We start from the raw sequence: 288,358 nt of genomic DNA, 5'->3' as shown, positions 1-288,358 counted from the left end.
TGCTGGTATGTTTAAAAGCAAATGTAGGCTGTGGCATTTTGAAGTCTTTGTTGGAAAGAATCGCCCAGTGTTTACGTATTGACTGTCTAATTTTAGAGGCCAATGGGTTGAAAGTCATGACTACAGGTAGGCAGTCCTTTCTTTCTTTTCTGTTGACTTCTAGCAGAGCACTACGTGGTGTATTTAGAGCTCTCTTTTTAGCAGTTTTGATAGTTCTTGCAGGATATTGTCTTTGTAGAAGTTTCTCTCCCAGTACCTGCGACTGTTCCACAAAACTCTCTGTGGAAGAGCAGTTTCTCCTGTAACGGAGAAATTGACCCACCGGGAGATTGTCCCTGAGAGCCCGTGGGTGGTAAGACTGGTAAGATAATAATGAATTCTTATCCGTGGGTTTTTGGTGAACGCTCGTGGTCAAAGTTTTGTCTTTCACTGTAATATCCAGATCTAAATACACAGCAGAATCCCTACTGTAGGACCAAGTGAATCTTAGGCTTTGATCTTGGCAATTAAGCCAATTTAAAAACTCCAGCAGGGTAGTCTCCTCTCCAGTCCAAATACAGAGCACATCATCTATATATCTCCTCCAGAGACGCACATGGTCTCTGAAGGGATTGCTGGTAGGGTAGATGATGTGCTCTTCAAACTGGCCTACATATATGCAAGCCAGACTCGGTGCCATTTTAGCCCCCATGGAGGTCCCCGTGACTTGTAGGTACATCTTATCTTTATAGCAAAAGAAATTGCGGGTGAGTGCTATTTCAATACATTGAAGCACAAATGTTTGCGGAGCATCGTAAAACCACTCCTGGTCCCTCAGGGCCCTCGCTGCTGCCACCAGCGTGGCGTCCTGAGGGATGCAAGAGTAGAGGGATTCGATGTCGATGGTAACCAATATTTCACGGGTGGGATCAAAGGTAATTTCCCCAATCACATTCAAAATGTCCATGGTGTCTTTTACAAATGACCTTTGAGTGATTACGGATTCTCGTAAGAAGTAGTCTGCAAATTGAGACAAAGGCTCGAGGATGGATTGGATCCCGGACACAATGGGCCTGCCAGGCGGTGGCCGGGCAGGCTTATGGATTTTCGGCAGAATATACAATGCAGGCATCCTGGGATTCATGTTCACCAGGAATTCTGCCTCTTTGCTCGAAATCCATTTTTTCTCCTTAGCATCTGCCACCAGTTGTTTAATTTGTTTCTGGAGATCTTGAGTGGGATCATGTACTAGCGGTTGGTAGTTTGCCCTGACATTCAATAGTCGTAAAACTTCTGCCTCATAGTCCTGGGTATTCAGTATCACCACTGCTCCCCCCTTGTCAGCACTTTTTATTGTTCTATTTGTGTTGTTTTGTAGGGACTTGATTGCTTCCCAATCAATTCTAGACATGTTCTTATATCCAGTGTTCTGATTCAGAGATTCAAATTTTTCAATGTCCTCTAGGACAGTGTTTCCCAAACTGTGGTCCGCGGACCCCCAGGGGTCCCTGGCACATTCCCAGGGGGTCCGCAGGCAGCAGTTAAAAGCAATGCAAAGTATAATGTTTAATTAGCAGCTTTCAAAGAACAATAAAAGTGTCAAGAAGATAACGTCAGTGAATAATGTCCCTGCTGGAGAGAGATGAGAGTTTTGTGCAGTGGCAGCTTTGACTTATCTAATTGAGCACGTGCAACGCTGCAGAAGATGGGTGTGCCCGGTCCTGAGAAAGCACTAGGGACAGGATTAATTTCTCAGTGCCGCCTAGAGCTTATGTGGTAAGCAATATGAAGTTTATTTCAACCAGAAATGTTATTTTTAACGGCTTTGTCTTGAAAATGTGCTTCTGATCAGTTGTTTTATTTTTGGATCAACGTCTACACCTTTTTAGCTCTGCTCCTTGTGCCAAGGGGAGAGGATATGGGGTAAGTGCCAGAGATGCCAACATAGGAGCTGGGAAAAAGGTTTGAGCCTCTGTTTCGGCTGAACATCCTGTGATTCTGGGCAAATCACTTAACCTCCCAGTGCCTACCAAAAATGAATGTGTCATTGTGTAACATAAGTGGCGCTCATTTAAAGCGCTCTGATACCTTTGGGTCGAGTTTGCCTTTAAAAAACTACAAAAAGTAAACATGCATTGGGTACAAATCTGGCCTCGCTTTAGGCCCTTCCATGTGACTCTGAAGGTGCTCAGAAAATTATATCAGGGCTCACTCCCCCCGGCACAGGTAGCTCAAAGCTGCAATCCTCACGGGCGCTATTTTGGAGTGGGGGCAAGCTGAAATAGACAGATCTATAGAATGCACCTGTCTGATCCAGAGGAAGCAGACATGACTAATCTGATGGTGCTCCCCAGCTAGGACTTCGGTTTGAAACATTTGGAGTTAATGTCAGTTACATAAAGTTTATATTTGATGGTCCTTCATTTGTGTTTAACTAGTGTTTCTGAGCATTTGGTACATATTTAGGTCAACTTCACCCCCTCCTCTCACTGCCCCCTCCAAGCCACGTAGTGTTTCTTAGCCCTGGGGCTCCACTTGGTACCCACGTGTCTTGGGTCAAATTATATCTGTTTTGTACACAAATCCCGGACCACAGCAGAGCACAAGAACAGGATGTGCCCAGGGAGGCAAATCCTGTGACTTTTCCCAGACTTGTCGCAATACTGTTCTGTACTTTTGCTATAACTTTAAAAGCAAAAAAACCTTGACACAGGAGGGGGCTGCATTTTTCAATTCTCGCCTGTGGCGGCAAAACACCTAGAAACGTCCCTGGCACAGAGGTTTAATATGCCTACTTCAAAAAACGTGTACCGTGCATTTTTAAAAATCAGTATTTTTTATGCATAGGTCAGTGTGTTACTGCTTTTGTCAGAGAGATTCTTGTGTTACTGTGCCGTTCATAAGTGACAATCGTAATGTAGCAGAGTGGCCTTTAAACTGTCATCAAACAGCTGCTTGCAAGGTACAAGTTAGTGACTTATGTTTTTTCCCAGTCTAAAAAGGCTTATTTGGGTGGAAATACATTATTATTGTTAAAGTTAATGCTAACCACTGTGGTATGTTCTGAATCCTGGGTTTGTGCTTCTCCAGACCAAGCACTCTGTAAAAATACCTACCAGTATAGATGGCCTGTAAACCCTACACCTTGTAGTCCCCTTTGCCTTATGCAACATTTTCTATACACTGATTTACATGAATGATTCACTGTCTCTATATGTGTGTGATCTAAAGTGCTCTGACATCCTACAATGGTATGAGAGATGCTATACGACAAATGAAATACATGTGACAGAGGGGCTATGGAGAGATGAGAGGCACTGTTGGAGGGTGACAGTGAGGGAATCATTGAAGAACCCCCAGAAAGATTGCTGTATTCTGGTGCATTGTCAGGTCTTTATTTACTATTCGTTAAAAAAATAATACAATTCAATATATAATGATAAATGTGTTGTAGACTGCACCATTGGTCCGTAAATATTTTTTGGGGAAAGCCTCCCAAAGCCTCCTTTGAAGTGGTCAGGCTCACTCCCTGCACTTGGTGTGCACCATATGGGGACTGGTCTGAAATCATTTGCCAGGGCTGCTTTAGGTTTCTAGTCTGGCCCTGGCAGGAACAGGAGCCTCGTACTGCAAAATAAAACCAACCATCGAAAAGTTAGTCACGGAGATGCAGCATCAACCTTCCCATTAACTTTTTTCGATTCTTGCAAATTCTTCCAATATAAAGTACAGCAGAAGTGGCGGAGAGTGCCGTTAGCCTCCTTGGCTTAACAACACACTCCGCCACTTCAGAAACGCAGGGCTGCACCATATTTACAATAATGTGGTGCAGCCCTGCCTTTCCCCTGCGCTGGCGCTACACTTAACAAGGGAAGATTGTTTATGTACAGGAAGGTCCGTCCCCCTTCCTGCACATAAACACTCTTAAAATGTCATTTTGTCACTTCTATGTGTGCTGCTTAATGCAGTACACATGGAAGTTACAAAATGTCATTATTTTTTTCCAGATTGTTGATCTGCAGGAAGGGTCACCTTCCTGAACATAAACAAACCAAGGCTTTTTGCAAAAACTAGGAGAAATAAAGCATTTCTCCTTGGTTCGCCAAGCTAAGACCAGGTTTTCCCAGGTCTTAATTTTGGCGCTGCCTCCCATTTACACTGCCCTTATAAATGATTTGATTTGATTTGATTTTGCGTTTTATAGAGCGCGACGTGTGCCCTAGGGCGTCTTGGCGCTAAACCTTATCTAAAGAAAACTCAGTAACCAACTGATATCATACAAGATGAAGGATTCGTTTTTAAATAGCCAGGTCTTCAATTGGCCTCTGAACTTCATCAATGAGTTGCTATTTTTAATCTGTAGAGGGAGAGAGTTCCACACCTTAGCTGTACCTACTATGAAACTTCTTCCCCCCAGCGCAACTGCTTATACCTTGGTACTACTAATAGATGGGATTGCGCTGATCTTAAATTTCTAGCTGGTACATATTTCTTTAGGTGTGTTCTGAGGAAAAGGGGTCCTTTTCCCTGCAATGCCTTGAAAGCCAAGCACTGTGATTTGAAAATAATTCTCTTGTGCACCGGCAACCAGTGGAGCTCCTTTAGTCGATCCTTAACTGATTCAAATTTTGGGATGTCCAGGATCTGCCTAGCTGCCGCATTCTGCATTTGCTGGAGTCTCAGTAAGTGCTGTTCTGCAGCCCAGTATATAGCGCATTTCCATAATCTAGCCTTGACATGGCTAACGCTATTACCACTGTTTTTAGCGCATCCGTAGGTATGAATGGGCGGATCTTTCTTATGACTTTAAGAATTCCCCAAAAAGTCGATGTTAGTTTATTAATTTGACATTCAAAGGTCAATCTTTGATCAAACATGACCCCCAGATTTCTTACTTCTGACACTGGTCGTGGGCAGTCGCCCAATTCCTCTGGCCACCTGCTTGGGGACCAGAAAGAGGTTTGGTTACCCAGTAACAGGACTTCCGTCTTTTCGCTGTTCAATTTAAGACAGTTATTCTGCATCCAGCTGTTGATCTGTAACATACAGTTACTGAAGCGTTCCGCCGTCTCCTCTACATTGTTTGACACCGATATTACCACCTGCGTGTCATCGGCGTATGATATTGCCGAGAATCCACATTGTCTGATAACCTCTGCCAACGGGGCCACGTATATATTAAAAAGGGTAGGGCTCATGGATGAGCCCTGAGGGACTCCGCATGGCAAATTGAAAGCTTTGGAGGTATGTCCGTCCATTTCCACCCTAAACGTCCTATTTTCTAAGAATGACGTCAGGACCTTGATGGCGCTCCCCTGGAATCCTAAATCAACCAGTCTTTTAATCAGAATTTGGTGATTTACGGTGTTGAAGGCAGCCGATAGGTCTAATAAAATCAAGGTGCCCTTCTTACCCTCATCCAGCATTATTCTTAGCTCTTCAGCGGCCATAACCAGAGCAGTCTCAGTTCCGTGACCTTCCCTAAAACCATATTGGGAATGGTCTAGCAGTTCACCCTGAGCAATGAAAGACGTAATCTGTCCATTGATTAGTCTTTCCAGCACCTTGGCCCCAAAAGGGATCCTGGATATTGGCCTATAGCTCTTTGGAGCTGTTGGTTTCAATTTTGCTTTTTTCAATAGTGGTCTAATAGAGGAAGATTTCCATGCCTCAGGATAAGTGCCTTCCTGGATGATTTCTATGAAGACTTTCCTGAATTGCTCTCCAATGATCTCTGAATAAGGGTGAAGAATTTTTGGTGGGCAGGGATCTGACGGGGCCCCTGACTTTGTAGCTCTAATGGCTTGAATTACCTGCTCTTTCGATGGGGGGGGGGAAGCAAAAAGTTGGCAGGTTAGTTAGCTGGGTTACATCTGATGATAGAATTGTTTCTGTTGATTTGAATGGGTGTTCTCTAAAAGTTTTATAAACCTCTTCCACCTTATTGGCGAAGAATTCACCTATCGTGTTGCAGAATTCAGGATTTTCTAATCTTTGGGGAGTATCTGGGAGTTTGGCCAGTTTTTTCACTGTATTAAACGGTTCCTTACTCGAGTTTTTCGAGTCAGATATCTTTTGGGTAAAATAGTGACTTTTCCCCCTCATGATCAGCTTTTTATATTCTATTAAACTCCTGGCGTACTCTCCTTTCCCTGTCTCCGAATATTCAACTCTCCAAGTTCTTTCAAATTTCCTACACACTTTTTCTGGGCCCTTAGCTTATCCGACAACCAAGGTTCAGATGACTTCTTCCTTTTTGACCGCAGCCGTTTCTTGGGGACATTAATGTCCACCGCGGCTTTGATCCATATGTTTATATTATCAATCAAGTTGTTAGTGTCCCATCCTTGGACAGGTTTAGTTGTGTTCAGTTGCGCATGAAATCCTAAGATGTTTATTTTACTCCAGTCCTGATAAGTAGCCTCACTCTGCCTAGGTGATGTCTGATGTAATCAGAAAGAAGATGGATACTTCATTGTTCGTACCTGATCTTCTAATATTTTAAAAATAATTACTTTATGATCAGTCCAAGTCACTGGGATAATTTCCTGTACCTTTAGTGTATGCCCTGCTTTATGTGTACCTAGGTTGACCAACTGATTTAAGGAGAAACTAGACATTCCTTCTATAAAGGTGGCTGTATTTGGGTCTTCTGTCCTTTCCAGATGGTAGTTAAAATTCCCAAGGACTGTATAATCGATATTATTCACACTCTCCTCCAGGAAAGGACTATTATTAAATAGGGGGGAAGCGTCAAAATCAGTGGGTGTTGCAGGGGATACGGCCACCATAACACACACTGCCCACCCGTTTCCCGCTAATTATTGGGTGAAAGGGGGTCTTATTTACAAGGCACCGTTAAGCCATGTTAAGTGGCTTAACGCTGCCTTGTAAATAAGGCGCGGTCCCTATCCCCGCGGGAACGTCGCAAAAAGTGATGTTCCCATGATGATAGGGGCTTGTAAATATGCCCCTAAAATCATTAGTAATTCGAGTATTTGTTTTGTGTGCACACGTGTGTTAATTCGTTTTTGAATTACTGTTTTAATGTTTGAAATTTAAATCCTACAAATTGCTTGGGGGTCCCCGGCTTCCAGTGGTGACTCAATGGGGGTCCTCTGGAGTCAAAAGTTTGGGAACCAATGCTCTAGGACCTTCGCTTCAAAGACAGCGATTTCAGGTCCCACTACTGCACTAGAGGGAGTAAATCCGGATGGTTTTTTAAGATCTGTATTGAAACCACACTGCTTCTCCTGGGGATGAGAGGCAAAGAACTTTTTTCCCTCAAGTCTTGGGAATCATTACTCGTGCCTAAACCGGGTGGAGTGTTTGCAGAGTGTCCGTTTAATAACTTGCAGGGCCCCTTAGTTACATTGTTGCAACATGTATAGATATGCATCTTTGCAAATTGCCTAATGAGTACACTTTCCCTATCGTTTCTAGCAATTCGAAGGGGAGGAGTGAATAATCGACTTCTGGCGATTTTCTTGTCTTTTTTAAATAACAACCGTGTTCCATCCGGCTGGTAGGAGCACCCATGGCCAAATGAGGGTAATTATCAGGAGGTCAATTGTGTGGCATATTGAGTAGACACGGGCTAAATGCTTGGGTTAACTACATTGGTGCGGATTTTATGTTTTTACAGTTGTGAAGACGTGTGGGTCCATTTGCAGTGGCTTTAATATATATGACGCCCTGATGAAATTGCCTAAAAGCCAAAAGGCAATGAAACATGTCGGCAAGTAAAAGTATGAGTGGTTAAATAGGTGATAACCACATCTACTTTTTTCTTTTTATTCTTCCATACACAACACAAGAAACTGAATAAAACTGTACTGTCTGTGTTGTGGTATGAGTGTTTTAATGTTTTGATTGACACTGTAGTGGTCACTTCTTTGCTTTATGTTCACCGCACTTTTTTCACAAATCTTTTGTGTATTTGGACACTTTTTTCTGTTTCGAGCTTGATGGTACCGATGATGACAACAGGGCTGTCCTGGCGAGTACCAGTCAGGTCCCCGTTTGGTGGTGCGCCCGTGAGGTGCCATCTCGCTCTTGCACACTTTTTTTCGGTTTAGCACTATATATGTTGGACACAAGATTAAGTGTGGCATGATTGGTCTCACAACTGTATTTTACTTGTGAATGAGAATCAGGCAACTGTTTGAATATAGCACTACCCTTAGGTATATCGGCTACCCCATTTAATATTTAAGAAGGGGAGTAAGGTCTGCAAACAAAAAGCAACAAACGAAATATCCTAAATAAGGGTGGAATGTTTACATGTGCTTTTATAGTGTAGGTCTTGTTGTGTAGTAGTTGCATATTGAGTGGAGGGCGACCTATTGACTAGCTTTACCCTCTAAGCTCCTTCTTGTCTTTGACTGCATTGAACGGCGGGTCAGCCGTGAGAGCTGTATAGCCTTATGATTCTCTTTTTAAACTTGTGATCCGCACCTTTGTGGTTTTTCTTGTTTCTTCCTGTGAGGTGTGTGCCTCAGGAAGTGTTTTACTATTTCAAACTTTGACTCTCCTGATCAACCATATTATGGATAAAAATTGTTTTGCCTTTTCAGAGGATCAGATTGCCGCAATATTAGCGGCTCCTTCACTTTTGTCAGATACACCACTACTTGGGAAAACATCTGTGAGAGAAGAGTGGGAAAAACTAAGTAATTTAAAGAAAAAGCAGGTCCGAATAGCCCTACATGGGGCATTGATGTCAGAGTACTATACGTCTGGAGCCTCCCCCGCAAGCCTTTTGGTTAGAATAGAACCAAGGATATTCCTTGACGACAAAAAATTCAGACTAGACTGGAGTTACATCGCTAATAAGTGCACCAGAGACTGGTTGATCCTCATAATCAGTACAGCCCAAAGATTAAGTGAGGATTTGTTAAAGGAGATCCTAGATCTCCTAGAGAGTATCAAACGTGATAACACTCTTACGAATGCCAAAGACCATCTGAGCAAAATACAGGACGACATCTCAGAATATAAAACTTACATGATAAACCAAAAAATCAAGGGTTTACAAAGAAACTTGCAGAGATACACTCACGAGTGGGCATTTCCATATGTAACCGACACTTATTATCAGTCAGAACCAGAACAATCTAATCAAGCAGGACAGCGTAGAGGTGGGGGAGGCAGGCAACAACCTCATCTCCAACAACAGAAACGTACTCCGGCCAACTGGTCCTTTGACAATACGTCGAGTGAGGACGAGCAAGACAGACCTCAGGGAAACCGAGTAAGGTTTAACGAACAACCACAAAGTAACGCTGACTTGGGAATACTACTACGTTCTTTTTTAGAGCAGGGCCAGGGGACCAACAAGGGCACAGGGCAACCAGGAAGGGGAAGAGGACGAGGCAATCGACCACCCCAATGGCAGACCTACTCCCCAAGATTAACCCGCAGCAGAGGCAGACAACCCCAATTAATAATATTGTGGTCAATCTTTCTGACTACCAGCTTGCAGAAAGTGAAGAACGAGTCCTTAACAAAGGTTTGGGATTTGTCCCGACTCCCACGCATGACCCTTTTCAATGTAGGGTAGAGTTTTTTGAGACCATTCGGAAAATCAAACTCAAAAAGTTCTTTGCCTCTCATCCCCAGGAGAAGCAGTGTGGTTTCAATACAGATCTTAAAAAACCATCCGGATTTACTCCCTCTAGTGCAGTAGTGGGACCTGAAATCGCTGTCTTTGAAGCGAAGGTCCTAGAGGACATTGAAAAATTTGAATCTCTGAATCAGAACACTGGATATAAGAACATGTCTAGAATTGATTGGGAAGCAATCAAGTCCCTACAAAACAACACAAATATAACAATAAAAAGTGCTGACAAGGGGGGAGCAGTGGTGATACTGAATACCCAGGACTATGAGGCAGAAGTTTTACGACTATTGAATGTCAGGGCAAACTACAAACCGCTAGTACATGATCCCACTCAAGATCTCCAGAAACAAATTAAACAACTGGTGGCAGATGCTAAGGAGAAAAAATGGATTTCGAGCAAAGAGGCAGAATTCCTGGTGAACATGAATCCCAGGATGCCTGCATTTTATATTCTGCCGAAAATCCATAAGCCTGCCCGGCCACCGCCTGGCAGGCCCATTGTGTCCGGGATCCAATCCATCCTCGAGCCTTTGTCTCAATTTGCAGACTACTTCTTACGAGAATCCGTAATCACTCAAAGGTCATTTGTAAAAGACACCATGGACATTTTGAATGTGATTGGGGAAATTACCTTTGATCTCACCCGTGAAATATTGGTTACCATCGACATCGAATCCCTCTACTCTTGCATCCCTCAGGACGCCACGCTGGTGGCAGCAGCGAGGGCCCTGAGGGACCAGGAGTGGTTTTACGATGCTCCGCAAACATTTGTGCTTCAATGTATTGAAATAGCACTCACCCGCAATTTCTTTTGCTATAAAGATAAGATGTACCTACAAACCACGGGGACCTCCATGGGGGCTACAATGGCACCGAGTCTGGCTTGCATATATGTAGGCCAGTTTGAAGAGCACATCATCTACCCTACCAGCAATCCCTTCAGAGACCATGTGCGTCTCTGGAGGAGATATATAGATGATGTGCTCTGTATTTGGACTGGAGAGGAGACTACCCTGCTGGAGTTTTTAAATTGGCTTAATTGCCAAGATCAAAGCCTAAGATTCACTTGGTCCTACAGTAGGGATTCTGCTGTGTATTTAGATCTGGATATTACAGTGAAAGACAAAACTTTGACCACGAGCGTTCACCAAAAACCCACGGATAAGAATTCATTATTATCTTACCAGTCTTACCATCCACGGGCTCTCAGGGACAATCTCCCGGTGGGTCAATTTCTCCGTTACAGGAGAAACTGCTCTTCCACAGAGAGTTTTGTGGAACAGTCGCAGGTACTGGGAGAGAAACTTCTACAAAGACAATATCCTGCAAGAACTATCAAAACTGCTAAAATAGAGCTCTAAATACACCACGTAGTGCTCTGCTACAAGTCAACAGAAAAGAAAGAAAGGACTGCCTACCTGTAGTCATGACTTTCAACCCATTGGCCTCTAAAATTAGACAGTCAATATGTAAACACTGGGCGATTCTTTCCAACAAAGACTTCAAAATGCCACAGCCTACATTTGCTTTTAAACGTACCAGCAATTTAAAAGACAAATTGGTCCATACTCGGGTACAAACAGCAAGAGCAAACAGTAAACCACATCTCACAGGGCACCATCCCTGTGACACTTGCTCTGTGTGTCACCTTACCGAAAAAACAACTCAAGTCACCTTACAGTCAGGCAGAGAATGGGAGCTAAGACAATTCAGCAATTGTAACACCACAAATGTGGTGTACAAACTTAACTGTGAATGCGGCCTTCAGTATATAGGCCTCACGACGCGTAAAATAAAAACACGCATTCAAGAACACCTTAGCACTATAAAATCCGGAAAGCTGACAACGAAACTAGTGCAACACTGCCACACGAATAAACATGCATTTAAGTGGTTGGTGCTGGAGAAAGTGACAGGAGACACACATTCGGTGGAACGTCTGCTAGCCAGGAAAGAAGCAAAATGGATTTTTCAAGAGAAATCAGATAAGGTGGGGCTGAACGATTTATTGGAGTGGAATAAGATACATTGAAGCTTCCATCAGAAATGAGTCTGTTTTGGCATTCGTATGAGGGTACATCTATACTCTTAATATGGTATGTTATAATCCCGGTGGGTTTATGTATACAGGTTCATATGAGTATATATACAAACATTGGATCCTCATATGCTTGGGGAACTTCCTCCCTTTGGTGTATATATATATGGTGTATATACATATGGACTCTTACTCAGCTTTCAATGCGGGCAAAAACTGTATTCTATCCACTGGATATTAACGCTCAATTTTATATGATCCAAAATATGGTTTCTTCTGAGCCTTTTTTTAAAAAATCAATGAGAATAAATTGTTGGGACTACGAGTAGTAGACAACTATATATTTAATAGGTGATTCCTATATGCACATTTGTCCACTGAAAACTAATAACGATATTGTTCTTCCTACTGAAAACTAAAAACGATACTGGTCTTCCAACATAAACGTGCATAAAGTTTTGATTGTTTTTCCCTGAAAAAACGAGAGATCGAGATCACGAGCGAAATTCTCGCGTGATCTAGATCTCATCGAGCACTCTACATTGAGGGAAATAGGAATTTGCCCAATCCAAGATGGCGGACGCGTGTTTACGCGAGACCGCGCAAGGCATTACAAGTACTTCCCTCTGTCCAAACGGCAAGAATGCATGGGCTGAGATACGGCGGCCGCTTCTCCACCGTCCGGTAAGGCATAGGGCTGTTTAAGTGGCAGGGGACAGAAGGCGTTTTCCGCAGCTCGTGGTTGTTGTGAGAGACACACCGAGCATGTTTGAAAAAAATCGCCCTCAAGTCTTGGTAATCATTACTCGTGCCTAAACCGGGTGGAGTGTTTGCAGAGTGTCCGTTTAATAACTTGCAGGGCCCCTTAGTTACATTGTAGCAACATGTATAGATATGCATCTTTGCAAATTGCCTAATGAGTACACTTTCCCTATCGTTTCTAGCAATTCGAAGGGGAGGAGTGAATAATCGACTTCTGGCGATTTTCTTGTCTTTTTTAAATAACAACCGTGTTCCATCCGGCTGGTAGGAGCACCCATGGCCAAATGAGGGTAATTATCAGGAGGTCAATTGTGTGGCATATTGAGTAGACACGGGCTACATGCTTGGGTTAACTACATTGGTGCGGATTTTATGTTTTTACAGTTGTGAAGACGTGTGGGTCCATTTGCAGTGGCTTTAATATATATGACGCCCTGATGAAATTGCCTAAAAGCCAAAAGGCAATGAAACATGTCGGCAAGTAAAAGTATGAGTGGTTAAATAGGTGATAACCACATCTACTTTTTTCTTTTTATTCTTCCATACATAACACAAGAAACTGAATAAAACTGTACTGTCTGTGTTGTGGTTTGAGTGTTTTAATGTTTTGATTGACACTGTAGTGGTCACTTCTTTGCTTTATGTTCACCGCACTTTTTTCACAAATCTTTTGTGTATTTGGACACTTTTTTCTGTTTCGAGCTTGATGGTACCGATGATGACAACAGGGCTGTCCTGGCGAGTACCAGTCAGGTCCCCGTTTGGTGGTGCGCCCGTGAGGTGCCATCTCGCTCTTGCACACTTTTTTTCGGTTTAGCACTATATATGTTGGACACAAGATTAAGTGTGGCATGATTGGTCTCACAACTGTATTTTACTTGTGAATGAGAATCAGGCAACTGTTTGAATATAGCACTACCCTTAGGTATTTCGGCTACCCCATTTAATATTTAAGAAGGGGAGTAAGGTCTGCAAACAAAAAGCAACAAACGAAATATCCTAAATAAGGGTGGAATGTTTACATGTGCTTTTATAGTCTAGGTCTTGTTGTATAGTAGTTGCATATTGAGTGGAGGGCGACCTATTGACTAGCTTTACCCTCTAAGCTCCTTCTTGTCTTTGACTGATATTCCAATATATGCCAAAGACAGAAATTGAATTGGTCCAATCAACATTGTGCACAAATTGAGAAAGCAAGGAGACATGTTAATAAATCTGTTTCTGCTTTCCTCAGAGATTATAGCATGGGTTCTATTTACCACAACAACTTGCGTTACCACATGCAAGACATCTATAGGACAGATGGTGTTCATTTCACGGATGAGGGAAACAGAATCTTCCTCTACAACATCAGACTCTGCATCGGTACTTACTTATAAATGCAGAAAAAACTCAATTAACACAAGGGCTCTTTTCAGAGCCACCTTATATCAAAGCACTCAAACTTCTGATTTATCTCCATTTTCACAATCTTGTAAATAGGTGTGCGCGCCCGGGTGCGCGCACCCCACAACTTTAAAAAAAAAATATATATATATATATATTTTCGCGTTTAAGGGCCAAACTGCACACCCTGAGAGAACCTACTCAGCAAAACAATCTCTACCTTCTCCCCTTTCCATGTTCCAATGCTTTGAAATGACAATATATGTACTCACAGTGGCAAAATGGCGGTCAAAACACTTCCTGATTTCCTTCGAATCGAACGTTAACAGACGTCACGCAGCAAAAAAAAATTCCGCTCGCGCGCAGCCGCCTGAGTGCGCGCACCCGTGCGTACTTATAGATATATAATTGACTTTAAGTTTAATTTTCTCAGCAACTACTGAACAGATTTACACCATTCCAAAAAAAGCGTAATCTGCGAGCCGGACTCTACAGTTTTGCCAAATTTCTTATAAATCCATTCAGCCGTTCGACCTGTAGCCGTGTCTAAACGTCCTATGGAAAATAACATGGAGAAAACACGTTTTGGGACCCCCCTTTTATCTCAGCCCCCACTTCACCAATCCCCCCAAACTTTCAGGGAATGAGCGCAGCGGACCGAGCCATCTTCTTTGAGAAATTTGCAAAGATTCATCCACCAGGGCCAAAGTTAATCCAAATAGAATGTTGAGGATTTCCTATGGAAACTAGGTCCTAACTATAACTACCTACTGGCGACCGCCAGTAGGTAATTTTACCTACTGGCGGTAGTTATAGTTAGGACCTAGTTTCCATAGGAAATCCGCAACATTCTATTGAGAATAACTTTGGCGCCGGTGGACGAATCTTTGCGAATTTCTCAAATAAGATGGCCTGCTCCGCTCCGCTCCTTCCCTCAAAGTTTGGGGGGATTCGTCAAGTGGGGGCTGAGATAAAAGGGGGTTCCCAAAATGTGTTTTCCCCATGTTATTTTCCATAGGACGTTTAGACACGGCTACAGCTCGAACGGCTGAATGGATTTATAAGAAATTTGGTAGAAAGGTAGAGTCCGGCTCGCAGATTACGCTTTTCTTTGAATGGTGTAAATCTGTTCAGTAGTTGCTGGGAAAATTAACTTTGAAAAAATATATATTGGGCTACATTGGGCTATATATATGTTAGAGCGCAAATGTAGCCCAATGTAACCCAATGTAGCCCAAAGATGGCCACCAGAGACAAAAAAAACAAATGTAGCCCAAATATCAGCCAGATGTAGCCCAACTATAGCCCAATGACAGAATGTCCCAGAGTGTTCTAAAGAACAACTAGAGAGCTAACAGTCTTACTTATGACAAAAGTATGGCACACCTGAAGTCATCTTGATTGGAATAAAGTGTTAACACTTAAAACATTTAATTTGCAAAGGAACAAAATGAGGGGGTTCATTTTGCCATAGAAATTATGATTAGTGCTGAAGAAAGAAAAATTAGGGCACTTTTTGAGTGACTTCTCAAATCCTCTTATATTTCATTAAACAAATTCTGATATGCAGTCTCCCAAGATGGCCACCAGAGTCAAAAGAGCCCAAATGTAGCCCAAATATCAGCCAGATGTAGCCCAACTATAGCCCAATGACAGTAGTTAGGACCTAGTTTCCATAGCAAAGCCGCAACATTCTATTGAGAATAACTTTGGCGCCGGTGGACGAATCTTTGCGCTTTTCTCAAAGAAGATGGCCTGCTCCGCTCCGCTCCTTCCCTGAAAGTTTGGGGGGGATTCATCAAGTGGGGGCTGAGATAAAAGGGGGGTCCCAAAACGTGTTTTCCCCATGTTATTTTCCATAGGACGTTTAGACACGGCTACAGCTCGAACGGCTGAATGGATTTATAAGAAATTTGGTAGAAAGGTAGAGTCCGGCTCTCAGATTACGCTTTTCTTTGAATGGTGTAAATCTGTTCAGTAGTTGCTGAGAAAATTAACTTTGAAAAAATATATATTGGGCTACATTGGGCTATATATATGTTAGAGCCCAAATGTAGCCCAATGTAGCCCAATGTAGCCCAATGTAGCCCAAAGATGGCCACCAGAGACAAAAAAAAACTAATGTAGCCCAAATATCAGCCAGATGTAGCCCAACTATAGCCCAATGACAGAATGTCCCAGAGTGTTCTAAAGAACAACTAGAGCGCTAATAGTCTTACTTATGACAAAAGTATGGCACACCTGAAGTCATCTTGATTGGAATAAAGTGTTAACATTAAAAACATTTAATTTGCAAAGGAACAAAATGAGGGGGTTCATTTTGCCATAGAAATTATGATTAGTGCTGAAGAAAGAAAAATTAGGGAACATTTTGAGTGACTTCTCAAATCCTCTTATATTTCATGAAAAAAATTCTGATATGCAGTCTCCCAAGATGGCCACCAGAGTCAAAAGAGCCCAAATATAGCCCAAATATCAGCCAGATGTAGCCCAACTATAGCTCAATGACAGTAGTTAGGACCTAGTTTCCATAGGAAAGCCGCAACATTCTATTGAGAATAACTTTGGCGCCGGTGGACGAATCTTTGCGAATTTCTCAAAGAAGATGGCCTGCTCCGCTCCGCTCCTTTCCTGAAAGTTTGGGGGGATTCGTCACGTGGGGGCTGAGATAAAAGGGGGTCCCAAAACGTGTTTCCCCATGTTATTTTCCATAGGACGTTTAGACACGGCTACAGCTCGAACGGCTGAATGGATTTATAAGAAATTTGGTAGAAAGGTAGAGTCCGGCTCTCAGATTACGCTTTTCTTTGAATGGTGTAAATCTGTTCAGTAGTTGCTGAGAAAATTAACTTTGAAAAAATATATATTGGGCTACATTAGGCTATATATATGTTAGAGCCCAAATGTAGCCCAATGTAGCCCAATGTAGCCCAATGTAGCCCAAAGATGGCCACCAGAGACAAAAAAAAATTAATGTAGCCCAAATATCAGCCAGATGTAGCCCAACTATAGCCCAATGACAGAATGTCCCAGAGTGTTCTAAAGAACAACTAGAGCGCTAACAGTCTTACTTATGACAAAAGTATGGCACACCTGAAGTCATCTTGATTGGAATAAAGTGTTAACATTAAAAACATTTAATTTGCAAAGGAACAAAATGAGGGGGTTCATTTTGCCATAGAAATTATGATTAGTGCTGAAGAAAGAAAAATTAGGGCACATTTTGAGTGACTTCTCAAATCCTCTTATATTTCATGAAAAAAATTCTGATATGCAGTCTCCCAAGATGGCCACCAGAGTCAAAAGAGCCCAAATATAGCCCAAATATCAGCCAGATGTGGCCCGAATATAGCTCAATGACAGTAGTTAGGACCTAGTTTCCATAGGAAAGCCGCAACATTCTATTGAGAATAACTTTGGCGCCGGTGGACGAATCTTTGCGAATTTCTCAAAGAAGATGGCCTGCTCCGCTCCGCTCCTTTCCTGAAAGTTTGGGGGGATTCGTCACGTGGGGGCTGAGATAAAAGGGGGTCCCAAAACGTGTTTTCCCCATGTTATTTTCCATAGGACGTTTAGACACGGCTACAGCTCGAACGGCTGAATGGATTTATAAGAAATTTGGTAGAAAGGTAGAGTCCGGCTCGCAGATTACGCTTTTCTTTGAATGGTGTAAATCTGTTCAGTAGTTGCTGAGAAAATTAACTTTCAAAAAATATATATTGGGCTACATTGGGCTATATATATGTTAGAGCCCAAATGTAGCCCAACGTAGCCCAATGTAGCCCAATGTAGCCCAAAGTTGGCCACCAGAGACAAAAAAAAACAAATGTAGCCCAAATATCAGCCAGATGTAGCCCAACTATAGCCCAATGACAGAATGTCCCAGAGTGTTCTAAAGAACAACTAGAGCGCTAACAGTCTTACTTATGACAAAAGTATGGCACACCTGAAGTCATCTTGATTGGAATAACGTGTTAACACTTAAAACATTTAATTTGCAAAGGAAAAAAATGAGGGGGTTCATTTTGACATAGAAATTATGATTAGTGCTGAAGAAAGAAAAATTAGGGCACATTTTGAGTGACTTCTCAAATCCTCTTATATTTCATTAAAAAAATTCTGATATGCAGTCTCCCAAGATGGACACCAGAGACAAAAGAGCCCAAATGTAGCCCAAATATCAGCCAGATGTAGCCCAACTATAGCCCAATGACAGTAGTTAGGACCTAGTTTACATAGGAAATCTGCAACATTCTATTGAGAATAACTTTGGCGCCGGTGGACGAATCTTTGCGAATTTCTCAAAGAAGATGGCCTGCTCTGCGCCGCTCCTTCCCTGAAAGTTTGGGGGGGATTCGTCAAGTGGGGGCTGAGATAAAAAGGGGTCCCAAAACGTGTTTTCCCCATGTTATTTTCTATAGGACGTTTAGACACGGCTACAGCTCGAACGGCTGAATGGATTTATAAGAAATTTGGTAGAAAGGTAGAGTCCGGCTCACAGATTACGCTTTTCTTTGAATGGTGTAAATCTGTTAAGTAGTTGCTGAGAAAATTAACTTTGAAAAAATATATATTGGGCTACATTGGGCTATATATATGTTAGAGCCCAAATGTAGCCCAATGTAGCCCAATGTAGCCCAATGTAGCCCAAAGATGGCCACCAGAGACAAAAAAAAACTAATGTAGCCCAAATATCAGCCAGATGTAGCCCAACTATAGCCCAATGACAGAATGTCCCAGAGTGTTCTAAAGAACAACTAGAGCGCTAACAGTCTTACTTATGACAAAAGTATGGCACACCTGAAGTCATCTTGATTGGAATAAAGTGTTAACACTTAAAACATTTAATTTGCAAAGGAACAAAATGAGGGCGTTCATTTTGCCATAGGAATTATGATTAGTGCTGAAGAAAGAAAAATTAGGGCACCTTTTGAGTGACTTCTCAAATCCTCTAATATTTCATTAAAAAAATTCTGCAGTCTCCCAAGATGGCCACCAGAGACAAAAGAGCCCAAATGTAGCCCAAATATTAGCCAGATGTAGCCCAACTATAGCCCAATGACAGAATGTCCCAAAGTGTTCTAAAGAACAACTAGAACGCTAACAGTCTTACTTATGACAAAAGTATGGCATACCTGAAGTCATCTTGATTGGAATAAAGTGGTAACACTTAATACATTTAATTTGAAAAGGAACAAAATGAGGGGTTTCATTTTGCCATAGAAATGTTATATATATATATATATATATATATATATTCACTGAAAAAACCATAGGTTTTAAACACGTTATAGTTAGGAAGTAGCATTTAAAAAACGTATGAAATTCACTGAAAAAACCATAGGTTTTAAACCCGTTATAGTTAGGAAGTAGCATTCAAAAAACCTATGAAATTCACTGAAAAAACCAAAGGTTTTACACACGTTATAGTTAGGAAGTAGCATTTACAAAACCTATGAAATTCACTGAAAAACCATAGGTTTGACACATGTTATAGTTAACTGGACATTTTACTCATATAAAACCAATGAAATTCCCCCGTTATTGTTACTTCAGCTAACTATAACTCGCGCGCCCGCAATGCACTGCTGATGACGTCACATATTATATCACTCATGGCATGGTCAGTGACATCACTCATGACATCACTGATGATATCTTAAATAACATCACTGATGAAATCACTGATGACATCATCCTTGTAAAAGAGTGGTAGACCTTCTCTCAGCGTAATATAACCTTTGATACACACATTTAAAAATAGAAACTAAAATGTTCAAAGCATGAGTGATGTAATATGTGACGTCATCAGCAGTGCATTGCGGGCGCGCGAGTTATAGTTAGCTGAAGTAACTATAACGGGGGAATTTCATTGGTTTTATATGAGTAAAATGTCCAGTTAACTATAACATGTGTCAAACCTATGGTTTTTTCAGTGAATTTCATAGGTTTTGTAAATGCTACTTCCTAACTATAACGAGTGTAAAACCTTTGGTTTTTTCAGTGAATATATATATATATATATATATATATATATATATATATATATATATATATTCAATGAAAAAACCATAGGTTATAGACCATATATAGTTAGGAATTAGCATTTAAAAAACCTTATTTTACTCACACAAAACCATTGAAATTCCATATATAGTTAGTTGTACTAACTATATATCGCGCACCCGCAATCCACTGCTGATCATGTCACATATTACATCATTCATGACATGGTCAGTGACATCACTGATGACATCACTGATGACATCTCAAATGACATCACTGATGACATCACTGATGACATCTCAAATGACATCACTGATGACATCACTGATGACAACATCCAGTGACTGTATTTTTCTGTAAAGTTAAAATATGTCTTGAGTGGATGTATAAGTGTCTGGATGAAGGATTTAGTAGGTGCATGACTGACTGTATGAGTGAGTTATTAAATGTGTCTCACTGAGTGCATGGGTTAGTGACTAAACTGTCTTAATTTGTGCATCATTATGTCTGTTGTTCTGTAAACTGCTGCATGTGTTGATCAGTAGCTATATGAGTAACTATATGGGTTATTGATTGGTTGCCCAAGTATTTGTATGGGCGACTGAGTGTGTGTGTGGGTGGCTGGGAGGTGTATGACTCTGTGCATAGATGTGTGAGCAGTTGATTCACTAGATGTATGGGTTCAAAAGTGCATGTGGAAACAGCTGTATGGGCGGTTGACTGTGTGCATGAGTGTATTGGTGAGTGAATGGATATCTCAGTGTTACATGTCAAAGTAAGTACATATGTAAAACACAGTACATGTGAGAGTTGACATATATAAATAACTGTGCATAAGAGCCAGTGAATGTGTGAGTGGCTGTATGGATCATTGTGAACTTGTATCAGGGATTGTATAAGAGAGTAAATATGTTTTAGTATATGTTTGAATAAGTAAGGTGTGTATAACTGTATAGTTGAGAAAATGGAGGTATGATTGATTTTTGCATGACTGACTAGGTGTGTGAGTAACTCCATGGATGAGTGACAGTCTGTGAGTGTCTGTTTACACTGAGTGTATCTAAGGTTATATTAGAGTCTGAAGAGGTTAATTGTATTATCACATGAATGATGTCATCAGTGATGTGATTAGTAATGTCAAATGAGATGTCATCAGTGATGTCATTTGAGATGTTATCAGTGATGTCATTTGAGATGTCATCAGTGATGTCATCAGTGATGTCATTTGAGATGTCATCAGTGATGTCATCAGTGATGTCATTTGAGATGTCATCAGTGATGTCATCAGTGATGTCACTGACCATGTCATGAATGATGTAATATGTGACATGATCAGGAGTGGATTGCGGGTGCGCGATATATAGTTAGTACAACTAACTATATATGGAATTTCAATGGTTTTGTGTGAGTAAAATAAGGTTTTTTAAATGCTAATTCCTAACTATATATGGTCTATAAACTATGGTTTTTTCATTGAATTTTCAAGGTTTTGTAAATGCAAATTCCTAACTATATATGGTCTATAACCTATGGTTTTTTTAGTGAATTTCATTGGTTTTTTAAAAGCTAATATCTGTAGCTGTAAAATGTATTCTTCTTTAAATCCAAAAATATATTTTATATGTTTAATAATAATTTTTTTTTTAATATTTTTTTTTCTTCGCTCCCGGTTCGCGAACCGGGAAGCTTCCCGTTAGCTCACCTTGATGCCGCGACCCAGTCCGCGAACCGGTAAACGTTCCGTTTGCGGAACTGCCGCGTTAGAAATGAACATCGTGACACGTCGCGGAAGCGCGACATATCACGTTGTCGCGTAATGCGTCTTATGACGCGCCGCGTTAGCGCACCCGGAAGTGCTCCGGTACGCGAACTGAGACGCGAAGCGCAGCTCCCCGGAAGCGATCCGGGGCGCGTCGCGAAAGCGCGACGTATCGCGTTGCCGCGTAATGCGTCTTATGACGCGCCGCGTTAGCGCACCCGGAAGTGCTCCGGAGCGCGAACCGAGGCGCGAAGCGCAGCGACCCGGAAGTGATCCGGGGCGCGTTCCGCAGCGCGTAACATAAGCGTAACAGGTCATGTGACTTGTTAATAAAACTTTTCATTGGTTCATTTCACTTTTGGTTTCATAATGATGTAAGGCTAGGTCAGGTGACCTAAAAATAACACTTTTCATTGGTTTAGAACTATTGTTTTTCCCAAATGATGAAAACCCTCCTTCTTTCCTCACTCTGACTTTCATCTTTGTGAGAGGAAGACCTTATTTCATACTTGAGCATTGGCTTCAGTAGTTGCTTTAGCTGGTGCACCCCCACCACCACCTCCACCTCCTCATGGGAAGAGAGGACCACCTCCCCAGGTCATCACCAACACAGAGGAGGAAGAGGAAGAACTAGAGGAAGAGGAGAGAGAAGGACCACAGTTCTTGGAAGAGGTGCCCCGGGTTTCCCATAGGAAAGCGAGTTTCATTTGGCAGTTTTTTTCAATCCCTCCAGGGCAGAAGAAAGTAAATGCGAGGTATGTCACCTGCCTCATTTGCAAACAGAAATTATCAAGAGGGACTGATAAAAAGTATAGCTATGGGAACTATACCATGCATCGGCACATGAACAGGTGGCATCCATTGAATTACAGCCGGGCAGAGATACGTGACCAGCAGGAGAACCCAACAACAACTCCTGTGGCCAGGTCAACTTCTCAAATATCGTTGTCAGGAGCAGAGGCACGGGAAACCGTGCCAAACATTCAAGAGAACTTTGCACACTTCAAGTTCACCTGTTTGTATTGTGGAGCATTGATTTCCTGTGGAAACATGAGCATAACATTAATAAATGTAGCTTATGAAAATCATAATTGCCCTAAACGCCCCAAAAAATAATTTTTTTTTGCTCCTGTTGAGCCATTTTCAATGCCTGTTTTTTGTTGTTTCCCCCCCCAAAAAACCAAAAAATATATAAAATTGTTCAAAAAATACAAAAAAAACAAAAAATGTTCCAAAAAAAAAAAAAGATATAAAACAACAAAAACATTAAAAAAAAAGTTATTTTCAGAACTACCTCCCCTTTCAAAAAAAATTGCTAGAATGTTTAGCACTCTGGCAAGCTCTATTTCTTTTAGTTCGCTTCCCAGTTCGCTTCCCGGTTCGCGAACCGGGAGCGAACCAAAAAAAAAAGAAGAGTAAGTATAAGGAAAGTAAACAGAGAGTGATGTTAAAAGAAAGACAGCTATAGGGAGTAAACCAGAGATACTGTTTAATAGATCTATTTACCGAAGAAAAGATTTAAGAGGGTATAATTGTGAAAAACAAAATAGATAAGGAAGTGAAAGAAAAAAAAGAGAGTAGAACAATAACAAAGAAGAGTTTCTTGGACAATGTGAGTGAATGTTCAAACTCAGAGTAAAACATGTGGAATAACAGAGAGAAAAAACAGAAAACAAAAAAGAAAAAATAACAGAAAAAGATTAATTGAAACAGCAAAGAAATGTAAATAACATAGAGCCATATCATCAACATAGGCAATAAAAGTTTTGCAGCTTTTATCGGCAGAAATGTGTCGCTAAAGCCGCTTTTGCGGCGGAAAACTGCCGCTAAAACAACTTTTGCAACACTTTTCTGCCGATAAAAACAGCAATAATTTTATTGGCTGTGTTGATAATATGCCCCTTAGTGTGCTTCAACTACACAGAAGAAGCATAATGAACAAGTAGTGAAAGAGTGATCAGTCAAAGACACTAAGAGTAATAGAGACGGAGTGAGTGAACAAGAGTGAGGAACTATGAGAAGAGAGGGACTGAGAAAAGGAGTGGAAGGAGTAGAGTAAGTAGGTAATAGAGAAAGGAATGAGGGAAGTAGCAAAGGCAGGAAACTGAGGGTTAAAGAAATGAAGCTGTCAAACTACTAGTAGGTGAATGTGATAGAAATGTAACGAAAAGAGTACAAAACATTTACCTAATAATTGTCATTAACTTACTCACTTTTTGTTTTTATACTTTCAATCTGTGAAAGAGAGAACAAACATTTGAAAAATATTAAAACATGTATTTAAAAATTAGAAAAGACAAGGGAAAAGATTGAAGGACAAACAGTTTTTCAACAACTTTGACACTTACAGAAGCTTCTGCTTCTCCAGGCCCCGTACACAGTCCTAAAGATATACATGTTAAACTAACAGTATCTTGATGCAGATGAAGTGAGGCCTATCTTAAAAAATGGTGCATCTTTTGCACGGCTGTTGTTTCACAAAAGTGTCGCAAGACACTAACATTTTAAATGTTTGTTTCAGGATGCCAATAAGATGTGTCCTATCCAGAGGTTTGTTTGAGGTGAGGCCTACTCAGGGTTCCAAATGAAATTTCGAGTTGTTGAAGAATACAGAAGAGATAATACATGTGAAGGCCTACCAATGAAGTAAGTCATGTCCACTTCACTCTTGAACAAAGGCCAGACCTCTTCTGTGTCCGTGGACAGACCTAAACTTCATCTGCACAATGTCATTCGTAAACTTAGGAAACACAGGTGATGTAATTGAAAAATGTGGAGTTTCTTTTCCTCATTTCACAATCACATCACCTGTGTTGCCTTTGCTTAGGTATCTCATAGTGCAGATGTAGTGCAGCATATTAAACAGTACCCAGAAGTGCACCACTGCATGCAACAACTTTGACACTTACAAAAGCTTCAGCTTCTGCATGCCCCCTACACACTGCTAATTATATACATTTTAAACTGATGGTATCTTGCTGGAGATGAACTGAAACCTATCTTGCAACATGGTGCATCTTTTACACAAAAGTGACCCACAATGGAGCAAAAGAGGCGCACGGCCACCATAAATCTGACCCTAACATTTTAAATGATTGTTTCAAGATGCCAATAAGGTGTAACCTATGCACAGATTTGTTTCAGGTAAGTCCTACTCAGGGTTGGAATTTAGGTTTGTTGAAGAATACAGAGGAGATAATACATGTGGAGGCCTACCAACGAAGTGAGTCATGTCCACTGCACTCTTGAACAAATGTCAGACCTCCTCTGTCTCCAGGAACAGGCCTAAACCTCACCTACACAATGTGATGTGTAATGTTAGGAAACACAGGTAATATAATTGAAAAATGTGCAATTTATTTTGCTCATTCCACAATCATATCACCTGTGTTTCCTTTGCTTAGGTATCTCATTGTGGAAATGTAGTCTATCATATGAAAGACTACGTAGAATATGAGCACTGTATGCAACAACTTTGACACTTACAGAAGCCTCACCTTCTCCATGCCTCCTACACAGTTCTACATGTACATCATAAATGCAAACAGTACAGAATTAATGATACATGTTAAATGGTTTATTTTTGCTGTTCTCAGAATGTATCACATTTCACTAAAAACAGTGACTTGAAGGTATTCATCATATAACAGCGGGAAAAAAAACCACAATCAAAATGATTGTGTTTAAAACACCCATACAACATAACAAATCATAATTCAGAACTCCTTAAAGTTAACTTACTTTCCATGACGTCGAAGGATGTCCTATGAACAGCTTACACTCTGTTGTGCTGTTATTACTTTCAGACCGCCACTTTCTGAAAGAAAACCTCCATCGTTTTGAAAAACATGTTACATACAATAAATGACTTCTCGCTCTCTACCACACGTTTCCACAAGGCCAAATCGTGTCAGAGCCATTTATAACTCTTGGAATTCTTGTAAGCCAATCCCGTCATGTTGTATTTCCGCAACTTTCACAATTAAAATGTTGAAGATCATTTTCACAATCCTGGACTAGTAATATCTTCACCTTCTTGCTCAGTCATGTTCTACATTTCCTATGACACTGATACTGCTTACTATGAAGCAGACTTACACTACCTCTATGACTACTACAATTATTTAATTCTCTACATCACTTTTAATCACAAAGCAATGTAAAACAGTAGACAGCATTGCAGACTTACATTCCCTCTACTCTATGTTTTGATTGGCTGCTTCAATTAGCTTATAAAAAGAAACAGTTTTTCTGAACTCATTCAAAGTGCACTTATTTCTCCATGACGTCCAGTCTTATGGTTAGAAGTTATGTCTCTGAACTACACTTATCCTCAAGGCCAAATCGTGTAGGAGCCATTAGAACTTCTTGAAATTCCTCAGAGCACATCCCGAGATTCTTTCCCTAAAATTTTGGTTTTAAAAACACCAGGTAAGAGTTTTTAAGGTCATACGGCAATTTTTTTGTGAAAATTAAAACAGAATCATTGCAGAATGACCAGCCATTTCTAGACTTTAAATAAGCTGTGTAATGTCCTGATGTTATTGAAGGACCATCATGATATATAATTTCTGCAGTTACAAAAGTCCTTCCTGATATTGACAACTGTGAAGCCACAAAATTTGTAATTAAAGTTGTCAATTTTGTTCCATCAGGCCTACATCGTTGGAACATTAAAATGACATACTGGCCATATGTTCGTATAAATAATGTGGACATCATTTCAGATTTACATTGGCTACACTCCATGTTGTGATCAGCTGCTTTTACTAGCTTATTAAAGGAGACTGATTTACTGTCTGGCAAAGTTAAATATATAAATCTTTCTGAGTCTACACTAGTAGTACTTGATAGCCTACAGTTCTCGCAGTCATGCTGCCATTGATAAGAAAGCCCAAACAGCTGATCTACATCTACACCTTCAGCATGCAATACATCAAGCATATACATTAAAAACTCCTGACAATCTTGCTGAATATTTTGAGAGAATTGTGTTTGGCCTGAACATCTGTCTAACAGATTTCGAATTTCAGACACACTTTCTATGTTTGTTCTATCAGTGCTACATTTTTCTAAGACAGAATTTAACAAACTGCAAAATCTTTGATCAGAATTGACCACAATCTCTTCTTTTACATTTTCTAGAGAAAACAAAACATTAACCACTACATTAGCATAGCAGTTGACACCAGAACTGTTTTCAAATTGAAAACCAACAACATCTTCAACAGAATCCTTTTTGTTTCTGCTTATAATTTCAGGTTCATCGACTTTTCGTCTTTTTGCTACAACCTCCCCAGTATTGGTCACATTTCTTCGTTACCGGCCTACCACATGTTTCTCAAACAAAGGATATTGAGGCAAATGTGGCGCATACTCTCTTCTTAACCTATTGTATTCCTTAACACAATCTAGATCCGCACAAATGTTTGTGACATCACACTCAATCAAGTACAATCCCGATAAAGTTCTAACTCGTGACAATGCCACATATGCCATACCCTCCTTGAACACAGAACTGCCAATATTCACCAATGCACTGTCTATACTTAAACCTTGCGATTTATGGATTGTCACCGCATATGCCAAGCAAACAGGAAACTGCTTACGGCGAACATATAAGTCTTTTACAAGCAAAAATCTAGCAGAACAACGACCAATTAGCTGTACTTCCTCAATGCCATCAAATTTAATTTTTAAAAATTCAATTCCATCTCTATTTCTGTATTTTACAAAATCAACAACATTACCCATTGATCCATTTACCAGACCTCTTTCAACATGTAAATTCCTTCTTAAAATTATACGGCAGTTCAAGCACACATTCAGAGTCTTTTCAAAACCTGCAGTTTTAGATATACTCTTCTCTAATGAATCCAATTTTGTTTTCAAATTCTCAGACAAAATAATTGTTGATCCCATATGCTCTACTCTGTCAATAGCTTCCAGTTTCACAATCTCTTGCTTTTCTAAATGCAACATTTTGTTGTTGAATTTGGCACATTCTGCAAGAGTTGGCATCAAACATATTCCAGATTTGTTCTCAGTAATTTTCTGAAAAATATTCTCAGGCACAACATCTTGTTCTGGATATAAATTTGACAGTAATCGTGCATGTAAAGCTTCTTTCCCATGCTCGGTCACTTTTCCAATTCTAACATCTTGTAGAATAGTCTTGTAAACTTCATCCTTCGCCTGACGCATATTTTCATGCAGTTCAGCATAATTGAAGTTTAACCAAATATTGACATTGCCAATGCTCCCTAGGCACTTCCTGGTATCTTCATGCGTGAGCATTTTGAACACAGGTTGCCCTTTCACTGGTGTCAGCTGCAGAAGATCTCCGAAAACAATGATGTGTTTGCCACCAAATAACACATCATACTCTGTTTTGAGAACTTCTTGCATTCTCAAATGCACAAAAGCAAGCATGACATTGGAAACCATGCTTACTTCATCAATGATAAGAAGTTTCATTTTCCTCAAGACTCTTGAAACTTCACAACAAGCATCTCCAGATAGCTTGTGATATTGTAATTTGTTGTCATGCTCCACTGGCAGCATCAGTAAACGATGTAAAGTAATCCCTTTAATGTTATGTGCTGCCAGTCCAGTTGGAGCGGTGACAACACAAGACAGCGATGACTCTGTCCTTTCCTGCAAATAACATGAAATTGCTTTAATAAGGAAACTTTTTCCAGTTCCCGCTTCTCCACTCACGTACAGTCGGACAGGCTTCAACGACGTACATGAGCACTCTTTCTTGTCATGACTTAATCCATGATCAATTTGCATGGTAACTTCGTCATATATTTTCCTCTGCTCAACGTTGAGTTGTCTTTCCAACTCTTCTAAGTTAACCGCATCCTCCTGAGCATGTGCCATGGCTCTTTCCACTTCATTCATAGCAGTGGCAGCTTCATTTTCGATAACAGGTCCTCCTAGTGGATCCTGACTCAATGAAGCAGAACTCTGACTGTCCTGAGAACTGTCTCTGGCAATCTTGGCTGCAATCGTTGCTTCCTGCTCGATTTCCACATTCAACATTTCTACATATGTGGGAAAAGCAGGACATTCTATGGTCTCCTTGGCGGCATTGAAAGAGTCTTCGTAACAGAGGAAATCTCCAAGCAGTTCCTCTTCTGCACGCCAAGGCTTGAAAAGTTGCAAAAGTGCTAAATAGAAAAACTCCTTTTTTTCAGGAGATTCGCCACTCAATTTTCGATGGTTTATCAAGTGGCATTTTCTTTGCTTGACCAGACATCCCTCACTTCCTATTACAGCATACACTCCTTTCTCAGTATCTTCTTTGATGTTCCTCTTGAATATGTAATTTTGAAGAACCTCATACAGACAAACATTCTCGAGGTGACTGCTTCAATTTGGATAATATGTATCCAACATGTTTGTCTTCAAAATGTCGGTACTGTTTGGCTCCTTTTCCGCCAAATACTCAATTTACTGCACAGGTTTGAGAACTCGATTACGCGTTGCAGCAAGACCAAGACTCGCCCAAACGATACTCCTGGACTTGGCATAGAGACTTGCTGAAGACAACCGGTCAGAACATTCGTAAGCTCCGATTTCTCGATGCGACAACATCTTCAGACTGAAACTGTACAACTTCTTGCTGAGGCTCTTTTCATGGGAAATGTCCTCCCACATATCCTTCAATTCTGTCTTCTCTTTTTTGGTGATGTAAGATGTCACATACCGAGCCACAGCCATACAGTTATCAGCCACAAACTGTATATCCATGTTAGCATTCCACATGGACAAAATCACCGGGTTGTAGTCGTTGATGTACTTAGACTCTTCGTTCCTCTTCAAATTGTATGTGTTTTTAGGTGATTTCTTCATCACATTATGTCGCAGCGAAGATATCAAACTGTTCACTCTTCCTTTAGAAATCACCGGTCGTGGAAAGCCGAAACGACATTGGGTGTAGAACTTGTCTTTGTTTCGGAATTTACGACGACAGTACTTTCCACATCGATGGCTTTGGAAACGTAGAACTTTTTCTCTTAGGCTTTTCTTGTCCTTTGCGTTTGGAACAGCACACGTAGAATACTGTTGGATGAAACTCATCACTGAGTCTTCTGGATCCGTTCCAAATTTAGGTGCATCCTTGATCCACAGCAACATATGTATATGAGGAGCACCTCTTGCTTGGTACTCCTTTCTCCAGAAGAAATCCAACACCTCTCCAAGAGGTGGATTCTTCTTATTCATGATGAAAGACATCATAGCTTCAAATCTATGATTGAAGTACCTACATACATTGACTGGATCCAAAGAGCACAGTTCTCCGGGTGTCTTGAATTCGATGTTTTCTACGTTAGCATTTGCCTCTCGTAGAAATTCAAGTAAGTCTTCCCAGCCATACTCGGCACAGCTCAGAGTGAGGAACCATGTGGGAGTTCCTAAGTTCCTCAGCATACATTTTAAATCACCATGACGACGGTACCAGTACTCATTAGTACCACGCTGACACGCCATGAGATTAATCAGGTGAGAATCCAAAATACTGTCTTGGACATTGACTTTATCCATAAAGTCACTTGCCGAGATGTTTTGCATGTGTATACCACTTTTCAAGATGTGGTTCACTGCATATGACAGTCCAGACAGATCGCTTTCAAACAGGAGATGAAACAAATAAGGAATGCATTGTCAAAACCTAGCATCTCCTGCATACAATCGCAAAGTCCGGTATTCAGAAGCAGGAATTTGATGAGGTCGCTCATCATATCTTCCTCCCTGACCTGTTGGAAAAAGCTGTGGGAAACACCGAGCTTCCAAACTTTCCTCCCAAACACTAATGGGACTCCCTTTGGCTTGTTTCATTTGAAACAACTCAATAGCATTCCCCATGACTTCCTTGGAATGCAAAGGATGAACACTATAATGTTCATATATTTCTTCACTAGTAGAGGGTTCTACTTTCTCAATTTGACCAGCACACAAATCACTATCCTCTTCCTCACTTACTTCCTCTTCTGCAACATATACATTCTTATAGTATTTTTTTTTTTTTAAAATACAATGTTGCCTTTTTAACTTTCCTAACATCCACTAAATCTTGCCATATTTTCTTATTCTTTGTCGGAACCCCATTAACTAAGATAACCAGAGGTTCCTCTTCCACTTTTTCTACTCCAATTGTGTTAATGTTTTTCTTCAAATCTAGAGGCAAATAAACAACTCTTCCCTTTAATCCTCTCTGTAAATCTGATGGAGGCAATTTCCCTGTCTTTGGCTCCATTCTTACAATAGCCTGAAAGGGATGGATACTTTGAATCAAAATAGATTCATAAGTATTTAAATCCTTCAATTCAGAAGGAATCTCAACCAATTCCAGATTATTATGAACTGCTCTAGCAGGCATCTGGTTTTGATTTAATTTATTACAACAATAAGTACACACACGTTGATCCAATCCCAAATCAAAACAATTTTCTACCATCAAGTATGTTGCGAAATCCTTCCATTCACTATTATTTTCCCTTTCACTTTTTGCATATAAATCCACTAACTTAGTCTGATTCTTATAATAAGTGCGTCGACAACACACACAAGTGAAATTTGGCCTCTCACTTGATTTGACCTGAAACGTCGCAATTTCCCTCTGGAAATTATCTGTACTGGAAACCTGTACACTATCTTCCACATTACCCGCTTCTTCTTGGTCAATTTCAACATTCTCCTCTTTACTTCCAAAGTAACAAAACTCAATTTCTTCACATATATTCTTCACATCTATTTCAGAACCATGCAAAAGAGCAGCGCATAATTGTTTAAGCATAATTGCTGGACTCTTAGCATAATACAACATTCTAACTAATTTCCTCACTTTATTATGATGCACTGCTAGCATCCTGAAATGATGAAAAACACTCTGGCATACTCTCCTGGAAAGACAAGCCAGTGAATGACCATGCAAACCTGTCACTTCTCTCACTCTGCAAGGATCTAATTCTTGCAACAACTTCATTTTCTGCTTCAAACTTTTCTTATTGAATGACCGTACAAAATCACAAAGCAAATTGATGGAATCCTGTCGCACACTGCAAATACTACTACACTTCAAGGTGTACACAGGACCCTTAGGATGTCTTCCTAAAACCTCATTACCTAACACCTCTTCTGCCTCTGTTGTCACAAGTTTTTCTTTTTCAACTGGACAACCATCTTTCACTTCATAAGCTCGACCACTGGTGTCAACTGCATGCACCAAATCATTATCCTGGAAATAACTCTCCTCATTAAAAAATGCCTCACAGCTTGAACTATGCATCCATTCTCCAGAAAAAACTTCACAAAAATTACTACGATTAACTATTCTCTTCCATCTACTATTTCTTTTGAAATCATAAATTGCCTTGTTTAGCTTCCTAATTCTATTGATTATCAAAATAAATAACTTACGTTTAATTTCAAATGCCTGATCAATAACTTTCTCAACTTTTTTTTTTCTCTTATAAAAAACCACTTTCTGTTGACCTTTCTTAATATTTTTTAACAAATTGCCAATTATCCTGTTGCGGAACATTCGTTTACGAATGTCCCTTAACTGTTGTTTCCTTCTACTATCATGCACAGAGTTATCTCTTGCTCTAGCAGTAACATTTTTCATTGGCCTTTCCTTTCCGTTTGAATTGCTTCTCTTTTTCTGGACTTAAACATTTTCAGTAGTAATATTTTTTTTACTACAGATATTTCTTATGAATGTTTTTGTACTCTTACCCGGTGCTTTCTTGGTGACTTGACAAATCTTTTTGTTAGAGGACTGCTGCTTTTTTTCATTGACCTGCTGTCTTTGACGTTTTGCAGCCTTTCTCAGTCTTTCTTTGGTTGGCATGGTGAAATCTTGAAATGATCTGCAGTTGAATCTGTGGTAAAATATATTAAAAAATGTTATTAACCACTATTACCCAACAGTAAATCAATAACAGTAATCAAAAACTTAAAACACTACTTGACTTTTTTACATAGAAGATTTTTTAGTCCTTGGCAAATTTAGAATACAGAAATAGCAGAAAAGAAATGGAATTTATATTCATTTTACCTGTGCTATTTTATATGTGAATCTGATCTAATTTTATGAGAATATTTTAATATTTTATTGAAGACACTACACATAACCTGTTTTTGAAGGTGTCTTTATTTTTAAATTAAACGGTTTACATTTTTACTTTTTATTCATTATAAATTTTTAAAATAAATGTTTATAGTTCCATAGGCTCAAGCACGTCAGCTTCCCATCCTATGTCATATAATTCTGACAAATCTGCATCCTCATCACGTTCTTCTTCATCCTCAGGATTTAAATCATCCAAGGGATCAACATCCACTGATGTTTCAATTACGAGTTAAATGATGAGGTCGAAATCAACTGATTGCTGATTGTGCTCATGTTGATGTTGTCTTTATCTTTAAAGAAAGATAACAACAATGAGATGTTGCAGAGTAAGAGACAAATCTCAGAGATTATAATAGTAAAATTGTTTAACAAGAGTAACATTTTGCAGCTATTATTTAGCCATTTCCAGCGATGCTGAGCAGGTGAAGCCTATGTCTAATTTTTCACTGAACAGGACTCATCTCTTCTTAACCTTGGATAAGCCTCACCGACTCTGTGTCCCCTGCACATACTTAAATGTAAAGGGGCAGATTTATGTTAACTGGCACATCCCCAGGCATGCACCAGTTAACGTGCACCGCTGCTCTGCCACCCATGGTGTGCCGCATTTACAATCAGATAGGAAAAAGCTGCGTCAAAACCCTGCGCCTGCTTGAAGCAGGCATAGGTCTTGATGCAACATTGTGGAGATGGGGCACCCCTGAGCGTTGCTGGAGCTGCATCACACTTGCGATACAACTCCAGCAATGCGCCACCTAAACGGCACAGATGCGTCACGCATCTGTGCCATTTTTGCCCCATGCTGCGCCGCATTGTAAATGCAGCACACCATGGGTGGCGGAACAGCGGCACAGGATGAGTGGCACATCCCTGGTGATACGCCAGTCATCATAAATCTATCCCTAAGCTTCTTATCTTGTTAGAGATAAACCGCCATATGTATCATCAAACTATTTTGCATTTCCTAAATAGCGAATTTTAAGGAATAAATAGCGATTCTTTACCATTCCTAATTTGCGATGAGCAAATTGCTAATTGCAAATTACCCATTCATTTCCATGGGCCAGGAGGCCCATAGGAATGAAGGTGCAATTTGCGATTAGCAATTAGCTCATCACAAATTAGGACTTTTTCCAAAGGTGCAGGGGTGTCTCAAGAACACCCTGCTGCACCCCTGAAAAAGAAATTTGGGGGCATATGGCGCACATACATGCCCTAAGGGCATGTATGGGCATCATATGGCACCTTTTGTTTTTTGGAAAAAAAGCTTTTTGAAAAGAATTCGCAAATTACCACCAACTAGAAGTTGGTGGTAATTTGCAAATCCTTAATGGCATTTTTTGCATATTTTTTGTTTGATACATTGCATTTAAGGAATCGCAAAATTTGCAAATCCTTAAGTGCAATCGCAAAATAAGGAATAGCAAATTTTGCTAGTCCTTATTTTGCATCAAACTTGTTTGATACATACCATTTGTCTAATTAGCATTCGCAAAGGCCGAAATTCGCAGAATTTTGGCCTTTGCGAATGCTAATTAGCTTGATACATATGGCCCCAAGTGAGGCCTGTCTTGCAACATGGTGCATCTTTTGCATCACTGCTGCATCGGTTTCATGTGGCACGGTTTTTTTACACCATGACACATCTGTCTAAATGCATCAATTTGTAATTTTGTCGCCTCATAGCAAATCTTTTGCACCGCCGCTGCATCAGAAAAGTGACCAAAGTGGCGCAAAAGAGGCATACACCTATCATAAATCTGTCCCTAGCATTTTAAATGATTAATTCAGGATGACGATAAGGTGTGGCCTATCCAGAGGTTTGTTTAAGGTGAGGCCTACTCAGGATTGCAGATGAAAGTTACACTTGATGAAGAATACAGAGGAGATAATAAATGTAAAGGTCTACCAATGAAGTAAGTGATGTCCACTTCATTGCGCCAGTCATCATAAATGTATCCCTAAGCTTCTTATCTTGTTAGAGATGAACCGCCATATGTATCATCAAACTATTTTGCATTTCCTAAATAGCGAATTTTAAGGAATAAATAGTGATTCTTTACCATTCCTAATTTGCGATGAGCAAATTGCTAATTGCAAATTATCCATTCATTTCCATGGGCCAGGAGGCCCATAGGAATGAAGGTGCAATTTGCGATTAGCAATTAGCTCATCACAAATTAGGAATTTTTCCAAGGGTGCAGGGGTGTCTCAAGAACACCCTGCTGCACCCCTGAAAAAGAAATTTGGGGGCATATGGCGCACATACATGCCCTAAGGGCATGTATGGGCGTCATATGGCACCTTTTGTTTTTTGGAAAAAAAGCTTTTTGAAAAGAATTCGCAAATTACCACCAACTAGAAGTTGGTGGTAATTTGCAAATCCTTAATGGCATTTTTTGCATATTTTTTGTTTGATACATTGCATTTAAGGAATCGCAAAATTTGCAAATCCTTCAGTGCAATCGCAAAATAAGGAATAGCAAATTTTGCTATTCCTTATTTTGCATCAAACTTGTTTGATACATACCATTTGTCTAATTAGCATTCGCAAAGGCCGAAATTCGCAGAATTTCGGCCTTTGCGAATGCTAATTAGCTTGATACATATGGCCCCAAGTGAGGCCTGTCTTGCAACATGGTGCATCTTTTGCATCACTGCTGCATCGGTTTCATGTGGCACGGTTTTTTTACACCATGACACATCTGCCTAAATGCATCAATTTGTAATTTTGTCGCCTCATAGCAAATCTTTTGCACCGCCGCTGCATCAGAAAAGTGACGCACAGTGGCGCAAAAGAGGCATACACCTATCATAAATCTGTCCCTAGCATTTTAAATGATTAATTCAGGATGAAGATAAGGTGTGGCCTATCCAGAGGTTTGTTTAAGGTGAGGCCTAATCAGGATTGCAGATCAAATTTACGCTTGATGAAGAATACAGAGGAGATAATACATGTAAAGGCCTACCAATGAAGTAAGTTATTTCCACTTCATTGTGTCAGTCATCATAAATCTATCCCTATGCTTCTTATCTTGTTAGAGATGAACTGCCATATGTATCATCAAACTATTTTGCATTTCCTAAATAGCGAATTTTAAGGAATAAATAGCGATTCTTTACCATTCCTAATTTGCAATGAGCAACTTGCTAATTGCAAATTACTCATTCATTTCCATGGGCCAGGAGGCCCATAGGAATGAAGGTGCAATTTGCCATTAGCAATTAGCTCATCGCAAATTAGGAATTTTTCCAAGGGTGCAGGGGTGTCTCAAGAACACCCTGCTGCACCCCCTGAAAAAGAAATTTGGGGGCATATGGCGCACATACATATGGGCGTCATATGGCACCTTTTGTTTTTTGGAAAAAAAGCTTTTTGAAAAGAATTCGCAAATTACCAGCAACTAGAAGTTGGTGGTAATTTGCAAATCCTTAATGCCATTTTTTGCATATTTTTTGTTTGATACATTGCATTTAAGAAATCACAAAATTTGCAAATCCTTCATTGCAATCGCAAAATAAGGAATAGCAAATTTTGCTATTCCTTATTTTGCATCAAACTTGTTTGATACATACCATTTGTCTAATTAGCATTCGCAAAAGCCGAAATTCACAGAATTTCGGCCTTTGCAAATGCTAATTAGCTTGATACATATGGCCATAAGTGAGGCCTGTCTTGCAACATGGTGCATCTTTTGCATCACTGCTGCATCAGTTTCATGTGGCACGGTGTTTTTTACACCATGACACATCTGCCTAAATGCATCAATTTGTAATTTTGTCGCCTCATAGCAAATCTTTTGCACCGCCGCTGCATCACAAAAGTGACGCACAGTGGCGCAAAAGAGGCATACACCTATCATAAATCTGTCCCTAGCATTTTAAATGATTAATTCAGGATGACGATAAGGTGTGGCCTATCCAGAGGTTTGTTTAAGGTGAGGCCTACTCAGGATTGCAGATGAAAGTTACGCTTCATGAAGAATACAGAGGAGATAATACATGTAAAGGTCTACCAATGAAGTAAGTGATGTCCACTTCATTGCGCCAGTCATCATAAATGTATCCCTAAGCTTCTTATCTTGTTAGAGATGAACCGCCATATGTATCATCATACTATTTTGCATTTCCTAAATAGCAAATTTTAAGGAATAAATAGCGATTCTTTACCATTCCGAATTTGCGATGAGCAAATTGCTAATTGCAAATTACCCATTCATTTCCATGGGCCAGGAGGCCCATAGGAATGAAGGTGCAATTTGCGATTAGCAATTAGCTCATCGCAAATTAGGAATTTTTCCAAAGGTGCAGGGGTGTCTCAAGAACACCCTGCTGCACCCCTGAAAAAGAAATTTGGGGGCATATGGCGCACATAAATTTTAACAACATTCCTTTACCTCAAAAACGATTTTCAAGTCATAATTTGAAAACACTGCCCACGGGGAAATGACTTAAAAAGTCCTTAAGACACATGAAAGTGTTTTTTTAAAGCCTTTGCAACTTTTTTGGGTCACTTTTAACATGGCTATGTAACTCAAACAGTCAAAATCTAAATTTACCATGCACAGGTGGGACCATATTTACAAGGAATGTGCTCCACGGGGAAAGGTCTTTTAATGTAATATGGGAAAAATAACATCAGAGACACTGAAATGCCTTATAAAGAAGCATACACCATTATGTCCTTGTCAATTTAAAAACCATTCCTTTTCCCCAAAAACGATTTTCAAATCATAATTTGAAAACACTGCACATGGGGAAACGACTTAAAATGTCCTTAAGACACATGAAAGCATTTTTTGATTGCCTTTCCAGCATGGTTGGGTCACTTTTAACATGGCTATGTAACACAAACATTCAAAATCTAAATTTGCCATGCACAGGTGGGAGCATATTTACAAGGAGTTTGCTCCACAGGGAAAGGTCTTACATTAAAATGGGAAAAATAACATCAGAGACACTCAATTGCCTTATAAAGAAGCATACACCATTATGGCCTTGTCATAAATATTAAAACCATTCCTTTTCCCCAAAAACGATTTTCAAATCATAATTTGAAAACACTGCACATGGGGAAATGACTTAAAATGTCCTTAAGACACATAAAAGCGTTTTTTGATTGCCTTTGCAGCATGTTTGTGTCACTTTTAACATGGCTATGTAACGCAAACATTCAAAATCTAAATTTGCCATGCACAGGTGGGAGCATATTTACAAGCAATTTGCTCCACAGGGAAAGGTCTTACATTAAAATGGGAAAAATAACATCAGAGACACTCAATTGCCTTATAAAGAAGCATACACCATAATGTCCTTGTCATAAATATTATAACCATTCCTTTTCCTCAAAAACGATTTTCAAGTCATAATTTGAAAACACTCCACAGCTCCTATGCACAAAAAAACCCTGTCAGTACTAATACTTCACATTTTCTCCAATTACAATTTCTCAAAGAAACAAAATCTATTTGTAAAACACTTGGGACAAAGCAACATTTGAAAAACACAACTTTCTTCATAATTTTCTCCTTAAAGCACACTATTCTCTATCTAAATTAAAGAAATCTTTTCTCACCTTAGCAAATACTTTGAGTTTCAAAACAGTCTCAGAAACACACCAATTTGTCTTCAGCAGAGCAAAAGGTATGCACTCCAGAGTCTGCAGCTATCAAAAGCACAGAAATGCTGTAATTCTTCACACATATCTCTCATGTCACCCAATCAAAACTCTTCACTCACTTTTTTTCAAATCAAAACCCTTCCCCCCTCTGCCCTTTCTGCCTTTTTTGCATAGCAACCACCTCTTGGAAGACCTCTGGTGTTTGCAAGTTCACACAACAATGTTGCAATTGAACTCTGAACTCTCAGTGCACCTCATATCCAGTGCATTCTTTCATTTAATGATTTTTTCTTGACCACTCAAAATACATCTTTCAAAGAACTCATCCATGCACCCTAACTTTCTGTTTTCAGCAATCAAAATCCACCAATCACTGTTACTGCTTCATTAACACAGAAACTCCACAGTTTTTTTCATTTTAAACTCTTATTTTTTCAACTGCCATTTCATTGCCACACTTCATCTGACTGCAGGAGAACCTTCTCTCACCATGTTTTCTGTCTGGATTGTTGGACATAGTTACATCTATTGGGCTCAGAGGTATGCTGAGAACAGGAATTTACCTAACCTCAATTTACAAGATGTGGAAATTAAGTGGTTTGGCCACAGAGGATTAAAATGTCACCAATTGATACCATTGGTGAAAACCTTTATGCATTTGCCAAAACCTGACCTGTTAATTGTGCACTGTGGAGGTAATGATTTGGGCACTTTGACTAGGGTAGGTCTGGAAATGCTTTTAAAGGACACCTTTGAGCAATTGATGGCACTTTTTCCTCAGACTGCCTTGGTATATTCAAATATATGCCAAAGACAGAAATGGAGGTGGTCGAACCAATTTTGTCCACAAATTGAGAAGTCGAGGAAGCATGTAAACAAATCTGTTTCAGCTTACATGAGAGACCATGGAATGGGCTCCGTGTACAACAATAACTTGCGTTACTACATGCAAGATATCTACAGAGGAGATGGAGTTCACTTCTCAGATGAGGGCAACAGAATTTTCATTCTGAATTTAAGACTGTGCATTGGTACCTACTTATAAGTACCTAAATGTACCATAAACCCAAAAGCTCTTCTCAGAGCTACCCTACATCTGATCACTCACAATTATTATTTTACTCTAACTTTTTTCACTAATTTTCAACAAAGTACGCTCCCCGGGGCGCTACCCGGTACGCGAACCGGAAGCTAACCTCGCGAAATTTTTTAAAAAAATGTTTTTTTTCGCACATATAAGCCTCCTCAGCCACCCTCAGAAAACCTAGGGGGTCAAGATAAGTCTACCGTGCCCCCTTCTACCCATTCTGAACATTATTTGCCCTCCATCTTGTATCTTAAGTCGACCGAAACACAAAATGGTGGACTCCCGTAACGCTTAAGGTTCGCGTACCGGGGCGCTCGCCAGTTCGCGTACCGGGTCGCTCCCTGGGAAGCGCACCATCAAAAAAGGTGGGAAAGTAGTTTACAGAAAAGCGACTGAGACACTTTCACCAAATATAGATTAGCTCATAGTACATACCAATCCCTACCATTTTCACAAATTTGATTGAAATTCCATTTAACCATTTAGCCTGTACACCTCTCTAAATACCCTGAGGTAAATTACTTCACAAAACACATCTGAAGTGTTGGAATTGACAACCAATTAAAATGTTACTTTCATTTTCTACTTTTTTTACCTGACATTTGATTGGTTATGTACCTGAATATATATAAAGGAAGAGAGAGAAACACAGCCATTTTGACTACTACTTCCTGAACTACATTGCAAGATCATTTTCACTCACAACTTAAACTTGTTTTTAGAAGGTGAGATATTATTTTATAAATTTGAAAACATTTTCAGATAGTTATATACTATCCCTCTGTAAGAGTTAGACATTGAGAAAGGCTTCTTTATTATAATTATGGATTGATTTAGGTTTCTGTGGTATAATTATGAATTTACTTAGGCTTCTTCACAGGCACTTTTTAATAGTACTACTTCACGCCTGAAACCATACAGTGCCCATAGATTACTTCTCTGTTATAAACTCACAAGTACCTGTCTGAACTTAAACCCAACAGTGCCCTATCTCTACTGATATAATTATTTTGTATGCAAATTACAGCAATAAAATGGAAGGTGAGCAGAATATTTCCTTCGAAATTGTTCTGGAGAACAACACAGAAAAAGATATTGAGGATAATGATGACTCAGATTTCATGGATGAATCACGGGACCATGAATTAGTTCAATGTGTAGAATCTGTGGATCATTTACTTCATTATGATGATGGTCAAATGTGGGAAGTTATGTTCACTCAACAAGAGGACATATCTGACAGTCAAATGTTAGACATTCTATTAAATTTTGAAAAACAATCCGAAAAATAAAATTATATGTAATATTAAAAAATTATTTGAGTCTTTAATCATTTTTATATGTAATTCATAAACTAGTGAAATGTTAGAAATGTTATTAAATTTTGAAACACAATAACATTAATAAATAATTTTTTAAAAAATAAAAAAATTAAAAAATAATCAACAAAACCAACAATCAATTAACATACAGTATTTGAAAAGTCTATCATTCTTTTTTCCTTATAGTACGCTGCCCAGAACGCTTCCCGGTTCGCGAACCGGGCGCTACCCACGCAAAAAAACAAAAAAAATTGTTTTTCTTTTTTTGCCCCGCGGGGCCCTTTTAAAGCCTCCACATTAAACCTAGGGGGTCAGGGAAGATCTACTATGCCCCCTTATGGTCATTTCCCCCTTTGTTTTGGCCTCCTCTTGTCTCTCAATCCTACCGAGAGACAAGATGGCGGCCGCTCCGGACTGTTTAGAATGTTGACAGACACCGGAGAGCCAATCAGCTTCGCTACGCGAAGTTCCGTTACGCGTAAAGTCCGCGGACCGGAGCGCTGCCCGGTCCACTGTTACAGATATATATCTTTTTTTGAACGTTAATTTCTCAAAATCCACTGAAGCACATATATTGAGACCTAGCAAAGGCACATCGGGCTACCAGTCCCTACAATTTTGCCAAGTTTCGTGGAAATCCATTCAGCCGTTCGGGCTAAAAGTGAGGCCAACCGCCCTATGGAAAACTCAATGTTAAAAACACGTTTTGGGACCCCCCTTTTTTCTCGGCCCCCCCTTGACAAACCCCCCCCAAATTTCCAGGGGCTGCTCAGAAACAAAATGTTCCATTTCCAGAAAATTTCAGCCAATTCCGTCCACAAACGCCAAAGTTATTAGACATAGAATTTTCAAAAATCCCATAGGGAAAAAATCCTAACTATATATACCTACTGGCGACCGCCAGTAGGTAATATATATATATATATATATATATATATATATATATATATATATATATATATATATATATATATATATATATATATATATTACCTACTGGCGGTCGCCAGTAGGTAATATATATATATCCTATATATATCTATATAGATTGAAGCATATTTCCAAGACATACTCACCTAGTCTCGCCACTTTCACTGAGCGGGTCAAACACATTTTGCTCCCAGTCAAGGAAGTTGTCCCAGCAGTGCTTTACTTGCTGCTGAGCGTGGCTGACGCTGGTGTGGCAGAGCATGGAGACTCTGACTCTCCCCACTCAAAAAGACTAGAGCAGCTACCTGCGCATCAGAAGAAAACATGCTCGGCTTCACCCCCTTGCACCTCTCTCACCCACAGGGGGTGCGGGACACCACAGCTGCTCTGCCTACCTCCACCATAGCTGGGCTGGGTGTGATAGGTACAAATAAATTAGAACATAGACAAAACCTGGGAACACAGATGTAAAATAAACACATGGGGTGGAATAGTAATACAAAAGTGAAAATATAGTTCAAAAAGAGAGATAGGTGGAGCAGAATAGTGTAGGCTAGGTTGGATGGAGCCTAGCAAGCAGGAAACACCAGGGGATGGCTAGGCATCAGCAGGCTGGAATAAACAAAATGATGCATGGTTGTACACTGCAAAGTGCTATTTGTATTGCTTTTTAGCCCAAAAAGTGTAATTTGGCCTAATTCTCGTAATCTCACATAGTTTTTTAGAATTTCCAAGTAATGCCACTATGCAGAATTATGCAAGTTTCACCCATCACTAATATATACTGGTATCTCTAAAGCATGTCTGTATTCAGAAAAGACAATTACTTTGTTTATTTCTCCTGGGATTGAGTGTGTCTGTCTGTGTGCTAATAGAGTTCCTATATGTCTTCTCTTAGCTTAAGACTAGCTGACAGTTTCAGTCCTCTCTTTTGTAAGATTTAGTGTGCTGTACCTTGCTTCCTGGTCTGAATCCTTGTCTCAACAGATCCTATGCAATTTCCATATTCGATGATGTTAAACCAGAGTTTGGGATATCAATTTAAGTCTTAAAGAATTATTACGCATGCACAATTCAGCTTTTCCATGGTAAGCATATTTATGTACTGAATCAAGGTAATTTGTATGTTTTTGAATAGCGATACATAAACCTGTTAGCTCAGTAAAAAGAAAACATGAAAAGCTAACACCTTAGCTCATAACAGATCATTTCAGCTGTTATACTCTTTTGAATATCTAGTAACAAACAAATCAAGAATCTGTCCCACTTTGTTATTTCCCATTTCCCGTTACCGCTATCAAACATTGTTTAGTCACTCTCCTCGAGTAATAGTACTGATAAATAAGATGTAGTGTATGTTGTTTTGAATCCACAGCTTTTTCATTAGAAATTTTCTTATGATGTCAGTGGTTTTGTATTATTAAAACTTCATCTGAGTCCTGACAATGAGTGTACATGTACTACATTCTGATGTTTAAGGAATTCTAGGTTTCAACTGGAAAACACTTAGCTGTATTTTCGGTATATTCCTGGCAAGGCTTGTGTATATCATCTTTGTTGCAAAATCTACACAGAAACATACTTTTTGAATGAGAATGTAAGCAAGTCAAGTGCAAATACCCTAGATGAAGATCAAGAAGAAAACATGTCTTCACAAAGAGAAAATATTGTCCTTAGGTTCCCACAGATTTTCCTGTGCTCACCTAAAAACAAATTCATTTCAGCCTTTGTTGTATACTTCATATGAGTATGAAATTGGTCTTATTTATTTATTTATTTTGAAGGTTTGATATAGCGCTGGCTAGACCCAGAGGTATCAAAGCCCTTTACATGAGTATCAGATCATAGTTACAGGTTACATCGTTACAAAGGTTACAAAGTTATTAAAGCTTGGCGACATAGTTACTGGTAAGGTCGAGATAAACAATAAGCACACATATGTAAAGGGAAAAGCAGGCAAGGGGAGAGATTCAGGGGAGGGGGTAGAAGCAGGGGTAGACAAATAATGAAGATAGGAAAGAGGAGGGGAGGGTGAGAGACACAAACCGGTAGACAAGTCAAAGCAACGTCCAAAGTCCAGTAAAGCTGTGATCCCAGGGGAAGTGATATCACTTCCCTATCTCTGTTGTGAGCTGCTCCCTTTACGCAGTGGACTCTCTCAGAGGGGTCTCTGAGACTCCAAGGCCTACATACTGGATCCTTCCACAAAAAGAGGAGAGGGAGTGCTTTGGCAAGGGGTACTATACCATACCTCAGCTGTTAGTGGCTCCCTTGGCGCAGTGGACTCTCTCAGCGGGTTCGCTGAGACTCCAGAGTATAAATATTGGATCTTTCCCCAACAAGGGGAGAAGGAGAGATTAGTCAAAGGGCACAACGGGCATGGGGCTAGGCAGAGTAGCAGGCAAGGGGAGAGATTCAGGGGAGAGGGTATAGGACCTAGGGAAGTAGACAAAGAGAGAAAGAGTACTAAATGGGAACATATTTAATTAATGAGTTAATATATAGCGTTGGCTAGACCCGATTGAATCGGAGCGCTTTACAATAATGTTGCAATTTACATCAGTTAAAAGTCACAGAAGTATCAAGAAAAGCATTTAAAGAACATAGGGGACAAGGTGAATGAAGCAAGGAAGGGTAAGGGGATAGGGTAAAAGGGTAGGAGGAGGATAAGACGTTGTGAATGAGGGGAAAATCTGCCCAAGGTCCGGCTGGGTAGGAGACGGCAGGATGAGGACCATGTCATGTAACTCAGAGGAGTGCCTATCTGCTTCTTGAGCAAATGTTTCATGGATGATTACTCTGCTGCCCACTCAGTCCATCCACTGAGTCCATGTTGCGTTTAATATCCGCCATCTGTGTGGTAAGATCAGTCTTTAGTTGGTCTATGGAAGTCTGAATGTCTTGACACAAATCTTTACGTAGTTTGGTGTAAAATCTCTCAGTGAGGACATAACATCTTCTTTGATAAGAGCCATAGTGGATGGCTCAATGCCATGGTCTGAGGTCCGATGCTTATCCTCTTGTGTGAAGAAGCTTGTGACCTTAGTCGTCGCTTGAGTTGTCGGCTTCTTCTGAGGCATAAGGTTCAAACCCCAGCCCCTGGTTACTGATGTGGCGGAGAAGAGGTGAGTTAGCAGACCAAGATGGGACTTCGGAGCGGGAATGTGTGGTAGGCGCTACTGGATAGACTTCATTGAGCTTGTAATGGTGGTAAATAGAGAGCAGACGAAGAGGAGTTAGGTGTAGTGGAGGTCCGGCACTTGCCACGTAAGACAGGGAGGCCCAGGGATAAGACAGCCTCCAATATGTTTACTGCCCTGACGATATCTTTGAGCCTCAATTAAAAATGTCTTACATTGGGGGGGCAAGCCTGCCTCGAGAATAAATATGTGGAGCCCCTGATGGCCAGCCGTTGTCAGTGGACTCTACTGAAGAGTATCAGAGTCGGTGCGTGTAGGGTGACAGCTGCTCAATCTCTGAGTGGTCAGCGTGAGGAAATGGCGCCCGTGCTAGCGGTCGGACGCCATTTTAAGGTCAGGCACGGCGTGGTTCAAGGCTGTATAATGCCTGCTAACCAATTGCCCCCTCATACCAGGACAGCGGACCACGGATGAGCGTCCTCGCATCGGTCTGCTTTTCTCAGGGAGACCGCCAACTGCCTGCGTCGTTCCGCTGCAGCACTCACACGGGGATCGAGGTATAGTACGTCTCCTCCCCCTGTCTTCTAAGCTCCAACCCGCTCACCTGAGCTCTTGGAGCAGCGGGGGTCTGGATATCATGACGTGGGACCTGAAGGTCGTTCTTCCTAGCTCGTAGGAACGGCTGCCATGATGATCCGTGCCTAGGCCTCAGCACAAGCTCGTCCAGCAGTGTGCAGGAGCTGCTCCGATGATAATTTAGCGGGGCATTCTCCCCCAAAATTATTCGCACCCTTGCCAAAGCACTTTGAAGGCAAGTAGGGCTTGACAGCACAGCACAAGAAAATATAAAGCTCAGAGGTCCAAACTTAGCTGTAGTGAAGGATAACATCCATGTGTATCTCTATCCTCTGCCACCACTGCACCGGACCAATCTTCCGGACCGTGTCCACAAGACCGGTTTTAAATATTGCTTGCAAACTCACAGTGTATTCTAGCTGTGTAATATCCACACCCCATTACTCATTCAAAAATAATTTATAACAAATTGTAGTTTTGAGTGCATAAACATTTTTCCTACTTAAAAGTGGCTTTACAACCACACATATGTAAGGGGAACTTAGACATACCAATTCCTTGGTGACATTTGGCTTTATATTTAAATTAGTGCAATTGAGGTACTGGATTTTTAAAGCTCCTTGTCACTGACTACAGCAAGACCACTGCTTGAGGACCCAACATATTGTCATAAAACTACTGATTGCCAGAGGGCTAGAGAAATAAAGAATACTGGACAGATACAAAACATAAATCTGATCATTTAGCTCACTTAACTGGGTACCACTTCAAAAGTTGAGGGTACTAAACTTTCGATTGGCTCGCACTGCTGGCTTTGTTATGATTGCTGGCACCTGATGAATATTCTCTTTAGAGGAGCTCTCCAAATTGGATTTTCTTCATACGAGAGGATCAGCAGAGGAGCGAACAACCTTTCCTATATGAACCTGCAGTGGTTGTTGGCTACAATACATGTTGCTTTGGAGGAGTAACCGAGCAGTAAGACATATCAGTAGTGCTCTGTTTGTTGCATGCTTCGGCCTAGCAAACCACAGCACAACAAAGCACCTCATATTACAATTTGACACTGTTTCATGCTGTTTCTGGGCGCACTTTCATTTCCATGAGGATCTTTCTTTTGACAAAATTGATATCTTGCCTGTTTTCTTTTTCCGGCCCTCCTCTTGAAACACCAGGTGACTGAATCACAAAGGCAGTTAGGAGGACATGAAACAGTATTCTTGCTGCATCCATTTACTGACTCTTAAACATATTTGTGAATTTACCCTAAACCAACTAAAAAAGGAAATGACATGAGAAAATTCAGGGCATATTCATATTCAAGTAGTATAAATAAGAAATGACACTTTCAAGAAGAACATTATTGGCCCTATATGGCTGCACTGGTGTTGGTTGTTCAATATGTCAATGTCAATACAATATGTAGCAATCCTCCTCATATGATTCTACTGTTCAGAAAACACAAAACATACACTGAAAACAGCACATAAGTGAATACAAAAAAGGTCCTAGAAAAAGGCCTAGGTTTTGTTCCTACGGCACGCCCGATAAGTTAAAATTGCACTGCGAACTCACCGAGTTCGTCAGAAAACTAAAATTGAAGGCCTTCTTTGAAGGAAAGGATGATCCCAATGCGGCTCTCCGGAATGGGGACACAGGTCTCCGGACCAAGTCCACTTTCACATCACCACCCCACTCAGTACCCGCAGCTCTCATAGCCTTCGAACAAGCAGTCTTCCAGGACCTAGAGTCATGCCAAGAGCCTATCACATTTGGCAACTTTAGCACTGCTGAATACCTAGCCCTGGAAAGCCTGAAAAACAACACAGCGATCACATTGAAACCTGCAGATAGGGGTGGCGGGATAGTAGTTCAGAACACTACTGACTATGACAAAATCTGCCAGGAACTACTGAACGACCCAAGGAATTACACCCCTCTTAACCAAGACCCCTCCGCGGAACTTCAGGGTCACATTATCAACATGGTTAAGGAAGCAGAAGAGAATGGACATTTATCTAAAAACGAGGCAGATTTTCTGACAAAGAGCAAAGGCACCGTCCCATATTTTTACACGCTGCCAAAGACACACAAAAACAAGTCTCCGCCTCCTGGACACCCAATAGTGTCAGGCATTGGCTCTATACTTGAACCACTCTCGATCTTTTGTAACCATTTCCTAAAACCGATCATCCAAGACACCCCCACCTACTTGAAGGATACAAAAAGTCTCCTCCAGCTCTTACAAACCATGTCCTTTGAAGAGGACACACTGATTTTGGCTACTCTGGGCATAGAGAGCCTATACACCAGCATCCCTCAGGATGACACCATTAGGGTACTAGGCTCAGCTCTGGATTCAATAACCTGGGAATACAACACCCCAAAGAAGTTTATCCTGGACTGTGCGACCATGGCACTTAAGGAGAACTTCTTCGCGTACAAAGGTCAGCTCTACATCCAGTGCTCCGTGACAACTATGGGCAGCACTTTCGCCCCCAGTGTAGCGGGCCTGTATGTCTATGGTTTCGAGGCTAGACACATTCTGCCGACCACCAAACCTTTTGGCCCAAATATTTATTTTTGGAGGCGATATATCGACGACATCCTCCTAATTTGGAAAGGGAGCAGGGCCCTCCTCGACGAGTTCCTGGAATGGATCAACACGGCAGACAAAAACCTCAGGTTTACCAACACAGTCAGTTTGACCGAAGTGGTCTTCCTGGACGTGGTCATCACCAACACAGGTACATCCCTCATGACAAAAACCCATTACAAACCCACCGCGAAAAACAATCTGCTAGAATTCACCAGTTTTCACCCTCGCCCCCTGAAACAAAATTTACCCTATGGCCAATATCTGAGGATTAGACGAAACTGCAGCAACATTGAGGACTTTAAACAACAGTCTTCAGGTCTCACCAACAAACTGCAAGCAAGAGGATACCCGAGCAACATCCTTAGCAAGGGCTTCAAACAGGCACGTAATCAACCATGGGAAGCCCTCCTTGAGACCTCTGAGAGAACCCCTGAGGAGCCACCATTGACTTGCGTGACTACTTACAGCAGTCTTTCTAACCTGATGAAAAAATCCAGCAACAAAAACTGGAAAATTATCACAAGTAAAAAAAAGACATGGGAAAAAACGTTGTCTTTCAGAAAAGGACGCAGCCTGAAGGATGTCCTAGTACACACCCGACCGAAAGAGACCACGGACACCCCAATCAGGAGCATCACTGATGCATGGGCCTGCCCAAAATCACGGGACACTTCCCTTGCTCCAACTGCAGTGTTTGCCATTTGACGGCGCCACCAAAACCCTCTCACTAGAACAAGGGAAAACCTGGATACAGAAAACCCACACCAACTGCAACTCTGCCAATGTGATTTATCTAATCACATGTCCCTGCGAGCTACAATATATCGGGATGACAACAAGGAAAGTCAAACAGAGGATCTGTGAACACAGGAGCAACATAAGATGCAGAAAAGCTTCAACCAAAATGAGTGACCATTTTTTTCAGACTAACCATACCACAAACGATCTAAGGTGGACCATAATTGAGCAAATAAACGGAGGCACAAACATTACTGACAGACACTTTGAGAAAGAGCAGAGGTGGGTGTACTGTTTGGGTACCCACATCCACGGACTTAACGATGAAATCCCGTGGTCATCTATCCTCAAATGAACTACTCCAGTCCCCCTGTAGATCCCACTACATCCTTTTGAGCCAATCAGCATTGGACATGACCAGTAGCCTCTGGCCGGCCTATATGTGTTCTGCCACTTGGCTACTCTTGAGCATATGCAGTGGGAACATCTCCCCACATTCTGGCAGTATTAATCCCACCATCTCGTGTCACATGGTCAACTCTCAGACCTTGAATCTCGCCCTGGTCCCCACATGGGACCTCCCTTTAGGCATAGAATGTCATCATTCTTGCGGTACCCTCACTAGCTGAGACTGAGTCCAGTATACACTGGTCCTAGGAGAACCCCGGCGTTTTATGGTGGTCACCGGGTTTATAATGGTCTCTGCACATATTCACATACGCTATGATCACCATGGTCATGCGCTATGTGTTCAAAATTAATGTATCCATTCAATAAATGTTCCATCTGCACTGCACCATGTGCACAGGTTGTTTGGACATGCGTTATGTATTCTGGATAATGCATCCGTTCTAGCCGCCTTTGTTAAAAATGTACCGCCTGCACAGGCTGCTACCCCCCGCGTGTGGTGTTTCACACTAGCACGAAATTCAATAAAGTTTCAGGAATTTCATCGCGGTAACATTTTCTCTGCTCTAGTCTTCTCTGAGACGTCCTCCAATCCTTACTACAGCGCGGCCACCGATTGGCTCTGGCCACGCGCTCCCACGCAGGCCCCGCCCACCCAGGAAATGCGAGCGTCCTCGCTTTCTGTCCATATTATCCCGGAACTGGTCTCAGCCCTGCATCCACAAGACCCGGTTCCCGAGGGTAGTAGCAGGTACCAAGCGGGTGCTTGATGCTGAGGGCGTAAGTGCTTGAAACACCACGGAATCGCTACCAGCTAAGTAGTTTGCTTCCCTTTTCGCGCATTTCATGTAGTCTAACCCCTGTGTTCCCCTCCTCCCCTAGGGTGTGCCAATTGCGTCACCACCCCCCTCCCGAGGTCTATGGTGTGATAGAATCTCACCTGTCAAGTGAGAACCCTTTTTTAATAAGTTTTTATTTTTGGTTTTAACTTCGCCTGCAGTAAACAGAGTTCACTGGCCTTTGGACCATTGATCCTTCACTTGCTCCCACGCGCTATACCAAGCGCAGTTCCGGATGTGTAGCGCTAGTATTTCGTGATCACTTATAGCTCACTGGCTGCAGGCGCTCTCATACACACACGCGCCTCGATGGGCGCATCCTTGTGCCTATCGATCAGAGCCTAGTCCATCGATTAAGGCATTATAGGTCTGCTGTACATTACCGCAGACCTGCACATACCCACAGGCGGAGCCCCGAATTTACCGCTAGCCCCCCATGTGGGAATGTGTGGTTGGTATCACCTGAGCACAGAGTCACTGTTGACAATTGACACACCTCTGATTTAAGATATCTAATTGTTTGTATGTCTTTTTCATGTGTGTCTGTCTCCCTTTCCTCCACAGGTGCATTTTAATTTTTGGGTGGTCTCCAAAATTGAGAGTACCTATCATTTTGTTGCACTTTTTTTACATAACTTTTTACTTTCAAGTCCTTTGGTAGGGTGGGCCTTAGCGTGTCCATACACTATAGGTCCTGACGAATGCCAGGTAAATTAACAACAACACTGGCAAAAACATGTTGACCAGCACGTAAATCTATAGGAAACAAGCCATTCAATCTATTTGGCTCAGTTTTCCTACACATATTTTAATATGTCTTATTGATCAGGCAATGAAGGAATTATGATATCCCAAATAAATGTGTTCTTCAAACATCAGACCCATCCCAGCCAACGTGTTTCGTGCTGAAACAGACTTTATCAGGGTTTCATTAATCTTGCATTTTCATATTGGACAATGGTGGACAAGAAAATCAAAGTGGTTGAATAATATTTCAATCCGAAGTGAGTTCAGCAAAATTAAGCAGTAGAGCATGACACAGCACTGCCATAAGTCCTCCTTGTGATGGACGTTGACCTTTGTGCACTGCTACTAATAGGGAGTTGCATGTAAAAGTGCCTTAAAGAATATGCCTGTAGAACTACATCCTATTCGTATAAATGCTTTAGTGAATTTTCCATCAGGTGCATATCATCCATATATGAGTAGGACAAACCTCAATATGCTTTAGCCAGAGAAACCTACAGATGTCTCTGACTGAGCCAAAAACAGACAATGAATAAAGTCATTTTTAAAACTGTATCCTTTTGTCTCAGATGTAATAGTTTGGAATAATGCTGAATCTGTTTGTATAGGATTTGAGGCTTGAGGCATTGGGGCTCAGGTGCATGTGCAAATGGAATGCATTCTATGTGTCAAATCTCTCCAAATTGAAGGACACACCAGGAAGGATTTCCTTAGCTGTAAGGAGAGCTTGTGTATTGCAGCCCCTTTGGTGACAAGGAAAACAGACAGGTGTCTCTCACTCTTCTACATAGAGAGTTGGGCTCATCTAGATTTAGAGTGTTATGAGTCAAACAGCCCTGCTAGGAAATCTCTTATCTACAGGTGTTCCTGAAAGTAGTACACACACACAAAAGTTGCTGCTTAAAAAGATCGGTCATTTATTATGTAAAGTCTGCGAAAAAAAGTTGTACATTATTAAGATGAAAATTGTTTTATTCTCAGCAGTTAATATAAAACAAGATGAATATTAGAAAAGCCAACATCTCATATCCCACATCCCTTCTGTGTGTAATATTTAGTCTAACCAGTATCTAACATTTAAATCTATGTTGTCAGCCTCCCAATTATATTGTTATTAGAATGATCAGTACTTTCTCTCTCAACCTTATGACAATCCTAGCATTATCCCAATGTACCTCCAAAACACTTCTAGCCTTGCCGTTGGATATCGTCTCACTGGTATTCTCTCCAAGCAACTAGTATCTGTCTCTACCCATCTCAAATTATTAAATCTCTTTATACCTTTCTCATCAATGATTCTCTATCGATAGGGGAGGAACTTTCTGTGAGTTTCTTTTATCTATGGTACTGTATGAACAATGATTCCATTAGAAACATATTTGAAAGGCAAGCATCAAAACATGCTTCCTTCCATATTAGCTCTATGTCTGGCCACACAGCCTTGCAAAGTTGCTCACTAGATGAAACTTTCTATTTGGCAGAATGGAAGTTTCATCTTCATACATTTCTGTTATTTATGTTAGTATGACAAGTGTCAAATTGCTTATTATGTGGTAATCCTGCCCATTCTGCTAGCTATGATAACCGTTCAAAATATTAGTTTTCCAGGCCGTAAGCTTCTCATATACACACGCTAACACATTTGTGTGGTCATGTTTATCATACACTTAGGCCTGATTTGTATGTAACATGTTCATATCAGAAAAAGCCCAGCCACATACATCACTAAATTTCACATTTCAAATCTTAAGAGTTAGGGTAATGTTAAGAACCCAGTGGGTGATCAGTGAATTCCCTCAGGGTGGTGAAGAGCTTGGCTCCACCCACCCAGAAACACACCTCTTGCCTTAATTTTAGTTGACCACTGCAGTAATGAAAATGCTCCCATCAAGATAGTGGCAAGACTTGTATTAGAAGAGACTGCTAAGCAAACAAACTTTCAAAGTGAAATAAATTAGTAAAAACAAATAAAAACAATGGCCCTGACATGCAGGACTGCCGGGACCATGGCATACTAGGCAGGTGCACAGATTGGCCCCCACAGATTACATCATTGTATTTTTATATAAACCTTAATGCTTAGATTTGCAATTTGACTTTAAAAACAACAGAGTGACTTGGTGTTGTGGGGGCTACTCTAAATCCTGGACATATCTAGAAACCATATTTGTTTGTACCTAACGTCTTGTTAATAGCTTGGAAAAAGCTTCATCTGAAGCATTGGGGGTCCATTCTTTTATAGGTGGAAAGTTGATAGGCAGAGGATTCTCCACACACTTTAGCTTGGAGTTTTTGTTTTGATTAAACTACTGATACTGCAATGTAGTTATGGACCCAAGAGCAGCTTTTCTCAGAATACTTGGTATGTGTTTAATGCTGAAGTAGAACTCTCAAGTAGCCTCAAATTTTATATTTATTTGTCAATTAAACAACAGGTAACTTCTTCTAATAAGATCTGTAGCTAGTTCATTCAAATTTTAGCTAAGCTCAACCCACACCTAACTGAATTTAACCTGGCACCAATGGCAAGAGCAATCATTGGTCCTAGGTTTTTTCAATTTGCAGTGGTGCTTACCAGGCAGACTGGCGTTATCCACAAAAGATACTGGGGCAGATTTACAAGTCCCTTGCGTTGCCAGTATGTCCATTTTTGTGAAGCATTGGCAGAGCAATTCACTGCCCCATATTCACAAGGACAGGAAATACCACCCTGCATGGCTCGGTGGCTTTTCCTGTCCTTGGAAATATGGCCCCTTTACACGCAGCACTTTTCATGGAAGAGGCGTTCCATGGGTGTTGCTGTGGGCATACATGGAACAAGGCGCATTTCCAGATTCATGAGGAATCATGAATCTGGAAATGTGTCTGAACGCTACGCCTCCCCAGGGGAGAAATAGAGAGAAATGTATTAATTTTTCCTTGTTTTTGTTTCCTGTATTAATGCGTGCTGCATTCTGCAGCACACATTGAAAGAGAAAATCACCTCTAATGATTGTTTTTGTTGCCTTCCTGCACATAAACAATCATTGAAAGAATGCTGTTTTCCAACTTCTATGTGTGCTAATGCAGCACACAAATACGTTGAGAAGCCGCATTTCAGACTGTTTTTGTAGAGGAAGGGAATCCTTCCTGAACAAAAACCCTTTCCACACAATGCAGGCATCCTTTCACCATGGTGCAAGGGTGCCTGTGTCGGTGCATGGCAGCAGTTTGTGCGCAAGTGCAGGGGGAAGCACAGAGATGCAACATTTTGTTGTAAATATGTCACATGAATGTGCTTCCAAACTAACTCAGCGTGGCCCAGCAAAATGACTTGCTGCAACGGGCTGTGTTAGTTTATTGTAAATCTGCCCCATAGAATTTTGCTCAACAGGTGGTTTCTGGATGAAGATATACTGAGCACGGTTGCCGACCACGGGATTTTCATTTCCAGAATCTCACAATGATTCATAGAACTGTTGACTAATAATGTTTGAATAATCGGAGACATAAGTTGAAAGCATATGTGCCAGGTCACTTTTTAGATTCTAGCATAAAGACTGGCTTGACTCTTGCAAGATTTTTTGTTAAAGGAAAGAATAGGAAGATCTTAAGAACCTTGATAATTTATGTTGCTTGTGTCTAACTGTCCATCTTTGCGTATGTTGCATTTCAGAACATGTCGTTGGTGCCCGGACACCTCAGGCATTATGGCATCAAATAAGTGTTATTGACTTAAAATTCAGGAACTTGACTATTGATAATGCCTTTGAGTTCAAGGTTTGATATCATTATAGGTACGTGGAAGAGCAGTGACTGATGTCGGCCTGTGGTTCCATCACAGTTTCAGGTTGATGGACAACATATATTTATTTAACAAAACACAAATGCACACCAAATGTAAAGAGGCTGCCCTCCACAAACATCCCTTATTCACAAACTACAATTCATAACTGTCTCAGAGAAGAATGGTAAAACAGACAATATTTAAAGAAAAGATGCTGGTCATACTATACATAGTCGGCCATGTTTAGATTGTTGTTGCTTGAATCCTCAGCAGCGCTTGCCCCTGCCAGTACAGCCTCACTAATGCTTTTCTTTTCTTCTGCTGACATGGGTGGGATGGCTTTACCCAGCTGGCAATTGATTCTTTCAACTCTCGCCTCTATAGCCAAGTCAAACTCGTTTTTCTTTGAAATGACCAAGTTCTGGATTGCCCTTTGAGCGTCTTCGCAGCCGGTTTGTAACTTCAGGTGCTCCAACTTGAACCCCGGATCTGAGGGGTTCATGCTGAGGAATATTCCTAAGGCGTTCACCCGGTCCATGAGGAAGCGCTGAGACACTTCAGAGTAGGTGCTTGATATCATGTTGACCAGGTAGCCTATGTTGGTGGCTTTGGTTGCCTGCAGGAATAACATGTCCTTGACAACGGCTACTGCGGAATAGTTGGCAATGTTCTGCACTGATTGTGCAGATTTCACTAATTCATTGACATCTGTTGAGAGACAGGACTTGATGAGGCTGGAGATCATCTGGAAGAAGCGGATCATCTTCTCCCACTGCTCTTTGACTTTCATCATAGCTTTCAACCCTTGAACGAGCATCTTCATGGCCGTGTCGAAATCAATCTTGTCCAGGTTGTGACTCCTCATTTCAACCAGGATTTCTGTTAGCTTTTTGTTTTCTTTTTTTAGGTTCTCAAAGGTCTGCATGTACAAGGTCTGAGTATTATTTAAGTGGACCCTGGCCTGTTCCACTCTGGCCCAAGCCATCTGTGCAGACTGAGAGCCTATTCCACCACTGCTTGAAGCTGCAGACAGATTTGGGGGCCTTAACTGCATAGGAGGGGCATTAGTGACTTTTTTACAATATGAATCAGCTTTTAATGAGACAGAAAAAAGGCTTTTTATCTTTTGAGCAATGGATTTCAAGTTGTGCTGATCCAACATCTTAGATGTGGCAGCTCTCTGCAATTCCTCACAAATAGCAAAGCCACTTTCCAGAAAAGTATCTAATTGTGTTTTTGCAGTACAATTGCTTGCATCACTTATATCCTTTTGCAGGTCCAATAAACGATCTTTGTAATCGTTTGTTATGACTTTATGGTCCCTCTCATCATAAACATGTTTCATGTTAATGGTTTCCTCTTTACTATCTAAGACATTTCGAAAACAAACTGCAAGCGATGTTACCTGATTGGATCTGGAGCAGACATTTTTGGTGCAAAAGGTGGACATAACATGATCCGTGTCAGGAGTACCATTTGCAGGACGACCTGCCTCCGACTCATGTTTTATAACTTTGTTTCCAGGGGTAGATAGCCCGTTAAGAATACTATCCACCGCATTAGCAGCAACAGTTTCCCACGCAGAGGGCACCTTGTCCATTGCAACCTTGTAGGCGTCTATTGCATCAGTTAGTTGTTTCTCAGTGGCCTTCTTAAATTCCTCTGTCGTCTGCACAGATTTCCTTGAGGATGCTTCTTTTAAGCTGAGCTGCTCCAGGGCAGTCTCCACATCTGTCAGCTTATGCTTGTAGCCCTTCTTGGAGTTCACACAAGCTTCAAGCACCTCCTGGATTATGTGAAGTGTCTCACTGAAGCTTGCCTCCACAGACTGAGCCAAGGATGTGCATTCATTGGACACCCGGAGCAAACCGTTCAGCTTCCTTGGGAGGAGGGCATTAACAGATCCAATCGGCATGAACAGAATCTTGACTATTTCTACATTGGCGCGTGGTATGAAGCCAGAGAGGAGCCTGATCTGGTCCATGTTTTTATTTGCTGTGTTGAAGGCAAACCAGGCTGAATTGCAGACCTGCATTAGGGATGCAGCAAAGGAGTCTGGGTATTTCATGTACTTGAATCCATCCTTTGGTGGATTCAGGTTGATAGAGAAGTCCCCACTGGCTGATGAAATGGCTGCCAGCTCTCCCAGGATAGCGATGGAGATGGGGGCCGGCATCAAGAACTCCTCCCAGTTCGCGTACGGCGCCATCTTGTGTGCTGTATCCTGCCTCACGTCCTGGGCTTTGGAGACACTCCTGAATGCATCGTCGAGATTCGCAGCGGTGCTTTGGCAGTCCATGTCTCTCCTGCGCCCTAGAGAAAATACAGTTTCGTAAACATGCTGTGAAAGGTATAACATGAATTTTAAACATACTTTGTCTAGCCGTAGCATGACTGTGTGCGAGGGAGTAGTCAGAACATTAAAATATCTTCCATTTTGACCCAAATGTTTGATAGTACCTCACAAGCAAAGCAAATGAGCCCAGCCTGCCTAGAAGAGCTCATTTATTTCTTCAATCCAGCATCCAGCCCGTCGTCCTTTCACCCTTACAGCCACCATTTCACCTTCACATTCTGTCATTCATTCATCCTTTCATCCCAGCATTCAATCTTACATGAGTCCATCTTTCGGTCATCCACCCACCCACCCATCCCTCATCCATCCAATCATCCATCCATCCATCCTTCCCTTCATTCATCCACCCACTCATCATTTTACCCTTCTTATCCATCCACTTACAAACCCATCTTTCACAAACTCATACTTTCACCCACCAATCATCATCATTAATGTTTATTTCGGACACAGGCCAATTAAACATGTCATAAAAAAACATTTTAAAAACATAGATTACATCACATACTCAGAATACCTTTTTGTCAGTTCTTGCTTCAAGTAAAATATTACAATTTTTTTTTGTAATTTCAATTAAATAGCATGAATATAGTCAGCAGATATAAAGTGCAAGTGACTATCATGTTAAAGTTGTAGACCTGCTACTTTTCTACTGCGCCAAACAGCTTGTAAATATCTACCAAGGCTGAATGCAATACCGGTGCTACAGTGAGTCCTTAGAATACGATATCCTGCTCTGAAGTTTTTTAATACCCAGGTTAATACAGATAGATCTGATCTGTCACAAGCCGAACAAAAAAGTAGAATATGACATACTTCTTCAAGCTTGTAAGAACAGAAGGATCATTATTAATATGTCAGGCACACTTGGAGCCCAATTAGAAGTAAACACGTTTACCATCAGCCTATCCAACCTGGGCTTTAACAACAGAGTATGTGCCAGGAGAGGTACATACGCTTCCATATATGTTTCGAGCTTTGGGGAGGGTTTAAAAGACAAGAATACCGCCACCAACATACCCACCTTGGCTTTTTGGCGGTATGCATTGCAATGTAGATGAAGGAATGATGTTTGGTAGCATGCTCTCTAAATTATATGCATGCAAAGGCAGTGAATACTTGCCGGACTACTTGGTACCCTGGCAGTAGGTATTTTCAGACTCCCGGGGGAGGTGTGGGGGGGTAGAGGGAAGCTGGCCCTGTGGTCACACAGTCTCAAAGGGCCCCTACAGTCCATGTACATGCTCTGGTACTCTAAGCGAGTGAACTAGAGACGGTACATGAAATTATGTTATATATATATATATGTATCCTTTTTATAAATTCTATATTGATGTGTGTACTGCTAAGATTTTAATTAATCAAGCAATAAACGTACTTACTATAGAGACGGTACATGGACCTTGGGGACCCTTGAAGATGGTTGACTATAAGTCCAACCTTTCGCTCCCCCCTCTGGGGTCTGAAAATACCCACTGTCAGGGATCCAATTGGACCTGTAAGTAGTTACGGCCTTTGCACACCTATATTTTAGAGTGCATCCTACAATAAGAAACCTCTGAGTATAGTTACATTACCGAGGGAGCATTATCAAAGCAAGTCCAGCCTGCCAAATGCCCAGGATCATGTATGGCCATCAATGTAGGGAAGTAACATGTTGGAAATATAAGGCTCATAGGGCCATTGCATCCTTGTTGCCCCTTTTATAGTTTTTTAATCATTTGCCATCAACCCCGCTAATAAAGGGATACCTTGGGAGTGGATGAGAACTGTTTATTAACACATAACTTTCCCCAACATACTAATATACAAAGAGCTTCCTGGAGCAAGTTGAGCCCACCCTGACTTGTAGGGGTCAGGGTGAACCCGAGAAGAAACCTTTGCACTACTAGAGTGGGTGAGGGTTATATATAAAAAAGGATCATTCTTCCATTTTCTAATTTCTCAGTGGGGTGCACCCCATTCTCACATAAGGCAGAGGGATACTCCGATGTTTATTGTGTAACTATCTACATAGTCTGCCTCCAGACTCCCTGAGTGGCAGTGAGGAGCGGCCGTGTTACAGGACCTCACTGATATGGTGTATGGATTGAGGCTGAGGTCAATACCAGGTGAAAATAAAGAAATAAAGACAAAATGAAGATGAAAGAAGGTGTGCTAAGGACAAATGTGCCAGAATACAGGTCGCATAATTACTAACTCATAGATGAGCCATAGCATGCCAATGAGTCACCAACATGGAGCAGCTTACCCTAGCTGCTATGCACTAGCATAGGCTGAGATCACCTTCATTAGGCCAGGTACGTTAGAGCCATAAGCAGACATGCAACACATGTCACCTCCTGAATATTCTAATAAACACCAATAATATAGCTTAAGCAATGAAGGTCCAGTTTATAATACACAACACTTTCAAAGACAAGTACTAAAACTCTCATTAGCAAACCACATTTTAACATTTATCTTTTATTTTTCTCAGACTCTGTGTCCAGTTTGGTGCAATGATCTGCTGGACTGGTCACCCCTGATATTGCAAAACAAAGAAAGTAAATCTGCAGCTGTGACCCATCCAGGTAGGTCCCACAGTAACATCAGTTTGATTCAAACACTAAAGACAAGTGCATCAAAAGATGCCCACTCTTGCTCCTTCATCTCACTGCTCCCCGATCCTGACAGTGCACATCATTTGTTATGTTATGTTATGTTATGTTATGTGGGCATTAGTAAAGCGCACGCTCACCAACGGTCTCTTGGCGATATGAATTTACAGGAAGGGCAAAAAGCCAAAGTAGTCTAGCTATGAGCTAAAGTAAAAAGCTATGTTTTGAGCAGTTTCCTAAACCGTTCATAATCTTCTTCAAGTCTCAAAGTAATCTGCAATGAGTTCCACAGTTTCGGGCCCAGTATAGAGAACCGCGACCCTCCAGTGCATTTACATCTGAATCTTGGTACAACCAATTGATTCAAATACATAAATATAAGGGTGCCCTGGAGGGCATACTTGCTGACTCTCAATGAGATGTAACTGGGACCGGTGCCCTGAATGGCTCTAAAAAGGATACACCCTGTTTTAAACATAGTTTGTTGCTCCACCGGAAGCCAGGGAGTTCTTTCAGCAGTGGGCTAATGTGGCATTGTCTATCCTTTTGATAGATGATTCTAGCTGCTTGAGTCTGAATCATCTGAAGGTGGTGCTTCTGCTGTTGTGGGAGGCCAAGATAAAATGCATTTCCATAAACAATTTTGGAAAGAATCAGGGCGATAACGATTTGGATGCTAGCCTCTCTGCTGAAGAATCTTCTCATCTGGCGCAGCTTACGAAACTGAACAAAACAGGCGAGGTAACCGAGCCAATCTAGAAGCTCATGGTGAGATCCGAGTCAATTTGTATCCCCAAACTCTTAATCATCCTCTTGCGGAGATGTGCAGCGCCAAGCTCCAGGGTCCAATGCCTGGGAGTGCAGTGCATGAGTTTTTTTTTCAGTTCAATAATTTCAGTTTTTTCGGAATTCAATTTTAACTGATTGTTGTTCATCCAGTGTTTGATGAACAGCATGGAATTCCTGGCAAATTCCTCTGATTTAGGTGACTCTTCAATAGTAAAAATTAGTAGCATATCATCAGCCTTATCCTCATCTGCCGAAGACGGGAAATGAGTGGACGTATGTAAACATTAAAAAGAATTGAAGAAAGAGAGGTATCCTTGCGGGACTCCACAGCTCATATCTACAGTGTTGAATTTAAAAGATGAGAGCCACACCGATTGCTTGCAGCCCTCTAGAAAGGATTTCATCCAATCCAGGGCTGAGCCTCCCAGACCAGCTGTAGCTAAACCATCCAACAGTATGTTGTGGTTTACGGTATCAAGTGCTACAGACAGATCTAGGAGTATGAAGGCCTGAGTACAGTCCATGTCTGCCTTGCCTTTAAGGTCGTATATAACTGACAATATAACTGATTCTGTAGAGTATAATGGATGTAAACCTGCCTGGTGAGTTTCCACAAAATTAGAGGCCTCTGAAAGAGAGCTAAGACATCTGGCTACATGGGTCTCCAATAGATTATCAAGGAGAGGGAGGAGAGGTATAGGCCTGTAATTCTCTAGCTTATGAGGCTCCAAGCCTTGGTTTTTTTGCAATGGAATAACCACTGCTGCTTTAAAAACTGAGGACACAACACCTTGGGTAAGAGACAAATTCAAAAGCTGAAGGACAGTATCAGGAAACGCCAAATAAATGGCTTTTAGTAAATGAATAGGACATACCTCTTTTACCTTATTTACAATGTCAAAGAGGAGTTTCCTATTTATATATGTTGTCTACTGTGAGAAACACACAACAAATTCTCCACATTGCATTGTCTGTAAACTCTCATGTGTGACTACTGCAAGTCCTGTGTTTCCAGTGCCCTGTCCACCTTCCACAATCTCCACTGAAGTTTTCCCTCGTAGGTCACTGCTTATTGCTACGTGTCTTCAAAATCCATCACAAAAAGTGCCTACTTTGTAGTCTCTGGCCACTCGTAACTAGTTATAAAAAGTGGCTAATTTAAAAAATAAAAGAACAATATTAGACAGAGGTCCCAATTGACAATGATCAAGGTTAAAAGAGGGAAATGTTCTCCTATCAAGCAACTCGTTCTGCTGCAGAGTACTTGTCATTTCCATTGGTTCATAAAGGTGATTCATGGCTTTCTAGGTGAATCATAGAATTCTTCATGCACTTCAGTGAGTTACATTTATGTATGGAGAATACCCCACATATGAGATGCAAAGTTACTCTTCTATATATATTGTTTTCCCTTCTATACACAGGCATGAAACATATGGTGTTCAAAGCATATCTACATGTCTGAAAATTCACTCACTTCATGCATTTTACAGCAGAAAAGTGGGGTGTTTCTGGTCGACAATACCCATAGTTAGAGGGTGTTCACCTACTCCTACTGGGTTGCCCACACAGGAAAGCATACACTCGTACCCCATGTTGCTAAACGGGTAAATGCAGTGTTGTACTTGACTCGCTCTGCAGGGTCACCCTCAAACTGTCTAACTTCGCCCTCTATTTTCGTAGCCCATTCTTGTTGGCTTTTAGGTCTCTCAGCTCTCTTTACCGCTGTTTACCCATTCAAAAGTGCTGGTGCTCTCTCCTTTAAACGTGGTAGGATTGGCTTACACATAATTGACACATTTAATTTACCTATAAATCCCTACTAAAGTGGTACTATATGCATCCACTATCAGAGTCCCACTCACTTTAACCCCAGGTTCCACGGGAATGGAGTAAGTCCATCCTCTCACCTCCAGGCCAGCCCTGCACACTGGATGGTAATGAAAGTGAGCAATTAGCCTTGAGCTTAAAGGGAAAGGAAAAATATTGTAGAAGAGATAATTTCTGTCTTGGAAACATGGCTGCTTTTGAACAAGCACTTGAAATGCTTCATTTATGGAAGAACATCAAAACCGGAATCCAGGAAAAATATCCAATGACCATATGTTCAGAAACGGAGCGAAACAGACCCACGGTTGCTAATATGGACCCACAACCTGAAATACAAATACATAGCTCAAATTCAACCCCCTCAGTCCACAAAACTCTAACTCACGAGTGCTTGATTCCGGTCCATGGAAGACTTGGCTTGGCAGTTCGGTCTGGACTGTTCCCATGAGGCAGAGGGTCAAGACTGATTTGCATATGGCCATGTCTGAACTGGGGTGGCTTGGTGAGCTGTGACTGGGGGTGAATGTTTTGCCATTGTGCAACATTCCATCCATCATCTTGTGTGTTTTGCTGTTCACCCTATGTGGGAAGGGTATGCCCAGACGTGAGTCTCGTGCTCACTACGCCACTGGAGTCAAGCTATCCTGGCTGATTAAGGCTGATAGCCCAAAACCGGTCCTAGGATGCTTGATTCCGGTCCAGGGAAGACATGGCTTGCCAGTTCGGGCTGGTCAAGACTGTTTTGCATATGGCCATGTCTGAACTGGTGTGGCTTGGTGAGCAAAATAACGATGGATTAAACCCAGATCTGTAACGGGGGGTGAATGTTTTGCCATTGTGCAACATTTCGACCATCATCTTGTGTGTTTTGCTGTTCACCCTATGTGGGAAGGGAATGCCCAGATGAGGGTCCTGTGCTCACTACGCCACTGGAGTCAAGCTATCCTGGCTGATAGCCAGAAACCGGTCCTAGGATGCTTGATTCCGGTCCAGGGAAGGCATGGCTTGGCAGTTCGGGCTGGACTGTTCCCATGAGGCACAGGGTCAAGACTGATTTGCATATTGCCATGTCTGAACTGGGGTGGCTTGGTGAGCTTGGTGAGCAAAATAAAGATGGATTAAACCCAGATCTGTGACGGGGATGAATGTTTTGCCATTGTGCAACATTCCGTCCATCATCTTGTGTGTTTTGATATGCTAAATTGATAGCATTTTGCTGATTTTTATGCACCATTCAATCTTTGCACATTGCACTTTTCTTTGCCAGTGTTGGGGGTCTTTTGATCCTATCAGCACCAGATCCTGTGTTGAGAGGTGGTGCCACTGCCTAGAGACCATTTTTCTCGGCAGTCTAGTATTCATCCCAGGCTTGCTATTTAATGAGCTTGGGAATGCAGACGCACATTGGATGCTTCCATTGAGCTTGCTATCGACATGCCAAAGGTAAACCGTCTGCACCAGTCCACACCCAGACCAGGCAAGGGGCCAGAACCCTCGGTCAAACCTCTTCCCAAATGTTCTCCAGGGCCTAGCTACTAGATCTGAAAAAGGGCAAATCTGCACTATTTTATAGCTTCGACCCTGGTTGTGAATCTGTTGTCCCTCAATGTGAACTTTGCAACTCGACTTGCCATGTGAAACCCATTTCTTTAAAAGGTGACATGGAGACTTCCTGTTTCCCACAACCTCTGATCAAGAATGCTATGAGAATGAACTGCATATTGCTCTATACATGCTCCCTGATTAGACAGAGATTTTGATTTCAGAGTTATGTAGAAAACCATGCCCTCGATTTAGTATTCCTGACCTGGGCTTACGAGAGTTCATACCCAGATCTACCTGCCTGCTACTCCATTAAGTGATTAGACAGAACCGGCAAGTGGTGAAGTGGTGTGTGTCAAAATTACTGGATGTGAAGCACTGTTCTTTAGGTTTGCACTAATGAGTTTATATTCTTTTTAATGAGGGTTTATATACAGACCTCCCTGCTACAAAATGTACTATTTAGATAATTTGGGCGATACATTCGAATTCTCAATGCAATACGCAAATATCACTGTTTTAGGTGATTTTAATTTTCATTTAGAGGACATGACTAGTAAAGGAATTAGACACCTTAAACAGCTTCAGTCTATCCAAACAGGTTCTTTCTTGCACCCATAATGCAGGCTATGTTTTGGACGGCATTTTTACAAATAAACCAAATCCGAAGGCTGATGAAACTGTTTCTATCACATGATCAGGTCACAAGATAGTCAATTTCAACCTTGAGTTTACCCATTCTCCCAATCAGATAAACAATCATACGCAAAATAAAAGAGTCCATGCTTGGAATAAAATCTGCATTCCTGACTTGACATACACCCTCAATGGGTACTGCTTGCATTGCATAAAATAAAATAATCCCATGACAGGAAGATTCTCAGAGTGGTTAGGAGCTGTGGCAATTAAGCATGCCCCTGTGAAAACCATTAGGAACTTCAGATAAAAGCCCTTCACCCCTTGGTTTTTCCTGCAGCTAATAGAGCTAAAACAAAAATGCAGAAGGCAAGAAAAAGTGTGCAGAAATCAGCATAGAGTGGAAATTTAAAAAAAAAATGAAATTTTACCCTCAATGGCAAAATCACTGTATTTAAAGTACCGCTACGGTATTCTGCAATTAAAATCAAGAACCTCAAAGTGGGTGTGTAAGTCAGAGCCAACAAATAAAAGTAACTCTGACCACTGTGAACTTTGTGATATGGGCATTAAGGAAGATGAGGCCCATGTCATATTTTATATGCCCGGCGTACTTGCAAGCAAGGAGAAAGTGGATCAAACCCATCTGCCTCTTTTTAGGCTTTCGGAAAATTAAAGATGGGGAAAGAGTATTCAAAGGGGATACTTCTCAGACCATAGTATTCAGTTTGAGTAGGTTCCTACTTGCAGTAGCGATAGTGAGGAAGAAAAAAGGTCTCAAAATGTAATAATATTTTAGTTCTGTTCCAACTGACAGTATAATTAAATGAAATGCATTGGTATTATAGTGGTCCCCACCCAATCTAGCTCAAACTACCCCCTGCAACATGCTCCTTGATTCTTTCCTAACTATTTTAATATATTTATTGTACTAACTTATTTTGTAAATATGAATTTCCTGACGTCTCTGAATTTCAAATTCACTGTAAACTTGATCCCCTTGGCTAATTCTCTTTTTATACACTTAAATAGCCCAAGTAACTATGTTTGTCTTAGTTAGCTTCTGCTCGGATTATTAGCACTTGATGTATATCTTGTTGGTTTTAAATGTATTGTATTCTTTTATGGTAACCCTAACCGAAATAAAGATTTAATGAATGAAATAAAAAAACAAATGCAACTTTTACAAGAAAAAATGTTTTGCTTGTGGCCGAAAAGACTAAGGGCCCCATTTTGAGTCTGGTGGTCTTGGGCCGCCAGACTGGCCATGGTGCAGTGGTGGCGGTCCTGCATCTGAGGCGGCTTTTAGGACCGGCCATCGCTGCGCCGGCTGCACCAGGGAACCGCCATTCTATGACACTGGCACAACGCATAGGGGCTATACAATATGCATGGTTGTACCGCCACGGTCTGCCGAGCATATTATGAGTTTCCCCTCCGCAAGCCTTTCCATGGCAGGCTCACCGCCATGAAATGGCTGACATAGGGGAAACAAAGAGGGCTCGACAGAGCCCCTAACCCTGCCACCATTGGGAAGCATTCAGAGGGGCACAACATGTGCTCCCCTGTCTTCTTGCACTCCACGTTCCAGCATTGCATAGACTTCATAGGCCATGCCATGCTGTAACATTTTTGCTGTTCCCATTGCAGTGCCATTTTTCAGGGCACCACCGTGGGAATAGCAAAAGGACCGTCCACCTTCAATTCAACTTGTAATCAGGTGCGCCCTATATTCCTTTCGTGAAAAATATATGCCACAAAGAACTCCATCATAGTCAAAATAGATGAGATCCCGTCCAGCATAACCCCCAACCATATGTCAGCTCCCTGCCAGCTGTTTTGCAATAAACCTTTCTTCAAAAGTATAGTACAAGAAATCTTCAACAATTAAACAGCAAGGATAATTTGCTGGTTCCTTCTTCTGACAAGTCGGCTCCAGGTTTAAATAACTTAGTGAACCTTCCCCTGCTCGAAGAAGAGAGAGTGATCAAATTGTTTAGCCTAACAAAGTACGGGGTGCCCTCTGATCCCTGTCCTTCCATAATAATGCATAAGGTTGTAGGAGTAATCTCACCTCCGCTTACTCAGCTATTGCACACCATTCTTGGATTGGGCCTAGCCTTGCCGTTAGAGACAACAGGGGGAATCTCAAGGCCCACATGGTCCGTGCCAGCTCCCTGCCTCCTGCAGGAGCTGGTATTGCTTTGAGACCCAGGGAGCTGCTGAACATGCAGCTCCCTGGATTTCAGAGCAATTTTTCTGTTTCTCTGTTCACTTGCCGGCACATGCTCTGCTTGCAGCAAGTAAGAGAATGTTCTGCTCTCTGTTGCTGAAAGCGAAATGTTTGCTGTGGCTTGGAGGTGAGTAATGCTCAGTCCAATCCACAGCACACTGCAATGTCCCACGGTGTGGCACCCTGAGACATTCCAGGAGTCGGGCCTGGGGGCTGGTGTTCCCCAGGGCCATTGAGGGCTCCAGGAGGGGACCCATGCGGCCTCTCTCCTATGTTTACTTTAGCCCTGGGTGGTGGTGTTCCCCGGGCCAGAGGTCCACAATGGACCGCCTTGTTTATTGTGTTTGGGCCCCGGGGAAGAAGTGGCCCCCTGAGCTGCAGGGGAAGCATAGGGCATACACCACATTTGTTTTAAATAATACATGTCTCCAGGGAGGTGGCGGTCTCTGGGCCTACGGGGGAGGCCGTAGGGCCTCCCTCACAAATCTTTAAAAAAAACAGTTTGCCCCTGTGAGGTGGTGGCACCTAGGGCTGCTTTGGCCTCCCCCGTATTTTCCCTCAATAATGTCTGTGCCCTAGTGAAGTGGTGGTCTCTGGTGCTACGGGGTATGTAGGGCCCCCTTGTATTTTATTGCTTACTTACCTGGAGAGGTGGCGGTTCCCATGGCTTTGCATATGATATAGACGGGGACCGCATGCACCCCCCTCCTTCAAGCTCTCGGGATGTGGCCCACTCTGGCGTTTTAAAAATGGATGCAGCAGATTTGCTAACACACCTGCGAGTCCATGGAAAATATTTTTAAAATATTTTTTTAAATTTTTTAACTTGAGTGGGGTACCTGAGGGACCCCCCCATCATATCTAGGGGTCCTTCTGGGTATAGTGTTTTAGGTAAGCATGGGCGAATTTTGCGAATTCTCAATCCGCGAATTTGCGGATTTGCGAATTTGCAATCCGCAAAATTCGCAGAATCATGCAAATTTGCGGATTTTTTATTTTTGCGTGTTCGCAGGTGTTCGCGGGGCGCTTTGCGTGTTTGCGGGTGTTCGCGAGGCGCTTTGCGTTTTTGCGGGGTTTTGTTTTTTGCCTGGTTAATCACTGCCACCCTCTCGTTTTTTATGCCCATCTGCCCTCTGTACCACTCGTTTCTGTGCCCTTCTGCCCTCTGCCCCACTCATTTTTTGTCCCTTCTGCCCTCTGTCCCACTTTTGTGCCATTCTGTCCTCAGCCCCACTTAGAATGGCGCCGGCAAGCTGCCAGAGCCATTCTAAAATAGCTACAAATAGCTTCAACAGGAAGCACTAATAGATAAAGTAAAGCAGGTGCTCGAGTTGAAGGTCAAATTAAGTTACACAATCATTAATCACCCCAAGTTTGGGGTGATTAATGATTGTGTAACTGAATTTGAGCAGCACCTGCTTTACTTTATCTATTAGAGCTTCCTGTTGAAGCTGACTTTTGTAACTATTTTAGAATGGCTCTGGCAGCTTGCCGGCGCCATTCTAAAAGAGTTACAAAAGTCAGCTTGAACTTTTGACCCAATCCGTTCCGCTCGCAGATTTTTCGGGAAATTCGCGAATCTCGCGGATTCCGAATTTACCGAAAATCCGCAAAATCCGCGAGAGGAACGGATTTTCCGCCCATGCTTAGGGGTCCATTATGATGACGGGCGGACTTAGTCCGCCCGCCATCACATCGGGACTCGGGACCACCCGCCTTAAGGGCGGGGGTCCCGACCAGGGCATTAGGATGCGCCCGCCACACAGGCGGGGGCATCCTATATGGGTGCTATTGCGGCGGGCGGAGCAGAAATCTCCGCCCGCTGCCATGTTGGGGGTAGTGTTTTAGGGTTTAGGATAGTGCAGGGGTGTTTGTGTAGTGTAGGGTGTCGTGCTGGTGGTAGTGTTTCAGGGTTTAGGATAGTGCAGTGGTGTTTGTGTAGTGTAAGGGGTCATGCTGGGGGTAGTGTTTTAGGGTTTAGGGTACTGCAGTGGTGTTTGATGTTTGTGTAGTGTAGGGGGTCATGTTTTAGAGTTTAGGGTAGTGCAGTGGTGTTTTGGTAATGTATGGAGTTGTGCTGGGGATAGTGGTTTAGGGTTTAGGGTAGTGCAGTGGTGTTTGGGTAGTGTAGTGGGTCCTGCTGGGGGTAGTGTTTTCGGGTTTAGGGTAGTTCCTTGGTGTTATGGTAGTGTAGGGGGTCATGCTGGGGTTAGTGTTTTTGGTTTTAGGGTAGTGCAGTAGTGTTTGGGTATTGTTGGGGGTCGTGCTGGTGGTAGTGTTTTTGGGTAGTGCAGTGGTGTTTGGGTAGTATAGAGGGTCCTGCTGGGGTAGGGGTTTAGGGTTCAAGGTAGTGCAGTGGTGTTTGGGAAGTGTAGGGTGTCGTGCTGGGGTAGTGTTTTAGGGTTTAGTGTAGTGCAGTGGTGTTTGTGTAGGGTTCAGAGCATGTGCTGCATCACTAGGCGAGACCTAAAAAGCATTGTACCAAGATGGCTGCCAACACTTCCTGGATTGAAGTGTTGGCAGCCAATTAGAGCCAAGATTTTTCTTGTGTAGTTAGCTCCTGCCCAGATTTATGAAGATTTGTTTATTTTAATATCTCTAAAACTACTGAATGGATTTACACCATTTAAAAAAAAGACGCTTTCTGAACCAAGCACTACCTTTTTGCCAAATTTGGTGTAATACCGTTCAGCAGTTCGAGCTGTAGTCTTGTCTAATTTTTCTAATGGGAAATTGATTTTCCGACCTCTATTTTTTTAATTTTCTCAGTAACTACTGAATGGATTTACACCATTTAAAAAAAAGGTCTCTTTCTGAACCAAGGGCTACCTGTTAGCAAAATTTGGTGTAATTCCGTTCAGCAGCCCGAAATGCTGAATGGAATTACCCCAAATTTGGCAAAAAGGTAAAGCTTGGATCAGAAAGCGACCTTTTTTTTTAAAATGGTGAAACCTGTTTAGTAGTTGTTGAGAAATTAGAAGTGATTTGGTAGAAGTTAGTGTCCAGAAAACAGAGAAACAAAGATATAAACAAGAGAAGGGGGCAGGGTAGAAACACTCTGACCCCCTAGGCCTGTTGAGGGGGTCCCAAAAGGACCCCCAAGGCCAAAAAAGGGTTACAAAAAATTTCAGCGCAATTGGTGCGGGGGTTGTGGGTTCCTGCGTTTTATTTAATGAGGCCCCCGGGTGGGTAGGTGCCAGGGGCAATTGTTAAAAATGAATAGCGCTGCTCACTGGGGCTGTGGGGGCCCACTGTGGTCCCAAGAGCTCCAGGGGCTTTACTCATGTTGGGATGGGTGTTGCACAGTCCCCCTTCTGGAGCCCTGCATGTGCTTATAACTTTGGCGTTGTTTGATGAATGTTTATGAAATTATCCAAAATGTTTATCTTTTTTAATCAGCTCCTATATTGAAAGTTTGGGGGTAATTGGTGAAGGGGGGCTGAGAAAAAAAGGGATGTCAGGAAACATGTATTGTGAATGCATTTTGCATTGGAAATTTTAAACAAGGCTACAGGTAAAATTGCTGAACGGAATTACGCCAAATTTGGCCAGGAGGAAGGTCATGGTCCAGAAAGTAAGCTTTTGTTCAAATGAGGTAAATCTGTTCAGTCCTTTTTGAGAAATATCATATTGTACAGATATAGAATATTTGAGAATTGTGACATCGGATTGGTTGAGGTGTTATGAGCACAAGTTTGCGGCTTATTGGCTGCAAACTGTTGGCAGCCATTTTGTGATTCGTTCCTTTGGGTGGTATGTCTCTGTAGTTCTACCTCTACGAGGCAATACTAAAAATATACCTGAGAAGTGTGTGTGTGAGATTCCCATTTTACGGTCGTTCTCCCCACATCACTCAGACATGGCCATATGCAAATCAGCCTTGACCCTGTGCCTCATGGGAACAGTCCAGCCTGAACTGCCAAGCCAAGTCTTCCCTGGACCGGAATCAAGCATCCTAGGACGGGTTTCTGGCTATCAGTCATCATCAGCCAGGATAGCTTGACTCCAGTGGTGTGGATAGCACGGGACTCACGTCTCAGCATACCCGTCCCACTCGGGGCGAAAAATGCGAAAACAACAGATGATGGACAGAATGCAGAACAATGTCATACATTCACCCCAGTACAGAGATCTGGGCCTAAATCCATCGTTTTTTTGCACTCTACACCACTCCAGTTCAAACATGGCCATATGCAAATCAGCCTTGACCTTGTGCCTCATGGGAACAGTCCAGCCCGAACTGCCAAACCAAGTCTTCCCTGGACCGGAATCGAGCATCCTAGGACCGGTTTCTGGCTATCAGCCATCATCAGCCAGGATAGCTTGATTCCAGTGGCATGGAGAGCACAGGACTCACTTCTGAGCATACCTGTCTCACTCGGGTGACAAATGCAAAAACAACAGTTGATGGGCAGAATGCAGAACAATGTCATACATACACCCCAGTACAGAGATCTGGGCCTAAATCCATAGTTTTTTTTGCTACAAATGTTTTTTCAGTTTGAAGACAGCCTTATGCAAATCAGTCTTGACTCTGTGCCCCTTGGGAACAATTCAGCCCGAACTGCCAAGCCAGATCCTCCCTGGACTGTAAATAGGCATCCTAGGACCGGCTCCGGGCTTTCAGCCCTCATCAGCCAGGATAGCTTGATTCCAGTGGCATGGAGACCACGGGACTCATGTCTGAGCATATCTGTCCCACTCGGTGACAAATGCAAAAACAACAGTTGATGGACAGAATACAGAACAATGTCATACATTTACCCCAGTACAGAAATCTGGGCCTAAATCCATCGTTTTGTTGCTCACTATGCCGTTCCAGTTTGAACCCAGCCATATGCAAATCAGTCTTGACCCTGTGCCCTATGGGAACAGTCCAGCCTGAACTGCCAAGCCAGGTCCTCCCTGGACTGGAAACAAGCATCCTAGGAACGGTTTTTGGGCTTTCAGCCCTCATTTGCCCGGATAGCTTGATTCCAGTGGCATGGAGAGCACAGGACTGACGTCTGAGCATACCTGTCCAACTCGGGGTGACAAATGCAAAAACAACAGTTGATGTACAGAATGTAGAACAATGTCATACATACACCCCTGTACAGAGATCTGGGCCTATATCCAGTGTTTTTGCTCACCGTGTCATTCCAGTTTGAACCCAGCCATATGCAAATCAGGCTTGACCCTGTGCCCCATGGAAATAGTCCAGCTCAAACTGCCAAGCCAGGTCCTCCCTGGACTGGAAACAAGCCTCCTAGGACCGTTTTTGGGCTTTCAGCCCTCATCAGCCAGGATAGCTTGATTCCAGTGGCATGAAGAGCACAGGATTCACATCTGAGCATACCCGTCCCAATCAGGGTGAAAAATGCAAAAACAACAGTTGATGGACTTGCAGGTCAGGATGCTCCCTGCGCCGCACAGCACCACCAGTGTGCCCATGTCTCTCCCCCGGCTGCTGCCGCTGGTTCGACACTCCCTTGTGCCTCCAGTGCACTGTTGCTCCCATGTGACAACTGCCTGTATTTTTCTGTCTTTCGTTTTTTTTGCCGTCTGCCTTTTCCTGCATTTTATTGTGCACCGCCCTCTTTTTCCCCCCTCTGTCCCCAGCCCCGATCTTGGTCCGCGCCGCAGTGTCCGTGCAGCCCCGCACCCTCACCCGCCCATTGGCCGCCCCTCTCCCGCCTCCCAGCTGCTCCTCCCTCCCACTTCCCCCTTATACAGCGGCCACGCCACTGGCACGTCGAAAGCGACAGATCTCCTGGTCCCCGCGACCGCCATGATGCATGACTCTGCTACGACGCCGGCACCCTCCTCGCACTCAATGCCGGTCGAGACCACAACTGCTTCCAAGCTGCCCTGAAACGCACCCATGGCCCCTTCTCCTACCTCAAATGCAGCTTCACCTGCGACTGAGCCACCAAACCTCCAAGGACCAGACCCAACCACCTCCGCTGTATACTCCTGAACACCCGCTCCGCACGCAAACATGCTATCGAACTATGGGACTTGCTCAACACATCTGCCCCAGACCTTGCCTTTCTGACAGAGACCTGGTGGAATGACTTCTCAGTACCCGACATTGCTATACCCATCCCGGACGGCTCCAAGATCTCTCGCAGAGACCCCAGCAATGGTATTGGAGGAGGAATCACCATCATCCACAAATCCACCCTTAAGGTCTCTCCCCACTCAGACGACACCCTCAACACCGCCGAACACCTGCACTTCCAGATTCACACAGATCACAACACCACCCTCAGAAGTTCCTTGATCTACAGACCCCTCTGACCCCGACCAAAGTTCACCGACTTCATCGCCGACCTCGTCAGCACTCACACACTCGCCTCCATGGACTACATCCTCCTCGGGGACCTGAACTTCCACCTCGAGAACAACAACAATACCAGTTCCACCTCCCTGATCGACAATCCCACCAACCTCGGCCTCAGACAACTCGTCTCTGCACCCACCCATGCAGCCGGCCCCATGCTTGACCCCATCTTCTCTGCAAGCCCCCACATCTCCTTCGACCACACCACCGAACTCCACTCACCGACCACTGCTGCATCCACTTCACCTACAGGAAGCCCACCACACACCAGCGCACCCAACAGATGCCCCGCCGCTGCTGGAGCAAAGTCACCAAAGACCAGCTAACCACATCCCTCGCTCAGAATCAACCCACCAACCCCACCGACCCCAACACTGCCGCACGCAACCTCAGACAATGGATCGACAACTGCACCAACACCCTCCCCCCCCTGAAGAAACCCTCCAACAGCCACACCAGCAAGAAAGCCAACTGGTTCACAGAAGACCTCCAGGCCTCCAAACGAGCATGCCGGAAACTGGATAAGAAATGGCTCCGCGAACGAACACCGGGCAGCTACACGACCCACAAGACCACCACCCGCAGACACCACCAACTCATCAGATCAGCCAAAATATCCTCATTCAAAGACCGCCTAGACAACAATGCACACAACAGCAAAGAGCTCTTCAAAATCGTGAAGGAACTCTCCAACCCTAGCTCCAGCATTAACGACATCCCACCCTCACAAGACCTGTGCGACTCGCTGGCAACCTTCTTCTACCACAAGATCACCGACATCCACGACAGCTTCAATGCCACGACCACCCCGACAACAACTGTATCCATCCCCCCGTGACCACCACCCTCACCAACCACCTAATCTCCTGGACCAACATCAATGACGACGACACCCGCACGATCATGAACTCCATTCACTCAGGATCACCGTCATACCCATGCCCACATCACATCTTCAACAAATCGGACACAGCCATCGCACCCCAACTCTGGAAAGTGGTCAACATCTCCTTCGAGACAGCAACCTTCCCGGAAAGCTCTAAGCACGCCGAGATCAACACCCTGCTCAAGAAGCCCAAGGCGGAACCCAAGGACCTCAAGAACTTTCGCCCCATCTCCCTGCTCCCCTTTCCGGCGAAGGTCATAGAGAAAATCGTCAACAAACAACTGACCCATTACCTCGAGGAGAACAACATGCTGGACCTGTCTAAATCCGGGTTCCGAAGCAACCACAGCACCAATACCGCTCTCATCACTGTCACCGATGACATCAGGACCCTGCTCGACAACAGAGAAACAGCAGCCCTCATCCTCCTATACCTATCAGCCGCCTTCAACATGTTCTGCCACCACACACTACGAATACGTCTGCACGAAGCCGGAATTCAAGAGAAGGCCCTGGACTGGACCAGTTCCTTCCACTCCGGCAGATCACAGAGCGTCTGCCTCCACCCCTTCCTCTGCGAAGCCACCAAGATCATCTGCGGCGTACCCCGGGACTCTTCCCTCAGCCCGACCCTGTTCAACATCTACATGGCCCCTCTCGCCCACGTCACCCGTCTCCTATTCTGACAACACCCAGCTGATCCTCTCTCTCACCAAAGACCCTCAGACCACCAAGACCAACCTCCATGAAGGAATGAAGGCTGTAGCAGAATGGATGAGGAACAGCCGATTGAAGCTGAACTCGACAAGACGGAGGTCCTCATCCTTGGATCCACTCCCTCAGCCTGGGATGACACATGGTGGCCGACCACACTGGGAACCGCACCAACAACTACCGACCATCCACGCAACCTAGGAATCATCCTTGACTCCACGCTCTCCATGGCTAAGCAGGTCAATGCCATCTAATCCTCCTGCTTCAACACCCTCCTCATGCTCCCCAGGATCTACAAGTGGATCCCCGCCAAAACGAGAAGAACGGTCTCCCAGGCCCTCGTCAGTAACAGGTTGGACGACAGTAATGCACTCTACGCAGGAATCCCGGCCAAACTCCTGAAGTGGCTTCAACGCATCCAGAACGCCTCTGCACGTCTGAATCTCAACACCCCCCACTGCAGTCACATCACCCCCATCTGAGGCACCTTCACTGGCTTACCAAAAGCAAGAGGATCACCTTCAAACTCCTCACCCACGCACACAAGGCACTCCACAACACCGGACCAGCATACCTCAACAGCCGACTCACCTTCTACACCCCCACCAGCCAGCTCCGCTCCGCCGGCCTCGCCCTCGCCGCAGTCCCTCTCATCCAATGAGTGACCTCCGGTGGCATATCGTTCTCTTTCCTCGCCGCCAAGACCTGGAAAAACCTCCCCACCCACCTACGGCAGACCTAGGACCTGCTCACATTCAGAAGGCTTCTCAAAACCTGGCTCTTTGAGCAGTAGCAACACCCTCTCACCCCCAGTGCCTTTAGACCCTCAAGGGTATATAATGCACTTTACAAATACTGTGATTGATTGATTGAATGCAGAACAATGTCATACATTCACCCCAGTACAGAGATCTGGGCCTCAATCCATTGTTTTTCTGCTTGCCTTGCCATTCCAGTTTGAACCCAGCCATATGCATTGTGTGCATATTAACACTTGTTTTCTTTTCTTTATTGTATCAATTCCTGAATTTTCACATCGTGACCAGGCCAATATGGCCACCAGCTTTTTGGATTAAAGTAATATGTAGTCCATTTTTAATGTTGGCAACTGGAGGCATTTGTACATTTAAATAAGGATGCTAAAATGACGTCTTGTATCGTTATCAAGGTTCGGATGAGCCAAAACTCGTGGATCACATCCTTTGCAGATTAAATACTTACAAACTACAACCTGAGTGCTAATTCCTTCCTTGTAAGAGAGAGGAGATTAAATACATATATATATATATATAACATTCACTGGAAAAAACACAAGTTTCAGGGACATTATAGTTAGAAATTAGCATTTAAAAAGCCTCAGAAAATCAGTGACAAACCATAGGTTTCAGGGGTGTTATAGTTAGCTGGACATTTCAGTCGTATAAAACCGGAGAAATTCCTCCGCTATAGTTAGTTTTGCTAACTATAACTCACGGGCCCGCAATGCACTGCTGAAGATGTCACATATTACATCATTCATGACATGGTCAGTGACCTCACTGATGACATCCCTGATGGCATCTCAAATGACATCACTGATGACATCATCCACATGACAATCTGAAACACCTCATCACACACTAGTATAACCTTTCATCACTCACTGTAAAATACAGAGTACCATATTTGAAACCATTGACATACCAATACCAGTTACTACTTACATAACTACCCATTCAACAACAGTATTACTTATACATGCAGTCAATAATTAATAGAACACTATCAAATGCACTTATACACATATGTAGATATTGCCACATTAGCAGTCATTTTAGACGGTTATGCAGTCATCCTACTCACTCATAAAAAAAAGTATTCACACTTACATTTACTCAGTTACACAATTATACACACCTCATTTAGTCAAACACATAGTAACTCATAGTTAATATGTTACAAAATACCCATTACACTTATACACTCATTCATATAGTTATCTTCACAATCACTGACTCTTACATATACTTATTTATTTATACACCAACTCTCACATACAACGCCTTTTATTTGTTTACTTTGTTGAAGATGTACAACTAAAACATATAATGCTCACCAACACACAAATAAATACACTCAGTCACCCAAACAACTGTTTCTCTATGCACTCTTAAGCCTATACACTTAGGCAATCAACCATTCACACATATATGCATAGAGTTACACACACCCCATCAAACCACACCCAAACTCAGTGTCCCATACAAATACTCACCCAACTAATCAATAATAAGCATGGGTGAATTTTGCGAATTCGCGATCCGCGAATTTGCGGATTTGCGAATTCGCGATCCGCAAAATTCGCGAATTTGCAGATTTTTGTTTTTTTGCGTGTTTGCGGGGTTTTTTGCGTGTTCGCTGGGTTTTTTGCGTGTTCGCGGGGCTTTTTGCGTCTTCGCGAGCTGCTTGCATAGCGAAGTTACCCATGCAGTCGTTTATGGGAGAGGGAGAGAGAGATAGATAGATAGATAGATAGATAGATAGATAGATAGATAGATAGATAGATAGAAAGAGAGAGAAAGAGAGGGAAAGAGAGAGGGAGAGAGAGAACGAGAGAAAGAAAGAGAGGCCGGATCTCTGAAAGGCCAGATTCCTGAGTTGCCCCTACAGAACATACAGCTTTTTATTTTTAGCAAAATGCATATGAAAATTGTGCTGTAAAGGTCTCTTTTAGTTTAACCCCTCCTGACAACTCAAAATGGGTGTATTTGCCATCCTCTCCCTTCTTCCTGTTTTTTATATCTGTAAGTGCTTCCTGATGAGGTTTAATTCCTTGGACAGGTGCCTCGTTGCCTACTTGTAACTATTCTCTGACCCTGCTTCAAGGGTCAGAGCAGGGTCAGAGAATAGTTGCAAGTAGGCAACGAGGCGCCAGGAAGCAATTAGCAGCAGGTGTCCAAGTTGAAGTTAATTTGTTTGTAACCCTTTTGTAAAAGGTTACAAAGAAATTAGGTTCAACTTTTGCACCTGCTGCTGTAACCCTTGCTTGGCTGAAAATTCGTCCCCGCTGATTCGCGGATTTTACCGCGATTTCGCGAGATTCGCGGATCACGAAATCGCGGAAAATCCGCAAATTCGCCCGCGAAAGGATTTTATGCCCACCCTGTTATGCCTTGTATGGGGATGCCTCGGAAACACCACGGAGTTGAAGCTCTGTCCACAACTCCCCCACACCAGTTCACTCTACACAATGAGGTATATATACTGGTGATAAGAGATGATGCCAATGTAGGGAAAGCAGGGAAACAAAACAAGGAAAGGTTGGGGAGACACAGGCATCTTAAATCCAGGATGCGCAGAGAACTGGTCAGCACTCACTATGGCCTCAGGACCTTCTCCTATAAATAAAGAACAATGATTAATAGAGTGTCTAGTATCTCTGTGACTATGTATGTTATTGACAAGGATACTTAGTACCTGGAAACTATATGCAGGGCATCTACCTGTACGTGACTTCACTTCTGTTGTCTTCACAGAAAGTGGATAGAGTGATGCAGAGGAAAGAACACTCCTATAAGGTAGGGATATTAGGTTAACTCTCCTTGTGTAACATGAGCATATCTATATATAGTGAGCAATATATAAAGGAAGGTACCTAATGCTAAGCGTGCCGTGAGAAGAATGACTCCCTGTTGCTCCACAAGAAGTACCACACGTCTTCTACTGGTGATTCCCTAAAACATAAGCGAGACAATCAGTATCTCCTTAGACTGGTCATGTAGATATAGACCTTTAGGGAAATGGTCGTACCTGTTTTGTCTCTTCAAATAAGGCTTAGAAGAATTTCTGGAGCTTACATGTACAGTCTGTGTTGCTCCTACTAACAACATATAACTACCCCTGCTTCTAAGAACACATCAAACAAACTCCGTAATGAGGTTTAACAAATAACCAAAAAACAAACTCCAGCACCAAGCATGCACTGGATGTCAACTCACACGAGTTAACTTCTGAGTATAATAACACCCGTACTTATCTGGCTAGAAAGGTGCTTGAGAATCAAGAGAACGATGCGGAACCGTAGACCTCTCCCGACGATGCCCGGACGCCACCACTGTGACCCGGAAGCGATGCGCAATACCCGGAAGGAACGCAAAGCGTCGTACCGTAAGAGAGAAAGGACTTTATAGTATCATCACGCATGCGCTAGTCCTTGCGCATGCGCACTCCAGATTCTAGCGGCTCTCGCCAACCAAGCGTTTGCCAACCACGTCTTTCTCGGATCGGCAAGCATGACACACCCTTAATCAATAACTAATAAACACACTCATGTGGTTAGTGACCAACTGATGCAGCATGTTATACAACAACAGAGACAGTGATGCACTCATTCACATAGTTTAGTTACTAATCCATGTATTAAGTGAGACAGTTTTAATTACTCATTTAAACAGACAGTCAGACAGCTATTAAAACCTCCATACAGACCGTTATATATCCACTCAATCTTCAATACAGATTGGTATATATATATATATATATATATATATATATATGAGAAAAACAAAAAGCTTCTTCTGGAGCACTTGGAACCCGTGGAAGGTGGCGCAAATACCGGCGAAGCAGTCCGGTGAATTAATGTAACTGGAGTCTTTCACGAAGTGAATTGCATGCGCTCTCGGACAAGAAGGCAAGAAGAGGGTCAAAATAGTTGGTAATGCAGTTTAATGCACAACGCGTTTCAGCAAAGAAAGCCTTGTTCACGTGCACAAGGCTTTCTTTGCTGAAACGCAACTATTTTGACCCTCTTCTTGCCTTCTTGTCCGAGAGCGCATGCAATTCACTTCGTGAAAGACTCCAGTTATATATATATATATATACAATACATATTTAAATTTCAAACTAAACCACATTCACTGCATGATGTCATCAGCGATGTCATGTCATTTGAGACGTCATCGGTGATCACGGCGGGTCTTTCTCAAGACAGGTGTTTGAAGGAGGTTTTTTAAAATTAATATGTCAGTTCAGTGTTCAAGGCCGGGGATCCTCAGCCTGAGTCGGTAAAATAAAGTAGTCAATGTATCCGTAGTGAAGGATTAATCAGCACAAAGTGTTAGACGGTAGTACAGCGTCCCAACCGGCAGCTGCATAGAGTCGATTCCATGCAGCTGCTGGTTGGGACGCTGTACCACCGTCTAACGGATTCTGAGGGATACATTGACTACTGTATTGTACCGACTCAGACTGAGGATCCCCGGCCTTGAACACAGAAATGCCATATTAAATAAAAATAAAAAAAACCTCCTTCACACACCTGTCTTGAGAAAGACCCGCCGTGACCACCGATTGGGGCACACTAGGGTCGAAACGTCGACGCTTGTCCTAGGTCCAGCACCACCAGGATCCCACCAAGAAACATAGGGATCTTTGGCTATAAATCAGTAGCTGGCCACTGAAACTCTTGTATATATCTGTATACATGAAATTGGGTCCACTGTATATATCTTTCACCTTTTGAGCCCTATACACAAATGTCACTCAACTGCACTTTAACACTCATTCTGACAGTCCACTTATGAATTGTATGATATCATTGAATGACGTAATTCTGATAAAAAGAAACAATACAACCTATTGATCTTATGATTTATTTGTTAAGCATTATTTCCTGTAAGCTGTGTATTCCAGAGATCGTTCACCCCAGAGTACATTAAAAGCAGCGTTAAAGCAATCTTGTCTTACCCAACAAAACCACCTTTTTGTTTAACCATTAATTACCCAGGTTCTGAGGGACACAGGGTCAGCCCTTTTCTTTAAACACCTAGAACAATATGAAGCATCATTACTGCTATCATTCATTAAATTCCTATGGGTAAAGCAAGCTTGGGTTATGTGCACTTAAGTTTATGGGGCCCTTTTTGGCCCTGGGGTCCCTATGCCCCCGGGCCCGCAATATTAAAAGTTGGTGCCCACCCAGGGCACCCACCATAAACCTCCTTGGGGGCCTAAGGGGGTAGCATCCAATACCCTGTGGCCCCAGCAGGTTCCCTGCATGCTGCAGGAGCCAGCATTGCTCTTGCAACCCTTGACCCTACCAGGTAGGTAGCTTCCCCTCCGCACAGCACCGCCTGTGTGTCCCTTCCCCAGCTGCCGCTTCTGAGGACGTTCGAGGCCCTCCATCACCCGCAGGGTACTACCTGCGCCTCATCGCTGGGGGCCAGTGGTAGGCCGTAGGTAGATTAGTTCATTCTCCGCTATGTTGCTTTTATTGTATTGCCTGTATTTTCATTTTTGTGTCTGTGACTGCTGTTGTCTGTCTTCCCCCGCTGCCTGTATGTGGTCCATGGCCCTTTTTCTTCCCTCTGTTCCACTCGCTGTCCCCGTGCTCTCTCAGCCCGGTCTTGCCTTCTGCTCCCCTTGCTGCCCACCTGCCTCTGCCCAGTTTTCAATTCAGTTCCCCTCGCTGCCCCGTGCCTTTTTGCCTGTTTTACCCTCCATTCAACTTGTTTTATTCTCATTTTTTGTGCCTTTCTGCCCTCTGTTCCACTAGTTTTTCCCTCGATTTATGTGGCTTTCTGCTCTCTGTTCCACTCGGTTTTTTGTGCCCTTCTGATCTCTGTGCCACTTGTTTTTCCATTGTTTTTTGTGCCATTTTGCCCTCTGTTCCACTTGTTTATCCCTCAATTTTTGTGCCCTTCTGCCCTCTGTTCCACTCGTTTTGTGTGCCCTTCTGCCCTCTATGCCACTCGTTTTTCCCTCGTTTTTTTTGGCCTTTCTGCACTTTGTTCCACTCATTTTTTTGTGCCCTTGTGCCCTCTGTGCCACTCATTTTTCCCTAGTTTTGTGTCCCTTTCTGCCCTCTGTTCCACTCGTTTATCCCTCATTTTTTGTGCCCTTCTGCCCTTTGTTCAACTCGTTTTTTTGTGCCCTTCTGCCCTCTGTTCCACTTGTTTTTCCCTCGTTTTTTGTTCACTTCTGCCCTCTGTTCCACTCATTTTGTGTGCCCTTCTGCCCTCTGTGCCACTCGTTTTTCCCTCATTTTTTGTGCCATTTTTGCCTTCTGTTCCAATCGTTTTTCCCTAGTTTTCTGTCCTTTTCTACCCTCTGTTCCATTTGTTTTTCCCTCGTTTTTTGTGCCTTTCTGCCCTCCATTCCACCCATTTTTTTGTGCCCTACTGCCCTATCTGCCACTCGTTTTTTCCATTGTTTTTTGTGCCTTTCTGCCTTCTGTTCCACTCATTTAGCCCTCGTTTTTTGTGCCCTTCTACCCTCTGTTCCACTCGTTTTTTTGTGCCCTTCTGCACTCTGTGCCACTCGTTTTTACCTAGTTTTTTGTGCTTTTCTGCGCTCTGTTCCACTTGTTTTTCTCTCATTTTTTGTGTCTTTCTGCCCTCTGTTTCACTCATTTTCCCCCCATTTTTTGTGCCTTTCTGCCCTCCATTCATCTCGTTTTTTTGTGCCCTTCTGCCCTCTGTGCCACTCATTTTTCCATAAATTTTTGTGCCTTTCTGCCCTCTGTTCCACTTGTTTTTCCCTCATTTTTTGTGCCTTTCAGCCTCCGTTCCACTCGGTTTTTTGTGCCCTTCTGCCCTCTGTTCCACTCATTTTCCATCGTTTTTTGTGCCTTTCTGCCCTCTGTTCCACTTGTTTTTCCCTCGTTTTTTGTGCCTTTCTGCCCTCTGTACCACTCGTTTTTTTGTGCCCTTCTGCCCTCTGTGCCACTTGTTTTTCCATTGTTTTTTGTGCCTTTCTGCCCTCTGTTCCACTCATTTAGCCTTCGCTTTTTGTGCCCTTCTACCCTCTGTTCCACTCGTTTGTTTGTGCCCTTCTGCACTCTGTGCCACTCGTTTTTTCCCTAGATTTTTGTGCCTTTCTGCCCTCTGTTCCACTTGTTTTTCTCTCATTTTTTGTGTCTTTCTGCCCTCTGTTTCACTAATTTTCCCCCCATTTTTTGTGCCTTTCTGCCCTCCATTCAACTCGTTTTTTTGTGCCCTTCTGCCCTCTGTGCCACTCATTATCCATAGTTTTTAGTGCCTTTCTGCCCTCTGTTCCACTTGTTTTTCCCTCATTTTGTGTTCCTTTCTGCCCTCTGTTCCACTCGGTTTTTTGTGCCCTTCTGCCCTCTGTTCCACTAATTTTTCCATCGTTTTTTGTGCCTTTCTGCCCTCTGTTCCACTCGTTTATCCCTCATTTGTTGTGCCCCTTTGCCCTCTGTTCCACTCATTTTTTTGTGCCCTTCTGCCCTCTGTGCCACTCATTTTTCCATAAATTTTTGTGCCTTTCTGCCCTCTGTTCCACTTGTTTTTCCCTCATTTTTTGTGCCTTTCAGCCTCCGTTCCACTCGGTTTTTTGTGCCCTTCTGCCCTCTGTTCCACTCATTTTCCATCGTTTTTTGTGCCTTTCTGCCCTCTGTTCCACTTGTTTTTCCCTCGTTTTTTGTGCCTTTCTGCCCTCTGTACCACTCGTTTTTTTGTGCCCTTCTGCCCTCTGTGCCACTTGTTTTTCCATTGTTTTTTGTGCCTTTCTGCCCTCTGTTCCACTCATTTAGCCTTCGCTTTTTGTGCCCTTCTACCCTCTGTTCCACTCGTTTGTTTGTGCCCTTCTGCACTCTGTGCCACTCGTTTTTTCCCTAGATTTTTGTGCCTTTCTGCCCTCTGTTCCACTTGTTTTTCTCTCATTTTTTGTGTCTTTCTGCCCTCTGTTTCACTAATTTTCCCCCCATTTTTTGTGCCTTTCTGCCCTCCATTCAACTCGTTTTTTTGTGCCCTTCTGCCCTCTGTGCCACTCATTATCCATAGTTTTTAGTGCCTTTCTGCCCTCTGTTCCACTTGTTTTTCCCTCATTTTGTGTTCCTTTCTGCCCTCTGTTCCACTCGGTTTTTTGTGCCCTTCTGCCCTCTGTTCCACTAATTTTTCCATCGTTTTTTGTGCCTTTCTGCCCTCTGTTCCACTCGTTTATCCCTCATTTGTTGTGCCCCTTTGCCCTCTGTTCCACTCATTTTTTTGTGCCCTTCTGCCCTCTGTTGCACTCGTTTTTCACTTGTTTTTGGTGCCATTTCTGCCCTCTGTTCCACTTGTTTTTTCCTAGTTTTTTGTGCTTTTCTGCCCTCTGTTCCACTTGTTTTCCCTCGTTTTTTGTGCCTTTGTGCCCTCTGTTCCACTCGTTTTTTGTGCCCTTCTGCCCTCTGTGCCACTCGATTTTCCATCATTTTTTGTGCCTTTCTGCCCTCTGTTCCACAAATTTTCCCTAGTATTTTGTGCCTATCTGCCCTCTCTTCCACTCGTTTTACCCTCATTTTTTGTGCCTTTCTGACCTCTGTTTCACTTGTTTTTCCTTAGTTTTGGTGCCTATCTGCCCTCTGTTCCACTTGTTTTTCCCTCATCTTTTGTGCCTTTCTGACCTCTGTTTCACTTGTTTTTCCTTAGTTTTGGTGCCTTTCTGCCCTCTGTTCCACTCAGTTTTTTGTGCCCTCCTGACCTCTGTGTCACTTGTTTTTCCATTGTATTTTGTGCATTCTGCCTTATGTTCCACTCATTTATCCCTCATTTTTTGTGCCCTTCTGCCCTCTGTTCCACTCATTGTTTTGTGCCCTTCTGCCCTCTGTTCCACTCGTTTGCCTCTCATTTTTTGTGCACTAATGTCCTCTGTTCCACTCATTTTGTGTGCCCTCCTGCACTCTGTGCCACTCGTTTTTCCCTCATTTTTGGTGCCATTTTTGCCCTCTGTTCCACTAGTTTTTCCCTAGTTTTGTGAACCTTTCTTCAATCTGTTCCACTCGTGTATCCCTCATCTTTTGTGCCCTTCTGCCCTCTGTTCCACTCGTTTTTTGTGCCCTTCTGCCCTTTGTTCCACTTGTTTTTCCCTCATTTTTTGTGCACTTCTGCCCTCTGTTCCGCTCATTTTGTGTGCTCTTCTGCGCTCTGTGCCACTTGTTTTTCCCTTATTTTTGTGGCATTTTTGCCTTCTATTCCAATCGTTTTTCCCTAGTTTTCTGTGCCTTTCTGCCCTCTGTGCCACTTGTTTTTCTATTGTTTTTTGTGCCTTTTTGCCCTCTGTTACACTCGTTTAGCCCTCATTTTTTGTGCCCCTCTGCACTCTGTGCCATTTGTTTTTCCCTAGTTTTTTGTGCCTTTCTGTCCTCTGTTCCACTTGTTTTTCCCTCATTTTGTGTGCCTTTCTGACCTCTGTTTCACTTGTTTTTCCTTAGTTTTGGTGCCTTTCTGCCCTCTGTTCCACTCAGTTTTTTGTGCCCTCCTGACCTCTGTGTCACTTGTTTTTCCATTGTTTTTTGTGCATTTCTGCCTTATGTTCCACTCATTTATCCCTCATTTTTTGTGCCCTTCTGCCCTCTGTTCCACTCATTGTTTTGTGCCCTTCTGCCCTCTGTTCCACTCGTTTGCCTCTCATTTTTTGTGCACTAATGTCCTCTGTTCCACTCATTTTGTGTGCCCTCCTGCACTCTGTGCCACTCGTTTTTCCCTCATTTTTGGTGCCATTTTTGCCCTCTGTTCCACTAGTTTTTCCCTAGTTTTGTGAACCTTTCTTCAATCTGTTCCACTCGTGTATCCCTCATCTTTTGTGCCCTTCTGCCCTCTGTTCCACTTGTTTTTTGTGCCCTTCTGCCCTTTGTTCCACTTGTTTTTCCCTCATTTTTTGTGCACTTCTGCCCTCTGTTCCGCTCATTTTGTGTGCTCTTCTGCCCTCTGTGCCACTTGTTTTTCCCTTACTTTTGTGGCATTTTTGCCTTCTGTTCCAATCGTTTTTCCCTAGTTTTCTGTGCCTTTCTGCCCTCTGTGCCACTTGTTTTTCTATTGTTTTTTGTGCCTTTTTGCCCTCTGTTGCACTCGTTTAGCCCTCATTTTTTGTGCCCCTCTGCACTCTGTGCCACTTGTTTTTCCCTAGTTTTTTGTGCCTTTCTGTCCTCTGTTCCACTTGTTTTTCCCTCATTTTTTGTGCCTTTCTGCCCTCCATTCAACTCGTTTTTTTTGTGCCCTTCTGCCCTCTGTGCCACTCATTTTTCCATGTTTTTTTGTGCCTTTGTGCCCTCTGTTCCACTCGTTTTTCCCTCATTTTTTGTGCCTTTCAGCCCTCCGTTCCACTCGTTTTTTTGTGCCCTTCTGCCCTCTGTGCCACTCGTTATTCGATCGTTTTTTGTGCCTTTCTGCCCTATGTTCCACTCGTCTATCCCTAATTTTTTGTGCCCTTCTGCCCTCTGTTCCACTCATTTTGTGTGCCCTTCAACCCTCTGTGCCAATCGTTTTTCCCTTGTTTTTTGTGCCATTTCTGCCCTCTGTGCCACTTGTTTTTCCCTAGTTTTTGGTGCCTTTCTGCCCTCTGTTCCACTTGTTTTCCCTCGTTTTTTGTGCCTTTCTGCCCTCCGTTCCACTCATTTTTTGGTGCCCTTCTGCCCTCTTTGCCACTCGTTTTTCCATCATTTTTTGTGCCCTTCTGCCCTCTGTTCCACAGGTTTTCCCTAGTTTTTTGTGCTATTTCTGCCATCTGTTCCACTCATTTTTCCCTAATTTTTTGTGCCTTTCTGACCTCTGTTTCACTTGTTTTTTCTTAGTTTTGGTGCCTTTCTGCCCTCTGTTCCACTTGTTTTTCCCTCATTTCTTGTGCCTTTCTGCCCTTCGTTCCACTCGTTTTTTTGTGCCCTTCTGCCCTCTGTGTCACTTGTTTTTCCATTGTTTTTTGTGCCTTCTGCCCGCTGTTCCACTAGTTTTTCCCTCATTTTTTGTGCACTTCTGCCCTCTGTTTCACTCTTTTTGTGTGCCCTTCTGCACTCTATGCCACTCGTATTTCCCTCATTTTTTGTGCCATTTCTACCCTCTGTTCCACTAATTTTCCCTTGTTTTTTGTGCCTTTCTGCCCTCTGTTCCACTCATCTATCCCTCATTTTTTGTGCCCTTCTGCCCTCTGTTCCACTCGTTTTTTTGTGCCCATATGCCCCACTGTTCCACTTGTTTTCCCCTCGTTTTTTGTGCACTTCTGCACTCTGTTCCACTTATTTTTCCCTCGTTTTTTGTGCGTTTCTGCCCTCTGTTCAACTCCTTTTTTTGTGCCCTTCTGCCCTCCGTGCCACTTGTTTTCCATTGTTTTTTGTGCCTTTCTGCCATCTGTTCCACTCGTTTTTTGTGCCCTTCTGCACTCAGTGCCACTCGTATTTCCCTCGTTTTTTTGTGCCATTTCTGCCCTCTGTTCCACGCATTCTTCCATCGTTTTTTGTGCCTTTCTGCCCTCGGTTCCACTCGTTTAGCCCTCATTTTTTGTGCCCTTCTGCCCTCTGTTCCACAGGTTTTCCCTAGTTTTTTGTGCCATTCTGCCCTCTGTTCCACTCATTTTTCCCTCATTTTTATGCCTTTCTGACCTCTGTTTCACTTGTTTTTTCTTAGTTTTGGTGCCTTTCTTCCCTCTGTTCCACTTGTTTTCCCTCATTTTTTGTGCCTTTCTGCCCTTCGTTCCACTCGTTTTTTGTGCCTTTCTGCCCGCTGTTCCACTTGTTTTTCCCTCATTTTGTGTGTCCTTCTGCCCTATGTGCCACTCGTTTTTCCCTAGTTTTTTGTGCCTTTCTGCCCTCTGTTCCACTTATTTTTCCCTTGTTTTTTGTGCGTTTCTGCCCTCTGTTCAACTCCTTTTTTTTTGCCCTTCTGCCCTCCGTGCCACTTGTTTTCCATTGTTTTTTGTGCCTTTCTGCCCTCTGTTTCACTCGTTTAGCACTAGTTTTTTGTGCCCTTCTGCCATCTGTTCCACTCGTTTTTCGTGCCCTTCTGCACTCTGTGCCACTCGTATTTCCCTCGTTTTTTTGTGCCATTTCTGCCCTCTGTTCCACTCATTCTTCCATTGTTTTTTGTGCCTTTCTGCCCTTGATCCACTCGTTTATCCCTCATTTTTTGTTCCCTTCTTCCCTCTGTTCCACTCGTTTTTTTGTGCCCTTCTGCCCTCTGTTCCACTTGTTTTTCCCTCATTTTTTGTGCCTTCTGGCCCTCAGTTCCACTCATTTTGTGTGCCCTTCTGCCCTCTGTGCCACTCGTTTTTCCCCTCGTTTTTTTGTGCTTTCGTGCCCTCTGCTTCACTCGTTTTTACCTAGATTTTTGTACCTTTCTGCCCTCTGTTCCACTCGTTAATCCCGCATTTTTGGTGCCCTTCTTCCCTCTGTTCCACTCGTTTTTTTGTGCCATTCTGCCCTCTGTGCCACTCGTTTTCCCCTAGTTTTTTGTGCCATTTCTGGGGTCTGTTCCACTCATTTTTCCCGAGTTTTTTTGCCTTTCTGCCCTCTGTTCCACTCGTTTTTTGATCGTTTTTTGTGCCTTTGTGCCCTCTGTTCCACTCATTTTTTGTGCCCTTCTGCCCTCTGTGCCACTCAATTTTCCCTCATTTTTGTGCCATTTCTGCACTCAGTTCCACTCGTTTTCCCTAGTTTTTGTGCCTTTCTGCCCTTTGTTCCACTCGTTCTTTTGTGCCTTTATGCCCTTTGTGCCACTAGTTTTTCCATAGTTTTTTTGCCTTTCTGCCCTCTGTTCCACTAGTTTTTCCCTCGATTTATGTGGCTTTCTGCTCTCTGTTCCACTCGGTTTTTTGTGCCCTTCTGCTCTCTGTCCCACTTGTTTTTCCATTGTTTCTTGTGCCATTCTGCCCTCAGTTCCACTTGTTTATCCCTCACTTTTTGTGCCCTTCTGCCCTCTGTTCCACTCGTTTTTTTGTGCCCTTCTGCCCTCTGTTCCACTCGTTTTTCCGTCATTTTTTGTGCACTTCTGCCCTCTGTTCCACTCATTTTGTGTGCCCTTCTGCCCTCTGTGCCACTCATTTTTCCCTCGTTTTTTTTCCTTTCTGCACTTTGTTCCACTCATTTTTTGTGCCCTTGTGCCACTCATTTTTCCCTAGTTTTGTGTCCCTTTCTGCCCTCTGTTCACTCGTTTATCCCTCATTTTTTGTGCCCTTCTGCCATCTGTTCCACTCGTTTTTTTTGTGCCCTTCTGCTCTCTGTTCCACTTGTTTTTCCCTCGTTTTTTGTGCACTTCTGCCCTCTGTTCCACTCATTTTGTGAGCCCTATTGCCCTCTGTGCCACTCGTTTTGCCCTCATTTTTTGTGCCATTTTTGCCTTCTGTTCCAATCGTTTTTCCCTAGCTTTCTGTGCCTTTCTACCCTCTGTTCCACTTGTTTTTCCCTCGTTTTTTGTGCCTTTCTGCCCTCTGTTCCACTCTTTTTTTGTGCCCTTCTGCCCTCTCTGCCACTCGTTTTTCCATTGTTTTTTGTGCCTTTCTGCCTTCTGTTCCACTCGTTTAGCCCTCGTTTTTTGTGCCCTTCTACCCTCTGTTCCACTCGTTTTTTGTGCCCTTCTGCACTCTGTGCCACTCGTTTCTCCCTAGCTTTTTTGTGCCTTTCTGCCCTCTGTTCCACTTGTTTTTCTCTCATTTTTTGTGTCTTTCTGCCCTCAGTTTCACTCACTTTCCCCCCATTTTTTGTACCTTTCTGCCCTCTGTTCCACTCGTTAATCCCGCATTTTTGGTGCCCTTCTTCCCTCTGTTCCACTCGTTTTTTTGTGCCATTCTGCCCTCTGTGCCACTCGTTTTCCCCTAGTTTTTTGTGCCATTTCTGCGATCTGTTCCACTCATTTTTCCCGAGTTTTTTTGCCTTTCTGCCCTCTGTTCCACTCGTTTTTTGATCGTTTTTTGTGCCTTTGTGCCCTCTGTTCCACTCATTTTTTGTGCCCTTCTGCCCTCTGTGCCACTCAATTTTCCCTCATTTTTGTGCCATTTCTGCACTCAGTTCCACTCGTTTTCCCTAGTTTTTGTGCCTTTCTGCCCTTTGTTCCACTCGTTCTTTTGTGCCTTTATGCCCTTTGTGCCACTAGTTTTTCCATAGTTTTTTTGCCTTTCTGCCCTCTGTTCCACTAGTTTTTCCCTCGATTTATGTGGCTTTCTGCTCTCTGTTCCACTCGGTTTTTTGTGCCCTTCTGCTCTCTGTCCCACTTGTTTTTCCATTGTTTCTTGTGCCATTCTGCCCTCAGTTCCACTTGTTTATCCCTCACTTTTTGTGCCCTTCTGCCCTCTGTTCCACTCGTTTTTTTGTGCCCTTCTGCCCTCTGTTCCACTCGTTTTTCCGTCATTTTTTGTGCACTTCTGCCCTCTGTTCCACTCATTTTGTGTGCCCTTCTGCCCTCTGTGCCACTCATTTTTCCCTCGTTTTTTTTCCTTTCTGCACTTTGTTCCACTCATTTTTTGTGCCCTTGTGCCACTCATTTTTCCCTAGTTTTGTGTCCCTTTCTGCCCTCTGTTCACTCGTTTATCCCTCATTTTTTGTGCCCTTCTGCCATCTGTTCCACTCGTTTTTTTTGTGCCCTTCTGCCCTCTGTTCCACTTGTTTTTCCCTCGTTTTTTGTGCACTTCTGCCCTCTGTTCCACTCATTTTGTGAGCCCTATTGCCCTCTGTGCCACTCGTTTTGCCCTCATTTTTTGTGCCATTTTTGCCTTCTGTTCCAATCGTTTTTCCCTAGCTTTCTGTGCCTTTCTACCCTCTGTTCCACTTGTTTTTCCCTCGTTTTTTGTGCCTTTCTGCCCTCTGTTCCACTCTTTTTTTGTGCCCTTCTGCCCTCTCTGCCACTCGTTTTTCCATTGTTTTTTGTGCCTTTCTGCCTTCTGTTCCACTCGTTTAGCCCTCGTTTTTTGTGCCCTTCTACCCTCTGTTCCACTCGTTTTTTGTGCCCTTCTGCACTCTGTGCCACTCGTTTCTCCCTAGCTTTTTTGTGCCTTTCTGCCCTCTGTTCCACTTGTTTTTCTCTCATTTTTTGTGTCTTTCTGCCCTCAGTTTCACTCACTTTCCCCCCATTTTTTGTGCCTTTCTGCCCTCCATTCAACTCGTTTTTTTGTGCCCTTCTGCCCTCTGTGCCACTCATTTTTCCATACATTTTTGTGCCTTTTTGCCCTCTGTTCCACTTGTTTTTCCCTAATTTTTTGTGCCTTTCAGCCCTCCGTTCCACTCGTTTTTTTGTGCCCTTCTGCCCTCTGTTCCACTCATTTTTCCATCGTTTTTTGTGCCTTTCTGCACTCTGTTCCACTTTTTTTCCCTCGTTTTTTGTGCCTTTCTGCCCTCTGTTCCACTCATTTTTTTGTGCCCTTCTGCCCTCTGTGCCACTTGTTTTTCCATTGTTTTTTGTGCCTTTCTGCCCTCTGGTCCACTCGTTTAGCCCTCGTTTTTTGTGCCCTTCTACCCTCTGTTCCACTCGTTTGTTTGTGCCCTTCTGCACTCTGTGCCACTTGTTTTTCTCTCATTTTGCTGTCTTTCTGCCCTCTGTTTCACTAATTTTCCCCCCATTTTTTGTGCCTTTCTGCCCTCCATTCAACTCGTTATTTTGTGCCCTTCTGCCCTCTGTGCCACTCATTTTTCCATGGTTTTTTGTGCCTTTGTGCCCTCTGTTCCACTCGTTTTCCCCTCATTTTTTGTGCCTTTCTGCCCTCCGTTCCACTCGGTTTTTTGTGCCCTTCTGCCCTCTGTTCCACTAATTTTTCCATCATTTTTTGTGCCTTTCTGCCCTATGTTTCACTCGTTTATCCCTAATTTTTTGTGCCCTTCTGCCCTCTGTTCCACTCATTTTGTGTGCCCTTCTACCCTCTGTGCCACTCGTTTTTCCCTTGTTTTTTGTGCCATTTCTGCCCTCTGTGCCACTTGTTTTTCCCTAGTTTTTGGTGCCTTTCTGCCCTCTGTTCCACTTGTTTTCCCTCGTTTTTTGTGCCTTTCTGCCCTCTGTTCCACTTGTTTTTTGTGCCCTTCTGCCCTCTTTGGCACTCATTTTTCCATCGTTTTTTGTGCATTTCTGCCCTCTGTTCCACTCATTTATTTCTCGTTTTTTGTGCCTTCTGCCCTCTGTTCCACTCATTTTTTGGTGCCCTTCTGCCCTCTGTGCCACTCGTTTTTCCATCATTTTTTGTGCCCTTCTGCCCTCTGTTCCACAGGTTTTCCCTAGTTTTTTGTGCCTTTCTGCCCTCTGTTTCACTCGTTTTTCCCTCATTTGTTGTGCCTTTCTGACCTCTGTTTCACTTGTTTTTTCTTAGTTTTGGTGCCTTTCTGCCCTCTGTTCCACTTGTTTTTCCCTCAGTTTTTGTGCCTTTCTGCCTTTCGTTCCACTCGTTTTTTGTGCCCTTCTGCCCTCTGTGTCACTTGTTTTTCCATCGTTTTTTGTGCCTTTCTGCCCGCTGTTTCACTCATTTTTCCCTCATTTTTTGTGCACTTCTGCCCTCTGTTTCACTTTTTTTGTGTGCCCTTCTGCACTCAGTGCCACTTGTATTTCCCTCATTTTTTGTGCCATTTCTGCCCTCTATTCCACTCGTTTTCCTTTGTTTTTTGTGCCTTTCTGCCCTCTGTTCCACTCATCTATCCCTCATTTTTTGTGCCCTTCTGCCCTCTGTTCAACTCCTTTTTTGTGCCCTTCTGCCCTCCGTGCCACTTGTTTTCCATTGTTTTTTGTGCCTTTCTGCCCTCTGTTTCACTCGTTTAGCCCTAGTTTTTTGTGCCCTTCTGCCATCTATTCCACTTGTTTTTTGTGCCCTTTTGCACTCTGTGCCACTCGTATTTCCCTCGTTTTTTGTGCCTTTTTGCCCTCGGATCCACTCGTTTATCCCTCATTTTTTGTTCCCTTCTTCCCTCTGTTCCACTTGTTATTTTGTGCCCTTCTGCCCTCTGTTCCACTTGTTTTTCCCTCGTTTTTGGTGCCTTCTGGCCCTCTGTTCCACTCATTTTGTGTGCCCATCTGCCCCTTGTACCACCTGTTTTTCCCCTCGTTTTTTTGTGCCTTTGTGCCCTCTGCTCCACTCGTTTTTACCTAGATTTTTGTACCTTTCTGCCCTCTGTTCCACTCATTTATCCCTCATTTTTGGTGCCCTTCTTCCCTCTGTACCACTCATTTTTTTGTGCCATTCTGCCCTCTGTGCCACTTGTTTTTCCCTCGTTTTTTGTGCCATTTCTGCGATCTAATCCACTCGTTTTTCCCTAGTTTTTTTGCCTTTCTGCCCTCTGTTCCACTCGTTTTTTCATCATTTTTTGTGCCTTTTTGCCCTCTGTTCCACTCATTTTTTTGTGCCCTTCTGCCCTCTGTACCACTCAATTTTCCCTCGTTTTTGTGCCATTTCTGCACTCAGTTCCACTCGTGTTCCCTAGTTTTTTATGCCTTTCTGCCCTCTGTTCCACTCGTTTTTTTGTGCCTTTATGCCCTTTGTGTCACTAGTTTTTCCATTGTTTTTTTGCCTTTCTGACCTCTGTTCCAGTCGTTTATCCCTCGTTTTTTGTGCCCTTCTGCCCTCTGTGCCTCTCATTTTTCCCTCGTTTTTTGTGCCTTTCTGCCTTTTGTTCCACTCGTTTTCCCCTAGTTTTTCGAGCACTTCTGCCCTCAGTTCCACTCATTTTGTATGCCCTTCTGCCCTCTGTGCCACTTGTTTTTCCCTCGTTTTTTGTGGCTTTTCTGCCCTCTGTTCCACTCGTTTTCCCCTAGTTTTTGTGCCTTTCTGCCCTCTGTTTCACTCATTTTTCCCTCGTTTTTAGTGCCTTTATGCCCTCTGTTCCACTCATTTTTTTGTGCCCTTCTGCCCTCTGTGGCACTCGTTTTTCCATATTTTGTTGTGCCTTTCTGCCCTCTGTTCCACTCATTTATCCCTCATTTTTGTGCCCTTCTGTCCTCTGTTCCACTCATTTTTTGTGCCCTACTGCCCTCTGTGCCACTCGTTTTTTCATCATTTTTTGTGCCTTTCTGCCCTCTGTTCCACACATTTTTCCCTGGTGTTTTGTGCCTGTCTGCCCTCTGTTCCACTCATTTTTTCATCGTTTTTGTGCCATTTCTGCACTCAGTTCCACTCGTGTTCCCTAGTTTTTTATGCCTTTCTGCCCTCTGTTCCACTAGTTTTTTTGTGCCTTTATGCCCTTTGTGCCACTAGTTTTTCCATTGTTTTTTTGCCTTTCTGACCTCTGTTCCAGTCGTTTATCCCTCGTTTTTTGTGCCCTTCTGCCGTCTGTGCCTCTCATTTTTCCCTCATTTTTTGTGCCTTTCTGCCTTTTGTTCCACTCGTTTTTCCCTCGTTTTTTGAGCACTTCTGCCCTCAGTTCCACTCATTTTGTATGCCCTTCTGCCCTCTGTTCCACTTGTTTTTCCCTCGTTTTTGGTGCCTTCTGGCCCTCTGTTCCACTCATTTTGTGTGCCCATCTGCCCCTTGTACCACCTGTTTTCCCCTCGTTTTTTTGTGCCTTTGTGCCCTCTGCTCCACTCGTTTTTACCTAGATTTTTGTACCTTTCTGCCCTCTGTTCCACTCATTTATCCCTCATTTTTGGTGCCCTTCTTCCCTCTGTACCACTCATTTTTTGTGCCATTCTGCCCTCTGTGCCACTTGTTTTTCCCTCGTTTTTTGTGCCATTTCTGCGATCTAATCCACTCGTTTTTCCCTAGTTTTTTTGCCTTTCTGCCCTCTGTTCCACTCGTTTTTTCATCATTTTTTGTGCCTTTTTGCCCTCTGTTCCACTCATTTTTTTGTGCCCTTCTGCCCTCTGTACCACTCAATTTTCCCTCGTTTTTGTGCCATTTCTGCACTCAGTTCCACTCGTGTTCCCTAGTTTTTTATGCCTTTCTGCCCTCTGTTCCACTCGTTTTTTTGTGCCTTTATGCCCTTTGTGTCACTAGTTTTTCCATTGTTTTTTTGCCTTTCTGACCTCTGTTCCAGTCGTTTATCCCTCGTTTTTTGTGCCCTTCTGCCCTCTGTGCCTCTCATTTTTCCCTCGTTTTTTGTGCCTTTCTGCCTTTTGTTCCACTCGTTTTTCCCTCGTTTTTTGAGCACTTCTGCCCTCAGTTCCACTCATTTTGTATGCCCTTCTGCCCTCTGTGCCACTTGTTTTTCCCTCGTTTTTTGTGGCTTTTCTGCCCTCTGTTCCACTCGTTTTCCCCTAGTTTTTGTGCCTTTCTGCCCTCTGTTTCACTCATTTTTCCCTCATTTTTAGTGCCTTTATGCCCTCTGTTCCACTCATTTTTTTGTGCCCTTCTGCCCTCTGTGGCACTCGTTTTTCCATATTTTGTTGTGCCTTTCTGCCCTCTGTTCCACTCATTTATCCCTCATTTTTGTGCCCTTCTGTCCTCTGTTCCACTCATTTTTTGTGCCCTACTGCCCTCTGTGCCACTCGTTTTTTCATCATTTTTTGTGCCTTTCTGCCCTCTGTTCCACACATTTTTCCCTGGTGTTTTGTGCCTGTCTGCCCTCTGTTCCACTCATTTTTTCATCGTTTTTTGTGCCTTTCTGCCCTCTGTTCCACTCGTTTAGCCCTCATTTTTTGTGCCCTTCTACCCTCTGTTCCACTCGTTTTTTTGTGCCCTTCTGCTCTCTGTGCCACTAATTTTTCCCTAGTTTTTTGTGCCTTTCTGTCCTCTGTTCCACTTGTTTTTCTTTCATTTTTTGTGCCTTTCTGCCCTCCATTCAACTCGTTTTTTGTGTGCCCTTCTGCCCTCTGTGCCACTCATTTATCCCTCATTTTTGTGCCCTTCTGTCCTCTGTTCCACTCATTTTTTTGTGCCCTACTGCCCTCTGTGCCACTCGTTTTTCCAACATTTTTTGTGCCGTTCTGCCCTCTGTTCCACTCATTTTTTTGTGCCCTTCTGCCCTCTGTGCCACTCAATTTTCCCTCGTTTTTGTGCCATTTCTGCACTCAGTTCCACTCGTGTTCCCTAGTTTTTTATGCCTTTCTGCCCTCTGTTCCACTAGTTTTTTTGTGCCTTTATGCCCTTTGTGCCACTAGTTTTTCCATTGTTTTTTTGCCTTTCTGACCTCTGTTCCAGTCGTTTATCCCTCGTTTTTTGTGCCCTTCTGCCGTCTGTGCCTCTCATTTTTCCCTCATTTTTTGTGCCTTTCTGCCTTTTGTTCCACTCGTTTTTCCCTCGTTTTTTGAGCACTTCTGCCCTCAGTTCCACTCATTTTGTATGCCCTTCTGCCCTCTGTGCCACTTGTTTTTCCCTCGTTTTTTGTGCCTTCCTGCCCTCTGTTCCACTCATTTATCCCTCATTTTTGTGCCCTTTCTGTCCTCTGTTCCACTCATTTTTTTGTGCCCTACTGCCCTCTGTGCCACTCGTTTTTCCATCATTTTGTGTGCCTTTCTGCCCTCTGTTCCACACATTTTTCCCTGTTTTTTTGTGCCTTTCTGCCCTCTGTTCACTAGTTTTTTCATCGTTTTTTGTGCCTTTCCGCCCTCTTCCACTCATTTAGCCCTCATTTTTTGTGCCCTTCTACCCTCTGTTCCACTCGTTTTTTTGTGCCCTTCTGCACTCTGTGCCACTTATTTTTCCCTAGTTTTTTTGTGCCTTTCTGTCCTCTGTTCCACTTTTTTTCCCCCCTCATTTTTTGTGCATTTCTGCCCTCCATTCAACTTGTTTTTTTTGTGCCCTTCTGCCCTCTGTGCCACTCATTTATCCCTCATTTTTGTGCCCTTCTGTCCTCTGTTCCACTCATTTTTTGTGCCCTACTGCCCTCTGTGCCACTCGTTTTTCCATATTTTTTTTGTGCCTTTCTGCCCCTCTGTTCCACACATTTTTCCCTGGTTTTTTGTGCCTTTCTGCCCTCTGTTCCACTCGTTTTTTCATCGTTTTGTGTGCCTTTCTGCCCTCTGTTCCACTCGTTTAGCCCTAATTTGTTGTGCCCTTCTACCCTCTGTTCCACTCATTTTTTTGTGCCCTTCTGCACTCTGTGCCACCTATTTTTCCCTAGTTTTTGTGCCTTTATGTCCTCTGTTCCACTTGTTTTCCCTCATTTTTTGTGCCTTTCTACCCTCCATTCAACTCGGTTTTTTTTGTGCCCTTCTGCCCTCTGTGCCACTCATTTTTCCATGGTTTTTTTGTGCCTTTGTGCCCTCTGTTCCACTCGTTTTTCCCTCATTTTTTGTGCCTTTCAGCCCTCCATTCCACTCGTTTTTTGTGCCCTTCTGCCCTCTGTGCCACTCGTTTTTCGATCATTTTTTGTGCCTTTCTGCCCTCTGTTTCACTCATTTTTTTCCTCCTTTTTAGTGCCTTTCTGCCCTCTGTTCCACTCGTTTTTTTGTGCCCTTCTGCCCTCTGTGGCACTCGTTTTTTCCATCTTTTTTTGTGCCTTTCTGCCCTATGTTCCATTCATTTATCCTTCATTTTTTGTGGCCTTCTGTCCTCTGTTCCACTCATTTTTTTGTGCCCTACTGCCCTCTGTGCCACTCGTTTTTCCATCATTTTTTGTGCCTTTCTGCCCCGCTGTTCCACACATTTCTCCCTAGTTTTGTGTGCCTTTCTGCCCTCTGTTCCACTCGTTTTCCCCTCATTTTTTGTGCCTTTCTGACCTCTGTTTCACTTGTTTTTTCTTAGTTTTGGTGCCTTTTCTGCCCTCTGTTCCACTTATGTTTCCCTCATTTTGTGCCTTTCTGCCCTTCGTTCCACTAATTTTTTTTTTGCCCTCTGTGTCACTTGTTTTTCCAATCGTTTTTTGTGCCTTTCTGCCCGCTGTTCCACTAGTTTTTCCCTCATTTTTTGTGCACTTCTGCCCTCTGTTTCACTCTTTTTGTGTGCCCTTCTGCACTCTGTGCCACTCGTATTTCCCTCATTTTTTGTGCCATTTCTGCCCTCTGTTCCACTCGTTTTCCCTTGTTTTTTGTGCCTTTTCTGCCCTCTGTTCCACTCATCTATCCCTCATTTTTTGTGCCCTTCTGCCCTCTGTTCCACTAATTTTTTTGTGCCCATATGCCCACTGTTCCACTTGTTTTCCCCTCGTTTTTTGTGCACTTCTGCACTCTGTTCCACTCATTTTGTGTGTCCTTCTGTCACTCGTTTTACCCTAGTTTTTTTCGTGCCTTTCTGCCCTCTGTTCCATTTATTTTTCCCTCGTTTTCTGTGCGTTTCTGCCCTCTGTTCAACTCCTTTTTTTGTGCCCTTCTGCCCTCCGTGCCACTTGTTTTCCATTGTTTTCTGTGCCTTTCTATCCTCTGTTTCACTTGTTTAGCCCTAGTTTTTTGTGCCCTTCTGTCATCTGTTCCACTCGTTTTTTTGTGCCCTTCTGCACTCAGTGCCACTCGTATTTCCCTCGTTTTTTGTGCCATTTCTGCCCTCTGTTCCACTCATTCTTCCATCGTTTTTTGTGCCTTTCTGCCCTCTGTTCCACTCGTTTATCCCTCATTTTTTCTTCCCTCTGTTCCACTTGTTTTTTTGTGCCCTTCTTCCCTCTGTTCCACTTGTTTTTCCCTCGTTTTTGGTGCCTTCCGGCCCTCTGTTCCACTCATTTTGTGTTCCCTTCTGCCCTCTGTGCCACTCGTTTTTCCCCCTCTTTTTTTGTACCTTTGTGCCCTCTGCTCCACTCGTTTTTACCTAGATTTTTGTACCTTTCTGCCCTCTGTTCCACTCGTTTATCCCTCATTTTTGGTGCCCTTCTTCCCTATGTTCCACTCGTTTTTTTGTGCCATTCTGCCCTCTGTGCCACTCGTTTTTCCCTCGTTTTTTGTGCCATTTCTGCGATCTGTTCCACTCATTCTTCCTTAGTTTTTTATGCCTTTCTGCCCTCTGTTCCACTCGTTTTTGTGTGCCTTTATGCCCTTTGTGCCACTAATTTTTCCATTGTTTTTTTGCCTTTCTGACCTCTGTTCCAGTCGTTTATCCCTCGTTTTTTGTGCCCTTCTGCCCTCTGTGCCTCTCATTTTTCCCTCGTTTTTTGTGCCTTTCTGCCTTTTGTTCCACTCGTTTTTCCCTCGTTTTTTGAGCACTTCTGCCCTCAGTTCCACTCATTTTGTATGCCCTTCTGCCCTCTGTGCCATTTGTTTTTCCCTCGTTTTTTGTGGCTTTTCTGCCCTCTGTTCCACTCGTTTTCCCCTAGTTTTTGTGCCTTTCTGCCCTCTGTTTCACTCATTTTTCCCTCGTTTTTAGTGCCTTTCTGCCCTCTGTTCCACTCATTTTTTTGTGCCCTTCTGCCCTCTGTGGCACTCGTTTTTCCATATTTTGTTGTGCCTTTCTGCCCTCTGTTCCACTCATTTATCCCTCATTTTTGTGCCCTTCTGTCCTCTGTTCCACTCATTTTTTCATCATTTTTTGTGCCTTTCTGCCCTCTGTTCCACACATTTTTCCCTGGTGTTTTGTGCCTGTCTGCCCTCTGTTCCACTAATTTTTTCATCGTTTTTTGTGCCTTTCTGCCCTCTGTTCCACTCGTTTAGCCCTCATTTTTGGTGCCCTTCTACCCTCTGTTCAACTCGTTTTTTTGTGCCCTTCTGCACTCTGTGCCACTAATTTTCCCTAGTTTTTTGTGCCTTTCTGTCCTCTGTTCCACTTGTTTTTCTTTCATTTTTTGTGCCTTTCTGCCCTCCATTCAACTCGTTTTTTGTGTGCCCTTCTGCCCTCTGTGCCACTCATTTATCCCTCATTTTTGTGCCCTTCTGTCCTCTGTTCCACTCATTTTTTTGTGCCCTACTGCCCTCTGTGCCACTGGTTTTTCCAACATTTTTTGTGCCGTTCTGCCCTCTGTTCCACTCATTTTTTTGTGCCCTTCTGCCCTCTGTGCCACTCAATTTTCCCTCGTTTTTGTGCCATTTCTGCACTCAGTTCCACTCGTGTTCCCTAGTTTTTTATGCCTTTCTGCCCTCTGTTCCACTAGTTTTTTTGTGCCTTTATGCCCTTTGTGCCACTAGTTTTTCCATTGTTTTTTTGCCTTTCTGACCTCTGTTCCAGTCGTTTATCCCTCGTTTTTGTGCCCTTCTGCCGTCTGTGCCTCTCATTTTTCCCTCATTTTTTGTGCCTTTCTGCCTTTTGTTCCACTCGTTTTTCCCTCGTTTTTTGAGCACTTCTGCCCTCAGTTCCACTCATTTTGTATGCCCTTCTGCCCTCTGTGCCACTTGTTTTTCCCTCGTTTTTTGTGCCTTCCTGCCCTCTGTTCCACTCATTTATCCCTCATTTGTGTGCCCTTCTGTCCTCTGTTCCACTCATTTTTTTGTGCCCTACTGCCCTCTGTGCCACTCGTTTTTCCATCATTTTGTGTGCCTTTCTGCCCTCTGTTCCACACATTTTTCCCTGTTTTTTTGTGCCTTTCTGCCCTCTGTTCCACTCGTTTTTTCATCGTTTTTTGTGCCTTTCTGCCCCCTGTTCCACTCATTTAGCCCTCATTTTTTGTGCCCTTCTACCCTCTGTTCCACTCGTTTTTTTGTGCCCTTCTGCACTCTGTGCCACTTATTTTTCCCTAGTTTTTTGTGCCTTTCTGTCCTCTGTTCCACTTATTTCCCCTCATTTTTTGTGCATTTCTGCCCTCCATTCAACTCGTTTTTTTGTGCCCTTCTGCCCTCTGTGCCACTCATTTATCCCTCATTTTTGTGCCCTTCTGTCCTCTGTTCCACTCATTTTTTTGTGCCCTACTGCCCTCTGTGCCACTCGTTTTTCCATATTTTTTTGTGCCTTTCTGCCCTCTGTTCCACACATTTTTCCCTGTTTTTTTGTGCCTTTCTGCCCTCTGTTCCACTAGTTTTTTCATCGTTTTTTGTGCCTTTCTGCCCTCTTCCACTCATTTAGCCCTCATTTTTTGTGCCCTTCTACCCTCTGTTCCACTCGTTTTTTTGTGCCCTTCTGCACTCTGTGCCACTTATTTTTCCCTAGTTTTTTGTGCCTTTCTGTCCTCTGTTCCACTTTTTTTCCCCCCTCATTTTTTGTGCATTTCTGCCCTCCATTCAACTTGTTTTTTTTGTGCCCTTCTGCCCTCTGTGCCACTCATTTATCCCTCATTTTTGTGCCCTTCTGTCCTCTGTTCCACTCATTTTTTGTGCCCTACTGCCCTCTGTGCCACTCGTTTTTCCATATTTTTTTTGTGCCTTTCTGCCCTCTGTTCCACACATTTTTCCCTGGTTTTTTGTGCCTTTCTGCCCTCTGTTCCACTCGTTTTTTCATCGTTTTGTGTGCCTTTCTGCCCTCTGTTCCACTCGTTTAGCCCTAATTTGTTGTGCCCTTCTACCCTCTGTTCCACTCATTTTTTTGTGCCCTTCTGCACTCTGTGCCACCTATTTTTCCCTAGTTTTTGTGCCTTTATGTCCTCTGTTCCACTTGTTTTCCCTCATTTTTTGTGCCTTTCTACCCTCCATTCAACTCGGTTTTTTTGTGCCCTTCTGCCCTCTGTGCCACTCATTTTTCCATGGTTTTTTTGTGCCTTTGTGCCCTCTGTTCCACTCGTTTTTCCCTCATTTTTTGTGCCTTTCAGCCCTCCATTCCACTCGTTTTTTGTGCCGTTCTGCCCTCTGTGCCACTCGTTTTTCGATCATTTTTTGTGCCTTTCTGCCCTCTGTTTCACTCATTTTTTTCCTCCTTTTTAGTGCCTTTCTGCCCTCTGTTCCACTCGTTTTTTTGTGCCCTTCTGCCCTCTGTGGCACTCGTTTTTCCATCTTTTTTTGTGCCTTTCTGCCCTATGTTCCATTCATTTATCCTTCATTTTTTGTGGCCTTCTGTCCTCTGTTCCACTCATTTTTTTGTGCCCTACTGCCCTCTGTGCCACTCGTTTTTCCATCATTTTTTGTGCCTTTCTGCCCCGCTGTTCCACACATTTCTCCCTAGTTTTTTGTGCCTTTCTGCCCTCTGTTCCACTCGTTTTCCCCTCATTTTTTGTGCCTTTCTGACCTCTGTTTCACTTGTTTTTTCTTAGTTTTGGTGCCTTTCTGCCCTCTGTTCCACTTATGTTTCCCTCATTTTTGTGCCTTTCTGCCCTTCGTTCCACTAATTTTTTTTTGCCCTCTGTGTCACTTGTTTTTCCATCGTTTTTTGTGCCTTTCTGCCCGCTGTTCCACTAGTTTTTCCCTCATTTTTTGTGCACTTCTGCCCTCTGTTTCACTCTTTTTGTGTGCCCTTCTGCACTCTGTGCCACTCGTATTTCCCTCATTTTTTGTGCCATTTCTGCCCTCTGTTCCACTCGTTTTCCCTTGTTTTTTGTGCCTTTCTGCCCTCTGTTCCACTCATCTATGCCTCATTTTTTGTGCCCTTCTGCCCTCTTTTCCACTAATTTTTTTGTGCCCATATGCCCCACTGTTCCACTTGTTTTCCCCTCGTTTTTTGTGCACTTCTGCACTCTGTTCCACTCATTTTGTGTGTCCTTCTGTCACTCGTTTTACCCTAGTTTTTTCGTGCCTTTCTGCCCTCTGTTCCATTTATTTTTCCCTCGTTTTCTGTGCGTTTCTGCCCTCTGTTCAACTCCTTTTTTTGTGCCCTTCTGCCCTCCGTGCCACTTGTTTTCCATTGTTTTTTGTGCCTTTCTATCCTCTGTTTCACTTGTTTAGCCCTAGTTTTTTGTGCCCTTCTGTCATCTGTTCCACTCGTTTTTTTGTGCCCTTCTGCACTCAGTGCCACTCGTATTTCCCTCGTTTTTTGTGCCATTTCTGCCCTCTGTTCCACTCATTCTTCCATCGTTTTTTGTGCCTTTCTGCCCTCTGTTCCACTCGTTTATCCCTCATTTTTTCTTCCCTCTGTTCCACTTGTTTTTTTGTGCCCTTCTTCCCTCTGTTCCACTTGTTTTTCCCTCGTTTTTGGTGCCTTCCGGCCCTCTGTTCCACTCATTTTGTGTTCCCTTCTGCCCTCTGTGCCACTCGTTTTCCCCCTCTTTTTTTGTACCTTTGTGCCCTCTGCTCCACTCGTTTTTACCTAGATTTTTGTACCTTTCTGCCCTCTGTTCCACTCGTTTATCCCTCATTTTTTGGTGCCCTTCTTCCCTATGTTCCACTCGTTTTTTTGTGCCATTCTGCCCTCTGTGCCACTCGTTTTTCCCTCGTTTTTTGTGCCATTTCTGCGATCTGTTCCACTCATTCTTCCTTAGTTTTTTATGCCTTTCTGCCCTCTGTTCCACTCGTTTTTGTGTGCCTTTATGCCCTTTGTGCCACTAATTTTTCCATTGTTTTTTTGCCTTTCTGACCTCTGTTCCAGTCGTTTATCCCTCGTTTTTTGTGCCCTTCTGCCCTCTGTGCCTCTCATTTTTCCCTCGTTTTTTGTGCCTTTCTGCCTTTTGTTCCACTCGTTTTTCCCTCGTTTTTTGAGCACTTCTGCCCTCAGTTCCACTCATTTTGTATGCCCTTCTGCCCTCTGTGCCATTTGTTTTTCCCTCGTTTTTTGTGGCTTTTCTGCCCTCTGTTCCACTCGTTTTCCCCTAGTTTTTGTGCCTTTCTGCCCTCTGTTTCACTCATTTTTCCCTCGTTTTTAGTGCCTTTCTGCCCTCTGTTCCACTCATTTTTTTGTGCCCTTCTGCCCTCTGTGGCACTCGTTTTTCCATATTTTGTTGTGCCTTTCTGCCCTCTGTTCCACTCATTTATCCCTCATTTTTGTGCCCTTCTGTCCTCTGTTCCACTCATTTTTTCATCATTTTTTGTGCCTTTCTGCCCTCTGTTCCACACATTTTTCCCTGGTGTTTTGTGCCTGTCTGCCCTCTGTTCCACTAATTTTTTCATCGTTTTTTGTGCCTTTCTGCCCTCTGTTCCACTCGTTTAGCCCTCATTTTTGGTGCCCTTCTACCCTCTGTTCAACTCGTTTTTTTGTGCCCTTCTGCACTCTGTGCCACTAATTTTCCCTAGTTTTTTGAGCCTTTCTGTCCTCTGTTCCACTTGTTTTTCTTTCATTTTTTGTGCCTTTCTGCCCTCCATTCAACTCGTTTTTTGTGTGCCCTTCTGCCCTCTGTGCCACTCATTTATCCCTCATTTTTGTGCCCTTCTGTCCTCTGTTCCACTCATTTTTTTGTGCCCTACTGCCCTCTGTGCCACTGGTTTTTCCAACATTTTTTGTGCCGTTCTGCCCTCTGTTCCACTCATTTTTTTGTGCCCTTCTGCCCTCTGTGCCACTCAATTTTCCCTCGTTTTTGTGCCATTTCTGCACTCAGTTCCACTCGTGTTCCCTAGTTTTTTATGCCTTTCTGCCCTCTGTTCCACTAGTTTTTTTGTGCCTTTATGCCCTTTGTGCCACTAGTTTTTCCATTGTTTTTTTGCCTTTCTGACCTCTGTTCCAGTCGTTTATCCCTCGTTTTTTGTGCCCTTCTGCCGTCTGTGCCTCTCATTTTTCCCTCATTTTTTGTGCCTTTCTGCCTTTTGTTCCACTCGTTTTTCCCTCGTTTTTTGAGCACTTCTGCCCTCAGTTCCACTCATTTTGTATGCCCTTCTGCCCTCTGTGCCACTTGTTTTTCCCTCGTTTTTTGTGCCTTCCTGCCCTCTGTTCCACTCATTTATCCCTCATTTGTGTGCCCTTCTGTCCTCTGTTCCACTCATTTTTTTGTGCCCTACTGCCCTCTGTGCCACTCGTTTTTCCATCATTTTGTGTGCCTTTCTGCCCTCTGTTCCACACATTTTTCCCTGTTTTTTTGTGCCTTTCTGCCCTCTGTTCCACTCGTTTTTTCATCGTTTTTTGTGCCTTTCTGCCCCCTGTTCCACTCATTTAGCCCTCATTTTTTGTGCCCTTCTACCCTCTGTTCCACTCGTTTTTTTGTGCCCTTCTGCACTCTGTGCCACTTATTTTTCCCTAGTTTTTTGTGCCTTTCTGTCCTCTGTTCCACTTATTTCCCCTCATTTTTTGTGCATTTCTGCCCTCCATTCAACTCGTTTTTTTGTGCCCTTCTGCCCTCTGTGCCACTCATTTATCCCTCATTTTTGTGCCCTTCTGTCCTCTGTTCCACTCATTTTTTTGTGCCCTACTGCCCTCTGTGCCACTCGTTTTTCCATATTTTTTTGTGCCTTTCTGCCCTCTGTTCCACACATTTTTCCCTGGTTTTTTGTGCCTTTCTGCCCTCTGTTCCACTCGTTTTTTCATCGTTTTTTGTGCCTTTCTGCCCTCTGTTCCACTCGTTTAGCCCTAATTTGTTGTGCCCTTCTACCCTCTGTTCCACTCACTTTTTTGTGCCCTTCTGCACTCTGTGCCACCTATTTTTCCCTAGTTTTTGTGCCTTTCTGTCCTCTTTTCCACTTGTTTTCCCTCATTTTTTGTGCCTTTCTGCCCTCCATTCAACTCGGTTTTTTTGTGCCCTTCTAACCTCTGTGCCACTCATTTTTCCATGGTTTTTTTGTGCCTTTGTGCCCTCTGTTCCACTCGTTTTTCCCTCATTTTTTGTGCCTTTCAGCCCTCCATTCCACTCGTTTTTTGTGCCCTTCTGCCCTCTGTGGCACTCGTTTTTCCATCTTTTTTTGTGCCTTTCTGCCCTATGTTCCATTCATTTATCCCTCATTTTTTGTGGCCTTCTGTCCTCTGTTCCACTATTTTTTTTGTGCCCTACTGCCCTCTGTGCCACTCGTTTTTCCATCATTTTTTGTGCCTTTCTGCCCTCTGTTCCACACATTTCTCCCTAGTTTTTTGTGCCTTTCTGCCCTCTGTTCCACTCGTTTTCCCCTTATTTTTTGTGCCTTTCTGACCTCTGTTTCACTTGTTTTTTCTTAGTTTTGGTGCCTTTCTGCCCTCTGTTCCACTTATGTTTCCCTCATTTTTTGTGCCTTTCTGCCCTTCGTTCCACTCGTTTTTTTTTGCCCTCTGTGTCACTTGTTTTTCCATCGTTTATTGTGCCTTTCTGACCGCTGTTCCACTCGTTTTTCCCTCATTTTTTGTGCACTTCTGCCCTCTGTTCCACTCATTTTTCCATCGTTTTTTGTGCCTTTCTGCACTCTGTTCCACTTGTTTTCCCTTGTTTTTTGTGCCTTTCTGCCCTCTGTTCCACTCATTTTTTTGTGCCCTTCTGCCCTCTGTGCCACTTGTTTTTCCATTGTTTTTTGTGCCTTTCTGCCCTCTGTTCCACTCGTTTAGCCCTCGTTTTTTGTGCCCTTCTACCCTCTGTTCCACTCGTTTGTTTGTGCCCTTCTGCACTCTGTGCCACTAATTTTTCCCTAGTTTTTTGTGCCTTTCTGCCCTCTGTTCCACTTGTTTTTCTCTCATTTTTGTGTCTTTCTGCCCTCTGTTTCACTAATTTTCCCCCCATTTTTTGTGCCTTTCTGCCCTCCATTCAACTCGTTATTTTGTGCCCTTCTGCCCTCTGTGCCACTCATTTTTCCATGGTTTTTTGTGCCTTTGTGCCCTCTGTTCCACTCGTTTTCCCCTCATTTTTTGTGCCTTTCTGCCCTATGTTTCACTCGTTTATCCCTCATTTTTTGTGCCCTTCTGCCCTCTGTTCCACTCATTTTGTGTGCCCTTCTACCCTCTGTGCCACTCGTTTTTCCCTTGTTTTTTGTGCCATTTCTGCCCTCTGTGCCACTTGTTTTTCCCTAGTTTTTGGTGCCTTTCTGCCCTCCTTTCCACTTGTTTTCCCTCGTTTTTTTGTGCCTTTCTGCCCTCTGTTCCACTCGTTTTTTGTGCCCTTCTGCCCTCTTTGGCACTCATTTTTCCATCGTTTTTTGTGCATTTCTGCCCTCTGTTCCACTCATTTATTTCTCGTTTTTTGTGCCCTTCTGCCCTCTGTTCCACTCATTTTTTGGTGCCCTTCTGCCCTCTGTGCCACTCGTTTTTCCATCATTTTTTGAGCCCTTCTGCCCTCTGTTCCACAGGTTTTCCGTAGTTTTTTGTGCCTTTCTGCCCTCTGTTTTACTCGTTTTTCCCTCATTTGTTGTGCCTTTCTGACCTCTGTTTCACTTGTTTTTTCTTAGTTTTGGTGCCTTTCTGCCCTCTGTTCCACTTGTTTTTCCCTCAGTTTTTGTGCCTTTCTGCCCTTCGTTCCACTCGTTTTTTGTGCCCTTCTGCCCCCTGTGTCACTTGTTTTTCCATCGTTTTTTGTGCCTTTCTGCCCGCTGTTTCACTCATTTTTCCCTCATTTTTGGTGCACTTCTGCCCTCTGTTTCACTTTTTTTGTGTGCCCTTCTGCACTCAGTGCCACTCGTATTTCCCTCATTTTTTGTGCCATTTCTGCCCTCTATTCCACTCGTTTTCCCTTGTTTTTTGTGCCTTTCTGCCCTCTGTTCCACTCATCTATCCCTCATTTTTTGTGCCCTTCTGCCCTCTGTTCAACTCCTTTTTTGTGCCCTTCTGCCCTCCGTGCCACTTGTTTTCCATTGTTTTTTGTGCCTTTCTGCCCTCTGTTTCACTCGTTTAGCCCTAGTTTTTTGTGCCCTTCTGCCATCTATTCCACTTGTTTTTTGTGCCCTTCTGCACTCTGTGCCACTCGTATTTCCCTCGTTTTTTGTGCCATTTCTGCCCTCTGTTCCACTCATTCTTCCATCGTTTTTTGTGCCTTTTTGCCCTCGGATCCACTCGTTTATCCCTCATTTTTTGTTCCCTTCTTCCCTCTGTTCCACTTGTTATTTTGTGCCCTTCTGCCCTCTGTTCCACTTGTTTTTCCCTCGTTTTTGGTGCCTTCTGGCCCTCGGTTCCACTCATTTTGTGTGCCCATCTGCCCCTTGTACCACCCGTTTTTCCCCTCGTTTTTTTGTGCCTTTGTGCCCTCTGCTCCACTCGTTTTTACCTAGATTTGTGTACCTTTCTGCCCTCTGTTCCACTCATTTATCCCTCATTTTTGGTGCCCTTCTTCCCTCTGTACCACTCATTTTTTTGTGCCATTCTGCCCTCGGTGCCACTTGTTTTTCCCTCGTTTTTTGTGCCATTTCTGCGATCTAATCCACTCGTTTTCCCTAGTTTTTTGCCTTTCTGCCCTCTGTTCCACTCGTTTTTTCATAATTTTTTGTGCCTTTTTGCCCTCTGTTCCACTCATTTTTTTGTGCCCTTCTGCCCTCTGTGCCACTCAATTTTCCCTCGTTTTTGTGCCATTTCTGCACTCAGTTCGACTCGTGTTCTTATGCCTTTCTGCCCTCTGTTCCACTCGTTTTTTTGTGCCTTTATGCCCTTTGTGTCACTAGTTTTTCCATTGTTTTTTTGCCTTTCTGACCTCTGTTCCAGTCGTTTATCCCTCGTTTTTTGTGCCCTTCTGCCCTCTGTGCCTCTCATTTTTCCCTCGTTTTTTGTGCCTTTCTGCCTTTTGTTCCACTCGTTTTTCCCTCGTTTTTTGAGCACTTCTGCCCTCAGTTCCACTCATTTTGTATGCCCTTCTGCCCTCTGTGCCACTTGTTTTTCCCTCGTTTTTTGTGGCTTTCTGCCCTCTGTTCCACTCGTTTTCCCCTAGTTTTTGTGCCTTTCTGCCCTCTGTTTCACTCATTTTTCCCTCGTTTTTAGTGCCTTTCTGCCCTCTGTTCCACTCATTTTTTTGTGCCCTTCTGCCCTCTGTGGCACTCGTTTTTCCATATTTTGTTGTGCCTTTCTGCCCTCTGTTCCACTCATTTATCCCTCATTTTTGTGCCCTTCTGTCCTCTGTTCCACTAATTTTTTTGTGCCCTACTGCCCTCTGTGCCACTCGTTTTTTCATCATTTTTTGTGCCTTTCTGCCCTCTGTTCCACACATTTTTCCCTGGTGTTTTGTGCCTGTCTGCCCTCTGTTCCACTCATTTTTTCATCGTTTTTTGTGCCTTTCTGCCCTCTGTTCCACTCGTTTAGCCCTCATTTTTTGTGCCCTTCTACCCTCTGTTCCACTCGTTTTTTTGTGCCCTTCTGCACTCTGTGCCACTAATTTTTTCCTAGTTTTTTGTGCCTTTCTGCCCTCCATTCAACTCGTTTTTTGTGTGCCCTTCTGCCCTCTGTGCCACTCATTTATCCCTCATTTTTGTGCCCTTCTGTCCTCTGTTCCACTCATTTTTTTGTGCCCTACTGCCCTCTGTGCCACTGGTTTTTCCAACATTTTTTGTGCCGTTCTGCCCTCTGTTCCACTCATTTTTTTGTGCCCTTCTGCCCTCTGTGCCACTCAATTTTCCCTCGTTTTTGTGCCATTTCTGCACTCAGTTCCACTCGTGTTCCCTAGTTTTTTATGCCTTTCTGCCCTCTGTTCCACTAGTTTTTTTGTGCCTTTATGCCCTTTGTGCCACTAGTTTTTCCATTGTTTTTTTGCCTTTCTGACCTCTGTTCCAGTTGTTTATCCCTCGTTTTTTGTCCCCTTCTGCCGTCTGTGCCTCTCATTTTTCCCTCATTTTTTGTGCCTTTCTGCCTTTTGTTCCACTCGTTTTTCCCTCGTTTTTTGAGCACTTCTGCCCTCAGTTCCACTCATTTTGTATGCCCTTCTGCCCTCTGTGCCACTTGTTTTTCCCTCGTTTTTTGTGCCTTCCTGCCCTCTGTTCCACTCATTTATCCCTCATTTTTGTGCCCTTCTGTCCTCTGTTCCTCTCATTTTTTTGTGCCCTACTGCCCTCTGTGCCACTTGTTTTTCCATCATTTTGTGTGCCTTTCTGCCCTCTGTTCCACACATTTTTCCCTGTTTTTTTGTGCCTTTCTGCCCTCTGTTCCACTCGTTTTTTCATCGTTTTTTGTGCCTTTCTGCCCTCTGTTCCACTCATTTAGCCCTCATTTTTTGTGCCCTTCCACCCTCTGTTCCACTCGTTTTTTTGTGCCCTTCTGCACTCTGTGCCACTTATTTTTCCCTAGTTTTTTGTGCCTTTCTGTCCTCTGTTCCACTTTTTTCCCCCTCATTTTTGTGCATTTCTGCCCTCCATTCAACTCGTTTTTTTTGTGCCCTTCTGCCCTCTGTGCCACTCATTTATCCCTCATTTTTGTGCCCTTCTGTCCTCTGTTCCACTCATTTTTTGTGCCCTACTGCCCTCTGTGCCACTCGTTTTTCCATATTTTTTTGTACCTTTCTGCCCTCTGTTCCACACATTTTTCCCTGGTTTTTTGTGCCTTTCTGCCCTCTGTTCCACTCGTTTTTTCATCGTTTTTTGTGCCTTTCTGCCCTCTGTTCCACTCGTTTAGCCCTAATTTGTTGTGCCCTTCTACCCTCTGTTCCACTCACTTTTTTGTGCCCTTCTGCACTCTGTGCCACCTATTTTTCCCTAGTTTTTGTGCCTTTCTGTCCTCTGTTCCACTTGTTTTCCCTCATTTTTTGTGCCTTTCTGCCCTCCATTCAACTCGGTTTTTTTGTGCCCTTCTGCCCTCTGTGCCACTCATTTTTCCATGGTTTTTTTGTGCCTTTGTGCCCTCTGTTCCACTCGTTTTTCCCTCATTTTTTGTGCCTTTCAGCCCTCCATTCCACTCGTTTTTTGTGCCCTTCTGCCCTCTGTGCCACTCGTTTTTCGATCATTTTTTGTGCCTTTCTGCCCTCTGTTTCACTCATTTTTTCCTCCTTTTTAGTGCCTTTCTGCCCTCTGTTCCACTCATTTTTTGTGCCCTTCTGCCCTCTGTGGCACTCGTTTTTCCATCTTTTTTTGTGCCTTTCTGCCCTATGTTCCATTCATTTATCCCTCATTTTTTGTGGCCTTCTGTCCTCTGTTCCACTCATTTTTTTGTGCCCTACTGCCCTCTGTGCCACTCGTTTTTCCATCATTTTTTGTGCCTTTCTGCCCTCTGTTCCACACATTTCTCCCTAGTTTTTTGTGCCTTTCTGCCCTCTGTTCCACTCGTTTTCCCCTCATTTTTTGTGCCTTTCTGACCTCTGTTTCACTTGTTTTTTCTTAGTTTTGGTGCCTTTCTGCCCTCTGTTCCACTTATGTTTCCCTCATTTTTTGTGCCTTTCTGCCCTTTGTTCCACTCGTTTTTTTTTGCCCTCTGTGTCACTTGTTTTTCCATTGTTTTTTGTGCCTTTCTGACCGCTGTTCCACTCGTTTTTCCCTCATTTTTTGTGCACTTCTGCCCTCTGTTCCACTCATTTTTCCATCATTTTTTGTGCCTTTCTGCCCTCTGTTCCACACATTTTTCCCTGGTGTTTTGTGCCTGTCTGCCCTCTGTTCCACTCATTTTTTCATCGTTTTTTGTGCCTTTCTGCCCTCTGTTCCACTCGTTTAGCCCTCATTTTTTGTGCCCTTCTACCCTCTGTTCCACTCGTTTTTTTGTGCCCTTCTGCACTCTGTGCCACTAATTTTTCCCTAGTTTTTTGTGCCTTTCTGCCCTCCATTCAACTCGTTTTTTGTGTGCCCTTCTGCCCTCTGTGCCACTCATTTATCCCTCATTTTTGTGCCCTTCTGTCCTCTGTTCCACTCATTTTTTTGTGCCCTACTGCCCTCTGTGCCACTCGTTTTTCCAACATTTTTTGTGCCGTTCTGCCCTCTGTTCCACTCATTTTTTTGTGCCCTTCTGCCCTCTGTGCCACTCAATTTTCCCTCGTTTTTGTGCCATTTCTGCACTCAGTTCCACTCGTGTTCCCTAGTTTTTTATGCCTTTCTGCCCTCTGTTCCACTAGTTTTTTTGTGCCTTTATGCCCTTTGTGCCACTAGTTTTTCCATTGTTTTTTTGCCTTTCTGACCTCTGTTCCAGTTGTTTATCCCTCGTTTTTTGTCCCCTTCTGCCGTCTGTGCCTCTCATTTTTCCCTCATTTTTTGTGCCTTTCTGCCTTTTGTTCCACTCGTTTTTCCCTCGTTTTTTGAGCACTTCTGCCCTCAGTTCCACTCATTTTGTATGCCCTTCTGCCCTCTGTGCCACTTGTTTTTCCCTCGTTTTTTGTGCCTTCCTGCCCTCTGTTCCACTCATTTATCCCTCATTTTTGTGCCCTTCTGTCCTCTGTTCCACTCATTTTTTTGTGCCCTACTGCCCTCTGTGCCACTCGTTTTTCCATCATTTTGTGTGCCTTTCTGCCCTCTGTTCCACACATTTTTCCCTGTTTTTTTGTGCCTTTCTGCCCTCTGTTCCACTCGTTTTTTCATCGTTTTTTGTGCCTTTCTGCCCTCTGTTCCACTCATTTAGCCCTCATTTTTTGTGCCCTTCCACCCTCTGTTCCACTCGTTTTTTTGTGCCCTTCTGCACTCTGTGCCACTTATTTTTCCCTAGTTTTTTGTGCCTTTCTGTCCTCTGTTCCACTTTTTTCCCCCTCATTTTTTGTGCATTTCTGCCCTCCATTCAACTCGTTTTTTTTGTGCCCTTCTGCCCTCTGTGCCACTCATTTATCCCTCATTTTTGTGCCCTTCTGTCCTCTGTTCCACTCATTTTTTGTGCCCTACTGCCCTCTGTGCCACTCGTTTTTCCATATTTTTTTGTGCCTTTCTGCCCTCTGTTCCACACATTTTTCCCTGGTTTTTTGTGCCTTTCTGCCCTCTGTTCCACTCGTTTTTTCATCGTTTTTTGTGCCTTTCTGCCCTCTGTTCCACTCGTTTAGCCCTAATTTGTTGTGCCCTTCTACCCTCTGTTCCACTCACTTTTTTGTGCCCTTCTGCACTCTGTGCCACCTATTTTTCCCTAGTTTTTGTGCCTTTCTGTCCTCTGTTCCACTTGTTTTCCCTCATTTTTTGTGCCTTTCTGCCCTCCATTCAACTCGGTTTTTTTGTGCCCTTCTGCCCTCTGTGCCACTCATTTTTCCATGGTTTTTTTGTGCCTTTGTGCCCTCTGTTCCACTCGTTTTTCCCTCATTTTTTGTGCCTTTCAGCCCTCCATTCCACTCGTTTTTTGTGCCCTTCTGCCCTCTGTGCCACTCGTTTTTCGATCATTTTTTGTGCCTTTCTGCCCTCTGTTTCACTAATTTTTTCCTCCTTTTTAGTGCCTTTCTGCCCTCTGTTCCACTCATTTTTTGTGCCCTTCTGCCCTCTGTGGCACTCGTTTTTCCATCTTTTTTTGTGCCTTTCTGCCCTATGTTCCATTCATTTATCCCTCATTTTTTGTGGCCTTCTGTCCTCTGTTCCACTCATTTTTTTGTGCCCTACTGCCCTCTGTGCCACTCGTTTTTCCATCATTTTTTGTGCCTTTCTGCCCTCTGTTCCACACATTTCTCCCTAGTTTTTTGTGCCTTTCTGCCCTCTGTTCCACTCGTTTTCCCCTCATTTTTTGTGCCTTTCTGACCTCTGTTTCACTTGTTTTTTCTTAGTTTTGGTGCCTTTCTGCCCTCTGTTCCACTTATGTTTCCCTCATTTTTTGTGCCTTTCTGCCCTTTGTTCCACTCGTTTTTTTTTGCCCTCTGTGTCACTTGTTTTTCCATTGTTTTTTGTGCCTTTCTGACCGCTGTTCCACTCGTTTTTCCCTCATTTTTTGTGCACTTCTGCCCTCTGTTCCACTCATTTTTCCATCATTTTTTGTGCCTTTCTGCCCTCTGTTCCACACATTTTTCCCTGGTGTTTTGTGCCTGTCTGCCCTCTGTTCCACTCATTTTTTCATCGTTTTTTGTGCCTTTCTGCCCTCTGTTCCACTCGTTTAGCCCTCATTTTTTGTGCCCTTCTACCCTCTGTTCCACTCGTTTTTTTGTGCCCTTCTGCACTCTGTGCCACTAATTTTTCCCTAGTTTTTTGTGCCTTTCTGCCCTCCATTCAACTCGTTTTTTGTGTGCCCTTCTGCCCTCTGTGCCACTCATTTATCCCTCATTTTTGTGCCCTTCTGTCCTCTGTTCCACTCATTTTTTTGTGCCCTACTGCCCTCTGTGCCACTCGTTTTTCCAACATTTTTTGTGCCGTTCTGCCCTCTGTTCCACTCATTTTTTTGTGCCCTTCTGCCCTCTGTGCCACTCAATTTTCCCTCGTTTTTGTGCCATTTCTGCACTCAGTTCCACTCGTGTTCCCTAGTTTTTTATGCCTTTCTGCCCTCTGTTCCACTAGTTTTTTTGTGCCTTTATGCCCTTTGTGCCACTAGTTTTTCCATTGTTTTTTTGCCTTTCTGACCTCTGTTCCAGTTGTTTATCCCTCGTTTTTTGTCCCCTTCTGCCGTCTGTGCCTCTCATTTTTCCCTCATTTTTTGTGCCTTTCTGCCTTTTGTTCCACTCGTTTTTCCCTCGTTTTTTGAGCACTTCTGCCCTCAGTTCCACTCATTTTGTATGCCCTTCTGCCCTCTGTGCCACTTGTTTTTCCCTCGTTTTTTGTGCCTTCCTGCCCTCTGTTCCACTCATTTATCCCTCATTTTTGTGCCCTTCTGTCCTCTGTTCCACTCATTTTTTTGTGCCCTACTGCCCTCTGTGCCACTCGTTTTTCCATCATTTTGTGTGCCTTTCTGCCCTCTGTTCCACACATTTTTCCCTGTTTTTTTGTGCCTTTCTGCCCTCTGTTCCACTCGTTTTTTCATCGTTTTTTGTGCCTTTCTGCCCTCTGTTCCACTCATTTAGCCCTCATTTTTTGTGCCCTTCCACCCTCTGTTCCACTCGTTTTTTTGTGCCCTTCTGCACTCTGTGCCACTTATTTTTCCCTAGTTTTTTGTGCCTTTCTGTCCTCTGTTCCACTTTTTTCCCCCTCATTTTTTGTGCATTTCTGCCCTCCATTCAACTCGTTTTTTTTGTGCCCTTCTGCCCTCTGTGCCACTCATTTATCCCTCATTTTTGTGCCCTTCTGTCCTCTGTTCCACTCATTTTTTGTGCCCTACTGCCCTCTGTGCCACTCGTTTTTCCATATTTTTTTGTGCCTTTCTGCCCTCTGTTCCACACATTTTTCCCTGGTTTTTTGTGCCTTTCTGCCCTCTGTTGTTGTATAGCTCCTATATATCCTTATATCGTGTTAAGTTAGCATGGGTACATTTGAGATTTAAACGCCATTTTTCCTTTCTTGCAACTTCTGCACACGACCCTTAATTGTTGACTTAGCTTTCAACCTAGTGGTTTGCCGTGGTGTATGTGAGAATAATATGTTATTGCTCTGATATCAGTCTTGTTTAATAAACCATGTCTGCACGGAGAGTGCTGAAGTTTCTGGAGCAACACGATATGGAATTGTTATGAGGTCTGATCTCCACGCTTTCATAGTCATAACACAAGTGCAGCCTTTGCCAACTTGGGCTTGAGGCGGGATTGATATTGCTTTGCATGAGAATCGTTAACACACTTGATGCGGTGCACATGCAGAGAGAGCTGGTGTATGCTGATGTGATTCCTTCATGCTAGGACACTAAGGTATAGGCCCGCCCTAAAACAACCCAAAGAGACCTTCTTAGCTAATAATATAATATATGTGTTAGGGAGGGTGAGATATAAGTGTTGTTAACTCTTATTCATTACAGCATGTTAACATGCTGTCACCATTCGCTTTTTATGTCTTAGTAACTATGCTGATAATTTTGCTACTGATAATAAGTATACTTGTATTATCTAAGATACTGCGCCTGAGAAGACGGCATTAGTAAATAAACATTTCAAATGCACTTGTGTCTTCTTTACTCCATGTTCTGGTTTGTAATGATAATATAACGAAAGAGTGTTCATGAGTCCCACGTACCCTGAGGTACTGTAAGTTCATGTTCTGGTTTGTCTAAACATTGGGAGTTTGATATGTCCAATGAGACACTGTAGCTAGCTCGGTAAGGGGTGAGTTGGTTGCTAAGGTAAGTTTTGGGACATCCTAATTTGCCGAGGTTCCACTCCTCTGTGCACAGTTCTGTGTGAGTACAGAAACCCTGCAACATGGCGCCCAACGGTTTCGGTGGTCTTATATCATGACACTCGAGTAGTTTATCGTTCATGCCTTAACCCCTTCACGTCCGTTTCCGGAAAACGGGGTGTTGGTGAAACCTACCTATTTTTTGAAATAGGTCTTTATTCAAGCTTGATTCTTACTTAAACGGTTTCTTTGAATTACTACCCAGTTGTGCTACAAAGTATTCTTTGTGTTTTCTTGTTTCAAAATCTGTGATGGCGGCAGCGGTGGCTATTGCACAGCATAGTCGCGTAGCGGTACGCAACCATCTTCAGGCGTACCAGGTCCCAGTAGATGGGATGGCTGTGATTTTCGTGGTAAGTGCAGATCCGGCGTTTCCTTACGAGTTGTTTTACTCTTGGGTTACGTTTCCGGCTGTGGACGCTAATTCTGGTTTGTTCCACTCCTACACCGCCTCGGATGTCCCGGCTGAATATACGCCATACAGGGCATTGGAAATACCTATTGATCATTGGCAGCATCGAGTTTGGTTTGATGGCGCCCTCCCCCACTCTTTGTCCCGTGCGAGGTTAGGTCCACTCTCAATTCCAGGTACTAATTGGCCTGCGTTGGGTGGCTTTACCCCGCACCCGAATCACGGGGCTTGTACCCTGGCAGAAATTCGCAGGCTACATGTAGTTTCCATTTCCGTGATTCGTGCTTTAGTGCAATACATCGGTCGACATCTTCCTGGTGGTCCCCAGGGGGGTGCGGCCGCTCCCATGGAACGAGGCGGAATGCGTCTCAATCCAGTGATGGTAAATTCGGTTTTTGGTGCGCGTCCTGTTGACAACGATGACTTCCCATTCTGGCTAGCAGAGAAGTTTGATCAACTGGAGGCGGTTTTTCCGAATTCTACTCCTGCTGATAAACATAGAATGTTGACGATTACTCTACCGAAGGATATTACTCCTGAACTTGCTGACTGTGACAGCTGGGGAAAAACATTTGCGGCAGTTTATACAAGGTGCTTCGGCACCCCGTCTATGACTGCCCTGCCTGAAATCGTTAGACGTGTTCAGAATGATCACGGTCCAGAGGCAGCGGTTGAATTGGGTATGCGCCTGTGTGGTTCTTTTGAGATTGTAAGTGATCTCATTCTCTCCAATGTTAAAGGAGATGCAGTTAACTTTCAGGTGTCGAATGCTTTGGCGGCTCTGCCCGATGCCGACAAACCCCGCCAGTTAGCAAAGATTGTGGTGGCCGCTTATAAAACGATTGGCCGCACAAGTAGAGGTCTGAAATATTTTCCAGTGAAGGAGAAAAAACAACCACAGGGACAATCTGCAGTGACAGATGCCCAGCCCAAGTCCAAGAAACAGAATTGGCCTAAAAAACAGACACAGGGGAAGCAGACTACGCAGACTCAGGGTCCTTTTCCTGCAATATAAGCTCCTGCGCCACCCGAAAAAGTTTATGATTTGCGCGACCGCGCGATGATTAAATCGCCTGATCGTTTTCAGGGTTCTGATCAACGCTCTCCTCGTTCCTTTCAGGACACATCGGCCCAGAAGACCGGTGGAGGAGGAGGGGGTGGAGGTGGACGTGGTGGCCAACAAGGACGTGGCCAGTCCCGCCAGACGGACGGCGCAGTGAAGCAGGAGGATTCTACGCCTAGGCGTCCGCAGTTTGCGAAAAAGAAAGTCGCAGCCTTAACAGCGCATCGATATGCCACAGATAGTGAGAACGCGGCTTCGGAATCTGACGTGGGCTCTGACCTTGCTGGACAGCGCGGCGGAGATAACCATAGTCAGAGAGGCGCTGCGTCCACTACTGAGGGTGACAGCGACTGATGTCTACGTTGTGATAGAAACAGCGGATACGAGACTTGCTCCCCCTGAAAGACTATATGAAATTGTCCTGTTAATTGAAGGTGACATACAGCGTACCGTTAAAGGTGTATTTTGGGAGAATCTGTCTTCTACATATGATATTTTACTTTCGGAGGCTGACTGGCCCCCACCTTTTGTGCTCGCGGCGCCGCGAGGGGAGGAGGTAATCCTACCCAGTTTCGCGAACACTGTCTCGAAAGAGCATGCGCAGCATTTTGCAGAAGAGTGGGCTCGGGCTCTCGCGCCGGCTCTGTACCGTAACCAATGTGGTTGGGATAAATTGTCGCCTTGCCACGAAATTCCGTTGCGGTCTCAGCCGCAGCCTCAACCTCAATATCCCATTCGGCGTGAAGCAAAATCTTCCGTCGCGGAAATCCTTGAACAATTGGAATATCAGGGAGTTATTGAAACGTGTGTGTCACCGATGAATAATCCCCTTTTTACTGTGAATAAACCTGACGGATCATATCGTTTGGTTTTGGATTACCGGCATTTAAACTCGCATTGCCGTAACTGTGCTGTACAGAATACCCACGGCTCTGCCCTAGTGGATAGTCTCGTGCGTAAGCGTTTCAAGACAACGCTTGACATATCCAATGGTTTTTATGCCCACAGATTGGACAGCTTTAGCTCCCAATGGACCAGTTTTACAAGCGCTGGAGTCCAAAAGCAATTCCGGCGTCTTCCAATGGGCTACAAGAATAGTCCTGGTGTATTTACCGCTCGAATTGTCTCTATTCTGGAGGCACTCGACCCTGATGCTTTTTCGTATGTGGATGACATATATCTCACAGACGACGATATTTGGGAGCATCTGTGTCGTGTAAATTCTGTTGTTTGCAACTTCGCAGACATGGGTTACAAATTTAACTTTGCAAAATCGCACATTGCTGAACACACAGTGTTGTTTTTGGGCTATGAGCTCAACAATGAAGGTAGAGGTTTAGCTCCTCACTTCTTAGAGAAGTGCGCACAATTGCGCGCTCCAACAACACTGAAAAAATTACAATCTTTACTGGGCTTTTTGAATTTCGGCAGAACTTACATTCCGGAATATGCCCAGCGTATCAAGCCTTTGTATGCTTTGATACAACCAACCTTCTCAAAATCATGCTGGCTGCCTGAGCATTCAGCCATTTTGCAATCCTTGCAGGCTGATCTGCTCGCTTCTAAATATTTACTGACTCGTGATAACCACACCAACCTGGTAATAAGAATAATTCCTGGGACGGTGGGTTTCACCTACCTCACTTTTAATGAAGGTGACACAGTACCTATTGCTTACAAGTCACACTTGTACACCTCGGCTGAGATGCGGTTTCCCACCATAGAAAAGGTTTTAACTGCTGTACAGATGGCTATTCTAAAGGAACGAGCTCTGTCACAGGGGAAACGCATGCTAGTGGTAACACCCTGTCCTCATTTGGAGGCAGTCACGAAAGCCAGTGTACCAAATTCAAAGGCTTTGCACCCTCGGTGGATTCAGTGGGCTGCGTCATTGTCATCCACGGATGTCATGTTTATTTTTGACGCTTCCTTACGGTCGCAGGAGTACTTGCAGTATGAATTCGTTCACCCTGCTCCTCTGGCGATGCGACCTTTGGAGGACTTCCATTGCATCATTTACACTGATGGGTCAGCGCAGGTTGCGCATGGCTCTAAACATGCCTACGTTTCCGCATGCGCCATTGTGGTCGGTGCTATGTTGAATGATGAGTTCATTTCCAGGGAGGTACACACGTTGCCCCTGGGCGATTGCACCGCGCAATTGGCAGAGCTTCGTGCTCTCTTACTAGCTTTGGAGTACGCAGATCCAAGTGTTACTACTCTAATTGTAAGTGATTCTTACTACTGTGTCCAGTCTTACAATGAAAACTTGTTCTTTTGGATTCAAAATGATTTTCATGATTCCAAGGGTAGCACAATAAAACATAAAATGATCTGGGTTCGAGTGGCAGAGCTTAAGGCTATGTTGCCACTCGTTTATGTGATTCATACTCTCGGTCATCAGCGCGTAGGAGTTCACGCTGTTGGCAACTCGCTTGCTGATGAAGTGGCGAAATCAGCAGTATCTACGTACTTAGTTGCAGCAGTTACTAGGTCTAAAACCAAGATTGATAGCGACATCTTGGCAGCGATTGCTGCCTCTGAGAAGGGAAGTAAACATCCTTCGGGATTCCCTTCGAAGTATAAATACCACTTAAGTCCCGAAAAGGTTCCTTTTGTGACAATTCCTGATGTTGGGGAACGGCTGATTCCCAACTCGGATCGCAGAGCAGACTTGATTACAGCGGCTCATGAAGGTGTGGCGTCTGCGCATGCGGGCGTCTCGGCCACTGTAACTCAATTACAATTACGTTTCTGGTGGCGGGGACTGTACAAACAGACGCGTGATTATGTCCTTCTTTGTGACATATGCCAGCAGATTAAACCTTCAACTGCTACGCGTCCGCCTCAGACTCAGTTGTACATTTCTAATAAACCGCTAGGCTGTGTTTATTTAGATCACTGCGGTCCATTTTCATCTGATACTGCGTATAAATACATCTTAGTAGCAGTTGACTCATGCACACGCTTTGTGTGGGTTTGGCCACATCGCAGCGCTGATTCACGGACTGTCATTAGAGATTTGCGTATCTTTATAGGGATTTTTGCCTGTGGTACCTTCCATTCGGATCAGGGTCCGGCTTTCGCCTCTAAGGCGTATAAGGATGCCATGACTTCGATGGGGGTCCAAGTCAAGTTTTCGTCACCCTACAGACCTGAGGGTAATAGTGTAGTTGAACGAATGAACCGTGATTTAAAGCAATCTTTGACAGCCCGAGTTATAGGCACTGGCAGAAACTGGCTGGCTCACCTCTATGGCGTGCAGCGTGCTCTTAATAATCTCCCTAGAAGGTCTCTGGGTGGGCGGACCCCATACGAAATGCTCTTTGGCATCAAGATGTTCGTCCCTGACCTTGACGGTCTAGACTCAGTGGTTCGCGCCACTTCCTTTGACGCAGATGAACATTGCAATGTTTTACAGAATCTACAGAAGACCAGAGACACTCTTGCAAAGGAACATTTGCCCTCCACATCGGATGATGCGTTGCAGATCCCGGTAGTTGGCTGGCTACCCCAAGTTGGCGAACTGGTTCGAGAGAAGATCGACAACAAGAAAGAGTTTGGTCCCTCCTATCGTGCTCCAGTCCCAGTGCTTGGAGTGAAGGGCACAAGAACAGTCATTTTACCACCACTTCCAGGTCGTAAGGAAAACAGGTTTATTTCTATTGACAATGTCAAGATACACAGAGTGGCCGATTCTTCTTAGCATGACACCGGCTGTTTCCTGTCCTTCCATTGTGAGAAATTCAATTATGCCCACTGCTTCTAATAATGAACCTGCGGTGGCCATCGAATTACCTGCTGTTTCCAGTCCATTATTGAATAATTTACCAGGAACTAACCTTGATGAGACAGACTATACATACCCCACTGATTTGTCCATGCCTGACCTGCAAGCTCGTTTAGCCACGGAATCCAGATTTTCATTTGACTCTGCTTCCCTTGCCTCGCAAAGACCCTCTAAAATTGCAGTTTATGCTAGCCTGTTTAAAAAACATTTTTTGATACCTCCTTGGATATACATTTGGCTGGTCCTTTTTTCGGTTTACCTTTTTATGTCAATTGGTTTTGTGTTTTATTTTTTTCGGATTATGAATGGACACTATGTCGAGGAGAGAACTTGCATTACTCATTTAAATGGAACATTGGCCCCACTTTCCTCTTCACATTCTACACACAGATTAAAAAGAGACTTGACTTTGGTTAACATCACAGCATGGCCTGTTCTGGATGGAATCGCGTGGGATGCAGTTCGTTTTCAGATTCATGGTCCAACGGAAGTCGTTAATGTTCCTAATGTACTGAGAGTTTATATGGGGGATGTGGTAAAACAAAACATTCGTTCTGATGATTGGGATGTTAATGCTGTGGAAAGTTTGTTTTCTGATTTGAAATACTATGCTGCTTTTGATGCTGAGGATTTATATTTAGAATCTGCTAATTATGGTGAATTGTTCTGTTACCAACATTATGGCAATCACTTCTTACACAAGACATCTTCCCGAAGGGATGCGGTTAATTTTACTCAGTGGGAACATTGCCCAGCTCCTACACAAGGGAGTTCAGAAACGTTTCTTAAAAAGTATACTTATTTCACTGACTTTAACCAGTCCAATCCCGAGTCCTTTTATTTTAAATTTCGCAAACAGCCACTGTCCAAGGTTAGACTCACCGATACAAAATTGTTGTACTCGAAGGCCTTCCTAGATCAATTAGTTACTGGGGGCTATGAGTTATGGAAGGAAACAATAGACCTTAAATCAGTTTGGGGTTCAAGGGCCTGGCAGGTACGAGGCACTGAGGCTTTGCACCGTGCATGTCTCATCCCAAATCATATGTGGTTTTTAAATGAAACCATTTCCCAGACCACATGCTTTGGATTGGCTACATCTAAAAGGTTAAACACCCCGTCTTTCCCAGAGTTGGAGGAATATGAGGATTGGAGTAATTTTACTAAATTGTCCATTAGAGATATACAGACTCTGCTTCTGAATTCCTCCTTTAACATTTCCAGTATGAATCCCAAGGGTTGGCTGCTTTGGCACCGTAGTGCTGATTCTTGCCAAAAAAGATTTTTAAATATAACTGACGGTTTTAAGACTGTTAGATCGGATCCCCGTTTTGATTTGAGTCATACAGTCACCTCTTACTCTGTGGGAAAGTTATGTCAAGCTTGGCTGAAACATTCAACATTACCTGCGGTTAAGTATCACCTTTCCAAACTGAATGCAGACGTGGATTTGAATGATTTCATTAAAGGCCCAGCTAGTGGCAGGTCGAAAAGGTGGTTATATGGTGTTTACAATGAAATTTGGAAACTCTCACAGATTGAGGCTGCTTCACGCCTTAGAGCTATTGATCAGGCAAATCTTGAGAAAGTTCTTGCAGTTGTTGACAATAGCATTAACGTGCTTTCCTCTAGAATTTACACATTAGATAATATTGTGTCGTCTGTTGTTGATATTGTGCATGATGAAGTATCTGTATTATACCATGGTCAAAATCAATTACGTTCGATCATGCAGTTTGCATGGACGCTTCAGACTCTGAAAATGGGTAAAGTTCCCTGGGGATACATGAACGTTTCCTCTTTATTTGCACCGTTTAATTTGACAGACAAACAACGCTTGCTTTCAATGCGTGATGCTTCCTTTTCTATGCTCCATATTGAAAGGTTGGAATCTTTACCTTTTTCTGTGGCAGAAGCCACTGCTGCTACGTGGCTTATCCACGGTTTAATAACGCTGCCTTTTGCTTTATATAAGTTTTCAAATTGTATGAAATATGTGCCAATAGGTCGTTTTGAACCCTTAGGTAGCGGTTTTCTTCATGAAGTCTGGTCCTCTGTTTCACTTGTTTTTTCTTAGTTTTGGTGCCTTTCTGCCCTCTGTTCCACTTATGTTTCCCTCATTTTTTGTGCCTTTCTGCCCTTCGTTCCACTCGTTTTTTTTGCCCTCTGTGTCACTTGTTTTTCCATTGTTTTTTGTGCCTTTCTGACCGCTGTTCCACTCGTTTTTCCCTCATTTTTTGTGCACTTCTGCCCTCTGTTCCACTCATTTTTCCATCATTTTTTGTGCCTTTCTGCCCTCTGTTCCACACATTTTTCCCTGGTGTTTTGTGCCTGTCTGCCCTCTGTTCCACTCATTTTTTCATCGTTTTTTGTGCCTTTCTGCCCTCTGTTCCACTCGTTTAGCCCTCATTTTTTGTGCCCTTCTACCCTCTGTTCCACTCGTTTTTTTGTGCCCTTCTGCACTCTGTGCCACTAATTTTTCCCTAGTTTTTTGTGCCTTTCTGCCCTCCATTCAACTCGTTTTTTGTGTGCCCTTCTGCCCTCTGTGCCACTCATTTATCCCTCATTTTTGTGCCCTTCTGTCCTCTGTTCCACTCATTTTTTTGTGCCCTACTGCCCTCTGTGCCACTCGTTTTTCCAACATTTTTTGTGCCGTTCTGCCCTCTGTTCCACTCATTTTTTTGTGCCCTTCTGCCCTCTGTGCCACTCAATTTTCCCTCGTTTTTGTGCCATTTCTGCACTCAGTTCCACTCGTGTTCCCTAGTTTTTTATGCCTTTCTGCCCTCTGTTCCACTAGTTTTTTTGTGCCTTTATGCCCTTTGTGCCACTAGTTTTTCCATTGTTTTTTTGCCTTTCTGACCTCTGTTCCAGTTGTTTATCCCTCGTTTTTTGTCCCCTTCTGCCGTCTGTGCCTCTCATTTTTCCCTCATTTTTTGTGCCTTTCTGCCTTTTGTTCCACTCGTTTTTCCCTCGTTTTTTGAGCACTTCTGCCCTCAGTTCCACTCATTTTGTATGCCCTTCTGCCCTCTGTGCCACTTGTTTTTCCCTCGTTTTTTGTGCCTTCCTGCCCTCTGTTCCACTCATTTATCCCTCATTTTTGTGCCCTTCTGTCCTCTGTTCCACTCATTTTTTTGTGCCCTACTGCCCTCTGTGCCACTCGTTTTTCCATCATTTTGTGTGCCTTTCTGCCCTCTGTTCCACACATTTTTCCCTGTTTTTTTGTGCCTTTCTGCCCTCTGTTCCACTCGTTTTTTCATCGTTTTTTGTGCCTTTCTGCCCTCTGTTCCACTCATTTAGCCCTCATTTTTTGTGCCCTTCCACCCTCTGTTCCACTCGTTTTTTTGTGCCCTTCTGCACTCTGTGCCACTTATTTTTCCCTAGTTTTTTGTGCCTTTCTGTCCTCTGTTCCACTTTTTTCCCCCTCATTTTTTGTGCATTTCTGCCCTCCATTCAACTCGTTTTTTTTGTGCCCTTCTGCCCTCTGTGCCACTCATTTATCCCTCATTTTTGTGCCCTTCTGTCCTCTGTTCCACTCATTTTTTGTGCCCTACTGCCCTCTGTGCCACTCGTTTTTCCATATTTTTTTGTGCCTTTCTGCCCTCTGTTCCACACATTTTTCCCTGGTTTTTTGTGCCTTTCTGCCCTCTGTTGTTGTATAGCTCCTATATATCCTTATATCGTGTTAAGTTAGCATGGGTACATTTGAGATTTAAACGCCATTTTTCCTTTCTTGCAACTTCTGCACACGACCCTTAATTGTTGACTTAGCTTTCAACCTAGTGGTTTGCCGTGGTGTATGTGAGAATAATATGTTATTGCTCTGATATCAGTCTTGTTTAATAAACCATGTCTGCACGGAGAGTGCTGAAGTTTCTGGAGCAACACGATATGGAATTGTTATGAGGTCTGATCTCCACGCTTTCATAGTCATAACACAAGTGCAGCCTTTGCCAACTTGGGCTTGAGGCGGGATTGATATTGCTTTGCATGAGAATCGTTAACACACTTGATGCGGTGCACATGCAGAGAGAGCTGGTGTATGCTGATGTGATTCCTTCATGCTAGGACACTAAGGTATGGGCCCGCCCTAAAACAACCCAAAGAGACCTTCTTAGCTAATAATATAATATATGTGTTAGGGAGGGTGAGATATAAGTGTTGTTAACTCTTATTCATTACAGCATGTTAACATGCTGTCACCATTCGCTTTTTATGTCTTAGTAACTATGCTGATAATTTTGCTACTGATAATAAGTATACTTGTATTATCTAAGATACTGCGCCTGAGAAGACGGCATTAGTAAATAAACATTTCAAATGCACATGTGTCTTCTTTACTCCATGTTCTGGTTTGTAATGATAATATAACGAAAGAGTGTTCATGAGTCCCACGTACCCTGAGGTACTGTAAGTTCATGTTCTGGTTTGTCTAAACATTGGGAGTTTGATATGTCCAATGAGACACTGTAGCTAGCTCGGTAAGGGGTGAGTTGGTTGCTAAGGTAAGTTTTGGGACATCCTAATTTGCCGAGGTTCCACTCCTCTGTGCACAGTTCTGTGTGAGTACAGAAACCCTGCAACATGGCGCCCAACGGTTTCGGTGGTCTTATATCATGACACTCGAGTAGTTTATCGTTCATGCCTTAACCCCTTCACGTCCGTTTCCGGAAAACGGGGTGTTGGTGAAACCTACCTATTTTTTGAAATAGGTCTTTATTCAAGCTTGATTCTTACTTAAACGGTTTCTTTGAATTACTACCCAGTTGTGCTACAAAGTATTCTTTGTGTTTTCTTGTTTCCAAATCTGTGATGGCGGCAGCGGTGGCTATTGCACAGCATAGTCGCGTAGCGGTACGCAACCATCTTCAGGCGTACCAGGTCCCAGTAGATGGGATGGCTGTGATTTTCGTGGTAAGTGCAGATCCGGCGTTTCCTTACGAGTTGTTTTACTCTTGGGTTACGTTTCCGGCTGTGGACGCTAATTCTGGTTTGTTCCACTCCTACACCGCCTCGGATGTCCCGGCTGAATATACGCCATACAGGGCATTGGAAATACCTATTGATCATTGGCAGCATCGAGTTTGGTTTGATGGCGCCCTCCCCCACTCTTTGTCCCGTGCGAGGTTAGGTCCACTCTCAATTCCAGGTACTAATTGGCCTGCGTTGGGTGGCTTTACCCCGCACCCGAATCACGGGGCTTGTACCCTGGCAGAAATTCGCAGGCTACATGTAGTTTCCATTTCCGTGATTCGTGCTTTAGTGCAATACATCGGTCGACATCTTCCTGGTGGTCCCCAGGGGGGTGCGGCCGCTCCCATGGAACGAGGCGGAATGCGTCTCAATCCAGTGATGGTAAATTCGGTTTTTGGTGCGCGTCCTGTTGACAACGATGACTTCCCATTCTGGCTAGCAGAGAAGTTTGATCAACTGGAGGCGGTTTTTCCGAATTCTACTCCTGCTGATAAACATAGAATGTTGACGATTACTCTACCGAAGGATATTACTCCTGAACTTGCTGACTGTGACAGCTGGGGAAAAACATTTGCGGCAGTTTATACAAGGTGCTTCGGCACCCCGTCTATGACTGCCCTGCCTGAAATCGTTAGACGTGTTCAGAATGATCACGGTCCAGAGGCAGCGGTTGAATTGGGTATGCGCCTGTGTGGTTCTTTTGAGATTGTAAGTGATCTCATTCTCTCCAATGTTAAAGGAGATGCAGTTAACTTTCAGGTGTCGAATGCTTTGGCGGCTCTGCCCGATGCCGACAAACCCCGCCAGTTAGCAAAGATTGTGGTGGCCGCTTATAAAACGATTGGCCGCACAAGTAGAGGTCTGAAATATTTTCCAGTGAAGGAGAAAAAACAACCACAGGGACAATCTGCAGTGACAGATGCCCAGCCCAAGTCCAAGAAACAGAATTGGCCTAAAAAACAGACACAGGGGAAGCAGACTACGCAGACTCAGGGTCCTTTTCCTGCAATACAAGCTCCTGCGCCACCCGAAAAGGTTTATGATTTGCGCGACCGCGCGATGATTAAATCGCCTGATCGTTTTCAGGGTTCTGATCAACGCTCTCCTCGTTCCTTTCAGGACACATCGGCCCAGAAGACCGGTGGAGGAGGAGGGGGTGGAGGTGGACGTGGTGGCCAACAAGGACGTGGCCAGTCCCGCCAGACGGACGGCGCAGTGAAGCAGGAGGATTCTACGCCTAGGCGTCCGCAGTTTGCGAAAAAGAAAGTCACAGCCTTAACAGCGCATCGATATGCCACAGATAGTGAGAACGCGGCTTCGGAATCTGACGTGGGCTCTGACCTTGCTGGACAGCGCGGCGGAGATAACCATAGTCAGAGAGGCGCTGCGTCCACTACTGAGGGTGACAGCGACTGATGTCTACGTTGTGATAGAAACAGCGGATACGAGACTTGCTCCCCCTGAAAGACTATATGAAATTGTCCTGTTAATTGAAGGTGACATACAGCGTACCGTTAAAGGTGTATTTTGGGAGAATCTGTCTTCTACATATGATATTTTACTTTCGGAGGCTGACTGGCCCCCACCTTTTGTGCTCGCGGCGCCGCGAGGGGAGGAGGTAATCCTACCCAGTTTCGCGAACACTGTCTCGAAAGAGCATGCGCAGCATTTTGCAGAAGAGTGGGCTCGGGCTCTCGCGCCGGCTCTGTACCGTAACCAATGTGGTTGGGATAAATTGTCGCCTTGCCACGAAATTCCGTTGCGGTCTCAGCCGCAGCCTCAACCTCAATATCCCATTCGGCGTGAAGCAAAATCTTCCGTCGCGGAAATCCTTGAACAATTGGAATATCAGGGAGTTATTGAAACGTGTGTGTCACCGATGAATAATCCCCTTTTTACTGTGAATAAACCTGACGGATCATATCGTTTGGTTTTGGATTACCGGCATTTAAACTCGCATTGCCGTAACTGTGCTGTACAGAATACCCACGGCTCTGCCCTAGTGGATAGTCTCGTGCGTAAGCGTTTCAAGACAACGCTTGACATATCCAATGGTTTTTATGCCCACAGATTGGACAGCTTTAGCTCCCAATGGACCAGTTTTACAAGCGCTGGAGTCCAAAAGCAATTCCGGCGTCTTCCAATGGGCTACAAGAATAGTCCTGGTGTATTTACCGCTCGAATTGTCTCTATTCTGGAGGCACTCGACCCTGATGCTTTTTCGTATGTGGATGACATATATCTCACAGACGACGATATTTGGGAGCATCTGTGTCGTGTAAATTCTGTTGTTTGCAACTTCGCAGACATGGGTTACAAATTTAACTTTGCAAAATCGCACATTGCTGAACACACAGTGTTGTTTTTGGGCTATGAGCTCAACAATGAAGGTAGAGGTTTAGCTCCTCACTTCTTAGAGAAGTGCGCACAATTGCGCGCTCCAACAACACTGAAAAAATTACAATCTTTACTGGGCTTTTTGAATTTCGGCAGAACTTACATTCCGGAATATGCCCAGCGTATCAAGCCTTTGTATGCTTTGATACAACCAACCTTCTCAAAATCATGCTGGCTGCCTGAGCATTCAGCCATTTTGCAATCCTTGCAGGCTGATCTGCTCGCTTCTAAATATTTACTGACTCGTGATAACCACACCAACCTGGTAATAAGAATAATTCCTGGGACGGTGGGTTTCACCTACCTCACTTTTAATGAAGGTGACACAGTACCTATTGCTTACAAGTCACACTTGTACACCTCGGCTGAGATGCGGTTTCCCACCATAGAAAAGGTTTTAACTGCTGTACAGATGGCTATTCTAAAGGAACGAGCTCTGTCACAGGGGAAACGCATGCTAGTGGTAACACCCTGTCCTCATTTGGAGGCAGTCACGAAAGCCAGTGTACCAAATTCAAAGGCTTTGCACCCTCGGTGGATTCAGTGGGCTGCGTCATTGTCATCCACGGATGTCATGTTTATTTTTGACGCTTCCTTACGGTCGCAGGAGTACTTGCAGTATGAATTCGTTCACCCTGCTCCTCTGGCGATGCGACCTTTGGAGGACTTCCATTGCATCATTTACACTGATGGGTCAGCGCAGGTTGCGCATGGCTCTAAACATGCCTACGTTTCCGCATGCGCCATTGTGGTCGGTGCTATGTTGAATGATGAGTTCATTTCCAGGGAGGTACACACGTTGCCCCTGGGCGATTGCACCGCGCAATTGGCAGAGCTTCGTGCTCTCTTACTAGCTTTGGAGTACGCAGATCCAAGTGTTACTACTCTAATTGTAAGTGATTCTTACTACTGTGTCCAGTCTTACAATGAAAACTTGTTCTTTTGGATTCAAAATGATTTTCATGATTCCAAGGGTAGCACAATAAAACATAAAATGATCTGGGTTCGAGTGGCAGAGCTTAAGGCTATGTTGCCACTCGTTTATGTGATTCATACTCTCGGTCATCAGCGCGTAGGAGTTCACGCTGTTGGCAACTCGCTTGCTGATGAAGTGGCGAAATCAGCAGTATCTACGTACTTAGTTGCAGCAGTTACTAGGTCTAAAACCAAGATTGATAGCGACATCTTGGCAGCGATTGCTGCCTCTGAGAAGGGAAGTAAACATCCTTCGGGATTCCCTTCGAAGTATAAATACCACTTAAGTCCCGAAAAGGTTCCTTTTGTGACAATTCCTGATGTTGGGGAACGGCTGATTCCCAACTCGGATCGCAGAGCAGACTTGATTACAGCGGCTCATGAAGGTGTGGCGTCTGCGCATGCGGGCGTCTCGGCCACTGTAACTCAATTACAATTACGTTTCTGGTGGCGGGGACTGTACAAACAGACGCGTGATTATGTCCTTCTTTGTGACATATGCCAGCAGATTAAACCTTCAACTGCTACGCGTCCGCCTCAGACTCAGTTGTACATTTCTAATAAACCGCTAGGCTGTGTTTATTTAGATCACTGCGGTCCATTTTCATCTGATACTGCGTATAAATACATCTTAGTAGCAGTTGACTCATGCACACGCTTTGTGTGGGTTTGGCCACATCGCAGCGCTGATTCACGGACTGTCATTAGAGATTTGCGTATCTTTATAGGGATTTTTGCCTGTGGTACCTTCCATTCGGATCAGGGTCCGGCTTTCGCCTCTAAGGCGTATAAGGATGCCATGACTTCGATGGGGGTCCAAGTCAAGTTTTCGTCACCCTACAGACCTGAGGGTAATAGTGTAGTTGAACGAATGAACCGTGATTTAAAGCAATCTTTGACAGCCCGAGTTATAGGCACTGGCAGAAACTGGCTGGCTCACCTCTATGGCGTGCAGCGTGCTCTTAATAATCTCCCTAGAAGGTCTCTGGGTGGGCGGACCCCATACGAAATGCTCTTTGGCATCAAGATGTTCGTCCCTGACCTTGACGGTCTAGACTCAGTGGTTCGCGCCACTTCCTTTGACGCAGATGAACATTGCAATGTTTTACAGAATCTACAGAAGACCAGAGACACTCTTGCAAAGGAACATTTGCCCTCCACATCGGATGATGCGTTGCAGATCCCGGTAGTTGGCTGGCTACCCCAAGTTGGCGAACTGGTTCGAGAGAAGATCGACAACAAGAAAGAGTTTGGTCCCTCCTATCGTGCTCCAGTCCCAGTGCTTGGAGTGAAGGGCACAAGAACAGTCATTTTACCACCACTTCCAGGTCGTAAGGAAAACAGGTTTATTTCTATTGACAATGTCAAGATACACAGAGTGGCCGATTCTTCTTAGCATGACACCGGCTGTTTCCTGTCCTTCCATTGTGAGAAATTCAATTATGCCCACTGCTTCTAATAATGAACCTGCGGTGGCCATCGAATTACCTGCTGTTTCCAGTCCATTATTGAATAATTTACCAGGAACTAACCTTGATGAGACAGACTATACATACCCCACTGATTTGTCCATGCCTGACCTGCAAGCTCGTTTAGCCACGGAATCCAGATTTTCATTTGACTCTGCTTCCCTTGCCTCGCAAAGACCCTCTAAAATTGCAGTTTATGCTAGCCTGTTTAAAAAACATTTTTTGATACCTCCTTGGATATACATTTGGCTGGTCCTTTTTTCGGTTTACCTTTTTATGTCAATTGGTTTTGTGTTTTATTTTTTTCGGATTATGAATGGACACTATGTCGAGGAGAGAACTTGCATTACTCATTTAAATGGAACATTGGCCCCACTTTCCTCTTCACATTCTACACACAGATTAAAAAGAGACTTGACTTTGGTTAACATCACAGCATGGCCTGTTCTGGATGGAATCGCGTGGGATGCAGTTCGTTTTCAGATTCATGGTCCAACGGAAGTCGTTAATGTTCCTAATGTACTGAGAGTTTATATGGGGGATGTGGTAAAACAAAACATTCGTTCTGATGATTGGGATGTTAATGCTGTGGAAAGTTTGTTTTCTGATTTGAAATACTATGCTGCTTTTGATGCTGAGGATTTATATTTAGAATCTGCTAATTATGGTGAATTGTTCTGTTACCAACATTATGGCAATCACTTCTTACACAAGACATCTTCCCGAAGGGATGCGGTTAATTTTACTCAGTGGGAACATTGCCCAGCTCCTACACAAGGGAGTTCAGAAACGTTTCTTAAAAAGTATACTTATTTCACTGACTTTAACCAGTCCAATCCCGAGTCCTTTTATTTTAAATTTCGCAAACAGCCACTGTCCAAGGTTAGACTCACCGATACAAAATTGTTGTACTCGAAGGCCTTCCTAGATCAATTAGTTACTGGGGGCTATGAGTTATGGAAGGAAACAATAGACCTTAAATCAGTTTGGGGTTCAAGGGCCTGGCAGGTACGAGGCACTGAGGCTTTGCACCGTGCATGTCTCATCCCAAATCATATGTGGTTTTTAAATGAAACCATTTCCCAGACCACATGCTTTGGATTGGCTACATCTAAAAGGTTAAACACCCCGTCTTTCCCAGAGTTGGAGGAATATGAGGATTGGAGTAATTTTACTAAATTGTCCATTAGAGATATACAGACTCTGCTTCTGAATTCCTCCTTTAACATTTCCAGTATGAATCCCAAGGGTTGGCTGCTTTGGCACCGTAGTGCTGATTCTTGCCAAAAAAGATTTTTAAATATAACTGACGGTTTTAAGACTGTTAGATCGGATCCCCGTTTTGATTTGAGTCATACAGTCACCTCTTACTCTGTGGGAAAGTTATGTCAAGCTTGGCTGAAACATTCAACATTACCTGCGGTTAAGTATCACCTTTCCAAACTGAATGCAGACGTGGATTTGAATGATTTCATTAAAGGCCCAGCTAGTGGCAGGTCGAAAAGGTGGTTATATGGTGTTTACAATGAAATTTGGAAACTCTCACAGATTGAGGCTGCTTCACGCCTTAGAGCTATTGATCAGGCAAATCTTGAGAAAGTTCTTGCAGTTGTTGACAATAGCATTAACGTGCTTTCCTCTAGAATTTACACATTAGATAATATTGTGTCGTCTGTTGTTGATATTGTGCATGATGAAGTATCTGTATTATACCATGGTCAAAATCAATTACGTTCGATCATGCAGTTTGCATGGACGCTTCAGACTCTGAAAATGGGTAAAGTTCCCTGGGGATACATGAACGTTTCCTCTTTATTTGCACCGTTTAATTTGACAGACAAACAACGCTTGCTTTCAATGCGTGATGCTTCCTTTTCTATGCTCCATATTGAAAGGTTGGAATCTTTACCTTTTTCTGTGGCAGAAGCCACTGCTGCTACGTGGCTTATCCACGGTTTAATAACGCTGCCTTTTGCTTTATATAAGTTTTCAAATTGTATGAAATATGTGCCAATAGGTCGTTTTGAACCCTTAGGTAGCGGTTTTCTTCATGAAGTCTGGTCACTCCCATACACATACAGATGTTTCAAGGATGAACAAGAGGTTTATCTAACAGGGGATGAGTGTACTGAGACGCCGGATCATTCTTTAATGTGCAGACACATACAGTTACACGGTTCATGTAACAAGGACCGACCGAATATGGCTTGCGTTTTACAGGGCACGCCAGTTCCTGCTATCATCCCCACGTTTAAATTGTTAGAGAATGGTAGTTATTTAATGCTCAATAATGAAAACTGCTGTGGTTTAATTAAAGGTATAGCTTTCATAGTAACGGTTAGTGAGCGAGTTATTTGCTGCAGAAATGTTCTTTATCCTCCCACACGTGAACATAGGGAGTCTTCCATTTGGCAACAGATACCGACCTTGGGAGCAGAATTCAGCGGCATGGCTAGAATAAGAGCTCTATTGTCCCAGAAAGAGGTGGCCTTGAGCTCGGCCCGTGAAACTTTCGTGCTTCACATTGCTAACACCCGTACGGAGGTTCAGGCTCTATTAAACACTGATTTGCCTTTGCATTTCGGAGCCATGGTCCGTTCTATCTTTAACGCATCCTCCACAACGGGCCTAGCACATTTTTTTAAAGTTGTTAGCGGTGGTCTCGTGACTTCCTTTGAGAAGATATTTGGAGTCATCCCTGCCTTTGACCATTCTATTTTTTCATCCTTATTTGGAGGGTTCCCGTTTTTGCTTGCATTAGCGGCTGGCGCATTGGTGGTTTTCTGCCTTTTTAAATATGGATGCCCTTCCTGTGCAAGACCACGCACAGCTACTACTGACGCGGTTTCGCAACCGCATGCTTGATTACTATGGCACACTGCCGTTAGCGACTCTAAGCACGGCGTTTGGATTATCTTTTCGGTTCTCCTATTTCACCTGTGTCCAGCCTGTATTTCGCTGTCTGACCTGTGATTTCCTTTGGGCCATTGATTTGTGTCTCTGCGGACCAGCATCTTCTGACGTCGATTTTGATCAACTGATGAGTCCTATCATTGCTCACGAGTTGGTTTGTTCTGACGAAAGGATTATGGCCTTGGCGGTGGCACATGGACTAATGGGTCCCTGGGATGTGTTGTCGGCAGCGCAAAATTTCTTGGAACTAAGTTTTCTTGAGAACCCACCGAGCTGTCCTCTGATGGTTATAGAGGATCCGGTGCTGGAAGATCACGTATGTTCCTTTCATCTTTTAAATTGGATGGCTGAACTGTTTTCTGATGAGGACAGTGACTTCCTCCTGGAGGCTGTTGCAGCTTACTTTTCATATACGGTCTTATCATAGACACTGCCTCAAATTGACATGCTGATTGATAGCATTTCCTTGATTTTATTGACTTTTGGTCAAGACATTTTATTTTTGCTTGCCTATTGGCTTGAGCCACATTATATTTGTGGGCTATTTTTTTAGCATTAGTTTTTATATTTGAATCTTTATTCATGCTCGTTTATAAATGGATTCTGCTCTCATGTGATGGCACTTCTGTTACCTTATTTAGTCCGTTCTCGGATCATGGGGGGGTGTTGTATAGCTCCTATATATCCTTATATCGTGTTAAGTTAGCATGGGTACATTTGAGATTTAAACGCCATTTTTCCTTTCTTGCAACTTCTGCACACGACCCTTAATTGTTGACTTAGCTTTCAACCTAGTGGTTTGCCGTGGTGTATGTGAGAATAATATGTTATTGCTCTGATATCAGTCTTGTTTAATAAACCATGTCTGCACGGAGAGTGCTGAAGTTTCTGGAGCAACACGATATGGAATTGTTATGAGGTCTGATCTCCACGCTTTCATAGTCATAACACAAGTGCAGCCTTTGCCAACTTGGGCTTGAGGCGGGATTGATATTGCTTTGCATGAGAATCGTTAACACACTTGATGCGGTGCACATGCAGAGAGAGCTGGTGTATGCTGATGTGATTCCTTCATGCTAGGACACTAAGGTATGGGCCCGCCCTAAAACAACCCAAAGAGACCTTCTTAGCTAATAATATAATATATGTGTTAGGGAGGGTGAGATATAAGTGTTGTTAACTCTTATTCATTACAGCATGTTAACATGCTGTCACCATTCGCTTTTTATGTCTTAGTAACTATGCTGATAATTTTGCTACTGATAATAAGTATACTTGTATTATCTAAGATACTGCGCCTGAGAAGACGGCATTAGTAAATAAACATTTCAAATGCACATGTGTCTTCTTTACTCCATGTTCTGGTTTGTAATGATAATATAACGAAAGAGTGTTCATGAGTCCCACGTACCCTGAGGTACTGTAAGTTCATGTTCTGGTTTGTCTAAACATTGGGAGTTTGATATGTCCAATGAGACACTGTAGCTAGCTCGGTAAGGGGTGAGTTGGTTGCTAAGGTAAGTTTTGGGACATCCTAATTTGCCGAGGTTCCACTCCTCTGTGCACAGTTCTGTGTGAGTACAGAAACCCTGCAACACTGTTCCACTCGTTTTTTCATCGTTTTTTGTGCCTTTCTGCCCTCTGTTCCACTCGTTTAGCCCTAATTTGTTGTGCCCTTCTACCCTCTGTTCCACTCACTTTTTTGTGCCCTTCTGCACTCTGTGCCACCTATTTTTCCCTAGTTTTTGTGCCTTTCTGTCCTCTGTTCCACTTGTTTTCCCTCATTTTTTGTGCCTTTCTGCCCTCCATTCAACTCGGTTTTTTTGTGCCCTTCTGCCCTCTGTGCCACTCATTTTTCCATGGTTTTTTTGTGCCGTTGTGCCCTCTGTTCCACTCGTTTTTCCCTCATTTTTTGTGCCTTTCAGCCCTCCATTCCACTCGTTTTTTGTGCCCTTCTGCCCTCTGTGCCACTCGTTTTTCGATCATTTTTTGTGCCTTTCTGCCCTCTGTTTCACTCATTTTTTCCTCCTTTTTAGTGCCTTTCTGCCCTCTGTTCCACTCATTTTTTGTGCCCTTCTGCCCTCTGTGGCACTCGTTTTTCCATCTTTTTTTGTGCCTTTCTGCCCTATGTTCCATTCATTTATCCCTCATTTTTTGTGGCCTTCTGTCCTCTGTTCCACTCATTTTTTTGTGCCCTACTGCCCTCTGTGCCACTCGTTTTTCCATCATTTTTTGTGCCTTTCTGCCCTCTGTTCCACACATTTCTCCCTAGTTTTTTGTGCCTTTCTGCCCTCTGTTCCACTCGTTTTCCCCTCATTTTTTGTGCCTTTCTGACCTCTGTTTCACTTGTTTTTTCTTAGTTTTGGTGCCTTTCTGCCCTCTGTTCCACTTATGTTTCCCTCATTTTTTGTGCCTTTCTGCCCTTCGTTTCACTCGTTTTTTTTTGCCCTCTGTGTCACTTGTTTTTCCATTGTTTTTTGTGCCTTTCTGACCGCTGTTCCACTCGTTTTTCCTTCATTTTTTGTGCACTTCTGCCCTCTGTTCCACTCATTTTTCCATCATTTTTTGTGCCTTTCTGCCCTCTGTTCCACACATTTTTCCCTGGTGTTTTGTGCCTGTCTGCCCTCTGTTCCACTCATTTTTTCATCGTTTTTTGTGCCTTTCTGCCCTCTGTTCCACTCGTTTAGCCCTCATTTTTTGTGCCCTTCTACCCTCTGTTCCACTCGTTTTTTTGTGCCCTTCTGCACTCTGTGCCACTAATTTTTCCCTAGTTTTTTGTGCCTTTCTGCCCTCCATTCAACTCGTTTTTTGTGTGCCCTTCTGCCCTCTGTGCCACTCATTTATCCCTCATTTTTGTGCCCTTCTGTCCTCTGTTCCACTCATTTTTTTGTGCCCTACTGCCCTCTGTGCCACTCGTTTTTCCAACATTTTTTGTGCCGTTCTGCCCTCTGTTCCACTCATTTTTTTGTGCCCTTCTGCCCTCTGTGCCACTCAATTTTCCCTCGTTTTTGTGCCATTTCTGCACTCAGTTCCACTCGTGTTCCCTAGTTTTTTATGCCTTTCTGCCCTCTGTTCCACTAGTTTTTTTGTGCCTTTATGCCCTTTGTGCCACTAGTTTTTCCATTGTTTTTTTGCCTTTCTGACCTCTGTGCCACTTATTTTTCCCTAGTTTTTTGTGCCTTTCTGTCCTCTGTTCCACTTTTTTCCCCCTCATTTTTTGTGCATTTCTGCCCTCCATTCAACTCGTTTTTTTTGTGCCCTTCTGCCCTCTGTGCCACTCATTTATCCCTCATTTTTGTGCCCTTCTGTCCTCTGTTCCACTCATTTTTTGTGCCCTACTGCCCTCTGTGCCACTCGTTTTTCCATATTTTTTTGTGCCTTTCTGCCCTCTGTTCCACTCGTTTAGCCCTAATTTGTTGTGCCCTTCTACCCTCTGTTCCACTCACTTTTTTGTGCCCTTCTGCACTCTGTGCCACCTATTTTTCCCTAGTTTTTGTGCCTTTCTGTCCTCTGTTCCACTTGTTTTCCCTCATTTTTTGTGCCTTTCTGCCCTCCATTCAACTCGGTTTTTTTGTGCCCTTCTGCCCTCTGTGCCACTCATTTTTCCATGGTTTTTTTGTGCCTTTGTGCCCTCTGTTCCACTCGTTTTTCCCTCATTTTTTGTGCCTTTCAGCCCTCCATTCCACTCGTTTTTTGTGCCCTTCTGCCCTCTGTGCCACTCGTTTTTCGATCATTTTTTGTGTCTTTCTGCCCTCTGTTTCACTCATTTTTTCCTCCTTTTTAGTGCCTTTCTGCCCTCTGTTCCACTCATTTTTTGTGCCCTTCTGCCCTCTGTGGCACTCGTTTTTCCATCTTTTTTTGTGCCTTTCTGCCCTATGTTCCATTCATTTATCCCTCATTTTATGTGGCCTTCTGTCCTCTGTTCCACTCATTTTTTTGTGCCCTACTGCCCTCTGTGCCACTCGTTTTTCCATCATTTTTTGTGCCTTTCTGCCCTCTGTTCCACACATTTCTCCCTAGTTTTTTGTGCCTTTCTGCCCTCTGTTCCACTCGTTTTCCCCTCATTTTTTGTGCCTTTCTGACCTCTGTTTCAATTGTTTTTTCTTAGTTTTGGTGCCTTTCTGCCCTCTGTTCCACTTATGTTTCCCTCATTTTTTGTGCCTTTCTGCCCTTCGTTCCACTCGTTTTTTTTTGCCCTCTGTGTCACTTGTTTTTCCATCGTTTTTTGTGCCTTTCTGACCGCTGTTCCACTCGTTTTTCCCTCATTTTTTGTGCACTTCTGCCCTCTGTTCCACTCATTTTTCCATCGTTTTTTGTGCCTTTCTGCACTCTGTTCCACTTGTTTTCCCTTGTTTTTTGTGCCTTTCTGCCCTCTGTTCCACTCATTTTTTTGTGCCCTTCTGCCCTCTGTGCCACTTGTTTTTCCATTGTTTTTTGTGCCTTTCTGCCCTCTGTTCCACTCGTTTAGCCCTCGTTTTTTGTGCCCTTCTACCCTCTGTTCCACTCGTTTGTTTGTGCCCTTCTGCACTCTGTGCCACTAATTTTTCCCTAGTTTTTTGTGCCTTTCTGCCCTCTGTTCCACTTGTTTTTCTCTCATTTTTGTGTCTTTCTGCCCTCTGTTTCACTAATTTTCCCCCCATTTTTTGTGCCTTTCTGCCCTCCATTCAACTCGTTATTTTGTGCCCTTCTGCCCTCTGTGCCACTCATTTTTCCATGGTTTTTTGTGCCTTTGTGCCCTCTGTTCCACTCGTTTTCCCCTCATTTTTTGTGCCTTTCTGCCCTATGTTTCACTCGTTTATCCCTAATTTTTTCTGCCCTTCTGCCCTCTGTTCCACTCATTTTGTGTGCCCTTCTACCCTCTGTGCCACTCGTTTTTCCCTTGTTTTTTGTGCCATTTCTGCCCTCTGTGCCACTTGTTTTTCCCTAGTTTTTGGTGCCTTTCTGCCCTCTGTTCCACTTGTTTTCCCTCGTTTTTTTGTGCCTTTCTGCCCTCTGTTCCACTCGTTTTTTGTGCCCTTCTGCCCTCTTTGGCACTCATTTTTCCATCGTTTTTTGTGCATTTCTGCCCTCTGTTCCACTCATTTATTTCTCGTTTTTTGTGCCCTTCTGCCCTCTGTTCCACTCATTTTTTGGTGCCCTTCTGCCCTCTGTGCCACTCGTTTTTCCATCATTTTTTGTGCCCTTCTGCCCTCTGTTCCACAGGTTTTCCGTAGTTTTTTGTGCCTTTCTGCCCTCTGTTTTACTCGTTTTTCCCTCATTTGTTGTGCCTTTCTGACCTCTGTTTCACTTGTTTTTTCTTAGTTTTGGTGCCTTTCTGCCCTCTGTTCCACTTGTTTTTCCCTCAGTTTTTGTGCCTTTCTGCCCTTCGTTCCACTCGTTTTTTGTGCCCTTCTGCCCTCTGTGTCACTTGTTTTTCCATCGTTTTTTGTGCCTTTCTGCCCGCTGTTTCACTCATTTTTCCCTCATTTTTGGTGCACTTCTGCCCTCTGTTTCACTTTTTTTGTGTGCCCTTCTGCACTCAGTGCCACTCGTATTTCCCTCTGATTTTTGTGCCATTTCTGCCCTCTATTCCACTCGTTTTCCCTTGTTTTTTGTGCCTTTCTGCCCTCTGTTCCACTCATCTATCCCTCATTTTTTGTGCCCTTCTGCCCTCTGTTCAACTCCTTTTTTGTGCCCTTCTGCCCTCCGTGCCACTTGTTTTCCATTGTTTTTTGTGCCTTTCTGCCCTCTGTTTCACTCGTTTAGCCCTAGTTTTTTGTGCCCTTCTGCCATCTATTCCACTTGTTTTTTGTGCCCTTCTGCACTCTGTGCCACTCGTATTTCCCTCGTTTTTTGTGCCATTTCTGCCCTCTGTTCCACTCATTCTTCCATCGTTTTTTGTGCCTTTTTGCCCTCGGATCCACTCGTTTATCCCTCATTTTTTGTTCCCTTCTTCCCTCTGTTCCACTTGTTATTTTGTGCCCTTCTGCCCTCTGTTCCACTTGTTTTTCCCTCGTTTTTGGTGCCTTCTGGCCCTCTGTTCCACTCATTTTGTGTGCCCATCTGCCCCTTGTACCACCCGTTTTTCCCCTCGTTTTTTTGTGCCTTTGTGCCCTCTGCTCCACTCGTTTTTACCTAGATTTGTGTACCTTTCTGCCCTCTGTTCCACTCATTTATCCCTCATTTTTGGTGCCCTTCTTCCCTCTGTACCACTCATTTTTTTGTGCCATTCTGCCCTCTGTGCCACTTGTTTTTCCCTCGTTTTTTGTGCCATTTCTGCGATCTAATCCACTCGTTTTGCCTAGTTTTTTGCCTTTCTGCCCTCTGTTCCACTCGTTTTTTCATCATTTTTTGTGCCTTTTTGCCCTCTGTTCCACTCATTTTTTGTGCCCTTCTGCCCTCTGTGCCACTCAATTTTCCCTCGTTTTTGTGCCATTTCTGCACTCAGTTCGACTCGTGTTCTTATGCCTTTCTGCCCTCTGTTCCACTCGTTTTTTTGTGCCTTTATGCCCTTTGTGTCACTAGTTTTTCCATTGTTTTTTTGCCTTTCTGACCTCTGTTCCAGTCGTTTATCCCTCGTTTTTTGTGCCCTTCTGCCCTCTGTGCCTCTCATTTTTCCCTCGTTTTTTGTGCCTTTCTGCCTTTTGTTCCACTCGTTTTTCCCTCGTTTTTTGAGCACTTCTGCCCTCAGTTCCACTCATTTTGTATGCCCTTCTGCCCTCTGTGCCACTTGTTTTTCCCTCGTTTTTTGTGGCTTTCTGCCCTCTGTTCCACTCGTTTTCCCCTAGTTTTTGTGCCTTTCTGCCCTCTGTTTCACTCATTTTTCCCTCGTTTTTAGTGCCTTTCTGCCCTCTGTTCCACTCATTTTTTTGTGCCCTTCTGCCCTCTGTGGCACTCGTTTTTCCATATTTTGTTGTGCCTTTCTGCCCTCTGTTCCACTCATTTATCCCTCATTTTTGTGCCCTTCTGTCCTCTGTTCCACTCATTTTTTTGTGCCCTACTGCCCTCTGTGCCACTCGTTTTTTCATCATTTTTTGTGCCTTTCTGCCCTCTGTTCCACACATTTTTCCCTGGTGTTTTGTGCCTGTCTGCCCTCTGTTCCACTCATTTTTTCATCGTTTTTTGTGCCTTTCTGCCCTCTGTTCCACTCGTTTAGCCCTCATTTTTTGTGCCCTTCTACCCTCTGTTCCACTCGTTTTTTTGTGCCCTTCTGCACTCTGTGCTACTAATTTTTCCCTAGTTTTTTGTGCCTTTCTGCCCTCCATTCAACTCGTTTTTTGTGTGCCCTTCTGCCCTCTGTGCCACTCATTTATCCCTCATTTTTGTGCCCTTCTGTCCTCTGTTCCACTCATTTTTTTGTGCCCTACTGCCCTCTGTGCCACTCGTTTTTCCAACATTTTTTGTGCCGTTCTGCCCTCTGTTCCACTCATTTTTTTGTGCCCTTCTGCCCTCTGTGCCACTCAATTTTCCCTCGTTTTTGTGCCATTTCTGCACTCAGTTCCACTCGTGTTCCCTAGTTTTTTATGCCTTTCTGCCCTCTGTTCCACTAGTTTTTTTGTGCCTTTATGCCCTTTGTGCCACTAGTTTTTCCATTGTTTTTTTGCCTTTCTGACCTCTGTTCCAGTTGTTTATCCCTCGTTTTTTGTCCCCTTCTGCCGTCTGTGCCTCTCATTTTTCCCTCATTTTTTGTGCCTTTCTGCCTTTTGTTCCACTCGTTTTTCCCTCGTTTTTTTAGCACTTCTGCCCTCAGTTCCACTCATTTTGTATGCCCTTCTGCCCTCTGTGCCACTTGTTTTTCCCTCGTTTTTTGTGCCTTCCTGCCCTCTGTTCCACTCATTTATCCCTCATTTTTGTGCCCTTCTGTCCTCTGTTCCACTCATTTTTTTGTGCCCTACTGCCCTCTGTGCCACTCGTTTTTCCATCATTTTGTGTGCCTTTCTGCCCTCTGTTCCACACATTTTTCCCTGATTTTTTGTGCCTTTCTGCCCTCTGTTCCACTCGTTTTTTCATCGTTTTTTGTGCCTTTCTGCCCTCTGTTCTACTCATTTAGCCCTCATTTTTTGTGCCCTTCCACCCTCTGTTCCACTCGTTTTTTTGTGCCCTTCTGCACTCTGTGCCACTTATTTTTCCCTAGTTTTTTGTGCCTTTCTGTCCTCTGTTCCACTTTTTTCCCCCTCATTTTTTGTGCATTTCTGCCCTCCATTCAACTCGTTTTTTTTGTGCCCTTCTGCCCTCTGTGCCACTCATTTATCCCTCATTTTTGTGCCCTTCTGTCCTCTGTTCCACTCATTTTTTGTGCCCTACTGCCCTCTGTGCCACTCGTTTTTCCATATTTTTTTGTGCCTTTCTGCCCTCTGTTCCACACATTTTTCCCTGGTTTTTTGTGCCTTTCTGCCCTCTGTTCCACTCGTTTTTTCATCGTTTTTTGTGCCTTTCTGCCCTCTGTTCCACTCGTTTAGCCCTAATTTGTTGTGCCCTTCTACCCTCTGTTCCACTCACTTTTTTGTGCCCTTCTGCACTCTGTGCCACCTATTTTTCCCTAGTTTTTGTGCCTTTCTGTCCTCTGTTCCACTTGTTTTCCCTCATTTTTTGTGCCTTTCTGCCCTCCATTCAACTCGGTTTTTTTGTGCCCTTCTGCCCTCTGTGCCACTCATTTTTCCATGGTTTTTTTGTGCCTTTGTGCCCTCTGTTCCACTCGTTTTTCCCTCATTTTTTGTGCCTTTCAGCCCTCCATTCCACTCGTTTTTTGTGCCCTTCTGCCCTCTGTGCCACTCGTTTTTCGATCATTTTTTGTGCCTTTCTGCCCTCTGTTTCACTCATTTTTTCCTCCTTTTTAGTGCCTTTCTGCCCTCTGTTCCACTCATTTTTTGTGCCCTTCTGCCCTCTGTGGCACTCGTTTTTCCATCTTTTTTTGTGCCTTTCTGCCCTATGTTCCATTCATTTATCCCTCATTTTTTGTGGCCTTCTGTCCTCTGTTCCACTCATTTTTTTGTGCCCTACTGCCCTCTGTGCCACTCGTTTTTCCATCATTTTTTGTGCCTTTCTGCCCTCTGTTCCACACATTTCTCCCTAGTTTTTTGTGCCTTTCTGCCCTCTGTTCCACTCGTTTTCCCCTCATTTTTTGTGCCTTTCTGACCTCTGTTTCACTTGTTTTTTCTTAGTTTTGGTGCCTTTCTGCCCTCTGTTCCACTTATGTTTCCCTCATTTTTTGTGCCTTTCTGACCTCTGTTTCACTTGTTTTTTCTTAGTTTTGGTGCCTTTCTGCCCTCTGTTCCACTTATGTTTCCCTCATTTTTGTGCCTTTCTGCCCTTCGTTCCACTCGTTTTTTTTTGCCCTCTGTGTCACTTGTTTTTCCATCGTTTTTTGTGCCTTTCTGCCCGCTGTTCCACTCGTTTTTCCCTCATTTTTTGTGCACTTCTGCCCTCTGTTTCACTCTTTTTGTGTGCCCTTCTGCACACTGTGCCACTTGTATTTCCCTCATTTTTTGTGCCATTTCTGCCCTCTGTTCCACTCGTTTTCCCTTGTTTTTTGTGCCTTTCTGCCCTCTGTTCCACTCATCTATCCCTCATTTTTTGTGTCCTTCTGCCCTCTGTTCCACTCATTTTTTTGTGCCCATATGCCCCACTGTTCCACTTGTTTTCCCCTCGTTTTTTGTGCACTTCTGCACTCTGTTCCACTCATTTTGTGTGTCCTTCTGCCCTCTGTACCACTCGTTTTACCCTAGTTTTTTGTGCCTTTCTGCCCTCTGTTCCATTTATTTTTCCCTCGTTTTTTGTGCGTTTCTGCCCTCTGTTCAACTCCTTTTTTTGTGCCCTTCTGCCCTCCGTGCCACTTGTTTTCCATTGTTTTTTGTGCCTTTCTATCCTCTGTTTCACTTGTTTAGCCCTACTTTTTTGTGCCCTTCTGTCATCTGTTCCACTCGTTTTTTTGTGCCCTTCTGCACTCAGTGCCACTCGTATTTCCCTCGTTTTTTGTGCCATTTCTGCCCTCTGTTCCACTCGTTTATCCCTCATTTTTTCTTCCCTTCTTCCCTCTGTTCCACTTGTTTTTTTGTGCCCTTCTTCCCTCTGTTCCACTTGTTTTTCCCTCGTTTTTGGTGCCTTCCGGCCCTCTGTTCCACTCATTTTGTGTTCCCTTCTGCCCTCTGTGCCACTCGTTTTCCCCCTCTTTTTTTGTACCTTTGTGCCCTCTGCTCCAATCGTTTTTACCTAGATTTCTGTACCTTTCTGCCCTCTGTTCCACTCGTTTATCCCTCATTTTTGGTGCCCTTCTTCCCTCTGTTCCACTCGTTTTTTTGTGCCATTCTGCCCTCTGTGCCAATTGTTTTTCCCTCGTTTTTTGTGCCATTTCTGCGATCTGTTCCACTCGTTCTTCCCTAGTTTTTTATGCCTTTCTGCCCTCTGTTCCACTCGTTTTTTTGTGCCTTTATGCCCTTTGTGCCACTAATTTTTCCATTGTTTTTTTGCCTTTCTGACCTCTGTTCCAGTCGTTTATCCCTCGTTTTTTGTGCCCTTCTGCCCTCTGTGCCTCTCATTTTTCCCTCGTTTTTGTGCCTTTCTGCCTTTTGTTCCACTCGTTTTTCCCTCGTTTTTTGAGCACTTCTGCCCTCAGTTCCACTCATTTTGTATGCCCTTCTGCCCTCTGTGCCACTTGTTTTTCCCTCGTTTTTTGTGGCTTTTCTGCCCTCTGTTCCACTCGTTTTCCCCTAGTTTTTGTGCCTTTCTGCCCTCTGTTTCACTCATTTTTCCGTAGTTTTTAGTGCCTTTCTGCCCTCTGTTCCACTCATTTTTTTGTGCCCTTCTGCCCTCTGTGGCACTCGTTTTTCCATATTTTGTTGTGCCTTTCTGCCCTCTGTTCCACTCATTTATCCCTCATTTTTGTGCCCTTCTGTCCTCTGTTCCACTAATTTTTTTGTGCCCTACTGCCCTCTGTGCCACTCGTTTTTTCATCATTTTTTGTGCCTTTCTGCCCTCTGTTCCACACATTTTTCCCTGGTGTTTTGTGCCTGTCTGCCCTCTGTTCCACAAATTTTTTCATCGTTTTTCGTGCCTTTCTGCCCTCTGTTCCACTCGTTTAGCCCTCATTTTTTGTGCCCTTCTACCCTCTGTTCCACTCGTTTTTTTGTGCCCTTCTGCACTCTGTGCTACTAATTTTTCCCTAGTTTTTTGTGCCTTTCTGTCCTCTGTTCCACTTGTTTTTCTTTCATTTTTTAGGCCTTTCTGCCCTCCATTCAACTCGTTTTTTGTTTGCCCTTCTGCCCTCTGTGCCACTCATTTATCCCTCATTTTTGTGCCCTTCTGTCCTCTGTTCCACTCATTTTTTTGTGCCCTACTGCCCTCTGTGCCACTCGTTTTTCCAACATTTTTTGTGCCGTTCTGCCCTCTGTTCCACTCATTTTTTTGTGCCCTTCTGCCCTCTGTGCCACTAAATTTTCCCTTGTTTTTGTGCCATTTCTGCACTCAGTTCCACTCGTGTTCCCTAGTTTTTTATGCCTTTCTGCCCTCTGTTCCACTAGTTTTTTTGTGCCTTTATGCCCTTTGTGCCACTAGTTTTTCCATTGTTTTTTTGCCTTTCTGACCTCTGTTCCAGTCGTTTATCCCTCGTTTTTTGTCCCCTTCTGCCGTCTGTGCCTCTCATTTTTCCCTCATTTTTTGTGCCTTTCTGCCTTTTGTTCCACTCGTTTTTCCCTCGTTTTTTGAGCACTTCTGCCCTCAGTTCCACTCATTTTGTATGCCCTTCTGCCCTCTGTGCCACTTGTTTTTCCCTCGTTTTTTGTGCCTTCCTGCCCTCTGTTCCACTCATTTATCCCTCATTTTTGTGCCCTTCTGTCCTCTGTTCCACTCATTTTTTTGTGCCCTACTGCCCTCGGTGCCACTCGTTTTTCCATCATTTTGTGTGCCTTTCTGCCCTCTGTTCCACACATTTTTCCCTGTTTTTTTGTGCCTTTCTGCCCTCTGTGCCACTTGTTTTTCCATTGTTTTTTGTGCCTTTTTGCCCACTGTTCCACTCGTTTAGCCCTCATTTTTTGTGCCCTTCTACCCTCTGTTCCACTCGTTTTTTTGTGCCCTTCTGCACTCTGTTCCACTTGTTTTTCCCTAGTTTTTTGTGCCTTTCTGTCCTCTGTTCCACTTGTTTTTCCCTCATTTTTTGTGCCTTCCTGCCCTCCCTTCAACTCGTTTTTTTTGTGCCCTTCTGCCCTCTGTGCCACTCATTTTTCTATGGTTTTTTGTGCCTTTGTGCCCTCCGTTCAACTCGTTTTTTTGTGCCCTTCTGCCCTCTGTGCCACTGGTTTTTCGATCGTTTTTTGTGCCTTTCTGCCCTATGTTCCACTCGTTTATCCCTAATTTTTTTTCCCCTACTGCCCTCTGTTCCACTCATTTTGTGTGCCCTTGTACCCTCTGTGCCACTCGTTTTCCCTTGTTTTTTGTGCCATTTCTGCCCTCTGTGCCACTTGCTTTTCCCTAGTTTTTGGTGCCTTTCTGCCCTCTGTTCCACTTGTTTTCCCTCGTTTTTTGTGCCTTTCTGCCCTCTGTTCCACTAGTTTTTTTTGCCCTTCTGCCCTCTTTGGCACTCGTTTTTCCATTGTTTTTTGTGCATTTCTGCCCTCTGTTCCACAGGTTTTACCTAGTTTTTTGTGCCTTTCTGCCCTCTGTTCTACTCGTTTTTCCCTCATTTTTTGTGCACTTCTGCCCTCTGTTTCACTTGTTTTTTCTTAGTTTTGGTGCCTTTCTGCCCGCTTTTCCACTCGTTTTTCCCTCATTTTTTGTGCACTTCTGCCCTCTGTTTGACTCTTTTTGTGTGCCCTTCTGCACTCTGTGCCACTCGTATTTCCCTAATTTTTTGTGCCATTTCTGCCCTCTGTTCTACTCGTTTTCCCTTGTTTTTTGTGCCTTTGTGCCCTCTGTTCCACTCATCTATCCCTCATTTTTTGTGCCCTTTTGCCCTCTGTTCCTCTCATTTTGTGTGTCCTTCTGCCCTCTGTGCCACTCGTTTTTCCCTAGTTTTTTGTGCGTTTCTGCCCTCTGTTCAACTCCTTTTTTTGTGCCCTTGTTTTCCATTGTTTTTTGTGACTTTCTGCCCTCTGTTTCACTCGTTTAGCCCTAGTTTTTTGTGCCCTTCTGCCATCTGTTCCACTCGTTTTTTGTGCCCTTCTACCCTCTGTGCCACTCGTTTTCCCTTGTTTTTTGTGCCATTTCTGCCCTCTGTGCCACTTGCTTTTCCCTAGTTTTTGGTGCCTTTCTGCCCTCTGTTCCACTTGTTTTCCCTCGTTTTTTGTGCCTTTCTGCCCTCTGTTCCACTAGTTTTTTTTGCCCTTCTGCCCTCTTTGGCACTCGTTTTTCCATCGTTTTTTGTGCATTTCTGCCCTCTGTTCCACAGGTTTTACCTAGTTTTTTGTGCCTTTCTGCCCTCTGTTCCACTCGTTTTTCCCTCATTTTTTGTGCACTTCTGCCCTCTGTTTCACTTGTTTTTTCTTAGTTTTGGTGCCTTTCTGCCCGCTTTTCCACTCGTTTTTCCCTCATTTTTTGTGCACTTCTGCCCTCTGTTTCACTCTTTTTGTGTGCCCTTCTGCACTCTGTGCCACTCGTATTTCCCTAATTTTTTGTGCCATTTCTGCCCTCTGTTCCACTCGTTTTCCCTTGTTTTTTGTGCCTTTGTGCCCTCTGTTCCACTCATCTATCCCTCATTTTTTGTGCCCTTTTGCCCTCTGTTCCACTCATTTTGTGTGTCCTTCTGCCCTCTGTGCCACTCGTTTTTCCCTAGTTTTTTGTGCGTTTCTGCCCTCTGTTCAACTCCTTTTTTTGTGCCCTTGTTTTCCATTGTTTTTTGTGACTTTCTGCCCTCTGTTTCACTCGTTTAGCCCTAGTTTTTTGTGCCCTTCTGCCATCTGTTCCACTCGTTTTTTGTGCCCTTCTGCACTCAGTGCCACTCGTATTTCCCTCGTTTTTTGTGCCATTTCTGCCCTCGGTTCCACTCGTTTTTCCCTCATTGTTTGTGCCTTTCTGACCTCTGTTTCACTTGTTTTTTCTTAGTTTTGGTGCCTTTCTGCCCTCTGTTCCACTTGTTTTTCCCTCATTTTTTGTGCCTTTCTGCCCTTCGTTCCACTCGTTTTTTGTGCCCTTCTGCCCTCTGTGTCACTTGTTTTTCCATAGTTTTTTGTGCCTTTCTGCCCGCTGTTCCACTCGTTTTTCCCTCATTTTTTGTGCATTTCTGTCCTCTGTTTCACTCTTTTTGTGTGCCCTTCTGCACTCTGTGCCACTCGTATTTCCCTCATTTTTTGTGCCATTTCTGCCCTCTGTTCCACTCGTTTTCCTTTGTTTTTGTGCCTTTCTGCCCTATGTTCCACTCATCTATCCCTCATTTTTTGTGCCCTTCTGCCCTCTGTTCCACTCGTTTTTTTTATGCCCATATGCCCCACTGTTCCACTTGTTTTCCCCTCGTTTTTTGTGCACTTCTGCACTCTGTTCCACTCATTTTGTGTGTCCTTCTGCCCTCTGTGCCACTCATTTTTCCCTAGTTTTTTATGCCTTTCTGCCCTCTGTTCCACTTATTTTTCCCTCGTTTTTTGTGCGTTTCTGCCCTCTGTTCAACTCCTTTTTTATGCCCTTCTGCCCTCCGTGCCACTTGTTTTCCATTGTTTTTGTGCCTTTCTGCCCTCTGTTTCACTTGTTTAGCCCTAGTTTTTTGTGCCCTTCTGCCATCTGTTCCACTCGTTTTTTGTGCCCTTCTGCACACTGTGCAAAAACAACAGGTGATGGACAGAATGCAGAACAATGTCATACATTCACCCCAGTACAGAGATCTGGGCCTAAATCCACCATGTTTTTGCTCACCATGCCATTCCAGTTTGAACCCAGCCATATGCAAATCAGTCTTGACCCTGTGCCCCATGGGAACAGTCCAGCCCGAACTGCCAAGCCAGGTCCTCCCTGGACTGGAAACAAGCATCCAAGGACCGGTTTCGGGCTTTCAGCCCTCATCAGCCTGGATAGCTTGATTCTAGTGGCATGGAGAGCACGGGGCTCACGTCTGAGCATACCCGTCCCACTCGGGGTGACAAATGCAAAAACAACAGGTGATGGACAGAATGCAGAACAATGTCATACATTCACCCCAGTACAGAGATCTGGGCCTAAATCCACAGTTTTTTTGCTCACCATGCCATTCCAGTTTGAACCCAGCCATATGCAAATCAGTCTTGACCCTGTGTCCCATGGGAACAGTCCAGGCTGAACTGCCAAGCCAGGTCCTCCCTGGACTGGAAACAAGCATCCAAGGACCGGTTTCGGGCTTTCAGCCCTCATCAGCCTGGATAGCTTGGTTCTAGTGGCATGGAGAGCACGGGGCTCACGTCTGAGCATACCCGTCCCACTCAGGGTGACAAATGCAAAAACAACAGGTGATGGACAGAATGCAGAACAATGTCATACATTCACCCCAGTACAGAGATCTGGGCCTAAATCCACCGTTTTTTTGCTCACCATGCCATTCCAGTTTGAACCCAGCCATATGCAAATCAGTCTTGACCCTGTGCCCCATGGGAACAGTCCAGCCTGGACTGGAAACAAGCATTCAAGGACCGGTTTCGGGCTCTCAGCCCTCATCAGCCTGGATAGCTTGATTCTAGTGGCATGGAGAGCACGGGGCTCACGTCTGAGCATACCCGTCCCACTCGGGGTGACAAATGCAAAAACAACAGGTGATGGACAGAATGCAGAACAATGTCATACATTCACCCCAGTACAGAGATCGCTTCTGCACACTGTGCCACTCGTATTTCCCTCATTTTTTGTGCCATTTCTGCCCTCTGTTCCACTCATTCTTCCATCGTTTTTTGTGCCTTCCTGCCCTCGGTTCCACTCGTTTATCCCTCATTTTTTGTTCCCTTCTTCCCTCTGTTCCACTCGTTTTTTTGTGCCCTTCTGCCCTCTGTTCCGCTTGTTTTTCCCTCGTTTTTTCTGCCTTCTGGCCCTCTGTTCCACTCATTTTGTGTGCCCTTCTGCCCTCTGTGCCACTCGTTTTTCCCCTCGTTTTTTTGTGCCTTTGTGCCCTCTGCTCCACTCGTTTTTACCTAGATTTTTGTACCTTTCTGCCCTCTGTTCCACTTGTTTATCCCTCATTTTTGGTGCCCTTCTTCCCTCTGTTCCACTCGCTTTTTTGTGCCATTCTGCACTCTGTGCCACTTGTTTTTCCCTAGTTTTTTGTGCCTTTCTGTCCTCTGTTCCACTTGTTTTTCCCTCATTTTTTGTGCCTTTCTGCCCTCCATTAAACTCGTTTTTTTGTGCCCTTATGCCCTCTGTGCCACTCATTTTTCCATGGTTTTTGCAGCCTTGTGCCCTCTGTTCCACTCGTTTTTCCCTCATTTTCTGTGCCTTTCAGCCCTCCATTCCACTCGTTTTTTTGTGCCCTTCTGCCCTCTGTGCCAATGTTTTTTCGATAGTTTTTTGTGCCTTTCTGCCCTATGTTCCACTCGTTTATCCCTAATTTTTTCTGCCCTTCTGCCCTCCGTTCCACTCATTTTGTGTGCCCTTCTACCCTCTGTGCCACTCGTTTTCCCCTTGTTTTTTGTGCCATTTCTGCCCTCTGTGCCACTTGTTTTTCCCTAGTTTTTGGTGCCTTTCTGCCCTCTGTTCCACTTGTTTTCCCTCGTTTTTTGTGCCTTTCTGCCCTCGTTTCCACTCGTTTTTTGTGCCCTTCTGCCCTCTTTGGCACTCGTTTTTCCATAGTTTTTCGTGCATTTCTGCCCTCTGTTCCACTCATTTATTTCTCATTTTTGTGCCCTTCTGCCCTCTGTTCCACTCATTTTTTGGTGCCCTTCTGCCCTCTGTGCCACTCGTTTTTCCATCATTTTTTGTGCCCTTCTGCCCTCTGTTCCACAGGTTTTACCTAGTTTTTTGCGCCTTTCTGCCCTCTGTTCCACTCGTTTTTCCCTCATTTTTTGTGCACTTCTGCCCTCTGTTTCACTTGTTTTTTCTTAGTTTTGGTGCCTTTCTGCCCGCTTTTCCACTCGTTTTTCCCTCATTTTTTGTGCACTTCTGCCCTCTGTTTGACTCTTTTTGTGTGCCCTTCTGCACTCTGTGCCACTCGTATTTCCCTAATTTTTTGTGCCATTTCTGCCCTCTGTTCCACTCGTTTTCCCTTGTTTTTTGTGCCTTTGTGCCCTCTGTTCCACTCATCTATCCCTCATTTTTTGTGCCCTTTTGCCCTCTGTTCCACTCATTTTGTGTGTCCTTCTGCCCTCTGTGCCACTCGTTTTTCCCTAGTTTTTTGTGCGTTTCTGCCCTCTGTTCAACTCCTTTTTTTGTGCCCTTGTTTTCCATTGTTTTTTGTGACTTTCTGCCCTCTGTTTCACTCGTTTAGCCCTAGTTTTTTGTGCCCTTCTGCCATCTGTTCCACTCGTTTTTTGTGCCCTTCTGCACTCAGTGCCACTCGTATTTCCCTCGTTTTTTGTGCCATTTCTGCCCTCGGTTCCACTCGTTTTTCCCTCATTGTTTGTGCCTTTCTGACCTCTGTTTCACTTGGTTTTTCTTAGTTTTGGTGCCTTTCTGCCCTCTGTTCCACTTGCTTTTCCCTCATTTTTTGTGCCTTTCTGCCCTTCGTTCCACTCGTTTTTTGTGCCCTTCTGCCCTCTGTGTCACTTGTTTTTCCATAGTTTTTTGTGCCTTTCTGCCCGCTGTTCCACTCGTTTTTCCCTCATTTTTTGTGCACTTCTGTCCTCTGTTTCACTCTTTTTGTGTACCCTTCTGCACTCTGTGCCACTCGTATTTCCCTCATTTTTTGTGCCATTTCTGCCCTCTGTTCCACTCGTTTTCCTTTGTTTTTGTGCCTTTCTGCCCTATGTTCCACTCATCTATCCCTCATTTTTTGTGCCCTTCTGCCCTCTGTTCCACTCGTTTTTTTTGTGCCCATATGCCCCACTGTTCCACTTGTTTTCCCCTCGTTTTTTGTGCACTTCTGCACTCTGTTCCACTCATTTTGTGTGTCCTTCTGCCCTCTGTGCCACTCATTTTCCCTAGTTTTTATGCCTTTCTGCCCTCTGTTCCACTTATTTTTCCCTCGTTTTTTGTGCGTTTCTGCCCTCTGTTCAACTCCTTTTTTATGCCCTTCTGCCCTCCGTGCCACTTGTTTTCCATTGTTTTTGTGCCTTTCTGCCCTCTGTTTCACTTGTTTAGCCCTAGTTTTTTGTGCCCTTCTGCCATCTGTTCCACTCGTTTTTTGTGCCCTTCTGCACACTGTGCAAAAACAACAGGTGATGGACAGAATGCAGAACAATGTCATACATTCACCCCAGTACAGAGATCTGGGCCTAAATCCACCATGTTTTTGCTCACCATGCCATTCCAGTTTGAACCCAGCCATATGCAAATCAGTCTTGACCCTGTGCCCCATGGGAACAGTCCAGCCCGAACTGCCAAGCCAGGTCCTCCCTGGACTTGAAACAAGCATCCAAGGACCGGTTTCGGGCTTTCAGCCCTCATCAGCCTCGATAGCTTGATTCTAGTGGCATGGAGAGCACGGGGCTCACGTCTGAGCATACCCGTCCCACTCGGGGTGACAAATGCAAAAACAACAGGTGATGGACAGAATGCAGAACAATGTCATACATTCACCCCAGTACAGAGATCTGGGCCTAAATCCACAGTTTTTTTGCTCACCATGCCATTCCAGTTTGAACCCAGCCATATGCAAATCAGTCTTGACCCTGTGTCCCATGGGAACAGTCCAGGCTGAACTGCCAAGCCAGGTCCTCCCTGGACTGGAAACAAGCATCCAAGGACCGGTTTCGGGCTTTCAGCCCTCATCAGCGTGGATAGCTTGGTTCTAGTGGCATGGAGAGCACGGGGCTCACGTCTGAGCATACCCGTCCCACTCAGGGTGACAAATGCAAAAACAACAGGTGATGGACAGAATGCAGAACAATGTCATACATTCACCCCAGTACAGAGATCTGGGCCTAAATCCACCGTTTTTTTGCTCACCATGCCATTCCAGTTTGAACCCAGCCATATGCAAATCAGTCTTGACCCTGTGCCCCATGGGAACAGTCCAGCCTGGACTGGAAACAAGCATTCAAGGACCGGTTTCGGGCTCTCAGCCCTCATCAGCCTGGATAGCTTGATTCTAGTGGCATGGAGAGCACGGGGCTCACGTCTGAGCATACCCGTCCCACTCGGGGTGACAAATGCAAAAACAACAGGTGATGGACAGAATGCAGAACAATGTCATACATTCACCCCAGTACAGAGATCGCTTCTGCACACTGTGCCACTCGTATTTCCCTCATTTTTTGTGCCATTTCTGCCCTCTGTTCCACTCATTCTTCCATCGTTTTTTGTGCCTTCCTGCCCTCGGTTCCACTCGTTTATCCCTCATTTTTTGTTCCCTTCTTCCCTCTGTTCCACTCGTTTTTTTGTGCCCTTCTGCCCTCTGTTCCGCTTGTTTTTCCCTCGTTTTTTCTGCCTTCTGGCCCTCTGTTCCACTCATTTTGTGTGCCCTTCTGCCCTCTGTGCCACTCGTTTTTCCCCTCGTTTTTTTGTGCCTTTGTGCCCTCTGCTCCACTCGTTTTTCCCTCATTTTCTGTGCCTTTCAGCCCTCCGTTCCACTCGTTTTTTTGTGCCCTTCTGCCCTCTGTGCCAATGGTTTTTCGATAGTTTTTTGTGCCTTTCTGCCCTATGTTCCACTCATTTATCCCTAATTTTTTCTGCCCTTCTGCCCTCCGTTCCACTCATTTTGTGTGCCCTTCTACCCTCTGTGCCACTCGTTTTCCCCTTGTTTTTTGTGCCATTTCTGCCCTCTGTGCCACTTGTTTTTCCCTAGTTTTTGGTGCCTTTCTGCCCTCTGTTCCACTTGTTTTCCCTCGTTTTTTGTGCCTTTCTGCCCTCGTTTCCACTCGTTTTTTGTGCCCTTCTGCCCTCTTTGGCACTCGTTTTTCCATAGTTTTTCGTGCATTTCTGCCCTCTGTTCCACTCATTTATTTCTCATTTTTTGTGCCCTTCTGCCCTCTGTTCCACTCATTTTTTGGTGCCCTTCTGCCCTCTGTGCCACTCGTTTTTCCATCATTTTTTGTGCCCTTCTGCCCTCTGTTCCACAGGTTTTACCTAGTTTTTTGCGCCTTTCTGCCCTCTGTTCCACTCGTTTTTCCCTCATTTTTTGTGCACTTCTGCCCTCTGTTTCACTTGTTTTTTCTTAGTTTTGGTGCCTTTCTGCCCGCTTTTCCACTCGTTTTTCCCTCATTTTTTGTGCACTTCTGCCCTCTGTTTGACTCTTTTTGTGTGCCCTTCTGCACTCTGTGCCACTCGTATTTCCCTAATTTTTTGTGCCATTTCTGCCCTCTGTTCCACTCGTTTTCCCTTGTTTTTTGTGCCTTTCTGCCCTCTGTTCCACTCATCTATCCCTCATTTTTTGTGCCCTTCTGCCCTCTGTTCCACTCGTTTTTTAGGGCACCTTTTTCCCCACTGTTCCACTTGTTTTCCCCTCTTTTTTTGTGCACTTCTGCACTCTGTTCCACTCATTTTGTGTGTCCTTCTGCCCTCTGTGCCACTCGTTTTTCCCTAGTTTTTTGTGCCTTTCTGCCCTCTGTTCCACTTATTTTTCCCTCGTTTTTTGTGCGTTTCTGCCCTCTGTTCAACTCCTTTTTTTGTGCCCTTCTGCCCTCCGTGCCACTTGTTTTCCATTGTTTTTTGTGACTTTCTGCCCTCTGTTTCACTCGTTTAGCCCTAGTTTTTTGTGCCCTTCTGCCATCTGTTCCAATCGTTTTTTGTGCCCTTCTGCACTCAGTGCCACTCGTATTTCCCTCGTTTTTTGTGCCATTTCTGCCCTCTGTTCCACTCATTCTTCCATCGTTTTTTGTGCCTTTCTGCCCGTTGTTCCACTCGTTTATCCCTCATTTTTTGTTCCCTTCTTCCCTCTGTTCCACTCGTTTTTTTGTGCCCTTCTTCCCTCTGTTCCACTTGTTTTTCCCTTGTTTTTTGTGCCTTCCGGCCCTCTGTTCCACTCATTTTGTGTGCCCTTCTGCCCTCTGTGCCACTCGTTTTTCCCCTCGTTTTTTTGTACCTTTGTGCCCTCTGCTCCACTCGTTTTTACCTAGATTTTTGTACCTTTCTGCCCTCTGTTCCACTCATTTATCCCTCATTTTTGGTGCCCTTCTTCCCTCTGTTCCACTCGATTTTTGGGCCATTCTGCCCTCTGTGCCACTCGTTTTTCCCTCGTTTTTTGTGCCATTTCTGCGATCTGTTCCACTCGTTTTTCCCTAGTTTTTTTGCCTTTCTGCCCTCTGTTCCACTCGATTTTTCATTGTTTTTTGTACCCTTCTGCCCTCTGTGCCACTCAATTTTCCCTTGTTTTTGTGCCATTTCTGCACTCAGTTCCACTCGTTGTCCCTAGTTTTTTGTGCCTTTCTGCCCTCTGTTCCACTCGTTTTTTTGTGCCTTTATGCACTTGTGCCACTAGTTTTCCCATAGTTTTTTTGCCTTTCTGACCTCTGTTCCAGTCGTTTATCCCTCATTTTTTGTGCCCTTCTGCCTTCTGTTCCACTCGTTTTTTGTGCCCTTCTGCCCTCTGTGCCACTCATTTTCCCCTCATTTTTTGTGCCTTTGTGCCCTCTGTTTCAATCACTTTTCCCTCATTTTTTGTGCCTTTCTGCCCTTTGTTCCACTTGTTTTTCCCTATTTTTTTTAGCACTTCTGCCCTCAGTTCCACTCATTTTGTGTGCCCTTCTGCCCTCTGTGCCACTTGTTTTTCCCTAATTTTTTGTGCCTTTCTGCCCTCTGCTTTACTTGTTTTCCCTAGTTTTTGTGCCTTTCTGCCCTATGTTCCACTCGTTTTTCCCTCATTTTGTGTGCCTTTCTGCCCTCTGTGCCACTTGTTTATGCCTCATTTTTTGTGCCCTTCTGCCCTCTGTTCCACTCTATTTTTTGTGCCGTTTTGCCCTCTGTTCTACTCGTTTATCCCTCGTTTTTTGTGCCCTTCTGCCCTCTGTTCCACTAATTTTTTTGTACCCTTCTGCCCTCTGTGCCACTCGTTTTTCCATCATATTTTTTGACTTTTTGCCCTCTGTTCCACTCGTTTTTCCCTCGTTTTTTGTGCCTTTCTGCCCTCTGTTTCACTTGTTTTCCCTCGTTTTTTGTGCCTTTCTGCCCTCTGTTCCACTAGTTTTTCCCTAGCTTTTTGTGCACTACTGCCCTCTGTTCCACTCATTTTGTGTGCCTTTTCTGCCCTCTGTGCCACTCTTTTTTCCCTAGTTTTTTGTGCCTTTATGCCCTCTGTTCCACTTGTTTTTCCCTCCTTTTTTGTGCCTTTCTGCCCTCTGTTCCACTCGTTTTTTCCTCATTTTTATGCCTTTCTGCCCTCTGTTCCACTTGTTTTCCCTCATTTTTTGGTGCCTTTCTGCCCTCTGTTCCACTTGTTTTTCCCTCATTTTTTGTTCTCCTTTTGCCTTCTGTTACACTTGTTTTTTGTGCCATTTTGCCTTCTGTGCCAATCGTTTTACCCTAGATTTTTGTGCCCCTTTTCCTTCTGTTATCTTCGTTGTCCCTCACCGTCCTCACCACTCCGTCCCCTGCAGCCCCCCCTGACTGCCCACTGCCCATTCGCTGACCCTGCCTGCCGCCTCCAAGCTGCTCCTCCCTCCCACCTCCCCATATATGCCAGCCGATGCGCGGCCCGCCGCTGGCCTGCAGAAGGCATGCCTGAGGCGAGCCCTTCTGCGCCCGTCCACGCCTGGAACGCACCCAGAGCCAGAACCCCAGAACCCCTGGCCCCCACACCCACCATGACGACCCCCTCCACTATGACACCAGCACTCTGCACGCTCTCAACTCTGGACGGAACCACACCTGCTTCAAGGCTTTCCCGAAACAAACACATGGCCCATTTCCCAGCCGGAACTGAAGCTACACCAGCCTCAGAGCTGACGGACCACCAACCAAGAAAGACCCCAACTACCTCCAATGCATACTACTGAATACCCCCTCCGCACTCAAGCATGCCAACGAGCTCTGGGACCTGCTCGGCACAACATCCCCGCATGTCACCTTCCTGACAGAGACCTGGTTTAACGATTCCTCTGCACCCGACATCGCCCTAGCCAAACCAGACGGCTATAAGATCACCAGCAGAGACCCCACCAACGGAGTCGCAGGAGGAATTGCATCAAGAACAGCATCAGGGTCTTGACTAGCACTGATGACGCGCTCAGCACCGCCAAACACATGCATTTCCAGATCCACACAGACCCTAATTCCACCGTCAAAGGCACCCTCGTCTACTCACCCCCTGGACCCCACCCTCAGTTCTGCTACTCCATCACTGACTTGATCAGCACGCACCCCCTGACCTCCGCAGACTACATCCTCATTGGAGAACTGAACTTTCACCTTGAGAACAACAACGACAACAACTCCACAACCCTGATCGATAACCTCACCAACCTCAGACTGAAGCAACTTGTCACAGTGCCCACCCACTCCGCCCCCCACACGATTCAACCCAGTCTTCCCCTCAGGCCTGTACGTCTCCATCAGCCACACCACCGACCTCCCCTGGACCGACCACCGCTGCATCGACTTTGTCTTCCAGAAACCCACCACACACCACCTCAAACCTGCCGGAAATTAGAGAAGAAATGGCACAGTGAACAAACTTCGGACAGCCACGCGGCAGCACACAACGACGCCATCTGCAACCACCGCCACCTCATCAGGGCGGCCAAAAGGACCTCCTTCAAGACCGCCTTGACAACAACACACACAATAGCAAGGAGCTCTTCAACATTGTGAAGGAACTCTTCAACCCCAGCTCCAACACCATTGACATCCCGCCGTCGCAAGCCCTGTGTGACTCCCTCACCACCTTCTTCCACTGCAAGGTAGCAGACATCCACAACAGCTTCAACACCCAGACAGCCCCAACAGACAGCAACACAACAGACCATCAACCACAACCCCCTGCTAGCCTGGGCCAGCATGAGCATCGATGACACCATCAAGACCATGCACTCAATCCACTCCGTCTATCCGTTGGACCCATTCCCGCACCACGTCTTCAACAGAGCAAACTGTATCATCACACCCCACCTGCGCAATGTCATGAATCTCTCCCTCCAGACCACGACCTTCCCAGAGATCTGGAAACACGCCGAGATCAACACCCTACTCAAAAAACCTTAGGCAGACCCCACGAGACCTCAAGAACTTCCGGCTCATCTCTCTGCGCCCTTGCCCGGCCAAGGTCATCGAGAAAACCGCCAACAGACAGCTAACCCGATACCTTGAAGAAAACAGAATCCTGGACCCTTACCAGTCAGGGTTCTGCAGAAACCACAGCACCGAGACAGCCCTCATCGCTGCCACCGATGACATCAGGACCCTGCTGGACAATGGCGAGACGGCAGCACTCATCCTCCTAGACCTCTATGCTGCCTTCAACACTGTCTGCCACCACACACTACGCGCACACCTCCACGCCGCAGGGATCGGGGACAAGGCTCTGGATTGGACCACCTCCTTCTTCTCCGGCAGAACACAGAGCATCCGCCTCCCACCATTACGTTCCAAAGCCTCCGAGATCGTCTGCGGCTTACCCCAGGGATTCTCCCTCAGCCCGATGCTGCTCAACATTTACATGGCCCCGCTCATACATATAGCCCGACAGCACACCCTCAACATACTCTCCTACGCTGACGACACTCAGCTGATCCTCTCCCTCACCAAGGATCCCATCACAGCCAAAGCCAACCTCCACGAAGGAATGAGGGCCGTCACCGACTGGATGAAGACCAGCTGTCTGAAGCTGAACTCGGACAAGATGGAGGTCCTCATGCGCGGCTCCAACCCTTCAGCCTGGGACGACTCCTGGTGGACGACGACACTGGGGGCAGCCCCGACACCCACCGACCATGCACGCAACCTGCGAATCATCCTCGACTCAACGCTCTCAATGACCAAGCAAGTCAATGCCGTCTCCTTCTCCTTCAACACCCTCTGCATGCTCCACAAGATCTACAGATGGATCCTGACAGATACAAGAAAGAGAGTCACCCAGGCCCTCATCAGCAGCAGACTCGACTACAAAAACGCCCTCTATGCGGGGGCCCCAACCAAGCTCATCAAACGACTACAACGCATCCAAAACGCCTCGTCACTACTGATCTTCGATGTACCATGCCACAGCCACATCACTAAGAAACCTGCACTGGCTCCCCGTAAACAAAAGGATATCCTTCAAAGCTCTTGACCCACGCACAGAAGGCACTCCACAAGACTGGCCCAGCCTACCTCAACAGACGGCTCACCTTCTATATCCCCAATCTCCAGCTCCGCTCCGCTGACTTCTCACTCCCACCGTCCCACGCATCTGAAGAACAATCACCGGTGGGAGATCCTTCTCCAACCTCGCTGCCAAGACATGGAACACCCTCCCACTGAGCCTACGAAAGACCCAAGACCTTCTGACCATCAAGAGGATACTCAAGACCTGGCTGTTCGACCAGTAGCAAGCCCCCCCAGCGCCTTGAGACCCTCGCGGGTATGTAGTGCGCTTTACAAATGATTGATTGATTGCCTGACTCTTCATAATCCTGCCCGCAGCCTTTTCTGGTGTTTCATCCAGGCAGAAACAATCTCTTGATCTGTTTCCCTGCCCACATCACTGCGAGAAGGAAAACAGATCAAAAGTCTGCGCCGAATCAGCGGGAGCATTTTCAAAGCTTCTGCTCACTGGGAGCAGACTTTGTGTTTGCTCACATGTGGTATGAGACTCAAAATGCCCCTTCACCTTAAAATGTAGGGTCTTTTAAAGGCTTGGGGAGGGGGGCCTGCAGTCCCTCATCCCTTTTTGGAGCATTTTGGCCCAAGGTGTGGGCTCCCTGGGGACTATACTGGCTTAGGGAGGGGGCCATGTGGCTCTATAGAGAGGTGTGCCCCTTCCATTTTTAAATGACTTTGTGCTCGGGGTTTACTCCATGGTGCTTATAATGGCTCTGGGGTGGTTGCTATGGTGGTGCCTATATTTGAACAAAGTCACTTTTTTCATTTAACACTTGAGGAAAGGGGACTCGGTCCCGAATCCTGCAATATCTGTCAGCAACATTTTTCTCATGATGCCGGCTGCCAATCTGAGTGCTACACCTGCATGAGTCTTCCTTCTGCAGGTTAATTGACCCAGGAGAAAAAAAGCTCCATGGGCCAATCAAAACCCTCCATTTTTAAACCGGCACCCTGCAAGAGATTTAAGTGACCCAACTGTCCTGATATACAAATTGTTTTTACCATTAATTTCTAAAAAACTAATGAACGGATTTAAATCAAATCAGAAATACCTATGGGCGAAATTTGCGAATTCGCGTACCGCGAATTCGTGCGAAAGCGAATTTGCGGTCCGCAAAATCCGCAAATTTGTGTGAACTCACGAATTTAGTTTATTTTGGCATGTTCACAGGGTTTTTTTTCAGCGCGGCTACCGCAAACTTACCCATGGCGCCGTTTTTGGGCGCGGAACATCTTGTTAGTGGGAGGAAAACAACTCGTCAAACTCAGAATCAAGGTAAGTCAACGCAGCGCACGCGAGATTGTAGTTTTGAAGCCCGAACAAGCAAACAAAATTTGCAAACTTGCGAATTGCAGATTGTTAGGCAATTTCGCGCGATTTGCGGACCACAAAATTGCCAAAAATCCGCAAATTTCGTGAGCGGTACGAATTTTCAGCCCATGCTTAATCAGAAACAGCACAACCTTCACACCAAGATCTAGCTTCCTGCCAATTCAATGTAATTCTGTTCAGCAGTTTTTGCTGTATCTCTTCTTAAAGAAGTCCATGGAAATACAAGGCAATTTTGTGTTTGGGACCCTTTTTTTTCTCGCCCCCTACTTCATGGACCACACTGAAATTTTCCGTGCACAAACTAGTAAAAAACATAGCCCCTTTTTTAAAAGTTCCTATGGAAAAGCTGACTCAACTATAGCTACCAAATGGCAATTGCCACTGGGCTATACATATTTATAAATGCATGCAGCATCACAATATATCTTGTTACTGTTAAGCCCATGATGTTAAATATTCCCTTAATGACAGATTACTGATGCTCAATGCTCATCTGTTATGTTATGTTATGGTATGTTATGTTATGTTATGGTATGTTATGTTATGTTATTGGCCATTTCTAGAGCGCACGTTCACCGGGGTGTCTCTTGGTGCTATCTGTCACAGTAATGTGCTTGGCACTTGTACAAATGTGATAGAATGTTGTGTTCATTGTTAACTCATTGTCACTTCGTAAATCATAGACTACCTTACATCTTTTAATTTTGCTATGACAATTCTAAGTGATCACTATTTTGTAACCTTTTCCAACGTTCCTATAGAGAAGCCCAATTTGGTAGGTTTTTCATGGATCTGCAGAGCCACCGAGGGGCACAGTGTGGCCCCCATGTGAATCCGTAGCTGACCTGCAGACCACATGGATGCCCTTAAAATCATTCAACAATCTGCTATTAATGTTTTTCATTTATATTTTAATTTGTAAAATATTGTCAATGTTAAGACTTACACTCCTTACTGAGCAATTTTTGTAAACAAGTCTGTTTTTTCACACTGCAGTCTCTTTTGTTCTCCCCCCAAACTCTTTTAGCACCATTTCGATAGTAAGCATGTTTCCAAAAGTCTCTGACTACCAGGAGTTCAAAAATGTACAAGACTTTCTATAAACAGCATACTGGCTTCAAATTAACTGTAGCAGGTGTGGTTGACTCTTACCAATTCCAATCATACCCCGAACAACATAACTTTCCTTTTTCCAAAGCCAATGATAGAGTTAGCTACTTTTTTTTTTAAGTCAGTACTCAATTATAGTTCCTTGTACATTTCCACCATCCAATCTAATATGTACTTTTATATTTTATTTGCTGTCCTCCTTTGTAACTGTCTTTCATCTTCAAAACTGCCTCATTCTGCTGCAGCCTTTTGCTGTGTGCTACTCCTGCTTGTCTCCAAAATGGTCAGAGTCTGGATTGTGAATCAGTGTTTTGTAATTTGGGTCAGAGAAAGTGTTGGAAGAGTGGCATTGACAGGGACCTGGGCTTACCTAATGTAGATATTACTTGGGTTGGCAAGAGAGGTTTAAAGTGGCATCAATTGCTTTCTTTGGTTTAATGCAAGGCAATCATTACTAATAATCATTGAACAACAATACATATGGACTAGTTGAGGTGCCCTTTAAACCAACCAACCAACCAATGATGCCACAGGATGCAATTGACATATTCAATGAAAGATAATTGAACAAATCAAAAAGCTCAAATATACAACATAAAGAGTATTGAAAAAAAAAGTGATCACAACAGGAGATACCACACTCTAATTAAGATATTTCAGAGTAACAACCAGATTGTAATACACAATGCCGATAAAGGTGGCAACATTATGATATAGCCGAGATCAGGGTATATGTTGGAAGCATATAAACAAATGAACGATGTCCAACGATATACAAGAAGCAATATGCAGAACATAGGAGAATTCAACAATAGGATCCAGTTGAAGCATACATGGAAGTATGAAGGGGTACTAACTGTGAAAGAATATCAATTCAATTACCTGATAATGCCTGTTTTATACTTTATTCCAAAAGTACATATAAAACATTGTTGTACCTCCTGATTGACCCATCATTTATGCCAGAAACATCATATTTGAATATACATCACAATATGTAGATTTCTTCTTGAAGAAACATGTGCTCGATTTACAGTCATTTATCCAGGATACAGGTGATTTCTTGAAAAGAATATATGATATCCCATGGAGTCATGAATACCTTGTAAGGACATTGGATGTTACATTGCTCTATACAAACATTAACCATCACGACTGCTTAAGAGCTGTAGAGCATTAAAACTCACAGCAGGATGATACTTTCTATGATAAAATAGTGTTTGGAAAAAATTTCTTCCATTTTAACAGTGAAATACTCCATAAGGTGCGTGGGGTCACCATGGGTCCCGGCATCTCCACCAGCTATGAGTGTTTACACATGGACTGGTGGAAGGAGCGGGTACTCATGGTTGACCCCAGTGGTGTAAAAATCATGTTGTCTGTTGGTTCCGCTGTAAAGATTATTTATTTATTATATGGAACGGGATGATGGACCCTGCTAAAAAGTGTGTGGAAAATATTAACAATAATTCTGTCAATCTGAATTTGACATCACATATAGGTATAGGGTTGAATTTGTGAATGTACAGGTATATATAGAGAACAATAAAACAGAATTCCAACTACATAGAAGAAAAAGAGCGGGCAATGCCATACTGCATGCCATCAGTTTTCATCCCAGGCACTTGAAAAGCAGTATTCCATATGGGGAAATGTTAAAGCTGAAGAGAAACTGTAGTTGTGACAATGACCCCAAAATATGCAACAAGAAGTAAAACAAATATGTTTGCCTTTTGGTTATTACCAAAGCCAAGGAGAAATTTACATTTACATTTACATTTACAATAGATATTGGGAGGAGATTGATTCTTAGATACAATAAACAGGAACATCAACCTAGGTCCATTCTGAGAAAATAGCAACCTATAATTCTTAGTGACCCTGTTATTGGCTCAAGACTCCCTAACAAACAAGCATTGCTTTCAGGAAAGCACCATCTATTAGTAATGCTTTGGCTAAAAGTAGCCCAGAGATAACTGAACCCAAGAGCTGGCTTTCCTCTAGGAACGGATTTTACAAGGGGAACTCCTGAACAGCTTGCCAATTTGGGATCAATATGTCACAATTATCTACCTCATTCCATGACAGACCTGTAAAGATCAAGAAATTTCTAACGTGCAAACAAGAATTTGCAGTATATGCTCTAATGTTTTCATGTAAGTTACAATACACTGGGAGCACAAAATTACAAGTTCACAAACGAATATTACAATACATAAGAGCCATGATAAACTCTGATCTTACTTCCCCGGTAGCCCGTCATTTCAAACAACATCATAATAATAACCTCAGCCATTTTAAATACTATGTAATTGATGCGGTGCCTAAAATAAGGCAAGGGGGCAACCACAAACTCATGTTAAAACAGTTGGATTCATTGTATATACTAAATCTGGATACTACGTCACCAAATGAAGACCAGAGAATGTTTACACACCTACCTCTAAACAATATATAATTAAACTGGGCTAACAATGATCAAAAAGGGAAGTTATCAAGAGGCTTTTAGAAAATGATTTCAAATCTACTGCAGCGACAACTTTTCTTAAATGAACACTCTAGTGAGACTTCACCCCTCAAGGTTTGAGATACTTGATATTCCTGACCTAATTACCATTCATGTCCTAACAACAGAAAACAGCATGGATTATGTCATGGAAAGTGCAACAGATGAAGAATTAGCAGACCAGAGTCCTAATGAACCAACTTCCCAAAGGGATATTTGAACTAATATGGGATTTGAGATAGATCATCAAGTATAGATTATCAAGTACTCTGATAAATATATAGAATCCACCAGGGAGACCCATCATAAGTTCTGTTTGGTCTTTGCTCGAAAATAGCTCCCACTATCTGGATTGTTTAATAAGATTACGTTATTAACTTACCATCATATCTAAGAGACTCAACAGATTTCTTGAGAACATTTAATCAGATAACATGGAATCAGGATTATATATTGGTTACGCTGGATGTAACATCACTATATACTTCCATTGGCCAAAATGAAGTAACTCAGGCAAGTGAGTACTACTCAGGAGATCTACCAATAGAGTGTCTTGACCATACTCGGATATTGCTGGAGATGCCGAGGTGTTGCCTTATCCATAATGAAATTATGATAAATTGTTTATTTTCTTATCCTTCATAGTTAACTGTATTCCAGCTTATATTGAAATGTAGATCTAATAAGTCTGAGCTCTGAGATGTAATAAGTTGGCCAATATTGTACTAATAACTAAGCTGATACAATAATATGAGTTGATATGGAATTACACTTTGGCATTTTAGTGAGAAATTGTCCTTAGTGCTGAATATTGTTTTTATATATGACAGCATCTTATTGTCTTTATGGTATATTGCTTATGCTAGTTTACAATTATACATTGTGCACTTTTAGAACATTAAGGCCCCTATTACGATGTAGGCCAGAGTTGCTTCCGACAAACACCGTTTGTGTGTAAGAACCGACCGACCATAGGACGGCAGTTCTGCACAGCCTATTACAATGTGACTGCACATCGGAATCCGCCCGCTGACAAGCTTCGATTCAGAAATGGGAGTCTGTGGCAACCCCTGCACTGTGTGGCAGGCACCTCATGGTGAATGCCACACAGTGCAGGGATTGTCAGGGGGGCGCCATAGATTTCTCCCGCTGCCACAACCGTAGGCTGTAGAGGGATGGGGTCCTGCTAGAGGCTCCAAAAGTTTCCTCCCGACAGCCTTTTCATGCCTTATGTTGAACATCACCAAGCTGCAGGTGTACAAGGTTAATTCTAACATACTAGAGCACTTCATGTTATTATAAGGTCAATATACAATGTTATTTTGTAATGAATTGTTTTTTTTCTTTATGTTTTTATGACGGTCTCATTGCAATATGATCCAATGATCATGTACTACAACTTGGGTTTTGGGTTAATTGAACCTTTTCAAATGCGGAATGTACTCAAAAATGTTTTTCTTTTTTTTTAATATAACAGCCCTGAAGAAGCAACAGTGTTGAATATTTATTTATTTATAGTGGACTCCTCTGAAGTAAAGAGAGAAATCATGAAGTTTAAAGCTCTTTGCAACTGTGAACAGGCCCATGGATGCTGAGATCCTCCACCCCATGACGACCCCCAAAGCAAAAAGTTCCAGCAAGCTTGGCACTTCATGCTATAGCAACCATACAGGTGACAATTGGCTACGTGAGATCTGCACTTTGCGATACAGCAGCAACTGCTCCAGTAATGACCACAATGACCATCAGTGTCACCTAACAGGATCTTCAAGCTATAGTGATGACCATCCGCAAGGTCCGACTGCTCTTCCTGCTACAGAGATTACCATTTGTGATGGTTTCCTTGCTCCTTTGCCGCATTCTCTATCATGGCTGGAATCTTTGCATCATACTTTGAGAGGGAGCCTTTTTCAGGGGACTAAACTGGTCCCTGTATCTGGCCCACGCTCCATTGTGGTTTACATGAATATGTGATTTTCCTGCAGTTTAGCACGACCAGATGACCGCAAGTGGCGATTTGTGCTTTTAGGCGCTATTGTTGCCTAAATCTTTGAAATTCCATGTCTCCGGTTTTACTGATTGGATTTCGTCATTGGGTCTCATTTTATTTACTACATTGGTGTATGATTTTTCTTGCGCTGTGTCTTCACTTTATTGCAGTTTGAAGTGCTGCATACATACTTACGCATTGTCTCTATGTTGAGCCTGACTGCTTTTGTGCCATGCTACCAGAGAGAGAGCAAGATGTGGGATCATCATTCTGAATCTGAATTGTGGGGTCGGAGGGTAGAGCAGATGTCAGTGTGTTAGATGGCCGTGGGTTCAAATAAATGCTGTCATGAATATTGGACAAGACCTTAATAGTTTAGTCGAAAAGAAACATCCATGCCACCATGTGCAGAATGCACCAAGGATGTGTGTGCTCTGTGGCAGAGTTACAACCCCCATCATTTAAGCAGCACATTGGTGCTAAGCTGAGCACAGTTTCCAGAATATGTGGAGCTGAGCTAAGGTTTACAATCCACAGCTAGACAATTTGCAAAAAAAAGAGCAGTTTTCACTCAAAAAATGTGAAGTGTCCATGTTGCGTTGTGGGCTGTTTCCTGTCATGGGCACTAAGCCTCCCCACACAAGTGAGGTACCATTTTTATCGGGAGACTTTTGGGAATGGGGGTGGGTGGACATTTGAGGATCTGCGCAGATTCCAGAACTTTCCATCACAGAAATGTTATGAAAATATGTTTTTGTTTAGAAAGTTTGAGGTTTGCAATGGATTCTGGGTAACAGAACCTGGTGAGAGCCACACAAGTCATCCCATCCTGGATTCAACTGGGTGAATGATTGAATGAATGAGTGAATTATACTTTATTTGTGTGGTTAATTAGGTGTCTATTTTTACAAAATGTATGGGTTTGCTGGGTTTCCCTAATTGTCGGCAGAGCTGAAGTTCAAACTCCACAGCTAGGCACTTTGCAAAAAAGAGTCAGTTTTCACTGTAAAACTGTGGTGTGTTCATGTTACGTTTTGACTCTTTTTCTGTTGCGGGCACTAGGCCTATCCACACAAGTGAGGTACCATTTGTATTGGGAGACTTAAAGGGAGCACAGAATTGTAGAGCAACTGTTATTACCTATTGACTTTCTATGAATTTCTGCCTTCCAAATGTAAGACAGTGTGTAAAAAATAATTTAGTTTGAAAAATTTCCTATAATGCTTATGCTAGAATGGGCACATACAATTTCGGAGATGTGCAAATAACTAATGCTTGTAAACTCTATATTTTGTTCACATTTCGGAAATACATAGGTGTCTTTGACACCTAATTTTCCCCCTTTATATTTTACCAAATTAATTGCTATATACCGGGTACACAATGAAAAACCATTGCAAGATGCAGCTCAGTTATTGGCTCTGAGGTTCTCTGGTTCTTGATGAACCTACAAGTGTTATATATGCCCACAACCGGAAGAGTCCGGCAGATGTAACAGTATATTGCTTTAAAGAATCTGTCATACTTAGAAGAAGTCACAGGTGTAAACGTTGACTCGGGGAATATTAATAAATACTAAGTTCCCTCAGTGAGGCAGCTAGTAGCAGGGGAAAGTGGTGTTGTCAAGCAGACAGACAGTTTTAATTTATCTATTGGGGAAGTACCCCAGAGTTCTGATGATAATGGCACTTCAATTGATTTACATGCAGAGTTATAACTAAAAGTTGAGGGACGAGTGGGAAGTGATCCTTCCAATAGGGAAGTTAGTCGCTTAATGTTTTGGAATGTGGCAGGGCTTAGATCCAAAATATTAAATCCTACGTGGTTAAAAACAATAGAAGAGTATGACATCCTATGCTTTCAGGAGACATGGGCCTTAGAACCTTTCCATCTCTCCGGCTAAAAAACTCTGTTTACATCAGCAGTAGGGGTCCATCATGGCAGGGCTAAAGGGGGACTGTCGGTTTTCATATCTAATTATTTAAACTGCCAGAAGATCCAATTATTCTCATGTAATCCTTACTACCAGTTAGTACGGATAGATGCAAATAAGGAATTGTGTCTTTTAATTATACATTTTTATAACAACATTCCTCTTGCAGACTTGGAATCAAAACTTAAAAAGCTGGGCAATGACGTGAGCAAAGAAACAGACAATAATGCTAAAGATGTATGGGTTGTTCGGGGGGTGACTTCAACTGCACTATATGTAATAAAAGCCAGAAAGGTGTATGTGGTATCATGCTGGACCAAGACATTGATTCAACACACTTTGAGCACTCCACCTGTGGAGACCTGCTAAACGATATTGTTCACTCTGAAGATCTAGGGTATTCAAATGAAATTGGTCAATTACAGCTCCCCTTTGCCCCTACGTTTATTGGCAGGGGCGTATTATCCACAATAGACTTTATAATAACTTCTGTTAGGCATAGGCATACGGTCAAAAGGTGCTGGATCCTCCATACTGCATTAAGTGATCACTATCCGATAATTATAGAGATCATAAACCCGTTCCGGGGAATGGGCTTAGAAAAGACATCCACGCAGAAAGTTTCTGATATTAGCATGGTAAGGCAAAATGGTTATGTTCTTAAATGGGATAGGGTGGTTCCAAATTACTTTTTTTGTACCTTGCTAATTAATTGCTTGCCTTGTTTTCTGACAATTCTTTTTTTTTTATTTTTTTTTTATTTTTTATTAGAACCAGCGATTAGCAGAGGATAATACACATTCAGTGAGATACATTCATTATTTACATTTAAATTTTAAAAAAAGAACAATTAACAAAAAGTACAAAAACTTCCCAATTGCTTTAACCAATTCCACTGGGACAGAGCCCTTCTTTCCATGTTGATATAGGGTGCCACAGTTCTTTGCCGCGTAGTTTTGTTTTGAATCCCCTAGTCGCATATATTGCAGATTCAAAATAGAAAATTGCAAGAAAGCGAGCTAGCCACATTTGGAAGGTAGGAGGAAGAATATCCTTCCAGCGCGCAGACAAAATTAATCTCAATACAGCTGTACCAATAAATAAAAGTTTTTGTTCAGATTTACTTAATTTTAACGAGCTGTCATATCCCAACACATACAAAGTATCGGACTCTGGAAGTTTGTGATGAAAAACTTTCTCCCAAAATGTGGCAATCATATTTTTTAATATACGTAGCTCAGGGCAACTGCTAAACAGGTGAATTAACGTCGCTGGGCCTTGTGAGCAACGTGGGCATAGGTCGTTTTCCCTTTTCCCCCATGCGAAAAGTTTGGCAGGGGTAAAATATAAATCATATATGGTTTTATACAGTTGTGCCTTCAAATTGCTAGCCATAAATAAATTGTTGCTCATTTCGAGTGTTTTATCTATATCGATTGGTGATTGTTTAATTTTACCATCCATTTGGTTTCTGTTTTCTCGATATCATCGTTAACATTAGTTAGTAGAATATTATATAGCGTTCCTATCCTAGTTTTTGCTAGACAGCAAGCTTCTATTAGATCATTCTTCTGAAGATTAAATAAATCTTTTTTAGCTTTTAATTTAGCATGCAATTGTGCAAATTTAAGAAAGTCCCCTTCTGGGAGACCAAACTTTATTTTAATATCTTGAAATGTAGTTTGTGCGCCGTTTATCCAAACTTCGTTTATTGTTTTTATACCTAGGCTATACCATTTCTTAGCTGTATGTTCAAAATCAAGATCAGAAGTAAGGGTCGAATGGTATAAGGGCGTATATCGGTTGAGTTTACCAATCTGTGTATGTTTAAGTATCTGATTCCAGATCAGCCAGACACTTTTAATGATTTCACCCTTAATTTGCTTATAATGGGCTTTTTCAGTTTTTCTTAATAGCATACCATTCGCTTCATGCCCTAACGTTAGTTCATAGATTGTGGGAATAGTGAGGTTGATAGTGTCCAAGGCTAAAGGTGTTTCTAGAATCATTGGTTTTAAATGTTTTAAAAAGGCTGCCCAATGGTATAGAATAATATTCGGGGCAGTAAGCCCACCTCTATTGAGCGGAGTGGATAGGTAAAGTAGAGATCGTCTGATCTTCCCATTTTGCCAAACAAATTTGGAGGTAAGTTTATTAATTAAATTAATTATCTTAGAATCAATAAATAAAGGGATAGAACGAAAGAGATACAGACATTTCGGTAGTATATTTATCTTTAAGTAATTCACTCTGCCTATAATGGAAAGATGCAGACCATTTACCCTATCCAAATCAATCTTAATTTTATCTATTAATGGGTCAAAATTATTTTTAACTAATATTTTTATATCGGCGGATAAAATCGTACCCAGATATGTCGCAGTTTTTGCTCTTCTTGAGTCTGAGCATACAGTGTTGTCTGTGCACAGTACAATGGTATTTCCCCTATTCAGAGAATAACCCGAATATTTACCATATTGGAGAGAGAGTAGTTCGATTTCATGTAAAGCTTTGATCGGGTGAGATGTTAAGACCGCGATGTCATCAGCATAGGCTAAAACTTTAGGTTCATATTGATTATATACAATCGGCTTTATGTTATTATTTTCTAATAGTTTTAAGATGAGGGGATTAATATAGAGGGCGAAGAGTAGAGGAGAACAGGGACATCCTTGTCTTGTGCCTCTTGTTATATTGATAACATTTTATTCCAGTCCTGAAATTAAAACTTTTGCTTTTGGTTGGTGGTACATAGATTTTATACAATTAAGAAATTTGGGGCCGAAATTAAGACGCGTCATGGCAACCCACAAAAAGCTCCATGAGACACGGTCAAAGGCTTTCTCAGCGTCAAGCAGGATCATAGACATCTGATCCCCCGTGACCGACATGGCATCGAATAAAGCGATAGTGCGGCGAATGTGATCCATTGTACCCTTACCCGGAACGAAGCCATGTTGCCACGGAGAAACCAGATGCCCAATGACCCTGCTGAGTCTGAGAGCCATCACTTTGGCATATAATTTGGAGTCCGAATTTATCAATGAAATGGGTCGATACGATGTCAGCTGTTCGGGTGATTTTCCCTTCTTGGGAAATACTATAATGCTAGCCTCATCCCAAGAAGGTGGGGGAATACCATTATACTGTACGCCGAGAAATAAATCCAATAATAGAGGGCTTAATAGGGGGCTAAGGATCTTATAAATCTCAATTGGCAATTTATCCGGGCCTGCTGCTTTGCCCGAAGATAAAAGTGATAAAGCTTCTACAACTTCATCAATAGTAATCTCAGCTTCAAGTGTTTCTCTCATCTCATCATCCAGCAAGTTAGTAGCTGCCGTATTATTAAGAAACCCAGCCAAAAACATATCAATATCTTTTTCGGAATGATTCCCTTCTTCAAAATATAGTTTTTGATAATACCGTTGAAATTGGGTAATAATATCTTTAGACTGAACGTAAGTACGACCACCATCTACAATAGAAATAATATTATTATGCACATTTTTTTGACGTGTGCGCAGGGCCAATTGTTTGCCTATTTTTTCCCCCGTCTCGTAAACCTTCTTCCTATAAGCTCTATAAGTTTGGGCAGCTTCTTGACTTAATTCAGTATTAAGCTCAGCTTTTAGAAGCGCCACCCGAAGCCATTGATCATGGGATCCTTTATTCTGTTCTATTAAAACAGTATGTTCTATTTCAGCTTTCGTTAAATCATTTAACTTTATTTCGTAAAATTTTCTAGCTTTGATTCGGGCTGCATGTTGAAAACTAGAGATCTCACCTCTTAAAGCAGATTTATATGAATCCCAGACTGTATTTCTAGAAGCGATTAATGTTAAAAAACTCCTCAGACCATTTTTTAATATGCAAAATAAATTCAATATTGGATAGTAGCTTCCAGTCAAATGTCCAAGACCTAGATTGAATAGTAAAAGGGTTAAATATAATTGCACATATTAATGCATTATGATCTGAGATTATTCTGGGAGTTTTTTTTATGGTTGAGAGTGGAATAAGGTCTGCGGTTACAAAAATATAATCAATGCGAACGTGCTTTTGATGGGGATGAGAGAAATAGGTTGAGCCTTGATCACGTGGATTATTATGTAGCCACAGATCTGTTAATCCAAGATTGCTGACAAGTCTGTTGAGGGTTTTATAAACTTTAGGTTTGCGTCCTTGGTATTTTGTTTTCTGACAGTTCTAGATGAGAGTGTTGGTAGTCAGGAGATCCTTAAACAGTTTAAGGTCATTGCTTGTCAAATTAAGGACAACCTATGGGTGGCCTCTAAACCATGTAAAAAAAAGCAGGGAAAATGGTTTGATACTACATGTACAAAGGCTCACTCACAGCTCAAGGAAGCGCTACATGTGGTGTGGTACTGAAAATTCTGGACCCCTGTTATAAACATCGTCGCATCATGACGATTTTGGTATCAGCAGACCGGAAATGATGAGTATTCTGTGCACAGGCATTTTCGTCATATTCGGGTGACGAAATCGCCCTGAAATCAGCGTTTCCGCCCTGAACCCTCGGGTTCCATTTTGTTAACGGCAGCCATTTTGTGATTGCCCTCACATAGGCTCATGACTAAGGCCAGTTATGCGTCCGAAGGACACGTACACCTTTGCTGACACCCCTGTGACCTGGGCAAGCTGACTCCACTGCCTGAAGCCAAACCCGTTCGGCCAGTTTCTTTCCCAGTGGCCGAATGAGATTAGTATCAAGGCACAACATGTCATAAACCTTTCATCGTACACAAACCATGCCTAATCTTACACACACCTGTCCCTGTTTCTTTCTTTATGACTTGCTTTACAAGGAGGAGGTGCCCGATTTTATTAGGGGTCTGTCGATATCTGATGAAAATACTGGGTCTTGCCGGGTAATTGATTATGGGCTGGACAAACTGAAATATGGGCTTGTCATCATGACTCTGCTTTTTCTTTGTAGTGAAAATATGTGAATGGTCAACTGTAAAATAAGGAATGTTTGCCTAAAGCATAATATTTTGTATAAAAGGAGAAGGCTGGCTTTGTAAGAGAGAGCAGTCTCCTGAGAACATACACCGTGTTGTACTTCTAGGATACCTGTTACTGGCTGCAGCCAATAAATTCGAGCTTTGACTTCACCTAGAAGACTCTGTGTTTCTGTAGTCTGAAACAGGAAGGACTCGAAGTTATAGGGTGTGTCCCTGACACCGCTGGGTTATTAAATACCCAGTACTTCAGTTGGCGCCCAACGTGGGGCGATTTCAGCGGTACCGGTCCAAGCCAGAGGTTCGTGAGGAGCTTCGTGTGAAAATTCTGGAGGAAGGCCAACCACTTCATCGACCCCTGTATGTCGACGTGGTCCGAAAGTCTTTGCTGAGAGGTTCCCCGCCTCCCGACGGCTACGAAGGACTGCTACCCTGATTATCGCCCTGTTTTGGACCCTTGATGATTTGTAGAGCGAAACGAGAGACAAGTCTTCTGGTGACGTCATCGATACCTCAGTTAAGTATAAGTGGAGCGTCTCCCAGTCCTTAGTTTGGTTCTTAGTTTTTGGGTATCCCAAGGGGATTTCTGATTTCTTGGGATCGTTTTGTTTGGAACTTGCAAGTGCCAAAACCGAGGGACTCGTGTATTCACGAGACTATCGTATTCGATAATCCTTCGAAGTTTGAAGCTAGACTAGTGAGCGAAGATGCCTGGTCTTAGCAGATTTGGAAATTTGTTTTGTCTTGGTTGTAGTAGGGATTCCCGATTGGAGGACTCGTGTCCGGTTCCTCCAGTTGGAACTCCAACATATGAACTGTATGTGAAACATGGCGTAGGCCCCATCACATATAATGAAGTATGGATCCGATACACCAGAAAGGATGGTGTTTTAAAATGGCCCCAATATGGTACCTTTGACACGGAAATTTTAGATAATCTAGAGGTTAAACTTTTTAAGAAGAAAGCCCGGCCGGCAATGTTTGACTCTTTCCGCCTATGGCGAAAGGAAGCCAAACAGAAAGAAATTAAATTAGCAAAGAGAATTAAGAGAAAAAAGGGTATTTCGTTAATGCAAGCTGCTATGCAGTTTAAAGATAATGAAGAAGAGCAGGCAAGTGAACAGTTGCACAGGCAACGTAAAATGGCGAACGACAAATGTTATCCAGTTTTGCCGCTTCTTCAGCAAGGTGCAGCAAAAGAACTTGAAAAAGATCCTTTAATGTCTCATTTACTGAGTTTGCCACCCCCTTACGCGCAGAGTGCTACAGCACCTCCGCAACCTTTAGTTGTGCAACCCCCGATTGGTGTACCGCAGGTTCTTCCACAGCCGCCAGCTCCTCTTCAGCCGGCTCCTATTCCCCTGGTGCAGCCTTCTCAAGGGCCACTGACTTTGCCACCTGCTCCACCTTTAACTCCTGCAACTCCTGCAACTTTAACACCTGTTCTTTCTACCTCCCCTACTACTGCTCCTACGTTGACCTTTTTCCAGTCCGCTTTATCTCCTGTCTTGTCGACCTCTCCTTCTATTCGACAGAGAATGACAAACACTGTTACTAGTCTTCTTCCTCTTTTCTTTGGGTCGCATAGTACGACCCCTGAATCAGAGCGTAAACAGTTGCGTAGTCAACTGCCTGACTCGCGAGAGAAAGAAATATTGGACCGCCTGGCGCGTAAATGGGTCACTCGTCCTTTAAGATATGATGTGGGATCTGTTTTGGATGTCTTCCGTCAATGGGAAGCGCCAAAGCAGAGATATGTTTTCGATAAGGCGTGTACTTTCCTTCGTGAGGAATGGGATGATGATGATGTGGAACAGGCTCCTTCTGAGTTGATCAATATACAATCCGAGTTTGCGAAGGGAACTATTGTGGGTTCCAATGTCGAGAAAGCAGTTGCGACGTTGTTGTCGTTTAGGAGTGAGTCTCCTTCTCAACCGTTGTTTGAGCCTGGCGCTTCTGCTAGGAGGAAGGCACGACAATATCCAATGAGAGAGGTTCCTCCGGTGTGGAAGGAAGCAGTTGATGCTGGTCCAGGTAATAATCCACCGGCTATTCCAGCGCATTTTCAGCGCGTCTGGGTGCATGTTCCTTGGAAACGTGCTGAAGTTTTGGCCATTAAGCAGTCTTTGCCTGATCCACGCAAAAATCCAGCAGGATATTATAAAGAGTTCACTCAGACTGTGGGTTCGTGTATCATGAATCTAGCAGACATAGATATGTTGTTTGGGAATGTTGTTCCACAGCCGATTTGGAGTAAGATTCGTCATACGTATCATGCGGATGAATTAGGTGATACTTGGGGTAATCTTAGAAATGCCGATAATCGACAAGTAGGCGGCGCTAAGCATGACGATTTGATTACTGAACTCCCTGGTAAGATCATTACTTATATGAAAACTCTAATGCCTGAATTGCGTGTCAATTGGGACAAGTTGTCTGCGTGTAAGCAGAAGAAAGATGAAACGGTGTCCGACTTCTTCACACGATTTGAGGAGACTTTTGTAGATCATAGTGGTCAGGATATGGCTACTGAGGGTGGCCAGAGATTGTTCGTCGACAAATTTGTGCATAATTTGCTTCCCGAGTTGTGTGCTAAGTTGAAGGACTCTCAGAGTGCTTGGGCTGTTTCAACATCGGCACAGATTTTAGCTACGGCCCAGTACTATGAAAATCGGCGCAAAGATGAGGTAGAGAAAACGGATAAGAAAACTAAAGACTTAAAGACGAAGGTTCTTTTACAGCAGGCGTACCCGCCTCGCAGTAATCAGCATGACTATCAGCAGCCTCTACAGTTTCAGAGAAGCTCACAAAGGTTCGAGCCTCCTCAGCAACATTTCCCTGTGGGCCCTAACCAGTGTGCATATTGCAAAGAAGAAGGTCATTTTAAAAATAGCTGCCCCGCTTTGTTACAACGTATGAATGGTGTTTCAGGTGCAAGAGGTCGAGGTGTTCAACAAGCTCCCAGAGGTAGAGGACGTGGAAATTTCCCCCAGAACGCGCGTCCTTTTCCGCCTCAAAATTCGATGAACCGCTTTGATCAGAAAAATAATACGTCTGGTAGGATGACTCAGTACTATGCTGATGACTACTATGCAGAAGATGAGAATATGGAAGGTAATGATTGCTAGGACAGCCATAGACAAAGAGAGGGAGTTGTTTCAGTTCCAGTAGATCAGAGTGGACCTTATGTTGAGGTGATTACATCAGGTGTGTCAGAGCCTTTTCTGTTGGATACTAGTGCTACAAAGAGTTCTATTATGCACTCAAAACTCCCTGGCGCACCTTTGTCTGGCGAAATGAATGTTTCAGTAGGTTTTTCTGGCGCCCCGTTAGGAACTCGATTTCTAGTCCTATGTCCCTTTCTGTTGGACCTTGCGAATTAGAAGCACCCCTTATTCTGACAGCAGGTTGTGGTTAAAACTTGTTAGGATTGGATTTATTGAAACGATTTTATGCAACATTGTATTGTTCTCCTTCGGGAGTACAACTTACACTGGGTAAGAAAGTGATCTCTCCGATGTATTTGTCAAAGGATAAACTTCCGACAGAATTGTCTTCTCTTCCGGATTTTCTTTGGGCTACTGGTCCTAATGATGAGGGTCTCTTGGAAATACCGCCATATGTTGTGACATTGAAAGCCAATGATTGAATGCCACGCATTCCCCAATACAAGATCTCTAGAGAAGGTGAAAAAAGGCGTTGTTAGCGATCATTTATGATCTGATCGAAAAAGATGCAATTGAAGAGACAAGAGGCAACGTTTGCAATTGTCCTGTTCTGCCTGTTCTGAAGCGTACTGACCCTCCCAGCCTCCTGTTTACAGGTTTGTGATTGACCTTAGAAAGGTAAATAAAATAGTTGTGCCTCAGTTTCCAGTTGTCCCTGATATCACTGCTCTATTGACTATGATTCCAGCTTCAGCCACTTGGTTCTCGGTGATTGACTTGAAGAATGCTTTCTTCAGCATCCCGATTGCCAAGGAAAGCAGGGATATTTTTGGCTTCAGTTTAGGAGGCCGAAGCTTCCGGTTCAAACGCGCTCCTCAAGGCTACTGTGAAAGTCTATTGGTCTATAGTCAGGCTTTAAAAACACAGCTTGATACGATTGTTTTACCTGATGGCGCTACACTTGTTCAGTACGTCGATGATTTGTTAATAGCTGTAGATACTGAGGAGATTTGTAAGAAAGCCACGTTGTCGTTGTTACGTCATTTGTCTGATTTACATCACAAAGTGTCTCTTTCGAAACTGCAATATTGTCGACAAGAAGTGACCTACTTAGGTCATCTCTTGCCGAAGGAGGGAAGAAAACTGACCCCAGAAAGAATTCAGGCAATTGCAAAGTTGAATGTGCCAAAGACACAGAGAGAAGTACGTACTTTCTTAGGTATTACATCATATTGCAGACAATGGATACCAAATTTCTCTTTACTGGCCAAGCCTTTGGTAGCATTGACCTGTAAAGATACACCGAATCCCCTTCCGTGGTCTGAAAATTGTCAGAAAAGTTTTACTGAATTGCGTGATGCATTGTGTTCGGCTCCTGTGTTGGGTACCCCCGACTACAGTAAGCCCTTTACACTGTATGTCCATGAGAAAGAAGGTTGTGCGTTGTCAGTATTGACACAGTCTTTTGGGGACAAGCAACGTCCATGTGCGTATTTTTCATCGATTTTGGACCCGGTAGCTAGAGCATTGCCGAGTTGTTTGAGAGCCACGGCGGCAGCAGCTGTTTCCATTCGACAGTCTGCTGGTCTGGTGATGAATAATACGCTGATCGTTATGGTTCCGCATGCAGTAGATACTTTGTTAAACAGAACCAAGACACAGCACTTAATTAGTGCTCGGTTGTCGGGTTACGAGTTAACCTTGTTAGCGAGCCATGTGCACATTAAGAGATGCAACACGTTAAACCCAGCCACGTTGTTGCCGATTCCAGTCAAGACAGAGAATGTTGAAGAACAACATGACTGTTTCTTTAGAAATGAGGAAGAAACAAAAGGGAGGATAGACCTCCAAGACACTCCTCTTACTGAATGTGATGGTACTTTGTGGGTTGATGGTTCGTGCTTCAAGCTTCCGAATGGTGATACGACTGCAGCATATGCAGTCACAACTTTGCATACGATTGTTGAAACTACACGTATTCCACATAATTCAGCGCAAGCAGCAGAGCTGATTGCACTTACGAGAGCATGTGTGTTGTCAAAAGGAATGAAAGTGACCATATATGCTGACAGCATGTATGCATTTGGTGTGGCTCATAGTTTTGGACGATTGTGGAAAGAGCGTGGGTTCCTGACTTCGCATGGAGCTAAGATACAGCATGGTCAGTTGGTGAATGAGCTTCTTGAGTCGCTGACTTTGCCGTTACAAGTTGCGATTGTGAAATGTAGTGCACACAAAAAGGTCACTGATGATGTTGGTCGTGGTAATGCGTTTGCAGATGAAGTTGCGAAAGAAACGGCAGGGAAAGTGATGAGTCGAATGTATGTTGCAGGTCCAGCGAGATGGGTTCCAGATGTAGGTATGTGTGAAGATACGATTGAGAGCGTGAAGTCTATTTAAGCTGAAGCCACAGAGAAAGAATTGAGCATATGGAGAGAGCGTACGGGTAGATTGGACTCGAATGGTTGTTGGGTTGAATTGTCAGAACATCAGCGATGGTTGTTACCCGATGCGTATGTGCTTGCAGTGGTTACAATGGCGCATGGAATGGCTCACATCAGTGTGAAAGGGATTTGCAAGTTGTTGGCTCCAGTATGGCAAAACGCTGGAATTCCTAAGTGTGCAGAGAATGTGGTCAAGAATTGCATGGTGTGTCTGAAATACAACCCTGGTAGGGGAACGCCAACTCCAGCTGGTCATTTTGCTCCTCCTACGTATCCGTTCGAGGTTTTGCAGCTAGATTTCATCCACATGGAAAGCTGCAACAATCTGAAATACGAACTCGTGTTTGTTTGTGCCTTTTCAAAATGGGTAGAAGCATATCCCTTAAAAGATAACACTGCCTTATCCACAGCTAAAGCCCTTGTCAAAGAATTCTTCCCTAGATTTGGAATGCAAAGAATGGTCTGGAGTGATAATGGGAGTGAATTTGTGGGTCGTGTGATGAAGAAAGTATGTGAAGGGCTAGGCATACAACAAACGTTCCATGCTGCAAATCACCCCCAATCAGCTGGACTAGTAGAGTGCTATAATGGCACGCTAAAACTGAAACTGGCCAAGATTCAAGCGAGCTCTGGTCTTAAATGGCCCGACGCTTTGCCTTTAGCACTCCTATCAACAAGAATGACTGTGCATTCGCGAGTGGGACTTATGAAATAGTGTTCGGCCGCCCGGCCAACATATGGGGAGTGCCAAGGCCAACCAAATTCAGTGAGATCGAACACCCTGTACTGCTTGATTATTTGTATGAATTGACGGCTAAATTGCGTGTTTTACACCAACAGGTCCATGACACCCTGCCTCAGGTCTCTGAAGCCCCAGGACATCCGATTGACCCTGGATCCTGGGTGCTGGTTAAGAATTTTCAGCGAACAAAGAATGACCAGCCCCGGTGGACGGGCCCCCATCTAGTCCTTCTCTCAACGAGATCAACAGTTCGAATGGAAGGAAAGAAAAACTGGATCAACGGAAGCCATTGCAAGAGGGTCCCTTTGCCCCTGCCGTATGACCGGTGGGTCCAGGAGGGTATCGCTGACTCAGAGACTGAGACTGTGCCTCGTTTTCTGCCTTTTAGCGATGCACGTGTAAAAGGAACAAATTCTGAACGTGAAAACGACAATATTTTGCAAGGAGCTGTGCCACCATCAATTCGATTGAATACTACAGAGTCTGAACTTTTGTTCCAGGACCAGACATTGCCTGGAAGAAGCCGCTATAATTTGCGACCGAGAGTCATGGACAAATAAAAAACAAATAAAGTTTTTATGATTTTTCTGTTTGCAGGTTAACTCTCCACCGAAGATCTACTCATTTTTGTTTTTCGAACCGCCATCCGGGTTCAGCTGTAGGGTCGCGGTTGCCGAAAGTCTTTGGAGTGCAAGCCTGAGACACTAGGTCGAAGGTTCTGGTTGGCCTAAGGGAGTTGCCCTGGGTTGACAGAGGCATTCCTTAGCATAAAACACCCTACCATCGTGAGCAGCATATTTAGTTTAGGATGGATTTCTTCGAGTCGGTGAGACCTGCACGGACAATGATTTTTACAAAGAAAATGTGTATAATGATGACAAAGAAACGATTTTTGGTATTATGTATTTTCATGTTGCTTAGTGTAATGATGTTTTTAGTAGGATATGTTTTATTCTCTTTTCAAGTGACATTTGCACCCACTACATCGCCTACATCTCCTTCTACTGTTTCCTCACATTCTTTTCACCCTCTGCCTGAACACGAGTCTGCTAGAAGATTGGAATTTGTCAATAACTCATTCGTTCAGCTTTTGCACCAACATCAGTTGGTAGTGAACACAACTAATTGTTGGGTGTGTGGTCTTATGCCAAATACGACAGATAAGGGTATCCCATACTTTGTCCTACCATTTAGCTACAATGGTTCTTTGTGGGCGTTTCAGACGATGTTCATATATGCCATCGAACCATATCCCCCACGTTCCACGAAAAGTAACTCGAGCAACAAGGCATTGGTAGTGGGAATCACAAATATGAGCAGAGACATTGACTCGTATAGAACGATTCCCAGAGATGAGTTACAGGCTTACGGTAGATGGAACGTAACAGAATATGGAGTTACTCTGAGTGAGAACAAGCGAGCAAAGAGATCCTCCCCGATTTGGATTGTACCCCATCAGGGTCACCTGTGTCTGCAAGGTAATGTCAAAAATTCCAGAGCTCAGTTAGGGAAGAGTATCTGCACTGAAACATATGTTTTTTCGTCTCGGACTTCCCCTTCATTCCTAGCAGCTAAGAGTACCTATTTCATCTGCCATGATAGAGCCTATACCTGGTTGCCCCCTGACTTCTAGGGGAAAAGTTTTATTTCGTTCCTGTTGCCTCCCACCTACACGGCCGCGGCAGATTACCATAAGACAAGGATAGTTAGAGGTGTCATGAGTAAAGAAGACACTGCAGGACAAGAATTTGGAGATTTCGTAAAGGGTTTTCTGCCGTTTTGGGGGCCTATGGTGAACAGCAGGAACATAAGACAGTTGACAAGGGTGGTTGAATCCACCCTAGTTGAAACAGCCAGTGCCCTTAGTACCTTGACCGCTGAGCTCCAGTCGGACCGCCTTATGACTCTTCAGAACAGGGTCGCATTAGACGTCATACTTGCAGACCGAGGTGGGGTATGTAAAGTGATCCAATCTAGTTGTTGCGTCTTCATCCCAGATAATGCTCCGACAGTATACCAGGCCATTTCCAAACTGCATAAAATCTCTGAATCTATTCATGTGGATAAAGGAGACTGGTCGTTGACGGGATGGTTCTGGGATCTAGTATCAGCCTGGGGATGGAAGATTCTGATAGTCATTGGGATGATCTTAACCATTCTTTTCCTGTTCTGTCTGTGCATACAGTGTGCTCCTACTATATGTGGCCTCTGTGCTACATTGTGTGTAGGAAAACCTGCATCGAGGGACGAGCTAAGTAATAGGATGATGCTACAGCAACATCTCAATGACTTTATGAACATAGACCTGGACTCAGATTAGCGTGCGTATAGGTTCTTGCCTATATAAGGGCAAAAGGAGGGTCTGTGGTACTGAAAATTCTGGACCCGTGTTATAAACATCGTTGCATCATGACGATTTTGGTATCAGCAGACCGGAAATGACGAGTATTCTGTGCACAAGCATTTTCGTCATATTCGGGTGACGAAATCGCCCTGAAATCAGCGTTTCCGCCCTGAACCCTCGGGTTCCATTTTGTGAACGGCAGCCATTTTGTGATTGCCCTCACATAGGCTCATGACTAAGGCCAGTTACGCGTCCGAAGGACACGTACACCTTTGCTGACTCCCCTGTGACCTGGGCAAGCTGACTCCACTGCCTGAAGCCAAACCCGTTAGGCCAGTTTCTTTCCCAGTGGCCGAATGAGATTAGTATCAAGGCACAACATGTCATAAACCTTTCATCGTACACAAACCATGCCTAATCTTACACACACCTGTCCCTGTTTCTTTCTTTATGACTTGCTTTACGAGGAGGAGGTGCCCGATTTTATTAGGGGTCCGTCGATATCTGATGAAAATACTGGGTCTTGCCGGGTAATTGATTATGGGCTGGACAAACTGAAATATGGGCTTGTCATCATGACTCTGCTTTTTCTTTGTAGTGAAAATATGTGAATGGTCAACTGTAAAATAAGGAATGTTTGCCTAAAGCATAATATTTTGTATAAAAGGAGAAGGCTGGCTTTGTAAGAGAGAGCAGTCTCCTGAGAACATACACCGTGTTGTACTTCTAGGATACCTGTTACTGGCTGCAGCCAATAAATTCGAGCTTTGACTTCACCTAGAAGACTCTGTGTTTCTGTAATCTGAAACAGGAAGGACTCGAAGTCATAGGGTGTGTCCCTGGCACCGCTGGGTTCTTAAAAACCCAGTACTTCAGTGGTCCCCCGTGATCCTACATTGGTCAGGGAGGCGCGGAGATCTTATCAGTGCGCACTGAAAAGGAGGAAGTTGGCAATTAAAATGGAGGCCTGGGAGACACTTTGCGAGGCTTCACAGAGTAAGGATGTTTGTGCTTTCTGGAAAGCAGTGAATGCCCCTTTCTTTGGTGCAGATAAAGCACGTGTTGAAATTGCCATTACCGAGGATTCTTGGGTGGATCACTATTCTAGTCTGTATAGTACTTTAACTGATGGGCAGAATCCTCCAATGCGGTCACTAACGCAGCAGCAGGGGGAAATTAAAGCTAAGGACCTAGAATTAAATTTTACCTTAAAAGAAGTAATTGAGAGTCTTAAACCAACACGGGGCGGTAAAGCCCCAGGTCCGGACGGCATACCTCCCGATTTTGTTTAAAAATAACATTGATTTATGGGGCCCATTTTTGGTGCAACTATTTAATGCATCCTTAAAGACGAGCCTACTTCCATCATGGTTTATGTCAGTTATAGTGCCTATTTTTAAAAAAGGGGACAGGCAAAATCCCACGTGCTATCGACCTATCTCCTTATTAGATAGCACTGTAAAAATTCTAGGAAGAGTAATATTAGGTAGGCTGCAAAAATGGGCGAAAGATAATTGTAGTATTAGTGACCTCCAATATGGGTCTCAAAAGGGGGTAGGAACAGTTGATCAGGGTTTGAATTTATTTATCCTTCAACAGAAATATATTAAGGCACGGCAGGAACCTATTTATTTTACCTTTGTTGACTTGACGTCAGCGTTTGACTGTGTTTCACACAGCAAGCTATGGGCAATTAAGGAATTCCTCGCTGTAGAGGAAAGTATAATTTCCTTTTTTAAGGAATTGTACTCAGGCGCTATCGCAACAGTGCGATATGGAAAAAATGGTGACTGTACCATATCATTTGATGTAGGGCGTGGGGTACGCCAGGGTTGCGTCCTAGCGCCATTTTTATTCTTGGTATATATTAATAGATTAGAGGATGCCCTGGTGGAAACAACTTGTGATATACCTAGGGTAGCCAAAAGACCGATACCTGCGTTACTATACACAGATGATGCGGTCCTAATGGCTCGCACGCCAGTGGCCTTACAACGCCTTGTAACATCTTTTAATACATTTATGACAAACTTGGATCTGCAAATCAATTGTTCTACAACATTCACCATGAATTGTGGCCCTGGTTCTATTAGAAAAAGGAGGCCGATGTTCATTAATGTCAGTCCTCTAGACTTTACCCCCACCTTTTCATATCTTGGCATTTTATTTCATGAAGCAGGGACCTGGGCAGATGCCATAAAAGCAAGGAAAGTCCTGCTCTGCAAATCCATCACAGCCCTTAAAAAATGTTCTAAAAAGATGGGGAAAAAACCTACTCTAGAACTTCTGCGAATTTTTAATGCCACTTGCGTCTCTATTGCCGTCTATGGTGCTGGGATCTGGGGGTATGACAATGTAAAATCTATTCAGGTTGTAGAAAATAAATTCTTGAGATTCATCTTAGCTGTACCTGAGAGTGTCTCAAGTTACATTTGTCATATGGAACTCGGCCAACCCCACATTGAAGATACAATTAGAGTCTAACCAGTACTGCTGTGGCATAGGGCTTGGACCAATGATGGGTGTGTATTGAATCGTGCTATTTTAAGGGATGGATTAAGTTTCGATTATGTGAGCAGGATAAGGTGGTTTACCTACATTAGGGACTTTCTTGGAGACATTGGCTGTATGAGTTACTATGACGACCCTTTGTCTATGTGTAATATTACGAGGAAGTCACTAAAAATAAAATGTATGAAACACCTGGAAGACATTAGAATGACAGCGGAAAATAAGAAAAAGTCTGTTGTAGCTCATCAATTCATACTAATGCAAGGTAAAATTCAACCATATTTAACCCTTTCCATGTCTGAACACTCGCGATTCATTTTGACCCGCTTTAGATTAAGTATTCTTTTTAGGGTTTTAAGTTTCCCCGTAATGAACTGCTGGTCTCATAACTTAATTAAATGCCCTTGTGACGACTTATCAGAACAGTCTGATATCCACATCCTTCTATTCTGTAAATATTATATTCTACCCCGGAAAAGATTGATTGTACCGATTTTAAAGGAAATGAATGTTAGACATTGTCGCGCCGCCTTCTTAGAACTCCAGAAATTAGATGTCATTTTTATTGTAGCTTCCATTTCGGAATATTTTAGTAATGTTTTTAGATTACGTAAATCAATTTGTACTTGTATTCAATGTACGCTGTAATTAAATCTACTGTATATTGCACCCATATTTGCATTGCCAATAACCTTGTGGTTTTAATTGTTTCTTTTAATAATAATGATGATGTAGTATTATGAATTGTTTCTATGTACTTTTATGGTTACTACCTTTTTAACCGAATAAAGTCAAATTGGATTGAATTGACTCAAATAGCTGTTTTTTTCAAAACATTTTCAATGTTTCCTGATTTCAACTGTTAGTTTCCATAAAAAACATTGAAGGATCTACACAAATGACTCCTTGCTGAATTTGTACTTTTGTCTACTTTTCAGAAATATATAGCTTTACGGGATCCAATATTGCTTTTACACTTATTTCTACCACTAACTGGTAGGATGTTGAAAGCACAAAAAGTAGGCCCCAGTAAAATGTCAAAACTGTGTAGAAAATGTTGATTATCTGAAAAGTATGCCTGTCCCTGAAAGCTGGGAGGATGGTGATTTCAGCACCACGAAACCCTTTGTTGATACCATTTTCACGGAAAAAGCAGACGCTTTCTGCTGCAGCACTTTTTTCCCCAAAAATAAAATGTAGCTGTATTTTGGCTAATTTCTGGGTCCCCTCCAGGGGAATCCACAAACCCTGGGTACCTGGATTAAACCCAGATCAGCTGACTGGGGGTGAGTGTTTGATTTATACAAACGCTCCGTCCATCATCCCCTTTTGTATCGCTTTGTTCGCCCTAAGTGTGGCAGGGTATGCTCAGACGTGAGTCCCTTGTTCACTTGGCCACTGGATTCAAGATAGCCTGGCTGATGAGGATTATGAATCTGAAACCGGTCCCAGGATGCTTGTTTCCGGTCCAGGGAAGACATGGCTTGGCAGTTCAGGCTGGACTGTTCCCATAAGGCACAGGGTCAGACTGATTTGCATATAGCCATGTCTGAACTGGGGTGGCTGAGTTAACTAAAGAATAGTGATGGATTAAACCCAGATCAGCTGACTGGGGGTGAGTGTTTGATTTATACAAACGCTCCGTCCATCATCCCCTTTTGTATACCTTTAAAATCCCCATGATGTTGGAAGAAAAGTACCCGAAATTGGCATGGATACCTTATGTGGACAAAACGTTATTGGGGCCTAATCACAAACTACACCAAAAAGCCCCAAAAAAAGGTTTAGCACCGGGGGCCTAGCAGCGCAAGGGTTCAGAAACCTCCCTACATGGGGGTTTTGAAGTCTTTGGGAACACACCTCATACTATCGACAAAGGAAAACATTTGGAATGAGGACTATGTGGAAATGATAAAATTGTTACAAAGGCTAGAGTTATGAGAACTTAGGGTGATATATGCGCTCAACAAATACCAATACATAACATGACATAACATAATATAACATAGGGAGCTGAGGGCTAAGGGTTGTGCCAAGAAGGAAAAATATGAGCTAGTCAAGTGATCTAAGGTCCCTGTGACGATAGATAATTGGATGGCGGCTTTCCTAATTTATGCCAGCGTCTCCTGCGAAAAATATCCTGAGAGATGTGAGCCACTTTTTAAATATATAGACATGATTCAGTAGGCACACATCAATTATGGGAGTTATGCCTGTGCCCAAGACGATGACAAGCTTAGGGCACGCATGGCCCTGGATCATGATGCACAGTGGGAGCAGGTGGACTCAGATCTTTGGTACCATACCATGGGCTCAGCAAAGTTTGGCAGGACAGTCTTTAATGCCAGCAAGTTGCCTATTGTGTATCAGCCCGTTCAAGGCCACTGCACCCAGGGAGGGGTGGGAACAATAGGAAAATGACAAGAGCAACAGACAGGTGCATGCTAAGAAGCTTGCACCTGGGAATATTGCAAGTTCCGACGTGACTGTTCCAAATGTGTCACCAAACATCCCCTTGTTGATTGCTATTGGGCAGGAGGACAAGCCAGAAATTCATCAGGGCAGTGGCAGCAGCAGCATGAGCCTGGCAGTAGTGAGCAGTTCAATCAAGCTTCAGAGTTTAGTGATGGACGGAGAGTACAAGGGTCTGAGGGTAAAATCTTGTAGTCCCAATTAGGCTAGACCGCCTGAAGTTTTGGTTGGAAGCCTATGATGAGAAGGAGGATGTCAGACTGGGGTAAAACGGACCAAGGGTGCATAGGTGGGAGAGCAATTTGATGTTGGTCAGGGCCATTAAACACTTAGTAAAAGACAATCTGTGGATAGAGGTACAGGAAGGGAGGATGGCCGGTCAATTTGATGATTGGCCCATGGGAAACTTAATTGTGTCACCGATTAGAGTGGTTGAGAAAAAAATGAAATGTCAATTCAGATTGGTACAACACCTGCTGTGGCCAAAGAGTATTTCTGTGAATACTTTTATCCTAGGGCACCAGGCATCAGTCATATATTCTTCAGTGGACAAGTCTCTGTCCATAGTAGAGGAAGTAAATAGGAGGCTCAAATGGCCAAGAGCAACATCAAGTTGCTTTTCCTTTTTCTCTTGGTTCACCCACATGACTTCCAGCTGTTAGGCATTTAGTTTGAGGAGTATGAGGACAAAGGGCTTCTAATGGGTTGTTTCATATCATGCACAGTATTTGAACGCTTCAGTACCTTCCTCCAGTGGTGGTTTTCTTGGTGCACGAGACACAAGCATGTGACACACTATCTAAATCATTTCTTTTTGTGGGGAACCCTGGTTCCACACAACTGGCAGCGGATGCTAGTGAGTTTTTAGGAGCTCATGTGGGACCTGGGGTTGCTGTCTTTCCTGGGCATTGAAATTGACTAGGTGGCAATGGAAGCCCAGTTACCAGTGGAGAAACAATTGACAAGGCAATTGTTGTTGGATGCCATATTAGCAAAACACAAAGTTATAGAAAAAGAGGTGCAAGCGCCCTTGGAGCATTGAATTTTGCTTGCAGGTTGGTGAGAGCAGGGAGGACATTCTGGTCATTCTGTAGGAGATCAGGGATGTCATTGTCAGGTTTACCTATGCCACATCATCACATCAGATTGTTAGCAGGGACAAAAGAGGATTTGAAATGTGGTGTTTCTTTTTGGACTCTTTTAACAGAGTGCCACTGATGACCATGGTAGACTTTGACTGGGATGCCCAGGTGTACTCTGTTGCTGCGGGAGGTAGGGGGCATATGTTTTGGACTATATTGGCCAGGGACATGGTACATGAAGTAATGTCCCTCTGAATAGAAGCATCGGGGATGGATCATAGCCTTCTTAGAATTTTTCTCCCTTGTACTCGCAGAGTCCCTGTGTGGAGAGCAGTTGGCATGCAGGAAGGGTTTATTCCCCATTGACAACATGGATGGGGGACAGGTAGTTAACCAGCAGTCAGCAAAGGTGTTGAATTTTCTGTTTTTTTGTGTTGAAGTATTTGCAGTTTGATATTCTGTGGGTTGGAGACGGAGGCAGACAGAATGATGACCAGGATGCCATGAGAGCTGTGGTCAGTAGGCAACAAAGGATACTGCAGCCATTGGCCCTGTCAATGAGGAGGCCATATAGGCAGGCTTGGAAGGAGTTTTTAGATAGTGGGATGCAGAGGAGACTGGATGCTTGGGCGTGGACTTAAGATGCAGTCCACTTTATTTTGAAATTGTTTGACAAAGGGCAGTCCAGAGTAACAATTGCATGTAAACTGTCAGACATTGCGTTTTATGGAGAAGCTCTTTTGGAGCTATGCCCAATCAGCAGGGGAGTTGGGAACCAGGACGATAGAGGGATGGTTCAGAGCGAGGAAACCTATTGAACAAAGAGGAAGCCCTCACATGGAAATTATTTTGTGAGGTACTCAGGAGTCTATCAGGATATGCACAAGCAAGGAGGAGCAGGTTTTGTTCTTAACACTGATTTTATGGATGTTATTTGGGGCTTTCAGGGTGCCTGAGCTCTTGGGGTTAAAGACAACTTGGGGGAGTTATCCTGGGACAACGTACCACCGTCCAAGTTGGGATTACAAGTGTGGTAGCATAAATCAAAATGGATCAGAGGGTTGGGGTAGTGCTATGTTGCTGCGCAGGTACCTTGTGGCTAGTTTTTGCTCAGTGCAGTGGGCCCCTTCTCTACGGAGAAGATCTCTAGAAGGTTTGGATAAGATTTTCAGGCATATTAATAGCAGGCCTGTGACAGCATTTCAACTAATGGTTTGATCCAGATGGGAGTGAGTGGATGCAAAAGGTTTTGGGACACATTCTTTCCACATAGGCATGGCGACAGTGCCGAGAAGGAGGAGCTGGAGCAGGACAGACATGGGCCTGGGTAGATGAGCATCTGATTGTTTTCAGCGCTATGGAAAGGAAGGGGAAGGGGAGTGTTGGTACATTTCTATGCTTCACTGACACAGGGCCAATCTGGGTCTTGTCACTATATGGCTTCCAAGTGCATGTCAGAGGGGGCATGCAACGAGGAGAACTGTTACCCTTTTTGATTAAGTTGATTGTGGGAGGGAAGGTCCCCAATGTTTTGTTACTGCATTAAGGGGAGAATGTTCTAGTGTTTGAAAATAGGGTGTGTTTGATGAGATTAATTTCAAAGAGATACTAAGGCAGTGGTCAGGATATCCCATTATGTGGACGGAGTTCATACTTAAGAGCATGTGGCGAGTGGCTAATACATTGGTGGCCATAGAGAAAGCATATAAGAAGAAGATAAACAGAGAAATGAGGGCATTTGGTAGGCACAGTACTATGGATGGAGTTGTATTTGTTGCAGGTGCAGGATCGACTGGAAAACATTTTGAGTGTGTATTAGTATCGGGTGGGGTGGGGGGTGGCGAGGGAGAAATAGGCATTCAGGGCACTTTTACGGGCAGCTGTTGGCCGAGAAATTTGCATTGGTTAGCCAAGTGTATTGCTGTTGATAGCAGTAATCCAGGCTGAATGGGAATGGGTAGTCAAACTCATGCCTGGACAAGGCAGTAAACTTAAGGTTTGTTAGGAAGGTGACTTAGTTCGAGGTTAATAGTTGCAAAAAAAAAGTTTTGGAGATCTAAGGTCTCAATTGCTGAAGCTCAGAACAGGAGGAGCAGGAGACTTGCCGGTTACTTTTTATGGGGGTAGAGACTTTTAGGGATTGGGTAGTTTAATATAGGTAACATATTTGTATAGCGAGATTTTAGTTTTGTAAGGTGAAATGTCCAGGGTTGATATAAGTGATGTACACCTGTTTCAATAAAAACGTTTTATCCCACAAGTCCTGTGTCAATGGTGTGAGCTGCTGCTCCTATTCCCAAACTGAGCAATTGCAAGTTGATGTTTAAATTAAGGCTTTATACAATTCACAAACTTAACTAAAAAAATAAATGAAATGTTGTGTTTCAAAATAAAATAAAAAAACACTAGTTTTATGGAGTTTTACCAGCAGCCTAAGTATCAATAGTATGATTGATTGAAAATCACAAGTTCATGAACACGTGAACAAAATCAATATATTTCGATTGTTAAGCATTTTTTTAATGAGACAAGGGTCCTTGGATGGTTCACGGATGCTCTTGCGCTGGATGGCACAACCAACAAGAGAGCAACAAATTCTGAAACAGCGACTGGTGAGTAAAGTGAGACAACAGTGAAATAGCACAGACTATAGACTCGTTTAATTCGGTATGTTTGGGGATCTATGGGTTTGGAGTTCCTGATTCTGGACAGTAGTTCCTCCATCGCACTGCCCAGTTAGTAGTCCTATGCAGATAGACCCTAACAACTATCAAGCACAGCAGCTGTTGACCAACAATTTTTGAATAAAAATAGATAATGCCTGAATGACATTGGAAATAAAGATCTTCAATGGTATAGAAGGAAGTGTTACATTATATTTCACTTATAATTGTTGTCTCACCTTTTGGGTGAAACTTTGAGAGATTTATTAAGAAAATAGGGACAAATAGAGAAATTATAGAACATCTTTCAACATGTGTGCATTCGATTTCTGAACCCAGGAATGCATTCAGCGTGCGCAATCAGAGTTATTATGGCAGTTGTAATCAGGGTCTATGTTTTAATGCAGTTAACTTTATCTCTGCAGCAGTTAATTCTCCACATGCCAACTTAGGGGTCGGATATGTTGGCGGACGGACCAGCGTCCGTCCGCGTCCCCGAGGTGGAGGGATCGTCACCAGGGGCAGCGGCGTTCCCTCCATAGCGATTAGGATGTGACCGTCACCCTGGCGGTCACATCCCGTATCTTTAACATTGCAGCGGGTGCTGCTTGAAGCAGCACCCGCCGCAAAGTTACAAATGCATGCTTTGCATTTGCATGCACAAAGCGGCAGGCACCGCGCGGTGCCTGCCGCTTTGTGCATGCAAATGCAGGGGGGGTACCATAGGTACCCCCCATGTACACCCCCACCCGCCCCCCTTCACCCTGGGGGCCCGAAACCCTGGCGGTCACATCCCGTATCTTTAACATTGCAGCGGGTGCTGCTTGAAGCAGCACCCGCCGCAAAGTTACAAATGCATGCTTTGCATTTGCATGCACAAAGCGGCAGGCACCACGCGGTGCCTGCCGCTTTGTGCATGCAAATGCAGGGGGGGTACCATAGGTACCCCCCATGTACACCCCCACCCGCCCCCCTTCACCCTGAGGGCCCGAAACGGGCCCCCAAAGCAAAGTCCGTATGCTTTTCCGTGGCGGCATTGCCGCCACGGAAAGGCATCTGCTTTTGGGCATCCTAATATAGCTGACGGTGTCTGATAGACACTGCCACCAGTTGCAACCGCGGCGGAAAAGCGGCGGATGGACTTTGCCTCCGCCACGGTCCCCCCTCCGTTGTAAAATGGCAGGGGAAAATAGGCGGCGGACGGGCTAGGATGGCGGACGGATCCCCACTGCCTGCATGACGGTGGCGTTCCGTCCACCATCCTAATTAACCCCTTAATTCCCCAGGAGACCTCTTTAAAAATGAGAGCTACTTGAGAGTGGCAGTGAGTTCATGAACTCTAAAACAAAGTTAGGCTTGTGACTGTTCACTTTGCTTTCTTTAAGGCTGTCATGGTAGTACTCTCTTTGATAATGAGTACCACTGTTGAGCAACTATTGGCTATTGCTGAAAACAGTCACAGGTGGACATCAAAATTCAGCCACTTGAATCAAATCACTTACTGTAAATGGAAACTGGTCCAGAATAAGAACATTCCAGGTTGGAGAACAAGAAGACCAAAGAGTAAAAGAGTATGTTGGATTCCATTGTGCCTGCTTGGATTAAGCAACTCTCACGACTTTCTTCCTGCAGAGGGGTAAAGAGAAATATAGTTTTACATAAGATGCAGACTAGTGTTCAGGAGATTGAAGTAAAGAACTAGGTGGCAAGACTTTTACTGTTATGTCATTATGTTATGTTATTAAATTATTTATTAAGCGCACTAACACTGATTAGTTTCTTGGCGCTAAGTTTGATAGTAACACAACAGAGGTAGGGAAAGTAGGTTTTAAAAAGCTTGTCTGAAAAGCCATGTCTTCAGTGCTTTCCGAAAAGGTAGAAGGTCTTGACAGAGCCGAATTTCCAGTGGCAAGGTATTCCATAAGCTGGGGGCAAGTGTAGCAAACCTACGTCCACCAGAACGTTTGAGCTTGAACGGGGGGATCTGAAGAAGGCCTAAGTGGAGTGAGCGAAGGTTGCGGGGGGGAACATATCTGGTAATTATTTGATTAATAAATTTGGGGCTTTTGCCATGCAGTGATTTAAAAATCATACAACCTGCCTTAAAGGCACAGCATTGTGTGATCGGAAGCCAGTGCAGTTTAGTAAGAAGGGGGGTCGCTGCTTGCCACCTTGGTTGCTTCAATATCATCCTAGCAGCATAGTTCTGTACCATCTGGAGACGCTTGAGTAAAAAGACTGGGAGACCCAAATAGATGGAGTTCGCGTAATCCAGGTGGGACAGAACAGTGGCGATCACAACCTGGGTAGTGGCCTCTAGCGTTAGTAATCGCCGAACCTTCCTGATTTTTTTTAGTTGAAAGAAACACTTAGAAACCACCTGGCCCACTTGTGCCTTTAACGAAAGGTCGCTATCCACAATGACTCCCAACGTTTTAGCCGATGGTAATGGTTGCGGAGCTTGACCCAGGTCTAAGGGCCAATAGTGAGGGCCCCAGTGTTTAGCGCTGTCCCCAGTCAATACCAGTTCTGTTTTCCCCGGGTTCAATTTCAATTGATTTTGATCCATCCAGGATTTAATAAACCTCATGGTTGACTGGAAGTGACGGATTCTTCAGAGTTATCAATGGTGAAAAGTAATTGCAGATCATCTGCGTAGTTAAAAACTCTCACCTGTTTGTCCCTCAAAGTTTGTATCAGGGGGAGTATATATATATTGAAGAGGTGAGGTGACAAGGAAGAACCCTGTGGCACTCCGCATGGGGTGAGCTGTTTAACACCAGTTAGGTCCCCCAGGCGCACCGCTTGTGAGCGGTCCTCCAAGAAGGATCTCAACCAGCAGGCCGCTGTGCCCTGTATGCCGACCTGTCCGACACGGTCGATCAAGATGTTGTGGTCGACCGTGTCGAACGCGGCCGACAGATCCAGGAGCACCAGTGCCTGGGGAGAGCGTCTGTCTGCGCAATCTCGGAGAGTGTCCAACACCGCAGTGACCACTGCCTCCGTGGAATGCGCAGGCCGAATTCCAGTCTGATGGGGATCAAAGCAGGAGGACTCCTCCAGAAAGTTGGAGAGGATTTTCGCCACGTGTGCCTCTAAAAGCTTTGCCAGGTAAGGCAACAACGAGATAGGCCTGTAGTTTGCCTTACATACCGGTCAGCTCTCCTCCTCTCCGGTCGGTCGCGGACGGGCGCAGACGGGCTTCCCCTAGGCGCGCCTTCGGCGCGCAAACGTCGCGCCCGCTGCGCTCGTCCGCTGCGCTTCCGAGGGAAACACATGCTTTATGGAAGTGTGGGCGGAAAGGCTGGGGGCGTGGCCTCCGAAGGGGGCGTGGCCTGCGGGCAAAGCGAGGCGCGAGTGAAGCATTCTGCGCCAAGTGAGAGCGGCGCTTTCCGCTTTGTCAGAGGTGTCAGAAGGTGAGTGCAGAGTTAAAAACACAGAAATAACAACAGTTTTTAAAAGGGACTAACTCCCGGCTTTTCGCCTCAGGAGTATTACTATAAATGGCGGCGCTCGTACATCAGCGTCCCAATATAGTAAAGGCTGGGGGCGTGGCCTCCGAAGGGGGCGTGGCCTGCGGGCAAAGCGAAGGCGCGAGTGAAGCGTTCTGCGCCAAGTGAGAGCGGCGCTTTCCGCTTTGTCAGAGGCGTCAGAAGGTGAGTGCAGAGTTAAAAACACAGAAATAACAAAAGTTTTTAAAAGGGACTAACTCCCGGCTTTTCGCCTCAGGAGTATTGCTATAAATGGCGGCGCTCGTACATCAGCGTCCCAATATAGTAAAGGCTGGGGGCGTGGCCTCCGAAGGGGGCGTGGCCTGCGGGCAAAGCGAAGCGCGAGTGAAGCGTTCTGCACCAAGTGAGAGTGGCGCTTTCCGCTTTGTCAGAGGCGTCAGAAGGTGAGTGCAGAGTTAAAAACACAGAAATAACAACAGTTTTTAAAAGGGACTAACTCCCGGCTTTTCGCCTCAGGAGTATTACTATAAATGGCGGCGCTCGTACATCAGCGTCCCAATATAGTAAAGGCTGGGGGCGTGGCCTCCGAAGGGGGCGTGGCCTGCGGGCAAAGCGAGGCGTGAGTGAAGCGTTCTGCGCCAAGTGAGAGCGGTGCTTTCCGCTTTGTCAGAGGCGTCAGAAGGTGAGTGCAGAGTTAAAAACACAGAAATAACAACAGTTTTTAAAAGGGACTAACTCCCGGCTTTCCGCCTCAGGAGTATTACTGGTAAATATTCACATGGTACAGGTGCTACATGCAAAAGGGCATCCACAGCACTATGAAGAAAATCAGGTCTGGACAATTTCAAATTTTTTAGATGTTTATTTCACCATCTTGTGCAAAAATAATGACTTTCTACGCAAGTACATCAATAGATGCTGTACATTCTTCGTTGGATGTTTACAAGACATTATTTGATCAATATATTCATGTTTACAAATAACCTATTGATACAAATCAATGCTGTTATTATAAAACAAGTAGAATTTGAAAAGAAAATGTTTTATTGCAAAAACATTTCATTTTCAATGCTTTCGCTCATTCTAAATTGTATAAAAATAAACATTGCATTGTGAAGATTGTATACTGTATGTCGAGACTAACAATTTCTAGGCGGAAGACTATCAAGGGACACAATATTGAAAGGAAAGTCTATATATCCCAAGGCGTGTGAAAATACAGATAGACCATCACAAACACTTTGTGATAACATCGCATCTTACTTTTCCGAAAAAATCGAGTCCATCTATGATAATATTGTTTCTTCAGGGAATTCTCTTTCAATGCAAACTGTGGTAACAGATACAGTAGAATTGACTTCTTCTATGTTGCTTGGAAATTTTCCATCACTCACCATTACAGAAGTATAAGCCTTAATGCATCAAGTGAAGACCGGCTCCCCTTGTGACATTATCCCTGCAAAAATAGTTAATATTCTTATTCCTCAACTTGCTCCATCAATTAGATACCTTTTGAATCTTTCCCTGGTAGAAGGTTATGTTCCATCAGAATGGAAAGCAGCTCAGATAATGCCTATTCAGAAAAACATGAAGGCCCCGCTGACTGCTTTGACCAATCTTCGGCCTATATCACTCCTGCCATTTCTGAGTAAAATATTAGAGAGGCATGTCAACAAACACCTCTCTAGTTATGTCGAAGTGTCAGGCAGCCTAGACCTCTCTCAATCAGGTTTTGGGCCTAAATATAGCACCAAATCAGCCTTGCTAGTGGTCACAGAAAACATCAGAATGACCCTAGACAAGGGACACTCCATGTTTCTGGTTCTATTAGACCTATCTGCCACATTAAACACTGTTTCCCATCTGGTATTACTCAGAAGGCTGAAGGAAGTATGATTAAGAGATTCTACCTTCCGTTGGATGGCTAGTTTTTTATCTGGTTGCACACAGTAAATCTGGTCTCGTATCGTTCGGCACTGATTGAACTTACCAAGGGAGTCCCACAGGGCTCCTGTTTGAGCCCTACTCGATTCAATATCTATGTCGATCCCTTGGCTAGTGTATTAGTGAAATGTGGGTTTATTCCAATATCTTATGCCGATGACACGCAGTTACTCTTCCCCTTCGACAAATTAACTCCTGCTATCCCGAAGACCTTCTCTTCGGGCATGAATGCTACATCAGAATGGATGAGTAACAATTTTTTGCAGTGTATTATTGGGAAGACCGAACTTCTACTCTTTGGAGATGCCCCCAGGCTATGGTCCCCCAATTGGTGGCCCATGATTCTTGGTAAACCCCCCATTCCCAAACATTCCGTTAAAAACCTGGAAGCCCGGCTAGATCATGCTCTCACTCTTAAAGAACATGTTGGCCAGACAGTTGGTATCTGCTTCAACACTTTGGGCTTACTGCGACATGTCTTTCCTCTTCTTTAAGACTCTGTAAGAAAGACATTAACCCAAGCTCTTATACTGCGTTGCTTAGACTATTGTAATAGTCTACTGCTCTCGGCTAATGAGGCATCAATTAATAAACTACAGGTGATTCAGAACACGGCGGCACGTCTGGTTCTGAACATGCCTCCTAGATCTGCCTCCCATCCTCTTCTCCTAAAACTACACTGGCTACCAATACGCCAATGGATAGAATTTAAGATCTGCTGTTTTATTCATAAAGCGCTATTTAATCGTGGTCCCGGATATTTGGCAGAAAAATGTATTCCCTATCATCATTCGAGATCTTTGAGGTCTGCACTCACTATCTTCTGATAATCCCTAGAATTAAGAGAATGAGACTAGGAGGAAAATCTCAATCATATCTAGTACCGAAATACTGGAATGAACTTTCCCTCTCTTTAAGGGAATGCCCTAATCATCTGGCATTTAGGAAATTGCTAAAAACTATTTTGTTTTGTTTTTAATAAAATAAAATATACCATATTCTCCGCTGCATAATTATAACACCTCCACAAAAGCGCAGAGATACTCCCTGGAGTCGATTCTGGCGCTATACAAACCCTTAAATAAATAAATAAATAAATAAATATAGGAAAGTATAGATTTACCATTCGTATACATCTAAGTATCTTTTTTGTGTTTGAAAAGCTTTATTGGCAAAAAATTATAAACAAGCAAAGATATCAGCAGAGGCAAAGGGTATGCTCAAACATAGCATAGAACATAGCAGTGCTAATATCAATGAGTGGGTAGCAGAAAGCATTTTATAGGGATTATGAAGATAAAGGGAAAGGAGAAAGAAAGAGAATAATAGGAAAGGGAGGAAGGGGGAGGGGGAAAGAAAAATAGCATTGCAAAATAGTAATATCAAGAACAGTCACGGTATATAATCAAATGGTACAAATGATCAACATAAAATGTACAGCATAAATAAATATTGGATCATGAGAAACCTGTAAAAGGTAACGAAATAACAAGAAGGAGAGAGTCGAAGTCTTTCAAGGAGGGGTAAAGTTTTCTGAATTGATATGATCAGATTTCTTCAGAGCTAATCGATCCAGGTATGCAGTGAGAGGTAACCAATAAAGATCAGTATTACGTATTGGTTTGCAAGAGGAGGCAAACGCAACATCAAGCCTGTAAAAATGACATAAAGTGTTCCACCAACCTTGTATGGAGATGTGTGCAAGGGATTTCCAATTGGAAGAAATGTGCTGGAATGCGAGAGCAAGAATGATATCAAAAATACCATGTGAGTGTGGAGGGAGTTCTAAAGAATCAGATAGGCTACCCAGAAAAAGAAGAGTAATTGAGTATGGAACAGAAAGTGTGAAATAGCGAGAGAGGTATAATCAAACTTTTTCCCAAAAAGCAGAAACAACAGGACAGAAAAAGAACAGATGAAAAGATCAGCATTAGAAGTACCACAAGTCCAGCTTTTGGAATCCGAAGAGGGTGTTAAGCGAGACAAATAAAGAGGAGAAAGATAAAGTCGATAATATAGATAAAATAAAGATTGAGTGAAAGAGAGAAGCAGAACAAGGGATTTTTAAAGATCTGTACCAAAGTTTATCCCAAAAACCCACCGACCAGGTACAACCAAAATCTGCTTCCCAAGCAAGCTCCAATTTAGTTTTAGCACGATCTTAGTTAGAAGAGGAGAAAAATGTATAAATAAGAGATGCTTTAGGGAGAATAGAGAAGATGTTAAGCAGAGAAGAGTGAGGGAGTAATTATTTCGAAAAAGGAAGAGAATAATAACAATCAAGAATTATTGCCATGAGAGTAGTACATTTCTGCAAAAAAGATCGGGGCAGTGTAAAAAAGTTGAAATTGGGGGAAGGAGCAAAGTGATAATCCATCAAAGAGATGGTTAACCCATATGACAACTTTTAATCGCCAAGAACTCCAAAAGTTGGGTCTGGTATTTAAAAGGATGAGTGAATTATACCAAATAGGGATATTTAAAAAGGAGTCACGCGTGACGGTAGCTGGAAGAAGCAAGGTTTTTAAAAGAGAAGAAATATGTTTAAATAGGGGAAATTAAGTATAGGGAGATTTGGTAGAGAAACGTATCACTTCATCGAAGGAAAAGGGTAATAACTTTTGTTCAATAAGGAGCCAAAGAAGAGTAAAAGGGGAAGGATCTGTTGAGAGCCTTCTGGAGGCCTGGCGTAAAGAAAAGGATTTATGGTAGGGACGAAAATCTGGCAATGTCACTCCACCATTCTATTTGGACTTACAAAGGGCTACAAGAGAAATTCTAGATTTTTTTTTTTCCCAAAGAAATTTCAAAAGGGGAGAATCGATACGTTCAAAATAGAGAACAGGAATATGAACAGGTAACATGGAAAATATATACATTAGAATAGGGGCTATCATCATTTTGATTGAGTCCAATCGACCCCACAAGGAAAGAAAAAGGGGATTGCAGGTAGAGAATAATCGGTCAATTCGGGACAAAACTGCAGTCATATTTAATTTAATTGAAGAAGAAACGAAGTTAGAGAACCAGATGCTGAGATATTTATTCTTTGAACTTTTCCAGGCAAAGCCAGTAGAAGGAGAAAAGATGAGGAAGACAAGTTTTTGTTAGAGGAAGGATTTCAGTTTTATGTGAGTTAATCCTATATCCTGAGACCAGAGAGAATGAGTTGAATTCAGATAATAAAGGGGGAACAGACATTTCTGGGTCGGAAATAAACAAGAGGATATTGTCTGCATATGCAGAAAGCCTCAAATGATTGTCACCATAGGGAAAACCAGAAATGGAGGTATTATTACGGATGGAAGACAAAAATGCTTTAAGAGCTAGGACAAAAAGAAGTGGGGAGAGGGGACAGCCCTGACGAATACCCCGCCAAAGAGTAAAAGAGGAGGAGAGCTGACCGTTTACAAGCACAGAGGCCTTGGCGCGAAGTATAACAGGGATATAAGGGATATGAATTTGGGACCAAAGCCATGCCAACGTAATGAAGCAAATAGAAAAGACCAATCAACTACATTTAAAAGCCTTTTCCACGTCAACAGAGATAGCGGCTAAAGGGATTGAAAGAGAAGGGGCTTTACTCAAAACATTAAGAAAAAGACGAGAGTTATCAGAGGTGAGTCTACCTTTAACGATAGTCGATTAGTTTTTAAGCAACGTTTGCCTAAAGAGTTACCAAATTCTTACCTAATATTTTTAAAGCCAACATTTTAAAAACAAAATTTGGCCTTTCAGGATTACTGTTGTTAAGGTAGATTAGTTTGGTGTTGTAGAGTATTTGTAAGTGATGTTGAGGAGCTTGAAGGTGATTCTCTTGTTGATGTTGAGGCAGTGTAGGAGTATTAGGTTATGAGTGATGTAGCTGCAGCAGGGGACGTTGAAAATCAGTCAGGTGAAGGTGTTTTGAATTTGTTGTAGTCGTTGTAGGTGTTTGGCTGGCATTTTTGAGTAGAGTGTGTTGCCATAGTGTAGTCTGCTGCTAATGAGGGCCTGTGTTACTGTTCTTCTTCTTTTGGTTAGGATCTACTCGTAAATGTTGCGGAGCATGTGGAGGGTGTTATAGAAGTATGAGGAAATGCTGTATGTTTACACATGTAGAGGGAGGAGTTTAGGATGAATCGTAGGTAGTGTACATGGTCAGTACGTGTTGGTAGTGTTTACAATGTAGTTGGCCGGCAGGAGTCATTTGAAGCTGAGGGGGTGGGTCTGAGGATGAGTATCTTCATGTTTGGCGAGTTCAGGTTTAGAGAAATGCTCCTTATCGAGTTGGTGACATCCTTAATTACGTCGTGGGCGTTGTTTTTTGTGATATGTGGCTCCTTGGTGAGGAAGAGGATGAGCTTGGGGTTGTTGGCGTAGGAGTTGATGTTGAGGTTGTGATGGCGGGCCACTTGTGTGAGGGTGGCCATGGTAATGTTGAATAGCATCGGGTTAGGGAAGAGCACTGGGGGACGGTGCAAATGGTGTCAGTGGTTTTGGATCAGAAGGCTGGGAGATAGATGCTCAGAGTTACTATTTGGCCATGGGGAAAAGTATTTGAAACCATTGAGGACTTTTTGGTGTAAATTGTGTCAGCATATATTTGTAAATAACATTATTTAAAATGGAAGAAAATTATTGCTAGTGTTTTGTTATTTTAAGATTGTTTGACATATGTCATAGTTACGTAAGAAATTGGTCTTAGAAAAAAACATTTAACATATGTTTTACATCTGTTGTGTAGATTGTTATTGAGATTGTTGTTTGGGTTTTTTAAAGATAATCTTCTTGATTGTCTTTTTTTTGCCCGCTGCTATGTGATGAGTACTATTGAACTCACTGTTTCTAGTGAAATTCAATATATTCTGAGAACAGCAAAAAAGGCAAATGAAATGCTTTACAAAATATTTTGTGTTGTAAAAGATGAATTGTAACGGTATTTTTTTTGTCTTCTACAGATGCATTTTTTATAATAAATATTTTGTTTATTTATTATTTTGAAGGTAAGTATAAGTAACTGTTAAAAATGGGATGTACTTCTACAAAGCTGGAGTAGGAGAACTTGGATGAACTACATAAGTATGCAAAGATGGTTTGTACCTTTTAAACATATTTGAAGAAAATAAGAAAAATATATACTGAGTGTACCTGTATTCTTTGCATTATACTACAACACATCTACTACTATGGAACTGGTAAAGTGAATAGATATATTGTACTTTTTTTAGTACTGCATTTTATTATAATAGCCCTAGGGGCACATGCATCAATATTGCATTTTGCGATTCCTTAATTGCGAATAATAAGGAATCGCAATTAAGGAATTGCAAACTGCAATGCATCAAGAAATCGCTAAACAAATAGCAATTTCTTAAAATTCCTTAATTGCGATTCTCTAATTGAGAATCGCATTTAAGGAATACCTCCCCATCCATTCCTATAGGCCTAGAGGCCCATAGGAATGAATGGGAAGACATTCTTAATTTGCGATTCACCATTAGAAATTCGCAAATTGAGAATGCCATTTCAAGGGTGCAGGGGTGTCCAAAGGACACCCTGTTGCACCGCTGAAATCTGCCTATAAGTACATTTTGCACACACACATGTCCGAAGGGCATGTGTGTGTGTAAAATGGAACTTTGAAAAATGCACTTTCGTGCATTTTTCGAAGTTTTCGCAAATTACCATGAAGGTCAACTTCATGGTAATTTGCTCCCCTTATTTGCGAATTTGCAAATTTTTAAAGTTTGATGCATTGCATTTAGGGAATCTCAATTTGAGATTCCTTAAATGCAATCGCAATTTAAGAAATCGCAATTTTGCGATTTCTTAAATTGCGAAAATTCCAAAAATGATAATGCATCCAAAAATTGGAATTGCATTCGCAAACGGACGATTTTTGCGATTCGCATCATTTGCGAATGCAATTTCCATTGATGCATGTGCCCTCTAGTTTTTTCCTATGGTGATAAGTGACTGCTTTGAAAATGTAAGAAGATGTTATAACTACAAATTCATATAAGCAATTTTATTAATATAGTCTTATAAAGTAGTTGAGAATGGTATTTGTAAAATATTTTTTAAAGGGAAAATTGTTGATAAAGCTAGTTTTGTATAATATAATAGGAAAAATGATAAAATAAAGTGTTTATGTTTTTCTACAAGGAACAACAACCATTAAAAAAATCACTATCGAAGAAGAGCAGAACTATGTAGAAGAAAGTGTTGAAATTTCTAACAGTTTCATACAGGAGTTCAATGCAACTTTTATTGATTGTGAAAATGAAGATGGAAATATTGCTGCAGATATAAGCTGCGATTTCTTTGATGAAACAATGGATGTGGATTTTATTGAAGCATTACAGGACATCGAGTTACATGAAATAAATTTTGAAATTCATAATGAAGAATGGGACACTCACCAAAGAACCGGACCTTCTGCCGCGACCGTGAGGGGAACGGTCCAACTGGCTGATAGCCTGCCCGAGTACCCCGGTGGCAGAGGGGGAAAGTGTACACGAGACCAGCAAGCACTGAACTTGATCCGGGACCACTGAGGGAATTACGGTTCCCAGAAGCACTACGGGCGCATACGGAGAGCGTCATTGACAGGTGCCGGTAGTTCTTTTCGGCCGCCCACGCCTCCCGCAGCGCGGGACACTCACCAAAGAACCGGACCTTCTGCCGCGACCATGAGGGGAACGGTCCAACTGGCTGATAGCCTGCCCGAGTACCCCGGTGGCAGAGGGGGAAAGTGTACACGAGACCAACAAGCACTGAACTTGATCCCGGACCACTGACAGAACTACGGTTCCCAGAAGCACTACGGGCGCATATGGAGAGCGTCATTGACAGGCGCCTCTAGTCCTTTTCTGCCACCCACGACTCCCGCAGCATGGGACGCGCGCAGGCACTGCCCGGGCAAAGCCCGGGCCAAGGGCGGGCCTGTCCTTGCCCGTCATTGACCGGAGGTGGCCGGGCTGGGCTCCCCCCCTAACATTTCCATCATAATCAATTGGACATAAGGTATTGTTGTGTGAAATTGAACTATCATCGGTGGGGGCTAGCCAATCTGTGGGTGCTCTATCCAAAGCTGGTGGGCAAAAGGTGGAAGGGTAGTTCAAAAACTCCTTACTCATATCCACAGTCTAGTGAAAATGGGAAAACCTGTATGTGTGGCCAATAAACAAGTAGCAGCTCTGCACTAAACCCACCTCTATAGACAGAATGTTGGTGAAAGTGCTAGGGGCTGTGGCAACTGAAATTGAGAGGACCGAGAGACATCTATCTATCACCCCTGATCTAGATAGTCTAAGGATGGCAACTACACTGTTCAAGATAGAGATGTTAGAGATCCTATCTGTATAGAAGACCATATTGACTTCACAAATGAACAGCCGGGGTGGGTTACAACTTTAGCGTCCAATCTCCATGCCCAAATGAGATCTAACAGAGAAACTGGAGGGATTAACACAAGATCTGAAGGAATGGACAAAATCCAGGGAGCCTACCAGGGCCAATGTTAGCTCTAATAATCCACCAGGCCATCAGGATAAAAGGGTAAACACTGTTGGAATCTCCCACTCGAAATCATATTAGAAGGCACCCGTAGGGAACCCTAGCAGTACTCAACCGGCAAAGGATCAGGCTGGATTCAGACCCTCCCCCGAGACAGCTTTAGTAGTAAACATGATATCACCTCAGTCAACAAATAAAGAGGTAGCACAAAAAATTTCTAGCCCTGAGGCACAAGCCTCTTGCTCGACAAGGGATTATAATGAACAGACTTACATTCCTCCTTCTGTAAATTTACCACCTGCATCAACCCCCTACGTAGCGATTCTTGCAGGGGTTCCTGTCCTAAGAAAAGATTTAATGGACTCACACCAAGAACTAAAGAATAAAACTGTTCATTGGCTAGTGAATAACACTCATATCGGGTATGAGGATTTACCTGAGATCCTCACAACAAGAAGGGTTAGATGGACAGGAGGACGTAATAAGCGTATACAAGGTGATTGCATAATAATAAACTTTAGAAATTGTTATATAACTGAGAGAGTTTTTAACTCAGAATTTAGCACAACCAGGGGTGGAATTCATCTCCTCCCCTGGGCTATTTTTATCCACCAAATAGGCCACATCGGTATGATCATATACAAGGGGTGGGATGGAGATTGCCTACCAATAACCCTTTTCACTGTGACTCATCTATTCAAAAATTACATAGGTTTAATCATTCAGATTTTAATATTCCTACGGCTAATAGATTCAGCCCCCTAGAAGGAGTTGACTGACTAATAAAATCAATCCCATATAATGAAGAAGGTGCTTGTGATGTACCCCAAAAAATGGTCTGTGAGAGTAAAAGGGTTGTTTCCTGTATAGAGGAGGATGTAATCACTCGATGCATGTCCGACACCTGTAGAAGCAGTTTTCCACAAGCTATAAGCGAGTGTGATCAGCAAGGAACCCCCGAAACCTTAACAATTACAGGGCCAAAGGGGGTCATTGGCAGTGGACAACAACAAGCAATGGTGAAGCTTCCATACTTAATGAATAACACATGTAACAATCAGTCATCCCGGGTTTTGTCTTGGAACGTAGCTGGCATAAGTAATAAACAGAATGACCCCGATTGGGTATTTTTTATCAGCCAATTTGAGGTCTGTATGTTTCAAGAAACCTAGGCATGAGGGGAGATAACAATTCCTGGTTACGCATCCTTTAGTATCCCTGCAACAACTGGTGGCCTGGAGAGACCGTCAGGGGGCCTTATTATCTGGATAGGGGTGCACCTTGGGTGCTCGGCATTACAAATTGACACAGGCTCCTTAGACATTCTATGTATCTTACTGCGGTTCCCTACCAAACCATCAGTTGTTCTAATAAATTTATATTCTAGATCCACCATCAGTGGGAAAGAATCAGGAACGTTTGACGATTTGTCCACACTCCTATGTTCTATGGAACCAAATCAGATAGTGAAAATTGGCGGGGATCTAAACTGCCATGTTGAGCCACTTGAAGGTTTGTATTTGGAAGATCCATATGATGAGGACAAATTCTTGGAAATCCCTGAGACGAGATGCTCTAAAGTTAAAAAATGGACCCCCTTGGTGCTACAGTTGAATTGTCTGGCCTTAAAACACTCTTTAAGGGTGTGTAACGGCAGGTCAGTTTCTGATACGTCAAATGGTTACACGTTCTTTAGCAAGGATAGGGGTTTTCTATTGGATTATATTTTAATAAATTGTAATTTTTGGAATAGGATGATTGATTTCAAAATAATGCCAAGAATAGATAGTGACCACCAAGTTCAAGTTCAAGTTCGGGCATTTATATAGCGCACTACTCACCCAGAGGGTCTCAAGGCGCTTGGGGAAGGGGTTCATTATTTGTCGAATAGCCAGGTTTTAAGTTCTTTTCTGAAGGAGATGTGGTTTTGAGTGAGGCGGAGGTGAGTAGGGAGTGAGTTCCAGGTCTTGGCAGCCAGGAAGGAGAAGGATCTGCCACCCATGGTGGATTTTCGGATGCGCGGGCCAGCGGCGAGGGCTTGATTGGACGATCTTAGTTGGCGGGTGGGTTTGTAGAAGGACAGTTGAGTGTTGAGGCATTCGGGTCCTACATTGTAGAGGGCCTTGTGTGCATGGGTGAGAAGACGGAACGTAATTCTTTTGTTGACGGGAAGCCAGTGGAGGTCTTTTAGGTGTCCGGTGATGTGATCTTGGCGAGGGATGTCCAATATGAGTCTCGCTGATGCGTTTTGGATGCGTTGGAGTTTTTTCTGTAATTTTGCTGTGATTCCGGCGTATAGTGTGTTACCATAATCCAGTCGACTCGTGACCAGTGCGTGGGTGACAGTCTTTCTTGTCTCGAGGGGGATCCAGCGGAAGATCTTTTTGAGAATGCGAAGTACGTTGAAGCAGGAGGATGAGACTGTGTTGACTTGTCTGGACATCGAGAGAGAGGAGTCTAGGATGAAGCCAAGGTTACGTGCGTGGTCTGTGGGTGTGGGTGCTGTGCCCAGAGCGGAAGGCCACCAAGAGTCGTCCCAGGCAGAGGGGGAAGATCCTAGGATGAGCACCTCCGTTTTGTCTGAGTTGAGTTTTAGGCGGCTATGTTTCATCCATTCGGCTACTTCTTTCATGCCTTTGTGAAGATTGGTTTTGGCGGTGTAAGGGTCTTTGGTGAGGGAAAGGATTAATTGGTTGTCGTCGGCGTAAGAGATGATGTTGAGGTTGTGTTGGCGCACGATGGATGCGAGTGGGCTCATGTAAACGTTGAAGAGGGTGGGACTGAGTGATGATCCTTGTGGTGCTCCACAGATGACTTCAGTGGCCTCTGAGTTGAATGGGGGAAGTCGGACTCTTTGAGTTCTCCCGGAGAGGAATGAGATGATCCAGCCCAAGGCTTTTCCTTGTATGCCGATGTTGCTGAGGCGTTGTATAAGGGTGCTGTGGCAGACTGTGTTGAAAGCGGCGGAGAGGTCGAGTAGAATGAGGGCTGCTGTCTCTCCGTTATCCAGTAGTGTTCGGATGTCGTCTGTCGCTGCAATGAGGGCGGTTTCGGTGCTGTGTTTGGCTCGAAATCCGGATAGAGATGGATCGAGGGAGTTGTTGGATTCAAGGAAGGTGGCGAGCTGGCTGTTGACGGCTTTCTCAATGACTTTGGCGGGGAAAGGGAGGAGGGATATGGGTTGGTAGTTTTTAAGTTCAGAGGGGTCTGCTGTGGGTTTCTCCAAGAGGGCGCTGAGTTCGGCGTGTTTCCAGCTTTCTGGGAAGGTGGCAGAGTTGAACGAGCAGTTGATGACATCACGGAGATGGGGTGCGATGATGGAGTCAGCTTTGTTGAAGATGTGGTGGGGGCAGGGGTCGGTTGGCGAGCTAGAGTGGATTGAGTTCATTAGGCGGATGGTGTCTTCAGTGGTGATTGGGCTCCAGGCGCTAAGGTTGTTAGTTGGCGGAGTAGGATCTGAGGGGGGTGGGGAGGGTTGATCGCTGGGAGTGTTCTCGAAGCTGTTGTGGATGTCGGCAATTTTGTTGTAGAAGAAGGAGGATAATGCATCGCAGAGGTCTTGGGAGGGAGTGATGTCGTTAGATGCTGCGGTGGGGTTGGTGAATTCTTTGACGATATTGAAAAGTTCCTTGCTGTTGTGGGTGTTGTTGTCGAGACGATCCTTGAATGCTGATTTCTTGGCGGATCGAATCAGTTGGTGGTGTTTGCGGGTGGCTGCCTTGAGGGTGGCCATGTTGTCGGTGGTTGGGTTTTTTCTCCATGTTTTCTCCAGGGTGCGGCATAGCTTCTTGGATTTTTTAAGGTCATCATTGAACCAGGGAGCCTTTTTGCTGGCTGATTTGATCTGGTGCTTTTTCAGGGGTGCTAATTCATCAGCACTGTGGGTGATCCATTGCTTGAGATTGGTGGCCGCTTGGTTTGGGTTCAATGAGAGGGTGGGAGGGTTTTGGTTGAGTGATTTAAGGAGTTGGTCGGAGGTGATTTTGTTCCAGTTTCTCCGAGGAATCGGTTGTGGGCGGTTGTGGGTCAAGGTGGTTTTGTAGCTGAAGTGAAAACAGCTGTGGTCCGTCCAATGGAGAGCTGTGGTGCGATCGAAGGAAATGTGCTTGCTGGAGATGAAGATAGGGTCGAGCGTGTGTCCGGCTACATGGGTGGGGGTGTCAACAAGTTGTTTGAGTCCGAGATTGGCCAGGTTGTCCAGAAGGGTGGAGGTGTTGCTTTCGTGTTTGTTTTCAAGGTGGTAGTTGAGGTCTCCTAAAAGAATGTAGTTCTCGGAGGCGAGGGCATGTGGGCTGACGAAGTCAGTGATGTCATCGCTGAATTGGGTGCGGGTTCCTGGAGGCCTGTAGATGAGGGTGCCTCTGAGTGTGGTCCTAGGGTCGGTGTGGATCTGAAAGTGGAGATGTTCGGCGGTTGCAAGGTTAACGTCGGAGCTGGCCGTGATTTTGATGGTGTTCTTATGGATGATGGCGATGCCTTCTCCTGTTTGATTGGTGCGGTCCTTTTGGATAATCTTGTAAGCGTCCGGTATGGCTATAGCGATGTCGGGTGCTGATGATGTGTTCATCCATGTTTCTGTAAGGAAGGCGATGTCCGGTGATGCAGTGTCGAGTAGGTCCCAGAGTTCAATGGCGTGTCTGTGGACCGAGCGGGTGTTCAGCAGGATGCACTTGAGGTGGTTAGAGTCGGAGCTGTGTATGGAGGAAGTGGGTTTGGTGAGGGTCCTGGAGCAGTTGAACTTGCAGGAGAGGCAGGCGAATGGGCCGTGGGTACGTCCTGGGGTGGCTTCGCAGCATTGTGGTGTGCGTCCGGGGTTGAGGGCGAGGAGAATTGCGGCATCATATGTGAATCTAGTGGGCAGGGTGCGGCGGGGACCAGGGGGACTGGCGCTGGGCGCGGTCCAGGCGCGGACGGGCGCAGACGGGCTTACCTTTGGCGCACCTTCGGTGCGCATGGGGCGCGACCGCTGCACGTAAACGCTGCGCGCAAAAGCATCTGTCATATATGGATAGTGGAAGGGGAGGGGCGAGGGAGGGTCAGCAGGGAGGCGGGATCGGGCGGAGAGGACGGGCTCCGAGGCACAAACAACAAACAAAATGGCAACCAAGTGAAAATGGCAACAGGAAGGGGCACACCGAGTGAATGGCGATTTCAATACACTCAAAATGAATGAGAAACACTCGACAATGCGTTTATCACACAAGCGCTATGCTAAGTAGCAGCTAGCAGAGACAACAGCTGGGCATGCGCGTGTAAGACCAGGATAGTGCAAAAATCGGCAAAGCGCTATTAATAAATAATATACACACGCTTGGGGCTTCTATTAATGCAGCGCAATGACAAGCAGTAGATTATAATTAAACGAGTATCACAGGCAGAGCAGCGAGTTCATCAACGATACCACTGGAGCAGGGAGCAGGGAGCGACCGCTTCTGAGGGCGTCAGGACGGTCACGGCGCTTCAGGGGGTGGGGGCTAGGCTATGTAGTTCGTGGGAGGGAGGGTCAGCACCATGCCCTATCGTTGGAGATAAAATCCTTGAATCCGTCCAACGTACTCCCCACTAATTCAATTGATCCAAGGCTGACTATTTCGAACTGTAGGCGGAAAGTTAGATGGTCCGACTTCCTTCAAACACAGGATAGAATGAGTAGTTTATATCAAGCGCTTATACCTGTGTTTGAAGAGATGTCTCTTATTAACATAGACCCTAACGATACTGCTGCCTTGGAAGCGGTGGAGTCTAACTATGTTAAGTTAAGAGAAGTCTCACTGACTTTTTTTTATCCTATTAAAACTAAGAGACCCCCTATATCACCACTACACCCTTGGTACAACAACTCCTGTCGTAAGGCTAAAAGTATTTTGATAGCCTCAATTAAAGCTAACAATCGCGAGCTAATCAAAAACTCAAGGAAGGGTTACAAAACAGTAGTTAGAGAAGCCAAACAAAGGTGGGAAAGGGAAACTTGGGATTCTCTGAAATTAGCCCTCGCTGAGAGAGATATGAGGATGTTTTGGGGTATTGTAAATACAGGATCATCTACCCTGAAAGTGGCAGACGAAGTAAATCTGGATGAAGAAGTTTGGCGGGAGTACTTTCAATCCCTTTATGTGGAAGAAAAAATACCTGAGCGAGAGTTCTCCGCCAGTTGCCAGACGGGAGTAGTTTCCCCTGAAAGAACCAGAACTGGTACCCTTTATTACAACAACGATCCATGAATTAGTATAAGTCCAAGGGAAATCAAGTCTGCTTTGGCAAAAGTAGCATCAGGTAAAGCCACAGGTCTGGACAAGATCCCAGGGGATCTGTATAGAAGCGAGGCATCTATATGGACCCCGTACTTCTGTGTCCTTTTCAATGCCATATTGGCAGGAATGAAGATACCCTCTAGTTGGTTGGGAGCAGAGATTATTCCAATTTTAAAAAAAGGCTCCCCACTCCTCCCAACCAACTAAAGACCAATTAGTCTAATAGACATACCCAAAATAATGTTTGCGTGAGTACTTTTAGCCAGGCTACAAAACTGGATGGAGGAAAATGAGGTATTGTCTTGTTTTCAAGCTGGATTCAAGGAAAAGCTCTCGACCCTGGACCAAGTCCTAAGACTACAGTTACTTCAGTGGAAAACTGCCTGCCTAGGGGTGGGCAGTCTATACCTAATATTCGTAGACCTGAGGTCCGCTTTCGACTTGGTCCCGCCGGAAAAACTTTGGGCAGCCCACGAAGCAATGGGTGTACTTGTATATTTAGTGGACTTACTTAGGCGTTTTCATCAAGATAATTTTGCCCAAGTAAGATTTGATAGAGAAGGAGTTAAATGTGACGTGCGCCAGGGCTGTGTCCTGGCACCCACACTTTTTAGCCTTTATATTAACGGGATGATCAATTTCCTGCAAACAGCCAAAGACCTAGACGCCCCCAAATTGGCCTACCGCCGAATATCAGCAATGATGTTCACTGACGACACTCTTTTAATTTCAAAATCACCCATGGGGATTCAAAGGGTTTTAGATAGATTTTAACTTTTCTGTAAGAATAAAACAAACTAGAAACAGAAAACTAAATATATGGTGTTTAACAGCCCTAAAAGCTCACGCCCCAACCCTGTACTAAATGGAAATCACCTGGAGAGAGTCTCATCATTTGTTTATCTAGGCATCACCATAACTGATAAGATGGAGTGGGAGGCCCACATCAATAAGTCAACACTTAAATTAGCACAATCTATTTGGGGAATAAGGAAGGTATTTAGTAGTACAGACAAGAAAGCGGTTAGCCCGGCATTGGAAATCTACAACATACAAGCACGAGGTGGAGTAACATATGGGGCTGAGTTATATTAAACAAACCCTTAATAATATGGAGATGGGTGACTGGTGGTCTGAACCTGCCCGAGCCTGTTCAGAAATGGTGATAAAAGAGTTGAAGATTAAATATCAGGATACCAGATTGCCTCAACTCAGCTCCAACACCAAAACTGGGAACCTAACTATTGATTTTTTGGAAATAAAATATAAACTCCGCTTTGAGGCAGTCTTAAGCTTATTACACCTGTGGAGGCCAGGAAGCTGTTCCTACCATTTAGGTATGGAGTCTTACCGCTCAACGGCTTTACAGCCAAATGGAGTAAACCAACTATGACTCAATGTCCCGCTTGTGATCACCAAGAGGAAACGGTGTTACACGTGTTCTCTGCTTGCCCAGGTTATCGAAAAGCAAGGAAACGGTGGTTAGCACAGATTTGCAGGAATATAGGTTGCAGACATTTTAAAGATGCATTTAGGGTTCTGTTGTCAGATCCCAGCATCCCGATTGTTTACTCGGTGGCAGGTTTTTTGCTTTCCATGTGGAATACTAGAAGGGCTCTTTTGAAAATCGCCAGTGCGGTAGATGATCTCCCAGAGAATAATGATATTTTATAAATTGTACATGCATATCCGATTTTAGGTTGCGCTATTGGCTCATGGAATGGTGCTGTTTTAAGAGTTTTTTAATCTAGAATATCTATTTATTTATTCATTTATTGCACTATGCACTAAGCACTTTTGATATTTATTGTGCAATCACCCATTGATAAAAACATAAGCCAGTTCACTATACCTGGCTATAGCAGGAGGTCAAATTTATCCTACGCCTGAATTTATTAAATGTTTTTATTATTATGCTCTTCCTTTCTGTATATTTCATATTATGTTTTATCAATGTGTGTTTTTAAGGCAGTTTCGGCCGAAATAAAGTTTTTTTGAATTTGAACATAATGAAGAAAATGAAATGTCTGATGAAATCATGTTGGAAGCTCTATTAAATTATGAAATGTTACAAGAATACATTTATGATTTAAAATTAAAAATGGTTTGAGAGACTCTTCTTTCAGAATTGTAATCATTCAGGTAGTATCTAAGTACTCATGGTGCAAAGTGGGCCTTAGGACATGCACTGCTTCAAACCTCTATAGATTATGTATGCAATCTTCTATGCACCAGCAAACTTGTGTTTTATAGCTTTTATTTCCAGGTCTATATCCTTAAGACTTCCAGCAAAGTCTCTGTGATTGCTGATTCCGTTTTGTACTGAGCTATTCAGCAGAATGTTCTTATTTATGCACTGTGCTAATAATGAACCTATTTTAAATTCAGTCAGGCACTCTCCTTGGAGAGCTGTAATTATCCAGTCAGTATCCACATATTCATGGAGGAATGTAGCCACAGCTTTTTAAATTTTTCATGTTGGTGACATACTTTTTGGAGATGCATAATTTTGTGACATAGTAAGATTGTGTAGTGAGCGAGCCTGAACCACCAAAGGGGGTTTGTGCGGTGGTGGGGTGTTTTCTCCCTCTGGAAGAACATTTTGAAATACAAGTGGGAAAATGGTCTCCCTCTGTCTGTGTCCATACCTCTGTTGCCCTCCTCCCTCCCTCTGTCTATCGCAGTCTCACTCCCTCTGTCTCTCTCCCTCTGTCTCCCTCACTCTCCCTTTCTCTTTGTCTTCCACGGTTTCCCTCTCTCTCTGTCTCCCTCCCTCTGTCTGTCTCCCTCCCTCTGTCTGTCACCCTCTGTCTCCCTCTCTGTCTCCCTCCCTGTCTCCCTCTCTCTCTGTCTCCCTCCCTCTGTCTGTCTCCCTCCCTCTGTCTGTCACCCTCTGTCTCCCTCTCTGTCTCCCTCTCTCTCTGTCTCCCTCTCTCTTGGGGTCTCCTTCTGTCTCCCTCCCTCTATCTCCCTCCCTCTATCTGTCTCCCTCTCCATCCCACTGTCTCCCTCTGAGTCCCTCCCTCTGTCTCACTCTGCCTCCCTCCCTCTGTCTCACTCTGCCTCCCTCCCTTTGTCTCCATCTCTCTGTCTCCCTCTGTCTCCCTCTCTCTGTCTCCCTCACCCTGTTTCCTCCCGCTCCCTCTCTCTGTCACCCAGAGTTTTACTCTCTCTCTCTCCCTCCCTTCCTCAGTCTCTGCTTCTATCTGTCTGTCCCTGTCTCTGCCTCTGTCTGTCTGTCTGTCCCTGTCTCCCTCCCTCTGTCTCCCTCTCTCTCCCTCTGTCTCCTTCTCTCGCCCTCTGTCTCCCTCCCTTTCCCTTTTTGTCTCTCTGCCTCTTTGTCTCTGTCTGTCTCGGTCTCTGCCTCTATATGTCTGTCCCTGTCTGTGCCTCTATATGTCTGTGTGTCCGTCTCTGGCTGTCCCTGTCTCCCTCCCTCTGTCTCCCTCTCTGTCTCTCTGTCTCTTTCTGTCTCTGCCTCTATCTCTCTGCCCCTGTCCCTGTCTCTGCCTCTATCTGTCTGTCCCGGTCTCTGTCTCTTTCACTGTCTCCCTCCCTTTCTCTGTCTCTCTCTCTCTGTCTCCCGCCCTCTCTCTCTGTCTCTTTCTGTCTCCCTCCCTCTCTCTCTCTGTCTACCTCCCTCTCGCTCACTCTCTACATCTCTCTTCCTCTCTCTCCGTGTGTCTCACTCACTCTCTCTGTCTCCTTCTCTCTCTGTCGGTACAAGGCTGCAGAGGAGGAAGCCTGCACGTATTGCAATTTTCCCCCAGCAAGCCTCCCTTACACCCAACTGAAGGGTGAGAGGAGGTCTGCCACTCCTTCACAAGGATGATGTCATCAGTGATGTCATTTGAGATGTCATCAGTGATGTCATGAGTGATGTCACTGACCATGTCATGAGTGATGTAATATGTGACGTCATCAGCAGTTGATTGCGGGGCGCGCGAGTTATAGTTAGCTGAACTAACTATAACGGGGGAATTTCTAAGGTTTTGTGTGAGTGAAATGTCCAGCTAACTATAACGTGTGAAACCTATGACTTTTTCAGTGAATTTCAAAGGTTTTTTAAATGCTAATTCCTAACTATAAGGTGGCCAAAACTTATGGTTTTTTCAGTGAATTTCAAAAGTTTTCTAAATGATAATTTTTAAATGAATTAATTATTATATTTCTTTCTTTTTATACTAATTTCTTAAATTTTTATTAAACATATTTATATTTATTTTATTTTTTAAGTTATATTTTATATTCTTAAGGTAAAATAATAACAAAAATACATTAAAAAATAACTTTTTTATTAATTACATTTTTTTTACAATATAATAAAATTAAATTCTATATAATTCCTTTTTAATTTTTTATTTTTTTGGAAAACGCACCGTAACGCCTACCATGTTCGAACCATACTTTGTACGGTAAATCGTCCTCTGCGCGTACGCTACGGATACGCTTTGACATTGCACGTCGCATCAACGCTTTCTCGTGACGTCATGTACGGCGCCCCATACGCGCACGCCACAAAAGTTTCTATTTGTTCAAAAACATATATTTATGTTTTTAATGTACATATAAAGGGAAGACATTATCTGGGATAATCATGAAACAATCTTTTTTTAACTTTTAATAAGCGTATATTACTTTTAAAAGCAACTACGCAAATCGCGGCGGTATGTTGTATGTACTCGCATCGTGAGAGCACTGTAAGCGCAGCGTAAGAGCTCCGTAAGGCACTGTGAGCATACGCAAAGCCATGTGACTTTAAAAGAAGAGATTTGATTGGTTTATAACACTTCCTATTCTAACTGTTAACAGACCCCTCCAATTTTAATCGCTCTACTTTGACTTCCACAGGAGAAGGATCTGTTATGTAGAGCTCTAGCCATTTGGAAGAAGTAACCACCATGACTTCACGGGATGACTCTTCTTCAAAATATTCCTCTGAGGAACATTTTGTACCTGAGGAGTCTCAGAAAAAGCGAAAGGAAGCAATTATCTCGACATTTTTTACATTTCCCCAAGAACGAAAAAAGGTCAATGCTCCCAAGGTGACCTGCAAAATTTGTCAGGTTATTCTTTCAAGAGGTGACCAGACCAAGAAGTACTCTTTTGGCACTGCAAGCATGGTGCGCCATGTCCAGACTCCACATCCAAATAATTATGCTAGAGCTAAAACTAGAGGGTTGCAGGAGGACCAGGGATCTGCTCTTCCCAGTACATCCAGTGCAGCACCACCACCGAGCGGTATGGTTGCAAATATACAACCTGAATTTGGAGACCTGACTATTCATTGTAAGTTTTGCAACAAACTCCTGACCTAAGGAGAACAATCCATTGAACTTATTCTCCGCAAGAAAAGGAACCTTTGTTGTTCTTGTCAATAATGTTTTTTACTGTTTTGTTGATGTTCCACACTTTTTTGGGGTCTAGTTTTATATCTTTGTTTAAAAAAACAAAATACAAACAAAAATAGAAAACTACAGAGACAAAAAAACAGTTCTTCTCAGAACTACCTCCACTGGTCAAAGAAAGAGCTATATTTCTATGATATTGTGTAAAACTTTGTCTGAAGGAATGTGTAGTGCATAAATGAATGAATGAATACATTACTTTTAGAACAGTACATACATAAGAACATACTGATGTATAACTCACTACAATACTAAAATAGTAGTGGTAACATGTTTGGTGGAAGTGTCAGGATACTGTTCAATTCAAAGTTTAAAAGCCAAGTTTCCAGATGTTAGAGTGCATTTATTATCTGTAGCTCTTTTTTAAAATAGTCCATGCCCTTAGGCCTACTTTGCAGCATGACAACTTGGATAGTGGCAGAATGATTACACTTCTCCAAGTAGAGTTGAATGTATAACAGCTACACCTTTTGCACAGTGTATAGACAAGCATATATTGCTATATGGCTCACTACAATACTGAAACAGTAGTGGCGAAGTGTTTGGACAGAGTATAAGGATAGAGAGTGGGTAACTAAAAGTTTAAAAGACACGTTTTCAGGTGCATAGAAGAGGACATGCATAGTAAACCGGAGTTTACAGCGGTCCATATACTAAGGCCTACTTTACTACATGAATATTTGAGTACTGACTGGATGATAAGACTTCTGCAAGCAGTGTCAAGCTGAATGTGTAACTGATTCACTTTTACAACAGTGTATAGATAAGTACAGCAATGTCAGAGTGTTTGCTGTAAGTATAATTATATAGAGTGGGGAATTGAAGGTATAAAAGACAAGTGTGCAGGTGGATAGAAGACTGCATGCATAGTCTATAGGGGTTTAAAGCACTCCATGGCCTAAGGCCTACTGTGCTCAATAATTACTTGGGTACTGACTATATAATTACGGTTCCTCAAAGAGACTGCATGACTGAATTTATAAGAGCTTCATTTTTAGCACAGTGCATAGATAAGGACATTCTGATGAATACCTCAGTACAATACTGAATCAGCAATGACAGAGTGTTTGCTGGAAGTGTAAGGATAGAGACTGGGGAATTTAAGGTATACAACACAAGTTAGCCGCTACATAGAACAGTGCATGCATAGTCAAAAGGGGTTTTAAGCAGTCGATGCCCTAAGGCCCACTTTACCTCATGAGTACTTGTTACTGGCTGAATGATTCGAATTCTGCAAGGAAACTGTCTGGCTAAATGTATAGCAGCTTAACTTTTAGAATAGTTTACAGATAAGCACATAGTGCTGTATGGCTCAATATAATAGTGAAACACTAGTGTGATAGTGTTTGCTGGAAGTGTAAGGATACAGACTGGGAAATTGAAGGTATAAAAGACAAGTTTACCAGTGCATAAAATACTGCATGTAAAGTCTATCGGAGTTTGAAGCAGTCTACGACCTAAGCCCTATTTTAATGCATGAGTACTTAAATTCTGAGTGGATAATTACAGTTCTGCAAAGAAAATCCCTCACTCAATGTATAACAGCTTCAGTTTTACCACAGTACATGCATAAGGAAACACTGCTGAATGGCTCACTACAATATTGAAACAGTAGAGTGAGAGTGATTGCTGAAAGTCTAATGATACAGACTGGGGAATTAAATGTATAAAAAACAAGTTTGCAGGTACATAGAAGACTGCATGCATAGTCTATACAGGTTTAAAGCAGTACATGGCCTAAGGCCTACTTTGCTCCATGATTACTTGGGTACTGACTGGATAATTACAGTGCTGCAAGGAGAGTGTCTGACTGAATTTAAAATAGCTTCATTTTTAGCACAGTGCACAGATAAGGACATTCTGCTGAATAGCTCAGTACAATACGGAATCAGCAATCACAGAGACTTTGCTGGAAGTGAAAGGATATAGACTGGAAAATAAAAGCTACAAAAGACAAGTTTGCTGGTGCATAGAAGAGTGCATACATAATCTATAGGTGTTTGAAGCAGTCCATGCCCTAGGGCCCACTTTGCACCATGAGTATTTGTGTACTAGCTGAATGATTACAATTCTGCAAGAAGATTCTCTCAAACCATTATTATTATAATAATGATAATAATACATTTATTCTTGTAACATTTCATAAATTAATAGAGCTTCTAAAATAATTTGATCAGGTTTTTCATTTTCTTGATGATCAATTTCAAAAGTCATATGATCAAACTCGATGTCCTCTAATGCTTGCACAAAATCAGCACCAAGGTTTCATCTAAAAAATCCCAGCTGATATCTGCAGCACTAATATTTTCATCTTCATTCTCGCTGCCCATGAAATGTATAGGCAGCTCTTCTATGAGAGTGTTACTGATTTCGAAACAGTCTTCTATATTGTTCTGTTCTTCTTCCATAGTGAATTTTTTATGTTGTAGATCTTTGTACAAAAACATAAACACTTCATTTTATCATTTTTCCAATTACATAATACAAAACTAGCTTGATCAACTATTTCGCCCTTTAAAAAATATTATGCAAATACCATTCTCAACTACTTTATAAGATTATATGAATAAAATTATTTATATGAATTTTTACATTTTCAAACCAGTCACTCCTTATCACTATAGGAAAAGACTAAGGCTAATATAATAAAATGCAGTACTAAAAAAAGTACAATATGTCTATTGACCTTACCAGTTCCAAAGTAGTAGATGTGTTGAAGTAAAATGCAAAGAATACAGGTTCACTTGGTATATATATTTTAATTTCTTCAAATGTGTTTAAAAGATACAAACCATCTTAACACACTTATGTACTCCATCCACGTTCTGTTGCTTCAGCTCTGTAGAAGTACATCCCATCGATCATTTTTAACAGTTACTTATACTTACCTTCAAAATAATAAATAAAAAAATATATATATTATAAAATTAGCATCTATAGAAGACAAAAAAAAATAAACAGTTACAATATATCTTTTACAACATAAAATAATTTGTAAAGCATTTTATTTGTCTTTTTTGCTGTTCTCAGAATATATTGAATTTTACTAGAAACAGTGACTTCAATAGTACTCATCACATAACAGCAGGCAAAAAAAGACAATCAAGAAGATTATCTTAAAAAAACATTCAACATTCTCAATAACAATCTAAAAAATAGAAATAAAACATATGTTAAATGTTTTTTTTCTCAGACTAATTTCTTACGTAACTATGAGGTATGTCAAACAATCTTAAAATAACAAAACACTATCATTAATTTTCATACACTGTAAATAATGTTACTTACAAATATATGCTGACAAAATATACAACAAAAAGTCCTTAATGGTTTCAGATATTTTTCTTCATGGACAAATAGTATGTGTGAAATTCTTAGTTTGAAAGTTGTTTAATAGTAATCCTGAGCGTCTGCCTCCCAGCCTTCTGATCCAAAACCACTGACATCATTTGTACCGTTCCCCAGTGCTCATCCCTCAGCCCGACGCTATTCAACATCTCCATGGCCACCCTCACACAAGTGGCCCGCCATCACAACCTCAACATCATCTCCTACGCCGACGACACCCAGCTCATCCTCTTCCTCACCAAGGAGCCACATACCACAAAAACCAACCTCCACAACACAATTAAGGATGTCACCAACTGCATAAGGAGCAGCTCTCTAAACCTGAACTCGCACAACATGGAGGTGCTCATCCTCAGACCCACCCCCTCAGCCTAGGATGACTCCTGCTGGCCAACTACACTGTGAACAGTACCAACACCTACCGACCATGTACACAACCTACGATTCATCCTCAACTCCTCCCTCTCCATGTGTAAGCAAGTCTACAGCATCTCCTCATACTGCTATAACACCCTCCACATGCTCCGCAACATTTACAAGTGGATCCTAACCAAAAGAAGAACAGTAACACAGGCCCTCATCAGCAGCAGACTACACTGTAGCAACACACTCTACACAGGAATTCCAGCCACACACATATAACGACTACAACAAATCCAAAACACCTCCACCTGCCTGATCTTCAATGTCCCCTGCTGCAGCCACATCACCCACGACCTGATACACCTACACTGCCTCAACATCAACAAGAGGATCACCTTCAAGCTCCTCACCCTCACTTACAAAATATTCTACAACACCAGACTAATCTGCCTTACCAGCAGTAATCCTGAAAGGCCAAATTTGGTTCTTAAAATTTTGGCTTTAAAAATATTAGGTATTCAATACAATTCAAAGATAGCTTTATTCGATTTTTGATATAAAAAACCATAAAAGCACATTTTAAATACAATTTTACAAAGCGTTTCCTTACATTTGTGCATTATACATACATTTAAAATTAAGAGTATATGATTCGATAAAAAGCTATAAAAATGAAAATAAATTCAGAAGAGCAATTTACATGTTATATAATGAGTTACAATATTCAAACCATCGAGGCTCTACATTTTACTATGTACTTCAGGAACTTAGATACTGCTACCACAGTGGCTTCATCTTGTAGCATATACAATTTGATCAGTGCTGGTCTGCATTGTCTCAGTCCCCACATTTTTAGCAACGGTACCAGATGTCTCTTTCTTCCCCATTCAAAATATTTACAGAATAAAATAGAATGAATATTTGACTGATTTGATATATCGTCACAGGGACAATTAATTAATTTAGCAGACCAATCATTTACAGTAGGAAATTTTATCAATCTGAAAAAGCAATCAGTTCTCATCCTGGTTAATAGTAATCTCGTGTAACTAGTATGTATTGGAGAAAGGTATGGATGTAAGCCTAGTCCATGCAACAGTAGGCGATGATGGGAAATATTTAGTTAATTTCCCTCTAGGTAAGATCGTCTTTCTTCCAGCAAACCTAGGACACATTCCTTCAAAGCTTTTTTTGAGATTGAAGAACAGGATGTAGGATTGTCAAACAATTCTGGATGGCCTATAGAAGCCAAAAATTTGCCAACATAGGAGTTCCAACTCCCCAACTGAAGGCATGTGATAGCTCATCCATAAATTCTGTTTGATCATCCCTCCCGATATTATTATATAAATTATTCAACAGGAAGCTCTGTGTCCCTTTCCCTTTCACAGTGAATACCTGGATTGAGTGTCTAATTTTGTTATTTTTATTTTTAGTCTTATCCCGCTCAAGATCTAATCTCTCTACTGTCAAATTTGTCATATTTGAAACATACAAACAGAGACCCCCTGAGCCCCGGCCTATAGTAGTCTGTAAGGCCGTGGTAAAGTTAGTACTGAAACCATCTAAATGAGTGGCCTCCTGATCCCAACACTCTTGAAGATATATTAGGTCAAAATTATTAACAAAAGCCAAAAAGGTTGGATCTGCAGCTTTTTTTGTAAGTCCCGCGATATTCCAGGTTACAATGGCCACACTAGCCCTTGAAACTGGTTGAATTAACTCGGTTCTTGGCAGGGTTGCGCTCCCAACAATTTCTGCCCTGGCCCCCTGGCCTGCGGAATTGTGAGGGTTATTATCCAGTAAGGCTTGGTCATCTTCCCTGTCCGAGGTTAGAACTACTGTCCTCACAGGTATAACACTTAATACTAATGGGGGTGACCTGGGGGGTTTAGATAATTGGTGGATCCTCTCATTAGTGTGCCCATATGTACCCCCTTTGTCTACAAGCGTCCTGATATTTATTGCACATGTATCGCCTGATCCTAAGCTTGGTAATGGTCAGTCCACCATTTCTAGGCAATTAAATCGATTACTGGTTGGTATACCTCTCCATCCCTCGATATAGTATTGATCACTTCGTGAGTTCCATGGCCGAACCTCCCAATCCCTTCTCCTATTCCAATGGTCTACTTGGCTCCAATTCCGATCAGGGCAATGGTTCCAATTATAGAGGGGTCCCTGGTCGTAAACATGTTTCGGGGGATAAAAGAAGGATAGACGATTTGCGTCAATTCCTTTTTTTTTTGCCAAAGTTGGCCACGAGCAGATATAATCAACTATAACTGGGTCATCAAAATTTATGATGACACAGTCCCCCTGTTTTCTTTTCTTTTCGTCTCCAATCCAGGGTACCCTTCGCACCATAGAAATTCTGCAGCTGCGGTGCGGCGGAGACGGTCTATTTATGCTAAGCCACTGCTGTACTTTATTTTTTAGGGACCAGGTAGGTTCTTTCACATTTTCAGGGAGCTCTGGAACCCCAGTAAGGATCACTGTGTATGGGCTTGCTTCCGGTGGAAGATCGATAGTACGCCTAAACCTCCCAACCTTTTTTTTATCTGCATCGAGTTGCGGTGCTGGCGACTTGGGTAATATGGGCTTCTGTTTTTCTACCTGAATAGGGCCTTTTGGGATGTCAGATGTTATCTGATTGTTATCATGAGCAACATTTGACTTTTCCTGCGCGTTGGACCCCTTTACTGATATTTTAGTTTTTAATGATGTCCCTGAATGTTTCTGTGTGGTATTGGTTTTAGGACCCCCCAGATTTGTGCCTCCTAAACCTTTCGGGTTATTTGGCAGAATGTTCAGCTTGGCTAGTTGTTTTTCGATATTCATTAAGCTTCGCTCCATTGGCAGTAGATGGATCTTGAGGAGCTCCCCAAAACTAGCTAGCAACTGTTTGTTTGATTCACATACTTTACATACACCCCCCTGCCCCCCCCGTGGCATCTAAGTTTCCGGGCGTTATAGAAAGGTTGAGTGCGGATGTATTTATGGGATTTGAGTCTCTTCGTGTAGGTGGGATGATTTGATGGATTATACTCTCTGAGGGGGCTTTATTGGTTTGTTGTTTAGACTCTTTCTTTCTCTTTTTCTTATTACTCCTTTTTTTAGGTATGGCTCCCTCCTGTTGGCTCCTGCCCAGCTATGCCCATGCACTGCAGGAGCGAAGATAACCCCGTTCCTCTGAACCTACCACTCCGTGGCTCACACCATAGATAGTACCATGGGCCAACGGACTGGCAAGGGACAGGGGGCGGGAATAAGGGAAGGACAGACAAGGGATCCTAGGTCTTCTCTCCAAGGGGAAGAGTCCTTCTGCCAGGACCACGTTACTCCACGTGCTGTATCACAGGGGACTGGCTGAATCACCGTCTGCCACACAAAAAACAACAGAATGTCAAACGCCTAAATACATCAGCCCTCTTTCTCTTCTCATGCCCCCACACACCATCCCATAACACTCCTCCTTACCCACGAAGGCTGTAATAATCGCCGGGTGCAGTGCTCCATCCAGGAGTGTATGCAAAGTCCAGCAGGCAGGCAGGGGGGGTAAAACCAGGGGAAGGAAGGGCTAGGCAGCGGGGATCACGCTTCAGGAGACTGGGACCAATGGGGCCAGGGGAAGAGGAGGAAAAAGTCGTGAAAACGACAGAAAAAACCTCCGTTTGCTAGTCCGCTAAGAGTCTTCCTTGCATTCCGCAAAAAGGGGGACCAAAACAGGTTAACACTGGGGCAAAAGCGCAGCACAACACAGGCTTCGTTGCGCGCTAGCAGTGAACCCGGAAACGCCCAAACCGGCACTCCGCCTCCACACAACGATGCGGATAGACTGCACAAAGGGGCGGAAGTGCAGAGCAGCGTCAGAACAACACAACTACACCAGGAATCACCGGGTAATCCAGCCGGACCACCGATTCCCGTAAGAAGCGTAGGAGCCCCAGCCACTCCTTGATCCCAGCCGGGATAAAATGACTCACAACACCCACAAGGTATGAAAGACACAAAAACGAAACAAAACAGACTAACACACAACTAAACCAAGAAACAAACACAAAAGGAAAAGTCCAGGGGAATCCAGAAGGGGAAATGAAGTATCAAGAGTATCAAGAGTCAAAACACAAGAAGGGGAAATATCACGAGCCCGTGAATAAATCAGAGTTCCCAAAGTACTAATACAGCTCCCAGCAAGAACCAGGAACCACAATGCTAGATAACGAGCACCGGGAACAGGGAAAATCAGCCTTTTAACCCCACCTAGCATCACATGGGCTCTGTGTACATGGCAAGAGAAAGAGGACTATGAAGGGCAGAATCCTAACAGTACCCCCTCCCAACGATCCTCCCCACAGGGCAGGGCTTAGACGGATGTTGACGATGGAACATACGGATCAGACGAGGAGAGTGTACTCCCCCAGCCGGCTCCCAAGTGCGGTCCTCAGGGGCATACCCTTTCCAATCTATCAAATAGAAGAGACGCCCCTTCCGTCTTTCCGAATCCAGGATAGCCCGGACCTCATACTCCTTCTGTCCGTCCACAATGATAGGGGGAGGAGGTGGCAAGACCTGTGAGGATGGCACATAAGGCTTTAATAGGGACGTATGGAATACGGGGTGAACCCGATAGTCACTGGGCAGTTCTAATTTCATGGCCACGGGATTTATGATCTGTATTATCGGGAACGGTCCCGCATATCTGGGTTGTAATTTACGGGATCCCCCAAGCCTCAGGTTCTTCGTAGCCAACCATACCTGGTCTCCAACTTGATAAACAGGTGCGGGAACACGATGTTTGTCCGCCTGCAACTTCATAGCAGCCTTAGCTGTCAACAACTGCTCCCGGGCGATATCCCATATCATGCCCAAACGATTACACACATCATCTATGGCTGGCACATGTCCCGTGGGTTGGATAGCCAACGCCCTGGGATGGTAACCTAATGAACAGAAGAAGGGTGTCATGCCTAAGGCTGAGTGCTGACTGTTGTTATATGCGAACTCGGCAATGGGAAGAGCCATAACCCAATCACATGCCAGTGATGACGTCAAACACCTAAGGTACTGTTCCATAGTCTGATTGGTACGTTCGGTCTGGCCGTCAGACTGTGGATGATATGCAGATGACAATCTGACGTCCACCCGCAACACTGAACACAATTCCCTCCAAAAATGGGAAACGAACTGAGCCCCCCTGTCTGTCACCACTGCAGAAGGCAACCCATGGATCCGCACTATGGAAGACATGAAAACCAAAGCCATCTCTCTGGCTGTAGGGATCTTCGGAAGAGGGATAAAATGAGCCATCTTGGTAAACAAATCTACCACCACCAGAATAGCAGTGAACCCAGAAACAGAAGGAAGCCCGGTCACAAAATCCATACTGATGGTGTGCCAAGGTGAAGGAGGCACCTCCAGAGGTTGCAACAGACCCGATGGCTTATTATGTGAGGGTTTACTGATGGCACATACCGGACAGGCCGCAACATACCCCTGAACATCCTTAGCCAACGATTCCCACCAAAACCATCTAGCGCACATCTCCTTCGTCTTAGGGATCCCAGGATGTGCAACCAGGGCAGATGAATGACACCACTCCATGACCTGATCTCTCAAAGGAGGGGGTACAAACAACCGATCCTCATAATACAATAAGTCATCCCGAACTGATGCCTGGGGCAAAGACACCCATGGTGTAAGATCCATCGTACGCAGCTGGTTCTTTACCGATGCAGTGAACACCTCCCCATCCACCGCCCCAACAATCCTGTCTTCGGATATCATGGGCCTGCTCTCCCTCTCCTTGCCCTGTTCGCTGGGGTCTACATGGATACGGGACAAGGCATCAGACTTAACCTGCTGTGCTGCTGGTCTGTACGTAATGATGAAATCGAACTCATTAAAAAAGAGAACCCACCGCATTTGGCGTGGCGTCAAGGCTCGCGCCGAACGGAAAAACTCCAGATTCTTATGGTCCGTATAGATGGTAACGGTGTGCCTTGCCCCCCACAAATAATGTCTCCATTCCTCGAAGGACAGCTTAACTGCTAACAGCTCCCTCTCTGCCACAGTATAATTGCGCTCTGCAGGCAGCAGGGTCTTGGAGAAATAAGCAATAGGATGCATATAACCAGTCTCGACCATCTTTGTGACAGCACTCCACCAACTGCACACAAAGATGCATCCGTTTCCACAAAAAATGGTAGGGCCGGGTCAGGATGGATCAACACTGGTGCCGATGTAAACGCCCTCAACAACCGCTGAAAAGCCCCCTGCGCCTCTGTGGACCACTCAAAGGATACACCCTTTCGCAACAGTTGAGTCAGGGGAGACACAATGTCTGAGAAATGGGAGATAAAACGCCTATAAAAATTGGCGAATCCCAACAACACCTGTATATGCTTTACGGACGTTGTAACAGGCCAGGTGATAATGGCCTCGATCTTTCTTGGATCCATCCGAACCCCTCCGGCAGACACCACAAACCCTAGAAACTCCACCTGCGTGGTGCTAAACTGGCACTTTGCCAGCTTTGCATATAGATGGTGCTCCCGCAACTTGCGTAGAACCTGGATCACGTGTCGCTGATGCTCGACCCCTGTCTCAGAGAAGATCAGGATGTCATCCAAATACACAATCACACTCCGATCCAAGAACTCCCGAAGCACCTCATTTATGAAGTACTGGAATGCCGCCGGCGCATTGCATAGCCCGAACGGCATCCCACAGTACTCATAAAGGCCATGCTTTGTTTTAAACGCTGTCTTCCACTCATCCCCAGTTCACACACGTACCAGATGATAGGCGCCCCGCAAGTCCAACTTGGTGAACACCTTTGCGCTGCGAAGCTGATCTAGCAACACGGGGATGAGTGGAAGCGGGTATTTGTTCTTGACGGTGGCCTTGTTTAGCGTGCGATAGTCCACACACGCCCGTAAAGTACCTTCCTTCTTCGGAATAAAAAAGATAGCCGAAGAAACAGGCGAACACGATGGACGGATAAACCCCAGACGCAGCATCTCATCGAGATACACCTTCAGGTGCAACTCCTCCGGCTCAGAGAGAGCATACACCCTACTACAAGGAAGAGGCGCCCCAGGGATAAGATCGATCTTACAATCAAATGATCTGTGTGGGGGTAAACCCTGCGCCTCTTCTACGTCGAATACCTCCCTGAACTCCTGATATTGCAAAGGTACTGCATCCATGTCAGTAGCAGCACAGGACAATGACAACTCCTTTTCACCTGCATCCATATAGCAGGGTTTTAAACAATACGAGGAATCAAGAGACACTAGCCTTTGTACCCAATCTATCCTGGGATTGTGCTCCTGCAACCACGGCACACCCAAGACCATCCCGAAAGAGGGAGCATCAATGAGATCAAAACACACCATCTCTGAGTGTCCGTTCTCACACACCAGACACAAAGGCACCGTCCTCTTTGTAATTGAGCCCGATGTTAATTCGGTGCCATCAATCGCCCGCACAGGTTCGGGCTGGTCTTTTACGCAACACGGAACTTTCAATTTTTCAGCCAACGTGATATCGAGGAAGTTCCCTGTAGCCCCCGAATCCAACAATACCGATACCGGCACTCTACTCTCTCCTCCAAGTACCAAATGAGCAGTAATAATGAAGTGCCTAGGGGCCCTATCTACTGCCCCAAGCACCTCATACTGCCGATCCTTCCGTTCATGGTACAAACAGGCCACCCTTTTTCCATAGGAGGATCCAGAGGGTTTCACGGGACATTCCCTCGCAAAGTGCCCACCCTGGCCACAATACAAACACAGACCCATCTCTCTTCTCCGTTTCTTCTCTTCATCGGACAAAGGCCCCCTTACTCCGCCTATCTCCATTGGCTCAGACACACCCTTTGTCTCTCCAGCTCCCAGGGACTTCTTATCGGGCTTCACAAACCCTCCCCGAGCCACCTGATAACGACTCTTCTCCCCCCGTCTCTCCGCCAGGCGATGGTTCAATTTGACTACTAGATCGATAAAAGCTGCACAATCAAGTGGGGGGTCTACTACCTGTGAGACTATGTCCTTAAGATCTTCGGACAATCCCTGATAGAATAAAGAAGTTCTCTTATCCTCGGGCCAATGTGTCTCCGACACCAAACGATTGAAGGTAGAAATGTATGTCAACAGGTCCTGACGTCCTTGTCTTAATTTCAATAGTTCTGCGTCACTTACCTGCATAAAGGCGTGTTTCGCGAACAGACCACGCATCAGTTCTTTAAATGCAGGATAGTTGGTTAGCACCGGATCATCCCTGTCGACTAGGGGTATAGCCCACTGTGCCGCTGTGCCAGCCAAGTATGATATCGTAAACGCCACTTTGGCTGAATCATTGGGAAAAGCAGTTGGTTTGCACATGAAGTGCAGTTGGCATTGATTCATAAAAGTGCCGAATTTGGCGCTATCCCCTGCGAACCTCTCTGGCGGTGCCAATGGTACAGGGACAGGAGTGTTCACAGTAACTGCTACCGGTACCCCCCCACTAGCTCCCTGCCCTTGCCCACCAGTGTATTGAAATGTGGCTGGATGTATTACCTGAGCCTGAGGTGTCCTAAGCTGCACCCTTTCTCTACTGAGTAGTGACCCACCCTCTTGCTTCATAGCCACATTCTCTTGTCGCAAATCATGAATCTGGCTTTGGAGGGCAGTCAAAGCACCCATGACATCCTGTAAAGTGGGAGATGTACCGGCCGTAGCCCCCACATCCTCATCCATCGTCGCTCAGGCAGTGCAAATATTACGTGGGCTCGTTATTCTGTTGGCTCCTGCCCAGCTATGCCCATGCACTGCAGGAGCGAAGATAACCCCGTTCCTCTGAACCTACCACTCCGTGGCTCACACCATAGATAGTACCATGGGCCAACGGACTGGCAAGGGACAGGGGGCGGGAATAAGGGAAGGACAGACAAGGGATCCTAGGTCTTCCCTCCAAGGGGAAGAGTCCTTCTGCCAGGACCACGTTACTCCACGTGCTGTATCACAGGGGACTGGCTGAATCACCGTCTGCCACACAAAAAACAACAGAATGTCAAAAGCCTAAATACATCAGCCCTCTTTCTCTTCTCATGCCCCCACACACCACCCCATAACACTCCTCCTTACCCACGAAGGCTGTAATAATCGCCGGGTGGAGTGCTCCGTCCAGGAGTGTATGCAAAGTCCAGCAGGCAGGCAGGGGGGGTAAAACCAGGGGAAGGAAGGGCTAGGCAGCGGGGATCACGCTTCAGGAGACTGGGACCAATGGGGCCAGGGGAAGAGGAGGAAAAAGTCGTGAAAACGACTGAAAAAACCTCCGTTTGCTAGTCCGCTAAGAGTCTTCCTTGCATTCCGCAAAAAGGGGGACCAAAACAGGTTAACACTTGGGCAAAAGCGCAGCACAACACAGGCTTCGTTGCGTGCTAGCAGTGAACCCGAAAACGCCCAAACCGGCACTCCGCCTCCACACAACGATGCGGATAGACTGCACAAAGGGGCGGAAGTGCGGGGCAGCGTCAGAACAACACAACTACACCAGGAATCACTGGGTAATCCAGCCGGACCACCGATTCCCGTAAGAAGCGCCGGAGCCCCAGCCACTCCTTGATCCCAGCCGGGATAAAATGACTCACAACACTCACAAGGTATGAAAGACACAAAAACGAAACAAAACAGACTAACACACAACTAAACCAAGAAACAAACACGAAAGGAAAAGTCCAGGGGAATCCAGAAGGGGAAATGAAGTATCAAGAGTATCAAGAGTCAAAACACAAGAAGGGGAAATATCACGAGCCCGTGAATAAATCAGAGTTCCCAAAGTACTAATACAGATCCCAGCAAGAACCAGGAACCACAATGCTAGATAACGAGCACCGGGAACAGGGCAAATCAGCCTTTTAACCCCACCTAGCATCACATGGGCTCTGTGTACATGGCAAGAGAAAGAGGACTATGAAGGGCAGAATCCTAACACCTCCCTCCTCCCCACTTCCTGATTATTAGAGGATTCTACTTGAGTTGGACTCATATTTAAATCTGGGGTTTTCTCTAAGTCTTCCCTTATCTGTAGGTCCATCGACATCGACAGTTGAGTTGCAGATAAATATACTATGTTAGGCATACTGTGAACATCTGCTCGGGTTTCCAACAGCAATGGACCGATTTCCCCAGTCTGAATTGGGGTTTTGGCTAATGCCAAGAGACCCATTGAAGACCTTCTTGCTATGGCTAAGTCTTGTGATACCCTTCGTTCCAACAGGGTAATGCCCTGAGTAATAGCATCATTGGCCCTCGTAATAAACTGGTCTATTGGGCCTATGATTTGACCTGCACCCTGTGCCGTTTTACTTCTAGTCTCTCTCGTAGTCATAATTAAAGATGGAATACAGCGTAGGTTTTGGTAGAATGCTGTGTTTCAAACAGGGTGACAACGGCGTAAATCAATGAAGGAGACCTCCTCCTAACAAGGGCACCACACCTGCCAACAATAATGCTAGAAATATATTACACACGTGGCCAAACAATATTAATACAGGAAGGCTGAATCTGGATGTTAAGGAGATAAATAAGGTGGCCCAGTCCAGTCTTACCCAGTCTTTAACGGGCTTAAACGTGCCCGCCCTTTGCCCGGGCTTCGCCCGGCGTCCCGCGAGGCGGTGCTGACGCTGATTTTAAGCGCCTCCTGGCTCGGTTTCGGCCGTAGCAGCCCGCATGGGCCGATGGGAAATGTAGTTCCCTGCCCCGCACTCCGCTCGGCGGCTACGCTCAGTGAGCGAGCAGCGGGAGGCAGGCATGGGTCTCCGGTAGCTGGCGGCAGGTCCACGACCAGAGGGTAAGTCCCAGAAAGAATTGGCAAGCTTTGTGGATAGTGGCAGTCAAACAGGACACTAAGCGGCAAATAGGTAAGATTTTGGTAACTCTTTAGGCAAACATTGCTTAAAAACTAATTGACTATCATTACATTGTATCCAACCTTTCAGGCATTTTAAATAAACAGTGTAATGTCCAGATGCTGTAGAAGGTCCATCATGAAAAATAACTGCAACAGCTACAAAAGTTCTTCCTGATGTTTATAGTTGAGTAGCTACAACATTTTTAATTAAAGTTTCCAATTTTCTTCCATCAGCTCTACAACGTTGCTTCATTAAAATTACATACTGTCCATATATTTGTATAAATAATGTTGATAACATTTCTGATTTACATTGGCTACACTCCATGTTTTGACTTGCTCCTCTAACTAGATTGCAAAAAGACACTGATTCACAGTCTGGTAAAGTCAAATATATGAATCTTTCAGTGTATATGTTAGTGCTACATGTAAACAAACAATTTTCACAGTCATATTGCCATTTATAAGAAAGGCCAAAAAGGTTTTCAATATCTATACCTTCATCTTCCAATACACCAAGCATAAACATTAAAAATTCCTGACAATCTTTTAATTGAGTAGAACCAGAACATATGTCCAAAACATTTCAAATATCAGAAACACTTTGTATTTTACTTTTATCACTACTAAATTTTTCATAAACAGAATACAACAATGAACAGAATCTTTCGTCCCAATTTTCAACAATTTGCTGTTGCAAACTTTCAAGAAAAAAAACAACATTAACAACTACATTAGCATAGCAGTTGACACCACAACTATTTTCAAACTGATAACCAACATTCTCTTCAACACTGTCCTTTTTCTTTTTGCTTGCAGGCGCAACTTCATCTTGTTTTTTTTCTTTCTCTACAGTTTTACTATAGATATTCTCAAATCTTCTTTTTCTACCTACCACACGCTTTTCAAATACTGGATATTGACCTAAATTGGGTGCATATTCTCTTCTTAACCTATTATACTCTTTCACACAATTTGCATCTGCACTAACCTTTGTCTCATCAAAGTCAATCAAGTACAGTCCGGATAAAGTTCTCACTCGAGACAAAGCAACATATGCCATACCCTCTTTAATTATGGTACTTCCAATATTCACTAAAGCACTATCTACACTTAAACCTTGCGATTTATGAATGGTCACCGCATATGCCAAAGAAATAGGAAACTGTCTTCTGCGTACATACAAATCTTTTACAAGCAAAAACCGAGCTGAACTATGACTAAATTGTTGTACTTCAGCAATTTCATCAAATTTGATTTTCAAAGATTCAATCCCATAATTAATAAAATCATTGCTACATTTACTAAACCTTTTTCCACATTCAAATTACGTCGTAAAATGACCCTACAGTTTACACATGCATACAAATTGTTTTCTAAACCAGCAGTTTTACTTATCGATTTCTCTAAAGAATCTAATTTCCTCTTCAACGTTTCAGTCAAAATAATGGTGATTCCTTCATGTTCTATTTCATCAATAGCTTCCAATTTTATAATTTCTTCATTTTCCAACTTTAACATTTCTTCATTGAATATAGAACATTCACGCAGTTGATGACATTAAGCAGATTACATATTTGTTTTCTGCAATTCTCATGTATAATTTCTCAGGAACAATATTTTCATTTGGAAACAAATTGGCAAGTAATCGTCTCCGTAAAGCTTGTTTGCCATGGTCTGTCACTTTTCTAAATCTTATATATTGAAGAATATTTCCATAATCTGCATCATTTGCCTGACGCATATTTGTAATAAGTTCCTTATATTGGAAAAAAAACAACAAATGTTAACATTTCCAATACTCCCCAAAGACTTTCTGGTATCTTCATGTGTCAGTGTTTTAACCACTTGGATGCTAAGGCACTTGCAGGCTCCTCATGTAATTTCCATTGAAATGAATGGGCACTGCCTGACGAGTTACCCTTGTCATTAGCATCCAACACTGGTTGTCCTTTTACAGGAATAAGTTGTAGTAGATCTCCAAAAACTATGACATGTTTTCCTCCAAATATTACGTCATACTCTGTTTTAAGAATTTGCTGCATTCTGAAATGCACAAAGGCAATCATTAAGTTTGATACCATGCTTACCTCATCCATAATGAGAAGTTTCATTTTCGCCAAGACTCTTGAAACTTCACACCAATCTTCTCCGGATAGCTTGTGGTATTCCAATTTGTTTTCATGCTCTACTGGTAGCATTAATAAACGATGTAAAGTAATTCCTTCAATATTGTGTGCCGCCAACCCAGTTGGAACAGTGACAACACAAGACAAATGTGACTCAGTTGTTTTGTGTAGATAAGTTGTAATTACTTTAATTAAAAAACGTTTTCCTGTTCCAGCTTGTCCACTCACGTACATTCGGATAGGTTGAAATGATGAGCAAGAGCACTCTTTCTTTTCATGAAGTAATCCATGGTTAATCTGTTCTCTCACTTGCTCATATATTTCTTTCTGCTCAACATTCAGTTGTTCTTCCAAGTTTCCTAAGTTTGTTCCATCTTCTTGAGCTTGATACATTGCTGTTTCCACTTCTTCCATAGCAGTTTCTGCTTCATTTTGAATAATTGGTTCTCCTAATGGATCCTGACTTGACGGAGCAGAAGTTTGACTGTCTTAAGAAATGTCTCGAGCAATCTCAGCTGCAATAGTAGCTTCTTGCTCAATTTCGTCATTCAACATTTTCACATAATTAGCAATAACAGGACATTCTATAGTATCTTTACTTGAGTTGAAGGAATCTTCATAGGTCTCGAAATCTCCAAGTAATTCCAATTCTGAACGCCATGGCTTAAAAAGTTGCAAAAGAGCTAAATAGTAAAATTCCCTTTTGTCAGGTGTTTCGCAACTCAGTTTACGTTGATTAATCAAATGTCCTTTTCTTTGTTTCAGCAAAAATTGTTCAGAACCAATCATGGCATATATACCATTATTGATGTTTTCTGTATTATTCCGTTTAAAAATATTGTTTTGCAGCACTTCATAGAGACAAATGTTCTCAAGATGATGACTTCTATTTGGATAATATGTATCCAACATATTTGTTTTCACAATATGTGTACTTTCTGGCTCTTTTTCAGCTAAATATTCAATTTCTTATACAGATTTAAGTGCTCGGTTTCGTGTTGCAGCAAGACCTAGACTCACCCAAATGATTCTTCTAAATTTGGAGTATAGATTTGCAGATGATAAGCGATCCGAGCATTCATATGCTCCATTTTCTCGATGAGATAACATCTTCAAACTGTAAGTATATAATTTATTACTTAGACTCTTCTCGTGGGAAATCTCTTCCCACATTTCCTTCAATTCCATCCTTTTGGATTTTTTTATGTACGATGTTACATATCGAGCAACAGCAATGGAATTGTCCGTAACATATTTAATATCCATATTAGCCTTCCACAAGGACAACATGACTGGGTTATATTCATTTATGTATTGTGACTCTTCATTTCTTCTGAAGTTGTAGGTATTTTTTGGAGACTTTCTTGTGATAGTATGTCGCAAAGATGACATAAAACTGTTCACTCTTCCTTTTGATATTACAGGACGTGGAAATCCAAAACGGCATTTGGTGTAGAATATGTCCTTGGATTTGTACTTTCGACAACAGTATTTCCCACAACGATGGCTTTAGAATCGTAAGATTTGTTGTCTTAAGTCCTTATCTTGTGTACTTTTGGGTATATCACATGTAGCATATTCTTCAATAAAACACAGTATCATCTGAGTCTGTTCCAAATTTGGGAGCATCTTCGATCCATATTAGCATATGTATGTGAGGAGCACCTCTTGCTTGATACTCCTTTCTCCAAAAGAAGTCCAGAACCTCTCCAAGAGGAGGATATTTTTTATTGGTGATAAAATACATCATAGCTTCAAATCTATGATTGAAATATATGCATACATTAACTGGATCCAAAGAGCACAATTCTCCAGGTGTCTTGTATTCAATATTTAGTTTATTTGAATTTGCCTATCGAAGAAATTGAAGTAAATCAACCCAAGCATATTCAGCACAGCTTAGAGTAAGGAATCATGTAGGAGTTCCTAAGTTCCTTAGCATACATTTAAGTTCTCCATGACGACGGTACCAGTACTCATTAGTACCACGCTGACATGCCATGAGATTAATTAGCTGAGATTCCAAAACATTATCTTTCAGGTGTACTTTATCCATAAATTCCTTTGCCGAAATATTTTGCAGATGTACACCTGTTTCCAATATATGGTTTACTGCATAAGAACGTCCAGACAAATCACTCTCAAACAAAAGATGAAACAAATACGGAACACATTGTCGAAATCTTGGATCTTCTGCATACAATCTTAATGTCCGGTATTCAGATGCAGGAATCTGCACTGGTCGGTCATCATATCGTCCTCCTTTTACGGTGGGAAACAAATGAGGGGAACGAGCTTACAAGCTTTTTTCCCCATACACTAATGGGACTTCCCTTTGCTTCTTTCATTTGGAATAACTCTATAGTATTCCCCATCACTTCTTTAGAATTAAGTGGATGAACACTTTAATTTTAGTAGATTTCTTCAGGTCTGGACACATCCAGACCTGGACACATCCAGACCATTCAATTTGTATAGATGGCAAGTCACTATCTTCTTCTACAGTTATTTCTTCTTCTCTCACAAACACATTTTTATTATATTGATTATTTTTTACCCGATACAACGTTGCCTTTTTCACTTTCCTAACATTCACTAATTCCTGCCAGATTTTCTTACTCTTAGTAGGAACGCCATTAACAAGAATAACTAAATCTTCATCTTCTACATTTTAAACACCATTTGTTTCAATATTTTTCTTTAAATCTAGACGCAAATATACAACTCTTCCCTTTAATCCTCTCTGTAAATCTGAAGGAGGCAATTTCCCTGTTTTTCGGCTCCATACGAACAATAGCCTGAAAAGGATGCACACATTGAATAAGAATAGACTCATAAGTATTTAAATCCATCAAATCAGAAGGCATATTTACCAACTCAAGATTAATATGCACAGCTTAGCAGGCATTTTGTTCTCATCTAATTTCTTATAACAATATTTAAAAATACGCTGATCAGAACTCAAATCAAAACAATTCTCTACCAACAAATAAGTTGCAAATTCCATCCACTCATTATTGTTTTCCTTTTCACATTTTAAATACAGATCAAAAGTCCTGGTCTGATTTTTATAATGAGTACATCGACAACAAATACAAGAATAATTTGATGTTTCACGTGAAATCACCTTGAACTCTGTAATTTCTTGCTCGAATTTTTCTGTATTACAATGTTGTACATTCTCTTCTACATTTCCTTCTATTAAGGTATCAATTTCTGCACTGTTTTTTCAGGACCAAAGTAACTAAAATGAATTTCATCACAAACGTTCATTACATCTGATACAGATCCACGCAAAAGATCACTGTTCAACTTTTTTAACATTAGTGCTGGACTTTTTGCATAATACAACCTTCTGACTAATTTCCTCATTTCAGCATGATGTACTGCTAACATCCTGAAATGGTAAAAAATACTTCGACCTACTTTTTTAGAAAGACAAGCCAGAGAATGACCTTGCAACCCCAGATTTTCTCTCACTCTGCAAGGGTCTAATCCTTCCAACATCTTAATCTTTTGTTTAAGACTTTTCTTAGTATAGTTACATAAGAAATTGCGTAAAAAATCAATAGATTTCTGCCGTACACTATAAATACTACTGCAATTCCAAGTGTACACTGGAGCTTTAGGATGTCTCCCTAAAACTTCATCAGCTAACACCTCTTCTACATGTCTAGGAACAATTTTCTCTTTCTCAATAGGACAGCCATGTTTAACCTCAAAAGCACGACCAGTAGTGTCAACTGCATGCAACAAATCATTACTCTCAAGGTAACTTTCTGCATTAAAAAAAGCTCAGAACTTGAACTATGTTTCTATTCACCCAAAAAAAACTCAGAAAAAAATTACTTCTGTTAATTACTCTTCTCCACTTACTTTTGGCCTTCATTAAATGGATTGGCTTATCTAGTGATCGAATTCTATTGATTACTAAAACAAACAGGTTTTTTTTCAATTCAAAAGCTTTCTCAACTACATTTTTAATACATTTCTTCTTCTTATAAAATGCTGGTTTTTTTTACAATTCTTTACTACCTTAGTCAAATTCGACACAACTCTATTATAGAACATCTTCTTCCTTATTTCCTTATATTGGTTTTTCCTCCTTTTACTATACACATTTTTTTCACAAGATGATTTTCCATGGTTCTTCTCTTTTCTCTTAGTTGCAGATACACTAATACTATTTTTGACTTTGTGCACACTACTCTTAGTGTTTAACAATTTTCGCAGAAAAGTCTTAGTTTTCTTAACATGATTTGTTTTCTTTTTGTTAACACATTGTTCTTCAGGTAAATCTTGTAGATGACTTATCTTTAAATAAACTGCTTTCTTTCGTTCTTCCCTCTTTTCAGTTTTTGTAGGCATGATGATTTTTTTTCAGTTTTGATCAAAAGAATCTATATAATAAATATATGAAATACACTATTATATTACTTATAAGAAGAGAGGGGAGATTATGACGACAAACGTGGGAGTTACAACAAGAGAAAGAGGACTATGAGACAACGGGAAATATAAATAGAAAAGCGAATATAAGCAGACACTGCAGTATAAGGGGATGAAGAGAGTATGAAAAGACTGGAAAGTATGAAGAGATAAGGAGGAGTATGATGAGAAAGGTGGCAGTATGAGAGAAGGGAGCGTATAGGAAGGAAGAGACAGAGTGTGAGGAGACAGGGGGGCAGTATAAGAAGAGAGACAAGGACTATACACAGAAAACAAGGAATATGTGGAAACAGGCACTAGTATATGGACAAAAAAAGAATATAATGAAGTAGGGGTGTATATAACAAGAGACAGAATACTACCAGAAGAGAGCAGGGATAATGTGAGGAAAAGAGGTGCATAAGAAGAAAAGGGGTGTACAAGATCGGAGGATACACTATGAGGAGAAAGGAAGGAGTATAAACAGATGGTGTATTATGAAGAGTGAAAAGAGTATGATGAAAGAGGGAAGAGTATGACAAGAGAAACAAATATAAAGAGAGAGGTCAGTATGAAAAGACGGGAAGTATGAGGATAGTGCTGCAGAGTATGCACAGGGAGTCAAGGAGGAGTAAGAGAAGAGAACTGTCAATATTAACAGAAATGGGAAGTATAAACAGAGACAAGACAAAATGAAAACAGAAAAAGAATATGAGGATAGACAGGAGAAGACGAACACAAAGAGAAGGAGTATAGGATAAAAGTGAATATAAGAAAAACGGAATAGTATGAGGAGACTGGGAGAAGTAAGAGAAAAGAGAGGAGAATATGACAACAGGGGGGAGTATAAGAACAGGGGGGAGAATGATGAGGGGAAGATGACAATAAGAAAAAAGAGGAATATCAGGACAGAGTCGGGAGTATAAGAAAAGAGAGAAGTGTGAGCAGAGATATGAGAGTATGAGAAGAGAAAGAAAAATAATAGAAAAGAATGGGAAGTATGTGCAAAGAAGAGCGAGAATAAGAAGAAAGGAAGAATGTAAGGAAAGAAGAGTATGTATGAGAAAAGAAAGAAGGAATATAAAGAGAGAGAGAGACAAAAATGTGGAGAAAAGAGAAATTTAAGAGAAAACTGAGTGTATAAAGAGAGAGAGAGTATTATGAGGAGACAGTAAAAACTATGACAACAGGGGTGAATGTAAAGACAAGAGAGATTATGAAGAGAAGGGGAACTATGTAAAAAAGAAGGGCAAGTATGAAGAGAAAAGAGAACTATAAGGATAGAGGAGAATATAAGATTAAGGAGGTAGTATAATCAGAGCGGAAGGAGTTAGATGATAGAAGAGGGAGTATGACAAGAGAGTGTAGAAAATTTAAAAAAGGGGCAAATATAATTCCTTAATCTACACAGAGACACAGTGTGATATTAGACAAAAAAAATGACACTATGAATTTTACCAAAACACATTTACAACTGTAAACAGTTTACGTGACTATACAAATTCCATGTACATAACTACTACATTTGTATCTTTTATGGCAAAATTGCCGAAATAAAGATTAACGAACAAACTACATTTCAGTGGACAACCCTGACTCATTTTGTAAATACATTTCCAATTTGCTGCATTTTTGCCAACATTACATCCAAAAATGTGACACAATAGAACAAGAAAGAGGCCCAAGGGACTTGTAAATCTGCCCGAGAGTGTATGCAGCAGTCTATGTATACTGACTGGGGAATTGTTAAGAGGGAGGTATGATGAGAGAGGGAGGATTAAGAAGACAGAGGAGCGAGTATAAAAAGAAGGGGGAGTATTTGGAGACAGAGGAGACAATGAGGACAGAGGGGGACTAAGAGGACAGGAGGGACTGTGCGAACAAGCAGCACTATGAGGAAAGACATGTGAGAATAAGGAAAGAGGGGAAATATCGGAAGAGAGGAGACAGTATAAGCAGAGAGAGGTAGACTGTGAGGAGAGACAGGATAGGTTATTGAAAAAGGGCCAAGTATAATTCCTTAATCTACACAGACGCTCAGTGTGTTCTAGACAAAACATTTTAAACCATACATTTTACCAAAACACATTTACTAAAATGTTTAAGTGACTGGACATATTCCATGTATATAACTACTAAATTTCAGTGGACAACCCTGACTGATTTTGCAAATACATTTCCAATTTGCTGCATTATTTTTTGCCAACATTACATCCAAAAATGTGACACAATAGAACAAGAAAGAGACCCAAGGGGCTTGTATATCTGCCCAAGAGTTTATGCAGCACTGTATGTATACTGACTGCAAAATTGTAGATTTAGAACACAAGTCTAATTCTAAACAAGCAACACTATTAACTACTCTACAACTAAAAAAGTGACTGCACACATTCTACATTTAATAATACTGCACTTTATTGTACAAAGGTGACTCACTAAACACATTAACTTACCAAATAATTTTATCACAATAGTTATCCAAATGCACACAAACTCAGAATATGATTCTACAAACTTTACAAGGATAAAAACATTACTCTTACTAAAAATAAAAGCCACCATATACATTCCAATACAAGTTATCAACTCACCTCTCAAAATGATTGGTAGATTAAGAAGAATGGCACTCACACAGCCGATAGTCTTATACAGAATCTCTCTGCTTCAGTGCTTGCGGCAGAACCAAGAAATGGCACATTTTCCCTCTCAATTTACACATATATACAGGTTAATGACAAATCAAATTTCTCCACACAATAATTCAAAACCAAACACACATTTCTTTTGGTTGGGTTGGGACCCCATCCGCTGGGGCTGAAATATAACATTGGGGACTGTGGGAGGAGCCCCAAAGCCCCCACGGTCCCACCGGCTCCCTGCGTCCTTCGGGAGCCGGCATTGCTTTTCGTCAGAGAGAGCAGCTTACATGCTGCTCTCTCTGACGAAAAGCAATCTGCTTTCCTACTTGAAAGAGAGAGCAGGTTTCATGCTCTCTTTTTTAAATAGGAAAGCAGTTTGCTATGGTAGGGCCGGAGCCCCGAGGCTCCCGCCCTACCATACCAAACAGCAGTGTCACTGCAGGAGCCGGCCCTGGGGGGTGGTGATCCCAGGGCCATCAAAGGCTCAAGGAGGGGGGCCACGCGGCCCCCTGCCAACATTCAAAAGCTCCGGGGCATGTGGGGGGGCTTCAGCCCCCCCACACAGGTGTTTTTTAATTTCTTTTTTTTAAAAGAAGCCCCGGGGGTTGGCGGTCCCCGGGGAATATAAAAAATTTGTAATAGAGGCAATTTTTTTACGGTAGATTTACCTTGCGCGTACCATACACTTACGTACAACGCACGGTGCAAAGTCTGTAAGTCGTCCTGTAAGCGTACCTAAGCAAGAAAAAAAAAGATTTTGACATTGGGGTTCATTGTAAAACCCCCTAAACAACTCTAGGGGGTCAGGAAGTCCTATAGCAATCAGCAAACATTTCCTGTCAATCTACACACTCAATCTACACACATATACAAATAAATACCAAATCACATTTATTCTCACATTAAATCAAAATGAAACACAGTTTTCTATTGCTTAAACTTTTGAACCCTTTCCAACTGACAAAACTTTCAACCAGTTACCATAGAAACACTTCAGGGAACACCTAACTGACAACACAGGTGAAAAGTTCATCATACATTGTTGCAAATCAAAACAGCAAGTGTGCTTGACTTGTCAATATACCAGCTTATCTTAAGTAATGTTCTTTTCTATCCCTTTTTCCTAACCAATAAATAACAGACTTTTAAAAAATAGAAAATTGCACCCTAGTTTTGTAGCTAATAACGTTTCAAACAACCAATCACTTCTTTGATTTTTTCAAAAGTCCACTTATCCACCATTTTAGAAAAGAAATCTTCAAACTGCCCTTTCATTTACAGAAACCATCTGAGTGCATCCAGACCTCTCTTCAAGATGCTTAGAGTGCGGATTGTGGGACACAGCTATAGTTTCTGGAGTGAACGGTACGCAGAACAGAAAGGAATTCACAAAGACCTAGGTTTACCAAATGTAGACATTAAATGGATTGGACAGAGAGGGTTAAAGTGGGACCAATTGATGCCATTGGTGTAATCCTTTATGCATCTCCAACACCCTGACCTAATAATTGTGCACTGCATTGGCGATGACCTAGGCACTTTGACTGGGGTAGGTCTGGAAATGTTTATGAAGGACACCTTTACAGAACTGATGTCACTTTTCCCCCAAACTACCTTTGTCTATTCTAATATATGTCAACGGCAAAAATGGAACTGGTACAATCAATTTTGTCCACAGATTGAGAAAGCTAGGAAACATGTGAATAAATATGTTTCTGCGTTTCTCTGAGACTATAGAATGGGGTCCATTTACCATAAAAATATGCGCTTCAACATGCATGGCATCTATAGGAGAGATGGTGTACATTTTACAGATGAGGGGAACAGAGTCTTCCTCTTGAACTTTAGACTCTGCATCCGTACTTACTTGTATGTACTAAAATCTCCCAATAAACACAAGGGCTCTTTTTAGAGCCACCCAACATGTAATCACATACACTTCATAAATGTCTAAAAATACATATTTTTTTCTTGCTTTGGTACTCTTACTGGACGATTTACAGACTTTGCAGCGTACGTCATCCATACGGGCACGGTACGCGCACGGTAAATCTATCATAAAAAAATAAAGAAATCTATTACTAATTTTTTATAATCCCCAAGGGACCCCATCCCCCGGGGCTGAAATATAACGTTGGGGACCGTGAGGGGAGCCTCAAAGCCCCCACGGTCCCAGCCGGCTCCCCGCATCCTTCGGGAGCTGGCATTGCTTTTCGTCAGAGAGAGCAGCTTACATGCTGCTCTCTCTGACGAAAAGCAAGCTGCTTTCCTACTTGAAAGAGAGAGAAGGCACCCCGGGACACTGCAGGAACTGACCCTGGGGGTTGGCAGTCCTCAGGGTAACCAAAAGGCTCCTGGAGGGGGGCCGCAGTGCCCCAGTCCCAACAATGAGAAGCCCCGGGGGGTGGTGGACACCGGGGCTGGGGGGTCCATCACAGACCCCCTATGTTTAATATTAGAGCCCCGGGGAGGTCTCAGTCCCCGGGGCGAGTGGGGAGACTTGAGCCGTCCCACACAGGTTTTTTTTTATAATTAAAATCAAAGCCCCGGGGAGGCGTTCCCCGGGGCTGGGGGGCCCCTCTGGGCCCCCCATTACGTAAAAAAAATTGCCCCCGGGGGCTAATTAAGAATAAAGCGGACTTCGTTTTTTTTTCTTTTTCCCGCGTGTGCGTACCATACGCGTACCCCGTGATTTAAAAAAATTTAATGAAAATGTGGGGCCTTGGGGGGTCCTTGTGGGACCCCCTGGCAGGCCTAGGGGGTCGGGGTAGTTCTACCCTGCCCCCTTTACGTGTTTTTCACATTTCTTTTACTGCTTTCTTGTGCCTCGGTTCTACCGAGGCACAAGATGGCTGCCAAGACTTCCTGGTTTGGAGTGTTGACAGACAGTTGACAGCCAATGAGCATGCAGCTCATGCTCGTAATGGTATGCTTGCCTACGTTTACCGTACGCGTACGGTATGTCATCTATAGATATATCTATGATTTTACTTATAATTTTCTCAGGAACTACTGATCGGATTTACACAATTTAACAAAAAGGGTAATCTGCGAACCAAACTCTAACTTTTTGCCAAATTTGGTGTAATTCCGTTCAGCCATACGAGCTGTAGCCCGGGCTAAAGGTCCTATGAAAAATTGCATTAGGAAAACACGTTTTGGGACCCCCCCTTTTTCTCAGCCCCCGCTCCAAGAATCACCCCCAAACTTTCAGGGAAGTAGCGGAGCGGAAAAGGCCATTTTCTTGGAGAATTTCACAAAGATTCATCAACCGGCGCCAAAGTTATTCCAAACAGAATGATGCGGATTTCCTATGGAAACTAGGTCCTAACTATAACTACCTACTGGCGACCGCCAGTATATATATATATATATATATATATATATATATATATATATATATATATATATATATATATATATATATATATATATATATATATATATATATATATATATATATATATATATATATATTTATATATATAGTGCTACTTGCCATTAGACCCGAGTGAAATAAACGGAGGTTTACTGCAGCAGATCTTGTGTCCGTGATTGCTGTCCTAGTTGGAGTGTGTGACGGCTTCGGCGCATTTGTTTGAGGCTGCCTGCCTCATCACGGACCGCCGCCAAGGAGCGGCTGGGGAAAGGCACGGTGAGCAATTGCTCACAACTTTGACTTTGATATATATATATATATATATATCCGATAACCACTCTCTATGTGCTATGATGCCACGCCAAAGAAAACGAGAGAGACGGACTCTTGAATCTCACATCAGCCGCTGTAGTTTATTTATTTTTTCATTCTTTTAGGTGCATTGCTGTGCCCTCCACCAAACACGTTTCGGCGATCCCAGTCGCCTTGCTCGCTGGTCAGTTTGTGCTCATTCCCCCTCAATAATTTAAACTTAGTTTCACCAATCCCCGGCAGCCTACCAATTAATAAACATTGTAAACAGACTACTGCACGTATAAGCATTAGAGGTAGAACATTTAGAAGACAGACTCCCTTTTTTACAAATCGACATAAAGGAAATCACATGTTATATTGTCATTATTATAGAAACACATCCTATAAAATATGTATATACATAATAAAATATGAATACATATATATTAGTGCTTTAAACAACATAGCAAAATGAAAAAACTTTTACATTTGACATTAAAAATATTCCGTTCTACGTTATATATATATATCTATAGAGAGAGAGAGAGAGAGAGGGATATTATAGTGCAATCAAGTGCATTCTGGCGTGCATCTTAACCGCTGGTGGTGCAGGATTCAAAGCGCTACCGCACACACTTTTTAAATAAAAAACAATTCTTCCCCCTCATCCAGAGAAAGGCCTGCTTTCGGGTACATGAGAAATACCTGCTTTGTTCTCAAAACAGATCTCAACTCGGAGAATGCATTTCGACTGCCTGAACAGCCTTTTTGAACTCAAAAGCACCATGTTTAAAACAGCTTAATATTCCCCTCAAGTGATTACATTATTTACTGACAAAAACAAAATAATGTGACATCTCCTTGCACCCATATATCACATACAAAGTAATTGCAGCATCTCAATCAGTATTGTTCACATAAATAGGTGTTTGGCAGCTTGCAGGATTTGCAAAGTATAAGTTACTGAAATACATTTGGCATCAAGGAATAAAGGCACATTTGACTGGATGGGCTCTTTCAGCAATGCAAGCAGTTAAAACTGTAAATGTCACTAGCTTCTCCTCTCCAATAACATCCATTTTTATTTAATTTTTAAAAGTATATGTCTGTCATTCAGAAGTAAAGTTATCTCCTTCAGATGTCATTGCAATCAAAGTACTTCATTAAAACTGCATAGCGACTCTGGAAAATCAAGCGCTATGTATGTAAAATGACCACAATCCCACATTCCCACCACTTGGTGCAATTGCCTGCACAGTGCCCAGCACTGAGTGATCTCCATTTCCAAGATTACAAGGGCTTTTCTTAGGAAACAACTTCTTTCCTCTGCAAAGTCCTTACACTCTTTAATATGTAGGTCACTCGGAGCTGGGCAACCTGGACTGGAAACAAGCATCCTTGGACTAGTTTGAGGTATCACCCCTCACCAGTCAGGCTAGCTTGAACCCAGTGGCAATGCAAGCAAAGGACCCACGTCAAAAAATCTTGACTGGGGGTGAGTGGTTGAAACATTTCAGGCACTCAGTTCATCTTCTTGTTTGGTTTGCTATATTCACCCTAAATGGCCAAGGATATGACCAGACGTGGGCCCCTTGCTTGCTGTTCCACTGGATTCAAGCGAGCCTTGCTGATGAGGGGTGATACCCCAAAACCGGTTCCAGGATGTTTGCGGTCCAGGGAGGACATACCTTGACAATTTGGGCAGGACTGTTCCCATGAGGAGCTGGGTCAAGACTGATTTGGATATGACTGGGTCCAAACTGGGATGGCATACTGAGCAAAAATATGATTGATTAAACCCAGATCTCTTGAATGGGGGCTATTGGATGACATTTTTCAGCACTCCATCCATCATCTTGTTGTGTTTAGCATGTTTGCCTCAAGTGGCCACGGGTAGTGTTGTGTTCTCCAGTTTCATCCCAAGTGGCAAAAGGTATCCCCAGACGTGGGTCCCTTACTTGCTGTGCCACTGTATTCAAGCCAGCTTGGCTGATGAGGGGTGATATCCCGAAACCGGTCTAATAATGATTGTTTTCTGTCCTGGGAGGACTTGGCTTGGCAGTTCAGGCTGATCGGTTCCCATGAGGAGCAGGATCTCGACTGATTTGCATGTGGCTGGGGTGAGTGGTTGAAATGTTTTAGCACTCCATCCGTCATCTTATTATGTTTGCTATGTTTGCCATTAGTGGCCAAGGATATTTGCAAAGGTTTGTCCCTTGCTTGCTGTGATACCCCAAAACTGGTTCCAGTATGCTTGTTTCTGGTCCAGGGAGGACCTGGCCTGGCAGTTCGGGTTGGACTGTTCCGATGAGGAGTAGGGTCAAGACTTTTTTGCATATGGCTGCGTCCATTTTTTTTTTGTTTCGCCGTGTTTCACCAATGAACACACTACTCTAAGCTAGTGATTTCCCTGTAATCTCCGGTGCATGCGTACACTCGACAGGCGAGGCCACGCCCACTCCGACACCGGACGGAACCAGGAAGCGTTAGGTACAAGTACACAGCATCACCGATGGATTTGCCACCAGTCGCTCCGGATCCGCCACGGAATCCACGTGGGGGTAGGTGTTGCAGGCTGAGACCGCTCGCCGTTGGGGTAAGTTTTCTACGCGCATCCCGGCTCATAGGTGGGGTCAGAGCCTTAATTAAATATCTATGGCTTGCGAAGCAATTTTCGTGTGATTTGTCTTGTGCCTTGGCGGAAATGGGTTCACTAATAGGCATATGGGCTGATGTTGGGAATGATGTCCACAACTTTTGGTGTGTGATATTCTGGGGGAGTGCGCGTGCGTGACTGCCCCTCCCCTCGCAGGACCGCGGCTGCCTAATCCCTAGGCGCTACGGACTCGAGGATGGGGGAGTGCTCCACGCGTTTCCTCTACCGGATGCCACTCACCATTGGCGGGATGGCATCTATTAACCCACATTGGAGGCCATGTGACTGTCACGGCTGTCACCCTGAGGCCAGGATACGGGGCATTGACTACAGAGTTGATGAGTCTAGCCCGGGTATGATTATACTCTCCCTCATTTTTTGACAACCGCCTGCCACTGAAGGAAACTAATTATTTCCTTACTCCTTCCATAATACTCTTCAGGTCCCTGACTCCCCTGTGCAAGTCCCACAGGAGCAGACTGCGGGGCACCTTAGGGATCACCCCAGGGTAAGCATTTTTATCCAATCTTCTACTGCTTTCTAATTGTTTTTAACTCGGCTGAGTCCTATAGATAATTTAGTGTGTATGCTTTATTTATAGGGAAATGCACCTACTTTGTAGAGGAGAATTACACTGACAGTGATCCTTATATGTTCTCCCACCCTTTAGGTCGCATTATTCGAAGCAGGACCAATTGGCCTGCTCCACAGACCAACCAAGTTAAGGTTGTATATATAATGCTATATTTCACTGTGTAGTACTAGTCACCATGGTCCTGAAGAATTGCTAGTTTAGCATGAAACATGCCGACCACACCAGAGGGTTGTAGATAGTCCTGCCTGAAACTGCCGAAGCGCTCTATCTCCCCTCCCACCATTTTAACCAAGGGAGTCAGCCACGTTAATAAAAATCCTTGTGGACTGACCAACCTTTTTTATCACCACCACCTTCTCACGACTACACCTTTTTGCCCTCTCACACGCATGCACCATATGGCAGAAACAAAAGATCTCCGCTAAAGAGCCCCTTCGCGGGTGCCCGTCGGACATTGCAGCGCCAGTCTGACGAGGAGCAGGACCCATATGATGAAGCATGACACATAGCTTGCTGGGTGTGTGAGGGTTCTAGTTCCCAAGAGGGGCTTCCCCCTCTTTCCCTCCCCCTCTTGGTTTTCCCTATACACATTCACACCCCTCCATCTCAGCCTTTCTGGGGAACTTTGTGCTTAATTTTGCTTAACTATGGCTGCGTCCAAACTGAGGTAGCATAGTGAGTAAAAGAAAGATGTATTAAACCCAGATCCCTTGACTGGTAATGAGTGGTTGAAGAGTTTCAGCTCTCCGTCCATCGTCTTTTCTATGGCTTTTTGACAAATCCAACGGGTTTGCTTTACATATGTGGATGTGCTGACTCCTTGATAAAGCCAATAGGCTGGCCCCTTTTTTTTTGCTGGTTTTCTAAACGTTTGACAAAGCTAGTTGGTCTGCCTTAATTAAAATGGCACGCTTTATATTGTTGCATGAAATATTTAGCTGCAGGGGCTGTTGGGCGCATGGTCTTTGGCCATGGGCAACACAGGTTTACACGCATGTAGGGGAATGGACACAAAGCCTGGCCTGCACCCAACCCCACATGGTGCACAATGATAGACATCATTCTTTATGCTAACAATCAAATTGCAGTTCCCCAAAAACATTTTTAACATGATGTTATACTTAGAAATGCAAATCATTTTTAACTTTTCATTAACAAAAACCGTAGAAATTCACTGAAAAAAATAATTGTTAAAGGGACATTATGGTTAGATGAAAATGTCAGTGAAAACAAACCATTTTGAATTAATAGAACCACTGCAACACACTTGTTATTGTTATCTCAATTAACTACAGCTCATGCCCTAAAGTAACTATAACTATAACGTAAGTCCTCGCCATGCACTGCTATTGCCGCTAATAATGACAACCTTTCATCTTTACTTTTTTATTGGTATGGCACCAGGGATGGGATCCACTGTGCCTAATAAGGCTTGTGGTAAGGGCTTCATAGTCCCCACCTCTTTTTTATTATGTTGTCCTCAGGAAGATGGGATTCCTGAAGCCCAGCCCTATGCTGCGCATAGAAAAGGCTATGCATGGTGTGGTTTGGCAGCTTGCGAGGGTTTTGGCTACAGTGCCTGCTGGTAGGCCAAGCGTTGTGATCAACCCATGCTGTACACAGTGCTTCTCTGTACTGTCTGACCTCAGGAAGCTTGACTGACTTCCATATGCTACCTTATTCCACCATCGCTTTTTGCACCACAAACATTGTTGCAGGGTTTCTGTACTCACACAGAACTGTGCACAGAGGAGTGGAACCTCGGCAAATTAGGGTGTCCCAAAACTTACCTTAGCAACCAACTCACCCCTTACCGAGCTAGCTACAGTGTCTCATTGGACATATCAAACACCCAATGTTTAGACAAACCAGAACATGAACTTACAGTACCTCAGGGTACGTGGGACTCATGAACACTCTTTCGTTATATTATCATTACAAACCAGAACATGGAGTAAAGAAGACACATGTGCATTTGAAATGTTTATTTACTAATGCCGTCTTCTCAGGCGCAGTATCTTTGATAATACAAGTATACTTATTATCAGTAGCAAAATTATCAGCATAGTTACTAAGACATAAAAAGCGAATGGTGACAGCATGTTAACATGCTGTAATGAATAAGAGTTAACAACACTTATATCTCACCCTCCCTAACACATATATTATATTATTATCTAAGAAGGTCTCTTTGGGTTGTTTTAGGGCGGGCCCATACCTTAGTGTCCTAGCATGAAGGAATCACATCAGCATACACCAGCTCTCTCTGCATGTGCACCGCATCAAGTGTGTTAACCATTCTCGTGCAAAGCAATATCAATCCCGCCTCAAGCCCAAGTTGGCAAAGGCTGCACTTGTGTTATGACTATGAAGGCGTGGAGATCAGACCTCATAACAATTCCATATCGTGTTGCTCCTGAAACTTCAGCACTCTCCGTGCAGACATGGTTTATTAAACAAAACTGATATCAGAGCAATAACATATTATTCTCACATACACCACGGCAAACCACTAGGTTGAAAGTTAAGTCAACAATTAAGGGTCGTGTGCAGAAGTTGCAAGAAAGGAAAAATGGCGTTTAAATCTCAAATGCACCTATGCTAACTTAACACGATATAAGGATATATAGGAGCTATACAACACCCCCCCATGATCCGAGAACGGACTAAATAAGGTAACAGAAGTGCCATCACATGAGAGCAGAATCCATTTATAAACGAGCATGAATAAAAATTCAATTATAAAAACTAATGCTAAAAAATAGCCAATATAATGTGGCTCAAGGCAATAGGCAAGCAAAAATAAAATGTCTTGACCAAAAGTCAATAAAATCAAGGAAATGCTATCAATCAGCATGTCAATTTGAGGCAGCGTCTATGATAAGACTGTATATGAAAAGTAAGCTGCAACAGCCTCCAGGAGGAAGTCACTGTCCTCATCCGAAAACAGTTCAGCCATCCAATTTAAAAGATGAAAGGAACATACGTGATCCTCCAGCACCGGATCCTCTATAACCATCAGAGGACAGCTCGGTGGGTTCTCAAGAAAACATAGTTCCAAGAAATTTTGCGCTGCCGACAACACATCCCAGGGACCCATTAGTCCATGTGCCACCGCCAAGGCCATAATCCTTTCGTCAGAACAAACCAACTCGTGAGCAATGATAGGACTCATCAGTTGATCAAAATCGACGTCAGAAGATACTGGTCCGCAGAGACACAAATCAATGGCCCAAAGGAAATCACAGGTCAGACAGCGAAATACAGGCTGGACACAGGTGAAATAGGAGAACCGAAAAGATAATCCAAACGCCGTGCTTAGAGTCGCTAACGGCAGTGCGCCATAGTAATCAAGCATGCGGTTGCGAAACCGCGTCAGTAGTAGCTGTGCGTGGTCTTGCACAGGAAGGGCATCCATATTTAAAAAGGCAGAAAACCACCAATGCGCCAGCCGCTAATGCAAGCAAAAACGGGAACCCTCCAAATAAGGATGAAAAAATAGAATGGAAGAAGGCAGGGATGACTCCAAAAATCTTCTCAAAGGAAGTCACGAGACCACCGCTAACAACTTTAAAAAAATGTGCTAGGCCCGTTGTGGAGGATGCGTTAAAGATAGAACGGACCATGGCTCCGAAATGCAAAGGCAAATCAGTGTTTAAAAGAGCCTGAACCTCCGTACGGGTGTTAGCAATGTGAAGCACGAAAGTTTCACGGGCCGAGCTCAAGGCCACCTCTTTCTGGGACAATAGAGCTCTTATTCTAGCCATGCCGATGAATTCTGCTCCCAAGGTCGGTATCTGTGGCCAAATGGAAGACTCCCTATGTTCACGTGTGGGAGGATAAAGAACATTTCTGCAGCAAATAACTCGCTCACTAACCGTTACTATGAAAGCTATACCTTTAATTAAACCACAACAGTTTTCATTATTGAGCATTAAATAACTACCATTCTCTAACAATTTAAACGTGGGGATGATAGCAGGAACTGGCGTGCCCTGTAAAACGCAAGCCATATTCGGTCTGTCCTTGTTACATGAACCGTGTAACTGTATGTGTCTACACATTAAAGAATGATCTGGCGTCTCAGTACACTCATCCCCTGTTAGATAAACCTCTTGTTCATCCTTGAAACATCTGTATGTGTATGGGAGTGACCAGACCTCATGAAGAAAACCGCTACCTAAGGGTTCAAAACGACCTATTGGCACATATTTCATACAATTTGAAAACTTATATAAAGCAAAAGGCAGCGTTATTAAACCGTGGATAAGCCACGTCGCAGCAGTGGTCTCTGCCACAGAAAAAGGTAAAGATTCCAATCTTTCAATATGGAGCATAGAAAAGGAAGCATCACGCATTGAAAGCAAGCGTTGTTTGTCTGTCAAATTAAATGGTGCAAATAAAGAGGAAACGTTCATGTATCCCCAGGGAACTTTACCCATTTTTAGAGTCTGTAGTGTCCATGCAAACTGCATGATTGAACGTAATTGATTTTGTCCATGGTATAATACAGACACTTCATCATGCACAATATCAACAACAGACGACACAATATTATCTAATGTGTAAATTCTAGAGGAAAGCACGTTAATGCTATTGTCAACAACTGCAAGAACTTTCTCAAGATTTGCTTGATCAATAGCCCTAAGGCGTGAAGCAGCCTCAATTTGTGAGAGTTTCCAAATTTCATTGTAAACACCATATAACCAGCGTTTCGACCTGCCACTAGCTGGGCCCTTAATGAAATCATTCAAATCCACGTCTGCATTCAGTTTGGAAAGGTGATACTTAACCGCAGGTAAAGTTGAATGTTTCAGCCAAGCTTGACACAACTTGCCCACTGAGTAAGAGGTGACAGTATGACTCAAATCAAAACGGGGATCAGATCTGACAGTCTTAAAACCGTCAGTTATGTTTAAAAATCTCTTTTGGCAAGAATCAGCACTACGGTGCCAAAGCAGCCAACCCTTGGGATTCATACTGGAAATGTTAAAGGAGGAATTCAGAAGCAGAGCCTGTATATCTCTAATGGACAATTCAGTAAAATTACTCCAATTCTCATATTCCTCCAACTCCGGGAAAGACGGGGTGTTTAACCTTTTAGATGTAGCCAATCCAAAGCACGTGGTCTGGGAAATGGTTTCATTTAAAAACCACATATGATTTGGGATGAGACATGCACGGTGCAAAGCCTCAGTGCCTTGTACCTGCCAGGCCCTTGAGCCCCAAACTGATTTAAGGTCTATGGTATCCTTCCATAATTCATACCCTCCAGTAACTAATTGATCCAGGAAGGCCTTTGAATATAACAATTTTGTATTTGTAAGTCGAACCTTGGACAGTGGCTGTTTGTGAAATTTAAAATAAAAGGACTCGGGATTGGACTGATTAAAGTCAGTGAAATAAGTATACTTTTTAAGAAATGTTTCTGAACTCCCTTGTGTTGGTGCTGGGCAATGTTCCCACTGAGTAAAATTAACCGCATCCCTTCGGGAAGATGTCTTGTGTAAGAAGTGATTGCCATAATGTTGGTAACAGAACAATTCACCATAATTAGCAGATTCTAAATATAAATCCTCAGCATCAAAAGCAGCATAATATTTCAAATCAGAAAACAAACTTTCCACAGCATTAACATCCCAATCATCAGAACGAATGTTTTGTTTCACCACATCCCCCATATTAACTCTTAGTACATTAGGGACATTAACGACTTCCGTTGGACCATGAATCTGAAAACGAACTGCATCCCACGCGATTCCATCCAGAACAGGCCACGCTGTGATGTTAACCAAAGTCAAGTCTCTTTTTAATCTGTGTGTAGAATGTGAAGAGGAAAGCGGGGCCAAAGTTCCATTCAAATGAGTAATGCAAGTTCTCTCCTCGACATAGTGTCCATTCATAATCCGAAAAAAATAAAACACAAAACCAATTGACATAAAAAGGTAAACTGAAAAAAGGACCAGCCAAATGAATATCCAAGGAGGTATCAAAAAATGTTTTTTAAACAGGCTAGCATATACTGCAATTTTAGAGGGTTTTTTCGAGGCAAGGGAAGCAGAGTCAAATGAAAATCTGGATTCCGTGGCTAAACGAGCTTGCAGGTCAGGCATGGACAAATCAGTGGGGTATGTATAGTCTGTCTCATCAAGGTTAGTTCCTGGTAAATTAATCAATAATGGACTGGAAACAGCAGGTAATTCGATGGCCACCTCAGGTTCATTATTAGAAGCAGAGGGCATAATTGAATTTCTCACAATGGAAGGACAGGAAACAGCCGGTGTCATGCTAAGAAGAATCGGCCACTCTGTGTATCTTGACATTGTCAATAGAAATAAACCTGTTTTCCTTACGACCTGGAAGTGGTGGTAAAATGACTGTTCTTGTGCCCTTCACTCCAAGCACTGGGACCGGAGCTCGATAGGAGGGACCAAACACTTTCTTGTTGTTGATCTTCTCTCGAACCAGTTCTCCAACCTGGGGTAGCCAGCCAACTACCGGGATCTGCAACGCATCATCCGATGTGGAGGGCAAATGTTCCTTTGCAAGAGTGTCTCTCGTCTTTTGTAGATTCTGTAAAACATTGCAATGTTCATCTGCGTCAAAGGAAGTGGCGCGAACCACCGAGTCTAGACCGTCAAGGTCAGGGACGAACATTTTGAAGCCAAAGAGCATTTCGTATGGGGTCCGCCCACCCAGAGACCTTCTAGGGAGATTATTAAGAGCACGCTGCACGCCATAGAGGTGAGCCAGCCAGTTTCTGCCAGTGCCTATAACCCGGGCTGTCAAAGATTGCTTTAAATCACGGTTCATTCGTTCAACTACACTATTACCCTCGGGTCTGTAGGGTGACGAAAACTTGACTTGGACCCCCATCGAAGTCATGGCATCCTTATACGCCTTAGAGGCGAAAGCCGGACCCTGATCCGAATGGAAGGTACCACAGGCAAAAATCCCTATAAAGATACGCAAATCTCTGATGACAGTCCGGGAATCAGCGCTGCGATGTGGCCATACCCAAACAAAGCGTGTGCATGAGTCAACTGCTACTAAGATGTATTTATACGCAGTATCAGATGAAAATGGACCGCAGTGATCTAAATAAACACAGCCTAGTGGTTTATTAGAAATGTACAACTGAGTCTGAGGCGGACGCGTAGCAGTAGAAGGTTTAATCTGCTGGCATATGTCACAAAGAAGGACATAATCACGCGTCTGTTTGTACAGTCCCCGCCACCAGAAACGTTGTTGTAGTTGCGCTACAGTGGCTGAGACGCCCGCATGCGCAGACGCCACACCTTCATGAGCCGCTGTAATCAAGTCTGTTCTGCGATCCGTGTTGGGAATCAGCCGTTCCCCAACATCAGGAATTGTCACAAAAGGAACCTTTTCGGGACTTAAGTGGTATTTATACTTCGAAGGGAATCCTGAAGGATGTTTACTTCCCTTCTCAGAGGCAGCAACCGCTGCCAAGATGTCGCCATCAATCTTGGTCTTAGACCTAGTAACTGCTGCAACTAAGTATGTAGATACTGCTGATTTCGCCGCTTCATCAGCAAGCGAGTTGCCAAGAGCGTGTACTCCCACGCGCTGATGACCGAGAGTATGAATCACATAAACGAGTGGCAACATAGCCTTAAGCTCTGCCACTCGAACCCAGATCATTTTATGTTTTATTGTGCTACCCTTGGAATCACGAAAGTCATTTTGAATCCAAAAGAACAAGTTTTCATTGTAAGACTGGACACAGTAGTAAGAATCACTTACAATTAGAGTAGTAACACTTGGATCTGCGTACTCCAAAGCTAGTAATAGAGCACGAAGCTCTGCCAATTGTGCAGTGCAATCGCCCAGGGGCAACGTGTGTACCTCCCTGGAAATGAACTCGTCATTCAACATAGCACCGACCACAATGGCGCATGCGGAAACGTAGGCATGTTTAGAGCCATGCGCAACCTGCGCCGACCCATCAGTGTAAATGATGCAATGGAAGTCCTCCAAAGGTCGCATCGCCAGAGGAGCAGGATGAACGAATTCATACTGCAAGTACTCCTGTGACCGTAAGGAGGCGTCAAAAATAAACATGACATCTGCGGATGACAATGACGCAGCCCACTGAATCCACCGAGGGTGCAAAGCCTTTGAATTTGGTACACTGGCTTTCGTGACTGCCTCTAAATGAGGACAGGGTGTTACCACTAGCATGCGTTTCCCCTGTGACAGAGCACGTTCTTTTAGAATTGCCATCTGTACAGCAGTTAAAACCTTTTCTATGGTGGGAAACCGCATCTCAGCCGAGGTGTACAAGTGTGACTTGTAAGCAATAGGTACTGTGTCACCTTCATTAAAAGTGAGGTATGTGAAACCCACCGTCCCAGGAATTATTCTTATGACCAGGTTGGTGTGGTTATCACGAGTCAGTAAATATTTAGAAGCGAGCAGATCAGCCTGCAAGGATTGCAAAGTGGCTGAATGCTCAGGCAGCCAGCATGATTTTGAGAAAGTTGGTTGTATCAAAGCATACAGAGGCTTGACACGCTGGGCATATTCCGGAATGTAAGTTCTGCCGAAATTCAAAAAGCCCAGTAAGGATTGTAATTTCTTCAGTGTTGTTGGTGCGCGCAATTGTGCGCACTTCTCCAAGAAGTGAGGAGCCAAACCTCTACCTTCATTGTTGAGCTCATAGCCCAAAAACAACACTGTGTGTTCAGCAATGTGCGATTTTGCAAAGTTGAATTTGTAACCCATGTCTGCGAAGTTGCAAACAAGAGAATTTACACGACACAGATGCTCCCAAATATCGTCGTCTGTGAGATATATGTCATCCACATACGAAAAAGCATCCGGGTCGAGAGCCTCCAGAATAGAGACAATTCGAGCGGTAAATACACCAGGACTATTCTTGTAGCCCATTGGAAGACGCCGGAATTGCTTTTGGACTCCAGCGCTTGTAAAACTGGTCCATTGGGAGCTAAAGCTGTCCAGTCTGTGGGCATAAAAACCATTGGATATGTCAAGCGTTGTCTTGAAACGCTTACGCACTAGACTATCCACTAGGGCAGAGCCGTGGGTATTCTGTACTGCACAGTTACGGCAATGCGAGTTCAAATGCCGGTAATCCAAAACCAAACGATATGATCCGTCAGGTTTATTCACAGTGAAAAGGGGATTATTCATCGGTGACACACACGTTTCAATAACTCCCTGATATTCCAATTGTTCAAGGATTTCCGCGACGGAAGATTTTGCTTCACGCCTAATGGGATATTGAGGTTGAGGCGGCGGCTGAGACCGCAACGGAATTTCGTGGCAAGGCGACAATTTATCCCAACCACATTGGTTACGGTACAGAGCCGGCGCGAGAGCCCGAGCCCACTCTTCTGCAAAATGCTGCGCATGCTCTTTCGAGACAGTGTTCGCGAAACTGGGTAGGATTACCTCCTCCCCTCGCGGCGCCGCGAGCACAAAAGGTGGGGGCCAGTCAGCCTCCGAAAGTAAAATATCATATGTAGAAGACAGATTCTCCCAAAATACACCTTTAACGGTACGCTGTATGTCACCTTCAATTAACAGGACAATTTCAAAAAGCCTTTCAGGGGGAGCAAGTCTCGTATCCGCTGTTTCTATCACAACGTAGACATCAGTCGCTGTCACCCTCAGTAGTGGACGCAGCGCCTCTCTGACTATGGTTATCTCCGCCGCGCTGTCCAGCAAGGTCAGAGCCCACGTCAGATTCCGAAGCCGCGTTCTCACTATCTGTGGCATATCGATGCGCTGTTAAGGCTGCGACTTTCTTTTTCGCAAACTGCGGACGCCTAGGCGTAGAATCCTCCTGCTTCACCGCGCCGTCCGTCTGGCGGGACTGACCACGTCCTTGTTGGCCACCACGTCCACGTCCACCCCCTCCTCCTCCACCGGTTTTCGGGGCCGATGTGTCCTGAAAGGAACGAGGAGAGCGTTGATCAGAACCCTGAAAACGATCAGGTGATTTAATCATCGCGCGGTCGCGCAAATCATAAACTTTTTCGGGTGGCGCAGGAGCTTGTATTGCAGGAAAAGTACCCTGAGTCTGCGTTGTCAGCTTCCCCTGTGTCTGTTTTTTAGGCCAATTTTGTTTCTTGGACTTGGGCTGGGCATCTGTTACTGCAGATTGTCCCTGTGGTTGTTTTTTCTCCTTCACTGGAAAATATTTCAGACCTCTACTTGTGCGGCCAATCGTTTTATAAGCGGCCACCACAATCTTTGCTAACTGGCGGGGTTTGTCGGCATCGGGCAGAGCAGCCAAAGCATTCGACACCTGAAAGTTAACTGCATCTCCTTTAACATTGGAGAGAATGAGATCACTAACAATCTCAAAAGAACCACACAGGCGCATACCCAATTCAACTGCTGCCTCTGGACCGTGATCATTCTGAACACGTCGAACGATTTCAGGCAGGGCAGTCATAGACGGGGTGCCGAAGCACCTTGTATAAACTGCCGCAAATGTTTTTCCCCAGCTGTCACAGTCAGCAAGTTCAGGAGTAATATCCTTCGGTAGAGTAATCGTCAACATTCTATGTTTATCAGCAGGAGTAGAATTCGGAAAAACCGCCTCCAGTTGATCAAACTTCTCTGCTAGCCAGAATGGGAAGTCATCGTTGTCAACAGGACGCGCACCAAAAACCGAATTTACCATCACTGGATTGAGACGCATTCCGCCTCGTTCCATGGGAGCGGCCGCACCCCCCTGGGGACCACCAGGAAGATGTCGACCAATGTATTGCACTAAAGCACGAATCACGGAAATGGAAACTACATGTAGCCTGCGAATTTCTGCCAGGGTACAAGCCCCGTGATTCGGGTGCGGGGTAAAGCCACCCAACGCAGGCCAATTAGTACCTGGAATTGAGAGTGGACCTAACCTCGCAGGGGACAAAGAGTGGGGGAGGGCGCCATCAAACCAAACTCGATGCTGCCAATGATCAATAGGTATTTCCAAAGCCCTGTATGGCGTATATTCAGCCGGGACATCCGAGGCGGTGTAGGAGTGGAACAAACCAGAATTAGCGTCCACAGCCGGAAACGTAACCCAAGAGTAAAACAACTCGTAAGGAAACGCCGGATCTGCACTTACCACGAAAATCACAGCCATCCCATCAACTGGGACCTGGTACGTCTGAAGATGGTTGCGTATCGCTACGCGACTATGCTGCGCAATAGCCACCGCTGCCGCCATTACAGAATTGGAAACAAGAAAACACAAAGAACACTTTGTAGCACAACTGGGTAGTAATTCAAAGAAACCGTTTGAGTAAGAATCAAGCTTGAATAAAGACCTATTTCAAAAAATAGGTAGGTTTCACCGACACCCCGTTTTCCGGAAACGGACGTGAAGGGGTTAAGGCATGAACGATAAACTACTCGAGTGTCATGATATAAGACCACCGAACCGTTGGGCGCCATGTTGCAGGGTTTCTGTACTCACACAGAACTGTGCACAGAGGAGTGGAACCTCGGCAAATTAGGGTGTCCCAAAACTTACCTTAGCAACCAACTCACCCCTTACCGAGCTAGCTACAGTGTCTCATTGGACATATCAAACACCCAATGTTTAGACAAACCAGAACATGAACTTACAGTACCTCAGGGTACGTGGGACTCATGAACACTCTTTCGTTATATTATCATTACAAACCAGAACATGGAGTAAAGAAGACACATGTGCATTTGAAATGTTTATTTACTAATGCCGTCTTCTCAGGCGCAGTATCTTTGATAATACAAGTATACTTATTATCAGTAGCAAAATTATCAGCATAGTTACTAAGACATAAAAAGCGAATGGTGACAGCATGTTAACATGCTGTAATGAATAAGAGTTAACAACACTTATATCTCACCCTCCCTAACACATATATTATATTATTATCTAAGAAGGTCTCTTTGGGTTGTTTTAGGGCGGGCCCATACCTTAGTGTCCTAGCATGAAGGAATCACATCAGCATACACCAGCTCTCTCTGCATGTGCACCGCATCAAGTGTGTTAACCATTCTCGTGCAAAGCAATATCAATCCCGCCTCAAGCCCAAGTTGGCAAAGGCTGCACTTGTGTTATGACTATGAAGGCGTGGAGATCAGACCTCATAACAATTCCATATCGTGTTGCTCCTGAAACTTCAGCACTCTCCGTGCAGACATGGTTTATTAAACAAAACTGATATCAGAGCAATAACATATTATTCTCACATACACCACGGCAAACCACTAGGTTGAAAGTTAAGTCAACAATTAAGGGTCGTGTGCAGAAGTTGCAAGAAAGGAAAAATGGCGTTTAAATCTCAAATGCACCTATGCTAACTTAACACGATATAAGGATATATAGGAGCTATACAACAACATAATCATGTAGATATTCCTTTCCATGTAGTTACTGCACCCGTGGGGATTTTGGAAGGGGAGGGGACAGATCCTAGCAAGAAAAGTCCCTTACCCATTGACATAGGGCAGGTACCTAGGCCAAATATTGGTGGGGCTTTTAATAACAAGTCCGCCTCTTTCCAGGAGTAAGGCTTTCTTGAAATGTAGCTGTGTTCAATGTAAAGATGTACAGTGATTAGAGCAATTTTATTCATGGATATGAACTTTGAATGGGCATAGACATTGTTTGTAGAGGTGTCTTCAGGAGCTTTTCTGTGCCTGAAGCTCCTGTGCTTGTGGGGAGACCCTCAAGAGCCTTGTAGTGTGGATAAATATTTCCCTAAATTGCACTGCAAGAGAGCTAGCTACACACATAATATATACTGGTTTAGAGGCTTTTATTTAATAACAATACGCTCATCCTTATATTTGAAATTTTTAATAGAGGCACAAATGCTCAAACTGAATTGGTCACTCTCCATACCCTTAATGCTATCTTAATAGCTTATGCTAGATCTCACCATCTTGTAGTTTAACATTATAACCATCGCCCTGACTTATTATTTGACCAAAGATGAAGATGCATCATAGGGTATACTGTTGTGTAAGTTCCACCAATCAGTATGAACTGCACATTTGCGGAAAGCATAACCTTTCTTCTTTGGACCAGCTAACTTGGAGTGCCACCATTAGCCCCCCTACACCTGAACAGGGAGCGAACAGTTCTTGCAACCACTGAATATGACAACTCTGTTCCCTCAGGCACTGTGGTGACAGAATTCAAACTTTTGCTCAGTCACGTATGCTTTCTTTCACTCAGAGAAATATACAAAGAATACACAGAGGGGAGTTTTTAATATTTATTGAACCATAGTGATTCTTGTATAGGATATATGGAATGCAATGATTAATAGACAGAAGCAGAGCAACGTTATAATGAGTGTCACACAGAGAATAGAAAAAAAGAGTTCCACCATCTTGTTGAGACGGGTTATATATGCAGACATATAAAACATTATAACAATCAAGCGTATGCCTACAATGCTAACCCTAACCTATATGTCTAGGTTGGTAATGTATGGTCTGCCAGGAAAACTCCCATCTGGTTGATCTATACAGGAGCTGCCTTCCACCTAAACTTGAGAACTACCCAGAATTCTCTCCTTCTTTTTTGCATACTTTATGCGTCACTCTATGCCTGCAAGGGATTTGTTTTGACTTATACAGGGTGCTCCCTTGTATCTGGACAAAGCTAAACTTCTCTGAAGAGCAGCAATGACAGCGAAACATGTTTCAGGGGTTGCTTTTCATCATTTCAGGTTGGCTTGGATGGTAGTTTACCTATCCAAAGCTGTAATATTGTGTCTGGAGTGGTAAATGACTTTTTTCATTTTACAGCTTGGCGTGGATAGCACTGTGCTAATCCTTTGCTTAAAGACTTTGCTGTACAAATCGCAAAGGACTTTGTCCATTTCTATCTCGGCGTGGATAGCACTGTGCTAATCCTATGCTTAAAAACTTTGATAGAAAAGCATACATTTGAGGTGTGCAAATTTAGAGTGTCGCTGGTGTTGAGGGTGCTCTATACAGGAGCTGCCTTCCACCTAAACTTGAGAACTACCCAGAGTTCTCTCCTTCTTTTTTGCATAATTTATGCGTCACTCTATGCCTGCAAGGGAATTGGTTTGACTTATACTGGGTGCTCCCTTGTGTCTGGACAAAGCTAAACCTCTCTGAAGAGCTGTAATGACAGCGAAACACGTGTCAGGGGCTGCTTTTATTCATTTCAGGTTGGCTTGGATGGTATTTTACCAATCTAAAGCTGTGATATTGTGCCTGGAGTGGTAAATGGCATTTGTCATTTTACAGCTCGGCGTGGATAGCACTGTGCTAATCCTATGCTTAAAAACTTTGATAGAAAAGCAGACATTTAAGGTGAGCAAATTTAGAGTGTCGCTGGTGTTGAGGGTGCTCTATACAGGAGCTGCCTTCCACATAAACTTGAGAGCTACCCAGAGTTCTCTCCTTCTTTTTTGCATGGTTTTAGAATGAGTTTCCTCTTTCATCGCCATTGCAGCCTTCGCTACCAACATTCTACACGGCTCAAATGTTCACCTTATCTATATTAAATATGTACAACCACTAACATATCTGATTAGGAGCTTTGGGTCTGTTTCTGCACCTATGCTAAAGATACTCAATTGATTTTTAATTTAATGGATGCCCAGTCGATCTCACAATCATTAAGGTAGTCTCTCAGCAATGTTAAGTAATGGATGAATAAAAACTAGCATAGGACCAGCCAGGACAAAACATAAGTTCTAATAGTGGAAAGAAACCTCTCCATCAGCACAGTCTTTGTGGTCCTTTTCCAGCTTTAAGTAATAAGGTTAAAAGTTTTGGAGCCAAAATAGACGTGCAGCCTAAGATGGAACCCAGGGTTCAGAAAGTCTCCTCTTACTGAACTTATCAGATGTGTAAACTCACACGTATCCTTTTCTTCCTTTGTCCTGAAGGTGGAAGAGCAACCATGTCTGCTTTGATTTGAACCAGATTGATTACAATGCCCCAGCATCAGTGCTTAATTTGAGCTATTGGTTTCCGGTGTTCAGCACTGGCATTTAATTGTCATGTCTGGCACTTATTACACACATTTATCTAATTTGGAGATGAGCATGATAACAGTTGTTTATTAAGTAAAGATGCTTCGAAAACAGGGCTGGACTGGCTACCGGGCATTACTAAGTAAACAATGGAAAACCAAATGGTTTTAAAATATGCTTTAAAGCCATTTGTTTTGCTTTGTTTATTTAGAAGCACACGCAGGTCCCCATCAACTAAATCAGCCCCCACCGCAGTGAAATCAGCCCACAGCTTGGCAGCACAACAAAATGCCTGGTAGCCAGTCCAGCCCTGATTAAAAATGACTTATACCTGCCACCCAAGACATTCCTATAGCTTTGGGAGACTGGAATAGGATTAATTGTCTAACTTATAGGCATGTGTCATTGGCAGCGCTGGCAGGGGCAATGGGTGTTAAAAGCTGCAATGGCCTACTGACGAGGGCCCTGGCACTTAATTTTTTTTATAAATTAAGCACTGCCTAGAATTAGTTATAAATAATGGTATGTTACAAGAACTTAATTTAATTCAAACTCAGTTCACTAGATTCAGCAATTTAGCTCCCATTTCGACAGAACAAGATCCACACTGGCACAACTTGACTGGCTTATTACCCCTGTAATAACAGAAAGGAGCTAAGAGGGAAACACGGGTACTTATGGGATAGCCCTCCACTCAATTCGATTCAATAACAAAAAATCCCTGTACCCTGGACGTTAGTTAGCATCCGTCTACCAGACATGAGAACATAATATACTGGAACAATATATTATATAATTCCAGACCCACTCCCTCTCAATTTATGGTTAGGTGTGTATTCTCTAATGTCTTACTGTCCACAACAAACCACTGTTTGTAACTGCAAGCAGGAGATTCCGGGATGGATTCAACTCGACATATCCAATGGTGTCTGCCCCACTGAGACAGTCCATCCACCCACACTTGAAAAGTAAATAAATAAATGAAAACAAAAAATGTGTGGCGGAGAGGAAGGCACCTCACGGGCGAACAACCCTCGGGGAATTTGGCAGATGTTACCAATTCTATGCCCCTTTCTCATCATCGGTTGCCATTCCTTTTCCAAGAAGAAAACAGTGTCTTGGCTTTGCTCACCATTTCACGGATGGTTTTCAACAAGCCCTCAGCCGGATCCCTGTTGAGGGGTCTATAGTTTGTGCGTACACTTAGCAAGCATTGTACCTCTGCGTCATAATCCCGTGTGTTCATGACCACGACCGCGCCCCCTTTATCCGCTGACTTGATAGTCAGCGATGTATTCTGCTCTAGTCCCTTGACTGCCTCCCAATCATTTGTGGTCATATTTGTGTATTTACAATGTTCCTGGGATTTTTCAAAAACTTTAATGTCATGGAGGACCTTCTCCTCAAACACCGCCACTTCTGGACCTACTGCAGCCGCGGGGGGACAGAATGTGGACGGTTTTCTCAGATTGGTGCCTCGAAATGAGTCAGTGGGCCCGATTCACAGAACTAACTTAAGACAAAATCCTAAACTTACTACCATTTTCGTATTCACAGAAGGCACTTACTCATTTTGGTATTCACAGAAGACACTTACTCATTTCGGTATTCACAGAAGTTAGGACTCCTAACTTTAGGACTCCTAAATGCATTCTGTGAATACCGTAAGTCTTAAAACTAGGATTTTTCTCAATTTAGTAGTAGAATTATATAATATATTGTTCCAGTATATTATGTTCTCATGTCTGGTAGACGGATGCTAACTAACGTCCAGGGTACAGGGATTTTTTGTTATTGAATGGCTGCCAGAGGATGCTTTCATGTCTTGAGTATTGGAAACACATGCCTTGTTAAGTCATCACCTGCCTCGCCCCGTACATCTGTAGATATCGTCCCTCGCACTGTCTCAGAGCATCAGGGCCGGCTTTAGCGGCGGTGATGACCCCCCTCAATGACCTTCCTTTTTCATGGATTCCCTCACTACCACCCTCCTACAGTGCCCCTCAAGTCTCTAAAACCACTCTGTATCACAAGCATTTTTCATAGTGCTTCTCATACAAAGCCACAGCATGATGTCTAGCCCTTAACTCCTCATCAAACTTAAGCCAAGCCAAGCCCTCAAACATAAGCTGGCCAACCTAACAACATCCATGGTTTTCCACAGAATCGCACTGCTCTGGAACCTCTCACAAAGCTTGGCAGCATACATGGGGAACACTGCTGCCCACTATCAATATCTGTGGGCACCCTAGGGCATTTATCAATCTCCCTCTCTTCTGCCATGGATCCCGCTCTGCACTTGAATTCTCTATACAATACTTTAAATAGATCTATGAATTACTACACCCCTATTTTCTCTTTTGTGCTCTCAAGTGATTGACCCTTGCCTGGTCCTTACTGTTGTCCATTGTTTTATTGGCATTCCATCATCTTTAGTCAATTTGTCTTTCCCCTTTTCTGATGTCTGATCATCTGACACACATTATACAGAGAAAATTAATAATTTGCCCGTAAATCTGAGCTACTTTATTAAGAGTCAAAACGTTCACCAGACAAAACTCCAATCTCTCTCCAGCAGGCCCATTAATCACCAGAGTCATCTTGACATTTTTTTATTGTTGCCTGAAGAAGGCGGAAGGCGAGGAACGCTTCTCAGTCCGCACTTTTAAATGCACAATATATACGAACACCCGATGTCCATCATGTTCAGCGCCTGGCGCGGTGGCACCGGTCGCACCGGTCGCACTGCCTTTAAGTCGGCAATGCTGAGCATCACACCGCTCACTTGAAAGTACCCGTATCTCTTACACCCTCCCTTGGGGCAGCTAGTGTTAAGCCCTTTCGTACTCGCCCTTCAACTATGTAATTCTGCGGAACTCAGCAATAAAAATGTCCTGTTTCACGTCATTTTCATAAGATTTCTAATTCTTAATTCCTTAACAATGACGCCTAAAGACCCACGGGTGTATATATGAGCGCTTTAGAAATCTAATTTAAGATAGGATGACGTGGCCCGCATTTCAGGATCGGGATTCTCTTTCTTGACCTCTGAGAATAAAGGACTAAGGAGCACTGAAGTCAGGGGTGGCTTCACCATTACTCACAACGCTTAGAAATGGTAAACACTGCTGTATCAATTGATAAGCAAATTTTAACAAGCATTGTTATTCCCGGCAGTCCCGTCTCTCTCTCTTCACAAAAGCCTGATACCTGCACTGTAGCAGAACTACCTAGAATGCCGATGCACCACAGCAGCGACAGAGACGGCAATTCGTGACGAGCAGAAGGAGTTACTAAGAGAAGGGTCTCACATGGACTAGCTCATTAGAGGCTTGTCTGAGCAACAAGAGGTGCAGACGTCACTCCCACCTTCCATCGTTTCTCACCAGGCTAGTCATGGGACGTAGAATCCGCTGTCATGTCACACGCAGACAGGGTAACACTTCAGTGTTTTGTGTCTAGACCGGAATGTGAGGCAGGCCTCACGATGGCGCCGGGTCCTTCTCACCACTGATGTACTAGTGACATGGGGGCAGTGGCAGGGGGTACGGGCCAGCCGAGAACATAACGGCGTTGCAAAGAAGATGACAGTTGGCACAGTGACAACCCGCATATCCTCACACTTCAAAGCACTCCTATGCAAATGAGCGTGGGATTCTGGGACAAGGACATTGGAGAGAGAGTTAAATGAATATGGCTCAGAATCAGAACATCTCACAGAGAGACCCGAGGGCTGCGGGATAAGGCGTCTGCATGAGGAAGAACGACCTTAAACATCTTCACTCAAGTTTCGTGCACGAGTTTTTCAGAACAGTTTGTTAAACAGAGAGACCAAACCTCGTGTCCCTGGGCATGCCTTCTGCTTACCTTCTGTTTAATGACTCGAGGTCCGGTCCCGCATGTGAGCTCAGGAGGGATCTCCCACACTCAGTGAGTGATGGTGGCAGGGCTTTCTCCTGCCTGCTGCTCGCTTCTGTGAGCTCAGGAGGGATCTCCCACACTCCGTGAGTGATGGTGGCAGGGCTTTCTCCTGCCTGCTGCTCGCTTCTGTGAGCTCAGGAGGGATCTCCCACACTCAGTGAGTGATGCTGGGGTAGAGCTCTCTCTAGATAAAGAACCTGCAATGCAAATTAGGGGGGCGGTCTGTAGGAAGGCATCCATCACCAGAAATACACGATCACGAGTGAAGCATCTTGGCAAACAGCTGTCAGCAAAGAATGTTGTTTTATCACTTTGAATTGTGTTCTGTAAGGCCAGGGGGCGTATTATGAGTAGCTCAGATCCAATAATGTCTGTTCGCCTTGTGTACAGAGTAAACACGTCCAAGCTAGTTCTAGCCCTGTGCACTTAGTCATGTTATCTATGGCAGAAACACGTGCACTCTCCGCATGGTGGACATGGTGCTGTAGTAATGTTCATAATAATGTTCATTTGTATTTAATTATTTATTGTCGTAAATAAGAATATATATGCAACCGAGTAGCCGTAAAAATATATTGTACGTAAAAAATAATAGAGTTAGGACTCTTTACAGAGGAAGGGAAATATGCAATGATTTAAAAATGTTTTGGCTTCTTTTCTGTTGTGGAGTATAGCCTACTGATATATGGCAAATCCTGGGCCCAAGCACAAGTCTGTCCCTTCTCCAATCCTTTTAAATTGAAAAGAAAGTGTATTTATGCAAAAGTAGTACAATCATAGAAATGCAGCAATTGAAAAAAGAAAAACAACAGTGGAATACTAAAAGGGAGGAGCGGAAGGAGAAAGGAACTTATGCATAAGTTAAATAAAGATACTTAAATGTCTGATTGTAAATAACAGAAAAGCAGTAGGATAGGAATCAAAAATAAATAATAGACAAGAAAAAATAATGCAATCAGAAATAGAAGTCATGGAGCTTTAAGTACTATTTGTGCTGCAGGCAAAGGGGCAAATGGACAGGATCTTCTGAAAACTTAGTGCCCCATTAGGATGGTGGGCAGATTGCTCCCGCCAGGCCAGGGGTAGACACCGCCAGGGCAGGACTGGGAACAGAAACGAGCCCTCGCAAACTGCTCAGCCAGTGCAGCCGAGCAGTTTGTGAGGGCCGGTTTCGGCCGATTTTGTTACAGGGGGCCAATATTGCCGACACCCGGTAACAAAAACAGCCCCCACCCTAGCTGCCTACCGGGGAAACGCCCGGTGCCTGCTACGGCCAGTCTGGCCCTGGTCACCACCGGCCCGGCGGAGGCAATCTGCCCGCCATCCCTGTAGAAAAGACCCCCGCCATATTATAATGGCCGGGGGGTCCGCTTTTCCGCCTGGTCGACATGTCGACTGGGCGGAAAACGGTTCAGTATGGTGGCGGTGTCTTTCAGACACAGCCAGCCATATTACAATGTGCATTTCTGAATGCCTTTCCCTGGCGGCATTTCTGCAACAGAAAGGCATGCGGAGTCTGCTTGGGGGGCCTGTTACGGGCCCCCATGGACTCTGGGGGGATGCACATGGGGGTACCTATGGTACCCCCTGCCTTTCAAAGAACAACGTAGCAGGCACTGCACGGTGCCTGTCACGTTGTGCTTTGTAAAGCACAGCATGTATTTTTAACATTGCGGCGGGCGGTGCTGAAAGCACCGGCCGCCGCAATGTTAAAAATACAGGATGCGCCCGCCACTGTGGCAGGCGCATCCTAATTGCCTCCACGGGACCCCCACCCTTATGACGGGCAGTCCCTTTTACCATGAGGATGGCGGCCGGGCAAAGTCCGCCCGCCATCCTAATGATGCCCTTGGTGTCCAAAGTTCTTGCTGTTTTCAAACAGGAGATAGAGGTTGCAAATAAGCAGTATCTAATCTATGATTGTAACAAACTGAATACCACCATGCTTTAGACAACAGTTCATAAGAGTTCTTCCAATACTTAGTAATTTGTTGAAAAGAAATTGCTAATAGAAGATCTACTATTTGCACGTTAAATGGAACATTAACCCATACATTAGAAATACATTTAAAATAGATTAAGGAATATTTAAACAAAATATGGAATTGATTGGAGCCGAAACTTGTAGCCATAGAGTGGAAATTTAGGGACAAGTAAATATCAAGGGCCCGATTCACAAAACTAACTTAAGACAAAATCCTAAACTTACTACTTTTGGTATTCACAGAAGGCATTTAGTAGTAGTAAAGTTATTTTTTTATCTCAAGTCTGTCTTAAGTCTGTAGTAAGTTTGTCTTAAGTCTGTCTTAAGTCTGTCTTAAGTCTGTCCTAAGTTTGTCTTAAGTTTGTCTTAAGACTGTCTTAAGGCAGTATTAAGTCTGTCTTAAGTCTGTCTTAAGTGAAACTTAAGACAAAATACTAACTTTACTACTACTAAATGCCTTCTGTGAATACCAACAGTAGTAGGACAGACTTAAGACAGACTTAAGACAGACTTAAGACAAACTTATGACAAACTTAAGACAGATTTAAGACAGACTTAAGTAAAATGTTAACTTTACTACTACTAAATGCCTTCTGTGAATACCAAAAGTAGTAAGTTTAGGATTTTGTCTTAAGTTAGTTCTGAGAATCGGGCCCCAAGTGTTTGAGGTCAGCCTGTTTTGTAGAGCATGCCCAACGAGTGTCCTGGGTATCTGGATTAACCGTGTGATTGAAGAAGAGGTGTTGTAAAAAGTCTATGGTATAGAAAGAACATTGTTTGTGTTGTATTTGCTGCTACAGGAGACTTCCTAATGTTACTCCAAATCTGCTTCAAAGTAGAGAATGGCAAAGTGGTATGAAGATCATTTTCCCAGGCCAGTGCTGTATTCAATTTAGGACGATCATTAGAAGTGCATTGAAGAATTGAATACACAGAAGAAGTTTCCGATTTCTACATTAAAGATTAGTGAGAATAATGGTTGTTGGTGGATTATTAAGAGAAAGGGACTGAAAATGAGTATGCAATTGAACATTTTTATATTTTGTAGGGTCATGAATGTATGACGAGAAGTGGAAGATAGGCCAGAAAGTGTTAGAGCTTGTGAAAAAGAAAAAAAAAAGTGTCATTATTATACAGTTGTTTGACCCTTAGCTCTCCAAGCTAGCCAGTAAGTAGGTCTATTATTTATTTGTATGTGGTGATTATGCCAAATGGTAGTATCCAAAAAAGGTTTTCAGATCTGTAGGGCACCATGAAGTAACACAAACCAGTAATTTACAGGATGCTTGTTTCCGGTCCAGGGAGAATCTGGCTCACCAGTTCGGGCTGAACTACTCACATGAGGAACAGGGTCAATACTGATTTGCATATGGCTGGGTCCAAACTGGGGTGGCGTGGTGAGCAAAAGAACAATTAATTAAACCCAGATCCTTGTGATTAGGGGTGAATGTTTGCATTGATCAGCATTCCATCCATCATTTGTTCCTTTGGCTTTTGCCACTCTAAGTGGGAAGGGTATGACCAGATGTGGGTCCCGAGCTCACTGCGCCACTGAATTCAAACTAGCCTGGCTGATGAGTGGTGGTGCCCCATAACCGGTCCCAGGATGCTTGTTTCTGTCCAGGGAGGATCTTTCTTGGCAGATCGGGCTGGACTGTTTCCATGAAGAACACGGTCAAGACTGATTTGCATATGGCTGGGTCAAAACTGGGGTGGCTTGGTGAGCAAAAGAACAATGGATTAAAACCATATCTTTGTGACTGGGGTGAATGTTTGCATTATCAAGCATTCCATCCATCATTTATTCCTTTTCTTTTTGTCGCCTTAAGTGGGAAGGGTATGCCCAGACGTGGGTGCTGTGCTCACTGCACCACTGGATTCAAACTAGCCTGGCTGATGAGGGGGATGCCCCAAAACCGTTCTCAGTATGCTTATTTCCGGTCCTGGGAGGATCTGTTTTGGCAGATTGGGCTGGACTGTTTCCATGAAGAACAAGGTCAAGAGTGCTCTTTCGCCCCTCTTATTTAATCTCTACATGCAACCCCTTTTAGCCTCCCTCCGTCACACCCCCGTCACCATCTTCAACTATGCGGATGACTTACAGTTAATCTTCCCCATCGACTCCTCCCCTTCTTCCTGTACCAACTTCAAATCTACTATGCTTGCCATCTCTGAGTGGATGCATTTTAGCCAGCTGAAGCTCAATCCCAGCAAGACGGAGTTGGTATTGACAGGAGGGTCTTCCTTTCCCTGGAGCTCTAGTTTTTGGCCCCAATCTCTTGGCCCCCCACCCTGTCCTGTCAATACCGTGAGGAGCCTTGGCGTTATCATCTCTAGTGACTTATCCATGAGACCTCAAATTAACGCCGTCACCTCTGCTTGCTTCTACCATCTGCGCAGAATTTGTAAAATTCCAAGGTTCCTCACTACCGAGGCTCTCACACTTGTCATCATGGCCCTTGTCACCTCCCGTATTGACCAAGCCAACTCCCTGTATGTGGGGATCCCTGCCTACCACCTTCATCGGCTTCAGCTGGTACAAAATCAGGCGGCCAGACTGGTCTTTCAACAGCCTAAGCACCAACACGTCCCTCCCCTGCTGAGCAGACTGCACTGGCACCCAGTAGCCTCTCGATGCATTTTCAAACTGGGCTGTACTGTTTTTAAGTGACTCCTTGCCCTTGCCCCAGCCTTCACTTCCCTCAGCCTCAAGCATCACATTCCCCCAAGGAATCTTCGGTCTTCTACACACAACCTTTTAACCGTCCCCAGGTTCAAACGGAAAAAACATGGTGGCTCCTGTTTCTCCTTTCTTGCCCCCTCAACCTGGAACTCCCTCCCCTCAACTATACGACTCTGCCCCGATTACACCTGCTTTCGTAAACTTCTTTAAACCCATCTCTTCCAGCTAGCCTACGAATAAAACTCACTGTCTATCCTCCCTGCTTTGTCTATGAGCGCCATGAAACCGACTGGTGACCGTGCGCGGTAAAAATCCTTTAAACATAACATAACATAACATAACATAACAGTGATTTACATAAAGCTGGGTCCAAACTGGGGTGGTGTGGTGAGCAAGAGAAAGATGTATTAAACCCAGATCTTTGCATCTGGGGGTGAATGTTTGCATTGTTCAGCATTCCAGCAATCATTTGTTCCTTTTGCTTTTGTCACCCTAAGTGGGAAAGGTACGTGCAGTTGTGGGTCCTGTGCTCACTTCGCCACTGGATTCAAGCTATTCTGGCTGATGGGGGGCGGTGCCTCAAAACGGGTCCCAGGATGCTTGTTTCCAGTCCCTGGAGTCTCTGGCTTGGCATTTAGGGCTAGACTGTTCCATGAGGAACAGAGTCAAGACTGATTTGCACATGGCTTGGTCGAAACTGGGGTGACATGGTGAGCAAAAGAACAATGGATTAAACTCAGATCTTTGTGACTGGTGGTGAATGTTTGCATTGCTCAGCATTCTGTCCATCATTTGTTCCTTATGCTTTTGTCACCCTCTGTGGGAAGTGTTTGCCCATATGTGGGTCCAGTGCCCATTGCTCATTGCCCACTGGATTCAAGCTAGCATGGCTGATGAGGGGTGATGCCCCAAAACCGTTCCCAGGATGCTAGTTTACGATGCAGGGAGGATCTGGCTTGGCAGTCCGGCCTGGACTGTTCACATGAAGAACACGGTCAAGACTGATTTGCGTATGGCAGGGTCCAAACTGGGGGAGTGGTGAGCAAAAGAATGATGGATTAAACCCGGATCTTTATGACTGGGGCTAAATATTTGCATTGTCAAGCATTCCATCCACCATTTACTCCTTTTCTTTTTGTTGCCCTACGTGGGAAGGGAATGCCCAGGTGTGCGTGCCCTGCTGACTGCACCACTGGATTCAAGCTAGCATGACTGATGAAGGGTATTGCCCTGAAACTGGTCCCAGGAAGCTTGATTTCAGTCCGGGGAGGATCTAGCTGGGCAGTTCGGGCTGGACTGTTCTCTTGAGAAACAGGGTCAAAACTAATGTTCATATGGCTGGTCCAAATTGTGGTGGCGTGGTGTGCAAAAGAATGATGGGTTAAACCCAGATCTTGGTGACTGGAGGTGAATGTTTGCATTATTCAGCATTGGGTCCATCATTTGTTCCTTTTTTCTATTTAAATAATTACATGCAAAGCTTTTTATTATTGCAGGCAAAAGACAGTAGAATTGATCAAATTGTCATAAATTATTTAAGTGGAATATTTAACAGGATGTTGGAAATAGTAAAAAGAATAATAGAGACTAATTTTAATGGTGTTTAACCAACCCCACCAAGATAGAAGTATGGGATGCCATCCATTTCTCAATGAAGTGATTTCATGGATATGCACATCTAAATTAATGGCGATGGAAATATTAAGTGACTGAGTGAATTGAAGTCCAAGGTATTTAAGTTTATTAGGTTGCCATTTAAAATTTGAGAAAGATAAGTCATGTTTATAGGTGAATTTGTTTATGGTTGAAATTTCACACTTGTCATTATTTAATTTATATGTAGAAACCAAAGCATAAAATGCAACCTGAGATGAAAATGCAGGAAAGGAAGAATGAGGATTTGATATGAATAGTAAAATATCATCGGCATGTGCAGCTTACTTAATTTGTTGAGCTTTAACTGAAAAACCATCAATAGGTACATTTTGTCTAATTCTAGATAAGAATGGTTCAAGACCTAGACTAAAAAGAAATGGAGAAAGGGACTTACCTGTTTTATTTATCAACTCAAGGTAAAATAGGCAAAGGTGAGGCAATTAGCACAAAAGGCAGCCTAGGGAGACAAGTACACAAGGGATATTAAATTACTGATTTTGGGGCCAAACCCAAACCAATGAATGGTTTGAAATAGAAAAGACCTGGTTATCCGATCAAAACCCTTCTCTGCATCTAAAGCAATGGCTGCTAAGGATTCAGGTAGATCAGCAGACTTTGAGATAAATATCAAAGAACAAATGAGTATTATATATGACTATATTTGTTGGGAGCCTAGGGCACTTAACCATCTCCTGCTCTTCTGCCTTTGATCCATGTTTACATCTGGATTCTCCATACAACAATTTAAAAAGATCTATACATGACTACACCCCAATGTTCTCTCTTGTGTGCTCACAGGTAACTGCCCCTAAGTGAGTTTGCTATGCCCATGTGCACAACCTTGCCTCGTCCTCACTATCGCCCATTGTTTTATCATCTTCCCATCAGCCATCATTGATTTGTCTTCTAATATAGCTGTTAGACTGAAAAATTGTTCACTTTGTGATAGAAAGATGAAAGCTGGTACAAACATTCGTCTTTGTAATAATAATTATATAGGAGCAAGACCCCAAGTTGATCTTGCCTATCACGTTATACAGGCTAATAAAAATTCCAGATGGGTGAAAAATATCAAAAAATAATTTTAATTCTTCCGATTTACATCATATTCGGCACAAAGTTCATGTGTACACCTCAGTGCTTGTCATGTGCATGCTCATGTTGGATTTAGACTGTGATTTAATAAATATAAGACCCAAAATAGACGCCAATATGGAGTAAGGAAAAAGTAACACACACCTATTATTTGCGTCATTTGTGTCCTTACAATGCATATTATGAACATGTGGTAAAGTTTCTATTGTAATTAAACAATACAAGAATATATTAAACCCTGCTAACATTTCTTTAATATGAAACAATGATGATTTAAGTTTGTAAACTGTCTTAATCTTGATATCAGTTTCCCCTGCAAAAGCAAAGGTCTGTGCAGGGGGGCTCGTCTTTGAGCATTTGCACTGATTTTGGCATGTCTTTTTGCACCCACAATAAATAAGTTATTTGCATGCCTTAGATGCCTCCGGAATGGTTGTCAAATATAGTACCATTGCTCCATTAATCAGCTTCCAGCCCCAATCATTTAAATATGGCAGTTCTTGAATGGGCACTAAGGACTGACTACAAGTAGGACCCCCATGGTACACAGATCATGCAAAATGTTGACGAAGAGGGTCTTGTGAGGGTGGGATGTTTTCAATAGTTCTGTTGCCACTTGGAAGCATAAATTGGGGTCCGATGTAGGACAACAAATTGTTACAATCGGTAACGGACGATTTCGGCCGTTACCGACCGGTATTTGGTTTTTGATATGTAGGGGCCTTAAATTTTACAGATTCGGTAAATTTACTGATTCGGTAAAATACCAAATCGGTAAATTTACAGATTCGGTAAATCTAGATGTAGGTGGCACTGAAAACAGTGCCACAGGCCCTTAAGAATTCGTTATTTACCGCGAAATAATATTTTGTGGTAAATAACAAATTCCAGTGTACATGCACATCTGTGCATGTACATCTGTGACACACAGACATGCCCTTAGGGCATGTATGTGTGCAACATGGCACACAAGCCAGAATCAGGGGTGCAACAGGGTGTCAAAGTGACACACTGTCCCCCTTAACAATTCGGTAATTTTACCGAATCGTTATTTACCGATTCGGTAATTGTCATTGATTCCTATGGGCCTCAAGGCCTATAGGAATCAATGGCAATTACCGAATCGGTAAATACCGATTCGGCTAAATCTCATTTACCGAGTATAGAATACCGAATAGGTAAAATTCGGTATTCCAGAGTCGATAAATGAGATTTACCTACATCGGGCCCTTGGTGAGCAACGTTCATTTCATTCACTGCACAGGTGTGTTTATACATTAGTGCAATGAATCGCTTGATATTTCCGAAGTGAACAGTGTTGGAAAGTGGATTATTAGTAGTGATAAGTAGTGAATTACAACTAGCAATAATGCCAAAAACACAATAAAATGTTCAGTAATGATCTCAATAAATTAATCCCTTGCTGGCAACAAGCAGACAAGCTTACCTTAGGAGAAAGATATGTAAAGCATTTAAAATACCAATACATTAAATAAGTAAGACACAACACACAATAAAAATCCACAACTAATTTATAAAAATAGATTGGTTTTAATCTTTAAAATGACACCAAAATGACAAAAATCCAATATAGGGAAACAGAGATATGAATTTTTCGAGAATAAACACTTTCTAGTGCGGAAAAATATATAGCGTCACTTTAGGACATCTGGTCATGCTTGACCGAGTCAAAGTTTGAGGCCAAAGATGATGAAGCCGTGGTCGGATACACTGAGTGGGAGGCCTCAGGCAAAATTTAATTTCAGACTCAGGGCCTGATTACGATGCGGTTAGGAATGGCTCCGGCCCTCTGTCGGAGCCATCCTAACCAATTCAAAATTACCGATTTGGTTTTCCATCCAACTGATCCATTATGATGGGATCAGTAGGAAAGGAACACAAATAGCTTTTTGGGATGACTTCTGACGGGCTTGAAGAGCCCGTCCGCCATCCGGAAACCCTGAAGTAATCCCCCGGACGGCTCTTTCCGGCCGATAGATTATGATGTCAGTTTCCCACTGACTTTTTGTGCCGGCATTTCTCGCACAGAAAGGCATTGGGAAAAAGCTTTGGGGGCTCCCAGCAGGGCCACCATGGGTGCAAGGCTGCTGAATGGCTGCCTAGGGCGCACCTATGGTGCTACCCAGTTGATCCCTGCACCAGGTGGCAGGCTCCTGACACATTCAGTTGTTGTACCTTACTTCATCACTTGTAATCATTTAGGATAACCTTAAAGCATCATTTTGTTTTTCATTGATGCATTCAAAAGATACATTCTTTATTTTTCAGAAAGAAAACTTCCTCAGTGTGGAACTAACTTGTGCAAAATATAACAAAACATTAAAAAATGTGAATACATAACATTACAACTCATGTGCATTTACAAACAATTACACCAGTCATAGTTGGTAATACTCAGCCTGCCTGTAACCAACATTATGTGTACTTTGTTTCTTTTGAGGGCAGACTAACTATTAGGAAATAGAAGTTTGAGTTCTCTCTACTATGGGTGTGCTTCTTGCTGGTAAACCCTCTTGAAAGTCCAAGTCAATTTTGGTACCCTCATAGAATCAGAGGAAAAATGCTGACTCGTTTCCAATCCCCTTCAGAGTTTGGGGATTATTGTCATGGCTGAAATATGGTGTAATCTAGAATTCGTGAAAGATAAGGGGAAAGGTGGGAATATAAAACCTCAAGTTTAAAATCTATTACTATGCTTCCCTTCTATTTGTTTTCGATTTTGAACGGCAGATAATGTACCTGATGTTTATTGAAGTGATTTTCACTCGCTGTACACCATCCTTTATGTAATTGAGACACAGTGGTCAGGTACCTAAAAATGTTGCAATAAATTAAATGAGTCATCTGGTCTGACAATCCCTCTCACTAATTTCTCAATAGGGACTTACTTGGCCAATATCTGTTTCAAAAGCTTATATTCAAAACAAACGTCAGGTCTCACAATGAGAAGCCGCAGCTCCTGTGCACGTTTTTTGACCGCCAATAAAATTGCCTGAAAAATATATCACAAAGGGCTTTGTGTGTAGCTCATTTGCGTGTTTGCGATTTTTCCAACAAAAGAAGAAAAAAAGAACTGGCCATTATGCATACTTCAAGGGACTTCTTTTTCGTCCATTAATAATGTATTCTCTATTTTGTTTGATCAACTTTATTCATTTCAGCCTTCACTCATGGCTGATTATTACACTCGCCGCGGAATTTAACTTAACGCTATTTGCAACATTGTAGCTAGGGAGATCTACTGAATGTGTTGCATCTGAAATCTGCTAAAATAAATAAGCAGCATTTGTTTGTTGTCCTCATTCTGCAATAGTATGTGTAAGGAGTTGTCGGGGACCCATCTCTCACTTTTCTGGTCCTTCACTGCCCCTTTTTTTTTACCGCAACTAGGCTGGGGAGTCTCCAATTTGTGTTTGTTATTGAGGGGGTCCCTTTGTTTCCATTACCATATCCAATAAATGTTCCGTTTCGGGGGGAGCTGGCCGTCATGGCCACTTAAACTGGCCTTTTGCCTGTTTATTTACTGCCATTGCATAATCATTGGACTTTGAGCAACATGGAGTGCATTTTACAAAAAAAAATATAGTTACAAATTAGACTGGTGAAAGTCTTCCCATATTTTCCAAAAGTAAAATTTCTTGCTAGGTTTCCCCTTCCTGTCCAGTTTATTTAATCTGAAAGTTGAGTTTAACCATTCCCCATGTATAGGTGGTACCGGACTTACTCATTTTATGCATATTTCCCTCCTTGCCAATAAAATCAACAGAAAGAGGAGATTCTCTTGCTTTTTGGTTAATTTATCTAAACGGTTTGATCTATCTACCCCAAAGATAACAAGATCTATACTTACATCAAGTTGTTTTCTCAGTGCGGTGTTTAGTGTCTTACCCACTTCCGGCCAGAATATATCAAGCTGGGGGCACTGCCGGAACATGTGCAAGTCGTTGGCTTGTTCCAGGCCGCATTTGGGGCAGCTCTTTGCTCTGGCCCGTCGATCTTGGATAGACTCTTTGGAGTCCAGTAGGCTCTGTGGGTGGTAAACAAGTGGTTTCTCCTTAAGGCAGCGGATTTTACAATGGACCAGCATTTTTCCATAGATACTTGCCATGTTTTTTGTGTATCCAGCGACGGCAGGTCTTTCCCCCAGATCGTTTCAGGAATCAGGAAGTCCTCCTCCCCCGCTATTATGAGGGCCCAGTAACAATGAGAGATTTCTTTATTTATGGGGGCATTCTTCAACATCTCTGTCTCTAGATCATCATTTCCCTTTTTGTTCTCTTTCAGCGATTTTTCCCAACTGGTGAGTTGGTAGAATGTTGTTAGGGAGGCATTTGTTGTTGTTGTTAATTGATCCCAGTCAACTATGGTGTTTTCCGTCATCAGTTGGCTGCACTCCTTGAAACCTGCTGTTTTCAGCGGGGTGTCCAGGCTGTCTTCAAGGCAATCTGGAGTGCCTGGAGATTCCCATATGGGGGCGAACTTGCTGTAATATGATATGTTCAGAGTGTTTCTTATGTGATACCATAGTTTTGCTGTGGACTTGAGAACCTTTAGCTTCACCTTCTTAAAATATTACGGGTGGCCGAATTTGTATAGGAAATGTCCTACTCAGTCATTGCTTGTAAATATTCTGGATAGTGCTCATAGTTTTTCAGTAAGGACCTTGTATATTTAAATTGGAAGGCTCTACAATATTCGAGTAGGTCAGGGCTCGCTATCCCCCCTTGTTCTTTTTTCCTCCTTAGTTTGCTCCATGTTATTCTTGTTCCTTTTGATGACCAATTAAAACTTGTGAGTTCCCCTTGGAGTTTCTTTATCGACTCCCTCTTGAATTCTAATAGTATAGTGCTGAAAACATATGTAAACTTTGGCAGGATGGACATTTTTATTACGTTTGATTTTCCAAGAAAGTTTAAAGGGAGACCTCCCCATACTTTGAGTAATTTTCTAACTTCACCAGCAATTCTATTAAGATTTATCTGCGTCACTTTGTCTAGATCCTTAACCAGATCAATGCCCAAATACCTTATTTTATCCATAGTGTAGGGGTTGTTAATTTGCGCATTCCAGCTCATGATTTCAGTTTTTGCCTGATTGGTCTGATATCCTGATACCTTCCCATAGTTGGTCAGCATTTCTTCTATTGATTTGATAGAACCCTCAAAACCATTTGTGAAAATCATTAGATCATCTGCGTACAGGGCGACCTTTTTCTCCCATCCTAGATACGTGAAGGGAGATATGGAAGGGTGGTTTCTGAAGGTATTTGCCAGCGGTTCAATATATAAATTGAAAAGTAGTGGGGACAGGGGGCACCCTTGTCTTGTTCCTCTCTTGATCTTAATATTTTCTGTGAGGTTTCCATTGATTAAGATCTTGGCCCTTGGTTCCTCAACCATTCCTAGAAAATTCTCTCCCAGATTACATTTGTTTAATACTCTGTTTAAAAATGCCCAATTTACTCAAATGCTTTGGCTACATCAAAGGTGATTATAGATTTTTTTCGTTGTTGGCTATATCTATTGCCCTGAAAAGTAAATGTGTTAAGTTTTGTATTTGTCTGCCTTTCACAAAACGTTTCTGATCAGGTTTAATCAGGGTTCCTGCTATTCTCCCTAGCCTTTTTGCCATGATCTGCGTAAATATCTTGTAGTCGCAGTTTAAAAGAGAAATGGGCCAATATGACTCGCAATTCACCGGATTTTTTCTTGGTTTTAATAGAAGGTTAATTGTTGCATCGTTCCAGGAGTCTGGGAGATTGCCTTTTTCTATGTAGATTTTGTTAGTAGATCTGTTAGGGGGGAGACCAAGACTCTACTTAGATTAATGAAGAACTCATTTGGTAAAGCATCAGGGCCTGCTGCGTTCCCTCTCTTTAACCCCCTTATTTCTTCTTCTACTTCTTTATTTGTAATTTTGGCATTTAAGTCCTCCTTTCCCTCGGTTGATAGTGTAGGAAGGGCCTGGTCGTCAAGGTACTCTTTAAGTTGTTCGTCGGTAGGATTGATATCCTCAGAGTACAGGTCTAAAAAGAATTTTTTGAATTCCTGCTTAATCACGGAATCCTCTGTACTTGGTTCTATATAGTTTTTCTGCTGGATGCTAACTATCTTATTCCTGGTTTGGTCAGTTTTTGTTTTCCATGCCAACATTTTGCCACAATCTTCTCCATATTCGGCGACTGACAACTTACTGGCTTCCCTATTCTCTCTCACTTGGTTCTCTACAATTTCTGTAAGGAATTTTTTTTGTTTTTGCCTGTCAGCCTCTACTTTCTCCTTATTGGCTGTTACGCTTTCTTCAGCTATTTGTATGTCCAGTGTTTTTATGGTGTTTTCTGAAGCCTACTGTTTACTAAGCCTGGCAGCGCACAAATCAAAGATAATAAACAAGAGATTGGACATTTAGAAAACACAATAAATAAGCAGTATTGAGAATTGGTGGCCAGGTACCATTTTTTTTGTAAACTTTATTATGTCCTACCAGGCCCCCCTAATGAACGTGACTCCTTTGGTTTGAAACCAATTGTAAGTATAGGCAGGCAACCAAACATGGTTCAGTCGCATCCTATTTCCTGGGATGTAACCGACAAAAGGAGGTTGTTCGGTTTCAGTTCCAGATGGATGTCAGACGGACTCCGATCGCTCCGACATCGGAATGGGCCCTCGGTCGTTTTTCCAGAGCTTTTTATCTTGACGTCAAACATGGCACATTGTCAGGCCAGATTCGGCAAGGGTTCGCCAGCTTGGTTTTCTGTGAGACCACAGTCAAATCCTGGAAGTCTGGAGCTCTAGTGCTTCCTGCAGGGCGAACCTGAAAACCAGGCAGGGTCACAGTTAAAGGTTGCCGGCTTGACTCTCGACATCAATTCGGTCACATTATGGAACTTTTTCCAAAAGTTGCTCCAAACATCTGAAACTTTTTCTTGAAGTCCCTCTTGAGGGTTGAAAGGGAACTAACATGCAAATTCAAGAAACTGGAATCTCCTTTATGGTCCTTGGGATGTTGGGACTAAAATTTTCACAATGCACCTGGCTAAATCCTTAAAATTCCACTGGACGCTCACCAGGATGGGGACTCTTGTTGGAGATGATGCAGATAGGCTCTGTTAAGGAGTCCACTCCTTAATCCTTCTGAAAAAAGGCAACATCCTTACTTCCAGATGTGCTGCAGGTGCAGTCCTCAAGAGTGCTGGCCTTTGGGTGCAAATCCAGATTCCACCAGGGCAGTTCTTCTTTTCCATGTAGTTTCAGGCAGCAGATCTGAGCTGCAATGCAGCTCTTCCATATTTATTCATGATTTCTGAGTGTATAGCATGGGGGCACCCCTGACAAATGAGATGCAGGGTGTTACCCAGGTGTATGACTACTTCCTCCAAAGTGTGGCATATATTTGTCCAAGAAAGCATAGTTCTCTCTGTATCCAAAATGGAGAAAGCCTCTCCAGAGGAGCTGGATCAGGCTAATCCAAACTTCTGGTTTTGTTAATTTTCCTAAACACTTCCTTTCCACCACTCTCCCTAATCTAAATACAGGGGTTCCTGTGTAGCTGGGGTGGCATGATGTAGGGGTCAGCCTTTGTTGTCCTAAAGTATCATTCTCCCTTTGAAGACCAGTTTGCTACCCCTCACCCCCGTCCTGCCGTCTGCTCTGCAGCTTGTACTTCTTCACTCACAGGAAACCCATTGTATCACTAGCAGAGCTTTCACACCTCGTTAAAGCAGCTTGGCCGGCCTGGACAGAGGATGGCCAATCAGAAGTGAGCAACTGAAAGGCTGGATTTTGGTTCACAGAAAATATGGTTTAATAGTTTATTGTCTGTCATAGTTATTATATATGTAACAGTGGCTAGTTGTTTGATTTATCTTAATTTTTATTTGATACCTTGAAGTAAATTTTAATGCAGCTCCTGTCAATATTTAAACATAAATCAAATGTCCCAATATTAGCCAAAGGAGCCACTCACTACAATGGGAAGAAATGTGATCGGTAGTTTTTCCCTCACCAGGGTTTATAAAACATATTTTATAATGCCACTGCTTATAGATACAAGGTACCCTACCTCAGGAGGAGACCTTGGAGGTTTGCCAAACTTTGGGTACAGGAGTGTTAGATTCAATTGACTTGCGAAGACTCTCACCTCTTTCTTCTCTTAGTTTTCTTGATGCATATATCCCAGACAAGATCCAATCATTTCACGTTCCTTGTTTGCTTTTAAAAGTAGGGTATAAATACTATTGAAGTGTAATCACCAAGTGTTTTGCAAGACTTGGGAGGTAGCATATTTACTATAGCTGCACCATCTATTATATTAACATCCACCTCTGGAGCAGTGTTGTGTATGGCGTTACTTCCGGCAATGCAGTCCAATAGATACGACTTCAGTCCTTGGCTGAGTTTTTCATTCACAGATATAGATGATGGAAAATACTGATTCTCGTGCTTGAAAAATAATTCCAAATGACCATTTCTTGCCTGACACTTGATATATAATCTAGCACACAGATTGCAATTACTTTTTAATGAGAATCATTTGTCTTTGGACTCAGAAGTTTTACGCAGTCTGGTGCTGAGTTATTGAAATTTGTTTATTGGTATTGTGTCTGTTATGGGGTTTGATCATGTTTGCAACACCGCATGAAAATAGGAGTTATATAGTGATCTACCTATTTCATGTGCTGTTTTCACCAACATGATTGCTGCTGTCCAGGATAAGTAGATCACTGCTCTCCTCCATAAACAGATTACCAAATTTCTCAGTTGTGTGCAGTAGAGTAGAGAGTTGTGCAGCGGGTGAAGAAAATTTGGTCTATTGAAATAATAGGTGTTAGTCCTGATTAGGATAATGAAAAGGCTCTTTAATGACTTTCATGGAATTCAAGACCATAGCTGTAGAATGAGCACTTTCTGTGAACAGCGGCAACAATGTAGTAGTTGACAGTGGTCTATTGATAATTGGTAGCAAGGATGCATGATATGCTGCCCAAGATATGCTTTCAACAGAACAAATATTTCCACTCTCAACATTGAAACCAATTTTTCAAGCCATTTATATGTTAGCATCATCAATTAGATCACTTTGGTGATCAACTGCTACACATAGTTATGGAACGTTTTTGGAAACTTGGTTAGTAGTCAGAAATATACATCTACCTCTGTGAATAAGTCCACTAACACAGTCTATTAGGTCTCAGTAAACTATTCCAAGTTCAGCCCATGGTAGCTGGGCTGCGACTGGTCGATTACAGCCCACAGACGACACATACGAGCAGCCCGTCACCTCAGAACATTGATCCTAATTAGTAAAGGGATTCCGAGGAAGATCATCGCTGCAATTACAAGAAATCTGCGTTTAATAAGAAAACCTGTGACTTCGGTGGCCATGTCCCTGTGTCTAAGGGGGAGATGTATTAAAGCCTCAGTATAAAACAAACACATTTTGTATTTTGGAACACGAGACGGACCGTCCATTCCTAGACAATTGATACATATAATTCTAAGTTTTTATACAGGGACTTCATTATCAACCGTGGGTACCCCTGAGGCATAAATAAATACCTAAAGTGACAAGGAAGTATGTCATACTGCTATAGGTGACTGTTTGAACTTACATTTAGACAAGCACAGAGAGTGCATAACGTGGTCTTGAAAAAGATGGATATATTAGACTGACCCATCGAAACGCGTTGACACCAAACTCTTAAATCCAATCCACTCATCTGGCATTGGTTAAAAATTGAAAATTTTGAATTGTATACTTCCATGCTTGTGTTGTAGTTGAAGGTGGATGTGTTAATTGTCAAGACATATTATACTTGTCTGGCTTCTTTACTCTCTATATATCCCTCAATCCTTCAATTAGGGAGGAAATGAATGTCTTTTAATGTATTGTATTTTTTATATTGTAAACATTTTTAATTAATTAATTATCAGGTTATTCATTGTGATGATATTGTGTTCCGACAATCTAAACAGTGACAAACTTACACAATGCCTGAAGTAGCGCTGAGAGAGAGTTACCGACTCATATGTATGCCTAAAGAGTAACAACCAATGTACAAATAGAGGTGTGGGGTCCTACTACTGATCAACCTGGACCTCAATAATTAAAGAAACAGAACAGGATGGCTGATCAGGGTAGTTAAAGACAGAGTATGGAACTACACAGCCAAAAAGTGCCGTGCAACCAAGGGTTTAGATATTACCCAACAACTTATGTATTTTTTGAAAAAAGCTTTTGTATTATTTCATGAAAACAATGGCATCAAATAAACACTCCATCACAACAGTTGGTACAAAAACATGAACGAATATATACAAATATATACAACAATGTCACAATCAAAGCAACATACAATTAAGGAAACAATGGAAAAAACATATAATCAAATTATTATGATGACACCTGCTATTGTCTGAGATACGGAATCAATAGCACATAATTGCAAGTTAAACACTTTTTTTACATTTCATAAACGAAACAAACCAGTCCTATGATAACAAAACCTGTGAACAGGACGGAACTGAGATGGAATAGCCTGCCTGTCACACAACACCTGTGAATAGTGAGTTTGTACGAAATTACAGATAGGGCCCACACATGTGGTATGAGTTTGTCCCTAGCTGCACCCTTTATTCTTGACACAGGCTGGGGGTCAACGCGTTTCAAACCTTGTTTAGTCTAGGTTCTCCTCAGGATGAGGACTGGGTAAAGATGTTCCTTCTCAGCCAACACATTGGCTGCGTGGAGAGAAGTGGACAGACCACAGGATTTATTCTGAATGTTGTCTCAAAGATGCCAAAATCAGGGCGCCTGGGGCAATCTGTGTTAATCAGAAGGGGCTCACATTCTCAGTTCTATGTATTTTTAAGTTGTGGAAGGCTGCACAAGTTGTGCACTGTACGGAGGAAACGGGCCGCAGTCTACTGTGGAACGGCTCGGCGGGAACCAATCTCTCGCTGTTCAGTTGCAACCTTCCAATGTCAGAGTCCGTGATTCTTCATGTCTACCGGTCAAGTCAGAGCCCCTTCTGATTAACACAGATCGCCCCAGGCGCCCTGATTTTGGCATCTTTGAGACAACATTCAGAATAAATCCTGTGGTCTGTCCACTTCTCTCCACGCAGCCAATGTGTTGGCTGAGAAGGAACATCTTTATCCAGTCCTCGTCCTGAGGAGAACCTAGACTAAACAAGGTTCGAAACGCGTTGACCCCCAGCCTGTGTCAAGAATAAAGGGTGCAGCTAGGGACAAACTCATACCACATGTGTGGGCCCTATCTGTAATTTCGTACAAACTCACTATTCACAGGTGTTGTGTGACAGGCAGGCTATTCCATCTCAGTTCCGTCCTGTTCACAGGTTTTGTTATCATAGGACTGGTTTATTTCGTTTATGAAATGTAAAAAAAGTGTTTAACTTGCAATTATGTGCTATTGATTCCGTATCTCAGACAATAGCAGGTGTCATCATAATAATTTGATTATATGTTTTTTCCATTGTTTCCTAATTGTATGTTGCTTTGATTGTGACATTGTTGTATATATTTGTATATATTCGTTCATGTTTTTGTACCAACTGTTGTGATGGAGTGTTTATTTGATGCCATTGTTTTCATGAAATAATACAAAAGCTTTTTTCAAAAAATTCATAAGTTGTTGGGTAATATCTAAACCCTTGGTTGCACGGCACTTTTTGGCTGTGTAGTTCCATACTCTGTCTTTAACTACCTTGATCAGCCATCCTGTTCTGTTTCTTTAAAGAGTAACAACAGCGGTACAGACTTAATTTATGCGGCGTTACTGATACACACATAGCGTCTCGACAACCCCTATTATTTTGTCTTTGGGTTTGTTGAATGATGACGTTTGAGGACGCTGCACGAAGACATGTAGAACATCGACATGTACTCATGCTAACCAATATAGTCAGACTTACTAAAGTCTTTAAGTGATTTCTTGTTATGTAGCATCAGGGTTCTTCCTCTAATCCTCTTCCTCTTTTCTGCCTAATCAGAGTGGTGCTCCGTTTTACCTGAGCTGTGGCCAGGTGAGGTGGGGTTACATTCTCCTACAATATAGGTGAGTGGCAATTCACTAAGCTGATACACTTCATTTGTATGGTTCCAATGGTTGATTTTTTCCATGGTATACTTATGAGCACAATAACATACTGTAATGTCTAGTCCTGAATTGATAACTTAAACATGAAGGAATAATGTGATAAGTACACATCACTAATGATATGAATATAATTTTTCTTGTTTGTTTCCGTCTATTTATTGCCTTGATCTCCTGGATACACATTGGATCTGGAAACTAGGAGAATTACAGGTGACAACCACACTATGCTTTTTTGTTTATTTAATAGCACTCAGCAGTAGCAGATATGGTCCTGATGAAGCAGTAGGAGACCAATGGGCCCCGGTTAAACTGCAGAAACATGTCGACCTAATTTCCACTCTAGTAGTTATTTGTTAACACCACTACTATTTGCACTGATTTTAGATTCGGGGATAAGGAGTTGCTCATTAAAATACTTTCTTCTCCTTAGTACTCAATTTTATATGTCTCACGTTAATCACTTATGATTTACACTAGTTAGCACTGCTATTCAGTTACCTCCTGATACCGAGTGAAAATCACATCCTCACTGGGACATAATGGTAAGATCTGGTTGAGCCTGGCCAAATCTTCCGAAAGGTACAACCATCTACCTGCAGCTTGAAGGCTCCCAAATGATGTGGGGCGGTACAGGTTGGTTATCTGATGGGAATTTTCTTTGCTTTAAGAAAGTACCCTAGGAATGATTTCGCTGTTCACCTTTCACAGTCGAGATCACCCATTGACGGACACAGACAGGAGTTTTTTCTTTATGACCCTTTGCTACTTTGTAGTTGGTAGTTACATATGTATAGGGATAGTAGCATTGATAGGTCGTTAAATATTCCCAAGGTCCCCACTCCCCCCTTCTGTTGTATAATTGGTGTGTGGTGGGTTTCTTGAAGGTGAAGTGGACATAGCAGTGGTTGGTCCAGAGGAGTTCGGTCAGGCTTGAGGAAAAGATGGGGTCGAGCGTGTGGCCGGCAGAGTAGGTGGGCGTTGTGATGAGTTGCTTTAGTCCGAGGTTGGCAAAGTTATCGATCAGGGTTGTGGAGTTGTTGTCGTTGTTGTTCTCAAGGTGAAAGTTCAGGTCTCCAAGGAGGATGTAGTTGGTGGAGGACAGGGCGTGCGTGCTGATGAAGTCGGCAATGGAGACGTGAACTGGGGGCGGGGTCCGGGGAGTCGGTAGATGAGGGTGCCTCTGAGGGTGGCGGTGGGGTCTGTGTGGATCTGGAAGCACATGTGTTTGGCGGTGCTGAGCGCGTCCTCAGTGCTGGTCGAGACCCTGATGCTGTTCCTGTGGACGATGGCGATTTCTCCTCTGACTCCATTGGGTTGGTCTCTGCGGGTGATCTTATAGCGGTCTGGGATGGCTATGGCGATGTTGGGTACAGAGGAGTTATTCAACCAGGTCTCTCTCAGGAAGGCGACGTCCGGGGATGTTGTGTCAAGTACTTAGCAGACACTATCCTGTCAATGAGCTCATCGGCTGTAGGTAAAGGGTCAGCATCAGTCTTTGTGACTGCATTAAGTCCTCTGTAGTCCACATATAACCTTAATTCCTTCACTCCCCTCAGAGATTAGGTTTGGGAACCCACACCACTGGGCTGGCCCATGGACTGTCAGAAGGCTCAATTACCCCCAACTCCAGAATATTAGATGCCTCAGCTTAGATGCTGACTCTGACATGGCCAGGCAACCTGTACAGTTTATTTTTGACAGGTGGGCTGTCACCAATTTCGATGTAGTACAGACACAACTCAGTAATACCTGAGGTCAAAGAGAACAGCCTACTAAACTGCTCAGTACCTTTATGCAGTCTCTGTGCTGCTGGTCTGTCAATTTCGGAGGAGTACTACTCCCTTCACTGATGCATAATGAATCCTTTGAATCAGGTCAATTCCCCCCAACGCTGAGCGAGGCACTTTTAACATTACTTCTCAAGCCGGACAAGCCCCCCAAATTGAGGGATTGATATTGCCCCCTTTCACTTATGAACACGGACACTAAAATATTTACAAAGTTGCTTGCCTCCCGCTTACTCCCTCTCATGCCTTTCATTGCTCGCCCAGACCAATCCGGTTTCATTCCCGGCCATGCCACCTCTCATAACCTTCGGACCATCTTCTCCATCCTGCATCAGATTAATCCATCACTTTCGACAGTGGCTGCTTTACTCAATGCTGCCAAGGCTTTTGATTTCCTTTTCTACCTTCTCCCGTGTTTGGGTTTCAGTCAGATCTTCATACATAAGGTGCTACTTTTATACACTCTTCCCACCTCTCGTCTTCGTATCAAAGGCCAGATCTCCGAGCCCATTCCTGTCAGGCGTGGAACCCGACAGGGTTGCCAACTTTCCCCCATGCTCTTTGCTGTCGCTATGGAACCCCCTGCGGCACGCCTCAGCAGGATCCTACTCAGAGGGGCACTTGCTTCGCGGCGCAGGCTTTACTAGTTTCCATGTATGCAGACGATATCACTCATTATGTTTGTCACCCTAAAGAGAACCTTAGTCCTCATCTCCGGGAGGTGGTAAGCTTTGGTGGCTATTCCGGTATCCTGGTTAACTGGAACAAATCCATATTATTCCCTCTCACAGATGCCACGACCCCCTTTGATTCTGACTACCCTTTTGTGTGGTCCACGGAGCCCACTAGATATCTGGGTGTTTGGTCGAGCAGGGACATGGATGAACTCTGGAGGGCCAACTTTGGCCGTGCTGTTGATTTTTTTGAGTCTAAGATCCCACTTTGGAACTGACTGCCGCTCTCCATGGCCGGGCACATAGCGATCGCAAAGATGGTGGTGCTCCCAAAATTCTTATATCTTTTTGTCAACATTCCCATTCCATTCACTGCTCATTTCTTTTGTAAGGTCCGCTCATTGCGTATCACCTTGGTTTGGGTGGGACGACAAGCCAGGATTGCTTATGATATACTGACTATTCCGACGGGCCGCAGTCTACTGTGGAACGGCTCGGCGGGAACCAATCTCTCGCTGTTCAGTTGCAACCTTCCAATGTCAGAGTCCGTGATTCTTCATGTCTACCGGTCAAGTCAGAGCCCCTTCTGATTAACACAGATCGCCCCAGGCGCCCTGATTTTGGCATCTTTGAGACAACATTCAGAATAAATCCTGTGGTCTGTCCACTTCTCTCCACGCAGCCAATGTGTTGGCTGAGAAGGAACATCTTTACCCAGTCCTCGTCCTGAGGAGAACCTAGACTAAACAAGGTTCGAAACGCGTTGACCCCCAGCCTGTGTCAAGAATAAAGGGTGCAGCTAGGGACAAACTCATACCACATGTGTGGGCCCTATCTGTAATTTCGTACAAACTCACTATTCACAGGTGTTGTGTGACAGGCAGGCTATTCCATCTCAGTTCCGTCCTGTTCACAGGTTTTGTTATCATAGGACTGGTTTATTTCGTTTATGAAATGTAAAAAAAGTGTTTAACTTGCAATTATGTGCTATTGATTCCGTATCTCAGACAATAGCAGGTGTCATCATAATAATTTGATTATATGTTTTTTCCATTGTTTCCTTAATTGTATGTTGCTTTGATTGTGACATTGTTGTATATATTTGTATATATTCGTTCATGTTTTTGTACCAACTGTTGTGATGGAGTGTTTATTTGATGCCATTGTTTTCATGAAATAATACAAAAGCTTTTTCCAAAAAATACATAAGTTGTTGGGTAATATCTAAACCCTTGGTTGCACGGCACTTTTTGGCTGTGTAGTTCCATACTCTGTCTTTAACTACCCTGATCAGCCATCCTGTTCTGTTTCTTTAAAGAGTAACAACAGCGGCACAGACTTAATTTATGCGGCGTTACTGATACACACATAGCGTCTCGACAACCCCTATTATTTTGTCTTTGGGTTTGTTGAATGATGACGTTTGAGGACGCTGCACGAAGACATGTAGAACATCGACATGTACTCATGCTAACCAATATAGTCAGACTTACTAAAGTCTTTAAGTGATTTCTTGTTATGTAGCATCAGGGTTCTTCCTCTAATCCTCTTCCTCTTTTCTGCCTAATCAGAGTGGTGCTCCGTTTTACCTGAGCTGTGGCCAGGTGAGGTGGGGTTACATTCTCCTACAATATAGGTGAGTGGCAATTCACTAAGCTGATACACTTCATTTGTATGGTTCCAATGGTTGATATTTTTCCATGGTATACTTATGAGCACAATAACATACTGTAATGTCTAGTCCTGAATTGATAACTTAAACATGAAGGAATAATGTGATAAGTACACATCACTAATGATATGAATATAATTTTTCTTGTTTGTTTCCGTCTATTTATTGCCTTGATCTCCTGGATACACATTGGATCTGGAAACTAGGAGAATTACAGGTGACAACCACACTATGCTTTTTTGTTTATTTAATAGCACTCAGCAGTAGCAGATATGGTCCTGATGAAGCAGTAGGAGACCAATGGGCCCCGGTTAAACTGCAGAAACATGTCGACCTAATTTCCACTCTAGTAGTTATTTGTTAACACCACTACTATTTGCACTGATTTTAGATTTGGGGATAAGGAGTTGCTCATTAAAATACTTTCTTCTCCTTAGTACTCAATTTTATATGTCTCACGTTAATCACTTATGATTTACACTAGTTAGCACTGCTATTCAGTTACCTCCTGATACCGAGTGAAAATCACATCCTCACTGGGACATAATGGTAAGATCTGGTTGAGCCTGGCCAAATCTTCCGAAAGGTACAACCATCTACCTGCAGCTTGAAGGCTCCCAAATGATGTGGGGCGGTACAGGTTGGTTATCTGATGGGAATTTTCTTTGCTTTAAGAAAGTACCCTAGGAATGATTTCGCTGTTCACCTTTCACAGTCGAGATCACCCATTGACGGACACAGACAGGAGTTTTTTCTTTATGACCCTTTGCTACTTTGTAGTTGGTAGTTACATATGTATAGGGATAGTAGCATTGATAGGTCGTTAAATATTCCCAAGGTCCCCACTCCCCCCTTCTGTTGTATAATTGGTGTGTGGTGGGTTTCTTGAAGGTGAAGTGGACATAGCGGTGGTTGGTCCAGAGGAGTTCGGTCAGGCTTGAGGAAAAGATGGGTTCGATCGTGTGGCCGGCAGAGTAGGTGGGCGTTGTGATGAGTTGCTTTAGTCCGAGGTTGGCAAAGTTATCGATCAGGGTTGTGGAGTTGTTGTCGTTGTTGTTCTCAAGGTGAAAGTTCAGGTCTCCAAGGAGGATGTAGTTGGTGGAGGTCAGGGCGTGCGTGCTGATGAAGTCGGCAATGGAGACGTGAACTGGGGGCGGGGTCCGGGGAGTCGGTAGATGAGGGTGCCTCTGAGGGTGGCGGTGGGGTCTGTGTGGATCTGGAAGCACATGTGTTTGGCGGTGCTGAGCGCGTCCTCAGTGCTGGTCGAGACCCTGATGCTGTTCCTGTGGACGATGGCGATTTCTCCTCTGACTCCATTGGGTTGGTCTCTGCGGGTGATCTTATAGCGGTCT

General features: G+C 43.4%; 1 protein-coding gene across 1 annotated transcript; it reads right to left on the bottom strand.

Moving 5' to 3' along the window:
- Nucleotides 1–51,594: 51,594 nt before the first annotated feature.
- Nucleotides 51,595–263,458, bottom strand: LOC144817802 (uncharacterized). The gene is made up of 3 exons (XM_078674630.1): nucleotides 263,261–263,458; nucleotides 190,609–190,732; nucleotides 51,595–56,780 (listed from the first exon to the last, which is right to left on the bottom strand). Exons 2-3 carry the CDS (start codon nucleotides 190,691–190,693, stop codon nucleotides 54,691–54,693), a joined length of 2,175 nt encoding a protein of 724 aa, XP_078530756.1. The 5' UTR covers nucleotides 190,694–190,732; nucleotides 263,261–263,458; the 3' UTR covers nucleotides 51,595–54,690.
- Between the last annotated feature and the right edge of the window lie 24,900 nt (nucleotides 263,459–288,358).

This window comes from Lissotriton helveticus, chromosome 2_1, assembly GCF_964261635.1.
Source record: "Lissotriton helveticus chromosome 2_1, aLisHel1.1, whole genome shotgun sequence".
NCBI lineage: Eukaryota > Metazoa > Chordata > Amphibia > Caudata > Salamandridae > Lissotriton > Lissotriton helveticus.
The sequence above is the reverse complement of the archived record's forward strand: the minus strand, read 5'-3'. Positions and strand labels throughout refer to the sequence as shown.

Bases quoted from the DNA above. Each gene is read 5' to 3' on its own strand.
- LOC144817802 (XM_078674630.1), bottom strand. From the start codon at position 190,693: ATGGAATCCAACATACTCTTTTACTCTTTGGTCTTCTTGTTCTCCAAC. The intron at 56,781-190,608 runs GTAAGTGATTTG...TATTTTCTCTAG, and splicing joins TGGACCAGTTTCCATTTACA to GGCGCAGGAGAGACATGGAC.